The sequence below is a fragment of the Bacillus rossius genome, assembly GCF_032445375.1.
Source record: "Bacillus rossius redtenbacheri isolate Brsri chromosome 4 unlocalized genomic scaffold, Brsri_v3 Brsri_v3_scf4_1, whole genome shotgun sequence".
Taxonomy (NCBI): Eukaryota; Metazoa; Arthropoda; class Insecta; order Phasmatodea; family Bacillidae; genus Bacillus; species Bacillus rossius.
The window spans coordinates 16,372,965-16,661,322 of record NW_026962010.1 but is presented as its reverse complement, the minus strand read 5'-3'; the positions used below and the strand labels follow the sequence as shown (position 1 = coordinate 16,661,322).

The following is a 288,358-nucleotide window of genomic DNA, read 5'->3' as shown; positions in this document are numbered from 1 at the left end:
TAATTTATTGTAAAACACCTAAAATTTATTGAAAAGCTTTGGCTGAAACCATTTATGATGAAACGAACTATTACTAAAAAAGCAAGAGCTTGAATTTAAAAAAAAACTTTCTTATTATCAATTTCGCTGAATTTATTAATAACCTTCTTAATGTGACCTTAAACCTTTGTCCAAAAATATTTATACGACCTAAATTAAAAACATTCAAAATATTTACGCTGCATGGAATGTGAGATAAATTTTAATGGAACTTTTTTTTAATATTGACGAACACATGGGTTATTCGGTAAGCTACATTAAGTTCTTAAAATGATCCAGGAGCTTATAGAAGTTTCCAAAATATTTCCAGAAGAATTCGGTACTTTTAAATCTACCTACGCCCGTAGGCTGGGCCGAAAGGAATTTTTAAATTTTATAACTGTAACATTCTCTTATGGACATGCTGTATAGCTGCAGGGTGACAGCTGGCAGGTCTAGGGTTGCGCGCGGCATGACGGGAATTACACGCGCGCCCTTGGGGTCATGTCGATACAACACACGATACGCCAGCCTATGTCGCCCACAGGGCTCCCCTGGAGTGTTGGGTGGGGTGGGGGGGGGGAGCCCAGTACACAAGGTTATCAGGAACGTGTGCTTGATTCCCTTCCAAGCAAAAGGTATTTCAATTAAAATCATTACACAAATTTTCGTGATTGTATGCGATGATATTAATTTTTTTTTTTTAAATCAAATAATTTCGTTCAGTTTCTTGACTTCTGGGTTGTAGCCACGTCGAAGTCGAAGATATCACGGACGTTTCGGTCGACCTTGCAGTCGCCATCTTCAGGGTAGCAGTCACCTACTAAATCCACATAATTGCCGCGAAAGTCTTATGAATGATTTCGTTTGATTAAATAAACCATATTTTATAATAAAAATATATTTTTTTGTTTTACTTCAGTAGGAACATGAAGAGGGATGTTTACTTTTCAGTAAAGATATTTTACACAAAGGTTTTTATACTTAATAATCCAGAAAGTATCATATAAAATATTATTAATAATGTATAAATCATAAAAATTTTAAAATAAAATGGACCTATTGTGATCTAAAACATTAAATATCACAGTGCTGCCTCTTGCCTGGTCCAAGAGAGAGTACATTGTAACGAATAAAAAGATGAAAAAGCCAGGTCCAGCGCTTGGACGCCTTCAGATCTCAAGCCACGCAGCCAGACATCACTCGATACCATTTTTTCTGCATGAATGTGATGCGCAGTCTGTTGTCGAGGTTCGCTCAAAATTAACCAACCAGGCGCTCCCGCAGATCACTATTACTGCCCAGTTGCCCAGCTGCCCAGTTGCCCAGCTGCCCAGTTGCCCAGCTGCCCAGTTGCCCAGCTGCCCAGGTCGCAGAAGCAGTTTCGCGTGTGTTTTGTAATTGATGGTCCACGTTCGCGAAGTTAACGGAGCGACCTTCTGTACATTATTCGTGCTGCAGTTGTCTTGCCGGTAACACGTCGGGAGACCTAAGATGCACACAAAGTTCTGCCATTCCCGATTACACCCGAACAATTCACCTTCGGCCAACTTCGGGATTTGTTTTAATAATGTTTTGTATTATCGGTTTATTGGGGTTATTTTGTCACGTTTCGAGATTCATGGGACAAGCGCCAGAGGGTGGTACGCGCTGTTTTATGAATTGAAGAGAAATGTTTGATTCAAAAACATTCCATTACACAAATCCCACATCACAACAACTGCAAAAACCGCTGCCGCCAACAGAGACACAGGCTTACACATGCGTCTTGGGAAACTTTCTCAGTACAATCTACTTAATTAAACTGACTGATAGGCAACGCACAGCTTAAACCGTAAGGTACAGAAGCATGAAAGTTTGCGTAGGAGTTCCTTATACAATGTATGCCAGCACTAAGAAAAGATTTTTTAAAATTTATTCTCTAAGGGGGTTAAATAGGAGATGAAAGTTTGTATGAAAGTCTGTCATTTTTGAAGTTAGAAATATGGAAATTGGTGTTTAGACTTCTGTTTGTAAATAAGTGAGTTGTATCAGAATTTTTGGTAATTAATCAGAAATGAGAATGAAGTACTTTCCCATAGAGCCAACAGCCAGTTACTGCATAAGCCTTGTTGGGCCACAAATGGCCCCCGGAGCTTGTGTTGGCCACCACTGCTGTATTGCTCAATGTAGAAACAAGGAAGACTAACACTGTCTCTAGCCTCACTTTCACTGCATAGCTTCGCACGTTATAGTGTACGAACGTTGAACTCTTGGAGCATTCAGACACGATATATCCTCTCATTGGCTGGCCATCACCCATCTTCGCAGATTTTGGCTTATATTCCTGTGGATCGTAGATGAACACTTCTCTCAAAAATGGCTCTATTTCTTTTATGCATCTATTACGCATTCAGTCCCCTAACAAGTCTATTCTTGGCCCTTAATAATATTTGACAGATTTCTAGGTTCTAATTATCTTTGTTTACGTCTGCGAAATTCATTTTCATACCGGCTCTGTCCACTGAAAAAAGCGTGAATGGCCCTTGAATGGACCAATGAGAACTCAGCCGTTGTATCATAGGACGTCTGTGATTCGCCTGAGGATAACTACGGTCTATTATCCTGACCAAAACAGCACTTCGATGTTCGTGAGTTTCGTAGACTGTCTTGACAAAAAACACGCGTGGGTGCGTGCCCGCTAGTCGTGTTACAGACACAAGTGTGAGAATGTATAGGGATGTGCGCAAGTGTGCGAGTGAGAAAGTATGCAAGTGCGTAAGTACGCAAGTGCGCAAATACGTAAGTGTGCTGTAATGAAAACAGGATATCGAGCGCCCTAATCTTGATCTCCTTATCCCTCTCCTTAATAAAGCGCCCCATTATTAGTCATTCCACGTTTCGTTGCCTTTTACACATTTTTTACGCTCTGATGACATCATCGGCAAGATTTGTCCTGACGACCGGAGAGAAGATCCACTTGAAACAATTTCACTCTAAAACAACAATTACAGATATTATTTGATTTTTACATTACATGAAAACAACTGTACAACTACAAAATAGTGTAAGCAGTTTAAATGGGTTCAGATTCTTGATTATTACTCAGGCATTCGTGATTTATGTTGGCCCAGTTAAAGTTATTTGTAAACCGTTTCCTGAATAGCTTTCTGGTATTAGCTGAGCACCTTAATAATCCAATATAACAAAAAATAAAGACCCGTTATTGAATGCTTGATTACATTTTCCATTATTTAAAAAATTATGCTTGAATGAAACATCAAATTAAGTATAAAATTATGTTTCAATTTTCGTAAGGAATTCTCAGTATTATCTCTAGAAACGTATTTCATGTATGCAAAAATAGAGCCATAGCCCCGTGTTGTACAATGTTACAATATGGTTCTTGTAGTATTAAAAACTATTTCTTGGCAACTGGTTTCGAAAGGAATCTTTATAAAAACATCAGTAAAATTATTTTTCTTGTATACGGCAGCGAGGTTCTCTCCCCTCTCTGACGTCACCACACCCCCACCACTCGCAGCGCCGGGCTGAAAGGGCCCTGCAGGAAATGTGGCGATGGACAAGGGAAATGCCTGGGAGGTTTGGCAGCTCATTGCAGATAAGACTTCAGAGTTGCGTTTCAACGCCTGCTGTAACATCACTACATAGTATAAAACAAAGTCGCTTCCCGCTGTCTGTCTGTCCCTATGTATGCTTAGATCTTTAAAACTACGAAACGGATTTTGATGCGATATTTTTAGTAAATAGAGTGATTCAAGAGGAAGATTTATATGTATAATACATCCATAATAATAGTAGAGAAACACTGATAATTTTAGAGGTTTCTAATGTGATGTAAATAAACACTTTTTTTTGCGCTTACATTGCAAACGCTGGCTGAACCCTACGAGATAAATCAAAATAATGTACTACAGTATTGTACACCTTAAAAAGGTTTACAAAAAAGTACGCAATAGTATATGTCTATCTCTTGGGGATAACTCACAATAACCATTTTTTATCCTTTACTTTTTACGAGAATAATTACTTATTTACGAAGCAATTTTAAGCAATACAGACATATGCGAAAATTGAATCTGAGAGATTGGCCTACGTCCGTAATAATCAAACTAAATTGAGAGAATAAAATTATTATTACATCAATATTATAAAAAGACATACTGTAGTATATTTAGTATCAGCATTGAACCCGTGCGAAGCCGGGGCGGGTCGCTAGTTCTTTAATACATCAGTGTTCTACTACATCGCCAAAGTCCAACATAGCTGCAGCCAAAATATCAGTTAGGTATCATTTGTTTAATATAACAGAATTACACAAAGTGAAAGCAGTTTTTTTTCCCTGAAACTAGCTCTATTTATATAGAGATTAATTTTTTAATGTGAATTAAAAAATACATCACCTCGAAAGTTATTTGTTTGAGACCTAATGTTATATGGATATTCTTTCTCTGGCATGTAAATAATTTTTTTTAATGACTGGACATTAGAGACATAGTAAGAGTTTGAAAAATAAAAATTTCAAATAATAACTATAATTTTGAAACTTTATAATTGTATCAACTGCACGTTGGTTAAGTTCGCAGTAATATGTCTACTGGCTAGCTTAGAGATTTACACAACAAATACAAATATTGCTTTTCTTTTTAAATTTCTCAAGTTTTTATACTAAATAAAACTATTTAATTGTTTACCATTGTTAGACTTTTCCTCTCCATTCCCTGAAATATTTTACTTTCACAACTTGATTGCTCGGACACTGCACTATTATATCTGCACCATAAATCAAACTATATAAATAGAAATGTAAATGTTCGTTCATTCAAAATCTTAAATCTCCGAAAGTTCTCCACCGACTGTACTGTTTTTTTACTCAAATTTGCATTCGAATACGCGCGTGTTTTATATATGTATGTCACACCTGTGGTAGGTACAAAAATAGATAAAAATAAAGATAGGTAGAAACATAGATTTTTAATATTTTCATTGCTATAGAGTGACATATATATATAAATATATATATATATATATATATAGGTATATAAATGTACAGGGAGATATAGCTATATTGATTGTGACGAAGCGAGTCACACTGTTTATTTACTTTTAAACTACGTTATGTTTGCAAAGATTTTTCTTTTGTTTATATTTATGAACTTTGAAGCAGTATGAACTACATTACTCTATGACGCTAGAGATTCCACGTAAAAACAATAGATCTGATCCTATAGGTAAAAGTTAATTTACGTTATTTAAATAGGAACACTTATTTTGATTGTTGTATTGATTTAAACTATTGTTATTTTTAACTAGATGAGTACCTATTTTATGTTTGTATTAATTTACGTTTTAAGAATTTCTGTATTTGACGTCTGTTGGCTTGGGCCACAGCCGGGCAATCAGCTTATTCCTTTGAAATAAGCTTTTGTTCGGAAAAAGAACATTCTTCTGAGACTAGACGCCATTCTACATGGGCACGAAATTGTGATGCAAGATAATTACCGTGTGTAGTCTAGGTTCTCTTTGGCAAAGGTTACCTAAAATTGTTATGTTCGAGTGTTTATAAGCCTAGTACTGTTGTTAAGGCTAGGGTAACTTTAAAAAGAGATGCAAAGTAGGAATTCTCAACTTACGTGAGACGCAGTAAGTTTCTTTAAACTTCTTGCAAATTACTGTGGTTTTTTTATTTGATTATATCATAAAGCCAACTTGAGAACGTATAACGTATTTTTACGTACTTGACTAATAACTTAGTGCTGGTTCAAACTGATTTATCAGAATTCAGACATCTTCACGAGGACACATATCACGGCCTACAAGGACATATTTGTTAGATTAATTTTTATTTCCCCCCCCCCCCCCGCCCCAGAAGTCCAGGGAAGCTGAGAATCATGTCACCGTGAGGCTAACTGGTCTGGCAATTACAAGTAAAGTTCCTTATTTGCATCCAAACTGAATGATTAGAGAGACAGTGATAACATTTTGGAAACAGACAATTTATAAAATGTAGAGAATATTTAAATCAGTGAAATTGTGATAAACGTATACAGAACTTTTGCTGTGTTTGAAAGTGCACAACACAACTTTCCAGACCATTAACAAGCTAATTCCTGTATAGTGGTGCCAAGCTCTGTTTTGTTAAGACACGCCAGATATTTATTTACTTTATAATTCGAAGTTCAAGGGTATAAGTGTCTGTGTATTTATGTGTATAAGAGTGATTTATGTCAAATATACCTTTTACGATTTTTCTGTCCACAATAGTAGACAATAACATAAAATTTTATATTAAAAATATTGGCATTGGTTTACATATTTTACAGAGGAACCCTGATCAGCAAATATTTGCTGCTTTATTTTCTCTACATTTTACACACATCTAGTGTATCCTTGTAGACTATTGTGGTTCACTGACCCTAAATCTACCTAATTCAAACTTGTTTGTCATATCTTAAAATCACTATATCTTATACTGTGGTGTAAAAAAATTGTACTCAGAATAGGCGCCCAAATAAACATTAAATAATTACTATTACTACGCTTGTTTATGACCCTAACCAGAGAGGTAGTAACACCGCATTAATGTACTAGCCTACTATCACCCAGGAAAACTATTATACGAGATAAATATAGTGAAATAGAAGAGCAGTAGTATAACATAATTTAGAGATATATGTATATGGATATTCAGAGAGATAAATAGGGAAAAATATAAATATAAATAAATATAAATAGAAATAAATTTATATGTAGATACAGATATATATGTATATAAATATAGAGAAAGAAGAGAGGTAGAGAATTAGTGGGGGACAGATAGAGAGATTCTATGTATATGTGTACCTAAATCAAACAAATTACAAAAATTAATTAATTGATCTTTTCAACGCATTACAAGCATTAGCTAGTAACAAATAAAACACTTTGTACGCCTATAGCAATGTCTATTTTAAATGTATCTCTATTAATACAAGAGAGAGTGTACAGAATTCTTTCTCGTAGCACAGAGACGAAAAGTCCTAGAGACGTTGAATTGGCATGTGTATTCTCCAAGATTTCCGTTTGCGTCTCGGAAACATTTTTATAGAGTTTTTTTTTCGATTTATTTTTGTTGTGATTTATAACTTTAATTATTACCAAATTACGGTTGTAATGTCGTTACGTGAGCTCGAAGGTGTGAGTAAAATGAAGTCTGTTCCATCTTTCTAACTTAACTCTCCATCAAAATTTTGAAACAATATGTTAAAACATTTCCCTCTCTCACGTGTTTTTCTATAATAAAATGCATCTGGAAATCTTACAATTTTCTTAAAACTGTCATAGAATGTATAAGTAGAAACTAACCTTCGTTTGAAAAATGAATGGTCAGAAGTTTTTAATAAAAATTGGTCTATAAATGTTTTAATTAAAATTGAATTATGTCAATGCAGTGTGTTTTAGGTTTGCTTTTGCATCATCGTCTGAACGTCTCAGGTCTTATTACATAGGCTAGCAAATGAAATCCAAAACCCACTCACTCACTGGCGCATCTTTGTATATCTAAATACAAAAGGTTTAAATAGCTAACATAGGTTCATCTTAGGTTATAGAGCAGCATTAACAGATGATATTTCGCACCCTTCATGTATAATGAGCCGTGCAAGAGTGTTCTACCTGCAAACTTCCGTAGCTAAACACGGACACATTATCTAGTATAAAATAGAGCTCGCGCATACTTCGTTATATAAAATCATTATTATTCGTTAGTCAAGTACATCATGTTTGCAACAATCTGTTTATGGGAGTGAGTTTGCCTCGTTTTCGAACGTTCTATACAATTAACATATAATAATTGTATTTATAAATGCGCTAAAATCCAATATTATAACTATCTATTTTTACATTCAAAGGTCTATCCGAACGACTTGATCTGGTTTTTCTTATGATAATACGACCTTATATCTAACGGTGTTGGACATAAACTATCTTCGGATTGACAAGTTCTTGTATCTATTATGGATGCTTTTGTTTCTTGGGGTGGATTTTTATCAGATTATAATATCTATCACTTCAATAATATTATTTAAAAATGGATAAAATGTAATTACATCTTCCCTTACAATTTATTAAGTAATTTATATGAATAATCAATACTAAGATAAAGTACAATAGAAAACATTTAGGAACTGAGGAACTCACGTGACTATAATGCAAGTTTAAATTAATCATTGCATAGATTTGTACGGTTGCTATCAGTTATTTTTCGTGGTGATTAAATAATTAATAATAACTCACTATACAAATGAGTGCATGAGAACTCTTGGAAATACAATCACTACCTTTTCTGACAATCACGCGTATGCCACCTTGTTTCGAAATAACGTTATTAAAGTGGTACACATTCTAGTTTAACGAAAAACAATTTAACACAAACATGAAATTTATAATGTACTAGCTTCTGGATGTGGTATTCACTGCACATCAAAATTTATGATAACTTTTTAAATAATTACTGGAAATATTTTGACTCAAATAGTTGCAGTAGAGGTAGAAATATTAGGTAACCTACATTTAAGATATGCGAACAGTTTTTCTTTTCAATATGTCTTTATTTTTCTTTATTTGATTATGAAAACTTTCGAAAAAAAATTCTTTGTTGCAACTTTGGTTTTGTTTGGATTTATTATGTTTGATTAATTTTTTTTTCTATTTTGCCTATAATCTTGAAGGTTATATCAGCTGAAAACTCCAAGTACAACACCGAGTGGTGGCGACGCGGCAGGCGAAGGACAGCGCGCGCCGGCAGTAGCGCGGCCGGAGCTACCGACGGCGCGCGCCGCACTGCGCCCGGCCATGGGCGGCAGCCTGGACTGGGCGCTGCACCTGAACGCCTCGGCGCCCCTGTGCCTGGACTGCGGCGAGACGCGGCCGCCGCCGGACGACATCCTGGCCATCCCGCCGCCCCCGCTGCCCGCCTTCCTGCAGCTCGCCGCGCCGGGCGCCAACGGCTCCGGCGGCGGCGGCGGCGGCGGCCCGCCTGCCCCCTGCAGCGTGCAGTGCGACTGGAGCTCCGCCCCCGGGCTGGAGTACGTGGAGCTCACCAGGCGAGGCGAGTGTCCGTTATATCACACCGCCCTTTTCTTAACACAGCATTGTTCGAACGTCTCTATGGGATCGTGTTTTTTCTCCCTGAACACAATAATGAATAAACGTAAGGTAGGTTTCATATTTATAGCACCATTTTTCTGTATATTTGACTTGATCATTACACAAGTGAGAAGCACTGCTACAACATGGCCGCTTGTCGGGGCGGAAGGAGGCTCAGACTGTCTCCCCGAGGAGTCAGGCTGCGCGACGGACTGTCCCCCTCCCAAAATGTTCATTCATGTAAATACATTTTTGGCGTTTTTGTTTAACCTTAACACAGGTCAGTTTTATTCAAATCAGCAATAACTGCGACTGTTCGGCCTGAGGGTGCGGTTTGGTAATTGTGTAAATGGTGGTAGTTGTATGCAGTGGCGTAGCCAGGATTTGTGTATGGGGGGTGTTAAGAAGCATAATTTCCCCCCCCCCCCCCCCCCCCCCGTATTAAAGCGGGGGGTCCGGGGGTTCTCCCCCGGGAAAATTTGGATTTTAAGGTGTAAAATAGTGCAATTTTAGCAGTTTTCGGTACTTAAATTTGAATATTGTAATGGTAAAAAATTTATTAATTTTAATATGAAATTTGTTTGAGTGATGAATAAGAAATAAATTAAATATTCGGTGCTAAGGGGGGGGGGGGGGGTGTTTGTACCCCTAACCCCCCCCCCCCCTGGCTACGCCCCTGGTTGTATGTAGATAATAAGTGAGTTTTTTTCGTTAACTAGGGTAAGGAAGCATGATTGAAATATGGACTGTGGGTTCGAATCCCAGTGGAGAGTTACTGAATTCCATGGCAAGAAAAGACAGGAGGCTAGGCATGATGAAACAATTTTTTATGAACCTGGTAATTTAAGTTGTCAAAATTAAACGGACTTTGTTATTGCTCTCCTTTTAAACAATATTATTAAATTCAAATAGATGTGTGTTTTCCATGAAATAAAGTTAAATTATCAAACATTAAATAATCACTCACTGTTAATCTTAATTTATGAAACAATATTATAATCATGTATTTTTTATAATACATCATTTTTATTGTTCAGTAACGGGCATTCACGTAATATTTTTTAAACAAAATTTAATAATTCTATTAAAAAATTATAACATTATAATTAATATTTTTTATTTATAAGTAATTTTTAAAAGAAATATCGTATAGTTCATCATTAACGTCAGTGATTTAACGCCAACTGATGTTTAGGCCTGAAGTCGAGTGTGTTAGGAGCTTCACTCTAGGACACCTCAAGAGCCTAGGGACCCATGAATCAGAACGTCAATCAGATAAACCTTCACAATCTGCCGCCGTCAGTAAGAAGATACAATTTAACTTACAGTAGGCCAGGTATAACACGATCCTTGTTGGTAGAGAATCAGACGAAACATTTTTAAGGAAACTTAGAGTACTGTGTCCTTGAAGCCAATAAACGTGCAATGATTAAAATAAAACTTAAAATTTGATGTAGGTGCTAAAATGTCTAAGTTCAAGGTCTATAGTAAACATTGTCTAATATAAATGAGTTTTAAGTCTTGGTTTCACATCCATGTTTGTTTATTGTAATTTCATGAATTTTTTTTTTTTTAGGACAAGTAACAAATATTTGCGCCAGATGTCTGCATGTTATCTGATATTGATCAAAAGCAGACCCTGGCTATATTGGTCTAGGTCACTGACTATGAACCACTTGCCGAGCGTGCAGAACTGCTTCCAGCCGGGGCGAGGGAGGCAGGCAGGCAGTGACACGTGGCACACGTGTGTGTCGGCAGGCCCTGTGATCGACGACACGTGGCTGCTGGTGCTGATAGCCTCCTGCGTGGGCGTGCTGCTGCTCGGAGCCCTTCTGGCGCTGCTGCTGCTCCGGTTCCGAGTGTGAGTCGGCTCGCCTCTGCACTCTCACTGCGCTTCTCATTCTCACTTTCCAACTGGGCGCGATGGGAGTACAATTACAATGCCGAACGCGACTTATTCTTAGTATTGTTAATTATTAAGTCCTCAATCGTAAACTAGCCATTATGACCACTGTTTCCTGTAGGTTTCATATAAGATGGAGAATTTGAACTAAATCACATTTACAAACAACACTGCAGTCCAACGACTATCACATTTAGGGTCTTAATTTTATCAACACGTCCCATTAAGATGTATAATAAAATATATAATTACTTATCAACTCTAAAACAAATTAACATAATTTATCTATTCCTATGTTTTCTTTGAAAAACTGGAATTTTTTTTTATCTCTGTCGTCCATGTTCACTCTCAATAAAGTTAGTCGCTCTCTTAAAAATTAAATATGTGTACTATACGTAGCCAACACACGCGTCAGACGTGAAACTCGCAGGTAGAAAGTTAGGAAATTTGTAAGGTACAGAAATATTTGAAACACGCTTACAGGTGTACAAGTCTACAAGCGTACAGGTGAGCATACGGGTATCCCAGTTTATAATAATGTGCGCATGTATACCAGTGCGGAAGTATCTGAGTGAACAAGAATGCGAATAAGCATGAATACAATTGCGGTATAATGTAAACATGCCATATAGCGGTTCTGCTTCATCTGTGTTTTCTGCAAGTAATTTGATAGCTAAAATATGATGCATAAAATCGCCTTCTAAAAAATACAAAATGGGGGTTTACAACTGTAACAAAAATGGCGATGTAAAACCTGCAAATCCTTACAGTTGTCTGAGTCCCGGATTTAATCATTATTCCTTCTCGTTAATCCACCGTCCCACTCTTGAACGTTGCCATTGCCGTGTGAGGCCCTATCTGCTGTAAACCAGTTACACTTGAAAGCATAAGGTGACTTCCCCTGCAGCTGGAAACCCGGGGCTGTATCGCGAGGGTTCCGTATCCATGCATCAAGCAAACAGGTCAAATGCAGGAAAAGCGCAGGACAAGAGGAAGGTCTAGAAACAGAACTTCGTTTCACATGTTTCTGGTTAGTGCTTATCTTTACATAAACGAGGCTTTTAAAACGTGGAATAATAATACACTTATTAATATTTATTGTTTAAATTCAAACACTTATATAGGACAAAATGAAACCGTAGCAGTATAGTGATTCCCTTTCCCTGGAATACCGCAACAGTTCTGTGCAGATAATGAAAATCCGGAGGGCGTGCATGGAGTTAGTTCGTTGGCTTCCTCTAGCTCGTCGACACATCCTGAACGCTCGCTGAACTCTCTCTGGGACGAGAAGGTTTCAAAATATCTGTGTGACCCTCAGGTGGATTCTACTAGTTGGAACAACACTGTGACAGCTAGCGTGTATTGTTCGTATGAGTAGTGTATGTGTGTGGCTCCGGCGCCAGAGTTCAGAGTGCGGTGCCGGTGCCGACTACCTCTGACGTCACGGCGGCCATTTTTGGTGTCATATTCCCTCAAAATTTCTTCAAAGGGACTCAATATTATTATAAATTTCCCTACTTTGAGAGTAGGAGAGTAGAATTCCCGTTTTGAGGGGAAAAGTTTCCATTTTATCCCCCAAAAATGCCAGAGGCTTAAAATGACCCCATTTAGAAGTAGCCAATAAATTTCTGATGGGGAGTTTCGACCTTGACCTTGACAAAAACCACCATAGATGCACATATCGTTACGGCCGCCATCTTGAAAATCTGTAATTTTTATGCTAAACATTCGAGAAAAAATTTACTCAATAAAATTTTAATAAAAATAACTTACACCATTTTAAAAATTTTATGTCCACCATATTGAAAATCTTTTATTTTCATCAGACATAATCGTGAAAAATTCAAAATTTATAAAAATATATCTGTAATCTATTTTACTCTCATCCTGTACATGCCCCAAAGGCATTATAAATGTTACTTCTTACAGCTAACCATGCAAAATTGATTATATATCCGTCTCTCGGAGACATTGTACATTATATCACATAAAACACATTTTTCATGGGAGCAGTTTTGAAAAATTTTGATATTGCTTTTCTTAATTACTCAACTATTTTCTACCCAAAATATATGCGAATTGTTGGCATATCGTAGATCTTAGTGTTGTTTGCCACCAGAAAGGACGTCAAACGGTGGTTAAGTTTATGGTCGAAATTGCATTTTTTCCCAAAATTAGACGTAATGTGTAGAGACCTGTAAAATTCGCGGATTAATTTCGCGATAGGATAGAGCCCAAATACTTTTGACATTATTTTGCTTCAGTGATTGGGCCACAGTAGGTTTATCTGAAGGACTCTGGGCCAATGAAAAAATCTTTAACAGAAGAATTAGCGAATCACGATCATTCCAGTCAACAGGTGTTACGAGTCGGTAACCAATCAGCAGATGTAATTTTAACGAGTGCATAGAAGATCGTGGAGTCTATCCTTTAGGGATTTGAAATCGCGTATTTGACGGGTCTCTAGTAATGTGCTGTGCCTCCTCGGCAGATATAAGAGTGGTGTGTGTGTGTGTGTGGGCTCGGCAGTGAGAGAGGCGGCAAGTCCGCACTCGCCCTGGACGCCTCGCTGTCGCGCTGCAAGACCGCGCGCCCCTGCGAGGCGGTGCTGTACCCCGCCGCCCCCGACGGCCGCGCGCTCTGGGCCACGCTCACGCCGCGCGGCACCACGCACCACTGCGCCGCCCCGCCGCCGCCGCAGCCGCCGCCCCCGCCCGCCCCAGCCGCCTCCAGCTTCGAGAACTGCGCCTACGTGGACTCGGACGACGCGGCGCAGCAGGGCTGCTACGCGCTCGGCCAGCTGGCTGACGCGCCGCCCCCGCCGCCCCCCAGGCGCAGCCCCCAGGCGGCGGGCCGCCCCCGGGTGTCGCGGCCCACGCGCATCGAGCACCCCAACCTGCCGCCGCTGAACCTGCAGCCGCGGGCCCGCGCGCCGCGCCGCCCCCGGCGCGACTCGGAGGCCAGCACCGCCTCCGCCGCCTCCGCCGCCGCCGTGCTCTAGGCGGCCGGTGGCTTCGGCGCCGTCATCGCCATCCCTGCAGGGCGTCAGAGGACATACTGTTTGAACCGAAATGAACATTTTCTTCGCCCGTTATCTTTTATGTGCATGTACCTATATTTCTCAATTTTATAACTCTTGATTTGCATTCACTCAAACAAAGTTAAAGTTAAAAACGCAATAAAACGAAGCTCAAATAAGAAAGTAGCAATCGAAAATTGCAATATTTTAACCGTTAGACGTTTTTCTGGGTTGGTTATTTGAAATGCATACTACGGTGTAAACAGAAGCCAAAATGCGAGAAGTTGAAAGTTGAAAAAACTTAGATTTGCGTTATGCGTTATGCGATATGTGCGTAGATTGCGTACTAGGTTTCGGAAAACTTTTAGTAAAGGCAATGCTTATAAAAAAATAGTGACTTTGATTAGAAATCATTTAGCTTTAAATTATTAATAACATAAAATAGAGAAAATTTAAAATCAAAACAACTTCTCTTGTCGTGCAAAATGTGTTCGGTAATAGACACTGCTAAAAGCTTTTGGTGATTCTTCGCAATTGTTTCACAATAAACCTCCTTAATAGGCTTTTTATTAAAATAATAATTAATTTGCAATTAAAACAAAAAGTGGAATCATGTGCTACCCCAGAGGCTATTGTACTATTCCACGATTTGTAAACAAATAAAATAAGTAAATCGTTGCTACAGCACTTAAAAATATTTTAACCAATGTGCAAGAATTGGTGTACTTGGAATAACGAGTATACTTCATATTTATTTACAAGTATAATTTTGTTCCTCAGAACCCTCGTAGGTTAAACTTAAACTTGTATGTTAAATTATTAACTGAACATTTCACGAGTCAACAGATACATGGAGTTTAGTGCTAGTTTATTATTTGGTAGTTGTCAGGTTTTGACAAAACTTATTTTAGTTTAGAGTAGAGTTCAGTGACAGGTTCAGAATGACTTTCGGAAAGTTAGAACCACTAAGTCAAGAAACCGGTCATGTCCCAAAAGAAACTTGTACGAAGATATCCCATACCGCATGCGTCTTAGCTGAATTTCTTGTATTTATTTTCGTGGCCATACAAATCAATCATAATTTTCTTCAATTTTGCATATATGCGAAGCATGTGTTTTCGATGTTAATCAATCCTTACAACTTTGTTGTCGAATTATAATAGCAGTTTAGTGATTTTAGCATGAATTACTTAGATGTATATTTTGTAGCTAGCAATTGTCAGCTCGCAGCTCGCGGTTCGTGGTCTGTTGACACGACGTTCAGTCTCAACTCTCACAACACGTGATCGCTAAGGCGTGACGCCTCATTTGGCGAGAGTCGTGGCTGCGATACCAACACCCCGGCATGACTCATATGTATGAGCACTAGTAGGTAGCCATGAGGTTCGGCTCCCGCGTGGAGATGCCGTCAGAGCCGCGCGACGTCAAACCTTAACTCATCAAACAAAAAATCAAAAAACATCGTGTGGTCCCGGTTCCATACATAGGCGCTACTCACCAAGCTGAAAGCATGTAGGCCTGTCAGAATCTCATGTCTAAACCCCAATATATTATAATGTTCATAGAGACAAAAATTACATCATCAAATGACATTTTTAGGTTCAACGGAATACACTATCAGTAGGAATTTGAACAATTCGTTGTTTCAGTGACCTATAGGCTAGACTCCATAATTCCGTACATGCTCGGGCAAATGCCACCTGCTCATTGGCTACTGGCTTGTGAAACCTGTCAACTGAAATGCTTGCGATTCGATACTTTTGTGGTTGAAGGTTTTTCGTTGGCTCAGATTCCTTCAAATAAAATTTGAGCCAATGATAGAAGCAATATTGAGGTACATGCGTTTGGATTCTAGCATAACGCGAAATGAACCCACGAACTTTTCCGGTCTTTATCTATCAGTATATTATTTTTGAGTCCGAAAAGTTAAATTTAACCTTTTTAATTTTTTCTTTTAAATTTATAAATGGATTTACTAATTCCCAATCATATATCACAGGTGATAAATCATATAAAACATGAGTGCGTTTCTATGTTTCTAGAGTAAATAGAATAAAAGTCACTAATACTTTAAAAAATTGAAATTTATTAATTAAAAAATTTAACCAACAAAAAGGTTCTATACACATGGAAGGACAAAAACAACTGTTCTAATTAAATGACCGAATAATAAGAAAACAAAGTATTTAGCTCGCCGAACAATTGTCTCAGTATTTCTCCTTATGTATTCACTGGTCATCGTTTATATAGAATGACCGTGACAACCGTATGAAATAGCAGTGTGTGTGTTTATTTTAGTATGTGAATTAAGATAGGTAAACACTTACTTCTAAACTTCCTACATCACGTGTGTGAACAGTTGTATGGTGTAATAAAATATGTTGTTGCATTAAAGATCAATACAAAAATTGTTCTTACGGGAACTGTGCAATATTGTGTATATAAAATCATTTGTGTAATGTTATTCGTTTTATTTAAACACATACATGAATGTTAATATTTATTAAACTATTAATCTGTGTATAAGTAGGTAATGTTTTGTAATTAATGGAAAGCCGTAAGTTAAATGTTGTAAATTTGTACACAAATTCAAGGCAATTAACCTGTAACGCAGTTCTTTACTACGAAAAGGTAGAACTAATACATGCTTCATGATGAAGCAGTGAAATTAAAGAATCCTTCGAAAAATAGCTATTACCAGCCCAATGACATTGCACAACAACGCATCGAATATGTAAGTGGATATGTGTTTTGCAAGCTTCTTATTTGTATAGTGTTTCATTTAATATGGAAATAAATTTGTATAGTACCTACCTTCATCATTTTTATTAATTCAATGAATGTATATAGCCTACAGGTGAAGTTGCTTCGAAACAATGCGACGCGGCAGCAAGACACTGGATGCGTTCTAGGCGACCCGGGTTTGGGATCAGGTGTAGTTTGCAAACTGGTCAGTTCACTTCCCCATTCACTGGTTGTCCATAGCACACACATCGCTAAATCCCTCAGAAAAAGCAGCCACAATCAAAGGAACGCACATGTTATTCGAATACTTGTACTGCCAGCACCACCCGTTGTCAGTTGTTCGTATGTACTAATGTGCACGCAGCCATTTAGAGTTGTGATATCTACGAAAATTCATCAAAATGTAAGTAATAACGACCAATTTAAATATTTTAATGTAGCGTGGATGTTAATAATGTTAGCGATCAAAATAAAAATTTTGCTATGAATTCCAAGATATACTAAAAATTCTTAGATATAATATCAGCATTAAATACTCTTATAAATTTTATTTCATCAATACATAAATTTTATTACCTATGTTTTCGTTTTTATTTGCCTCTATTTGAGTCATTATATATATTTAATTATTAATTAATGTTTTCAACAAAACTTATGCCAAAACCAGAAGCAATTTTACGTAAAAACAACATACAGCACTATTCCGAAGCTAATGGACGTAAGGATTCATCAGTGGATGCGAGTGCCTATAAATCTCGAGTTTAGTGGACGCATGAAGAGCTGCATCGGCATCCCTTGTAAGAGTTCGGAATTAACGCAAAGATGGCCGCGTCCACTGCGATGCACTTTTAGTGGATCCCTTAGCTAAGGAATCCATTAGGCCTGCATCACACGATGGAATCTTTAGTACAGGCGCCGCTAGAAGCTTCCAACAAAACTGCCAGCTAGGCCTCCGTGGCAGAAGGCATTGATGTTTCTATGGAATAACCAACCGCACAATGTTTCCAGAGATTAGGTAAATATACAGATGGAGCATAAGGTCCGATCATAGACGGGAGGGGGGGGGGGGACGGTTTGAAGCCAAAAAAAGGGGGGGGGGGGATTTCAGTTTACTACACGAGCCAATATGGCGGCTGTTTGTTTACCTGACTTCCGCGTATGCCAAACCATTACATCGCTCCGAACAGCGGAGTACTCTGTTCGAGTCCGGACGGTGCAATTTGTAATAAAACGTGTCGCGTCCTCGCATTTTCACCAACGATTCTTCTGGGCTTTGAGTGCACAAGTTGTCGAGGGTACATGGTAGTCCACTATTTGCGCGGAGGCTATGTACATAGCAATCTTCTTACTTACATGGTCTATCGTTCACAAAGTCACAGTCCGCCATGGAAGCGAGACGTCGATGACGGCGGAGCGGGTCAGTGTCTGGTAAGAGGACTGTCATAGCCAGTTGGTTGATGTGTGGAGCTGTTGATGATGCTGAACAGTTTGCTGCACGGGTCTCGAGGCTGGTCGCAGATGCTGCACGAGGCTCGACGCTGCACTCTGTCGTGCGCACGGGACTAGGCGCCTGGTCGGAGGCTGCCACCGGTAGGCGGTGGACACACCAAGGCGATCACGAACGCGAGCGGCGATCGAACCCAGTTCACACCAAAGCGAACAGAGGCAGTCGCGGGAACAAGGTGAAAGACGTCTAGAACATATTTTAGAGCCTGTAATTGGCGAGTTTGGGGCCTTTCAAAATCAGAAAATATTTCCTAGCAGGCCTGCAAATTATGCATTTGAGATTCGCGACAGATTTGTTTCCTTTTTTAATGCTAATAATGATAACTAACAAAGTTCCTATATCACTTAGTACGTTCAATTGCAAAAACCTTGTAGTTATGTGTACCAATTTTGTTGTTATTTCTACAACTACCTATAATAATTAAATAATTACCTGGCATTCCTAGTATGATTCCTATTTCATCACATTTCTTGTTTGTTACTCTGTTGTTTTTGTATCCTTCCATAGACACAGCACTTCATTCACTTTTACAAGTTCTATAAGTCGTTCGGTGAATTCATAATCCATGTTTTCGTCCAAACTGCTCACAACTGCACACTGGCCGCAGGAACAACCCAGCATGTGCTGTCAGCTCGCAGCTCGCGCGTCCTGACCGCAGACCACGTGGCAGCGCGAACTGCTCGCTCGGCGGTGTGTGTTGCTGCATTCAGTCCTTAAGAGGCCACTCCAGTGTTTCAGGGGCACTACGCAACCCGCGTTAACCTCACAAGATTCAATGCTATTTTCATTTTGCTTATAACTAATTAACTAATATAGATTTCGAAATTACGCTTGCTTGATATGTAAGACAACGATGCTATTATCAAAGCCCCTTTCTTCAAAAACGTGCATAAATTAAGGTTTTTATATTAATCTTTACTAATATGCATAAGTGTATTGTCTAGGTTTGAAATCTGGCCGGTTTTAAAGACATTCCAAATATTTTGGTAAAAAAAGTTAAACGTGCGGGAATCTAAAGTAAATAATCTTTAAACCTAAATGTTTACGACGCGTGTATATATTATAGAATGGTCTTGAAAGAAAAAATAATGCAAAAATTTATAAGTTTATATACAGTATGTTGGATATAAGTCACTTTCGTCCTAATACGAGTAGCGAAATATTCAGGTAGGGGTTCGTAATGGTCCCAGCGGGATACCGGCGCCAGCGGTCAGCGGTCAGTGGGCCAGGCCAGGGTGGGCGAGCAGCATTTGTCTACAAACAAATTTTTGTGAACGAAGTGCAAGAGAAGGCATATCGCCAGAAGAGACGTGCTTTTCACAATATACAGTATAGATACAACACAAGGTCAGAAATGTAAAACAAGAAATTGGTATTTCAATACGTTTTTTTGCTGGGACCGTGGGTGGCATCAAGAATTTAGAGTAGGAAAAATTCGGGAGGGAAAATTAAATTTCTAGCGGGAAATTGGGGGAAAAAATTAATTATATGCTCTCAAATATGTTACATGTTACATGTTACATTATTAGCCCAACAGTTAGCTGTGGCAGTAACTACACATTAATTATTTAGGTTTCAAACAAATAAACCGCTTTATATTACACTAGTTAATACGTAAAATACATAAACTTATCCTGTATCTTTACGGGTACCTATTTGTTTTAAGCTTATTATCAAAAAGCCCAGTAAACGAATATTATTCTTTTTTTTTTGTTTTGTCTTTGGCAGAGATTTTTTTTTAATTCACAGCTACAGCTTGTTAGAACTTGTCATCCATTATATTATTAACGCCTACAATTCATAAACTGAAAAAATAATTCTCACCTAGTCCAACTATAACCAAGCGTAGTCGCATTGGGACAGTTTATAAAAGCAGTGTACTGCCACTTCCAACTCAAAAAAATACGTGCTCATTACATTCTACACAAGAGAAAGTTGCGAATAATATATTGAATGGAATGATTCCTACAGCTAATAATTATTGTTATTATACTCTGAATAAATATCGTCGTGGATAAGCATATTTCTTTTTTGCTATTACGTAATATCCATTTAATTATAACTTAGTTTTTTCTTAATATTTTTGCGCTGTACGACTTTATATTCAGTCACATCTGAATACTGTAACATGTAATATAAGAGGGGTTGTGTGTGGTGACAAAATGTTTATCATTGGGTTCAAAATTTATACTCTGGCTACAAATTCATTAAAAAAATAACATTTATTATATTGAAAGATATGAAAACAAAATATCTGTAAATATGCTGAAAAGTTACAACACCTATTCAATTTATTTGTTTTATGTTGAATAAATAAGATTATAAGAGTTTCAGTGTATCCCATGCATTAACTGTATTTATGGTTAACACAATTTTTTTAAAACTAAACCATGATGTGCCTAAACTATTAAGTATTTATCTCATAAATGTATTTTATGTTGAAGAAAAAATATTTAAAAGAGAAGAAATAAACAGGAATCCAGGTTTTTCACAAAAAAAAATACTATTACTTTATATATATATTGCAACACTAGGTAAAGGACAATATGTACGGAATTAGGGCAAAAATTTTGGTTCGTACCCCATTTCAACGATAAAGGGGAATGATATTTCCATTTTAATGTACGTAAGACATTTTATATCGCTTATTCATTGTGCAGTGTTTCGTTACATAATATTGTAAACTTGTTAGTTAATATAATGGTAATCATTTTGACAATAGTTTTTTAGGGTAGCAAATTGAAAACACATTTTCAACATAATTTTTTATGACCTACCACCACACAAACTATGTACAGAATGTTTGTTGGGGGAGGAGGTGACTAGTGAGCGTATTTATTTTAAGGGATTGTAGATAGGGTCATTCCTATTATGGTCACTTTTACTGTTGTACTAAGCTAATGGTTCACACTTGTTCTACCATTTGGTCGGTTGTGTAACATTGCATTACGGTCTATACCGGTCGACGATAGCACACACGAAATGTAATTATGAATATCTCTTGTGTATTATTTATTTGATCTTGCCCGACCCCACGTTGACGCAAACGACAAGGTGGTAATAACGTTTGAACCTAGTATCGAAAACAGCACGCAACAACTTGTGTTATAACAAAACTTTGAATTATATTTAGAAATAAATATTTATGTGTTTTCTCCCTGAATTGTTACATTTCTTACTTACCTATGCATTTTCAATAAAATATATGTTTTTATAATAGGTAAAATGACGACCTGCTCATTCAAAACAGCCTAAAATTTGCGTAAAATGTTCGAAATATCGACATTTAAATGTAATTATTACACCTGTGTCTGAGAATTGATTATCATAGCATGTAGTAAATCGTATAAAATTATTGATTTTCACATCATCATATATATTTACATGTATTTATATACACATTTTGTATGAATATATGTATATAATTTAATGTAACTTAGTTATTATTTTTGCTTATTTTTTCTGGATATTATAAATGAAAGCCTCGTGTATGTTGAACTGTAGATGATGTATGTACTATTTGAATAAAATTAGGCTGTTTTGAATGAGCAGGTCGTAATTTTACCTATTATAAAAACATATATTTTATTGAGACGTATTTACTATTTGACTTACTGATTTATATATATACCTTTATGTGAAATATTACGGTTTGTTAAAATTTCGAAATATTTTTATATGCTGTAAAAAATACAGTTTCGGGGAACGAACAATTGAGGTTTTTGCATAGTGTATAACTATTATCTATTTTAATGTAGCCAAAACGGTGTGCGCCAATTCCTGTAATATAACATAGTTTAATTCAATTGAATAACAAGTTCTGTAAAATAAGCCCCACGCTTGGAAGTCAAATTCGGTAATATTAATCTTCTTAAGGTAATTCTGTAATAGGACCTTTCAACAATATTAAAAAGTACCTACTCCACGAATGAGAGATATTTCAATGATAAGGTGGTTAAAAATAATTACGGATTTTATGAAATAATATATTTAACAGTTGAAGAATGAAGTTATAATGAGTGCGAAAATCTATTACGAGTTGCTACGAACTATTTTCAACTTGAATGTGAAATATCGTCCATTACGTTATTATTATCCTATCAGAATACAATATGATTTGATTCGTAAATTATATTAAATTTAATAGTTTCAAACTAGCTCAGTTCTTTACCTAATATATTTCAGGGGTACCTACTCTTTGGGAAATCTTGAACACAATAAACATTTGAAAACTTGTACACCTAGTTTTACGCACCTCGTCATATAACTTTATACTCATGCCAATATACCTTTTGATTGCTCTAATTGCAGAGAAGTTCATGCATCCGATATGTCTTATACTTGATCAACCTTGGCAAAATCAATCCATCGGAATTTACTTGAAAGATGATTTCTTTATATTTTTTTGCTCACGACGATTTTGACTGTCGATCTGCGATGAATGAATATTCACGGGAATCGAATCACAGTATCACTGGAATAGTTCAGTTTTCTGCTTCGTCCTCAGGAAATGATATCTTCTGTCCTGGTCAATCAAGGAATGATATTTCGTTAGTTAATTAGCTGAAGAGACTTTAGTTCCTGTAGTATATATTTCTCGTAAACTTTTGATGTTCATTCAAATTCTTTCTTTTGGCGATGTGTAGAGTAACGTAATTCTATTTACCCTGAATTCTCCAAAAGCCTATTAAAGTCAAAACGATCAACTTTCTATAGGCCCTACTCGTAGTGGACGATTTTTAACCAGTTATCTTTTACAAATATATATTCAACGTTCTGGAAACTCAAGACGAACTTCTTAATCACTATAATCGTTCACGAATGATCAAATCTGTTCTTCATGTAGGCTCGCTCATTCGCAATTAGCTGATTTACGTTCCAATTATACACAAATATTCAGCTTGAAACGTTCAGTTTGTGGGACATTTCTAAAACACGTCCTTGAGCATGTCTTGGTACAGAATGTTCTAAATTTTTGTTCCAAACGAAACGTAGTTATGCCCTAACTAATTTTCCCTACTTTTGTTTCTCTACAAGTGAGTATCTATACTTACCATTTACCCGCACTACAAACGTAGATAACATAATGTTTTAATTGATACCCACATAGGGCTTGATAATTTAAAAAAAAAAAATTACATTTACCTAGTCTAGTCATACAATATTAAATTAAAATTAGCACTCACTCTGTTTACTTATTCTGCAATAACATTCACAAAGTAAAATAACATTAATTTCGGCAACATGTTAATTGCTATACACAAATATGACATGTTACAGCTGTACATATATGTTTCCACTATACCTAAATAAGTTTACGAAACAATTTTAGTTTGCCTTCGTACTTCACACACAGAACCTCTGCCGTTTTTCCCCTTTACAATTTGTTTTGTCCACAATGTCAATAATGCGGAGCATTCAATTTTTAAATTATTTCGTCTTTATTTGGCGTAATTAAGGCGTGTACGCCTTTTCTTTCAAATACTTGAAATTTGTAGTGATCCAATCCTATGATATGCAAGTTTTATTACTGCCATACTGCGTATTGTTATACGGAAAAAGCCTGAGCGCCCAAGAGCACTTTTTTGTCTCATAAAAGTGAACATTTTATAACATAAAATTATCCGGCGCATATATCGACATTCATCCGTGAGTCACATTGGAAATATACGAAATAATTACTTTAAAAAAACCACGAGAGACTGTACCCCAGCAGATTTTGACTTGAATCATTGAGCCGGCAGCAGGGTGCTGTGTATATGTTTTAGCAAGTACACAGATACGTATTTAGGTAGTGCCGCATTTGTAGTTATTTTAATAATTTACGTGAAGGTGTATCAGCGGGGGAGCTGGAGTGTTGTGTCGTGATGTCTGTCTAAGGCCCAGTGCACACGGAGCAACTGTTTGAGATGAAGCTTGCAACGCAACTGCGACCCGGGATCCTCGGTTGCATGCAACTGATTTGAAACTGGTCTCAAATCGATCGCCTCGTGTGCGGTTCCGCACCCCCGTGCGATGTCAAGGTCACAAAACCATTGAGCTCAACCGTTTTGCGACTGTTGTCACAAAACAGTTTCTCCGTGTGCGCTGAGCCAAAGATGTGGAAGAAGGACGGGTTGGGTGTGAGGGTTCCCTTCCTATACTAATCCGAGGAACTCGAGCTTAATGCTACAAGGAACTAAACGCCAGGCCACTACCTGCTCCCTTTCTAGATGCCAACTTGAAATGCCTCCTGGACTGGAGTGGCCTCTTAATGTTGCGTTGTTCGCGCCCGCGCTCGCGTTCGTGCTCGCCTTGGTGTGTCCACCGCCTTGGCCTAATATTATGAGTCGTGAAAGCTGCCTCGTAGCCAAGTCTTCGTCAGTATCTTGACCGGGTGACATGTTGTGAGAATCGAACTGGTCCGACTGAATGCAGGAAGTCAAAAACTGTTGGATGTGACAATCGAACTAAGTCCGGTTGTCGGTTGTGGGGATCGAACAAGTCCGGTTGTCGGTTGTGCGAATTGAACTAAGTCCATCTGTGCGCCCAAATCAAAGTCCGACTATATGTACCTACTGAGCTGATGCAGGTATAGTTAAGGATCTTGCTCGGTGCGGTAAACGCAGGTAACTGAAGGCTCCCGGGTCATCGAGTCGGTATTTATAGCTTAAAAGGAGGAAAAGGGGGGCAGAATATTGGGTGGGATTGTCGAAAACAAAGTGGGGAAGGGGAGTGGTAACAATTTCTTGGGGAAATAAAAAAAAATAATAGATGTGGAAGAGGGGGTAGGTTATTGAGGGGGGGAAATTTCAAGAAAAAAATATTTTTTGGGAAAGGGGGAGGGCAGGGACGTAGCCAGGGGAGGGGTCCGGGGGGTCCGGACCCCCCCCCCCCTTCCCGGTTCACGAGAAAGAAGCTAAACCCGAAGAAAATACAGAAGATTTGCTTAGGTTACCTACAGAGATAGTGTTTGTGAAGGATTATTGATGTCCATACTGGGCTCCGGTAGTCTCTATCTTCCCATTTTTTACTCAACTTTCCTCGATCTCGGATTTCAAAGAGGGCAGTATTTGGTTCCGACATAATCTATTTTTGATATCAGTTCACGCACTTCTACGGGCAAATTTCCTCAGTCAGTCGCAATCACACGTCTAACATGGACAAGTTCGTGACGCGGACGAAAAGAAAAAGAGTAGCTGACTCTCCTCAGGTAAGTTTGATGTTATAAGATATTATTTTATTTGTTAAACCTATGCACATATTATAAATCCGAAAGTGTGTTTGTGGGTTTATTGGTTTGTTTGTCCGTCTTTCATGCTTCAACAGAGTGAACCGAGTGACTTTATTTTTGATATGCAGACAGTTTAGTAAAATTTTAAATTGATAACGAACACCTGTGCACTAAAGTTAGAGGTTGGGAAATTTCACTTATTTCTGTGTCTAATGTATTTTCTCTCGTTTGATCAATGGTTGCTATCTTTGCTAAAAGCCATTTTAGTCATGACGCGGTTGAATGTGATTTTATTGTTTGTTTTTGGTCTGTTTATTGGCTTTGATATTCTTATGGCATGGAAGACACTGTGGCCCAATTGTAGAAGAATAAAAAATACAAGTGTTTGAAACTTAGTTAATGACCAAATTATTAAAGGAAAAAAAAAGTAGTTATCATTTCAGTTTTTAGGAATTATTTTCCCACTATGACGAATAAAATTAGTGCTTAGCACGCGGGATGAGTATCTCACACTGTTGAATCTAAACACACTTTTATGTGTATTGGTTGTAAATGGTTTAATACGTGTAGAAAAGTCTTTCAAGAATTAAGGTTTTGTATACCGTTATACAAAAATGTGTACAATTCCTACTTAAACTTTACTGCAATCATTGTTATAAATTATGTTACATTAGCACTTTTCTTACTTTAGGTTAGGCCTTGAATAAATGTGTTTCTTTTCTCATAGTAAATTATTGTAGCCCCTTCTCTTTAAACAGAGTAAACAGAGGACAGAATGAAAAGGACTTTGCATGTTTTTAAAGTCATAATTTATAGAAAGTAATTCTTCATCCATATTCTCTACTTCAACGAAACTTTGTAACATATGGTTTCTGGGCTTTTAAGAGTGAGAAAAAAATTAATGGTTTTATCCTCTTACCCTCCCCAATAAATGAATAAATAAAATAGGTGCTTCCGGTGCCCATTTACACTAACACGATCGTGAAAGTATTTAAATAATCTCACCGAAAAACTCAGTTGTATGCAAAAGTGCTTTGTTTTATTGACAGAGAAACAGCGGCGGAAGGATATATAGTAGATGCACTGCTTTCCAAGAACTGTCCAAAACTGTATTTTTAATATGCTGAGTAACTATTATTTTAAGAAATATCTATGTTTAAATATTAGGTTTAGGGCTACATAAGGTCTTACAAAATTTTTTGGTCATTTATAAATTTTTAGAAATCTAAGAAATGTATAATTAGGATTTTTTCACAAAAAATATTAAAAATTTTGATGGATAATTTCAGTCTAATGAAAACGAAGAACAATCCCGGAACATTGCCAGCTGTCATCTCGACCCACCACTTCCTGGACCTGGACCAAGCAAGATTGTCGAGTCTCAACAAGATAGGACCTACATTACACAAGATGCAAATCAACATTATTCCTGCAGTTCCTCTCACACACCTCTTGGACAAGGAGAAAGCAACACCAACAGAGATCCATCGATGCAAGTAAGTTTATCTAAAGTTGATATAGGAGTCATTTCTGAAGATATCTTTCACTCTTCTGCACCAGTAATCAAAATCACTGTAGAAAATTTACACAATGTATTAAAGGAACTTTTTGTCCCAGAATTATCATTCAAGTTTCCTTCGACTCAGTTCAAAAATAAATATCTGAAATTCCAGCACAGTTGGCTTCAAAGATGGGGATAGCTAGCATATTCTAAGGTAAAAGATGGAGCGTATTGTAAATACTGTGTTCTTTTTGCATCAGACTGTGTAGGGAATGATGACTTTTCTGTACGAAATGCCTCATTAGTAGGCCAACCTTTTAGAAAATGGAAGGATGCATTGGAAAAGTTTCAGAATCATTCAAAGACTAATTACCACATGTTAGCAACAGTTTCTGCCGAAAACTTTCTTAAGGTGATGTCAGGGAAACTTCAGGATGTGGCAACTATTTTAAGCAGTAAGAGGATGAAAGAGCGAGAAGAGAATAGGGCTGTTATACTACCTATTATTGAAACAATAATTTTTTGTGGTGAAAATGAGCTACCTCTTCGAGGGGATGATGACAGTGGTCCTATCACTCTTGAAAAGCCCGAAAAAAAAGATGGAAAGTTTAGGGCTCTAATTAGATACCGAGCAAGTATTGATGAAAAACTGAAGAATCATATGCTTCATGGCTCCAGAAATTCGTCCTACTTCAGCCCAGAAATTCAAAATGAAATAATAGGTATTTGTGGCCAGCTTATTCAAGAAAGATTAGCAAAAAATATCAACAATGCTGAATGTTTCTCCATTATTGGGGATGAAACACTGGATGTGTCGGGTCAAGAGCAGTTCTCACTGTGTATCAGATATGTAATGACTGAGGGCCAGCCATCTCTCAGGGAAGATTTTGTAACTTTTTTTCCACTGACAGATCTATCTGCAGAAAATGTGACTACAAAAATTTTGGAGTCATGCCATGGTTTAGGTATTGACCTAGACAAATTAATTGGTCAAGGATATGATGGAGCTTCCACAATGAGTGGTTGTAAAACAGGTGTTCAAACAAGAATCCTCCAACTCTATCCAAAAGCAATGTATGTCCATTGCTCAAGTCATCGCCTGAATTTAGTCCTCTCTGAATCACTTAATGTACCATTGATCTCAAACAGCCTTGGAGTTTTAAAAGAAGTAACCAAGTTCTTTAGGCACAATGCTCAAGCAGGAAACCTTTTAAAAGATAAAATTGCCAAGATTCTGCCAGAATCAAAGAAATATAGATTGTTGGCAGTCTGTGAAACAAGATTTGTTGAGCGTCAAATCTCTATTAACACATTTGTTGAGCTTTTTCCTGCAATAGTTCCAAGTCTTCAAGATCTCTCAGAACTGGACCGGTCATTTTCAAGTACCGCTTCAACTCTTCTATCTGCTATGGAGAAAGGAAGCTTCTTAGTGTCAGTGCTAGTTTGTGAATATCTTTTCAGTCTGACATTACCACTTTCAACATACCTCCAAAATCCTCAACATGAACTATCTTCAGCAGTTAAGTTCAGTGAAGACATTGTACAGGTTCTCAAAGACCTCCGCACAGGTGAACAAGATAAAAGTGAATTTCACAAGATCTTCCAGAAATCATTAGCTATCGCTGAAACCGTTTTAGAGTCTCAGATTGATATTCCAAGACAGGCAAAAAAACAAACTAATAGGGACAATATTCCACATGATTCACCCGAAGAGTACTATAGAAGATCAGTCTTCATTCCTGCTGTAGATTCACTCATTGTGAATCTACACCAGAGATTTAGTCAAAACAAAGTGTTCTTGTCTGCCATTGAGATGCTGCTTCCAAAAAAACTGTAAACTGGAACATACAACTGAAATTATGGAAAGACTGAAAGTTTATAATGAACACAGAATTTCACAAAGTGCATTTGAAGCAGAGTATATTCTGTGGTGTAAAAAATGGAGTTCAAGTGAGAGAGATCTCTCACCATCTCAGATTATGTCAATTTTAGATGCATGCGACAAAAACTTTTATCCAACTATTCATTATTTACTGTGTGTTTTGGCATCTTTGCCGGTCTCTACCTGCGAAGCAGAGAGATCATTTTCATCACTAAAAAGAATTAAAACTTACTTAAGGAATAAGATGTCAAAAGAGAGATTAACTGGCTTATCATTGATGTCTATACATTATCCTGTACCATTTAAAGCAGATGATGTGTTAAATGTTATGGCACGTAAAGGAAATAGAAGGCTGTTACTGTAAATATTTGTTTTTAATACAACTTGCATGTGTGATTAATGTTTTTAAGGACCTTAATGTGTTCTTATGTATTTATTACTTGTCTGTACTTGATACAAGAATGAAGAACAATATATTTAAACATTAAAAATATTTAATAAAATTAAAGAGTTATTTGTTTATTTAAGTAATTTTTATCTCATTAATTATCAATTAATCTTAATGTGATACTCTAAATTTTAAAATGTTATTATAAAGAGCCAGGCGACATACAAATTAATTGGACCCCCTCCTTCGCAAAATCCTGGCTACGGCCCTGGGGAGGGGTAGGGTAGAAGACGGAGGAGGTAGTTCATATATGTAATGGTAGTAGTTAGGGGGGGGGGGTCAGTTTGCCTGCAGCCGCTATGGGGGAAGGATAGGTCACCATTTTTTTTTTTTTTGCCCTCTTCGGGTTCGAACTGAGGACTCCATGATGTAAGTGCGTTATTTTAATAATAATTTATTAAATGTTAATTAATTATTTTTTATAAGTTTTAACTTTTTTTTCGAATTTCTAGCATAAAAAATATTTATTATCAAGATGGCGGTGGTAACGAAAAATGCGACGGTGATGTCATAATTCAAAATGGTGGTAATTTATAAAAAACAAAATGATAGAATTCAAAATGGGGAAAAGTTCTGTAAAACAAAATGGCAGATCCGAGTTTATGGATCCAAGATGGCCACCGGGGTAAAGGTCAAAGTCAAGTTCAAGTTCATCCAAGATGGCCATTATGACATCAGAGCAATCGGTCATTGACCCCATCCCCAATCCACATGAAAAAGCATCAAAAGAACCCATTTATTACGAAATAAATGTACTTTAATAGAATAAAATTTCAATCATTAAATTCATGAATTGTAACGAAATAAATCAAAGGAAATGACTGAAATGTGTGGAAATTTTATCTACTTGAACATATTAATGTGAAATAACCGAAATATTCTAAAACGATAAAACTGGAAATGAAATAAATCCACATATACCGAAATGAGTCGGAAACCTAATATTACAGACAAAATCACTTAATACAATACAAATTGAATTATTTGTACCCAAATGTAATTAAATAAATAAAATGAAGTAAAATTACATGAAAACGCATGAAAATAACCCATTTACAACGAATTAAGTGTACCTTCTATACTACTAATGGCACTCGTGTTATGTTGCAATTTAATTTAAATGCAGTAAATTACCTTTGTTCTTCATCTATCACATATAAAACTACTAGCTGCCCAACCCGGCTTCGCACGGCTATACTGATGGAAAAAAAATTAAGCCACATCTCCCATTTACAGTAATGGTAAATAAAAAATATTCAGTGAAAATTTATTACAATGCTGTATAATGTACCGGAGAGAAAATTAATAACACCGATGGTTTCCCGACTCGTGCACGCAACGTACAACTGATGTACCCGTACTTCGCTACGGCAGTCTACAGGCAGATCACTCTTGCGCCGCTCATTATACATGCCCCTCCTTGTGGGTACGCTACTGCCGCGCAATGCCCGTTGCCATGGAGACGCAGAAGGCATTAACAATGCAAAATCCTGTTCTCATGCAGACAAAGTACCCACTGTTGCCTGGTTTTAACCACCCATGGGATATAATTTTCGTAAAATGTCATCCTGCGTAGCATAAGGATCATTACTGTGAAGTTTCAAGTCTGTAAAATATATATACTTGAAAAAAAGGGCAATAAAAAAACAAATTAAACACAGAGAGAGGAAAAAACAATAGTTTAGGTTTGTGATTTAAAGTGATAAAAAGTATTTAAATATTAATTGAACTCTTATGAGGGTACTGATTGCTTCGTTGTTAATATCACACGGGTGTTTTTTTACTTGTATGGGAAAATTAAGAATGATAAGGCATCTAGTGCGTGGCAACAATGTTAATAGGCAATAGGAAATAAACTTCTAGCACCTGCGGCATTGTCAACACACAGTTCGTACGTGTACTGCATGTTGTATCTAACCCCCTCCAACGCATTTGATTCTAAATTGGACTTTTAGTAAGGATCCCTAATGTTATTGATAATATAATATAGCCTATAACCTTCCTCGATAAATGTACTATCCAACACTGGAAGAATTTTTCAAATCGGACCAGTGGTTCCTGAGATTAGCGCGTTCAAACAAACAAACTCTTCAGCTTTATAATATTAGTATAGATATAAACAATGTTTATATATTCTGTGTACTATAAGCCTACATACAACACATCATGTAATTTTAATATAATTCTAGGTTTAGTCTCATTATTTCACTTTATGCACATACCAATGGTCCAGCCAGTTAATTATTAAAAGTTCACTTCGAATACCCTAACTTACATCCAAAAAAGATCGAAAATAGGCGAGCATTTTCAAGTTTCAACAGCTAGACGAGAACCAGCATCTGATCGCATCTGATTGACTGAAGTTTTCGCATAATTCTGTAACTGCAACAATACAAATAGACACATGTGCGCCGCTTTTAAAAACAAAACATCTTAATAGTGGCACACTACCACTTCATTCTGATTGGATAAAATTTTAATATTGTATGAATCCCTGCACAGAAATTCAAACACGGCCGATTACAAAAATTGCTGTGAAAATAGCCAGCGCTCTGCTAATTCTTCCACAGAACAATTTATACCTGCTGCCATGGAAGACCTTCCAAGGAAGTTTCTATCGTGTGATAGGGCCTTAGGCTAGTATTGGGATGCAGCCCATGTGAAAGGTACTTACTCAGGCGGCGGTGCAAGATAGCAGCTTCGGCTTTCCTAGGTTGCGCTCAGCCAAGATCGGTCCGCACACTTGCATGCCAGCCACAAATACAAAGCAGACAAAGAGTACATTTCCCTACCCCCGCATAGTAGACACTTTTTTTACTCTGTCCAACTCCTCATCCAGACAATCCTCATTCTCCTGTATTTTCCTACTCTTAATGCATGCAAATTTGCACCCCACATGGCAGTGCCCTGTGTATGTGCAGGTTTTACCTGGGCCCAACTAATATCTAGTATAGTCTAGAATTAAGAGTGAAGGGAGTTAGTCATGGCACCATTTGCTGCCATGGCTGGTCAATCCCAGCACAAAGCTCACGATGCATTCGACCCTCTCCTTGCATGAATACTCCCACCACGACTGGGTGTATAGGCTTCGGCCTGAGATGCCTGGACCCTCCCAAATATACTTAGTTATAGTTATGTTAGAAAAAAAATACAGCCAATCCCAGATGTGTCGTTTCGCTTCTGCAAGTCGCCACAAGGTGATGTTAAGGAGGCGGTTCACACCATAAAAATCGTCACTTCCCCAAAAGTTTATTTTGAGGATATATTTTAGTATATAGTGTTAAACTCTACTTCCCACATCACTCTGCTTGTCTGAATATAGACTGGGTTGGCCGTAGGAAGTGGTCAGTCGTGAGATAGCCTTCAGACGGTGCGGGTACTTCGCACCAATTTCATGGGCCGAGTGCGTATTTAAAAGCTCTCCCCTTCCTTCCTCAGCCTACCCACTGCTGGGCGAAAACTGGCTCGAGGACAGTGTTGCCATTTGTACTGGCTTCACCCCTCCATACCCGGTCATCATGCCCTGTCCGCAGAACACCTCAGCAGTGTCTGTGACATCATTTCCACTCCGTGCGCATGGGAGTGGCATCCCAGCATCCTGGTCTCCAGTCCTGCCCGGGCCACAGCTGGGGCCAGAAGCGGTCGCGAGGTGCTCCATTTAAATCTCTCTTTTTTATTGTTTTACTGTTTGGTTTCTTTCATATCATGCGTGTGTTTTGTTGTGGCACTTATTGTCCTGTTCTATAATAAATTGCCACTGAACTGCGACTTAATTTACCTGCCTCCTATTTGCCTTGTCATACACTGGCTCCCTACACGTGCACCAACTAGTAGTCCACTAAGTTTTCACTGCAGAGTTCTCCGCATGGGTGAAGTCCTCGGTCAGCCACACTAGGCCGGACAGTCCACTCCCGCCTCGGAGTTAGAGGCTGCTCTTTCCACAGAGCTGGTACTGGGCATGAAACCATCCATGTCTCCACCCATCTGTCGGAGACGGGACCATGACAACCTAACCTAGCCTAACATACTATACTCACACATTTTTTTTATGTACTTACCCAAACCACTTGTTAAACTATTTTAAACTAATTAATCATCACAATTCTCTTTTCAAAAAAAAATATTCAAAACCATATCAGAAAGAGAAGAAAAAATGTTTTAGAAATATTATTTAACTAGCTAAACCCGGCCACGCTTTGCTGTGGCACAGTTTAATATTAATTCATTGTTTAATTTAATATTTTACTGTGCATGGCTGTGGAATGTAATAGAAGAAATAAAAATGTGTTTAGCTTAAATATTTTTATTGTAAAGCTAATGGAAGGACTACATTCCTTGTTTTCCCATTTTTTGCATAAACATATAGATCAGATGGTTTACCGACTCTGGAGCACCCGACATATAACTGTCCATGAGAGAAGCATTCATTTTCTAAATTCAAACCGCACACTTGCAAAGATTGTCCTTGTGCTTTATTGATGGTCATAGCGAACGCAAGGCGTATTGGAAATTGAAGTCGTTTGAACTCGAACGCCATATCTGTCGGAATAAGTGGCATTCGTGGAAGTAATACGTCTTCACCTTTATGAAGTCCAATCAAAATTGTTGCTTCAATAAGATTATCCATTAATTTTTTAACTACTAATCATGTACCATTACATAATTTAGGCTGACAGATATTTCGAAGCAATATAATTGGCACACCAATTTTCAAATTCAAAATATGTGGTGGTAATCCTGGAACATCGAGTGAATTGAGAAATTCCGTTGGAAAGTTCACTGCTTCATTTTGGTGCACTACTGAATCAATAGATTTGTATGTCATTGTTTCACCTTCGATTCTGTTTATAATACTATTGTTCATATCGTGTACGTCAACATTTTTAGCCGCTAGAATGGCTCTTTCGCTCAACCATGCATGATTTTTGAATTTTGTTTCGATGTTTTGGAATACCTTGTCTACTAATTCCTCTTTTGAATCTACGATGTTGCATAAATCAGATGATAAGCTGATTTTTCCTGTTTCTGGATTTGTAGGTACAGTGCCGTTACCAACTTCAATTAATTGTCTTGAAAATATGACTGCTGTTGGATCGTTCTGAAGTTTAACTCGCATATTCGTGGTTAAATACATTTTTTTTATTGTGCTCCAAAAATTTGAATATTTTTTAATTTAAACGTATTTTTATCAATAGAGTCGAAAGAATATACTTTCAAATTAAATAAAGTTTTTTATTCTTTCTTGAAATATATATATATATACATATTTGTGTAAATTATAGTCGTCAAGGCACAATGGTCGAGTAGCCTGATGTGCTTTGAACTTCGACAATATTGTACAGCATCGTCGAGCGTGGTCACAACTAAGTTGGGTGACCATGATATTTAGTTATAGAAACTTTTTTTTCCGACTTTTCCGGTGGATTTTCCCAAACTTTTATTTCATATAAACACTCTTCTGTTAAGATGCAATGTTCTGTAAAAATTTCAATCCAAACCATCGTATAATTTCCGAGTTTTGCGGCCAAATACATACGGAAGCTAAATTTTTATATATATAGATAAATGTACTTTCCTTCAGAAAAGAGCGTTCCTTCAGGATTACCTTAAATACATTTCACAAAAAAACTACAATCTTCACCCTTTCAAGTATGACAATAAAAAAAAGTTTCTCATCTATAAAAATGGTTTTGCCATAAGTTTAGTAGCTCACAATGTCCTAAATCAGATTTTTCCCCCTATAATATACTCAAAAAATTACACAAAAAAATTTTTTTCTAATTCTAATAGGTATCATTTTGATGAATTTACAAAGTCACTTAAATCTAATATTGTATTACAACCTTACTTGTGAAGTTAATAAAAACTTTATATAAATGTAGATATCAAAGTTCTAGAAGCTGCTTTAAGTGGCGAAACAGTAAAAACTGTGTACTCAGAGGACACAAGGAAGAAACCTTTGAAATTTAATTAGTTCTCACAATAGGAACTAGGAAGGTGAATCGTATTTGATGTGAAAAACAAAATAAGTTTGCTTAGTGCTTACCCTTTTTATTGTTTATTAAAATTTGCATTATTTTCCTTTGATATTCTTTGCAATTACAACATTGCAATTGTCATAAATAATAATGAGGGGTGCCTGTGCCTTTAGAAGTTATCAACTACAAATATATTATACTTTTTATAAATTTGATAATCATAATTTCAAATTAAAAATTAAATATTAATAAATTAAGATATTTGTTGGTACCACCAGTGCTGGACTATATATAATTTCATTTTACAATATTCAATCATCGACTTATCACTGGCTGACAGGAAGTGGGATATACTAGCATTCTTCACTCCAGAGGGGCCGGCGTGAATTTTGTAGATTAAGTCTTGAAATGAATCTTGAAACAAGTCTTGAACCCCACTGTAATCAAAAAAGGAATCCAATGGTCAAAAATAGCAAATGAATTGAGAAGTTAGGGCAAAAGGTTAACAGGTGAAGCAACTATAGCCAAAAAGGATGTTGAATTTTCCACTTACCAGTCAGGGGGTGGCATGAAGAGGATCACTCCCGCGGAAGAGGCAGAGCGAGTACTCGCGGTAGTCTGCCGCGAGATATGATACGGAAATACTACTGGCAAGTAGCCCACTAGAATAATAAAAAAATAAAAAATAGTTAGGGAACACTCCCGAACTTAAGAGATCACATATCTTAATTTAGTTGCGGTGAGATAGTTCGTCGCTAAAGTCGCGGGCGATAAGCTCCGACGAGATGCGACCGCGGTGGCTGCAGATGGACGAATCTCTCAATCAAAAAGGCGACATGTGTTTAAATTAAGGGGGCAGAGGCCCAGAGGCTTAGGGAGTGGGGGAAACGGGCCTCTGATTGGCTGGAATAGGCTCGTGGAGAACTTGCTCAGTCCACAAAAAAAATTACGAAGCTGACTGGTTGCATCGGTGCATCGGTCGGGGAACAGAAGCAACCGACTCGGTGTTAGTACGCCGAAGTACTGCGAGGGGAAACTAGTGTAAGCCTGGTCCTCGAGGGACCGACTGGTGGGCGCTCTGTTGGGCTAAAAGGGAACTAGAGAGATTTGATGATAGCGGCCGGTAGAGGTCTCGTCCCAATGCCGAACTAAGGTAAGTTAATTCGCTTTGTCGCCCGGAGATGGTGCAAACAGGCCGTTCGCCAGCCAGCGGTATGTCCTTATGGCCTAGTAAGGTTAATGGCCTGGGTCGTTGCTCTGACGGGAATTCCTGGAATTGGAGTGGTGGTGGGGGGATGCTAGCTGGTGAGAAAAGACTTATGCCAGGCATCTATACGTGCCCGATGGTACTGTAACATAAGAATAAAGGCATGACTAGAGCTGCCAACCTCAGCCGAGGTCTGGGAACTGGGCTGCTGTGGGTAGCAGCTGAGAGGCACCCTCCTGGTCACGAAGTGAGACACTGTTACTGGTCGGGTTCGTGACTCGAGGTGGGGAGAAAAATAAGGCGAATTTCTAATATATAGGCGAAATCACATCTGGGTATAGGTTGAAGCGTTGGGAACAAGTGGTGGGACTCTAATAGAAAAGATTTGATCAGTATGCACAATGGTCTAACAAATTTTATGTTAGAGAATTTAGGTGAAAAATAAATTTGTGCCAAATATTTCAAATTTACAGCACACCTGCAAGTAGTATGCATTTGGGGCTCTTGGGACTGGTGCCGGCACATGGAGCTGGGAGCCGACCGCCATCTTGGATTGTGACATCACGGCAGCCATCTTAGATGACCTTGACCTTGACCTTGACTTTGACCTTAAAAATTTGCGCAAAATTTCCAGTTTTTTAGAAAACATTTCCACCAAAAAATCACAAAACATTTGTTATTTCAAAAATTAGGAATTCGAAAAACCTATAAAGACTTATTGCCTTAGAAAGAACACAAATCCCTAAAAGCTGCTTATAATTCCTATTAGCTAGCCACTCTAAGCCACCGAGGTCATGACCTTGAAAATTAGGATGCAATGGCAGCCATTTTTAATTGTGTAGTCACTGTTGCAATTGCTGTTACGGGCCCCAACTTGAAAATCCATAATTTTAAATGCTAGAAATTTGGAAAAAAATTTAAAATATATAAAAAAATGAGTTAATAAAATGTTAATAAAAATCATTTTTAAAACAAACTTTCATTATGGAGCTCGGAGTCCTCAGTTCGAACCTGGTGAGGACAAAAATATAAAAAAATGGCGACCGATCCTTCCTCCACGGAAGCCACCAGCAGACTGACCTCCCACCACTTATGTCAAGGTATATATATTGTCAGCTAGTATGACATGTCCTCCATCTTGAAAATCTGTAATTTCAATGCTAGAAAATCAGAATTTTTTTATAATTTATGAAAAAAATAATTAATTAAATTTTAATAAAAAATCTTTAAAAAACACTGTTGCACATATCGTTACGGCCGCCATCTTGTATTCTATCAATGTTGCATATATCATTATGCCTGCCATCTTGGATGAGTATGATGCCATCGTTACTTTTTTCGTTACAGCTGCCATATTGGATTGTATATCGTTGTACTTTTCGTTATGGTCGCCATCTTGAATAACTGTAATTTTTATGCTAGAAATTTGGAAGAAATTTCAAAAATTATAATAAAATTGTATTAATCAAATTTTAATAAAATAATATTTAAAAAACGCACTTACGTCTTGAAGTCCTCGGTTCAAACCCAGTAAGAGCAAAAAATGTCGACAGATCCTTCCTCCACAGTAGCCATCAGTAGACTCAACTCCCACCGCTAATGCCAAGGTATTTATAATCAGCTAGTATGATGTAATGTACGCCATCTTTATTTTGTCTGCTGGAGGCCTCCAACTTTTTTTTTGTCTGCTAGGGCATGATACCACCATGCTAGTTTAAGTTTTACCCGCTGTGCCATGTATTAAGTATTTAGCCACGTTTTATTTAAAAATTTTGTAATCTTAAATATTTTTGGAAATATTATTTTTTTTTCTCTCATCTTATTTTCTTTACGGCCAGGCCCTCAGCCTCTGTTCTCAGAGGCGAGCTGATTTTCTTTCCCAGCCTCATGCTAGGCTAGCATTCTGGCTAATATTTCTCCCGCCTCCAGGCACGTCGGAGCCGGTAACGTTATTTCTTCGCGGGTCTCCTTTTGCTAAGAGCAGCTTGTGAAGCAGTGCTGAGCCCTGCTAACTCTGTCACGAATCGGTATAAGGTTCACTAGCAGCAAGACACGACAGGAGGATCCCGTGGGCCTTGTGTCCCACAGACCATGCGTTTTTTGAAGCCACCCCCGCCTGCTCACCCACCCTCTCTTCTCAGAAGTGGCTAGGAGCGACGACCGCTCGAGTGCGTTAACCGAATTCAAGGCCATCTCAGGCTTGGCAGCCGCAGTTACGATTCTGCACCTTAACGACACCTAGCGACGGCTGTGGTAACTAATGCCACTGGTGAGGCGTCGGCAGCGCCGACACTACCGCGCTCGCGCGGAGGTAACGACAACCTCTCCCCTCCTTATGTCTCAGGCCGCTAGGTGGCACCACTGGTTACTCCATTAACCCCCTAGCTTGACACTCTCGTCGGTCACTAGTCGATTTATTAGTACTTCCTCTCGCCACCAAAAGATAGCGCCTCAGTCGCGCAGTCACTCCAGTAAGATCTAATTTTTTTATGCCGGACACCTTCGGGTGGACTCGGTAATTTTCGGCTCAGAGCCTACCCCCCCTCCCATTCTCTAGAGACCCCGCGCTTATGATATTCAGGTGATATCGCGCTCTGAACTGACTTCGGTGCGCGCCTCCTGACTGACTGGTACCGTTTGTATCTGCGATCTTCTGCGAATCATCGACATTGTATATTATGTAGCCTTCTCAGACTAAAGGGATGGATTCCCTAGCTAAAATTATTAACCAGTCAGTAGTTTAGTTGAATGTAGAGAAACTTAGTATTTTTATATAAATTATTTTTTTTTAATTAATCATGATGACTTCCGTGGCTACCGCGAATCGTGGTTCGAGTTTGCGGAGACGAGACGCCCTCTCCTGAGCGCCAGGACCAACACCCTGTTTTGGTAAGTCTTGACGTCATCCCCCCCCCCCCTTAATTTTCCTTCTATTGGCCTTTTGCGCCATTTAAGCATACTGTCTGGAAACAGGTCTAATTCTTTGGAATTTGGACTTTTGTTTCAGACAGGGTTCCAAGTTTGGGGCAACCAAAATCCTCTGCCAGAACCTCTGGAGTCGGTTCCTGCGCAGAATCCAACATCATTAGGCCTACTACCTTGATCACCGTCTACCTACAGCCCCGGGTGATACCCGCATAATTCTATCTTTTTATTCACGAACCCAAGATTAGTGTAACCCAGTTAAGACAGCGGACAGTAAAAGGCAGTTCGAGGAGAAGAAATTTATATTATGTTTTGGAAGGACTATATGTACAATCTTTAAAGTTACTTATGTTAATTTCATTCTTGTTTTTAAATATTTTAATTTTTGTTATACATTGAGGGCCGGCCCTATCGTAAATAACGTTAAGGAATATCATATAATAAGTGTAATTGTGAGTTATGTAAATAAGATCACTTATCAATGAAAAACAGTCTTTACTAAGGAAAATTTAATCTATCAAAAAAAAGAACAATGATTAATAAAATAAGGAAGTCTATAGACGTAACAGTTGTTTTTATTTATTTAATATATAATAACGATCCTTTTACTCCCAAGTATTTGTAGGGAGTCCCTAAATTTTCTTTGTTTACTTCTAGTGTCGCCTCTGTTGTTGACTTTTCTAGTTATTAATTAAGGGCCTCAGTAATCAAAGCTTCCAAATCTTTTAACCTTATTATTTAATTATTCTTTAAGACACTAGGGGTATTACAAAATGGTAGCAGAGCATGGTTACGTCTATAGGCATACCTAATTTGAAAGGTCGTACCTAAAATTAAAATTAAAAAAAAATTAAAAAAAAATATATATATTTTTTTGTCACTTAGAATCTCTTTGTAGTAAGTAATTTGTGAACTGTCCGCTGATACACGTAGTAGCTAAATTGACCCTTGAATTTTAAAATTATCATAAGTTTTGTGTGTTTACATTTGAGTGCGCACTGTGAGCAGCTGGCTTGCTGCCCGCCCACGCGACTCAGGCCGCGCGCGTGGCTTATCAACAGAGACGTGTCCGCTGGACAAGATACTCCCTCCCCCCCACACCCCTAGTTAAAGGCGCTGCGCGCCAAGGTCAGTCCTGCCGGCTGACGTGACGTTCCTTGTAGGTACCCTGTTGTGCAAGCTAACCTGACAGCTTGTTACCCCCGAGTACACTGTTCATTTCCCGACGCGCGTAGTAATTATAATAATAAATTATGAAGGCACATACTTCCCACGCAAAGAAGCAATTGTTTTAATCATAAGCTAGATTTAAGTGTATGCCTAAGTTTAAAGTTTAAGAGATAATTTTAAGAGGGTATTGTTTTGTTTTGTGTAATACTATGAATCCGGACAGGATGATTACTCCGGAGCTATTACTAGTAGATGAACTAAGTTATGAGTTGCAGTTGCGTAATTTACCAACTACTGGAAATGCGCAAGAGCTGCGAAAAAGGCTTCGAGCCGCAGTACGTGATAAGTTACCTACCTCAGTACATAATCTAAATTTAGAAGTACTCGAGAAATTCAATATAGCTTGCTCCAAATTTTACGACATAGCTGCTTTCGTAAGTTATTCAGATGTGGAAGAGAATTTTCCCAATGTAAAGCGACACATTATGCGATTAGAGCATGTCACCAGACGACTGGAAAATCTTGTGGTACTTTCCGCAGATGTGCTCAATGGTGTTTATCGAACAGAGCTAAATCGTTGTCTGCAACAGACAAACGCCTTCCAAATTAAATTGAAAGCTAGGGCAGCCCAATTAGAAACTCAACAGGACCTCCGGGCCAACATTGCCCAGGCAGAAAACCTAGGAATGGAAACACTAGGAAAGGTAGTGAGTGAAAATCCGGAATTTCCTCAGGAAATAAGGCAACCCGACACACAAGTATCTTTGTGTCAAACAAGGCAGGTTCCGCCCATTTCATCAACATCTCAATCATTCGCAGTTTCAACCCCTCCCATCCCAGCAGCCACCACTCAAATTCCCTCAGGCATACATGCTTCTACAGCTCCCATCACCAGTGTCACATTTTCCGGTAACTTGCCTGCAAATCCACATCCTTTAACACAGCAAAATTTGTTTTTCCCATTCGCCACAAACCAGCCATATTTTAATCCATATTCCCAGTTTCATTCTTTATTGACATCCGGGCAAGGAACTCCGATCCCTACCATCCCTACCGCGCAAATTGCACATCCTTCACCCCCACCTCCGCCATCAACGCAGAATCAACCAGAAACAACATTACCAGTTACGCCAAGGGCGGCTGAGTATAGCTGTTATGGGAAAATTGCCCATCCAGTCGAGAGATTACTTGTTGGTTTTCCAGAAACAAGTGGTCTTGACCCAGATAAATTAATCGAATTCATAAGGCACTTACTTAAAATCAGACAGAAAGGGGGCATTCCTGACAAACAGTTGTTGGAGATAGTTTTTCCCTACACCCAACCACCACTGAGTGAAAGAACGAGTCAAGCAATAGAAAATAGTTACTCTTTTGACAAATACCACGAAGAAATTTTGAATTTTTTTATACCTGCCAGACTTTTGACAAATTACCGTTTGGAATGGTACAACAGGCTACAGCGAAGTAATGAAGCCTTGCCGCACTATGTAGCATCAATCAGAGAAGCCGCGGCGGTTCTCAGATTGGGCGTATCAGAGAGCGAAATAGTTAGTTGCATAGTAGACGGACTAAATCAGGCAGAGCGCTCACGCGCTGTTTTCCAGGCTAGGCCACGGAGTTTTGTAGAACTAGATCAACTTTGTATACAGGCCATGAGTTACGAATATGCAGACACTCAGAGAAACAGGTCAGCGAAGTCCGTGGATAAGCATGATTCTCAGGCAGAAACTGCAAATAGTTTTCCATACACGAAACAACAAAATAGCCACCCACAACAGAAAACAAACTACTACAGAAATAATAAGTATGGTTCAAACAAGAACATACAACAACAAACACCTTTCTGTAATTATTGCAAGCAAACAGGACATTACATTGAGCAATGTAACCACAAAAATTTCAAACCAAATTTCAAAAAGGCAAAAAACGCGTAAGGCGGTGGCCAGGCAAATTTCTACCTGGTCCACCTAAAACTTCATCCGAGAGGAATTTTTCAGTGCATAATGGGGATACTAACGAATCACAACAACAAAACAAAAATCAAAAAAGGCATAACGCAGGAAAACAAAAACACAAGAAAAATAAACGAAAGAAATACACAGAAAAACACAGGAAACACAAACAGAAGATTATAACACAGCAAATTAATCATAAAGAAAATTCTGAGAAATTCACAAGAATTTGCAAAACATGTGTTAGCCTGACTAACCAAGGAAAACGTAAGTGTCACAACATTTTCGGTCACGTCCGAACTGTATTACCATACACGAAAGCAATGTTTGGCAAAAATCAAATTATTGGTCTGATTGATACAGGAGCTACTCGTAGTTTTATTTCAGGCGATTTGTTTAGGGAATTACAGAAGAACAAGCAGGTTCTGAAAACAGAAGTCACGGATGTGCGCTGTTTTACTGCAGCGGACGAACCAATTAGTATATCCAAAGTGGCTATAGTGAAAATCAGGATAGAATTATTCACTTGGAATTTCCCTTTTCTTGTGGCAGAAAACTTAGCCACGCAGCTTATTCTAGGCTCTGACTTCATCGCTAAAACAGGTATTTTAATTGATCTACAAGCAGGAAGTTTTGTATTTAAATTTAATAAAAATCTTGTCATATCATTCGTGGAACCTGAAAATAAAAGGTCAGGACAAATTACTAATGTTTCTACCAACACTGACGAGAGAAATTATTTGTCCCTGGATCATCTCGAGCCCAGTAAACAAGTTGCTATTCGAGATTTGTGTAATGAATTTTCAGATGTGCTAACTAAGAAATTAGGTCGGACTAACCTAATTGAATATCAAATTGAATTGACTGATACCACGCCAGTCAAAAGTCACCCTTATCAACTTTTAGGTCCTAAAATGGAAATTATGAGAAAACACGTACAGAAAATGTTAGATAATAAGGTAATAGAACCTTCTAATTCTCCTTTCAGTTCACCTGCATTTCTAGTACCCAAGGGCACGGAACAACGTTTCGTCACAGATTATCGAAAACTGAACAAACAGATTAAAATACCGCAAACACCCCTCCCAGATTTGAACTCAGCCTTTCATTGGTTTAGTAAGGCCAGGTATTTCAGTGTGTTCGATCTCAATTCGGCGTACCATCAGATCCCACTCACGCAAGACTCAAAACCTATTACCGCATTTTGCGTACCTTGGAATCTTTACCAGTATAATGTGGTACCTTTTGGCTTGGCCACAGGTGCTCAAGTACTCACACGACTTCTTGAACAAGTAGTAGGGGATTTTAAATTTAAATTTGTTTACAATTATTTGGATGATCTTGTAATTTATTCAGAAAGTTTTGAGGAACACATCCAGCATCTGACTCTTGTCCTTGAAAGACTGCGCGAGGCAGGCCTCACTGTAAATACAAAAAAGGTAAAATTTGCTGCTTCCGAAATATCTTTTCTTGGACATTTGGTATCACACAAAGGTGTTACAATTGATCCAGAACGAACACAGGCCATCAGGGAATTCAAACCACCTAAAGACACAAAGGGCATAGCTCGTTTTATTGGCATGGCTAATTTTTATGCCAAATACATACCAAATTTCGCCGAGCATGCGGCACCTTTGAATGCATTACGTAAGAAAAATACACAATATATTTGGGGTCCTGAACAAGACAAGGCATTTAATTTCTTGAAAGAAGCTATAGCGAATCCACCTGTTCTGCGCATGGCAGATTTTAGTAAACCCTTTATTTTACAAACAGACGCCTCAAGTGTTGCTATAGGGGCGGTATTGTCTCAGGAAATAGATGGCGCCAGGCAACCCATTGCCTTCGCCTCACGTACATTAACTTTTCAGGAAAGGAAAGCATCTTCAGTGTATGAATTGGAATGTTTAGCAGTAGTTTTTGGTATTGATAAATTCCGACAGTTTCTGGAACATAGGGAATTTCTATTGGAAACTGATAATCAGGCGCTCGCTTGGCTGTTAGCTCACCCTAAACAATTAGGAAAACTTGGAAGGTGGATCACCAAAATTTCTTCTCTCAAATTTAATATTCAACATATTCGCGGGACTCAAAACATTGTGGCTGACACACTTTCTCGAATGTTCGAGAACCCCTCCGAAACAATATCTCAGGAGGAACCTCAGATTTCGTGTCAGGCACTCCTAACCGATTTCCCCTTAGCTTTTCAGGACATACAAACACATCAACAAGCCGACCCATATTTGGCAAAAATAATTGAACAAGTTAAAGCGGGCACAGCTCCGAAATTTTATAAGTTAGCTAAAGGTCTCCTACAAAAACGTACACAATAGTCAAGGCACTTTAAAATTGTTCTTCCACAAAATCTGCGTGATATGATTTTCACATATTACCATAGTTCACCTCTCGGTGCCCATTTAGGTATTTATAAAACCATTCAAGGTATCCGACGCCATTTTATTTGGGAAGGAATGCACCGGGACATTACACAGCGAGTTAAGTTATGTAAGCTATGTGCACTAAGTAAACCTGCACAAAATACACAGTACGGTTTTCTTGCCTCAGAAGTAGCCGAAAGACCTATGCAAAAACTTTTTATTGATTTTGTAGGGCCATTTCCCCGATCCAAATCCGGACACTCTATGCTTCTTGTGGGCATAGATGCTTTTTCGAAATTTGTTTGGCTTATTCCACTCCGTAAGGCTACAGCTGACACCACTGTGCGTGCATTACAAAATCATATTTTTAAAACTTCAGGATTACCAAACATAATTGTATCCGACAACGGAACACAGTTTACATCCAGAACTTTCAAGAACATGTGTTTCTCGCATGGTATACAGCATGTGACAACATCGCCATACTACCCTAAACCCTCGCACGCGGAGAGATTTAATAGAAATCTTCGTTCGGCGCTCATAGCGTTCCACGCGAATGCGCAGGAAAAATGGGACAGTAATTTGGTGTGGTTACAGATGGCATTTAATTATGCCCGACATGAAGGACACAAATCCACCCCATTTGAGTTTATTTTTACTTATAAGCCCAACACACCCCTTTCAAATCTTTGGTCTCTCGAAGACCTACTACCGGATGATCCCAAGGACATCACGGAGATTTGGAGAAAGGCGCGTAGGAATTTAAATTGGGCTCACCAAACAAGTCAGAGAAGGTACAATAAGTACCGCTCCCCTAACCCCTACAGGGTAGGTGACACGGTAATGTGCAAAGCACACCCGCAGAGTAAGGCCATCGATAAGCGATCGGCCAAGTTATCGTATCGCTGGACTGGACCATTACAGATCCAACGGTTTCTAACCCCAGTGACTGTGAGTCTAGCCGACCCCAGTTCCGGAGAGTATGTGACACGAGCGCACATCTCCCACCTTAAGAAAGCGCATCCGAATTTAAAATAGGAGCGATTACTTTCTCTAAGCCTTAGCATGCCATACAGTTATATATACTTAAGACTCAATAAGGAGTTTAACTGAAGAATACAAAACCTAGGTAGTAACATTAAGTAACAATAAAAATCCATGGTACTAGTTTGTAAGAAAACTTAATATAAGGTGTTAGTTTAAGTGGCCACTTAAGTTAATAATTTTAATTAAGTTAATGAATTTAATTATGTTAGTCATTAAGAATGTGCACATTAGTTCATAAGAGTGTTTAATATTTTTTTTTGTGTTTTAGCATGTAAGTAGTAGGATACAGGCGAACCTGGTACCTCGTCCTGCTGAAGTTTTTGGTTTCTTGTTTTTGCTTTCCCCTAAGCTCCGCTTTAACGCGGGGGAGTATGTGCCATGTATTAAGTATTTAGGCACGTTTTATTTAAAAATTTTGTAATCTTAAATATTTTTGGAAATATTATTTTTTTTTCTCTCATCTTATTTTCTTTACGGCCAGGCCCTCAGCCTCTGTTCTCAGAGGCGAGCTGATTTTCTTTCCCAGCCTCATGCTAGGCTAGCATTCTGGCTAATATTTCTCCCGCCTCCAGGCACGTCGGAGCCGGTAACGTTATTTCTTCGCGGGTCTCCTTTTGCTAAGAGCAGCTTGTGAAGCAGTGCTGAGCCCTGCTAACTCTGTCACGAATCGGTATAAGGTTCACTAGCAGCAAGACACGACAGGAGGATCCCGTGGGCCTTGTGTCCCACAGACCATGCGTTTTTTGAAGCCACCCCCGCCTGCTCACCCACCCTCTCTTCTCAGAAGTGGCTAGGAGCGACGACCGCTCGAGTGCGTTAACCGAATTCAAGGCCATCTCAGGCTTGGCAGCCGCAGTTACGATTCTGCACCTTAACGACACCTAGCGACGGCTGTGGTAACTAATGCCACTGGTGAGGCGTCGGCAGCGCCGACACTACCGCGCTCGCGCGGAGGTAACGACAACCTCTCCCCTCCTTATGTCTCAGGCCGCTAGGTGGCACCACTGGTTACTCCATTAACCCCCTAGCTTGACACTCTCGTCGGTCACTAGTCGATTTATTAGTACTTCCTCTCGCCACCAAAAGATAGCGCCTCAGTCGCGCAGTCACTCCAGTAAGATCTAATTTTTTTATGCCGGACACCTTCGGGTGGACTCGGTAATTTTCGGCTCAGAGCCTACCCCCCCTCCCATTCTCTAGAGACCCCGCGCTTATGATATTCAGGTGATATCGCGCTCTGAACTGACTTCGGTGCGCGCCTCCTGACTGACTGGTACCGTTTGTATCTGCGATCTTCTGCGAATCATCGACATCGTATATTATGTAGCCTTCTCAGACTAAAGGGATGGAGTCCCTAGCTAAAATTATTAACCAGTCAGTAGTTTAGTTGAATGTAGAGAAACTTAGTATTTTTATATAAATTATTTTTTTTTAATTAATCATGATGACTTCCGTGGCTACCGCGAATCGTGGTTCGAGTTTGCGGAGACGAGACGCCCTCTTCTGAGCGCCAGGACCAACACCCTGTTTTGGTAAGTCTTGACGTCATCCCCCCCCCCCCTTAATTTTCCTTCTATTGGCCTTTTGCGCCATTTAAGCATACTGTCTGGAAACAGGTCTAATTCTTTGGAATTTGGACTTTTGTTTCAGACAGGGTTCCAAGTTTGGGGCAACCAAAATCCTCTGCCAGAACCTCTGGAGTCGGTTCCTGCGCAGAATCCAACATCATTAGGCCTACTACCTTGATCACCGTCTACCTACAGCCCCGGGTGATACCCGCATAATTCTATCTTTTTATTCACGAACCCAAGATTAGTGTAACCCAGTTAAGACAGCGGACAGTAAAAGGCAGTTCGAGGAGAAGAAATTTATATTATGTTTTGGAAGGACTATATGTACAATCTTTAAAGTTACTAATGTTAATTTCGTTCTTGTTTTTAAATATTTTAATTTTTGTTATACATTGAGGGCCGGCCCTATCGTAAATAACGTTAAGGAATATCATATAATAAGTGTAATTGTGAGTTATGTAAATAAGATCACTTATCAATGAAAAACAGTCTTTACTAAGGAAAATTTAATCTATCAAAAAAAAAGAACAATGATTAATAAAATAAGGAAGTCTATAGACGTAACAGTTGTTTTTATTTATTTAATATATAATAACGATCCTTTTACTCCCAAGTATTTGTAGGGAGTCCCTAAATTTTCTTTGTTTACTTCTAGTGTCGCCTCTGTTGTTGACTTTTCTAGTTATTAATTAAGGGCCTCAGTAATCAAAGCTTCCAAATCTTTTAACCTTATTATTTAATTATTCTTTAAGACACTAGGGGTATTACACCGCTAAAGTGCAGTAATAATTTATTACTGTGGCACCCGACATCTTGACATTTGGGCGCCAATATGGAAATTCGTAATTATTTAGCTAGAAATTTGGGAAGAATTCCAAAATTCATTAAATAATTATGCAATCAATATACTGATTGATTTTATTAGTTCCCACCCTCGGTTCGATCCCTGGACGATTCAAAGAAAATTAATTTTATGATGTAAAAATAATAATTTTGATAAATTATGTTCAAAATCCTAATAGAAGCTTAGTTTCCTAGCCAACCAACCTCCTATAAGTCGTTATGTCCACCATCTTGAAAATTCGTATAATTAACCTATAAATTTGGGAAAAATTCAAAAATTATCAAGAAAATAACTTATTAAATAAGTGATAAATTAGATCGATTAAGGTCCTTGGTTCGATCCCTGGGCGAAGCAAAAAAACTTTAATTAAAAATACCACAAAATTGACAGGTTCGAGAAATAAAACACCGCAAGTTCTTTACAAAGTATAGGTATTTTATTACAAAATTTATATTCTACTACAGGAACACTTGCGAAAGTTAGCAATCTTATAAACATTTAGTCCTGCATCGGCGTGAAATTACTAATTCGTAGTGACGTCGACCCAAGTGTCTCCCCTGCTCATAAAGTCCGTTATGCTGCGCCAACTCCTGAACCACCCCTGCCCGTGCAGTGTGACATTTTAATTTGTATATATTAAGAACGTACTTTTTATTTAATAAGGTGTCATGTACTGTTTTTATGTATTATTTTCAGTAATTTTTGTAATTTTATTATTGTTATATGTCTTTCTAAAGTATTATTTTAATTGCTGGAACCGGGCGACGAAGCCGAGACCAACACCCGGAATCACTCCGAGCGCTGCACGTGTCGCGGAGGTGGGGGGTGGTCGGGCGGAGAGGCAGACGCACGGCAGGAGAGGGGAGTCGGAGTCTGGCGGCCGGGGAGGACAGACGTGTCTTGGGACGAGGGTCGCCGGGCAACGAGAGAGTAGTCATCTGGCGGCTGAGGAAGGTGGTCGCACAGCAAGACGAGTGCGGCAGCGAGACGTGAGCCAGAACTGGTGAGACTGGTTCCGGGCGATCGGGACTTTCACATTCACAGGCGTTACGCTATCGGTCGCCATTGTAACTAATTTAATTGTAAATAAGTATTTTCTTGGTTTTGTTGAGGCGGGACATTGCGCGCATCGGCGGACGCGTGCGTGCTGCAACGGGACGGACTTCACGTCGCTGGCGACGGCGTTCCAACTTAATTGGTTTCTCACTATCATAGGGAAGGGGCAGAGACCATTCATCATTCGCATAAAGAACCAGGGGGTGCAGTCCGCACTTGGCGCCTGCCCAACCCCAAACACGTGCAGCCGAGCCTCACTCCGCGGAGGGACGGGTGTTGTGCGGATTGCCCATGTACCTAGATTACGCGAAGGGCTCAATAAATACTTGTGGTCAAACTGTCGAAACGTCATTGTAGCTCTGATAGTGTTAATTTCCCCCGCCACGAGGCCTGAACCCTCCCTGAGAATACTACGCAACCCGCATCACGGGGGTGATATCCATGGCTACGACAGTAGCTCCAATCGGTTTGTACTAGACAGAGACCAGCCAGAACCTTTACTGACACAGTCTTCCTCTTCTTGACAGAGTTTCTGTACACCGTGTTTAACTGTTTGCTTCACATCGTCAGAACTGTAAAATTACTGCAGCCGATGTTTTGAGTGCACACTTCTTCACTTTGTCATCGAATGGAAATGGCTTTCCATATATACAGTCCAACCACAAGTTAAATTTTATTTTAAAGGTCCATTTGTTGCTATGTCATCAGCAAGCTGATTGATTATGTTCTGCCTGATATAGTCAAGAAAAGTACAAGTGTCCTTCGACTCACCGAACGTATTTAGATAATAGTAATCTTTCAGTATTCCACGAAATGCAGACTGAGCCAAGTAGAACCCATTAGCATTCACCTGTAATGCACCGAACACATTTTGGGTTAATTTCATGTCCAGACATCATAACAATCGGTTACTGCTTATCTGTTTTTTTTTTCTTGTACGCTCATGTGTCCAATCTAAAGTGAGGAGCCGAAATTTCTGCAGGTAGTTCAGCAGTAGGCACATGGACTTCACCTTTACATTTTTTTCACATGTCGTCGCAAACTGTCAATACGTGTAAACCAAACATGACACTCATTGCAGCGAAACTTTATTCGAGAAGGATTAATGTCTTCGCACAACATGGGAAAATGCGAACGACATATCACAGTAGCTACAAGGATACCACTGTGATGCTGACGAGCCTTTCAGACCCGATCCAGATACTGACATTGCTGCAGTTGTGCCAATTCTCGAAATACTCTTATGAACATCTATGCATCGCTGTCTAGCATGTACGTCACTCGCAATTGATCAATGACAGCAAAAAAAAAGTAGGATGAGATGACCTGATTTCTATAGAAATTTGCACAACTTCAATACCCTTATATTGTTGTCAAAATAGTTTCACCTTCAATCAAATAATTTTAGGCATTTATATTCTGAAAGACATCTACTTTTGTGTTAGATTTAATATATATATATATATATATCTTTAAGACATTTTCTTTGTTTATATGAGAGGTACCAACTCATTACCTAAATTCATTTGCTCCTAACTTAACAACTCCTATGAAGGAAAATAAACAGCGTTTAGAAGAAACCTTCTTTCATGAGAGGATGAATATCAAGAGCGTGATCTGAATGACGAGAACATTACAAACTGACGGGTAAAACGATCTAGTAGCACAATATTTCTCGCACATGGAACGCAAAAGTGCATATTAAATCTAAACACATTCAAAAAAGAATATGAATAAAACAAATGGTTTGATGTTGTCTTTGAAAATATTTTAACAAAGTTTGTGAAGGTTAAGAAAATGTCATTACTTTTTTATTAACTGTTTATTGTTTCTGCGTTTTGGCCTTTAATATAGCAACTAATAAAACTGCTGTTGGGAGAGTTCAGGAAATTTCAATGAGTTGTCTTGATTTGCAGGGCCATAAATCGTATTGGGCAAATTATGTCAAGATGTTTGTGAAAAGTAACGAGTATCTTTCGAGTGTCATTTGAATGGTGATAGTTGATTCGAATAATTACCTAATATTGATTTCAAATTCATAAAGGATGTCCGAATCGTATGGTGAGTAAAGCTTTTAATTGCTTTTACATGTAGGCAAATGATATGGACGTAATTTATGCTAGTTTTCACCGAACGCTGATTTTGTAATTTTTATTAATATTCTGTACAGTTTTATTATAAACAGAGTGGTGTTTCTTTTCTATCCGAGGTGCAAGAGAAGGTTTCTAGACTCGCCCTGTTTATTTCTTGTCTCACTCTCAAGTACCCCTGTTGTGTATGTACGTGTTTATGTAATTATAATTATGCTGTTCGTACAATATCAGAATTTTTATCGTCATATGTACAAGTATAGCATGAATAAAAAGTGCTGTAGCTATATCATAGCATTTAACAAGGGTACCTAAGATAAATCTGAGGTAATCAATTGAATATCATTAATTTTCACACAATCATCTTGGAGCGATTTCCTTTTCTGAATCTTATGTATCTTGGCTAGTGATTATAAGCTTGTCTATGTCATTGTTTCTAATAATTTTTGCATTTTTGTTTTTTTGTTGACAGATCAGCATGCAATTGGTAGGTATCAACAGTCTCAAGGGTTATGGTTTTCTTTTTTTTTTTCCTTCATTTAATTGTCAAACGACTGTGCTAATCAAGAATTATGTTTGGTGTTTAATTTTTATGTTTGTTGTGTGCAAGTGATTTTTTGTTAACAATTTATTCTGGGGATAATGATTTGTTAAAGGGTCAATTTTTATCCTGTGGCACACTATTGAATTTCTTACAATCTTTGGTGAATTTCAAAACGCTCCCTTTTCGGAATAAGTGACTTCTGTAATGCTGAAAACTATCAGTGGGAAACTTGGCAGATGTTGCAGTGAGTCAGTGAATTTTCTGTGGGATCTCTTTTCTCCACTATTGCATCTCACTGTTCCACCAATTGTCCTTCAATAGTGACCAATTCCAGGCTTCTTCCTTTCCTGTGTGGCTTTATGGTGAGGTGATTTGACTGCCAACAAATGCACTGCAGAGGTATCAGAGCCAGTAGTTAAATATTGCTATTGAGGGGCAGGCCTTGGTTGGCTTCATGCTGTATCAGCTGAGCGCAGTAAATATCTTCGCAACTTTTCCGAAAAGCTAAAATAAAATTACAAAATACCTTCTTCCAACACTATAGATGTTCCAGTATTTACCCTGAAAACAGTGTTAATAATGCATAAGAGTTCATGAGAAATCACACTTTCAACTTACATTACAATACCTGGGCATGAACGGTCCCGCTGCCATTTATTGATGCCCGCTGCCATTTATTGATTACCCATACAGGTTTCTGTGTTTATTTTGGTGAACTTTAGTCAACGGAGATATTGTTTTATAATAAACGTAGTTAATATGTTGGCATACTGCAGTCGTAGGGAAATATTAATGTTTATATTTTCTGTTGTTTGTCGAAATGTCATTGAATGAAGAATGTATTTATTTTTTTTTGGCATTTCTTTTACCTAAAATAATCTTTTGAATCATGTAGTAACAAACAATTCATATGTTACATTAGCGACATAAACAATACTTTAAAATATTGTGGACGGTTGGTTGGGTTAGTATAGCGACATTAAAAATACTGTGAAATCATGAGAATGGTTGGTTAGGTCAGGATAGTCACATCTTAAATTGGTAATTTCTAAACAACCGTAAGAAATATTTATGTCGCTATAATAACCCAACCAACCGTCCACAGTGTTTGAAAGTTTTTTTAATGTAGCTTACCTAATCGAACAATCATAATATTTTAATAAAGTTCATCAAAACAAATGCACAAACTGACACAGGTAAACAATTAATGGCGGCTGCAACAGCAATGTACAGGTATTGAAATGTGAAATAAAAACTGTGATTTCTCAGAAACTAGTAGAAATTTTGTAACGCTGTTTACAAGGTAAATACAGAAACGTCTCTAGTGTTGCAAAATGGTATTTTCGTAATTTTATTTTTACTTTGCGGAAAAGCTGTGACGTAAGATATTTATCGAGTAGCTTAGGGGCAGTGGTTGGGGTTTGGATGGAACTGTTTGTGGAACAGTGATTGTCAGTAACTACGTGTGTATTGTGTGTTGGTTTTTGTTTGTGTGTTCTTTTTTAAGAGTTTTTTATTTATAAGACATATAATCACGAGGTTACTGTTGGGGCCTGTTGTACTGGTTTAGTTGGTTAATCTTAGCAGTGTGCTCTGGCTAGCTCAATGATACTTGTCTTGTAGCAATGCATGTTTCAGCATTTATCAGCTTATGCATTAAGATTTGTGTGGAAGCACATATGCTTTTCTTTTGAAGTTGATCAGCTAAGCTTAGTATTCAGTAAATATTTTGAAGAAAAATAGTGATTGTTTGTAAATCATGTGTGCAAGTTTATCCCTTGATGTGATTGTGTATATCTGTATATTGATCCTGTGTACATGATGCTTGCTGTTTTCATTTTAATATGTCAAAAGATCCTGACCAAATAAAAACTCGAACATTATAATACAAACAAATCATGTCAAGTCTTATAGATTTTTTTTTTGTATTCAACTTATAATCGTTATTCATTGTTATATATCACAAGTTTTTGTAATGTCTAGGATCTTTCGTCATACTAAATTAAAACGGCAAGTATCATGTACCGAAGTTTCAATGTATGCAGGATCTTTCAATCAGGATCAAAGCTAAACTTGGGTACATGGTATGAAACGTGTATCAGAAAAAATTAGCATCCTTGAACATCTTTATTTTATTGTATCTAGGATCTTATTTCTTTAATTTTTACTTTTTTTGCTCGCAGATATTGGACAAATTTGTAATTTTTAGCACACAAATTCTTGTTCTTTTTAAAAAGGAACACAAATGTATACAATATTATATAAATAAATGTGGTAATGTTGAGGAAGCTACCAAATTTCAGAGAATCAGTGTGGCATATTTATTCGTATGTGATAAAATTAGGAAAGGCCACAATTTTGCCCTGTACAAAATTACAAAACTATCAAGTCAAAAATGTTAGTGATATTACAATATTTTAATATTAAATAACATGAATGAAAATAATATCTCAGCTAATTTAATGTGTTATTTAAAGGTTTTTATTTTAAATTTTAAGTATTTGCAAAATAATAGAAGTATAATAAGTACGCCTGGAACCAAAAGTAATCTATAAAATGATTAAAGACAGCTAGCAATTTGATCTCTTCTTTCACAGGTTTGCTCATGAGAGTGTTATTCATTTGCGGGCCGAACATTTGCGTGTGGCCAACCTTTACATTGCGAGGGTCACAGCTGGTTGGCTGCCTTTGGCATAGGTGCTGGTGATGACTGTGTTTCTGTTGCAGACTTCTTGTTCAAGTTCCTGGTGATCGGCAGTGCGGGCTCCGGCAAGTCCTGCCTCTTGCACCAGTTCATCGAGAGCAAGTGTGAGTGCCTGTCTGCTCGCAATGTGTCCCGTTGCAGTGCAGTATTCACACTGCTCATGAGTAGTGTCTGGTATTTGCTGTGAGAGAAATGTTTATAAAGCTATGACCCAAACTAAGATTCTTCAAGAAAAGTAGAGTACTTTTTTTGTCCCAGCACAAGTTCAGCAAAAAAAAATATTAATAAAATTTATTGTAATGTACTTATTTATATATAATTTTTTGCTTGGTCATGCAGGACAACAAGCTTATTAAAAAACACAAATGACTGAAGTGTAAAGACAGTTGATTTTAAATAAGAAAAAATTTTAATATGACAATTGATTTAAATAAGAAAAATTTTAATATGGCTAATGAACAAGTGGGTGAAAGACTTTAAAATACATGCTGTAATATTGCAAAATTAACAGATTTCCTTCTGAAACCCACCTTTGGTTCTCTGCTGCACATGTTTTTTTTTTGTTCCCCCCCCCCCCCCCCCCCCCCCCATGAGCTAGCTTGCCCTCACATTCCTTGAAGTAGGACCAGAAGCCTGTGAAGGTGAGATAGTTCGTTCCAGTCACAACGATAGAGAATAGAGCACAGGTTTCCTTGCTGTTCTTATGCCGGCCTCGATTGGTCTTCAAGTTCTTCTCTAGAAAATGTAACATGCTTTACGTTGATGTTCACCGACATTTTTTTCTCCGTTCAGGGTCATGTAAAATTAAAGAAGGGAATTTCTCAGCATTCTTAATTTCTTATTACAGTTTATAAATGCTAATAACATGTAGTTCTCCAACTAAATGGGATTAAGAGGGGGGAGGAGGTGGATTGTCAGTTTTTCAAAACGCTGTTCAATGGCATGGTCATTACAAACTTCCTTACTGTTTTCAAAGTCAAAAGCATATCTATGTGGGGATGTTTTGGAAGCAAAACAACTCGAAGGTAGCTGAAGGAGTGTCACAGTGCGTGAGTGCCTGAACAGCCGTGCTGTCCGGTGTCAGCGTGCCTGGTGGACGTGCTTTCATTCAGTTGCCGTTCTCGGATGCTCGGTCGCAGTCGAGTGATACTATCCCATTTGTTAACATGTGGATCTCAGGCTTAGGGAGTGAATTTTGTCTTTATCGAATAGGTATCTTTATATGGGGTACAGAACGGTAATTAACACATGCCAAAACTGTTGCAGCTCGTTAGTATGTGCATTTTTAAAACAGTCATTTGCTCTAATGCAATCCAGACTCTTCGTCTTCATGCATTATTTTCATAGGATATTCTCTTTCAGTGACAAAAATACAAATAATGTTGATCTTGAAGAGGCTCTTGCACTTGTTTAAACATTTTATTGTTATCAACCACAATTCAACTAATGAGTTATCGTGTCAAAGTCAACTAGCAAATTTAGGTACTGTAGCTAAATGATCAATGAATTCTAGCTTCGTTTCATTTTTAGACTTTGGATTTATATTTTAAAGTTTGCCTTCATATAAGTATTTCAAATTTGTTATACTCAAGGGCTGTTAAGAGAGTGGGCTGGGGGGGGGGGGGTTATAACCACTGAATTCTGGGCATGGCGGACAGGGGGGTGGGATTTTCAAGGTTTTTTAATGTGTGCGCTTACCCTGACAGTTGGACGAAAATATGACAAGTTACTGCTAATAATATTCATTGTAAACCATACAAATTGTGTGATACACACGCAAATCATATTTACAGTTATGGTCATGGTAACTTTGAGATTTTTTTTTTAAATTGTGGTTTTTTGAATAAGTTCTATAGAGGAGGCCCCCAGGCCCGTAGTTTCTCTCGATGGCCCTGATACACTTATCTGTGAGGGACGTACAATCAGATTACTAGTACAGTGAAGCCCTGGCCAGCAAACGTCACATCCAAACAATAAGTAAAATGAAAATGCAGAATACAGTGTTTAGATAATTGCATGTGTTTCCTGTTGGCAGTAATGATGCACATGGTAGAACTGACCGGGAAGGGAACAGGTGCGTGTGACGCGCTGGCGGGTGTGTTGCAGTCAAGGACGGCTCACAGCACACCATAGGCGTGGAGTTTGGCTCCAAGATAGTGAACGTGGGCGGCAGGTCCGTGAAGCTGCAGATCTGGGACACCGCCGGCCAGGAGAGGTTCAGGTGCGTTGCCTTGTCCTTGTCCTTTATTAGTACAACCGACTTAACCAAATTAGTGTTTGTTCAATACATATATTTATAAATTAAAAGCTTTTTTTTTTTCACTAAAGAAAAACCTCTATATTACAAAACTGAAGTGAAAAAGCATTTTTTTATTATTATTATTAAAATAAAAGGCATTCTTTGTAAAGTAGTGGAATGAAACAAGTTTAGTGATGATAGGATAAAAGTTCCTAATTTTTGAGTTAAACTTTTCAGACACTAATTTAGAATGATTTTTTTTTCTGAAGAAAATATTTGTGCTAAATTTAAATTATTGAATTTTATGTTCTGTGGTTGAAGATACACATGATGATCTCCATTACATAGTCTAAGTATAATTCCACATGGTTCCAAAACAATAATACCACACACTTTTCCTGCTCATACTGCAAAATACTTTTAAGGCTAGGAGTCCAATAAATGTTGCAAATCACTTTCACAGAAATTCAAAATGTCATTGACTAAGTTGTATTACGTCCATGCTACCACCAAGAAAGAATATTCCGTGGAACGACTAGAAGAGGCATAACTATGTCCAACCATGCAGCTCTCAGCCAAACGACACAATTTCTTGTACAAGGACATTTCACTACACAAAGTTTATTATACTCTCATCTAGGCATTTCTGTAAAGAAATATACAGTAGAACCCTGTTGTAATGTTTTTTAAAGGGGCAAAAGGTGGAACAAACACATAAGCAGAAAGTATCAATTTAGCACTCAGTGTGTGAACGTTTTACCAATGGACTCATAAAGCTATATAAACAATTTTAATGTTAAAACCACTGATGGGTGCCCTTGATTCTCAAATTTGCTTAAACAAGCCAACATTTTTTCTTCAACTTTGTTGTGCTTCCAACTTTTATGTTATTTATCTTTAATGACACAGACCACATTTCTGTAAAATTATCTCACAATTTATGGCAATGACATTTAGAGTGGAAATGCCCAAGTCCAATTTTTGTGCCTCTTAAACCTGTTTTTTGTTTTATTATTTCTAACTACGAATAAAATAAATTTAACAATGAGCAATATAAAACTTTTTTCTTGCCATCATGGAATAGTTGACAAACTAAAATATTGTATAACTATGTACGTACATCTGAAAACACATCAGAATGGCAAAAAACTGAAGGATTAATTTTTTCCCCAAGATGGGGGTGCCAACAGGCACTTAACTGTAACAGGTACCTTCAATGGCAAAATGCACTTTTGTAGCATTAAATACAATGCAATGGATTACTAATGCAATGAATTAATAATGTGACAAATCAACAAACATTATTTTGCTTGTCCTAATTAGCTATTCGCTTTCTTCATTGCATAATTATTTCCGATGATGCCCAAGTGTCCAACAAACGTTTATATCTGCCATCCTGCATTTCAACAGCAGCTCTGGAGAGAAAAGCCAGAAGCTTTGAGGGCTAGTTCACCTTGCACCACTAGGATGTGCTAGTGGCAGATCATGGCATACACACATTTAGTAAACAGCAGTGTCGGGAATTACTTTAACAGGCTAAATATTCTATTTAATAATAAAATGTTAAAATGTTTTTTTTGTTTTTTTTTTAATTCTTATTAGAACTGAAATATATCACCTATTTCAATAACATTATTTTTTTGGTAGTGCCTACATAGAAAAAAATGGTACTATACCCAAGCCCTATTATGTTAACAATGCAATACGTTAATTTTTAAATTTAATTATCGGTTGTTTAATCTCTAAATGTTATTCATCATTATTATTTAAATGTACTTCAAATCTTCAAATGTATTTAGATGCGTATTAGTACAGGAGTAGTGTCTTGATTAAAATGGTAGTCAGCGGTCACACTGACCTACCTATTTGGGAAACAAATTATTTTGATTAAAAAACTCTCTTGTGGAAAAAAAAGTTGCTGACTAGCACCGTTTTGATTAGCGCTCTGTTTTACTAGAACATATTGGGCCGTTACTTTGAGGGATAATCATTACAGTGTTTTTCTAGGTAGTCTGGATAAAAAAAATTTTGACATTGCTTTAATCATGGTTTTTGGATATCTGTGGGCCCCTGGCCAGTCATTACCCCAGATAATCGGGAGGCTTCCTATACATGTATGGTATAACAGTGATTGTAAACTAAAATGTACATAAGTTGTAAAGTAAACAGTATAACATGTTAAACTCACAGATGGAGTAAGTGTTGTATAGTTAGATTTTTATAAACTTTTTTTTTTAAATTGTATTTTCGTAAGCAAATGTTTTAGAAAGGAAATGCACCATTCGTTAAATCGTTATACACAGGAAGTAAATACATTCTTCTTATGGGGAAAATGTCAGGACTTTAAAAAATATGACGTTATAAGCAGAAAAACATTATAACAGGGTTCTGCTGGACACAGAAAGTGCCAAAATGTCTCTGTAATTAATAAATTGTCTAAAAAAAATTGGAGCCAGTGCGTCACACATCTGTCATAACTTTACAAAAACAATACCTAATGTTCTAGAAATGTCACAAACACACTATGAAATAGACACTTAAAATTAAAGATATATCAGTATTTAAAGGAAATAAAAACTTAAACATACCTTGCCACAAATAATAACCAAGTAAACTAACCGAAAGTAGTTAAAAATGTAATTGAACAACTTTTTTTTAAAATAAAAACTTTGAAGTAGGCCTACACAAAATTTCACATCATTAATCAGCTGATTGTTAAGAATTATAGAAATATCAAAAACTTATTTATTTTATTAGGGAGGGCAGGGATGTGCAAAGTTACATTACCCCTCCAAATTTTCAATTAAAGGAACATTACATATAAATATTAGAATCAAAAACAAAACTTAGAAACACTTGAAAAAAAAAAAAATTGCATTATCAAAAAAAAAATGTCTTCATTCTGAATGGTAAATATGATTTAAAAGCAACTGTACTATATTAAAAACAATCAATCTTTGAAAATTTAAAAAAATTGTAACAATCCAGATCTCAGTCTAGCTCACAATTGATATGGATTGCACATAAATAAAAACTCTTTAGAGAATTTGTTGGGTTCGAAAATAGTGTTCAAATTTTGTTAAAACTTTGCTCTAAATGATTCATGATGAAAATATAGTTTCTCGATAACAATTATTGATTTTAACTGTTTTTATTATCTTTGAGCCAAAATTCACACATTCACATTGGCCACCAGCTTCTAATCACAACGCTGTTCCAGATTGTACACAAAACATCTCAAAATGGTTCGTTGCTTAAGGAAAAAAAATACTGTATTTACCCGTGTATGGGTTGCATATTTTATGCCGATTTTTAGTTAAAAAAATTGTAGTGTGATTATCATGCGAATTTATAACTGTGGGTAAAAAAATTTTTATAATTGTGGTGTGTCTCGAGTATGTGTGTAAATAACTCTCCTGTGTTGGTTTTTAATAAGTATGTTACAAGTAAGTATAAATGAGCAGTGTGTGAGTGAGTGAGTGTGCTACGTCTGCCCGGTCGCCCAGCCACAGCTGGCACCGGCGAGTCATGTGACTGCTGGGCTGGCACTCTGCTGGAGGGGAACTGTACAAATAAACCAGCTAGTTTGTGAGTGTGTGTGGCCATGTAGCGGTGTTGATGGTTCTCTATCCCTCCCTCCCTTCTCCATACTTGTAAATGTCCATGAACTGGCACTATTTCCATGTATCTATTTCAACAGATTTTTAAGATGCAACTATGACCCAACATTATTGTTTTTTTTTTTTGCATGAGATTCCTCAGTTATCAACTGCAACATTCCATAACAAAACTACAGCCATCATTGGTGGCTGCTGTTTCTAAAGCAGCACCACCTGACAGACTTTTTTTATGTTCTTCAGCTCCCTTTTTTCTATTCCGGAAGAGGACTGATTTAAAAAATACAATAGCCGGGAAGGGATACACAACTGTCTTTTGTTATTAGAAAGGGTCATGAATCAGAAGAGGGGAGGCAGAGAAAAGTGGGCTGGCCTCACTCCCTTCTACACAGTAATAAAGAAGCACAGAAAGCAAGACAAAATAAGGATCCAGGGTTAACATTAGTGCTGTAGTTGTTACGCACCAATAAGCTGAGACATGGAACACTTGTACTCTACTGTAGACAGATATATGGTGCGACTCTTACTTGAGGGCAGCCCTTATGGAGAAGAAAACGTATTTTTATGACCCAAATAATAGCTGCGACCCGTAGACCCATACACACGGGCAACTCTTTTGCAGATAAATACAGTACTTTGAAATGGTACCAAAATGTCTGACGAAACAATGATTTATTACTGATATTAAAATCATGGTAACACACAAATTAATGGTAAAAGCTGAGGACTTCTTTGTAACAGTGACTAAAAACTAATTTCAATCTCTCGTGGGCCTACACCAGGGGTCGGCAGACCACAGCTCGCGAGCCGCATGCAGCTCTTGAACTCACTGCGCTGCCACAGAACAAAAAAAAAGTCTAACAAAATGAAAAGGCACAATCACAACGCACGTCCTCAGTCCGTGCTCGCACCCTGCCATCACACTGCCAGCCATCACACTCGCCCAGATGCTTTTCTATTATAATAAATAATTAATTAAATAATTTGGTTTTTCATGTTTTATCATTAGAGCTCTACTAATGACAACCATATCTTTTCTATGTATTTATGTGTTTTTTCCCTAAGTAGCCTTGATTTTTAAAACTTTATGTTGAATTTGTAAATCTAATATTTTGATTCTATCTAAAAAAAATTTATTGTCTCAAAAATCCATGTAGATACAAGCAAAATACATGTTGAGACACTCTACAAAATTTGAAATACTGAAATTGTTTGGATGTTAATTCTAACGAAAGACGTCCGAGACAACAAACAACTTCAAATGCTCGAGCTGTTAATCATGCAAGAAACATTCATGGAGCACAATTTACATGAATACAAATCTCACGACTCTAACAAACGGAAAAATATGAAAGAATTCACATCTGCAAGTTACAAAAGTAATACAGCCCAAGAATACGCGTGACTGTCGCAAATCCTCTTTGAGGGGCGTTCAGAAACACGAAGTGCGATCCCCATGAAGCAAAATACAAATAATAACAAGACTAACATTATTGGATACGTTTGCATCCTCCTTGAATACAATATCAATTCCTTCCCTGAGAATATGAATACCTGTGGCAATGATAATTGCCCCCAAATTTACTTTACTCTGCAGAGGTAAAAGTAGAAACAGCTTGTACGTGGCACAAGAGTACCTATCAAAAACTTTAACCATTTCCCTACAAAAATAATGCCAGCATCTATCAATTAGTATGAGAGATAATGAAAATAGTAATAAGTGAAATGCACAAAGTGAAAAAAATGAAATAGATAATAAGCTAGCTTACGTGACAGGACGGCGTGAAATGTCCTACCAAAGTAAGTTGAACAAACAAATAGGGTAAGAGAAATTAAGACCAAGAACTGGAAGTTTCAGTGAGCCCTAATGTAGGAGTAGAAACAACACATGACAGAACCACCTCTGCTGAGGCGCAAGGCCAAATTACAATTACAAATACCTGTACGTGCCACACCAATCGTTCAAGTAGCACATTTAAATAAGAAAATAATGTTTTGAGAGCTGAAGTGGCAAATCGCCTGATCCTGCAAATGAATGTTAACATTACGAGCTGACGAAAGACTGAAAGAAACTAAACTGGTGGTCAGGTGCTAGTACGTGAACAGAGAGGGAGCTCAACGCCCATGCATGAGGGGGAAAAGAGGGAAAGCCAAAACCCATAGGAGTGGAGGGACCAGACACTAAAGAGAGAGGATGAGCAGGGGAGGGGAAGGTTTACGTCTGCGCCACGCCATTTCTAAACGCCACACTGTAAACTAGTTCACATTCTAAACTATTCACCTTTTAAAATTACTTTTAAAATTTTCTTTACTTTTATTAGTATCAAAAGATCCTCAAGAGATCATTGTAGACCATTTATATAAAGTAAATTTAGGTACTCAAAATTGAACATACACTCATCTATGACAAACACATGTAACACAGTATCAATTCTTAATTCATACGAAGTCATTCAAAACTTTAAGTACCTTTGTAAAAAAATTTAACTCTATAAAATGCCCTATAGAATTCTTTATTAAAAGTGCAGTTTATTCAGAACAAAATTACAAAAACCTAAAAATCAAAACCTTAAATTAATTGGTAAGTATTCCATTGTTGAAATTTATTGGGTTGTGTATAAGGCACTATGGTGCATTTCCCAGTTACTCAAATTGAACTACCAAACAATCTATAAAAATACACATAAACCAAAAAATATAAAGTCATATTTTCATATCAGCAAGAAATAATCAGTGAGATTTTGGGCATACTGCCTTACGGGCTTAAACAGGTTGTCATTCGACTCGCCTAATGTAACGGTGTCTCGGTTGCACAGGTCGGTGATGCATAGCTAGCGCTGCTGGTGTCAGGGAGTCGTTGAATCTGCCGGGCTACTGGCTGCTGTGAAGGTGGGTCGGTTGCACAGGTGGGTGACGCGCAGCTACTACTGGGGGGCGGCTGGAGCACTGCTGGTGTATGACATCGCGAACAGGGAGTCGTTGAACTCGCCGGGCTACTGGCTGCTGTGACGGTTGGTCGGTTGCACAGGTCGGTGACGCGCAGCTACTACAGGGGGGGCGGCTGGAGCACTGCTGGTGTATGACATTGCGAACAGGGAGTCGTTGAACCCGCTGGGCTACCGGCTGTTGCGACGGTGGGTCGGTTGCACAGGTGGGTGACGCGCAGCTAATACCGGGGGGCGGCTGGAGCACTGCTGGTGTATGACATCGCGAACAGGGAGTCGTTGAACCTGCCGGGCTACTGGCTGCTGTGACGGTTGGTCGGTTGCACAGGTCGGTGACGCGCAGCTACTACCGGGGGGCGGCTGGAGCACTGCTGGTGTATGACATCCTGAACAGGGAGTCGTTGAACCTGCCGGGCTACTGGCTGCTGTGACGGTGGGTCGGTTGCACAGGTGGGTGACGCGCAGCTACTACCGGGGGGCGGCTGGAGCACTGCTGGTGTATGACATCGCGAACAGGGAGTCGTTGAACCTGCCAGGCTACTGGCTGCTGTGACGGTGGTTCGGTTGCACAGGTCGGTGAAGCGCAGCTACTACCGGGGGGCGGCTGGAGCATTGCTGGTGTATGACATCGCGAACAGGGAGTCGTTGAACCCGCTGGGCTACCGGCTGTTGCGACGGTGGGTCGGTTGCACAGGTGGGTGACGCGCAGCTACTACTGGGGGGCGGCTGGAGCACTGCTGGTGTATGACATCGCGAACAGGGAGTCGTTGAACCTGCCGGGCTACTGGCTGCTGTGACGGGGCGGTTGCACAGGTCGGTGACGCGCAGCTACTACCGGGGGGCGGCTGGAGCACTGCTGGTGTACGACATTGCGAACAGGGAGTCCTTCAATGCGCTGGGCAACTGGCTGTCAGACGCACGGACACTGGCCAGCCCCAACATCGTCATCCTGCTTGTGGGCAACAAGCGCGACTTGGACGCAGAGCGAGAGGTGACGTTCCTGGAGGCCAGCCGCTTCGCGCAGGAGAATGGTGAGTGAGGCTCGTGAGAGAGCTCTGTACTTGTCACAACTAATATTGTGTAGTTGAAGCATCCTTTAGGGTTTCTTTAACATATTACCAACTGATGGGCGGTTTCGGTAGGACCCTGACTTTACTCTGTATTTTTAGGCACTAAAATAATACATGGTAGCGACAGAATGGAAAGTATTTTGGAAACACGGATACCTGGAACTCATTCACTGGCTTTCTGCAATGCTGTTAGTGTTTCTGATAAAATATAGTTTGTACAAACCAGAAAGCTATAGAATATTGTGGCCTTAATTATATATAGAATAAAATTGTAATTTTTTGAAATTCTAATTTTTCATTAACAATAATTTACGAGAATCAAAATTATTTGGTCTAATGCACTAAAGCCAAACCAGGCATCTGAGTTTTAAGACTTTTAGCATATACTCTGAATTATAAGATTTATTATTTAGGTCTGGGCATATACTTAATAAAATTTTAACTAACCAACTTAATATTCAAAATAATTTTAATTTAACTTCACTTTGGAAACTTAAAGGCTTTTTTTTTTTCAGCTGTGTCCAAATAATTTATTGTACTTCACTATAATATGATTTAACTGGTTTGTCAATATAAAAGGATTAGTAAAACATAAAAGGTTTTTATGTACCTAGAGTTTTGTTTAAATTTAGTTACAAGATAAAGTGTTTAGTTGAGTGTTGCAGTGGAATTCATGTTCTTTATTGTTCAATGCATTAGTTGGAGCATCAAGTATATGCTCATGATGTGTCTGTATTCCCACAGAGCTAATGTTTCTGGAGACGAGCGCAAAGACGGGCGAGAATGTGGAAGAAGCCTTTTTGAAGTGCTCCAAAACCATCCTTGCCAAAATAGAAACCGGTAAGTTACTGCTATTGAGTTGTGGATTAAAGGAAGGAAACAGACAAGTAGTACCCTATTCACCCGCAGAAGGTCGCCCCTGTGTATGAATTACACCTTTAATTTTGGGCAAAAAAATTGAACATTTTCACCGCAAGGATCACCCTTGAATAGGGGTCTCGCCATATATCTGTCTTTACTGGAGGTCTTTTTGTTTCGTGTCTCAACTTATTGGCGCATAAGAAATACAGAACTTTTGTTGGCCCTCAGTTCTTCATCTGTTTATACACGGAATGATGTGAGGCAGCCACCTCTCTCCTCTCCTCTCCTCTCCTCTCCTCTCCTCTCCTCTCCTCTCCTCTCCTCTCCTCTCCTCTCCTCTCCTCTCCTCTCCTCTCCTCTCCTCTCCTCTCCTCTCCTCTCCTCTCCTCTCCTCTCCTCTCCTCTCCTCTCCTCTCCTCTCCTCTCCTCTCCTCTCCTCTCCTCTCCTCTCCTCTCCTCTCCTCTCCTCTCCTCTCCTCTCCTCTCCTCTCCTCTCCTCTCCTCTCCTCTCCTCTCCTCTCCTCCATATTTACGACCCTTTGTATTCCTGCACGACCTAGCAAAAAGACAAAGGAGTAGACTGCTATTTTTATACCTTCTTTCCCCCACCCCCTTTTACCATTTTCCGCAGAGAGGAGAGGTGGCAAGCTCCTCTTTGTCAGTTATTTTTTGTAAAAACTAGCACACTCACGTTACTGGCAGACTTGGGTGGGGCTGGAGGAATCTTAAAGTTGCACTTATAAACACCAGTTTTGTCACGAATTTTCAGTTGTAAGTGTGGAAAATGTCATTCAAAAGCAATAATGATTGGGCACAGTTATGTCAAAAACTTTTCAAGATTTTGCAGGGTGCTAGTTCATGTACATTTACAATGATGAGAGGCAGGGAGAACCGAAAACACTGCCAAATGGCCTCCTACACACACACTGTTGCTCTCTCTCTCTTTCTCTCTTTCTCTCTCTTTCTCTCTCTCTGGCTGGTTTATTTTTAGATTTTACCCTCCTCGTCTCGCTAGCACACACATCACTTGCTGACCCCGGCTGGGCGGCAGACACGGCACATGTATAATAAATACATATCTAATTACTGATCTCATGACGGATTTGTGATTTCAAACTTTAAAACAAACATTTTTACGCTCATGCTATTGATGATTGAAAAGAACTACCACAGGAAGCTACTGTCTACAGTGATAGAAGAAATCGATTACTTAATTCTTTGTGTCGCCACATGTTTGGACCACACCTCACCATAAACCTATTCGTGCATCAGGGCATTTCTTAGTATAAATCTTTATGTGTACGAGAGTGTGTAGATCTCACCACCAAAACTGCATTGTTTCATAGTGTATCTGTTTTCAAGTACCAGCTCTTGAATACTTTGTGTTTCAAATGATTTGAGTTTTTAAAAAAATATACCATTGCTTAGAAAGAGATCCAAGATAACCAGGGCATGTATGTACTTCAAATGGTGTTACTCTCATATAATCTTTGTTTAGTACCTGGACATTTTTTTTTTAAAAATGGAAATCTCACTCTTATAGATGCTACACATTTATTATTACAGTGGATTCTTACAACTGTGAGAACTTACAATGGCAGATAATTTTCTTATATGAGTTCTCGTAACAGTCAAATGATGAAATACTGTCCAAAGTTAGATTTACACACTTTTCAAAAAAGTTTAAATTTCACACCACATCTCACAAACAATTCAACATAGAAAAAATTCTTATAAAATGAATTGACCAAGTACAAAAAAGTTATGTAATAATTTTTTCGTTACTTCTAATTTAATTTTATTGTTAAATTTCCCCACATGCTGCTGTAGTGTGTTTCTCCACTCCAACTTCCAGACCTTCAGACCCTTAACTTACAAGTACTCTTAGCTGTGTGAGCACTTGTTGAAAAACTACATGCTCCGAGTCTAAACTGCATCACATTTAATTTTTGACAGCTTATGTTAACTGCCTCGTTAATCTCAGCAAGGGCATGACTGGTGAGACAAAACACTTTAAAAATGTGGAGGGAAAAGAGAGCGGCGAAGGGAAGAAGACAATGAGCAAGAGGAAGAGGGAAAGAGGGAGAGCAATAATAAAGTTTGTCGCAGGGTGTTTCCCACTTCCTTCCTCTCGTCTTTCCTGCGACCACTTGCGAAGGCAGCCTCGTCTCCGGCCCGGGTCCCTCCGTCCAGAGCTGGACAAACTGCAGTTTGCTGTTTTGAAAGAGGCATACTGATATAAGTGGCAGCTCTCATGAATACAGCGTACAGTTGTCTACACTGGTGCCGTGCTGGTATCGACATGTCGTGTGTCCGCAGGCGAGCTGGATCCGGAGAGGATCGGCTCGGGCATCCAGTACGGGGACACGAGCTCTCGCAGGCTGCATCGCGAGAGCAGTCGCCGGCAGCCGGACTGCATGTGCCGCATGTAGGGACGCACACCTCAGTTGTCGCAGGTTTCCTCGAACGCTCACCGGGTATTCATTACACTGCATCATGTACAATATATGTTTTCCTCTGACAAGCAGTGGATAGGACTGCGTATTGTTTTTAGACTTTCTAGCGAATGTGGTAGCATGTTGTTAGTTGTTACTGGTGTGTTTCTCGAGACAGTATTTTTTAATTTGTGTTAAAATAAAACTATGTATTTCATCACATTGACAGCTTCTCCATAAATTGTTTCATAATGTTGAGTTTTCAAAAATTCTTCTCAGCTTGTAACTATCTATCTATCTTGTGAGATAATTGAACATGGGAAATGAAATGGATGCTTATGGTAATATAACGTAATCAACTATGTTTGTGATGACACACACACCATTTTTATATATATATATATATATACAGTGATACTTTAATGTACCTATGTAATTTTTCTTTTAAACTACCTGATGATAACATTATGCAATTTAGTTCAAATTTTAGATTCTGTAATCTATAATATACCACCAATTTTACTAGAAAACATCTTCAAGTAATTTTTTTTTTAAGCTAACAGCTTAATGCTTTTTATTTTTTACTGCTATTTCTTAAAAATTATAGTAATGAAAAAATCATTGTTTTGTTAAAATTTCACTTAATTTTATTGGAGATAATACTAAGATGAACTGTTTGAATTATATTATTACTGCATTTCCTTTTAAGTTTGAATTCACTCCAGCATTTGCAATTGTTATTGCATCAGCAATTTATCTACAATTGTGTGGCAGTTGGTTTGGGTTTACATAGTACAGTCAAACCTCTATCTATCGAACTCGCATGTATCGATTGTCCGTGTTTATCGTATACTTTCTACGGTCCCGGCAAAATTGCCATACAACTAAGGTTAAAAAAGTCCGCTTGTACCGATGTTCGAATTACCGTTTTGTCCGCATTGATCGTACAAAATATGTGGTCCCGTCACTATAAATTATAATAGATGATTGTTTAACCATAAAGATTTTGCAGAAATAACCATTTCTTAGAAAGAAACCGTCATAAAAACAGTAACGATAGTATACAGTAGTAAAAATCACCTTAAATCTGCAGCCAAGTAATGGAGCACGTAAATATGAAAAGACAAATGAACAACAGCTTACGAAGAAATATGGATGATGTACCATAACTACAGTACAAACCCAATTGTTATCCTAAGATAATTACCATAAAAAGAACTAAAGATTCTTTGTCGATACCATAATTACTACAGAAGCACGATAGCTACCACATTTGCACTACAGTTACCGTAACAACCGAGATGTATATTTACCGTGATGGTAATGTATTTATTTATGACTTATTAAAATTAAAGAACATTATTGAAAAAAAAGGATGTTAAATTTTTTATGTACGTTTGGCACATGTTGCGAAGAAATAATGCGATCTGAAAGAATGCAGTACTACTACGAAAAGTGAAAAGGGTACTCGTGGATTTTTAGGTTATGGCAGTATCTCTCGTTTTTCAGTAATTTCGGCCGAAAATTAACAAACGTATCGGAAGTCGACAGAAATGCCAATTCAACTAAATATTGGTAAAATCGGCTTCTTCAGTACAGCTCTACATTTGATGACATGAGTAAACTTATTTCAGACTTCAGGATATTGAAAAAGTCTTTAATTTCCATGTAGATTTATTGTGCGTATGTTTTTTTTTTTTGCAAGTGTAAATTGAATTAAGTAAAATACTTCCATTTTTATTTATTTTTCAACTGATTTAACTTTAATGACAAGTAACTGATATATTTCTGACACTAATTTTGGGTTGAAATATAATTTTTTAAAAATTCTTAGAGTGAAGTCCACATCTATTGAATGTCCGCATCTACTGAATTTTTTTGTTGGTCCCCTGAAAAACGATAGATAGAGGTTTGACTGTATGTTTTAAAACACCTCTGATAGCAAAAATTCAGTAATATAGAAGAAAATTGTATGAAATTATATTTTTTATTTGGAAACTGAAAGTATTTATGAGGCAGCCTGACATTATTGGGCTTCAGTCGTCATCCTCATCCTCATCAACTGCATTTAGCCTGCAGCCGGGTCAGCAAAGTAAACTGACCCCATCTTCCTCTGTCACTTCTCCATTCCTCCTCCTTCAGTCTGTTCCATTCTTGTCCTCTCTCCTGCACTCCTTTAGCTATATGCTCTTCCCACCTCCTCCGTGGTCTTCCTTGGGGTCTTCTGCCTGTGTACTTCAAATTCTTCATTTTCCTAGACAGCCTCTCTTTTCCCATTCTCGTAACTGCCAACATACTTCATTCCTACTGCTCTGATCTCCCCAGCATCTCTCTTGTCCACAGTCCAAGTGTCTGCTCCGTACGTGACTGTGGGCACTTGTACAACACTTGCTTGCATTTTAATGGCACCTCCCTCCCTCCTTCCCTCCCTCTCACGTACCTGTAGAACCTATCTTCTTGTTTCTCGCTTTACAATTTCCTCGTTTTTGCCTCTTCCCTTTGATACACTTGATGGTTTCCACACTTTTCAACTCAACACTATCTGATCGATTTAAGTGATGGTTTTAATCTGGACTTCAGTAGTGTATAACTATTCTGACAGTATATGCTCAGAAAGATGTAAATATTTTACAGTTAGTACTGCAGCACACACAAGACAGGTTACCATGTTGCAGCAAGCAACAGTGAACAAATGCCATTGTTTCATAAAATGAACTTCTAGTGTGTGACCAATAGAAAGTTAGTCAGACAAAAATTTAAATATTGAATATTGTCCTGACATTTTATAAACTGCAGATAATTTGTTGTATGTATATGGTGGGACAGTATATGAATGATCCTGGTTGAAAAAAAGAATGGCATGAAAATGCAGTAGCTCTACATGGTGGATAAAGCCAAGCACTTAAGGATGTAATCTGGGGGAACACCGTGTCGTGGTTGCATGCGTATCTGGTACCCAGCAGAAGGACTGAGCGTGGATGGTCAGTGTTTAGCAGTGGTGTCGTGTGGTTTGGGCGGGGATCGCGTCCCAGAAGCGGTGGGCCGGTGTTTGACAGTTATTGCCTCTGCTGTTCTGAGGCAGTGGAAGAACTTGGGACAGGAGTGGGGGCGTCTCTGCCCCCACAGTTTCAAGTGAACCGCGCTTGCAGGAGACCCAGTAACCTCGCTGGTGCGGACTGTGGACTATCTCCCAGCCATGTTCTACGCTTGCTTGAACAACCTAACATATCTTGTATCTTCTTGTTGATGCTATCCTATCACCTCCTATCTTAATCCTCACCGCTCATTTATCGATTCATCTCTAGGGACAGGATTATATGGTTTTATTTTTAGGCTCATTTCATTTTTAAAAACAGGGGATTATTGTGTTATTTTTATTTTTTATGAATACTTTTTATTAATAACTATGCCATATTATTGAACAAATATGACAATAAATAAATAAATGATTTTTCTAATATATATTACACTTTTGCAGTCTAATAATTTTTAATAAGCATGTTATAAATAGGCAACTATTTGTGCATTTCGAAAAATGTACCAATGCCATGATGTAAAATTAATATCAGTTCCTAGATAAAACAGAAGTAAAAATGTTTCCAAACTTTTTAGTGCATACATTTTGGTACAAATTCCCTGCTAAATAAATTACATTTATTGAATTTACTGTAGTAAAAGATTAGGGTTTTGTGATTGGAGTTAATTTTTAGTTATAAATGTTATATGGCTTATTGACATGCGTTGCAGTGTTACGTATTTCGATTTTATTGCAATTCACCATATAATCATGTCCCTACTCATGTTGTGTCTACGTGTTAGCCTCATGTTAGGCTATGAGATTGTTTGGTATATCAGTTATTCCCACAGTGGTTAAACCTGTTTTTTTTATTATTATTATTTAGCATGAACTCAATTTTTTATCATAACTTGTGAAAAATCTGTCATGCCAAAAATATCTTAATTTCTTGACCTTTGTGTTACTAGTTTCCACTGGCCAAAGAAATCTGTCCCCACCCCAAATGCTGGTAACGTGTGTGTGGTCTTCATTAACAGTCAACTCTGCTGTTGAGTTCTTGCTTGCATCTCCACAAGCTATGCCATTACAGTATTGGTTTCACTTGCTGAATGTCATATTGTTGAACTTTTAGTCAGGGTAATGTTAGTAAACTTTTCCAGTACAGCATGGTTGTGATAACTTAAAATTTGTGTGTCTGGAATTGGTTTTTGTGGGGATGTGGGGAGGCAATTGTTTTAACCCTCAACCTAATTTTTGAGGCTGTATTGTTGGATAAGTTTCTCAAATTTGGACATGGCCTTAATTGGAATATTGTTTATGTGATGGTATCATTAACATTTGAAAAATATATTGCAATGATCAATATATGTATTGCATGTGCGAGAACACATTCTGATCTTACTTGAACTGTCCCTATAATGTAAATATAATGAGGTGAAAACTATGTACCTAAATAATTTAAATAAGTATGTACTTTATTCTTTATTTGTGTTTTTTGACAAGCATAGTTATTTAAGGTTGTAGTTTTGTGAGCAGAGTTGTTCCGATGCCAACTCGAATGTGTGAGATGAAAGTTTTTTTAGTTCTCATAAGAACTGAAGAAATAGGAGTCACTTAACATTTTTCCACTAGCACTAATGTCAAGGGCAAGAGAAGAGGTTAGATAACTTGAAGGAGAAATACCTAGTATAAAAGTACTAAAGGTGTCTATTGGTGTTGACTTTGGTGTCTGAACAACTCTTTTTGCGGTCTTGTACATTTGTTGGTACATATATTTCTTCAATCTGCTGGAATAAAAAATCAACATTTAGGTCTTCTGTACATATTTTAATATATTATGGAAATATATGATGGTTACTAATGATTACATACGAGGGTTATTTTTTTTTCAACCTCCTATCGGCTGTAATAAAAAAAAACGGGAATGAATTGGGAAATTATTTTAATGTCAAAAGAAACGTACATCTTTACTTTATTTTTCCACATAATACCGTGCAGATTGAGGCATTTGTCGTACCGATGCACCAGCTTTCCAATACCCTCTGCATAAAATGATGCCTCCTGCCTATTCAGCCACGTTTTAACAGTGCCCTGCAGTGTGATTACAGTTTCATTTCTCCATGGCATGCCCATTATTCGATACCCTAATCGCTCGTACACGAATCGACACGTCTCGTAGTGTTTACCCCCTTCCACCAACCATGTGGAGCAGCCAACTCACACCTCAGTTGTGTTTGATCACCCTCCTTACAGTCCGGATTTGGCACCGAGTGACTATCACCTTTTCCCCACGTTGAAAAAGTGGCTTGGAGGACGACGCTTCAACACCAATGATGAACTGCAGAGCACTGTTATAACGTGGCTGAATAGGCAGGAGGCATCATTTTATGCAGGGGGTATTGGAAAGCTGGTGCATCGGTACGACAAATGCCTCAATCTGCACGTTGATTATGTGGAAAAATAGAGTAAAGATGTACGTTTCTTTTGACATTAAAATAATTTCCCAATTCATTCCCGTTTTTTTATTACAGCCGATCGGAGGTTGAAAAAAAAATAACCCTCGTATATGTATTTGGGTGGTGCCTTGTGGCATAGGATCTAGCAGTTATGGCAAGGCAGTGAGTGATCTTGCACTTAAAAGCATTACATTTTAAGCCCTGCCTCATGGTTGTGACATCACACATTGTGTGCAGCATTTATTTTTCAAGTTTCATTTTAATTCTTGTAATTGATTTGGGTTTCATTATTTGTGAGTTTGTAATGTACTGCAGTGTTGTTAACTATGTGTTTTTTTAAGCAAGATCGGTTTGTGATCAGTTGTTCTTTTTTTTATATCAAATTTGTGTCAACTAGAATAGATAAAGGTATTTATTTTATTAATTCATAAATCTATGTGAACCCCTTAATTATGCCAATTTTTTTTTATTTTCTCCTATATTATACTTTATTCTTTATTTTCCTGACGTTCTGTTTGTATTTATTCCCGGATAAATTCCCCCCTTTTTATGCTTTCCATCATTTTGTAGCATTTTGTCTGGTCTCTGAATTGGTTTCATTGTGCATACATTTTCATTGAACATAGTAGACTTGTACGATTATTAGTTGGGTGTTTTTTTTTATTATTATTAAGTTCAAATATAACAAATTTAAAATATTTATGAATACTAATATTGATTTTATGTATATATGGGGAAAATTTCTTCTTTTAATGTATTTTATGATAGTTTTAAAGTTATATTTTAATAAATAATTGTACATACCTGGTTTTTCATATAAATGGTTATAAATATTTTTAAAATGTTACACAAATTGTATTTGCGTTGTTTTCAACTTATCAAATAATTTCTTGATTACAGTATTTTCCCCAGCTTGATATCAGATCTGCTTTGCACATTTTGAAGTAAGCTCTGTGTAGTTACATCGGACCCATTATCATTGCAACTAGGATGTACATGTTTTTTATTGTACACCAATGTCTCTATCCTCAGTGGACGACTTGAAGTGGGGCGGAACCAAGCAGTTCAAGTAACGCCACTGTCAACTGTGGGACACAAAATGTAAAAAACAACCAGCCACTGATAATGGAATAAGCTATGTTGAAAGAGTTTTCATGGACAAAATCATTTTAATATGAATTTATTTGAAGGTGGTGTAAGGATCTCACTTTTTCTAGGACTTGGGAAGCAAAAGGCTTAAAAAACGTAAAGTTTTTATGTTTCTGCGTATTATATTGATGTGTGGATAGTGACGTGGTAAGAATGTGTTTGTGAAAGCCTATTGCTATCCATAGCTAAGAAAACAAAAAGGCTGGATTTATTAATTTTCGTGGAGAGGAAAAAACTGATGGTTTTGAAATCCCACAAGCATACAATGCGTTAAAGCAGGGCACATAGTATTGATTTACGTTCTGTTTGAAAATGTTTCAGTGTTTGTGTTGATTATGTGGGAATTGTTGGCTTATTACTAAACAAAATACTTAACTGCAAAATAAATAAATCTCTATTACCTAAATATTTCAGAAAACCAGTATGCCTTCTACAATGAAGTTATCTCTGATAACTCAAAAATGTTACCTGCTATAATTTTGTTTACTGAGAAGCACATGTTATTACAAAATTTAGATTTTTTTACCACTTTTCCATTGCAGGAACTTGCATTATTTGATAAGGTAATTCAAGAGAGTCACTGCCTTTCTATGGAAAAACCTACAAAGGAAACTGTCTTTGTTTAATAAATAGTTCTCGGACACGAGAACTTTTTTTTAATGTTAAGAGTACTCACATTTGATCTGTAACAAATTTTTTTGCATGAGATGATTTAGTTTCCTAGGCGTGAATGTAAAAGTACTGGGAATGGAATTCTTCTTTAAGAATTTAACGTAGTAATTAACTTTCCTGTACTCTGCAGTGACGAAGTGTTTAGAGCACACATGCACGTGCGCTGAGAATTGTACTTGAGCGATCATCCCTGCAAAATTATAATTTTTCTTAGTTAAAATGTTCTTTTTTAAGGTGTGAAATGCTGTTTAAGGTGTAAAACATGAACTCTTTCAATGAGGGATGAAATAAAAATTGTATCATTATTTAAACGCTCAGAACATAAAAAAAAACATTAAATGCTTCCTTGCGGCCACATGAAGCATTAGGCAGCGACTGCTTCCTTTGTTGCCCACATTTCCACCCTTTTCCTCATGTGTCACGTAAACACGATGTCAAAGGGTGAGTACCTCAAGTCGTCCATTTTGATAGTTGCGGGAGGTGAAATGCTACAGACAAACAAATGAATGTTCATTATTTCATAGTGTGCACATTTTAAATTGAATTGAATATAAATAATAAAGTATTCAATATGATATTTTAAATTTTGGAATGTTTGCACAGGTATACGTTTTAGTTACAATGTGCACTGGTTACTCAGTTGGAGAAAACCGGATATGTAGTCGTTCTGGGATGGGCTAGACATGATGGTGGTGATGTTGAGAATATGTGGACCAACCTCTTGTATGGTCGTGTTGTACGTGGTGGAAATGTTCAGCAACCAGGAAAGAACACTCCATTCTTCCTTTCACACTAACAACACTGGAAGCAATGCCACTAAAATCATGCAGCAATATAACTGATCACACTTGGATCACAACATAGGGTCATCTAGCGCTCTGACACTGTGTGTGTGCTGTTTGGTCGCAAGCCAGAGAATAATTAAATATACCTATTATAACAAAACAAGGGGGGGGGGGGGGGGGGCTTGCTAATTACACACTAATCTGTCAGTCACATCTTATAATTAACAATAGTAAAAATGACTTGAAAATTTTACTGAAATTCTGACACATCACACAATTAAACAAATTCTGTTTTACAGACAAAAATATATTCAATTCAAAATTTTGTTATGCACTAAAAATGTAACATTGTATCAACTTTATTGTGTTAAGGTACTTTGTTCTGTCTATAATCTCTGTGTTAAGGTACTTTGTTCTGTCTATAATCTCCACCCCATAGGTCAAGACTAGAGTTTTATTTAAAATATTTGTGGATACTTGCATTATAGGGTATTACATTGGTTTTAAAGTTGAATGTGCAAGCATATGTGTAAGTTATTCTACTAGCTTTCTACTTGGCTGAAAATATTGTACATAGCATTATTCATTACAAGTTTGTGATAACATTAGTGTGATAACATCATCTTGTGTCGTCAGTGCTAAATTGTCACAGAACAAAGTTCATGTCGCAGATTGTTGAAATCATACTAGCACAAATGACTTGCTTTAATGTACATAATCTTGTAACATATACTATATTGCAATAAATTAAAATACTTGCATGAAATAGTCAAGAAGTATTATGTTGAATAATGATTTATTGTGTTAACTTATGTGTTGTATCACCACTGTGAAACCTCGCTTTAAAATCATTTTGCAATAATTTAAGACGCTGTCTTTTATGTATTGCCAATTATTACAAATAAATCCTGTTATAACATCATTCAAAAACAAGAGAAAAATAATGTAACCATTACCTATTCTTTTAGAAGGAACTATTTGTTTACTGGAACACACACACGTTAAAAAACAGTAATGTTTCAGAACCTTGTTCTCACAAACAGTGGGTGAAGCACTGTTTTGTCTGGTGCACCAAGAAGACTGGATCATGTTTATTTTCATTCATTTTTACGTTAATGTGTTCTTGCGTCAGCACTTCTAAGATAGGATTTCAACCATACTACCACTGCATGTTGAAATTAGGGATGGGGCGAATCCTGATTTCCTCGAATCCGAATCCTAACTCGAATCCTCGACTGGAATTGCCGAATCTCGAACCCAAACCCGAATCTTTTAACAGATGATATCCACATATATAATGTAAGTGAGATGTATTCTGCTTGCACTAAAAGTCTCTTGACTTTATTACATGTATTTTGGTACATTTCTGGTATAAGTGTATATAAAGACAACAATTTTTTCTTGAGAAATTTCAGTTTTAGTACAGATTAGCGGTTAGGATTTTTTCTATAAATAAGCTAGAGGTCTGCGAGCCTAAGAATTTTACTTCGAGCCGAGCTCGAGCTTTTGTGGTACAGTTACACTTTAGGGAAATTATTTTTATCTTAAACTTAATATCATGTTTGAATAAAGTATTAAAATGAAGTGGGCTTATTAATTTTGGGTAACTATTTACAGTGTGTGTTTACATTTTGCACTGCTAGAAAAAAAAGAACATTTTTTTTTCATTGAATCTTACCTGTTTCCATTGGTTCATTAGTAACTGATATCATCCAACTAACATAACCAAGTATATGTTTGTGTAAATGTAACATATCTTTGGAAAAATTTCACCGTTGTCAATTTTTCTGGAGTCCTTACTGAGCTTCAACAAACTTAGCACCAAAAATCATGTTGTTTGAAAAGTACATTCACATTGTTTCAACATTTCCACTTTTCAGCACAATAATTCTAAGAGAGATTGTCACAGAGTATTAAATTCTGTTCTTTAATCTATCATGCAGAACAATAATTTGTTCTGCACGTTCAGGAGTTAAATTAGCTCTACGATTGGAGATAGTGTTTCCAGCAAAAGAGAAGCGTCTATCGCTGGCAACCTGCTTGGCTGGAATGCTTTAGTAAAATTGCTTAACCTCAAAATTAGTGTCATAAATATCTGTAACTGGTCATTAAAGTTTAATCATTGAAAGTAATAAAAATAAAAACATTTTACTTCATTCAATATACACTTGCAAAAAAAAACATACACACAATAAACCTACATGGAAATTAAAGTCTTTTTCAATATCCTGCAGTCTGAAATATGTTTACTCATGACATTAAATGTAGAGCTGTATTGAAGAAGCCGATTTTGCCAATATTTAGTTGAATCGGCAATTCTGCCGACTTCCGATACAGTACGCTCGTTAATTTTCGGCCGATATTACTGAAAAACGAAAGAGACTGCCATAACCTAAAAATCCACGAGTACCATTTTCACTTTTCGTAGTAGTACTGCATTCTTTCAGATCGCATTATTTCTTAGCAACATGTGCCAACCGTACATATCAAAGTTTAACATCCTTTTTTTTTTAACAATGTTCTTTAATTCAATATGTCATAAATAAATAATACATTACTATCACGGTAAATATACATCTCAGTTGTTACGGTAACTATAGTGCAAATATGGTAGCTATCATGCTTCTGTAGTAATTATGGTATTCTACAAAGAATCTTTAGTTCTTTTTATGGTAATTATCTTAAAATAACTATTGGGTTTGTACTGTAGTTATGGTACATCATCCATATTTCTTCGTATGTTGTTGTTCATTTGTCTTTTCTTCATATTTTAGTGATGGGCAGAACGGTTCTTTTGACCGAACCGGTACTTTCGGATCAGTTCCGTGGAAGATTCGTTCAGAACGATTCGTTCATCTCGGTCATTTCGTTCTTTTCTGTGAATAGGATCTGGCTCTTTTATCAGGTGTCGTAACTCGTTCATCCTTTAGAGTATTGGCTACGTGTTTGCTTCCAGCCTCCCCTCGTTATCGCGTGACCCGATAACGAGAGGAGGCTGGATCGCGTGGGTGGTTATCTTTATCTACTCTGCATGGGTAAATGAAATTTCAAACGTCTAGTTGTATACTGACTGTTATAAAATTATTGACTGTTGATCGCTGCAAATGCTTCATGCAGTGATTCTATATAATACGGGAGCATTAAATCTAAGAATGTTAGGTACGAAAGTGATCTTTCTTAACTTTAATTTGTAATCGCACTATTATAGCTAGTACTTGAACATTGCTTTTCGTAGCCAGTGAATCACAGTTGCGTATATGAAACAAGATTATTTATATTGTATTACTTTTTAAGTTACAAATATTAATATACAGGCTATTTACACTCTAGAGAGAGTAAAGTGTTTACATGTAGACCAACACATTTAGAGAAAAAAAGACAAAAATTGAATACTACTACTGCGATTCAGTATGAAGAGAGAAAAATGAAGTAGGTACATTAATTAACACCTAAATGATAAGTGTGAACATTTGTAGTTACTTTCCCTGTTATTTTTCCCCCCAAATTTGTGTATGTGAATGTGAAAACGCAATTTTAAACCACTACTTAACAGTTGACATTTTCAGGTATAGATACTTTTCATGTTACCCTATTTTATTTGATCAGTTATCGTTTGCTCTTATGAACATGCTCACGCTGTGATTACTGATTCTTCAGACTCCTGACGTCATGAATCATTTCACGAACGAATCAGACCGGGCGCGTGGCCGGTTCTCTCATCTCGTTCTCTCGTTCTCTCCGCGTTTTCGTTCTTCCGAATCTTTCAAGGTACCGGCTCTCAAAGAGCCGGTTGGTTCTCTCGTTCTCTCCGCATTTTCGTTCTACCGAATCTTTCAAGGTACCGGCTCTCAAAGAGCCGGTTCTTTACATCGCGAACGAATCGCAAGATTTCGTTCTCTCAAAGATTCGTTCTTTTTGAACGAATCGTTAACGAACGACCCATCACTATCATATTTACGTGTGCCATTATTTGAGACAAGAAGTTTCAGAAAAAATTTTAACGGACATTATATCACACATTTAATGGCGTAAATGACGAGACCTCGGGCGATTTAAACGCTTTATACGGAAAAACCTACCATGCGGGACCTCGTAAGCGAGTTTTACTGTGTTTTTTTCCCGTAAATAGTAAAAACCGAATCCTTTGACGAATCCTTTATCAGACCCGCCGAACCTTCGAATCCCTAGGATTCGGCGGATTCGGCGGATATTGGATTCGGTCGCCCCATCCCTAGTTGAAATACTACAGTTCAATATTCAACACACAGTACAGGTTAGCAATTGGGTGTGGTGAGGAAGTAGAAGTTCACCAGTGAAGCATTTACTATTTAGTTCAGTTTTTGAAGTGAAACTTTTTGGGCGCGATGGTAGTAAAATTTCAAGGCCGTAAAACTTTGTAAAACGTGTCTCGCACAAACTGGATGGAGAATAGGTTGCGGACGGTGCAGAGGACTTTTAGGGATAGGCGGGTCGCGGCTGTACCTGACGCCACCCCGACTTTAGGGAGTATTTGAGCAGAGGGCAAAACAACGGGGTTTCAGCTTATTTTGAAGTGAGTAATAACTGTGTTAATTCATGTTTATTTAGAAAATTGTCTTCTTCCCTCTTTCTGCCTTTTTACCCCATACGATATAGTTCAGAGTTGAGGTTTGAACTGCACAAAGAAGTTTAAATTCTAGAACATGTACTCTGGTGTAAAGCGTGGCAACTCAGTTTCCATTCTCTCGTAAGGATCCTTGAAAAGAGCATTGTAAAGGATGTCTGTCCAATTTGTTGACCTTTCAAATATTTGCAGAATCGCTGATGCAGCATTTCCTGAAAGGATGAGTTACTCATGTCCTTGTGTGTGCATCCTAGTGGCTGTTAGAAAGGTGGAGACAGGTTTGTTTTATAGCTAACCAAATGCAGTCTTTAATATTTTGTGTCTACGTAGACTGTTGGATAATTAACTTGAATGTTTAAAAATTGAAAATTGCCTGGAAATTTTGCAAACTCTACTATAAAATAAGAATTTCTTTGTTACACAAGGTTTGTGTTAGCATTTAAGGAATTTGAATTTCCTATCATGGCTAGTTCTCTCAGAATGCAGCCTTGAATCTAAAGATTTCTTTAGTTACAGCTGCAATGGTAAAGAATGCATCCTTACTTTACCTAAACTTTCTGAATGTTATTTACAAGCATAGATTTACAACTAAAGCATTATTCAAAGCAGGTACAGCTGTATGAGTGCACATATAAATTAACTTTTAAAATTATTAACTAAATTAGCTAGTACTTACGTATTAATGCCACCGCAGCAGAAATTTCACTAATGTGTCAATAAAGAGCAATCTTGTTGTTCGAACACGCAATATGGATTCTGGTAAACATAAGTTTTGGAAATGTAATTTAAAACTTTGTGATCAAGATAAAAATATACTTTGAAATCATGTGAATGGTTGATTAGGTCAGGATAGCTACATCATAAATTCGTAATTCCTAAGCAACCATAAGAAATATTTTATAATATTTGTAATGTAGCTATACTAACTGAACCAACCAACCACTATGTTTTAAAGTAGTTTTAATGTAGCTAACCTTACCTAATTGACAATTCACAATAGCTGTGGTGGCATTAATACGCATAAATAAATTTCTTACAATAAAATATTGAGTTTGGTAGTGGGATTAAATCACAATTTTAAGATAAGTTAGTTCACAGTTTTCATAATGGTTTGCACACATTTAGGCAAATTTTTTTTAAATTTAAGAATTTATAATCAGATTTGTTCTATGTATTTTATTTTGGTAACAGTGCAGTATATTCATTATTAAGTACCAAAATAAGTTGGCTATAAGTTTAAATTTAATGTTTTGCAAATTATTTTTTTATACAACACAGTTTTGTCCTTTATTGACGATTCCTTGCATTGTCCCTCACTGTCAAAAGATTTTGAGAAAAGAGTGCTTTGCAAAAGCATTGCACATATTGCTGGGCAAATATGTCTGGTGCACAAGAAACATAATGGGAGTCAGAACAGAAGACGCAGAAGATTGGACTAGGTACTGAGCAGGTGGTTTCTTCCAAGTATGATGCAAAAGTAAAGACAATCAAAATGTTTTAAGAAAACCAGTGAGCAATTCTTTCAGCACTCCCCAATGACGTGTAACGTCTAACCTTGGTAACAATCCTGGTTACGTTGAGTAGTTACGAGCAACATCTTTTGGTCCTGCTACTAAATTTTTATTTATGTAACAATTTTAAAAGGTTTAATTAACACAGCATTAAAATAAATTATCACTATATACAAATAACTTCCAGGAATGAATTTGTATCACAAACTATGTATTAATAGAACACATTTTAACACATTTATAAAGTATTAGAAAAGCCACATGACACTGCATCACACTGTTCAAGAACAAACAGTAAACAGCTCTCTCTTCTTTCTCCCTTACTCTCTTTTCAAACGCTGTGGAACTGTTTACGCTCCCGACACACTGCAGCACAGGCGCCAACTGTAGCCACACTGTAAAATTGAATGGCGCGCCATTGTCCCTATTTCCTGTTATACATTTCCGTCGCATTCACGAAATTACTCCCACCAAATGTATACAGAGAGATAAGATGTTAGTACATAAAAGCTGTCAATGCCTGATAATATGCAGTCAAGCTTAAAGACAACCAAGAAATATCACACAAACCAGAATGTAGACCTGAAAGTTCATGGTTGTAAATCAAGATAATTATGTTTGTTGAATCCTAAATCCATTTTGAAAGCAAAGCAGTTTAATATATTAGTTTTTTTGTGTGGGTTATTTTTCTGGCTTCTCTCTCAGTATAAGAACCAAGTCTACGTGTTACTGTGTAACGTTTGTTCTCCACTATCTTGCTGGATTATTGACTTATCATTTATGCTTATGCTTCAAAAAACAAACACCCAATAAAAAAGCTTTCAAGTTGATGTATTCTTAACAATATTCAAATAATTCAGTAAACAAGAGACATGAAATGATGCTCCACCACAAAGGAGCAAAGAATGAAGAGTCGAACGCCATACTGCAATTCCTGTGATGTAACCTCATAATAAATATTTTAATCTTGTGATCCAAACATTTTTTGAAGACTTAAATCTTTACCAATATTCTTGTGTATTGGCTTTAGATAGCAAAATGCAATACAAGTTGGTTTCGTGATGTTCATCGGAAGTAAAACAAATTGCCTCTGTCTTAACAACAGGTACTACCATGGTGATAAAGAAGCAACATCTTCATGCAGACTGGCAAAACAATGCTGTAGTTGAGTGCTCATGTCGCTACCAGTGGTCACTTGTCGCTAGCGACACGCTGAGCGACCTGCGCTATCTCATCGCTCCATCTCCAGTCTGGTCCACGTCTAATGCCAGCTGCTAGCTTCATGCACCTTCCAACTAGAAAGCTTAAAAACTATTTTTACAGATACATTTATTGTATGATCATTATTTATTGCACTTAATGTTTTTGGTTTAAAAAAAATGATCAAATTAGTATTGTACTTATGCAGAAATGGATTAAATTAAAACAAACACTATAAAATTCAAATAACTCTTTATTAACTTTATCAAGAAAATACAAGTCTTACGTCTTAAAAATATTTTACTGAACACTAGTTCGTATCTATCACTATCTTGAGCAAACAGAGATCCAATGTTATGAACTTTAGTAAGTCTTACAAAACAAATAATTCCACATTATTTTCTATTACACAAAATTTTAAGACATTAGTAAAGATTGCCTTTGGAAAAATCCAGCCATCTGTATCAACTAACAATAACAATGTCATGTAATTGGATCTCTTTCCCACTATTTCTATTTCACATTAAAAAATTCTCAAATGTCTTATTAAATATGTTCTCCTAAAAATATAGAATCATTTATTTCAATACAATTCCATCACAGACAACCTCAGCCATTGTTTCCAATCACAACTATGTTGGTTATGCGCTTATAAAATTTTTCATACCACAGAATCCATCCAAAACACTCAAGCAACAATTAAGTTTTATTTTTACAATGTATTTTTTCATTAATCATGATATGAAATTACCTTATATAGTGACTAACAAACAGCATTATGCAAGAACAGCATTTTAATTTTCAACCAATAATATTGTAACACAGCAACTAGCTTCACTAGTAACATGCAACTGAAACAAAAGGTTAGCACAAAATTTTTAACAATAATTATAAATGATCACACCCAATAATATTAAATGAATGTGCTACCATTGGTTGAATGAGGTTCCAAATTTTATGACTTGTATTAATATAATATTTCTGTAAGTTAACATCAAAAAAATATAAGCTGTAAAAAATGTCTTACATCAACATCACTTTAAGAAACATAATACTTTAAATACAGAAAAAACTCAATACAAATTGCTCTGAGCCAAAAATTTTAATTTTCCAACTATTAAAGTGTAAACTGTATAAATGATTTTAAACGTGAGAAAATTTACATCATAGTGCAAACTATAACATGCTATAGCATGTAATAATGTACACTAATTGACCACAAGAAAATATATGTGAAATGCAAGTGTTAGAGATGGGTCGAGTCTTGGTTTATCGAGTCGAGCCGAGCCGAGTTGGGTCAGATTGACTCGACTCGAAAACCGAGTCACATATTTTATCAAGTTCGAGACTCGAAACACGTTTCGAGTTAAGTACCAGCATCGTGACATTATAGCACTTTATTATAGGTTGTCTTAACGTTTTCGCTTAGTCATTAATACAGTAAGAAATGATAATGACCTTTAAACAAAACAAATCCCGTGCAAACCTAACCTTGCCCGCTACCGTGCTACGGCGCTATAATAGGTACAAGTGCAACCAAACCTAGGCCTACCTTCATTTATGAACGTGACGTCGTAACGTAATTTTGTCGATAGTGGCGACAGTTTATAGGACAAAATTATGTCACATGACCATTTTATATAAAAAAAAAGCTTGGAAAACAGCGTGCACTGTTTTCATTTTGTTTTTCATCCCGTGTTTACTTCAAATACGGTACCGCATTTGTTTACAAAATACGTCAATGGATTTTCACTGAAGAAAAATTTGTTGCAAAACGCACATATATTAATAATCATCACGTTTATCGTGGCCTGTTTATAATAACTCGTATAAACAAGAGCTTTCCGTAACCTAAAAATAAAAACAAAAAATAATTATATTGTAATATTTAGTAAATAACACCAAGACGTGATGCGTGAAAATGGCTGCGTGTTAGGCCAGCCAGCCTTGCATTTTGGAACTAAATTTAGCTGTGCTCCGCTACGCAGCGCTGCGTGTCAATAACGTTTAGGATAAAATTACTTTCTTTTTGTTTGAATAAAATATAATAATAACAACGCTCATGCATTTTTATTTGGCAATCAGTTACTGATCGCCAAATCAAATGCATGAAATATTTATTTAAAAACATATTGATATTCTTGTAGTTGTAACAAGTTCCGGGCGAATAATCTTGCCGCGGAAAGTGTATTTACATTGAGAATGTGACAATGTGACAAGGCCTATATCCCCTGAGCTGTTTGTTCGTGTGGGGATCTGCCGGTGGATCGGAAAAAAAAAGTTACGTAACTCGGGAAGCCTTATTTTCACAGAAGAAAGAGCCAAACTCCCGATCGTACATCGTCGTTTTCTTTTTGTTCATTGTAAATAAAAATGGCGGTGTTGATAAAAGGAAATATCATAAACAAGGCAACGGTATTTATTTGTACGCCGCCATATTTTTCGTTTGCAGTGTGTCCGTGAATGTTTATTTTGGACAACTCATGATAACTATGGTCAATTAGGTTAGATTCGCTACATTATAAATACTTTAAAACATTGTGGACGGTTGATATGGTTAGGATAGCTACATTAAAGATACTGTGAAATCATGTTGAAATAAAGCTTAGTTTTTTATATTTAAATAACAATGATTTGAATTAATCATTTAAAATATTTAAATAACATAATGATTTGCTAATTAATCATTTAAAATATTTAAATAATGCAGATGCATCTTGGATACACAATTTTTATATTAATGGGTGTAGTAATATTTTATTTATCATATTCGATGCAAAAAATTATAAAATTATGAAACTCGAACTGACTCGACCTCTTCAAAAATTTTGTGACTCGAACTCGACTCGACTCGAAATATGAATTGCTAAACTCGGCTCGACTCGACTCGAAGCCAAAAAACCTCAACTCGTCCATCTCTAGCAAGTGTCTTGTTTTAATGTTACAGTAGTTCAAAATAATAAACAGGTTGCGAAGACACACCATAAAACTACACCGTTGTGGGGCCGATATTCACCCGTTAATTTTCCGTGATGAAATTCCAACTGAATTCAGGAAAATCATGCCGTAACTTCGTTATAAAACACGCTAAATGTCTGTTTTCCTGATCATGCAGTTATATGATGCCCTGTGGCTTTGATGGAGTGGGGCATGAGAAATGCCGAACACGTGAAGGAATGGGACAGGCACGCAGGACAAGCAGCTGACGACAGACTAGAGGAATTCCTGCCACACTCGTCCAGATGTCCCTCCACGGGATGTTATTTAACTCTATACACCAGAAAAAATACTCTTGATATAACAATCACTATAACATTGAAATAATCAGACAAAATAAGTAGTCAGTACCATGCATTTTCTTTTCCAATTATTTACCACTCATTATTAGGGACAAGACTATATGGAGAATTACAATAAAGCCAAAATAACATCAAAATTCAAGTTAATCTACTGCAAAGTACCGAAACGCAAATAAACTTATGAAACTATAATGACAAATACGTAATCTTTTAAATATTAAATTCATTGAAGTAATTTATTTTGTATGAAGTCCATACAACATTTTATGCAAAAAAAAGTTAACAAAAGTTAATTTCTTTAATTTGCAACTATTATTAGTTATTAATTTTCACAATATGAAGTTAGTTCATTTTGCAAACACAAATTACTTAACAGGTTACCTAATTTTATTTTCTCCGAATAGTTAGACAGACATGCTTACTACAAATCATAATACATATTGTAAAAGTGCATCATGTATCAGTCAAAAAGACTTTTTTTTTTAGTAATATGCTGTCTTTCTTCATACACAAATTCCATAAAAAGTAAAAGCATATAATCTTGTCTCTCCGCGCTATGAGAGAGCTGGCCACAAGCACGAAGGGGAGCGCGCTATCGCCTCACAGGCCTGCCCGAGCCTCTACCAGCTAGCAAACACCAGTCAGTCAGCTTTTGGCAGTTCTTCCCTAGCTTGCCGACAATAAGGCTGAAATCACCTTGCTTTTCCCCAAAATATAACTCTGTAACTTTTTTAGTTTTGAACATCTGTCATCACATGGCCAACATAGCAGTTCCAGCAAAAAAAAAAAAAAAAAAAAAAAAAAAAAAAAAAAAAAAAAAAAAAAAAAAAAAAAGCTCTACTCACACCACTACAGACTCTGCGTATGTCCTGGTGTGTACAGCTGTGAATCAGCATGTTTAGCTCTTCAACGCTAACATTCATTAAAGATACACATTATCCACAATCATAGGCGTGCGCAGGACTTCAGTAATGGTGGTGCCAGATTACACGACAGCCCTATCATTTACGGACCCCGAGCCTAAAGCGGGGGGTCAGGGGGCCCTCCCCCGGAAAAATTTGGATTTGAAAGCGCAAAATGGTGCTATTTAAGGTGTTTCCGAACAAAACCATTAAATACACAGATGTAAAAATTTTAACATTTTTTATGACAAATTATGGTTTTGAACGTTATAATCACCAGGAAAACTACTAAACTATTTAAAGTTTTAAGCTTTGTTGAGCCATTAAGTAAATTGCACAAATTGTTTGCACGGAATTCATGCTGGTGGCTTTGAAAAACTGTACTTATATGTTTTCTGAAGACGCCAAATAAATGCTAGAAAATACATTCTCAAATGTTAAGTTTTAAACTCAAAAAATCAAGGGAGTTTTTGCAACATACCTTAAATATGTAAAATATTAAAATAATAAAAATACACAAATAAGAGTGGGCAAAAGTTTTAACTTTTGGAATACAACAAAAATGTTTTGTAGGCGACTGCATATAAGTCATCGAGTAAGCCTATCCTTTTAACTAACTAAACTCTCTTTTTTTAAATAAACCCTGGCGGACGGCGGCTATTATTCCGTGCGCCTGCCGAGTGGAGTGAACCACGGCCTGGAGTGAACAGTGGACACCGAGCGCGCATTCTATGTAATTCGAGCTTCGAGGAGAACTTATGAGAAGTATTTACATTTCAGAAGTTTCGTAGCCGCGGCCCGCGTGTACAACACAAGTAATTGCAACTGGCTTGTTTCCGTGTGTATAGTTGGTTCGATTGCTAATTGATATACTGATAGTGTTATGAGCACATATCTGTAACTCGACACGATTGGAAAACATATATTTTTTTGGAAATAATACGGATTTTTGGAAGTATGTATTATTTCTGCTTGTAAAAAACCAAATAACGTTAACCCTAATGGTGGTGCCAAGGCACCTGTGGCACCTACCGTGCGCACGCCTATGTCCACAATACAAGTCACAAAACAAAACTCAATGGAAGGCAAAACAAAAAAGGAATACCTGCATGCAAGCCAAAAAAAAGGTTTTGCACAATTTATTATTTGGGTATGTAATTCTATGAAAATCAAACTTGACAATAATTTTGACAGCAAAACCCCTATTCATAATTATCAAACTGAGATTGCAAATTATATTTTAAAAAATCATTAACACATATGGCCATTTCCAAATTCAAATGATCATTCAATTGCCTTCTACATTTCCACGCCAATATTAGTGTTGGATCGATTCAGAATCCCTCTACTTGTTTGATGGATTCAGAATCCAATTAGATTTGGAATCAAAGCTGGTTGCTCGATTCTTTCCCTACAACAAAACCTTGAAATTGTTAAGTGTCATAAGATTTGAAAGACCTTCAAAGTCAATTCAATGATACATTCAAAGAGTATTTTCAGGTGATTAAGGAGTTTTTTGATTAACTGAGAGCTATCTGATTATTCTGGATTTTTAATTAATTTAGAGTTAGATTAAATGGAACTACATATTGCTAATTAATTAGGGCATAAAATCTATTGAATAGGATTTCTTTGATTAATTAGGAGTTTTAATTATTGATTTGTGTTTAATTAGTGAGTCATTTATTACTGATAATGTTTTATCATTTAAAACATTGGTATTGAATGAGAGCCAAACTCCTTAATTTAATTAAATTTTTCCATACTTTATAGTTTTTATAGGGGTCATTAAAACAAAATGTTGACAAGTGTTCTAATAATTTAATTTAACTATTCTGTGTGTTTTCACAAATCTGTCCACTATATTTTATATTAAATTACAAAACATATTTTTGTCAAAGTTTAAAAATAAAACAAAATTATGTAACATTGCTTATGTTACTTTTAATTTGTTGTGTTAGATTTATTTTAAATGAATTACAAATATTTTAGGTTTACTGTACAAAAGACACAACACTGGTATTCGTAAGTTAGTTTACATTGGGCCTTTCTGGTACCTGATCATAATGCCCTAGCTATGTACGTTGTTTATTATTACTATTTGTGATTGAAAACTAATAACAATCAATTGTATTTATATGTAGGATTTTGTATCCAAGTAGATCAATTTGAAGCAGCTTGATATTAGTTACCTAGAAGAGTATGGAACTTTATAGAATCAAATTCCACACTAATAGTAAATCAACCCAACACTAACTAATTTATGTGCAATAACACCGCATCCACCTGACTTCTCATCCTAGTACTTTCGAGTTCACACAACTTTGTACACTTCAAAAATATTTCAACATATATCCATTACTAAGCTAAATAATAAAAATTAAGACTGTCCACGGTATCTTCACACACTTTTCATGTTCAGATTGCACTTTTGAGCTTCTGACTACAAACTCTTGCATCATACTAAACACCGTTCTGCAACTTCCATTCAGCAACTGTAAAATATTCATGCTCTTCCACTTAGGAAGAGGATATGGTGTGCCCATGCAATGATCTAGTTCCAGACAAAAAAATATATATTATAATTATAATTACTTAAGATTTAAATCTTAATTTTGTTTCAAATTTGTTAGGTATGTTTTAGTTTAAATACCCATACTATTCTTCAGTTCTGCACATTTACAATACTTTGGTATATCAACATCTGGCAAGGTTTTAGTCACTGATTATTAAAATTAAATCTTTATTTACTGCATACTATGTAAGATATCACAGTTTTAAATTAAAACTTTAAAAGTAACACAAAGATAAGTACTCAAAAGATTTATTCATAAAGTGTGAAGATACCATGAACAGACTATCTCTCTTACAAAAATGAGCATGCATAAAGACATAGTTGCAGAAATGTACATCACATGTTTGTACAAAGCAACTAGAGAATATTCACTATTTATATTTTATAGTTTAAAAATGTTTTAAATACAAATAAGAGACAAACACATGTGCTTAAGACTGAAAGCCACAACACAACAATAGTATGTGTATGAAACGGCTCATTACACAGAAAATGAATTTTAGTTAAGATTTTGGATGGGCCAATCAAATTCTCCAATATCGTCAAGGATTTGATACTCTAAGAGAAAGGCTTAAAGAAAAATATGACAAGGAAAAAGGTAAATTAAAAAACTCACTCAGGTTAGTTTTACACTGTTGGCAATGTTGTAACTATACAGTTTAAACTAGCCAGTAGAGTACTAATGTAGAAATTTATGTGTCGTACACAGAAGAACCCTGTTATAATTTTATTCAAAGGGGCAAGAAGAAAATAAATATTAATAGCAAAAACATTATAAGCAAAAAATATAAAATTAGCAGTTGTTAATGTTTGAACTTTTTAATGATGCAATCATCTAGCTATTTAAACAAATATCATGTTAAAATTACTGATGGGTGGCCTTGATGCTTGAATTTGCTTAAACAAAGCCAACAACATTTCTTCAAAACTGACACATTTCTGTAAAATTGTCCAACGACTCGTGTCGATGGCCTTTAGAGTGGAAATGCCTATGTCCAATTCCTTCGCCACTTGAATATGTTTTTTTTTTTGCCTACAAATGAAATTAACGTAACACAATTATCAAAAGAAAACATAGTTTTTTTTAGTCATCGTAGAATGGTTGGCAAACTAAAATTTTGTAGAACTATGTAAGTACATCTGAAAACAAACCAGAATTGCAATGAATGGAAGGTTTTGTTACTTTATTTTCCAAGAGATAGTTGCTAACACACGTAACTGCAGACGTTGTACCTTTTATATATTGAATGCACCGCGTTAGCCGGTGCTGCTGTTTTGTTTTCACATATAACCCTATCTATGGTAAAACAACAATTGTGAACAAAAACAGATTAAGTGTAAAGCAAGTGGTTTAACGTATTATAAACTTTACGGATGTGATTAGTTAGGTTTTAATTTTTTTGCATTATTTAAATTTTACGAGTCAAAAAGAAACATTTTAAGTAGGAAATGTATAAATCGTGAACGTTATACATTGTATGTAAATACATTGTCCTTATGGGGGAAATGTCGGGACTTAAAATATATAATGATATAAGCAGGAACATTGTAACCAGGTTCTACTGTATTCTGCAACAATCATGTTTGAAAGGCTGTTCTGTTTATATATACATATTTTTACTACACCACTTCATACTTTTCAAAAATTAAATTAAAACAATAACTCAACTAAAGCACAATCGGTTCTAAAATCTAACGTATAGCTTTATGAGTGATCCCAAAAACAATAATTAACGTTGAACATCCTTACAGCAAGTAAATAATGCATAACAATTAGTGTGTTATGAATATACCGCTCAGAAACATTACATAGATATATTTCCCTGAGTTTAGAAAGACAAACATGATAATCATCCACACAAGCAATTTGGTATGGCTAATGAACACCAGAAAATTATGTATGTGTGCACATGTGTGTCTATCATATGTATATATATTTGAAAAACTAATAAATATATCTATATATAAATATACACATGATTTATATTTGTAACTTTCTCTATACAGTGCTTACCCTAAACTAAATCTAATATATATCTAAATTAAAAACCAACTTCAGTAATTCAATAATGAACTAATATAAATAAGTGGTCCTTTATAAAGTTCGTTTAAAATGTGCTGCTTAGTAGGAGAATAAAAAATACACACTGAAAATAAATTACTGAAAAAAAATGACATTGATTCTGTGTAAAATAATCATGGCACTCAACACACACAAGAAACTACTCTCTAGTCTAAGGCACTAACCATCATTACAAATAAAATACTGTATTGCATAATGGCATGAACCGCGTGCTCCCTCTAAGCTCTGCAGCCAAAACTGTGGGCACAGAGACGTACTGACAGTGCAGCTGCTAACACGGTGACGGCAAGTGTGAAGCACGCAGCTGGAGCACAAAGCACTCCGTGCATACAGCAAGGAGACAACAGGGTGCACCGTTCAAATACTAACTGAGCAGAAAGGAAATGTGACTCAGAATTGTAATGCTACAACTAAGGTTCACGAAACATGAAATGTAAAACTCAGACAGGCACCCATCACTAGTGTCCAGTCCAGCAAGCTTTCCAACATAAAACAAAATGTATAGTTGCATAGTTTAAAACTAACCAGGGAGCTTCAGAAAAGCAAGAACAACTTGCTATTATGAGCTGACCAACTATTGCACAACTATCTAACACAACTATCACATGCTCATAAAACACTTTTAAAAATTTATTAAAAATTTATACCATTAAAATACAAACCGCAGACACAAACACGACAAAAATCCAACAAACTTTCTACTGTCTTTGGTCCACAGTGCCTAATTTGGTTTATAATATCCATGCTGACCTTTCAGATAAGGGAGGTGAGAACCAATTATTTGCTAAGAAAGTCAGTCGCTCGACATATCAACTCCTAACATCACATCCTAGTCGGTCAGTCAAACTGTACAGGTGATGCATTTCCCAAGAGAATATTCCCAGAGACAACAATGATAAAGGATGTTTCTCTGTCATTATCAAAACAAACAAGCATACAGCTTCAGCATATGATAAAATATAAAAATGTATTTCTCTATAACTGAAGGCATCATCCAGGACGGCAAAACGTCACATTTAAGAAATAGTCGTCATTGCATAAAATGTTTCCCAGTAATTGAAAAGAAGTGAAAATGTACCGACAAAGGCAGTCTCTGCACTCAGTAGACATAGGGGATGACCTTGTACTTGACGACACTGCAGTAGCGGTTCCAGTCAGAGCCGTAGCGGTGTGCGCAACGCGCCCCGTCCCGAGACGCTCGGTGAAGCAGCACAGCCAACAAGCACAGCGGCACGGCATAGGGCAGAGCGAGGGTCAGGCCTGCCACAATCAGAGAGGACGACTTCATCTCACCCCACCTACACACACACTTGCTGATAACACCATGAAACAGCTAAGTCACATGAAACATTGATTCTACATCAAACTATTAAACTCATGCAACAGAAAATATTTATTTTATTTTATTGAATTTGTAATATGTCTAACAACCAAACTGACATAAGACGTACACAAAAAAAAAAAAAAACATTACTACATAGACAATTACAAGATGACAAACTACTAAACATTAAAACTATAATAAACACTACACAAAAAAAAACACTTGACATCACTACTGCACATAACATAAAGTGTTGACTAAGATCTTTTAATATATTAACAATTCATGAAGATTTGGATAAATCATGTAAGTCATGATAGATACTAGTTTGTCAACACTTATCTGTTTCTCTTATAATGGAAACAGATTGTTGAATTTATTAAAACAAATTACATATTAATCTACACAGAATGTTATTCTTAATGATAATTGAACAAAGTAAATGTTGATATTGACTTATAAATGTTGGGACTTTAATTCCATCTAAGGTTTGTCTCCTTAATAAGTAACCCCGAAATAATTGTAAAACTATATTGCCGTTAATTTTTTTTTATATCTTCATTAATTTGAAATGTATTTTATCTATTATGTCAGTATCAGTTTTGTTAATGTTGCTTCCGATAATGGAACCACATTATAATTTGGATTTTACCAAGTAAATATAAATAATTATTATGAAATCAATATTAGTTGCATTACATATTATATGTAATCTATCTATACTACTTATAAACCTGTAAACAGAAGTGTATCTGTCTGTAAGTATATTTGTTTGAGCATCACGGAAAAGCTACTTACTTATTGGACCTATTTTGATGAAATTTATTGTATTTAAGGTTTCATTAGACTTAAAAAAATTTTCATATCGCGACAATGACAAGAGCTGGATATATTACATAAAAATCACATTTTTTCATACATACTTTAAGACTTCAATTTTTATTGAATGTTGAATGAATTTTGTTTAACATCCTCTCTTAATGGGATAACGTATTTGGTTAGCACTGTTTTCTTTGAACAAATTACGAAATTAGTATTACCGTGTTTTCTCGCATAATCGTCGCACATTTTATTCTAAAATCAAGTTTGAAAAGTAGGGGTGCGACGATTATGCAGAAAAAAAAAAATTTGTTAGGTAAAGTTATTCAAAAAAACAAAACCCGTTCATGGAAAGAATGTTTATTTAAAAAAAGATGGAGTATACAAGAGCACGTCAAACCATTTATATTAATAATTCATTAAACAAAAACCTTTCTTGAACTTTAAATAGAAAACCCAAACTGTAACGCGAACGCAAGCCACTTGAATCTGCGACGTGAACTAACGCGTAACTATTGCCGTAGTACACATTTACCACGAAAGAATGTGGGGTATCAAATGTAGTTAACTTGGCACCCTACAGAGAGCGTGCGCTGCATGCAATCGGCGAGATATCTATATTCGACTACGTGTGCGCGCTCTATACGGGAAGCAACCTAACCAAGCACGAATGATGCCAACTGACGCTAGCTACATGTTCATAAGCAGTACACCGCGGCGACGCATACTATCAGATAAAGGTAATAACGTTTAAAAACGTCTTTAAAAGAAAATTTACACGTCAGACAACTTCATATTTCTGTTAATTAAATAAGTAAGTGGTAATGTGCGAATAAATATTAGATTTCTACTTTAAAATACATTGTTTTATATGGAAAAGATACCTACACAGAGCGCTCGGCATCTAATAGCGGAACCAAAAACATCATTCGACATTTAAGCGAGAAGTTTTTTTATCCCAATTTTGACGGCCAAAAATATAGGTGCGATGATTACGCGAGTGCGACGATTATGCGATAAAAGAGGGTACTTCGAGCGGCAGGTATACAGTCATACACACTTTAAAATGGCATAGGCAAGGTTCTATATAATTTTCAATTTTGTTTTTGTTTTACAATTCTGAGCCAGCTATGGGAATGGTGGAAACTGTACTTTCATAATTTCTTTCCGAAAATCATAAAATAGGTAAATTATTATTTAAAAAAATAGTCAAGTAAATTTGAAATTTGGTAATGAAAAGCCAGGGAAATTTTATTACAGATCTGTCTGGATTTTCTTGGGATTCAAAGTTTGAATTCAATTAGTTTGTGGCACTGATAGTGCAGGAATACAACATGAATTAAAGTAATGCAGATACTGAAATTCAAACAAACTAAATATTATTGAAATTATTTTATCGAGTTAAAGTAAATGGCTTGTTATCCTCATTATCTAAACAGGTAACTGAATTCATTCTCTGTGCTTTTAAACATTAGGTATTTATTTGCAAAGCAAGGAAACTAATTTGAAATTTGGTGATTTTGCCAAACAAATACATACAATTTTTTACGATAAATAAGTAGTTTCACATCATTTTAATACTTTCTTAAATGACCCTACTTGTAAAATAACTTGCCAAATTAATAGAGTAATATTTTTTTTACAATATGAATAGTTAAAGTTAACAGAATAAACATTTTTGCCACATAGGACATACAAAACATAATTTTTTACCAAAAAGTGTAGCCTGTTTGAATTTATTTTTAATTAACAATAAAACTGTTTTCGGGATTGTGTAACAAAAATTAAAATACCGTATTGGCTCGAATATAAGGCGACCTGCAGTTTCAGGAGGCCAAACAAATGTAAAAATAATTTTGGTAGAAATTAATGTGAAAATTCATTAGACATACATTTTGTGTTGATAAATCCTTTTTGCATTTATGTGTAACAATTAATTTATATTACTCACATTACTTATTTAAAAAAAAGTTTGAATGGCCTACCCTAAAAGTCAAAAGAAAACAATTAGAAAATATTTACATTTTCAAGTATTACACTAGAAATTTTTTCGTATGTTTAATCTAATGAAGCTGCATAATTGTCATCTTCAGAGCTGTTTATTTGTCTAGAGCTCGTTCCCTGCCGTTCCACCGATGTGCGATTGTTCATTTTTCACAATTTACTGTATCTACGAATTTAAAATTTTTATAATGGCTATTAATTACTCTTAAAATACAGCATTTAACTTTCTGTTTCACTTAAGCTACGTATTACCACAGAACAAGGCGTATTACTATTTAGTAGTGTGTTAAACGTAACAAAGTAAACAAAGAATGCAGCTTGCTGGAACAAAACAAGTGGCTAGCTGCCATGATGAAACATACGGCCATGAATAGCTTCGGTTACGTGACCGCGAATATTTGTCCATATTATTCTCTGACAGAGAGTCTCTGTCCTATGAATTTTAAAGAATAATCGCGGCAGTGTGTCCCAAGCGGACGGACGTGTTTAGTGCGAGCTCTGCAGGATTATATCTAATCTTTGTTGTTCTTTACTAGTGGAACGAGATAATCAGTATTAATTCCTCACTACTCAGTCAGTCGGATTTTGAGGGATTTTCTCTATCCTATAGTGATGCAATGAATGAAATAACTAATTGTGAATTAGACCATATAGATAACTTGAACATGTTCCGGTCTCCGACAAAAAAAACGAATGTGAATACTGCGCCAAATCAGTTTCAAACTGAGAGTGTAAATACGACTAATCTTAATGCTCTGAAAGTAACACTTATCCCAGAAGAGGACGTGACTTCAAACAAGCCTTCTAGAACGCCATCATCACAAAAGGATTCAACTGCATCTGGTAATGAAGTCATGTCACCTGTTTCCATGGAAATGAGCAAACTTATTGAATTATATGATCTTGTTAAATCTATGAATACTAAAATTGACGACCTTAAAAATGAAAACCAGGTATTAAAAACTTTACTGGACGACTCCAGAAATGAGATTGTGAAGTTAAGTGAAGAAGTGTTCAAGATCAAAAATGAAAAAAATCTTCAAAATGAGCCAAAGAAAACCAATAAAACTTATAGTCAAGTTACAGAACAAAAGAAAATTGAACAGAAAAAGAAAGTTGAAACATCTGTCGCCGCGCTGGTTGAACGTGCGGCTGACCTCATTACCATTCAGCACTTTTCCCCGTGTTGCAAGCAACGCTGATACAAGCAACTTAGTAAGCACTTCTCCTATCAAGCGGACTACTGATTATTCACGTAAGAACAAATCCAACGGTAGCCACGTAAACCAGCCTGAGTTTGACAACAAAAAGAAATCAAAAATAAAAGTTGGGATGAGGAACATCTCATCTCTTAAAACAGTTTCAAAACCAGCTTTCCAAAAAAACAAAAGCATTATTTGTAAGCCGTTTTGACCCATCAGTTGAAGAAAAAGAAGTTGATTATATAACCAGTGATCTTAATCTATCACAACTGAAAGTCGTTAAACTACGATCCAAATATGACACTTATGCATCTTTCCATGTATCAGTATTAGAAGAAGACTTTGACATGATACACAATACAGTTTTCTGGCCGAGTGGTTGCCTTATCAGCCCATTTTATGGTAAGCTATTCCCGGATCAAATATTCAAGAAAGCTGATAAAAACATCAATAATCATGAAACAACCAACTCTGCATTAAATTCTTCTGTCCAAGATCATATCCCGGTGCCTGGAGGAGCACATTGAAACCCGTGTTCCGCATACTGGACTTGTGTGAGTGGGAAATTCTTTACCAAAATGTGAGAGGACTGAGAACTAAATCAGTAGAATTTTATAATAATTTAGCTATTAATAATTTTGACATTATTTGCTTAACTGAAACTTGGTTTAATAATAATTGTATTGATTCACATTACTTTGACGATAGATATTTGATTTTTAGAAATGATAGAAACGCAAAATTAACATATAAAAATAGAGGGGGTGAGGTTTTAATTGCTATCAACAAGCAAAAATTCAATTCTGCTTTCTCGATTAAGATAACTAAGCATCATGAAATTGAATCTATTTGGGTTAAGGTCAAAACATCACATACCAACTTCTTAATACTTGGCAAAATTTATATTCCTCCTGACACTTCTACAGCAACCTACCAGTCCTACTTTGAAGATCTCGAAGAAAAATTTGCAAATTGTTTAGATAACGTTATTATACTTGGTGATTTCAATGTGCCTGGTATACATTGGCTAAATTCTCAGTCTGATAGTATAAATTATAGAGGCTTATCAGCCAAAGCTATGGCTATATGCAATTTCACAACAGGTTTAGGCTTGTCTCAATTCAATTATACTCAGCAGCCCATCCATCTTTTAGATCTTTGTTTCTCTAATTTACAATATTGTCTGGTCAGCAAATCATTAAATCCTCTTGTTATGGAAGATATTTATCATCCTGCTATCATAATTAATATCAAAATGGATATATTAACAAGGGATGTTAATACTACGTCTTCTTATCTGGACTACAAAAAAGGTGATTATTTAAGTATATTTATGGCCATTAAAGAACATGACTAGTCTACACTGTACAAATCTGATGATGTTAATCTAATGGTTGATTTTCTCACTACTACTTTGATTAACTACATCAAAAACTACATCCCGAATAAAATAAATAAATAATCCAGTTACCCGCATTGGTATTCCAAACAACTTATAGAAACATTAAAATCCAAAAAACATTTCCATAAGTTATATAAAAGAAATATGAACCCCTATTACTATGATTTATTTTCTCAATATCGTAGAGAGGCCAAAAGTCTCATTTCTCGGGACAAAAATTTTTGGCTACAAAATCTTAACAATAAAGTTTTAAAAAAAATCCAAAAAAATTTTGGCGCTATGTAAAAATTATGAAAGAAGGATACAGACAGAAATTATCTCTTAAAATCAATGATAACATTACCAATGACCCAGTACTTATTGCTAACAGTTTTGCACATCATTTTTCTAGTATTTATGTAACTCCTACAAATAATTTAAACTACTCAATTTCTGAAAACAGTAAGTGCTCTATTCTTATGACTACCATATCTGAGAGCCTTGTACTTTGGGGAATTAAATCATTGAAATCCACTATGTCAACTGGGCCTGATGGTATTCCAAATTTTATTATAAAAGGATGTGCTGTTATTCTGGCCCCTATACTTAACTTTATTTTCAATACTAGTATAAATAGCGGAATTTACCCCAAAAAATGGAAAATTGCAAAGGTAATAATACCTGTACATAAGAAAAATAGTAAACTTAATGTTGCAAACTACAGACCGATATCACTTTTAAATGGATTTGCTAAAGTATTTGACAAAATTATATGTAAGGATCTTGAAGTCAATCTTAAAAATAGACTCTCCGACTGTCAACATGGGTTTAGAAAGGGGAAATCTACTACTACTAATTTAATTAGTTTTGTTAACCCTATTTATTCAGAAGTAATAACGCGGGGCCAAGTTGACGCATGTTACTTTGACTTAGCCAAGGCTTTTGAAACGGTTAACCACTGTATTTTACAAACAAAATTATCAAATATAGGATTAAGCGATAAATATCTAAAGTGGTTCAATAGCTATTTATTAGATAGAATCTTTTATGTTTCAATTAATAATATTAAATCTAATCTACATATAGTTAGTTCTGGTGTACCCCAGGGTGGAACATTATCCCCTCTTCTTTTTAACATTTTTATAGACGACATTACCAAAGTATTACAATTCTCTAATTGTCTACTTTTTGCTGATGATCTTAAGATTTACAGAAAAATTTCTCTTCATCTAGACTGTAAACTTCTTCAAAATGACATCTCATTAGTTTTTGATTGGTGTAAAAGAAATCTTGTTGACCTTAATTATGAGAAAACTACTTCTATAACCTTCTCCAGAAAACATCATATCATTGCTTCTGATTATAAACTTGGTAATCACGTTATCTTTAAGTCAGTTTATGTTAGAGATTTAGGTGTCTTACTTGATAATAAATTGTACTTTCATAACCATATTGAATCTCTTAGATCGCAATGTAATAGATTGATAGTGTTGATTAAATATATTACTTTCAATGCCACTAATTTAGATTCTATTGTTAGTTTATATTTAGCTTTAGTAAGATCCAAAATTGAGTATGCCTCCGTGGTCTGGAACAATATCACAAAAACAGATAGTGACAAACCAGATAAATTACAAAATAAATTAATCGATATCATTAATCAAAAGACCAACATTACCAACAATTCTAATAGTCTATCCTCTCTCAGATCTTTAGCTCTAAGAAGAGAGCTATTAAATGCCCTTTTTATCTATAACTGTTATACTAATAAAACAAAATGCAATTATATTCTAGTTAAAACTGGGATTAAAGTACCCACCTATAACAGTCGACAGACACCTTTATTATGCTCCTTAGGCAAATCAAATGATATATTATACAGAATTATATCAAATTTTAATAAACATGGTTGCTATGTCTCTCTATCAAAAAATAATTTAAATATAAAACAATTTTTCTTATCTTAATTTAAATTGAATATGTTTAAGGTTAATGATGATACCATATTTAATTTTTTTTTATAATCAGGTTCTGGATTATCATTTCTGTTGTTATAGAATTATGAAACTTGTTCTTGTTTATCTGTTAGTTGCTTGCTGTGTTGTCTTGTGTATGTGTTATAGTATTGTCCTCAATGTTATTCATTTTGTTTCATGTATTTGTTTTGTCTATGTATTTTTTTATGTTTATCGTGCCTACCACCCATGGCCTTATGCCGTTGGTAGGCATGTAACAAATTGATAAATAAATAAATAAATAATTTTGTTGTTTGAAAGGTTTTTACATAAATAAAGAATGGATTATTAAAATACGTAGCTTTTAAAGCAACGTACCAAATTACTGTTAATATGGCGTCTTCGTGCGTGTTCGGCAATGTTCGTTTTACAACAAAGAAATATTGTGGAAAGAGAGTTGGCAGCCGTGAATTTCCAAACATTACATCCTAAATGTTTGTAAACGTAAACAATCGTTCTGAAAATAGCTGTGATATTTTAGTACAAATATTTCCATTAAAAATCTGAAGATAAATTACTGTAAATGTTAACACGCAATTGTACACAAAGTACAAATATGAATTGTGTAATAAAAGGTTGCCATTTTGAGATGCTTCAACATTCACATTTTTCCTAAAGAACAAATATTTTAATTTTCAACTTTAAACAATTGTGAATTACTGCAATATTGGGTGGATTTAACGTTTTCCCCATGTGAGGTAACGAAGTTTTAGTTAATATAAAAAATCGTGAACATTTTGTTTAACAATGTTTCTACTGTAGCTTTCAGCTTGGAACTAATGTTTGTGGTTCTGACGTCTTGGGTGCGAAAATAAGGCGACTTCCAATTTTTGCATCTCTCGTTTATGTAAAAATGGTCGCCTTATATTCGGACCAATACGGTATATGAAAATTTGGAAATTTGAAGCCACAGTACCTAATAATTTGGTGTAGGGAAGGGTTTTAAAAAACTGTTAAAAAATGTTCCTATAATAACTAAACAACAATACATTTTATTACTCGGAACCATCATTATTTGGCATAACAACTGTTGACCGCTCATCATACAATAACGTACCACCATATCAGAAATTCAGTAACTATTTTAATAATATATTATGAATATTCAGCTACCAGATACCTACTGAATTTTTCTTACAGCACCTGACAAAAATGTGACACCTATCTCCAACAGAGTGTATTAGAAAGATATAACTAGACCCCTTATTTTATTCAGTTTTATTCAATTATTTTAGTTCAAATAAAATATGAATACCAAATTATTCTCAAATATGAACATAGAATTTAAACAATAACAATAAGAATTAGAATCCCACTAAAACAATTTTTTCTGCATCATTTAACAAATACATAGGGGAATTAGACAAATACCGTAATACTGAAGTGAAAGGTTGGTTAGGTTAAGACAGTTACAATAATTAAATGTAAAATATTTGTTAAAATATTTCAATTATGAAATAAAAAAAATTGTATTTTTGTTACTAACCTAACTTCACCTAAACAATTAACCTTTCATTATACTTCCTATTTACCTTATTTTCCAGAACCTGCTACTTATATTGATTCAGAAAAGTTTTTCGAACCACAAAATAGCATGAAATCCAATGCAATTCATTTCATGAAAAATGTGAAACTTTTTTTTTAAATGTTATAGTCCCTAATTAGTGATTAAATGACTTACTGTTTACATATTTAACCATAGTTATTCACGCATTTTCATGGTTAATGGCAGCTAGATAAACTGTATTTTAGATCCGCAAAATTATAAACACAACTTCTGCTAATTTCATCTAGAATCCAAAATCATTAAGTTTTTTTTTATTATTTTTTGAGTCGTAACATCTGTTTCATCATAGATACAAACACCAAGTAAGCTGATACTTTGTCGCATGGTGTTGAGTTGATTGTGACTATCAACTGAAACTATGACAGTTACTTCTTTCAATGGTCATTGCAATGGAGTGACCGTGTTTTGTGGTGTTGTAGTCCATAGTTGTTGACGTTTATTTTTTTTTTTCCCACTTAAGGTGCATGTGATGAAAAAAGTAAAAATTTTGAAATCACAAATATGCCATGTTTTGAATTGTTTATGCGATGTTTCCATTACTTGTAATTGAGACAGGGAAATTTTTGAATACTTGTTGCATGCCTAAAACATCGCTTATTGTTATTGTTTTTAATTATGAAATCCCATTAAAACATCAAAAAGAGTTTTTATAATGCACAAATGACTTAACATTAAACAGTGAACTGTATAAAATAAACTCAAAGGCATGCTGCATAAAATAGTCATAAGCAAGTGAATATATACTTTATTTTGATTTGTTAGTATTCAAGGTCAAATAGAATATTATTATTCGTATTTCAATATATGCACAGGACTAGATATCAAATTATTTAGAAATATAAAAAAATAAAAATAAATATATATATATTTTTTAAAATTTTAGTCAGGCTGCATAATATGCTAGTCTCTGAATTGTTAAATATTTGCTAGAGGTTTGCGAGTACTCGAAAATCGAGCTCGAGCCGAGTACTTACCTCAAGCTCGAACTCGGCTTGAAAAAATTGTTAGGCTCGAAAATTTCGAGCTTTTCAACAGCAGCATATTGCTATTTGGCCGGAAAGCTTTGTGACTGTGGTTTACTATCTACGGAGAAGAAATACAGTAAAACTGGCTTACCAGGTCCCGCATGGTAGGTTTTTCCGTATAAAGCATTTAAATTGTCCGGGGTCTCATCATTTACGCCATTAAATGTCTGATATAAAGTACAGTTTAAAATTTTTACGAAAGTTCCTGCCTTAGTAATGGCGCACGTAAGTATGAAGAAAAGACAAATGAACAACTTACGAAGAAATATGGATGATGTACCATAACTACAGTACAAACCCAAAAGTTATCATAAGATAATTACCATAAAAAGAACTAAAGATTCTTTGCAGATACCATAATTACTACAGAAGCATGATAGTTACCACATTTGCACTATAGTTACCGTAATAACCGAGATGTGAATTTACCGTGATGGTAATGTTATAGGGTGGTACGAATGTTCGGTATACCGATACCGAAATCGAAATTTTGCTACTTTCATTTTCAATTTCGGTAAGAATTTCATCTGTCGAAGTTCGTTTTTAGCGAAATATTTCGAGCCAAACGAAAGTTCAATAGCTTACCGAAGTTCGTTTGTTCTAGTTGAAAAAGAAATCGTAATTTAATAAAAATGTACAGTATAATAACGGTACAATAACGTTCCGGTAAATATTTACAATCGCGGTAGATGCAAAAAAAAATGCTAAAAATCCGAAAATACTTTTATTCTATGCTCTTTCACTTCCTCTTTTTAAATCAACCGGCGGAGATAAGAAATTCCAAATACTTTAGGAGATATCAATTTTTTAATTTTGTAATACAAGACGGAACGTAACTATAAATAAATAAAATAATAAATAAATTCGATACATCGAAAGACGGAGGTTTGAGAGAAGTATTAATTATTTAGACAAAAGTGTTACGCTACGCTAAAAATACTGTTTGATGTCTGTGCCGGGATTGTTTATTGTTATTGTTGAGTTTATTTTCAGGTTACGTTATTTAAACACCGCATTGTATTTGTGCTACAATATGAATGATCCTGGAGATAAAAAGAAACGAAAGCAATTCACGCTTAAGGAAAAAGTGGATATACCCAGAGAACTAGACACGGGGAAAAAAGCAAGTCGCAGTTGCGAATACATATAGCATTGCGGCTCTCCTGTAGCTATTTTTTTATATTTTTTTTTCTCTTTGTAAAGATATGTATGCATGTTTCAGTGCTAAGTACAAAAACTTGAGGTACCTGTAAGTACTTAGCACTGAGATTCTACTGTAATGTCTTTATATGATTTGCTTGTTATTACTAATAATGTAATAACATATGCAAATCATATAAAGACATTAATTAGAAAAAAGATTTCCATTAAGATTAATTTACGTGGTGATGAAAAAAACTCACGTTAATGAAAATACGGTAAAATCATAATTTGAACAAACATGGCAGATAAAGTAAACAAAATTCAACCGTGATTACAGTAGGCCTAGGTATCAAAACAAAATCATGCAATATTTGAAAAATTACCTGATTCATTTGCTTTCAAACAGTAGTGTAGGTACTATATTCGTAAAACATACATTCCAGAACTGTTAGTACACTATTTAGTATTTACCGTATACACATAAACAAAGAACGTACCTACTTTTATTCGCGCACAGCCAAACAAAAACATTGTCGTCTGCTTTATTTAAATTTTACATACTCTGACTGGCATATAAAATCCTCATAATATACAGCCAATTAGACAAAAAGGTCAACAAGTCACTGCATGTAATGACCACTTGGCAGCAACCATTTGTTATGTTTTGTTTTGACCATGTCCATTGCCTAGTTTACAGCTTCCTGAGCTAGCCATGTGTGACAGTGGTGCAAGATGGCGGCCGTTCCGCAGTATTCACGTATTTTTTCATCAGTACCATGCACGTGATAAATATATTATCATAGACTGCGACATTACGACTGTAAAGGAAATAGTCTGTGCGCTGAAAGATCTGGATTGATTCTTGAAATTTACGAGTGACATGGGGCTGTGTTGTGTGGTCTAGGGCGGATGTTGATTTTATTAAATAGTAATATTTATATATACATCAAAAGGTACCAAAATGATTTATGTAATAGAATTTATTACTGAAGAGCAAATTTTGGGGCACTTTTTTTCTTTGTTAATTAAAAAATTTCGCTTAACTTTTGTTAAGAATATATTTATCTCATAGAAAAATTCATTTTCGTTTCACTTTCGCGAAACTTGATAAATTTTCTTTCACTTTCATTTCGTGTGGATAAAGTCACTTTCGCACATCCCTAGAATGTATTTATTTATGACATAATAAAATTAAAGAATATTATTGAAAAAAAAGGATGTTAAATCTTGAAATGTAAGGTTGGTACATGTTGCTAAGAAATAATGCGATCTGAAAGAATGCAGTACTACTACGAAAAATGAAAAGGGTACTCGAGGATTTTTAGGTTATGGCAGTCTCGTTTTTCAGTAATATCGGCCGAAAATTAACAAGTGTATCGGAAGTCGGCAGAAATGCCGATTCAACTAAATATTGGCAAAATCGGCTTCTTCAGTACAGCTCTACATTTGATGTAGTGATGGGATTTTCGATACTTTGATACCTCGATGCCTTCGATACTTGACGGTATCGCAAAGTATCGAGTATTGAAACTGTAAGTTCGATACATTTTTTTGATACCGGAATGCTTGTTCATTTGTATTGAATTAAGTTTTGAGTCGCCATCGTACAAAATACAACTAAGGTAGAACCTCGATGATACGTTCCCGTTTCATACATTTTCCAGTGTCATACGCCGATTACCATATTTACCCGAATATAAGACATTTTTTACCATAATTTATAATTCAAAACAAAGGGGTCGCCTTATATTCAGATACATTGATTTTTAGGTAAACATACTTATTTTAGGTCAATGTTTTCAGGTTGTGCAGTAGTTACTGGCTGCACATGTTATGACCGATGTTTTTGGAATGTTATAGTACAAGATGGCGCCCATCTTATCGATTATTTTCTTGTACAAAACATTAATGTAGGTTAAACAGTACTTATTTGCTGTGATTATTTTTTTTAAGTTAGATGAACGGTTCCGCGAGTTATGTTGTTTACATTTTAAATGCTGATGAAATGCCTGTATATTTTGATATGCCTTCAAATTATTCAGTGAATGCTGTTGTAACTAAAACAGTTAATGTGAAGACAAGTGGCAATGAGAAAATGAGGATAACAGTGATGCTTACAGTGTTAACTGATGGTAGAAAATTGTTCCCTTTTGTCATTCTTAACCGTAAAACTATGCCAAAAGAAAAATTGCCTTCTGGGTAATAGTGAGATGTCAAGAAAAAGGTTGTATGACAAGTGAGTTGATGCAAGACTGGTTAAAGGCAGTTTGGGATAAAAGGCCTGGGGCACTTTTAAAGAAGAAAGATGTTAGTGTTAGATGCATTCAATGGACATTTAACGCCAGAGGTTAAATCGTGTATTAAAGGTATGAACACCGACCTTGTTATTATTCCTGGAGGCATGACTTCAAAGCTGCAGGTATTAGATGTGTGTGTCAACAAACCATTTAAAGACAGTCTAAAGGTGCTGTACTCTGAATGGCTCTTGGCAGGCAACCATGCTCTAACACCAACAGGCAAAATCAGAAAACCAAGTATAGCATACTTGTGTCAGTGGATTAAGGCTGCATGGGGCACAATCTCATCGGAAGTGATCATCAAAAGCTTCAAGAAATGTTTCATTTCTAATGCATTGGATGGCAGTGAAGATAGTGTCATGTGGGAAGAAGATGCAATTGAAGCTGAAGTCGACAGCAGTGAAGATGACAACAATGAAGATGATGCATTAGCATAATGAAACTCTATAACAGTTTCCAACAGTTACAGTAGCAGCCATTTAGGTATTTATTTCTGTTTGTACATAAACTGTTAACAGTATTTCAAAAGTGGTGGTTGAAATCCTTTGTAACATTCATATTTTCAATTTTATATCTAATTTGTTAGCATGTGTTTAATACAATAGCATTTTTTTCCCTGAAAACATGAAGCTGTAGTTTGGGGGTCATCTTTATATTTGAGGTCGTCTTATATTCGGGTATATACGGTAATTATTTTGGTACCGCCAAAAGTACTACAGTGAAATTCCGTTACAACGTACTTCAGAATAACGTATCTTTCAGTTCAACGTATGATTTTAAATTCCAGCTCATAACACCAATGTAAACAATGTAAAAATATTTCACTTTAACGTTTAAAACGTATCCTACCTTTCAATACAACGACCATTCTTTTCCAGTTATCAGAAAAATTTTACATGATAGTTACTGATTTTGCGCAGGGGTTCTTTAATATAAATGTACATTATGATTAATTTTTATCACTTTCAAGAATCGTTAACAAGTATAAAACGTAAACAAACATTGTATCAACGATTCATAAAATCATAGTACAGTATAACGCGCCATTCGTCCTCCTCCATGGATCACACACTTAGTGCATGAGACGATCTAAACAATCGATTGCTGTCTCGCCCCTCTTCAAGAGAATTGTTTTTAGCTGCGCCATCTTTTGGTTATTTATAAACAACGTTTTAAAAGTTTCAATTACCGCAGATACAAACGTTAAATAAAAATTATATTTTAAATTATATACAAAATAGAAAATCACATAATGTTAATTTATGCAGGTTAATTTTTGAACTGTTTGGTGTCACAACATGGCCGACAAGCTTTGTTTTGCCAAGGTCGGATTGTTGCCTGGCACAGCCATGCTATCGACGCACGCTACTAGTGCGGAGCTATGGTTATATACAGGGATAGATTTTAAGGATTTAACTGGACTGTCCAACGGACAGGTATAATTGGACACTTACCTGTCCGTAGCTAATTTCACCTGTCCAGCTTACGTTAAAAAAATTACTAGTTATAAACTTGATATATGCTTAAGAACATCACTGTACTCAAAACAAGTCAGTTTTACACTATTTTAATATTAATAATGGAGTTTTAAATATTGATTTAAGTGTTTTGCACAAACCACTGGTTTAATGTGTCAGAACTACTATCAGATTAACTGTCATCACATGCATCTTCCTCATCTTGCTGCAGCCTAGCTACGCACTTTCTGTATGGGGGCTGAAATAGTCTGCGCTTTCTCTTACCATGATTAAACCAAATTTCAATAGCCGGGGTAGGATCAAAATCACAGACACCACTTGATTTCATCTGGATACGCATCAATGATGATAATGTATCATCAAGTTTCTTGCGCCAGTCCGTTTTGGTAGACTTCATCAAAGAAAATCCTCTTTCACAATCTACTGTGTGAGCAGGCAGAGACAACACAAGATCCACGAGTGAAAGAATATTAACAAATTTTTTCTTGTGTATTGTGTTTATTTCCCCCCAACTGGCTTTGTACACAAGAGTACAATCCTGGTGAACAACAATTTTCAGAGCTATCCATTCTGGCTCCACCATTTCACACTGAACATTATTGTTCACAAGGTATCTTGAAAAAGTCTAATAAATTGATGAACGCCGGCTGCACGCACAAAAAAGGATGACTCATTGTCCCATTACGCTTGTTGTCCCGTTATGCTTTGTCTCGTTATGCTCAACGTACGCTTGTGCTGCATCTATCTCTCTTCCACTCAATTAGAACAACCATCAATTTGACTTTTTCGAGGCACATTAAACTTGAAACACTCCCATTCGTTTCCTATTTTTCCTATCGTCCTATCCTTAACAGAATAACACAGATTGGAAGAAGTTAAATAACAAACATGTAATAAAGTTAAAGTTAAAATAATCTGTTCGTTTAAGTAATAAACATATTTGAATTAATGAGTGCAATTAAAAGTAAATTTATCAATTAAATTGTAGATTTAATTTCACTCCTTTTTATCCATACAAAATAGTGATAAGTCAATAAAAATGATTCAATTTTATTCTTAAAAGTATGCAATCATTTCAAAAATGTTTTGCTATGACGTCACGTTAAACTATCGTCCGTAAACCTACTTTACAGACAACCAAAATTTTTTTTTCGGCGGCTTTGAAGCGCCACTTACAAATCGCCACATTGCTGCACAAACTACTCTAATGTATAATATTAAAATATTGAGCGCCTTTGCATCGTAAACACCTGTCAAAATAGACACGTTAATTGTTTAGGGTGCCAGTTCTCACGTGAGTTATCACTGCCACATGGCTGCACGCGCGCACACACACACACACACTCTTTCGCCTCTCTGGCTGGTTTATTTTTATATTTCCCCATCTCCCCCTTCTACAACAGCCTTGCTAGCGCCGCGCCTCGGTGGAAGTCGTAGAAGAGAAAGGGAGGGATCAAGAACGCGGAGTAGAATAACTGCGCTGTAAAAAACTCCCGGAAGGGTCGCACCATACTTTATTACTCAATAAATCGGCATAAAATGTGCAACCCTTGACCCTTATGCGGGTAAATACGGTACTCTTGACGGACTTATGTGGGCTACTGAATGTTACGTTGAAATTTAATAGTAACCTGTCCCCCCGGACAGGCACGTTTCGTTATATACCTGTCCGGACGGAAATTTGCCTGTCTCGGACAGGCGGACAGGCGTTAAAGTCGAACCCTGGTTATATATGGATGAGAGGTTTGTTTACATTTGACGTGGCACGAGGAAAACAATATTGTTGATTGAATATTTTAATCAGGATGGATGGCCAAAAAGATAAAAAGAAACGCAAGCAGTTTACTTTGAAGGAAAATGTGGAAGTTTTAAAAGAAGTTGACAAACGCAGGAAAAATGCAGATGTGACATGGTCGTTTGGTTTGGTTCCCACTACACTGTCAACAATAATAAAAGATAGCGAAAAAATTATTAAACTGTATCAACAGTCATCTTTATCTGCTGGTCGCAAGAGACTTCGCCTAGGAGATGACGAGGGATTTCTATCCCAATAAATGTACATATCTGCAAAATAGTCTAACCCATTTGTCATTTTGTATATACAGTAGAACCCGTTTATAGTGAACCCGCCTATAATGAATTCCCGTTTATTGTGAATTTCCGTCTCAGTCCCGGCAAAATGATGTGGGGTTATATATTAATTTATTGGATACAGCGCACAACTTTTGTCAATGTTGATACGTTTTCCCGTGTACCACGAACAAATTTTGCCTACATAATGCACATTTATCTCAAATATTTTCATATAATTACAAGTTTTTTTCACAAAACGTCTATTCTGGATCACATTGAAATTTTTCTCCGCAATACGCTACTCGATTGTCCACTGATCATATTATAAACAAGTCATATTCGAGTGGCTTCGGTAGGCTTCGTGTAGCCAAAAATGGTGATCAGTTTGGTGAAAATAAAAAATAGTTTTCCCTGCATAGTTAAAGAATGGACGAACACGTGTACATTTAATATGTTATCAAAACTAAACATAAATTATCGCCACACAAATACGTATGTACATAATAGCAGCAAATTCAATATTTTCATGTCTCATTTTTATCTGTCACGTTTCGGACATTTTGATCGAGTAAGGTTCGTAAGACTACCACTAGATAGAACTCTGTGGACTACATTTTTCCATAGAAAGTGAGAAAATTTCGTTCCAGCTTTAGCAACTGCGATACTAAATGATACGTAGTGATCTTTGATGCGCCAGACTCGTTATTTTTCGTTTATTTACTTTTGACGGTAAAAAGAATTTCGTGTCATTAAGCTGCAAATGTGCTTCAATAAGAAATACATACATAAGAAAAAGTGAAAAACGCGGTAAAAACGTAAGGCATTATCTGTGCGAGATAAACTGGACATTATTGAAAAGGTAGACTCCAACCCCACTGCCCGCACGTGTTAATAGCAAAGGAACTGGTAATTGCAACATCCACATTAAGTAGGTACAATATTTAACAAGCTGAACAATCTTCTTTCTCGAGTTGCGAAAACGTCACAGAGTTTTAAATGCCTGAAAAAAGGATAATACGCCGATGTCCAAGAACCATTAGGTAATAGAAAAATTGTACATGTGTAGTTCATTAAAAATAATATCTGCATTTGCTCATAAAACTGTTGCTTTGAGTATTTTCATTCGTTCTTTTCTTGGCTTAGGCCTATGTGTAGTTAAGATTTTGCTTTTGAGTATGTATTGCCAATATAAAAGTTTTCCCAGATATAAAGTTTCCCCTCTATAGTGAACATATAAACAAATACTGTAGAGGGAGAATACAGGACAGCTCGCTCGTTTTCGCGAGAAACCGACGGTGCTGCGCTCTCGCGGCTCGGCGTGATGACTCCCCTAGCTGCCGCGACCACGGCCGCGCCAATGAAAACCTCTGAAACTAAACTCGCTGAAGTACAAAGAGTAACCGTCAGAATTGAAAGGAATTATTATTATTAATTTTTTTTTAAATTCTATTGCCTTATATAAACGTAAAAATTTTCCCCAAGTAAAAATATTTCTCTTAGAAAAACAACTATCGTGAGTCGTAATATTGAGAAACCCACTGAAATCGAAATGTGTGACGAATGCTTCAAAATTTTTGTATACAAATATTTTTATGTCATAATCAATTGTTTTATAAAAGGTGTAAACGATCAATGTGGGAGAACCCGGAGTAAAGAAAACAAAAAAGCAAAAAAAGTCATGCACATGTAAATTGTATGGAATATATAGCATAGCAGTGGTTATAAGGTATGATCGGGGAAAATAAACTTCTTGCTACCTATTTAGGTACAGCTGGATAAACTTTTACAAGCATATTCGTCTCTTGTATATTATTTGCCTTTTTCATTTACAATGTAAGTGAATCTTGTAAAACTAGTTCTAGCTCTGGTATCATTGTAATAATGCATTTATTTAAATATTATTATTTTAAAGTAACGAGGTATTAATACATATTTAATATTTATGGTAGCTTAAGATGGTGCAATTGTAAGTTCTAATTTAAGGATTATATTGTTTATTTACATTGTGTCAAACGCTATGTACTTCTACATATTTATGTCATACTGAAATTATGTATTTTTTCATCTCCCTTTAATTTTTAATATTATTTAAATGTCCATGTTATTTAATTTCATAATATCGTACTCAAATCTCTGTTAACTGTACATATACAGTAGAATACCGGTACAACGTACCTCATTATAAAGTATATTTCACTTTAACGTATTTTTTTTAAGTCCCCGCCAAAAATCGTATCTTCACCATGCAAAATGGTTTCAGTTTAAAGTATCATATTTTCACTATAACGTATAAATTCTACTCGTAGCGTGGCATTACTACACCAAAATTTACTTAAACTGGTAAATAAATTTCCAGCTAAATGATTAATGTTGTAGAACAAACATACACAAATACCACCACAACGTATTATCTAACCTCTAAACCCTGAAAACAAAGTTACAAACAGTTGCGCGCACTACCATAGATTATACCATACGTAGTATGCGACGTGAGCAACACAACACCATTCGATACATCGAAACATGGAATTTTGAGAGTAGTATTAATTATTTAGACAATAGTGTTATGCTACGCTAATATACTGTTTGACGTCTGTGCCGGGATATTTTATTGTTATTGTTGAGTTTATTTTCAGGTTACGTTATTTAGACACCGCATTGTATTTGTGCTGCAAAATGAGATAAATGGAGATAAAAAGAAACGAAAGCAATTCACGCTTAAGGAAAAAGTGGAAATACTCAGAGAACTAGACAAAGGAAAAAAGCAAGTCGCAGTTGCGAAGACATAATATGAGATAGAACATTTAGTTCAACAGAGCATCATTCAAGCTCAAAAACAAACTGAAATAACACATTTTTTAAAAGTAACTAAACTTAAATTATACATACACACCAATGTTTAAACTGAAGTCAGATGTTGGCTAAAAAATAATGTATCTTACAATATCGCTATTTTTGTATTTTTTAATTTTTTTTTTTCTCTTTGTAAAGATGATATGTATGTATGTTTCAGTACTAAGTACTTTCAGTACTAAGTACAAAAACTTGAGGTCCCTGTAAGTACTTAGTACTGAGATTCCACTGTAATTATTATATACGTATTATACACTATATGAACAACTGTACTCATTATATTGCACATATTCATAAAAACAACTTTTAACCAATAGGCTGTTGAACAATAGAAAATCAATAGTATTTAATGGCTAAAAAATTTGTGTAATTTAATTTATTAATTAGATAATTTCCTAAATGAACGATGATTAGCAATAGAATGCTTTGAAAATTTTTACTTCAATTTTCCTCGAAAATATGCTGTTCATTGTTAACTATTTTTTACATCGAAAGCAACAAACTTTTCAGCAAATAAATTTAAATCTGCATGACCGCAAAGAATACGAGGGTCAACACAATTTTTTTCAAAAGAATCTGTTGATTAGTCTCGGTGCAATGACGAGTTGAATTTAATACATTTTAGGTTGGAATGCATGGCCATGGGTGCTGTTATCACGCCGAGCCGCTAGGTAGCAGCGCTGACGCTCTTTGCCCGCGCGGCTGTGCTATTAGTACAGAGCTGTTCTGTATTCTCCCTCTACAGTATTTGATATAAACTACTCCCTTCAGATTCATTATAACAGGGTTCTACTGTATGTAGGCCTAGAATTTAGGCTACTGTATTAAGTTCAGTAATTTTTTTTAAATTCTTGTTGTTTTACAAATATTTGCTTCCAAGCTAATGTAACATTTGATCCCCTACTACTTTATTTTTAAAAATTCAAAAATACTACGTTTTAAAGGTAACTTTCAGAATAAAGTACTTTCATTACTAAGTACAGTAGAATCTCGTTATAGCGAGCACGGTAATAGACAGAACACGGCTACAACGAGGTATTTTTGAGGAATTTACGGCGTGATCGCTTGTAGCGCGCTTTTGTTACTTGTCTGCTTTATCTCCACTCCTCTCGCTCGCCACTAGACATCTTGCCGTTGACGCGTCACATTCTTCAGCCGTGCAGTCGCCACCTAAGTGCGTGGCTTAAAAATAGAATCCCATCCTTTCTTTCTTTTATCAAACTTCCGTTAGTTATCTGTGCCGTGTGTAGACAAAGTTTGAGATTGGAACAGAAACAACGTAAGAAAGTATTTTTTACAAATTAGAAATATGTATGTTTTTGTTTTTATAATCGCGTATTTTCACGTTTTTTTTTTTGGTTATCTTAAAAGAGATAATATCAAAAAGCCGCTCTAATGAAATTTAATTGTTTCTTGGTTAACAAAAACTATTAATTATCAAATATTGTTAATTGTTTATACAGTAGAACCCCTATCATACACTTTTCAACGGAGGGCACAAAAATGGTGTATGATGCGGGAAAGTGTATGAAAAGGGAATGGCAATAATAACATTTTTTTTCCAATCTAGCATACCAGCACAATGTCTGATTAAACTTAAATACATAATGTGTAAATAATTGCATTATATTAATGAAAGATATGAATTCATCATTATATATACATATAATAAAACCACCAGAAATGTAAAATGCAGACCATAACCAAGTAAAGCAGTCCTTTCTTGGAGGGGGGGAAAAGTCACCAAGCCTAAATTAGAAATTAAAAAATTAGGCTATTGTAAAAAGAAAATCAGAAATTTTTGCTTGTTTGTTTCATTTTACAAACAACTTTATGCAACAGAACAATTTTCAATAAAATTTTAACTTGAGAAACGTACAATACAAAACAATCCGATCGTAAGAAAACAATAACAAACGGCTATATTCAGTTCAAAGATTAATGAATGCACAAAATATGAGATCCGTGCCTTGGTAAAGCACGTTGACCATTTTCATAATCATTGCTAGTTTGCGCCACTAGTCTCGCTCGGTGCTGGCCATAGATACTAGTAGCGAGGTGCACAGTCTTCCTGATACTATCCATATCTATGGTGCGAAAAAGTTATTTTTTTACGTTTGCAAAGGTAAACAATGAACGTTTTTCAAAATAAAAGAATAAACCGTATTTTTTCAGGACGAATGTAACAAAAAAATTTGTGAATTTTAGGACTTTTCCGCTTTGTAAAAACGTATGAAACGGGAAATTCATTATTTTATAAGTGTATGTTCCGGGAAAGTAAACCATTGTAAATATATTACTTTCGGCGGGACCAAAATTAATCGGCGTATGACACGGGAAAATGTATGAAACGGGAACGTATCATCGAGGTTCTACTGTATTCTATTTATTATTATTTACGCGACGTCATACTGTACGCGTACGCAATACGACTGGATTCGTTGCTGCAACATAACATAGCATGTTATGCGGTATCAGAAGTAACGAGTAACGTAACGATAGTAACGAGTACTAATTGTTATAGTAACAAATACATACGGTTACGCATTTTTTCGTTACTTTTACACCTCTAGTCGGCACTGCCGTATTTATTTCCGAATCGTTAGGGCAGTTTTCTTGTAACTTTTGTTTCGGTCAGTTGTTGGGGTATCTGTTCGAGAAAGGGGTGGTGATGGTTTGAGTTTAATCTCAAATTTATTTTCTAAAAAAGTTGACAGGTTTCTTTAAATGAAAAAAGTATAGTTTTCCAGCGACTATTACGTTTGAGGCGTACGTGCGTTGCCGCAGCCGCACTCCTGCTTTTTTGTAAGGAATTAAATCGTCGCGCTACACTAGCACCACCTGTTAGCAACATCCCGAACCAACATGGCCGCCAGCAGACAGCCCGCGTCGGCAATAGATAGCAGGACAATGCTGCGTCGGCCGCGGGCTGAGATGCTATACTTACGTGGCTTGATAGGGTATTCTGGTTATTTTGACGCAGTCGGTGATCACATCCGTACTTATTTGGTATCGTTTTAAAGAGAATTAACACATCTTCTCACAGAAATAAAGATTTCGTTATTATAACCTGTTATTTTCCAATTATAGAGGTTTAAACACAATTTTTATGCTATTTTCGGTTAATTTTTATTTTTTGGGGGCCAAAATTTGTCCAATTCGGTTATAGCAAGGACACGGTTATAGCGAGGATCAAACCCGGAACCGTGACACCTCGCTATAACGGGACTCTAGTGTATGTATAAAAGTTGAGGCTTTATTGATGTATAGGGATGTGCGAAAGTGACTTTATCCACACGAAATGAAAGTTAAAGAAAATTTATCAAGTTTCGCGAAAGTGAAACGAAAATGAATTTTTCTATGAGATAAATATATTCTTAACAAAAGTTAAGCGAAATTTTTTAATTAACAAAGAAAAAAAGTGCCCCAAAATTTGCTCTTCAGTAATAAATTCTATTACATAAATCATTTTGGTACCTTTTGATGTATATATAAATATTACTATTTAATAAAATCAACATCCGCCCTAGACCACACAACACAGCCCCATGTCACTCGTAAATTTCAAGAATCAATCCAGATCTTTCAGCGCACAGACTATTTCCTTTACAGTCGTAATGTCGCAGTCTATGATAATATATTTATCACGTGCATGGTACTGATGAAAAAATACGTGAATACTGCGGAACGGCCGCCATCTTGCACCACTGTCACACATGGCTAGCTCAGGAAGCTGTAAACTAGGCAATGGACATGGTCAAAACAAAACATAACAAATGGTTGCTGCCAAGTGGTCATTACATGCAGTGACTTGTTGACCTTTTTGTCTAATTGGCTGTATATTATGAGGATTTTATATGCCAGTCAGAGTATGTAAAATTTAAATAAAGCAGACGACAATGTTTTTGTTTGGCTGTGCGCGAATAAAAGTAGGTACGTTCTTTGTTTATGTGTATACGGTAAATACTAAATAGTGTACTAACAGTTCTGGAATGTATGTTTTACGAATATAGTACCTACACTACTGTTTGAAAGCAAATGAATCAGGTAATTTTTCAAATATTGCATGATTTTGTTTTGATACCTAGGCCTACTGTAATCACGGTTGAATTTTGTTTACTTTATCTGCCATGTTTGTTCAAATTATGATTTTACCGTATTTTCATTAACGTGAGTTTTTTTCATCACCACGTAAATTAATCTTAATGGAAATCTTTTTTCTAATTAATGTCTTTATATGATTTGCATATGTTATTACATTATTAGTAATAACAAGCAAATCATATAAAGACATTACAGTAGAATCTCAGTGCTAAGTACTTACAGGTACCTCAAGTTTTTGTACTTAGCACTGAAACATGCATACATATCTTTACAAAGAGAAAAAAAAATATAAAAAAATAGCTACAGGAGAGCCGCAATGCTATATGTATTCGCAACTGCGACTTGCTTTTTTCCCCGTGTCTAGTTCTCTGGGTATATCCACTTTTTCCTTAAGCGTGAATTGCTTTCGTTTCTTTTTATCTCCAGGATCATTCATATTGTAGCACAAATACAATGCGGTGTTTAAATAACGTAACCTGAAAATAAACTCAACAATAACAATAAACAATCCCGGCACAGACATCAAACAGTATTTTTAGCGTAGCGTAACACTTTTGTCTAAATAATTAATACTTCTCTCTAACCTCCGTCTTTCGATGTATCGAATGGTGTTGTGTTGCTCACGTCGCATACTACGTACGGTATAATCTATGGTTGTGCGCGCAACTGTTTGTTAACTTTGTTTTGAGAATTTAGAGGTTAGAAAATACGTTGCGTTGGTATTTGTGTATCTTTGTTCTACTACATTAATCAGTTAGCTGGAAATTTATTTACCAGTTTAAGTAAATTTTGTTGTAGTAATGCCACGCTACTAGTAGAATTTATACGTTATAGTGAAAATGATACTTTAAACTGAAACCGTTTTGCATGGCGAAGATACGATTTTTGGCGGGACTTAAAAAAAAATTCGTTAAGTGAAATATACTTTATAATAAGGAACGTTATTGTACCGGTATTATACTGTACATTTTTATTAAATTACGATTTCTTTTTCAACTAGAACAAACGAACTTCGGTAAGCTATTGAACTTTCGTTTGGCTCGAAATATTTCGCTAAAAACGAACTTCGACAGATGAAATTCTTACCGAAATCGAAAATGAAAGTAGCAAAATTTCGATTTCGGTATCGGTATACCGAACATTCGCACAACCCTATTGATGTACTTTATAACGAGATTCTACTGTATATTACAATGGTTTACTTTCCTGGAACATACACTTATAAAATCATTCATTTCCCTTTTCATACCTTTTTTCGAAGCGGAAAAGTCGTAAAATTCACAAATTTTTTTGTTATATTCCTCCTGATAAACCACGTTTTAATGCTTTTATTTTGAAAAACGTTCATTGTTTACCTTTGCAAACGTAAGAAAATAACTTTATCGCACCATAGATATGGATAGTATCAGGAAGACTGTGCACTTATCTAGTAGCATCTATGGCCAGCACCAAGCGAGACTAGTGGCGCAAACTAGCAATGATTATGAAAATGGTGCATGCGCTTTACCAAGGCACGGATCTCATATTTTGTGCATTCATTTGTCTTTGAACTGAATATACCCGTTTGTTATTGTTTTCTTACGATCGGATTGTTTTGTATATTACGTTTCTCAAGTTAAAATTTTATTGAAAATTGTTCTGTTGCATAAAGTTGTTTGTAAAATGAAACAAACAAGGAAAAATTTCTGATTTTCTTTTTAATATAGCCTAATTTTTTTTATTTCTAATTTAGGCTTGGTGACTTTTCCCTCCTTCCAAGAAAGGACTTATAACATGTTGTAAGATCACTGTTTCTCATGTCAGCTTTACTTGATTATGGACTGTATTTTACATTTCTGGTGGTTTTATTATATGTATATATAATGATGAATTCATATCTTTCATTAATATAATGCATTTATTTACACATTATGTATTTAAGTTTAATCTGACATTGTGCTGGTATGCTAGATTGAAAAAAAAAAATTATTATTTCCATTTCCTTTTCATACACCATTTTTGTGCCCTCTGTTGAAAAATGTATGACAGGGGTTCTACTGTACTAGAACAGCTTATTAGCCGTAATTATGATAACCGATAGGCTTACATCAGAATAAATTATAATTATATAAGTGGTTACTGCAACTTGCCAATAGTAAACAAACGGTAAAGTAAGGTTAAGTTTTTGTTTCGTGTTCAAGAAGTTACGTTTTTCGTACGTAACACTTCTGACATTGAATTCACAGGAAATTTGAAAAAAAAAAAAAAAAATTGTAGAAATATCGAGCACTTAAAATTCACATTAATTGACTCCACTCGCAATCCGTCGCAATAATAACAATAACACGCCAATAACAGTCAACATCATAGAGTAAGTACGTGTCTAGTCTCTCGTGTATGGTAAGTACCAGAGATTTGTATCAATATTATGAATGTTTTCAATTGCCGCGGTCGTATAGTGACGTAAATTGGCGCCACCAGCGCGAACTCTCATTATTTGTGGCAATTTTATTTAAGAGAGTGCTATCTTTATTTACATTTGATCGCGGTAAAAAAAGGGTACTGGAAAATAAAGGGCTAACTCTCTTGAAGATAGTTTGTATTTTGCTTTTTTTTAATATTGATTTTTATACTCAAGTCTTTAAAGTTATTTGCAGTTGGTATTTTTGTAATAAAGAGGGAATTTATATATTTTAAAACTAATTTATGTTATTTGTAACAATTGTTACTTAATGGGAAAATATTTTTCCCTGGAGTATCGAAAGTATTGAAAGTATCGAACTGAAAAAACAATACAGAATCGAGTATCGAAAGTGTGGTATCGTCCCACCTCTAATTTGTTGACATGAGTAAACATATTTCAGACTTCAGGATATTGGAAAAAAACTTTATTTCCATGTAGGTTTATTGTGCGTATGTTTTTTTTTTGCAAGTGTAAATTGAATTAAGTAAAATGCTTTTATTTTTATTACTTACAATTGATTAAACTTTAATGACAAGTTACAGATATTTATGACACTAATTTTGAGGTTAAGCAATTTTACTAAAGCATTCCAGCCAAGCAGGTTGCCAGCGAGAGACGCTTCTCTTTTGCTGGAAACACTATCTCCAGTCGTAGAGCTAATTTAACTCCTGAACGTGCAGAACAAATTATTTTTCTGTATGATAGATTAAAGAACAGAATTTAATACTCTATGACAATCTCTCTCAGAATTTTTGTGAAGAAAAGTGGAAATGTTTAAACAATGTGAATGTACTTTTCAAACAACATGATTTTTGGTGCTAAGTTTGTTGAAGCTAAGTAAGGACTCCAGAAAAATTGACAAGGATGAAATTATTCCAAAGATATGTTACATTTACACAAACATATACTTGTAAACTGTGGTTATGTTAGTTGAATGATATCAGTTACTAATGAACCAATGGAAACAGGTTAGATTCAATGGCAAAAATGTTTTTTTTTTCCTAGCAGTGCAAAATGTAAATGCACTCAGTAAATAGTTACCAAAAATTAATAAGCCCACTTCATTTTAATACTTTATTCAAACATTATACTAAGTTTAAGGTAAAAATAATTTCCCAAAAGTGTAACTGTACCACAAAAGCTCGAGCTTCGAGAACTTTCAAGTAGGCTCGCTCGAGCTCGGCTCAAAGTAAAATTCTTAGGCTCGCAGACCTCTAATGTAGGCCTATCTATTTAGTAGGCTAACAATGATAATGTTTTCTTTTTTTATTTCCATATTTTTCTCAAAAATTCTCACATTTTATTACTCCATCACAGTAAATTTATGTGCAATAAACTTAAAAAAAAAAAAAAAACTCCAACTCGACTTCATACTCGCGAGTATTTTAGCAAACTCGCTCGAGCTCGACTCGAAGTGAAAATCCTCTGCTCGCAGACCCCTAATATTTGCATAAATTAACCAAGCTAATTCAGAATCCAGGCTCACCACAGGTGCCAGCCATGGCGAAGTGCATCACCAGGTCGCCCAGGTAGTTGGGGTGTCGTACGAACCCCCAGTAGCTGGACACCAGCAGCTTGCGAGCCCGCGGCACAGAGGTCTGGATGGTCTCCAGATCTGGCGGCGAAACATCTCTCTCAACAACAAGTCAACCACTTCAGATATGTACCCACAGAGGCAGGTGACACAATAAGGATGACACCTAGAAAATGAATTTTATTCTAGCTAAAGTCATTTAAATACGTAACTATGTACTGGTCATCCACCAGTAAATAACTCTTTCACAACAGTACCTACATAACACAACAGATAAACTTTTTTGTATTACTCTGCCAACTTTTCAACTTTCTTAGCTTTTGTTATAGGTTTGTTGTGGTCAGAATATTTAAGCACTCATAACTTGGGGATTTGGCATTATATACATTATTGCATTTACTATCCATAAGGTAAAATAATATATTATGTTGAAAACAAAAAAATTTAGGAATACAAATTATAAGGTTTTTAGGATGTGCGAACATAATTATGTAAATACATATATTTTTCCAAATAACAAACTTAAGACTAGAAGAGAGACTACTTAAATTACTGTTAAATTTGTAACCAATAACATAATATTTTATAACTGTTACTGATAAATAATTATAACATACATACAATTATTATAAATGCAGGTATGTATGTGTTTTGCAATGCAGTTCCCATCACTACAGCATGCGCTGTGCCCATAACCATTACTAACACTTCAGAGTTTCACACACAGCAAACTGCTGTGGGTCAACACATCCAACAGCACAAAGGAGCTAATTGTGACATAATATAAACACTACCAACTGCTGTGGCAAAAGTACGAAAAATGGGACAAAATTAACTTCCTAACCATAAAGAACAAAAAATCCATTGTAAGATCTTTTATTTTATTCTGTCTTTATTATTGTACTTTCTTATAAATCAATATTTTTGGTAGTGAAATAGGGAAGCGAGAAGAAAGACATATTTGGATTTATGCAATGTGTCTATGCTGAAATATGTGAAGTTACAAATAACATTAACATGCACACTCTAAACCAACAAAAACAGTCATCGTAGTTATCAGTAGCAAAACTCACGAGCAATAGCAGGGTCCAAAGGGTTTCTCCTGAATTTGTCTTTCTGGGAATTGCTGAGTCGGTAGAGCAAAAACCCAGCCAAGAACACCACTGACAGCAACGCAAGGGCATAGTACGAGAGCTCTTGCCTGGAAAAGAACATTGAAGATTGCTTAGTAAAAAAACAAGTTTTCTTTTTAATTTTTATTGCATTAAGAGCAATAACTGTAAAAAAATACAGTGAAATCTCATTAAAACTTATCTGAAAACTCCCAAGTGAAATCTCATTACGACTTGTCTGAAAACTACCTTTTTTTTTTACTTGGATTTCATACGCCATGTAGATATTTTCTTTTCTCACTATGACTTAGTAAAGGTATATTTCAATAAATTTAATGCTATAGCTTTCTTGCATTTGTTGTTCTGTCACAAATATTTTAACAGATATTTACTAAGAGTATATAATGGGTGCAAAATGTGATGTAAGTGATATTACAACACTTTAAAGTAAGAATTTAGTTGCTTATGCCACTCGTAGAACTTACTTTTTTTTAAACTAAACATACACTCTCACACCTCAAGCTGACTAGCATCAATTTCTATATAACTAAAATACTTCTATTTAATTTAAATAGCTACTTACCTGTATTTTAGTTTAGTTAAAAACTCAATGTCATTAATGCTTCAAAGGATAAGACTAATATCATCACTCAAAAGGAAACTATAATATTTGTTAAGCCTGGGTGCCAAAGAAAATTTGATATATAAACACTAAGTTCAAATCAAACTACTGTTGGACTTTCAACTCAAAGAGACTATTAAAACTAAAGATGGGTCGATTCCATATTTTCTCGATTCCGATTCTGATTCCAAAAATGCTCCGATTCCAGGTCCTTTTCCGATTCCACCAAAAAAATTGCCATGTACCTAATCATTAAAGAACTTAAAGGAAAAATAAAATAAATGTACCATGATTCCAAACAAACTTCTATTTCAAGACAAAGTTTTTAATGCAATTCTAGTGAGAACTCAGCTGCTTGTATTATGATAATTAATTCATACGCAATACAAAGTTATAATTTCATCAATTTCTAGAAATGAGAATTCAGGTGTATTTACAAAACAAACTGAAATATTAAAACAGTATATAAATCAAAAATAGAATCTTATGGTACATTATGAATTTCACTGGAGTCCTCCAAAACAAGATAGGTCCTACTTATGTTGAGTCCGAAAATGTTTTAATAGATTGGTTGTGGTCTTTGTTGACCCATGAGATATTTTCGTGCTACAATAATTGCATATTGCAAATTATTCATCGAACGGGTAGATTGTAAAATGTTTCCACACTTCAGACATGATTTTTTATTTCTAATACACCATTTCACGTGTGTTTCTGCAAAAACCAGTTATATACATCACAGAAATACGTGTACTATACTATAGTAGAAATAAACTGACCTGATCTCTTGAAAAATAGTAATTTAAACCACGCGTGTTAATATAAACAAAAGTGAGGTTACAACATGTCATAAAGTATTCAATAATATGGAGGCTTTCGTGTTTCATCTCATGCAGTAAGTGCTCAGCCGCGTCAAAATGTACCAGCTATGTGTCAAGCAAACGAAAAAAAGTTAATTAATCAGACATACTAGTTAAATATATTATTATATTAAATAAAAATACAGTGATATATTATGTGTTTTAACCCAATTTTAACCATTTTAAAACTTCAAACAAAAGAAATTACGATAGATAGTATTGATTTTGTTATGTTGCACGCTCTGTTAGCTGTTTACAACGTTAAAGTATGGCGGACTCGGCTAGATGAGATGATGTATTCGTAATTTGTTTTTTTTTTTCCTTTCTTTACGTATTGTGTAATTCAACATGAAATAAGTTAAAACACGGTTATGATTCTAGAGTTTGGAAAACAAATATTTCATTTGATCCTAACGACTTTTATAATGTAATTGTATAAGCTGAAACTGCAACCAATATAAACGTGATATACGATAACTATTACGTAATTTACCGAATTTTGAAATCAAAGTGCAAGGTGAGTTACGTAAATATTGTGACAATAGTCTGGTCAAAATAAAACGTTAATTTTAGCAGGAATCGCTGGTTTCATTAGGGGAAAAACTTTTTTTTTCTTCTAAATTATTAAGAGTGCTTAGTACCATACTAAATACGATACGATTCCTTGAAACATGGCGGAAGAATCGACGGTTCCGATTCCTGGCAGAATCGGTGGGATCGAAGCACCGAAGAATAGACACGACCCATCCCTAATTAAAACCAATAAAAAAAAGTAGTTTGACTAAGTATTCTACAAAACAATGACAACTAGATATCAGCATATGCTATTCGAAGTCCATCCAAACAAAAAATTAGTTACAAAAAACTGAACGACATGTTAGTAATATGTTGATCACATGCACTTGACGGCATTACGGCATTACGGATGAACACACATTCAATTCAGATTAAAAGATTAAATCAGTTATGTGCGATACTGATCAAATATTACAAATTGACTTCATACAACTAGTTAGTGCAGTAAATAAGCAAGAGAAATTTAATAGATCACCTCTAGAATATAGTGAGAAACAGTAAAGAAGTTAATGTTAAAATATGGTCTCAAACATCTACAGTAAAACCTTTTTGTTGCGACCCCATTTATTGCGACCACCTCTCTATAACAACCTGATTTCGAGGAACCGTGAAAAAATTGCCGAAAATCCGAAGAAAATCGGACAGAAAATAAGTTTCTTGTGGTGAGTAGCGTGTTACTGCGTTTCTCTTGCCCAGTGCTGTACTGCGGTAGGCAGCGCATTCAGCGCTTTACAACCCCCATTCTACGTCCTTTTAACGGCAGGGTGCAGATAAAGGTTTTTGTGACAACGTGTGAACATGGTAGTCAGCCGCTCGTTCGCCCTTTCTCACCCTCTCCCCGTACTGTGCGCTGCGGCCGATCTCGAATGCTGCTTGTACTTGTTAACAATCACGTTATCTGCTTCATTTTAACGAGGAGTGTAAAAATATATTAAAACTAGAGATGGACGAGTTGAGGTTTTTTGGCTTCGAGTCGAGTCGAGCCGAGTTTAGCAATTCATATTTCGAGTCGAGTCGAGTTCGAGTCACAAAATTTTTGAAGAGGTCGAGTCAGTTCGAGTTTCATAATTTTATAATTTTTTGCGTCGAATATGATAAATAAAATATTACTACACCCATTGATATAAAAATTGTGTATCCAAGATGCATCTGCATTATTTAAATATTTTAAATGATTAATTAGCAAATCTTTATGTTATTTAAATATAAAAAACTAAGCTTTATTTCAACATGATTTCACAGTATCTTTAATGTAGCTATCCTAACCAAATCAACCGTCCACAATGTTTTAAAGTATTTATAATGTAGCTAACCTAACCTAATTGACCATAGTTATCATGAGTTGTCCAAAATAAACATTCACGGACACACTGCAAACGAAAAATATGGCGGCGTACAAATAAATACTGTTGCCTTGTTTATAGTATTTCCTTTTATCAACACCGCCATATTTATTTACATTGAACAAAAAAAAACGAAGATGTACGATCGGGAGTTTGGCTCTTTCGTCTGTGAAAAGAAGGCTTCCCGAGTTACGTAACTTTTTTTTTTCCGATCCACCGGCAGATCCCCACATGAACAAACAGCTCAAGGGATATAGGCCTTGTCACATTGTCACATTCTCAATGTAAATACACTTTCCGCGGCAAGATTATTCGCCCGGAACTTGTTACAACTACAAGAATATGAATATGTTTTTAAATAAATATTTCATGCATTTGATTTGGCGATCAGTAACTGATTGCCAAATAAAATGCATGAGCGTTGTTATTATTATATTTTATTCAAACAAAAAGAAAGTAATTTTATCCTAAACGTTATTGACACGCAGCGCTGCGTAGCGGATCACAGCTAAATTTAGTTCCAAAATGCAAGGCTGGTTGGCCTAAAGCTGGACTCCCAATCATCCGTTTCATCCGTCCGTCACCCGTCCGTCCGTCAATTTCGGTCCGTTATTTTCTCTCGGCAATTATTACCGACTCTCAACCATCCGCCATCCGCCCGTCCGTCACTATTCTAAAATATCAGTGCTACAACTTGCCGCCACGTACTTTCTCAATTGTAAGTAAACTTTTGGTGAAAATAATTTACTTGGGATAATTAACTTTTGTTTTTATTAATGTGATAATAAGTTTACAGGCAGGAACCGTGCTTTGACAAGTGGATTAAACGGGTGCAGTCTTAAAAATAGTATTAGTCATGCCAGCAATAAATAAAATTATGCTTCTTTTATTACTGCCTCAAAGGAAACAGAGAGAAGCTATTTCTATCCAGGCTTTTTACCTCAGTTGCTTATCCCGATAGTCTTTGCTATATATATTATACAAATGCTCCCTTTCCCGGACGTAATTTATCAGCATTTCTTCCGAAAAGCTCATTCTCATAAGCAATCTTTAACGTTATTATGACAATAATAATCGGTCAATACGACACAGCCTTCTATATATTGCAAATTTAAAAAATCGAACACTGTTTTCGGAAAGTCGTATTGAAGACGATCGACTTAACAAGGCGGTGGACCATCCGTTGGTCCGTCAAAAGCTAAAGTTTGGCAAGGTTTTGACGGACGGACGGATGGAATTTTTCGGGCCATCTGATTGGCTACAGGTCACGTGATTGACGGACGGACGGGTGACGGACGGATGAAACGGATGATTGGGAGTCCAGCTTAACACGCAGCCATTTTCACGCATCACGGCTTGGTGTTATTTACTAAATATTACAATATAATTATTTTATGTTTTTATGTTTAGGTTACGGAAATCTCTTGTTTATACGAGTTATTATAAACGGGGCACGATAAACGTGATGATTATTAATATATGTGCGTTTTGCAACAAATTTCTCTTCAGTGAAAATCCATTGACGTATTTTGTAAACAAATGCGGTACCGTATTTGAAGCAAGCACAGGATGAAAAACAAAATGAAAACAGTGCACGCTGTTTTCCAAGTATTTTCTTTATATAAAATGGTCATGTGACATAATTTTGTCCTATAAACTGTCGCCACTATCGACAAAATCACGTTACGACGTCACGTTCATAAATGAAGGTAGGCCTAGGTTTGGTTGCACTTGTACCTATTATAGCGCCGTAGCACGGTAGCGGGCAAGGTTAGGTTTGCACGGGATTTGTTTTGTTTAAAGGTCATTATCATTTCTTGCTGTATTAATGATTTGGCGAAAACGTTAAGACAACCTATAATAAAGTGCTATAATGTCACGATGCTGGTACTTAACTCGAAACGTGTTTCGAGTCTCGAACTTGATAAAATATGTGACTCGGTTTTCGAGTCGAGTCAATCTGACCCAACTCGGCTCGGCTCGACTCGATAAACCAAGACTCGACCCATCTCTAATTAAAACTGTCAGCAAATTGATAAAAGCTTTATGTGTCCGCAAAACACGGCATAACACTGGCCCGCCAGTTGTTTTCATTCAACACGTGGCTAAAGAACTTGCATGGATCAGGCTGAAAACATCCGGCAATACGTGTAGGTTATAAGGAATCTTGTTATGAATTGAGATGTTATGTTTTTCGAGTAGATATACACAGCGACCAACAGGATGCACGCCCGCCTCGACTTGTTTTAACTGCCGCAGTGATGTTTATTTTGACAGCTCAAGCAATTATCTTTTCCCGTGGGTTGACAGAAAAAGGTCGCTTCACCCAGCATAAAAAAAAGGCTACGCCACTTATTCCCCACGCAGGAAATACACTGGCTGCCTGCCGCCTGTCTCCCTCGCATTTATCTTTCGTCTATCATACCTAGAGGCACTGGAAAATCGTAAAAACGATATAGGCGCGAATAAAAGCGACAAAATGGTTTACCGACGAATAAACGCTACAATCCCGTTTTTAAAAGTAATTATTACAATTTCAAGTAATATTAAAATTTCCAGTAAATTTTAGGTTTACCTAATATTTTTAAATAAACCATTTGTTATTGTTAACGGCCTAACCTCATACAATAAAGAACATTCTTTATTTTATGCATCTTATTACCGTGTTTGAAGATTACCTAATAACCGGTGACGATGGCGAGCCATGTAAACAATCAACACGATCTATGAATCTTGTAAATAACACGAAACACAATTTAAATACGCATAGGCTCGCGTGGAAACTTAGTTAACGGCAAACGTAACGTACGACCCAACAAATGTAAACGATTAAAGAGAGACGTTTATTTACGTGCATGAATATTTTCACGGGAAAGAAAGTGAAAACATTGAAGCGGCCATATTTGCCAACGTGTGCGTGCGTGCGTGATATAAACACAAGCAATCAAATTAATTACTGTTCAATGACAACTAAAATATAAAAATGCATAATTTAAGTTTACAACACACGCAGCTTATATTTAGCAACTACAAAAAAAATACGAAACTCTACTTCAGTCAAATTCGTTAGCACTTTAACGAAAAAAAAATGGCAGCAATGTAGCTCTATGCTTTTGTCGCTCATTTGTTGAACGTACCTAGTGTTTTCCTAATTTCCTAACCCGAAAAACAAACGGTAATCTGTGAAACTAAAATATTGCGCTGCTATTCACAATAAATAAAAGGTTATTAACCAGTGTTGCTTGATGCTGAATGTTTTTTTTTTTAGCAAATATAATTTAAATGTCACAGATAGAAGTACCAGCATGACTGAGAAGACCGTTGAAACATGCTCAATGCTGTCTTTTAATTTTTTTAGTGGCTAATGTCTTTGGTAAAGTTACATTTTATTTAAGAACTATGTGAAAATTATTTTTGATATTCGGCTTTGTGAAAGTGATTTTTGACACTTATTTTTGTTACTTGAACAACATTGACTGTTTTTTTGCATTGATATTTTAACATCTCAATTGCAAATTTTTATTTTCAGTGTTAATTTGATGTAGGTACTTTACAAATGTAATATTTAAACTTTTATGTTACATGTTATTATGGGGCAATTTTATTTTATAATATAAAATAAAATATGGATAGCTATACCATCGTGAATTGTGTACATAGAAAATTTTCAAAACCGTTTTGAAAATATGGAATAATTGAATAATGAATAATAGAATCACGTAAGAATTTTCTAGTCTATTAAAATTAAAGCTATATAAATGCTATATGGCAAAATATAAATGCTACGAACAGCAATTATAAACGCTATTTTCCAGTGCCTCTAATCATACCACATCTCGCCTCTCGCGCGAGCAATAACGAAGCGACCACGCATGGGGTCGTTTTATGCTTTGTTTGGTGACAGTAGCTTGATTTTATTCAGTATATTCCTTTTCATAGGACCCTTGCTATTAAAATACATTTATATTTAAGTTTGAATGCTTGTAAATTCCTTGCCAGAGATGACTGAAATTGAACTTGGTGTGAAAAGTGACATATTTTGACATACTTTTTTTTGAGCGTGTTTGGCTGGCGAGGGAGGGGTCCGAAAATATTTACAACGATCTTACCCCTCCCTCATAAAGGAGGACACTAGATGGTTTGTGTGACTGGGAGGGATGAGCTAGCCTTGAAGAATGTTATAGAGGGGAGGGAGGGGTGAGCTTATGCGTCATAAAGCCGCTGCCGCCGGGCAAGCTTCGTGTGCGCCCACTCGCGTTGCAGAACCTACCACTGCCATATTTTTAAAGGAAATGTCCCATTATTTTTTTTGTTATTCTTAAATGAACATTATTGGAAGTATTAAAGCCGACACAAAAATTCCCTGTGTGTTCAAATTAACAGATTTCAATGATGTTTCATTTCGTTTTTTTTTTATTTTTTTCTGATTTTCACATTTTGGTCAAAATGTCCAATTTTTTGATGGTTCCCGAGAATGTATTCGTAAAATCACTGCTTCGTTAAATCCGGGGTTCGTGACATCAGGGTTCTAGTGTATTTAACTACGGCAAGCAGAAAACGTACATGATGTAAACTAACCAGTAAAAATAAACTGTCTTTTTAGGGCGACGGACTTGCCATGAAGGTTGAAGTTGATTTAAAGCAAAGCCGTCTAGCATTGTGAGTGACAGCATCCTGCCATTGTATGGCTGGTTTCTTAGCGAGTAGCGGTTTGGGAAAGGGGGGAGGGGGGGTTGAAATCAACTGAAAATTTCGGAAAACATCTATTACGACCCCCCCTCTATTACGACCCTATTCCTGGTAACCATGAGGGGTCGTTTCAGAGAGGTTTGACTGTATTAGCAACTCACATAAAGAGTTAAACTGAAGCAGCAATTATCAAAGATAAACCAACTATAACACAACATTTACCCTGAAACAAAGAGATCAGTTTTATATACCATAGATAGGGATGGTGATTTTTCGTTTTCGCGAAATAGATGTGAAAATATGTTAAATTATATTTTTTCCGCTATAAAATGTGAAATCTAGACTATTCCGAGATAAATGCGAAATCAAGGTAAAAAACGTAGATTTGTCTTCACTCTACACAATTTATTTACCGATTGTATTTCGTTTCAGTTCAGTATCAAAAGAAACCATCATTTTATGGCGTATTCAGCACAAGTATCTTATTGTCACGTCATTCACAACACTATTGCTCGTAAATATTGAATGAAGAATGGCCATCCGTGCCTCGCGATAGTAAACAAAGCAAAGAACAACTAGCTGGAAGAGTGTCCGTCATCTTGCTGAGTACAAGTTTTTAGGCCACCATATTGCGATATCTCTGCTTCGCCGCGCCAATTTTCTGGCTGTGTTTCACGTGAAAGCCGCATTCTTGTGTAATCTGTGGAAGGTGGTGTGTTTACAAATACATGCATATGCGTGAATGTGTTGTATACTGTTATTTCTCGTGGTAAAAATGGGACGAAACGTAATTCCCATTCGCGATCGCTAGAATGAATACAAAAATTAACAGTTCAACGAAAGTGATACGAATATTTTAATGTGCAATTTATGTAATCGCCGTCTGGAATGGAAAAAGATGTACTTGAAAAGCACATTAAATCTGAGGGACGTCAGGCTGCAAAAAAAAGATTCACCGAGAAATCGGATGAAGGAAAAAAGTCGGTAAAACGGCAAGCAACGGTTTCTGGCACGGTCGAAAACCAAAAGAAGGCGAAAATTGAAAAAAAAAAAAAAACGAGTTTCAATAACATTATTTGTGCACTCTACATCAACTATGGCCATGAACACGGCTAAAAAATATTTATTGTAATCTTAAGTATTCAATTTATTGCACTCATAAGTAGGGACCCCAGAAAATGGTGAACCGCGAAATACACGAAATACCGCGAAATTGGACACTATTTCACCGTTTTCACGAAATCTGCTATTTTTTCACAAAACACGAAACTTTGCGCGAAATCCACGTAATTTCCGTTACCAAGAATGTTTACATTGGTCGGATACTGTAAATAATGTTACTATCAATTGTATTGATATCGCGTAACGAAATTGATTGTATTTCCAACATGGCGGCAAACGTGTATATTTACGTTGCCGCTATGTAGCAGCGTTACGAACACAATTTTCGTGTAGTTGGTATTAGTTCTCAAAATTCTAGCGCACAGAAGCGAACACAATATTTACGCTTACATAATAGTTTAATTCTGGCCGAACACAATATTTTTTCGTGTGCGTGCCACTACGGCATAAATGTTTTTACGGTGCAGCTTGCAGTAGTGTTTTTTTTATGACGTCTCGGTTACTCGGTATTAATTTCCAAGCATCTAGTTAGTAGTGCTTATTTTTGTGTTAAGATGCCGAAAATAGTTACGGTTTTCGATCGAGAACGAGAGATGAAGCAGGAAGGATTTTATATATTTGATGTTAAGGATAAGATAATAATGCGTAAGTGTTGAAACGTTCGTGTGGACTGGATGCGTCGAGACACATGCCTAAAACACGTTTCTAACGCAACTCATAAAAAAAATTATGTGCGGCATCAACGTCGACTACCGTTACTGCAAAACAGACGTCTATGGGAGCTGCTTTGCAAACTTCTAAAAATATAGTTGTAAACAAACAACAATTTATAATTGACTTTGTTGAAATGATGGCGGGGGCAAACATACCTTTGGAAAAAGCAGATGACCCAAACATGAGGACCTGGTTATATAAATATGTTCAAGGTACTGTGGTTCAGTATTTTTATTGCATTTTTAAATTTTTTTTATTATTTTGTGTGTAGAACAGGCTAGGGGAACACAGGGTTGCTGTAAAGGAGACAAGACCAACAATAAAACTAGAAACACTAAAAACTTTTTAGTGTTTGCCAACTGAGTGCATTTTATGTTTAATATTAAAATTTAAAAAAATTTGAAGCAAAACAATCCTCGTTTGCCAATTTCAATTCTAATTTAATGTATCTCACCAAATTTTTACACCGATTTTTAGCACCACTTGCTTATTTTTACACCGATTTTTTGCACCGCTTTTGTCATTTTTTTACACAGAAATGAGCCAGTTTTATTTACCATTTTCTGGGGTCCCTACTCATAAGTGCTAAAAGTTGTTTGGAAACCTGCCAAAATAGGCTATCTTTGTAGTTGTGTTAGATCTTTATTTCTGTGGTTGTTAATAATTAATATGTGTATTATTTCATGCTTTTTAAAAATATACTTTTCTTCAGTAATGTAAAATGAGAGAATTGGCTAAATCTAGTTTTTAAAAATGCTACAAAATGCTAAATTTCAAATTCAAAATGCTAAATGTTATTATTTTAAATGCTATAAATCACCATCTCTAACCATGGACCATACCTTATTTTGCCACAATACACCATGAATTATGTGGTGAGTCCAACTGTCAGAAATAATTACAACCTTGACATGTGGAGAGAAACAATCTCTGGCTGTCGGATGACCCCGTGACTCGCAGTAGTGGTGAATGTTCGATAAGGGGTACTCGGAAAACTGAAGATGCTTCGAAAACTGTGCCATGCCGTACGTAACGAGAGTTCTCTTGAAGAAACTGTTGAGAAACTTACAGCACTCGGATGGTCGTCGCCGCTGTTTCCCAGAATCTCGTGGTTCAAGCTTCGTGTGGCAATGTGGTTCTTGACTTGATTATCCACATGTTCCGTAGAATTTCATTGGTGGAGTATATACATAGAATAACTCCAGAATCCTCTATCACCAAATAATTCATTCAAAAGTTTGTTTTATGAACAAAAATAGTTCTTTACCGATTGTTCGTAGAATTAATGTTTGTGCTCTTTCTTTATAATTCTTGTACAAACTATAAGCAGAACTGCTTGAATTCTGTATCAAAATGAGCAAAACCTCTTGTTCACAAGAAGTTCAAATTCAACTAAAGCTTCAATACAGAATGTTTTTTTTTTTTTGTTGCTTCCGTTCACAGTTAGTTTTTTGTTTTTTTTTTACATGAAATATTTATAGTAACAAATGAATTTAAAAACAAAAAAATGTATATCAGTCAAGTAAATTTCAATATAACAATCATGTTTACAGTTTTCATAGACAAAGGATACTCCAAAGACAACCTGGGAATACTCTAACAAAAGTACTTTAACAAGAAAGAAGAAAAATAATTAAATAATCATACAAAGTTCAAAGAATATTTCTTCATAAAACTTTAAGCAACAATTTACACCCACTTAATAATAAATACACTTAGTCCATAGTAATTAACTTAAAAAAAAATTGGTTGTCTGTAAAGTCGGTTTACGGACGACAGTTTAACATGACGTCATTACAAAACATTGATGAAATGATTGCATACATTTATGAATAAAATTGAATCATTTTTATTTTAATAATAAAAGAATAAATACTTGAAATTATACTAGTAATCAGATTTTTAAAATGCAAGAATAATTAACCTTTATTGCCGAAATTGTTGTTGTAATAAGCAGAAAACCTCATTAACTTTTCACTTCACTTTATAAACAGTCGAAGAAAAAGTTCACGTGTAGATGACTAATAATTAATTTTAAAAACTGGCGTTTAGCTATAAAGTTTAAATATAATTATGAACAAGTTATCATATAAATAAACTGTAATCAAATATCTAACATAACCTATCATTACTGCACTCGCCGACAGATGCTACCTTTTTTAATAATAAAAGAATAAATACTTGAAATTATCCTAGTAATCAGATTCATTTTCTTACGTACATTTGACATAGAAATTATTTCATATTACACATTTATAAACAAAGTTTTAAGATTTCACTTCTGTCTGTGCGGCGCAAGCGTACAATGAGTGTAACGGGACACAGCGTAACGGAACAATGAGCGTAACGGGCCACAGCGTAACGAAACAATGTGCATAACGGGACTTTTTTTCGTACGTGCAGTCGGCGTTCATCGATTTATTAGACGTCAAGTCAAAAAAATTGTCACAGAATAGAAATGCAAGAAAGCTATGGTGTATACCTGTGCAAATACAAGTGTTTTAGTTTTAACTGAATACAGATACCAATACCAAATTATTAGCAAATAAAAAATATCTAATTCAAATAGAAATAATGATAATTAGAATCTCACTAAAAAATTTTAGTCACATCATGTAACAACTGCTGGAAAATTAGACAAATGTAAAAACAAAGTTGGTTAGGCTAAGTCAACTTTGAATTCTTGTTGCATGTATAAAACATCACTTATTGTTCATATTTTTGATGATGAAGTCCCATTAAAACATCATAAAAGTACATTTATATCATACAATTGACATGTTGGTATGACAAGCTCACGAGTACCTGTGCAGCAGGTGGTAGCGGAGCGGCAAGGTGGCGAGGAAGGGGCGGAGGCAGCCCAGCGTGGCCGCCATGTAGCCGCAGCCCTCGTACAGCATGGAGAAGCTGGTGAGGGCCGCCTCCTCGAACCACAGGCCGTCGAGGAGGCAGAGCCACAGCATGGCGGTGCACACCAGCAGAGTGGTGGGGCACTGGCCCCGGGCCCAGTCCACTTCCTCCAGCAGCAGCACCAGGGACAGCACCAGCTGCCGGCACACCGAGGCACTCCTGCACGCTACGCTACTCTACACCACACGCCACATCCACGTGCCGTATGTAGGTTGTTTTAATCATATGCCATCGCAAGATTTCATAGTTTCATTTTCGGTCAAATTTCATTTGGAAAACAGAAGATATTTGTGTTATTGTATTTATTTTAATAAAAGCCGTTTTATAATAAATACGTACTTACCTCGCCAAAACAGTGGTAAAATTAATAGGCTGCATTTTTTTTACAATAACATGTTTGCCACAAGCTTGGAATTCCAAAAATTCCCTGACTTTTTCCTGGTTTTCCAGACCTGAATTGAAAAAATTTCCCTGGCCTTTCAGACACAAACAATCCTGCAGCGCCACTTGATGCCAACACTTTTTCTGCAGGAAAAGATCGTATGTGCCGTTCAAATCTCCAATTTTCATATTAAAAAATATGCATACCAAAATAAATTAATAATTACATAATAAAACCTCTTTTTTACAGAAGAAAACACTAGCAGAGGATTTAAAGTACACCTATAATATGATTTTACTCAATAGAACTCCACTATTAAAATTAATTATTGGTCTTTTTGAAGGAAAGCTTCATTTCTGGGGAGGGAGGGGGGGGGGGGAACACAATTAAAAGTTGCATTTTTACTCCATGACAAAATTTACAATCATTAAGTTTTTAACCAGTAATTTACCACTCTGAGTAGTTAGGTTAGATTTTATATACGTATTACAATTAGTGTGATATAATAATCAGTTTGAATAGGTTGGCTACATTTAAAATATTTTTAAATATTGTAGACAAGGTTAACTACATTAACCATACTTTGAATGCATATGAACGATTGGTAGGGACTGGAAAATGTCGTTTTGAAAGTGAAAAAAGCGGTGGTTTGAATTCTTAAAAGCGGTGTTTTCATTTCGGTGTTTTCACCAATGTGATTTTTTTGTGGATTCCCAAAATTAACAGTCAAAATTAATATGAACATTATATATTGATACAGAGATACTTGTAAAAACATTCTTAAAGCCTTTACAATGAGGAAATTATTATTTACTTATCGTCATATCTGTACATAATTTTAGCTTCTATATTTGTTAGTAATGCTCTTAGCAAAAAAATTCACAGTTTCACACAATACATAATATTTACAGCTGCAAAGTTGAATACATATGTAACACTAAACACATAGACATGGCGTACAACTAACACACTAAAACAGTGTTCAACCTTCAAAATAGATTTCACTGAGAATAGCTACATTTTCAGCATTAAGGCGCTGACGTTGGTCACTTAGAACAGAACTGTACTTAGAAAAAAATCGTTCGCAGTCTGCATTTGCACATGGCACTTTTCAAAGCACCCTTAGAAAATTCTGGATGATTTACAGAAAGAGACAATAATATTGCAATCAAATCCAGTGATGCATCACTTTTGTCTCCTAACTGTTTCTTCACCAAGAACTGAAGCTCTTTATAGCCTTGAAGCAATTGACTTTCATCGCAGTCCTTGAACAATGCCATTTTCTTCAATTGTTTACCAAGATCTTTTGTTACTTCCGTAATTAAAATCTGTGCAGGGTCAAGAACACTCAGTTCAGAATAAAGATGACTTGCAGGATCACTTGAAATTAAAGCTAGCAGCTTAGTGTATCCATGTGATGCAGCTTTTACTAAGGCAGATTTAACCTGAGCTTTTGCAACATCTCTCCCACACGACTGCAGTGCTAAACTTGTTTCTTCGCCAAAATTTCCTGCTTCAGCAAGCTGCAAAACTTGCTCAACTTTGCATAGGTTACCACACAAAATGTTGCTACAAGGATATGATGACCCTTCCAACTTCGTCAAGTCAACAATTCCCTTTGCTGTTTCTTTGATGAAGGTAGCCTGCACCTTAACATTAGGAACCTGTTCCTGTGACAAACTTGCCAAATACTGAACTCCCAACATTGCTAACTGATGCTATGTCGTCACTCTTCATGAACTCAACAATAGCTTCTATGTAGTCAGATACATAGGCTACAGACTCGTACCACGAAGACCATCTCGTGAGGACTGGCATTGGGAACAGTGGAACCCTTCCAGCTTCATATTTATCATCCAGAAATTGCCGGAACAGATGCTTTCTCTTTCGAGTGTTCAGGAACGCACTCTTGATTTTGGAAGTGGCATTTTGAAGTTCAGGAAGGTGCTTTCCCAGAACATTCAAAATCAGATTGAGTTTGTGCGCCCAACACTGAATCACTACAACATTGTCCGACATCAAGTTGGTAAGTGTGTCAAAACACTTCCCCATGTATCGGGCTGAGTCTGATACTAAGGCCAGGACACTGTCATAGCTAATGTTATATTTGTTCAAAGAATCAAGAATAGCTCTTGAACAACTTTTTGCATCAGCTGTTTCAAGAATGTGGACATCACCTACTACGATTTCAACTTGGTGACTGGCTTCTATAATCTTGAAGATTAAAACGAAAACACACCGACCTTGTTTGTCTGTTGTTTCATCGCAGCATACCGCAAGGTGCTTTCCTTTGACCTTCTCCTTGATGTTTTCTTCCCTTTCCATATTTAATCTGGGAAGGTGCTTTTCTCGCAAAGTCTTTACACAAGGCAATGCGCCAGATCCTGAAAAAAAAATTTCCTCAAAATTAAGACCACCATTAGCATAGTTTACTGGCATAACGATGTACTTCAAGTTAACTGTTGTTGTATATTGGGTCAATTGCAATTTACAATACTGGACATTTGTAGTTCAGGAAAACGTTTTATTTCCTAGGTTAGTACTACACTCGTTCAGGTATTGAAAACAAAATGATAAGTTTGTTAGGTTAGGTCAGCTACTTTTAAAAAAAAAGTTAATTGTAGTGGGGATGATTGGTTAGTTCAAGTACATTAAAAACAGTCCGGTATCGCAAACTACAATAGACCTGTTATATCTGAATTTTTACTTACCTTCAATAAATTCATTCATGAAGTTCACCATGTGTTCATTGTTAAGTTTCTCAAGTGGTATGTTAGCCTTTACAAATGTTTCTGTGACACGTTTTCCAAGATAATCTGCCGATTTTTTGTCTTTGACAACTTTATTAAAGCATGATGCAACTGATGTTTGTAGTTTTGTAGTCTCTTCTTTTGTTGCTGCTAATGACGCCACGTGTTTTGCCGACTTTAAATGTTTTTCAATTGTGTCTTTTCGATCCCATGAAACTTTCGTGTTGCAAAACTTACACATAACCGTCCTATTATCTGTACAGTAAAACCCCTCCTTCTTATACTGAAATGCTCGATCCCTTGCACTTAATTTATTCCGCATTTTTACTCACTCACTAGTCACTATCCAATTAATAATCTTGTTAACTTGCCGATTTGCCCATCGGAGTAGCAGCCAAAGTGAACATGACGACAGCAGCAGTTGCACACCAGTGAAAACTATTCTCTTTCAAGTTAATTTTTTTTCTTCCGTGGATCCCAAGGAATTAAAAATAAAAGTGTTTATATCCCCCGCAGTCTCCATGTAAATAATTTTATCTTTTTTTACCGTCACTTTTTGCCCGATGTATTAAGTAATTTTCTTGTTATGTTCTCCGTAGTTACGTTCCAAAGTCCCACTCAATGGCGTGTTAATTTTAATCATGAATTTAAGTTACTGGCTAGGAGCGTTATCCGTAGGCCATAGCAGCAAAAAAAATGGCTGCGATGACTGGCGAAAGGAATGGTTTACACCGGCGGACTTTTATTTGATTAAAATGAATCAACGTCACGTTAAGTGTTTCATATTAAAGCGGATGTTAGTTAATAAATATAAAATCGTAAATTACTTAGCAATGATTAGCATCGCAAACTATTATAATACATAATAATAATTAATTATAAGTTTTACCCTTCATGTTTTTTTTTTGGTTAGGACATTTATTTCCTTACATTTTTTTATTCAAACGAACATATTGTTTGTGAATTGTGTCGATGCGTGTGACTGCGACTTATTTTTATGATTATGATACTAAATTTATAATAAATAAACCTTTTCGCGCATAGTTTGTTAAAATTCGTATAAATTTCGTTTTTTCACAACAAATGGTATTTTTCGCATTTTGCACTTAATTTCACGCGAATTCGTGAAAATTTCACGATCGCGAAATTTTCTAGTCCCTAACGATTGGTTATGAATAATTATTCTAGCTAACCTAACCAAAAATTTGATGTTAAAATGAAAAAAGTTAATAGTACTGAATAACGTGTATAGAATAACATGTATAACCGAATTCATAATTTAAATTGAAATTTAAATTACAAATTCATAATTTAAATTGAAATTTAAATTACAAAAAATATAAACTATAATTATTTCTTTCATGTTTATCTGAGGTTGCCAGTTTCAAAAGTTGAGGTTACCTGATTTTGAAAGCTAGTTTCACGAGTCACTCACTTCATACAGACACACCCTTGAGGATTTGCTGATTATGATCATACCCCACACTTCATGGCACATCGTGTGGTTTGTCTCAAATATTTTTAGTTTTGAATTTCTAAATGATTCCCGATGCCATCCCCCCTCCCTCCACCAGCATCACAACATGTGCAGTCTGGTTATTTGTTTCATAAATTTTGTTTAATATTATTAACATATAAACCCTAACTCTTCGTAACTTTATCTATATTAATCCTCAAAAACTGGTAATCTCCAGAATTAGTGTAAATAAATTCCATGTTGAATTATTATTGACAAGACACGCCCATCAAAATAAATGGGCGCAAATTGAAATTAGCGCAGTAAGAGATCAAAATACATACAGTAGAATCTCGTTATAGCGAGCACGGTAATTGCGAGAACACGGCTATAACGAGGTATTTTTGAGGAATTTACGGCGTCATCGCTTGAAGCGCGGTTTTGTTATTTTTCTGCTTTATCTCCACCCCTCTCGCTCGCCACTAGACATCTTGCCGTTGACGCCTGTCACATTCTTCAGCCTTGCTGTCGCCACTTAAGTGCGTGGCTTTAAAAATAGAATCCCATCCTTTCTTTCTTGTATCAAACTTCCGTTAGTTATCTGTGCCGTCTGCCGTGTGTAGACAAAGTTCTAGATTGGAACAGAAACAACGTAAGAAAGTTCTGAAGTGTTTTCAGAATTTCCCCTTTTTTTTTTTTCCTTTTCAGACAGCACCAAGGATGAGTGACCAAAATTTCTAAAAGGGTGCGCCACCGTTGGGTGACCAGAATTACTCTATGGAGTATATTTCCTAAAATGCCAAAATCTCTGATGTAAAATGTATTATAGTTGGGCGCCTAGAAAACTCTATAAAGTACTAGTGTTGTGATTGTGTATGTAGCATAACTACTAACCTCTACAGAATATTAAATAAAATATGTCTTGTTACGCTGGTAGTGAAAGTAAATTATTCTCAGGTTGTATGTACTGGTGAAGTTTGACTCTGTGTGAATATCAGAAAATAAAATGTCGTATATTTTCTTAGCAGTATGTCTCCTTCTCTTTGGTGTAAATATTCTGACCTTAAAATCAACAAATATAATGACTAAAACAATATTCTTTAACTGGTAGTGTGTTTAAAAGCATTAACTTCTCTATGGCTGCTGATCTCAGTGTAATAAAAATTAATTATTCTTTCAAGACAGCCAAAGCTAAATAATTCTTTCTCTCTGGTTTAACATACACTTGATATGCAAGTATGGTTATCAATCGGAAAAATAAAGATATAATGAAAATTTAACTTTTTACTAGGGTCAAAATTATGGTTGTATGGGTGACAATACTCTTTTGCAACATATTCAAATGTAACATGAAAAGTGACAGAGTCAATGATTAGCTAGCAACATACAAACACCTTTGGGACAATTATTCATATTTAAATAGGTTTTTCATTAAACAAAATTTCAATATCAGTTATACTTAAATGTCTTTCAGAATTAATTACGTTTTACGTAATTGAATCACTGAATAATGGTTTGGTTATCAGTCAATATTTTAAATTTTATTGAAACACATTTTACCTGGCAAATTAGTCTTTTTTTTGTTACTACTAGCTCAGTCTCTTTCGGTAGATCAATCTATCTCAAGACTTCTGGACCTGGGGCTATTCTTTAAACATTCAAGACAATTAATGACTTTAACAGACTTTAACTTCGATCTAGTACATATTACTGCTCAATGTAAATTAACCAGGTCCAGTATGTACAAGCTACAAGTCTTTAAGTCGTTAAGTCGTATTAAGTTGGTTTTGCAAGTTTCAAATTAGGTCTTGATCGTAAACATCATGGTTTAAGATATCTTGACATTAGAATAGGACAGGTAACTTCTCGCTGTTCTTGTTAATTCGGGATGGGGCAGACAAACCTCGTCGCGTCGTTACAAGACCAAGAGGCTGTGGAAATCCTCTCCGAACCCCTGTCTCTCCTCCGATGTTGCTGATTAGATCTCAGTCTCTCCTCCGATGTCGCTGGTTGGGTCTCGTCTCGATGCACCTCCTCTCGTGCTGCTGGTACTCCTGCAGGACTGGCGTCGGTCACCTGGAGTCGTCTAGAAGGCTGATGTCCTCCGGTACACCGTCTACGATGCCGTCTACAGCCGTCGAACTCCTTCCATCTCGAAGATTGATAGTTGTTTCCTTTTTTTCTTCTTAATTAGTCGTTGATCTAGTTCTATTTAGGCTATTAGTCAAAAACCTATCGTCGTCGTCGATTCTTTAGTAGAGCTCCGAACATCGGTAACTACCTCTTCTTCATTGCGTAGTTCCGGGCATTTCTTACAAAATCATCATTTTCACGTATATTCTAGCTATTCAGTCGTCGTTCCAATGTTTTACGTGATATTCTTATATTCATTTATGACTAAATCACGGAGCTCTCCCTCTCTCTAATCATTCTCCCATGATAGTAGAACAGAAACTAAAGTTCCAATTTGTTTTAAACAGTTAAAGTTTTCTGTATTGAACACACTCCGAAATCTCACTGGAAATTACTAAATTGTTTAAATAAAATATATGCACAGTCAAGCGTCCAATCACATATCCTCTTTCCTCAGTCATGACCCAAAAACAATATTAAAATGTGCAAGCTCATTTACTATTCGTCGCCGTTTAACAAATGTTTGCAAAGACATTTCATAAAATTATTACTTAGATAAAACAAGATAAAACATGAAAATATTTAAGAGTAAAACCAAATTGACCTGACCATAGAGAGACAATACTTGTAAATATAATTCATAACAGGGCTAAGACAAAGTCATAGAGGTAAGAAGTAAAAATAATAAACATAAAATTCCTTTCTATTGAGGGCTTCTCAAATACCTCTATAGTATTTTTTACAAATTAGAAATATGTTTTTGTTTATATAATCGCGTATTTTCACGTTTTTTTGGTTGTTATCTTAAAAGAGTTAATATTAAAAAGCCGCTCCAATGAGATTTAATTGTTTCTTGGTTAATGATTAACAAAAACTATTAATTATCAAATATTGTTAATTGTTTATATTCTATTTATTATTATTTACGCGACGGCATACTGTACGCGTACGCAATACGACTGGATTCGTTGCTGCAACATAACATAGCAAGTTATGCGGTATCAGAAGTAACGAGTAACGTAACGATAGTAACGAGTACTAATTGTTATAGTAACGAATACATACGGGTACACATTTTTTCCTTACTTTTACACCTCTAGTAGGCACCACTGTATTTATTTCCGAATCGCTAGGGCAGTTTTCTTGTAACTTTTGTTTCGGTCAGTTGTTGGGGTATCTGTCCGGGAAATGTTTGAGTTTAATCCCAAATTTATTTTCTAAAAAAGTTGACAGGTTTCTTTAAATGAAAAAAGTTAGGGCTGGGCCGATACCACTTTTCACCGATTCCACCGATAGCGATTCTTATGGGCCGATACTGCCGATACTCGATGCCGATACTAACCAAAGAAATGTTTGTGTTATGAAAGGATATTTTACTTATAAAGTATTTTTTAATTTCATATTAAGTATTTGGAATTTCCTATCTCCGCAGGCTGTAATGAAAAGAGGACGTAAAAGAGCATATAATGAAAGTTATTTCAGATTTTTAAAAATTTTTTTGACGATAATCCGTACACTACATATTTACCAAAAATTGAAATCCTGCACGACCTTTTGTTACAGTTGAATTAGACATGCCAAATGCACTGACATGCATTGGAACAGTACCAGTCCATGAGAAATAATTGGCAGGATTTGCATTTTGTGTGTACTTTTTCCCCTAATAGCTGGACATATTCAAACCCAATTATAAAATAATGTTCAACTGTTCAACATACAGTACCTACAATTTTTTTTATATAGTCAAGAATGTTTGTTTGAACTTTCCTGTGAGAAATGTCTTTCATAACTTTGCAATTCTGATACCCACACACTTTTGGGTACTCATAACTTCTACGGTTAGGCGTACCTACATATTCTGCCGTAATACACTAAATATAAAAATATAAACTAGTTATCCACGTCGTCACGTCGCCATTAAACAAGCTTCACGAAACGTCACAAAATGTTCACTAGCGTCGGAAACTGTGTGCCACTAGATCTGTTAAATAAATGTTGTATACGTATTACATTTGTGTACAATTGCGAAAGATGTTAATTTGAAATGATGTTAACAAACAAATTATGGGTTAGGTCATCAAAACAGAAAACAAACGGTAACATAAACACATTAGTAGTCGTTGGCAATCGTATAATCCACGTTTTATGTACCTAGCCAGATATGGCCGCCATCGGCCAATATCCATTGCTACAAATTCAAACGCGAAAATACACATTTTGTAGGATAAATATTATCGAATCGTTTTTTTCTTAGTTGAAAAAGTTAAGCGTTTTTTATTTATAACTCATGATTATTCCGCATAAATGTTATGTTTGCTACACCAATCACACAAAAAACGGACATTTTTTTATACGAATGAAATTTCTATCCGCACGGTTACCAGCACTGCACCTGCCATTTTACTCAACGAAATAAAGAAAACGTCTGTAAACAATTTCCACAAGACCTGTTGTTAAACAAAGCTATAGAATTGTGAATGAAATTAGAAAATGTTTAATATTTTGTATAATAATATCGGAAAAAAGATACGTATTAACGAGAAATTACAGTCCAGGGCTTTGAAAAACGTACGTTATATATTTATTATGCCTATTAATTTGCATGGCGTTTCAAGACCGGTGGCTTTATACGTTATACTGGATTGTACGTTAACAAGAGGGACGTACTAGAGAGAATTTGCTGTAACACAGTTTAAGAACTTGGACTGAGGTATCGGCGCAAAGTATCGGCAATTATTTTACAGATGCTGCCGATGCCGATACTCTGAATATCGGCCGATGATTAAGAATCGGAATTGGCATCGGCCCAGCCCTAAAAAAAGTATAGTTTTCCAGCGACTATTTTGTTTGAGGCGTACGTGCGTTGCCGCAGCCGCACTCCTGCTTTTTTGTAAGGAATTAAATCGTCGCGCTACACTAGCACCACCTGTTTTTAACATTCCGAACCAACATGGCCGCCAGCAGATTGCCCGCGTCAACAATAGATAGCAGGACAATGCTGCGTCGGCCGCGGGCTGAGATGCTATACTTACGTGGTGTGGTAGGGTATTCTGGTTATTTTGACGCAATCGGTGATCGCATCCGTACATATGCGGTATCGTTTTTAAGAGAATTCCCACATCTGCTCACAAAAATTAAGATTTCGTTAATATAACCTGTTATTTTCCAATTATACAGGTTTAAACACAATTTTTATGCTATTTTCGGTTAATTTTAATTTTTGGGGGCCAAAATTTGTCCAATTCGGTTATAGCGAGGATCAAACCCGGAACCGTAACAGCTCGCTATAACGGGACTCTAGTGTATTTGCAAATGATTACTATAGATTCTCCTGAAACTATTGAGTAAAGGCTATCAAACTTGTATGTAAACATCCGTAAATACTTTTTTTTCCCCTTGTTAATCTACGTGTTTACAGAAAAATAGCCTGAGAATTCATGGGAAAAAAAGGAAAATCAACCAAATTTCATGAACATAAATGTTAATTTTTTTACGTGTATAAACATCAATGAAAGCGTTATTTTCCTTTCCACTTTTGTTGGCAAAAGAAGATATTCCAGAAATATGTTGCGATTTCCCTGACATTTCCTGGAATTCCCTGACTGTTTTAAATTCCCTGACTTTACCCAGTTTTCTAGTCCTGTAGCAACCATGAATACAATAATTTGTAAAAAAATTGTTCTAAAAGAGACGCATCTGAATAAAAATAATATAGCTGCATTTGTGGTTTAAAAGTGATTCAAGAAGATATACACATTAAAAAAAAGTTATTTTGGCTCATTCATGCATTTGGGTACAATTTTTTGTTCAGAAATTGGGCCAGTGCAAATACCTATAATTTTTGAACATCAAAACAAATATTTATAGTTTATTAAATGTATTTGATTCAATTTCGAATACTAAAACTTCGAAAAAATACATGCTCAGTCTTTACAAATAGGGCTGTGCAGGATCCCAAAAATTGGGCGAGTAATACATTTCTACGGGATTATTGTAATATTTTAGGGTTATTTATGTGGAGATTTTCCCACTACAACCAGCCACATGAGTTTTGAGATGACTAAAACAGGAAAAAATGATTTAACACACTAATTTGGAACCATTACTATCACCCACGTAATCAACTAACTTATTTTACGAAGACTAGAGTTTATCAGGTCGTTAAAATTATATTAAAACTATCAGCATACTGATAAGGATAAATGTGTCCCTAAAAATCACACAGTGCAGATGTTAAAGTTGAGTTTTCAGAAGATCAGAGGGCAGAAAAATGGCATGCCGGTTATGTGATTAGTTTCGTTCAGAACATGGCGGCCAAAAGAAACTTGTATAGATCTCGTGAAAAACATCTGGCCGCATACTCACAACAAAGATTCCTAAATCCTAACAAGCTTTGACACCATTTTTCTGGTGGATAATACAATGTGAACAACTAAATACAGACCCACACTCACACTCCTAGTGTCGTGACAGCTCAGGCAATTATCTTGTCCTGTGTGTCAAAAAAAAAAGGTCACACTAGGAAGGGGGGGGGAAAAAATGTGCAGTAAGAGACTTTTTTCATTAGCTGGCAACATTATGACTTGTAGAAGTCTCTCTACTCCACAAAAATGAAGAGCAACTTGTGTTTCTCCACAAAAATTTTAATTAGTGATATGTAGTGATGTGACAAGACTTTTTTATTTAAAAATTAATCATCCAAAAATTTAAAAACCTTTAAATTTTGAATGCTAAAAATTTTCAAATTCTACATAGATTGTACCACAAAGTATGTATATGTTATGTTGTAATGTGGTGTGATGAATAATGGTGTTCAAACATAATTTGGTATTTGTATTCGAATTCGATTCAAACTAAAAAAAAAAAAAAACTAGATATTTCAAAGGCCTACCGGATATGAAATTCCTTCAATTTCAAACAAATTTATAAGCAAAGACTACACATGGACTTCCATGTATGGAAATAGTAAAAAACATTTGTCACACTACAGATGAACACAGTGGGCTGAAGAGAAAGTTGCAAAAATAACAGGGGATAAAGACAAAAAATTGACACTGGACAAAACATCAACAAACAGACAAACCCAATGATAATACTAAACAGGTAATTGGGACAACACAAAAATGCACAGGCGAACCCAGCGATATAAAATAAACAGACATTCTGAACACGACGACAGCACAGGCAAACACAGTAGGCAACTGTTTGTGCCTGATGACCATCTAGATCTGAATTGTCGCAACTGTTGTCTCTCAGTGATCATAGCAGTTTCAGTCTAGTAAAATTTTGATAGTCAATAAAATATCAAATATCATTTCAATTAAAGATGAGTCAAACCAAATTTCTCAAATCCAAATTTCAAACTTAAATCTAAATGAATAGTATTCTAAATCTACCCTTTTAATCTGAATCTAGGTCTCAAAGGTCAAAGATAAAATAATGTACAAGTAATTTAAATTTTGAACAAATGCATTAAAATTAAAATATTCAACCTTTCAATAGTTATTTTCACAAATTCACAAACTAAGTTCCTCCAAAAAACAATTAAATATCAAAAGTACAATATCTTGGGGAATAGTAATAGGTAGGGGCCGGAAAAATTCGCAATTTGCGATAGATGCGATTTTTTTGCGAATTTTGAGGTTAGATGCGATTTTTTACTAATTGTTGTTATAAATGCTATATTTGCGAAATCGCGGTAAAATTGCCATTATCGGGCGAAAAACCACTATAGAATGCAACAAAATGGATTGAACACACATTCCTCAAAGTATTTTTTTTGAAAATAGCCACCATAACACAATTACCGTAAACAATAGCTTCTGACAAGGCTTGTTGAAGGAATAAAATCCGAATCCTAACCTTTATTTATAAAACATTCCTTAACCAAATATCACGCATGATAGTATAGAATAAGTAATTTTGTAAATTTATTCTTTACGATTTACTCAAGATACCGTTGAATGTTGTTTAGAAAAGAATGTTCACACTACTTATCGACGCAGTTATTTTGTTTTGTTAGATCACATCACGTTCGCCTACGTTCGCCATTGCATCGTGTGTTGCCTGTTCATGAAGAGTATCTAACCTAACAAAACAAAATTTCCCGGGAAGCGCATCACGGAAACCAACAACCTAGAAAATATCTAGGTCGTTGACGGGATCGTAGTGAACTTGCAAAGATAAAAATGAAAATATTTTAAATGCTGAAAACTACTACAAATATTTTAGTACGCGGTTTTTTACATTCGTTGATAATCACTTTAGTCTTCAAATTTTTTTCTGATCAATATTTTACATAGGGACAAATCATACATTTTGTGGTGCACGTTTAGCGTACTGAAGTTGGTCAACTCGAATCGTCAGTTTGTTTCCATCTGAAATTACTAGTGGTCAAACGTTTGTTTACAAATACCGTTTAATGATTTTGGTTTGTGTTAAAATTCGTCATAATGGGTATAAACACTATTACAACTTCTTGTATTGTTATGTAACTTTAATATCTTATGCAAATTTCTTAAAAATAGATGCTAATTTCTGGAAAATAGATGCTAATTTTCAACATCATAACTGCTAATTATGTAATAAATAGATGCTAATTTTTCCAGGCCCTAGTAATAGGATAGTAGGATACAAAACACAAATAGATGTAGTGAGTGAACTTCAGTTTTGCCAGTTATGAATTTTTTTAATTAATTATATTTCCTCACAAAGTTTCTGGAATCTTTATCCTCGAATCTCATTTCTTTTAAAAAAAACTTGAGATTCAATAGTATTCAAGGGTACAAGGATTCGACCCGCTGTCCATAATACAAACAGCATCTATTTTGTAGATGGACAGGCTTAATTCACCAACCCATTATGTAGCTGTAGCTAATAAATTTTATCACTCAAAACATAGCCAAAAATCGTAAAGGCTCTAATGTAGGGATGGGGCGACAGAATCCAATATCCGCCGAATCCGCCGAATCCTAGGGATTCGAAGGTTCGGCGGGTGTGATATAGGATTCGTCAAAGGATTCGGTTTTTTACTACTTACGAGAAAAAAATACAGTAAAACTCGCTTACAAGGTCCCGCATGGTAGGTTTTTCCTATAAAGCGTTTAAATTGCCCGAGGTCTCATCATTTGCGCCATTAAATGTGTGATATAATGTCGGTTAAAATTTTTTTTGAAACTTCCCGTCTAAAATAATGTCGCACGTAAATATGAAGAAAAGACAAATGAACAACAACATACGAAGAAATATGGATGATGTACCATAACTACAATACAAACCCAATAGTTATTTTAAGATAATTACCATAAAAAGAACTAAAGATTCTTTGTAGAATACCATAATTACTACAGAAGCATGATAGCTACCATATTTGCGCTATAGTTACCGTAACAACCGAGATGTATATGTATTTATTTATGACATATTAAATTAAAGAACATTGTTGAAAAAAAAAAGGATGTTCAACTTTGATATGTACGGTTGGCACATGTTGCTAAGAAATAATGCAATCTGAAAGAATGCAGTACTACTACGAAAAGTGAAAATGGCACTTGTGGATTTTAGGTTATGGCAGTCTCTTTCGTTTTTCAGTAATATCGGCCAAAAATTAACGAGTGTACTGTATCGGAAGTCGGCAGAAATGCCGATTCAACTAATAATTGGCAAAATCGGCTTCTTCAATACAGCTCTACATTTAATGACATGAGTAAACATATTTCAGACTTCAGGATATTGAAAAAGACTTTAATTTCCATGTAGGTTTATTGTGTGTATGTTTTTTTGCAAGTGTAAATTGAATGAAGTAAAATGCTTTTATTTTCATTACTTTCAATTGATTAAACTTTAATGACCAGTTACAGATATTTATGACACTAATTTTGAGGTTAAGCAATTTTACTAAAGCATTCCAGCCAAGCAGGTTGCCAGCGAGAGGCGCTTCTCTTTTTCTGAAAACACTATCTGCAATCCTAGAGCTAATTTAACTCCTGAACGTGCAGAACAAATTATTTTTCTGTATGATAGATTAAAGAACAGAATTTAATACACTGTGACAATCTCTCTCAGAATTATTGTGCTGAAAAGTGGAAATGTTGAAACAATGTAAATTTACTTTTCAAACAACATGATTTTTGGTGCTAAGTTTGTTGAAGCTCAGTAAGGACTCCAAAAAATTGACAAGAATGAAATTTTTCCAAAGATACGTTACATTTACACAAACATATACTTGATTATGTTAGTTGGATGATATCAGTTACCTACTAATGAACCAATGGAAACAGGTAAGATTCAATGAAAAAAAAATGTTATTTTTTTTCTAGCAGTGCAAAATATAAACACACGCTGTAAATAGTTACCCAAAATTAATAAGCCCACTTCATTTTAATACTTTATTCAAACATTATACTAAGTTTAAGATAAAAATAATTTCCCTAAAGTGTAACTGTACCACAAAAGCTCGAGCTCGGCTCAAAGTAAAATTCTTAGGCTCGCAGACCTCTAGCTTATTTATAGAAAAAATCCTAACCGCTAATCTGTACTAAAACTGAAATTTCTCAAGAAAAAATTTTTGTCTTTATATACACTTATACCAGAAATGTACCAAACTACATGTGATAAAGTCAAGGGACTTTAAGTGCAAGCAGAAAACATCTCACTTACATTAGATATGTGGACATCATCTATTAAAAGATTCGGGTTTGGGTTCGAGATTCGGCAATTCCAGTCTAGGATTTGAGTTAGGATTCGGATTCGAGGAAATCAGGATTCGCCCCATCCCTACTATAATGTCATTAACAAATCACATAAAATTTCCAGCTGCACCATATCTACATAAAATCATTCAACTGCAGTAAATTATTCATCAATTTTTGGCAGAGGACTTGCAATGTTATAAGCTATTTCCATACCCCACACCCAGTGGCCTCATGTCTTATGTGAATGGACTGAATTATTCTCCAATATCACGACTAAAAGATGACTCTATTTCTATGCTTGGTTATCTTCTATGCAAGGAACTATAGTATTAGATAATCTTGAACTAAGATTCAAGAAGACACTATTTTCACATAATATTCACTTTAGAAAAGTACTTCATATGTTATATGTCAAATAATTACAGTACTGTTGGTTGAGACAACCAGTTAAAAAATTTTAGGGCAAAACTTATAAATTATAAAATTAACTTAAGCACAGTTAAACTATGATTAAATAAAAAATAATATTACAAAATAAATAAGAGGTGAATATTTCCTTACGATAGCTTTTTACAGAGATAAAGAAATTATTAATGAAATTATGACATTAACAGATTCAGTAAAACCTCAGTATAACAAACTTGAAGGGACTGATTTCGGGTGTGTTTGTTATAGTGAGGTTTCTTTATAACGAGGTGAATTCAAAACTACAAGTGATATGTATACAAAAAAGAAATTAAAAAGAATTGAATGCATGACGCTAAGGACCGCTTGCAGAGTAAGGTAAGTAAATCCAAGCAAAAACTTTGACCGTTAAATGAAATGGAGAAATACTTTATTTTGCATCAAAGTGACAACTATGCAAGCCTGTATAATTTTTTTTTACTAAGACAAACTTTTTTGCCTCCGTAACCAACACCATAGGCTACAGAATTTTAAATTTTGTGGTAAAATATATTGCATTCTTTTTTTTAAATCCATTATTGTAAACAAAAAATAATTATAGCACCGAAAAAAGTTAAAATGCGTCGTAATCATCGCACATGGTTTTGTGCATCCATAACCTAATTTGTATGTAAACATAAGTAATTCATCAAAGTTAACCTCCAAACAATAAAATACTCTAAGTAGAATTTATTTTACCACAATTAGAAAACAACTCTTAGACTCCTGCGAATTTTAGATAAGTAAAACGTCCACAGAATCTAAAATAAATATCGGCATTCATGACAACAAACGAACAAACGAACGAATGCGTATTTCCACAGAAACAGATGTAACTTTTGTAGGTGGGATTTGTGACAAATTTTCTTGGCGAAGTTCGGAACATTGATTAATCGAAATGAATTTTATTTCCCGCTAGTGGTGGTGCAATGAGTTAGTTTCGAAGTGTTTCAGTACGTCAATAGATCTATGGTCAAAGTCAGCCAATATTATAAGATGCGGGAATATTTGTGTTTGTTTACCGAAACGTAATATTAACGAAGCAAATTGTATAAATATGAAAATTGTAAGGAAAATTTTTAATTGTGCTTTCGCTGTAGGGGGGGTTTTTTGGTGGAAATATGGAAAAATACTTCGTTATTTTGAGGTACAAATACATAGGGTTACAGTGAAACCTCATTAATACAAACCTGAAGGGGAGTAAAATATTTCAGTTTGTAATAACGAGGTTCATATTAATGAGGTTCTTGAGCCAATAGGTAGAATAAGAACTCGATAAGAAATATTGAATTCCTACATGTCAGAGCACTAAAAATGTGGAATATTATTATTGTAATAGAAGCCAGATATTGACATGCACACTAACAAAATACACTTAGAAGCAATTTTAATAGTTTTAATAAAATATACTATAACAGACTGATAATTAGTATACATATACGTATGTATGTATTCTTATTTAATTTGCTTCCAAAGTTTTGACAAAAATGATTAACATTTACCGTACAGTTAATTGCTGTTGAGTGTATAGCAATTCTTATGCAAAGTATGCAAGATATATTTACATAGGTTTAAAAAAATCATTAATTTTTTTCTGGACACACTTATCTCTGTAAATATCATTTACAGCAGAACATATCTTCTCAAATCCTGCAATCAAGTCAATTGGCACATCACTTGCAGCAAGTACATTTTCCAGTGTACGCAAAGCACTGATTGTGTCACTTTTGCTTGGAAGTTTATGCACTACCTCACCATTGTCGTCATCACCATCATTATCCTGACTTGTACCACCCTCACAAAGTGACTGTACAGCGTCAGCCGTTGGTGTTTCCTGTAATCCTCGTGAACCAACAAGATCTTCTGCAGTTAATCTTGCACTGGTGTACACACTGTCATCAATATGAACAAACTCATTGAAGTCATTATCAACTTGCACATGTTCTTTTAACTCTTGCCAATCCTCTAAAGGTTGATCACAGTCAGGTTCTTCAACAGTTTGCTGGCCAAAACCACTTTTTGCAAAGCAATGCACAATTGTCTTTTGGCTGATGCTGTCCCACGACATGGCTATACTGCGGATAGCATCCAAAACTGACCATCTAGGAAGCTCAGTCTTTCCTTTTTCACACTGCCTGATAAGGTATTTCACCAAGCGCTGTCTGTAGTTTCTTTTCAAGCACTGTATTATACCTTGGTCGAGTGGTTGTGTCACACTTGTTGTATTTGGTAGCAAGAAGAGTAAGGTAATGTTTTCCAACTTCATACCATGAGCAGTATGTGCAGCACAGTTGTCCAACAATAACAAAATTTTGCGATTTAGAGTCGCCATTTTCCTGTCCAATTTTAACAACCACAACTGGAAAATTTTTGTGGTGACCCAAGCCTTACTGTTTGCCTCGTAATCTACTGGCAGGTTTTTTGCTGCAACATCTTTGAAACATCTTGGCTTGGCAGACTTGCCAATAACCAAGGGTCGAAGTTTAGTACTGCCATCTTGATTACAACATAGTAAAACTGTAAGACGAACTTTACTGTGTTTACCGCCATGGCAGTTTTCACCTTTTACGGTTAGAGTTTTATTGGGCAACAGATTGTAAAAAAGCCCTGTTTCATCCATATTAAACACATCTTGTGGTGCAAATTTACTTACGATGGTCTGTACTGACTCAAGCCAGTCACTCGTTGCTGTTTGGTCGACAGCTGCAGATTCGCCACAAATGGATTTTGTGGCCAAATTATGCCTATCTTTGAAGCGTTGAAGCCATCCGTTGCTGCAATGGAAATCGTCAATTCTGAGTTGCAGTGCCAGCTGATCAGCCTTTTCTTGGATAATAGGCCCGGAAATTGGAACTCTGGCGGCGCGCATTTGATGAAACCACTCCAGCAGTTTGGCCTCTAATTCGGAATGTTTACCGACGCGCATCCTTTTCTTAGTTTGATTACTACCTTTCCTGACCGCTTCTTCTATTTTATCTGCTTGCTTTAGAATTGTACTTAAGGTTGATTTTGATATACCAAACTCTTCAGAAAGTTCTGTTTTCGTTTTTTCACCCTGACGAACTGAATTTATTATCTTAATTTTCGTCTTCAATGCAATTTCCTTGCGTTTACGTTTTGCCTCCATTTTTATGTGTGTACGTACAAATTCTAAAGTTTAATAAAATTCTCACGAGATAATTCACTTAAACTTTCATTACAACGTACACAAATATTAAACACGTTAGGCGTAACATATATTTTGTTTTTATTGGTCCGGCACAGATTCATGTATACAAAGGAAGTACAAAATCGAACGTAAATACCATCCCACGTGAAGTTCGATATATCGAATATTGTACAAACGCGAGTGATTTCTGAACATATCGAACACACGAACGAGTGATTTTGAAAACATAGAGTTAAAAACACACTTCGGACACTCAGGCGGGGCCGTATCTTTGTGGTAATCTTTGGTTCGTATTAAACGGTAAACATGACTGTTTGTTTATACGGACGGGAATTGTTATTGTTCGCTATACATAATAACGAGAATTTCGTATTAACCAAACAAATCTTCATCGTGTTTAATGGGCATATTTCACGGGGAAATAGTAATAGGTAATATTAACGAGTCATTCGTAATAAGCGGGATAATATTAACGAGGTTTCACTGTATATGGCGTTTTGGTGGGACCAAACAACTGATTCGTTATAATGAGGATTTCGTTATAAAGAAGTTCGTTGTAAGAGGTTTTACTGTATGTAGCAAACATTCTCATTGATGTTTTAATTGGTGGATTGTGGTATTGTTGGTGTTATTGAGGTAGAGAACTACGTACAGTACAATGAGCACGGCTCTGGCAACTCACCGAGCCGACGAGGGATATCTTGGAGAGCAGGGCCTTGACGTGGAGGTTCCAGAACTGGGGGTAGACCTCCCAGCCGGCCCAGAAGGTGTAGATGAAGCCTCTGTGACGCACGTAAGGGTTGGCACTGTGTAGCTTGGCATGTCCGCCCCGCACATACAGTGCAACAGACAGAACCACAGAGAAGAGAAGACTTGCCACCAGCAGCTGGAAGTAGCGAGTCGAGACGGCAGACAGGGAGTAACCCAGGTACTTCACCGCGCACACTCCAGCCACTGATATGGCGGCACTCAGCAGGCCTGCTGAACACAACACACCACACTCCTCGTCACAACCCACTGAACACACCACAAAATAACAAGTATTAAAGTATTAGAGCTTTTTGGTCGATTTCAAAGAAATACTACCTATTGTAGCCGTTACCATGGTGTGACTTCCGGAAAATGTTTATATAGATTTCGTTTTATGGTTCGTAGACCCCAAAACCATCGTCAACTCTAAAGTTGTGCTCTCCTTCTTATAGGATGATCATACAATCCATACACCCCATACTAAGTATTAGAAAATTCTTTCAATATTTGGCAAATTGTATGCTAGGCCTTTTAAACTAAAATATCTCCAACAGGGGTCAGCTCAAAAAAGCATAACTGAAAATATCAACAAAATGCAATGCATTCAAATTGTGCTGACTGTACAAAATCGTTAAGCAATTTAAAAATGCTGTTTACTTTGCTACCCTGAGCATGACTACACAATTTCTCATCCTCCAAACTAGCATTCTGTGAAATGGATATGTATCCAATATGATTTCCCATAAAGGCAATGTACATAGTTATAAAATATTATAAAAATTCTATAAATGACTTTGGTACACATTTTTACTATGATACAAAAAATCGTAAATTGCCTAGCGCCAGGACTTCAAACTAATTAGTAAATGTGAAAATGGATCCATAGCAACTAACAAGCAATAAAAAAAAGGTTATTATAAACCAATATTAATAGTTAATAAAATTGACAAGTATTAAAAAAATGTTTATAAAAAAAATTATAAACAAAATCAAATTTTTTTTTATTTGGGGCACCATTTAAATTACTCTCCCGAAAGGCAGTCTCGCTGACTGACATATCAATGCTATTGTTCGCGCGAAAGAAAACCAACTTGGTTGTTAACGAGTTCTTCTGGGAGTTTAGACGAAAGTATCAAACCACAGAAAATCTTGTCGCATGATCCCGCAGCTAAGTTCAAGTCCATGCAGAAACCCAAAACCAGCCGACTACCACCAGTAGTATAGAATCAGATAGTATTCACAAATCTGCCCTCCAAAACTGCCAAAGGCTTTTGCAAACCAGTTGAGGATTTTCATAGTTGATAGCAAGCTATTTAAAACACACCAGCCAAAAGTTTCTTGTCCTGCCAAGCCGAGACTTCGAGCTCCCAGGCCTCTGTCTCGTGCACAAACATACTTGTGGACTGCAGGTCCGACTTCCGCCGTGGTCGATTAGTGAATGACCAGCTGACCACTCAGTCAGTCTATTCGCACAGCCATCCCCACCTTCGCTTCCCGACGTCACAAGCCAGGCAATGGAGATGTTCTTGCACGCAGGCTAACACCGCTAGTCCAAATGCGTGTGTATCTGCACTCGCTAAACGAGAGCGCGAGCCATTGTAGTGCTTGCCGCAGTACAGAAATCAATCATGTATGTCCTGACGTGGACCATCCTAGATCACGCTAAAGTTCACCAAAGCATTTTTATCTCGTTCCCGCCTGTTAATGTCAGCGAACTACCCTAACAAAGATCCGCCTGCTTTGCAATATTATAACTCGGCGTCTTTAACACTACGATAATCCTAAAAATACAACTATACAAGAGTATATAAATATAAAAAATACTAAAATAAAATATTACTAAAACTATTAAATATTAAATTTAACAGCAAACACTATTTTAGCTCATCAGACCAAGGCACTGGCCACAATATATATCACAATTTTATGAACACCATAACTGCCACTATTCACACATCACTTCCTAACTTATAAATAAAATTTAGTCGTGAAAAATATCGGTGGAGTTCGTTAATGGGCAATATCCAACCAAAGGGATAGAAATGGGAAAGGTTTTGTAGAAAAACAGAAAAATCACTGTAACTCTCATAATATGAAAATTATCACATCCGTTCGAAAGTACTATAACTCATAGCAGTAATACCAAAATCTATCATCTGAATAAATTTTTAATATGACCAACTGTAAATGCAAGGGGTTGGAACAAATAAGGGTTGGAGGACAAAAAAAATATTAACTCCCTTTGTAGGAACAGCATTGACTGTGCACAAATTTTTTGTTAATCTTATAATTTTTAGCTAAAACTTTTGCCAGAAACTTTTTTTTTGATTAGGCAAACTTTTGCTACAAGGTTTGCAAAAAGAAGAGGGGTAAAATTTTAAAATAATTTCATCACTTCCTTAGTAGGAACACTTCATATCCAAAAATTGTTTGCAAATCTTATAATTTTTATCTAATACAGTAAAACCTTTTTGTTACGACCCCATTTATTGCGTGCGACCACCTCTCTATTACAACCCGATTTCGAGGAACCGTGAAAAAATTGCCGAAAATCCTAAGAAAATCGGACAGAAAATAAGTTTCTTGTGGTGAGTAGTGTGTTACTGGGTTTCTCTTGCCGAGTGCCGACTTGTTTTAACTGCCGCAGCGATGTTTATTTTGACAGCTCAAGCAATTATCTTTTCCCGTGGGTTGATAGAAAAAGGTCGCTTCTCCCAGCAAAAAAAAAAAAAAAAAAGCTACGCCACTTATTCCCCATGCAGGAAACACACAGACTGCCGTCCGTCTCCCCCGCATTTATCATTCTTCTAACATTCCACGTCTCGCCTCTCGCGCGAGCAATAACGCAGTGACCACGCATTGGGCCCTTTTATGCTTTGTTTGGTGACAGCAGCTTGATTTTAATCGGTACAGTAGAATCCCGCCGATGTGACCCTCCTCTGATGCGTCCATTCCGTTTATACGACCGTTTTTTGAGATACCGTGAAAAATTTGAGCAGAGAAAGTCGAAAATATGAGTAAAATCCGCTGAAAAACAAGTCTGTTACACTTTGTTGGGCGCTATGTGTTCACGTTTATCTTGACGAGAGCCGGACTGTCAATGCGGCAGTGTCTAGCAAAACTCGGCGCGTCCACTATCGCACGAAAAGCCGTCTCAGCTGTCATGTTATCATACCCGCCCGCACGAAAAGCCGCTGTGGTAGCTTCTGCGAGAGCGTAAGAAACTCTTCCGGCCAATATCCTCCTCCCCTCCCACACCGCGTGTGACAAAAGCCAGGTTGTATAGTCCATTCTCGGTAAAATAAATATTTTTATGGGCTTATACGACTGTCCTTCGCCGTTAATAAATACTTTATAAGTTTAAGTTATTATGATACAATTTGTTTATTAGTCACACAGCAGTTTCTGCTGAAAAATCACTAATACCTCAAATTTTATTGAATAGAAAAATTTAGCAGGGCCGTAAATATATTTATTTTACTGCATAGTTACTTTTACATCTGCATTCCAACGTGTTTTTTTTTTCTTTTTTTTTACGCTGCGAAGGGACGTGGAAAAGATAATTGCTTGAGCTGTCAAAATAAACATCGCTGACTGCAAGGGCGGGAGCACATCCTGTCGGTCTGTCGCTGTGATTATCTACTCCAAAAACATGTCACAGCATTTCAGGATAGCATTGTTCTTATATCGTTCGTTTATAGCCGAATGTTTTCTACCTGATCCACACAAGTTCCTTCGCCACGTTTTGAACGAAAATAACCACCAGCCGGCTAGAATAGCCGAACTTGCGTGACACAAATTCCTTTAGCGCGAGTATTTTATGTATTTGGATATATTTGGGGGGAGGGGGGGGTGGAATTGGCCTGAATTCTCTATTGCGACCATTTCGTTTATAAGTCCGTTTTTCCGGAAACCGTGAGGGGTTTCATCAGCGGGATTCTACATTCCTTTTCATAGGACCCTTGCTATTAAAATACATTTATATTTAAGTTTGAAAGCATGTAAATTCCTTGCCAGAGATGACTAAACTCAAACTTGGTGTGAAAAATGACATATTTTGACATACTTTATTTGGGCGTGTTTTAGTGGGGAGGGAGGGGTCCGAAAATATTTACAACGGTCTTACCCCTCCCTCATAATAGCCATATTTTATGGGAGAAGGGAGGGTGAAAAGAGCATTTTCTCACTAAAGGTTTTTCAAAGGGGAGCGAAATTGGGGTGTTATAAGGGAGGACTCTAGATGGTTTGTGTGTCTGGGAGGGATGAGCTAGCCTTGAAGAATGTTACCGACAGGAGGGAGGGGTGAGCTTATGCGTCATGAAGCCGCTGCTGCCAGCCAGCCGGGCGAGCTTCGTGTGCGGCCCACTCGCGTTGCAGAACCTACAGCTGCCATATTTTAAAGGAAATGTCCCATTTTTTTTTTGTTATTCTTACATGAACATTATTGGAAGTATTAAAGTCGACACAAAAATACGCTGTGTGTTAAAATTAACATATTTTAATGATCTTTCAATTTGTTTTATTTTTAATTTTTTTCTGATTTTCACATTTTGGTCAAAATGTCCAATTTTTTGACGGTTCCAGAGAATGTATTCGTAAAATCACTGCTTCGTTAAATCCGGGGTTCGTGACATCGGGGTTCTAGTGTAACTACGGCAAGCAGAAAACGTACATGTAACTAACCAGTAAAAATAAACTGTCTTTTGACATCTTTTCTTTAGAGGTGGCCTGTAGGGCGACGAACTTGTCATGAAGGTTGAAGTGGGTTTAAAGCGAAGCCGTCTAGCATTGTGAGTGAAAGCATCCTGCCATTGTACGGCTGGTTTCTTAGCGAGTAACATTAGTGAGGGGGGGGGGGGGGGGGGGGGGTGGTTTGAAATTAACTGAAAATTTCGGAAAACATCTATTACGACCCTATTCCTGGGAACCGTGAGGGGTCGTTTCAGAGAAGTTTGACTGTACTTTTGTCTGAAACAATATTTGATTAGACAAACCATTGCTGAAATGGGTAGAAAAAATGAGGGGTATAATTTGAAAAAAATTCAATACTCCCTTATTAGGTACTATCAAATCCATTCAAAAATTTTTTGTAAATCTTATAATTTTTATCCAAAACGTTTGTCTAAAACAATTTTGATAAGATGAACCATTGTTGTAGGGGGGTATTCCAGGAGTTTATATATAGAAGTTTCCAAAACATTTTGAGAAGAAATAGGCACTTCAAAATCTACCTACTCGTGTAGGTTGTGACAAAAGGGATTTTTTTTTGTTATTGTATCATTAAACATGTTCTGGTCACGCACTTGCAAAAACTACAAGATATTCCTACAACAGTTTCTTGTTTTTTTCTTTCAAAACTGCTATAACACAATTTTTAAGACCCATCACTACCGGTGCATCGTTCACAGAAAATGCTATAATGTAGCTGACAGGTACATTCCAACATTCCATTTCGCTGAGAACTTAATATTTGTCCTTTGAATTACACCAAGTTCTGGTAATGATAGTACAGAAGTGACAATAACCTGTGCTTCTTGGTCAAAATAAAAAACAACTATGGGATAAATCTTAGCTACAAATTCATTTGGTCCATCATTACCTATTGATCCATCATTACCTAAAGAGTAAGACCCAGTTTGCAAATATCTAATTATTGCTTCTCTGGTCATTTCTGCCATTTCTCCAATGACTGCTGTCATTTTCATCCTGCTGCATCTATATCACCTCTTTAGAATTCAGATATATTTGAAGAAATAATCAACCAACATGATCTGCTACACTTACTGGGATGTTGTGTCTGATCAAAACTCTAGTAAACAAACACTTGGCTCTTATGCCGTTGTTGTTACTGCCACTACTACCAAAAAAAAACTCCCTTTCATTTTGTTAAAATCTACACTTTTCACATCATTACAACGTTTGACCAAATTCACTTAAGTTTATAAATCTGTTTTCTTGCCATGAGCTACATTAAAAGAGACATCTAAAAACACGCTGCAGAAACCCAAGTGTTTCCATTGTGTATACTGTTTCTTTTTTACAACATTCATTAGGCATCATATTATTTGCCAAACCATTCAAACACAACCAAAAAACTACAGAACAGAAAAAAATGTCAATGATACAAAACAAAACTAGCTACCTTTTTCATGACTACAGTTCAAGACTTTGGAAAGAAAATGACAATTAGATTTCACTATGTTTATACGCAAAGCCAAATTTGTGCTTTCGATAACTAACTTTCCCTAAAACTGCAAATTTTGGTACAACACATGAAAATGTTAATTCATGCCATATAAAAATCACAAAATCTAATAATCGGTGAAAACCTGTTACTGAAACCTCATATTTGGGCTGGCATATAAACTTTGTGCCTGTAAAACATTGATAACTATGACCGCCACCAAGACAACTAGTGCGGTTAGTTCCCGCTCCACTTCAGTCACGTCGTTAATATGCCATATTGACTATCAATATCTGTGCATTCAGCTTGTTAACTGCTAGGTAAACAGACACACATTCTTTGACCTGGTAGACGGTATACAGGGTTTGTCCATAAAGTAATATGACTGGCCGCTCCTCAGAGCTCAAGTCGCCGTGAGGGCAGTCCCCAGCGGGGAGATTTGTGGTGAGGGGTCAAAACTAACCAATGGACCTTGTGGCAGTCGCGTCCAAGCTCTGACGCAGTGAGGATCACACGTGGTACACAAGCTGTATTTGAGTTTTTGCCACGGCAGAAAATGTCCAAAATGGAATGATTGCTGGAGCACCACTACGCGAATAAATTTTGCTTTCGCCTGGGCAAAACGGCTTCCAAGACGCTTGCTTTGGTTAAGGACGCTTACAAAGACGATGCCCTGCCAAGGGCCTAGGTTTTCCGGTAGTTCAGTGAGTTCAAGAATGGACGGGAGACAGTTGAAGACATGGAGTTATCTGGACACCCTTAAAGGAGTGGTTTGGATGAAAATGTGGCCAAGATAAAAAAAACCTCCTGGACTCTGATCGTTGTTTGAGTGTAAGATTAATCGCCAAAGACCTAAACACGTGCAAAACAACAGCTCACAAAATTATTTCTGAAAATTTGAACATGTGGAAGGTTTGTGTGAAATTGGTGCCAAAAATGTTGAGTCATGAACCAAAATGATGAGTTGATGTTTTCCATTAGATGTTGGAGCAGTTATAAAGTAAACCTGACTTTCTAGACAACGTAACAAAAGGCGATGAACCAGTGGGTGTTCCAGAACGACCCCCAAAACAAGCGCTAAAGTTCCGAGAGGCACACCTCGAGCTCCCTGTGCAATGTAAAAACAAGGTTCTATGTATTTTCTGACAAGCATGGGATGGTCCACAAAGAATTTACACCTTCGGGACAAACCGTGAACACCGATTTCTACAAAGAAGTCCTTGCGCGCCTGCACAGAACTGTCAAACAGAAACGACCGGAGCTGGCAGATTGCTGGAACCTCCCCAACGACAACGCTCCAGCCCACACCACCTTCGGTGTGAGCATCGACCTGGCCCGGTTAGGGGTCGCAACCTTGCCGCAGCCACCGTACAGCCCGGATGTGAGCCCGCCAGACTCTTTGCTGTTCCCAAAGCTCAAGAGAATCATGAAAGGTCACAGTTTCCAAGATGTTCCTGCAATCCAACGGGTTGTCACAGTCTTTGAAAGAGGTTACGTCAGCTGACTTCCAGGGAGCCTTTGCAGCATGGGAATCACGTTGGCAAGGGTGTATCGATGCCCAAGGGGACTATTTTGAAGAATTTTAAACAACATGTACGGTTACCAGACCTAGTCTCATTATTTTACGGACAAACACTGTATGCTTTTAGCTTCTGCGCCTTATATAAAACTCATTGCAAATTAAAAATTAGTCATAGGAAAGGTAAATGTGAAAAGCAAGGAAACAGTTAAACTAAAAATTAAATAAAGAATTTCTGCAGTACAAATCCGTTAGGTATTTAACACAGCCGTAAAATCGTACTATGAGATGATTTCCCATACATCTTCCAAAAAAAGAAATAGTACAAGCTGGCAAGTATGCTGCACTATCACTATGTACATATACACATACTGAATGTAATTTTATGCTAGTTGAAGATCATAAAGGCAGTCAGATTAGACAGGTCCAAATACCACGTAGAGGGGAAAGATGATGGCGGAGCTCCTCACCGTTGCAGCGGTACTTGGGAGAGCCCCAGGTGTTGGGGATGAGGTCGACCTGGTATCCGACGGGCAGCACGCACAGTGCAGCCTGCACGCCCACGAAGCCCAGCACTGCTGCTGCCGCCACGGGGTCCAGGTAGAACCGCCAGGTCAGCGGTACATTCAGTGCTCGCCAGCTCGCGCTGCAGCTCTCCTGGGAGACACACCACCACACACAGCTCCTTGAGGTTCACATTTGAGAAGATTGGGATCCGACCCATCACTAGTTTCAATGTAAATAACAGCGGATTATATGTTTTTCTCAGTCAGCTGGAGAGACTGCAGTCATCCACTCCCCCCCCCCCCCTTTTGTTTCATATTTTTCTATCCCTCAGTGACAAGTTATTCCTCCTTCTCAGTTTTTGGCCTTTTCTTAGAACTAGCACACAGAGAACACGCTTGTGTTGCAGTAAAATCTTCGCTTTTTAATATTAATATATAAATGTTGTTGACGGGCGGGGAAAAGTCAAAAGTTCCAGGGCATCAGGATAAATTCCCGCACAATCCCCGTATTTTTCCCGGGCAGCATAATTCCTGTACAATTCCCGTTTTTTCCCGGTCGGTAGACACCCTGTTATAGCGAGGTGTCACGGTTCCGGGTTTGATCCTCGCTATAACCGTGTCTTCGCTATAACCGAATTGAACAGATTTTGGCCCCCATAAAATAAAAATTTACCGAAAATAGCATACAAATTGTGTTTAAACCTGTAAAATAACAGGTTGTATTAACGAAATCTTAATTTCTGTGAGCAGATGTGTGAATTCTCTTTAAAACGATACCCCACAAGTACGGATGCGATCACCAATTGTGTCAAAATAACCAGAATACCCTACCACGCCACATAAGTATAGCATCTCAGCCCACAATCGATTGCTCGACTTGGCCTGCGGCCGACGCAGCATTGTCCTACTATCTATTGTCGACACGGGCTGTCTGCTGGCGGCCATGTTGGTTCGGGATGTTGCTAACAGGCGGCGCTAGTGTAGCGCGACGAGTTAATTCCTTACAAAATAGCAGGAGTGCGGTGACGCACGTAAGCCTCAAACGAAATAGTAGCTGGAAATTATACTTTTTTCATTCACAGAAACCTGTAAACATTTTTTGAAAATACATTTGGGATTAAACTCAAACCATCACCACCCCCTTCCTGGACAGATACCCCAACAAATGACCGAAACAAAAGTTACAAGAAAACGGTCCTAGCGATTCGGAAGTTGATGAGAAAAAAAAATTTTTGTTAGGTAAAGTTATTCATAAAAACAAAACCCATTCATGGTAGTACGTTTATTATAAGTGGAGTATACAAGAGCACGTCTAACAATTTAAATTAATAACTCATGCAACAAAACCCTTTCTTCAACTTTAAATAGAAAAACAAAATGTGAATGCGAACTATCGTCGTAGTACACCCTTACCACAAAAGAGTGCTGGCCATCAAATGTAGTTATCTCGGCACTTAACAGAGAGTGCGCGTTGCATTCAATCGGCGATATCGATATTGGACTGTGTGTGCACGCTTTATACGGGAAGCAACATAACCAAACATGAATGATTCCAAATAGTGCTGGCTACATCTTTATAAGCACCGCAGCGAAGCAGACGATCAGTTAAAGGTCATAACATTTAAAAACGTATTTAAAAGAATATTTACACATCAGACAACTTCGTATTTCCGTTAATTAAGTGGTAATGTCCGAATAAAAATTAGATTTCTACTTTAAAATACATTGTATTATACGGAAAAAATACCTACACAAAGAGCTCGGAATATAATAGCAGGACCAAAAACATTATGCAACGATTATACGACAGGTTTTTTTAACCAAATTTTTACGCCCTAAAATATGGGTGCGAGGATTATGCTATAAAAAGAGGGTATGTACATTCATTCTCGCAAGAATGAAACTGACACATGTGAAGTTTGCTCGAAGCAGTTGGAGCGCACCTTGTCGCAGTGCAAGTGCAGGGCCAGCACGGCGAGGGGCACCAGCAGCACCAGGAGGGCACAGCCGACACGCCCGCCCCACTCCATGTAGTCGTGGGGGACCAGCGCCAGCAGTCGGCCCTCGCGCTTCAGCAGCTCTACGTAGTCCCTGGACCCACCCACGCTCCCCTGCACAGCATTCGAGTCCACCTGCAACACACGGCTCGCTCTCAGGCTTCCTTCGACCCAGCACATCGTCGTGAGCATACTGTTGGTTGTTTCCACTGGGTAGAGGCTCTTTACTCCGACAAGTTACGGATCACGGCCAGGCCAGATTTATAAAACCTCATTGTAGTTTTCATGGAATACCACGGCAAAATAAAAGAGTCCAGTTACATGTATTAAACAAGTTTGTAATAAGCTGCTCAATGGCAATAAAATAATACTTATGAACATAACTATTTATAAAAAAAAACCTCTGATATCACATTGCTTTTGTAACCAACGCCCGAATCCAGCCTAAATAATCTGACCGCAAGTGGCTAAATAGGTTCAGGATTGCAGAACGTGCCCAACCGAAGAATGTCAAAATAAAGAGAGCCAAATATAAAATGTTTCTTGCCTTTACAAATGCAACACAAGTAAATTAGCAACCAATTTTTAAATGTTTGTTGTAAAGGAAAATCCCATGTTTTAATATGTAAATAGAAGTGTATAGTTTGTGCACACATCACTAATTATTTTAAAATTATTTTTGCACAAATAGATTTTTTTATTAACATTAACTTGTTATTTATGATCCTTTTAAAATACATCCAATAATTAAATTATTTTGCTCCAACTGCAAATATTTATGTTCCCTAAAATCATAACGTATTTTAACCAACACTGCTACTTAGAAGAAATGGGAGAAAAAAAAATTTCCAATTGGATTCCCAGCTGCACTTGTAATGTGTACACAATTATATTTTACTTCATACAAGTTATTAGTTACTGGAATGAATTTGAATACAGGATATGTACCATACTACAGGCATGTACCATATTGCAGGCATGAGTTGCGAAATTTTTTCTCGGTACATTTGCAATAACAGCCAACCAAGTATAAAATCTGAATATGGACATATGTGAGAGTAGGTCTCGCAGCGTGCAATGCCCTAGCAACTGCCCCAAGCCTTCACGCTATAGCCTGGGAAAGGGAAGGTTAAATGATCAGATAACTGACAAGTCTGCAGAGCATGAGGTCTGAATAGAAAACAGTATGGTTTTACGAATACTCTTATGTATTAGAACTATGCAATAACAGATGGCATCTAGCAACCTAAAAAAAAGGGAGGTTATTTTATTTTAAATTGCACTTTTATTTGATGGCATTTAATTTTTACATATTAAACCATCACTAAATGCCTATAAATAATTTCATAGAAATTTTCATTTGTAAATGTTTTATTTTTAATATATTTAAAACTAAAGGTGTATAAAATTTCAAACTGTGTTAAATTTAGTAATCACAGTAAACACTTCCAGATCTCTTCTTTCAGGTTCTGCCTTCCGTCTGTGAAGACTAAGTTGTGTCAACATTGTAGGTCTACAAACAGCATGCAGGGCTGCTAGTGCAAACTGATTGTAATTATTACTCACACAAGTCAGCACTTTCCACATATCTCGGTGCATTTCTGTCTAGTAAATCTCCTGCATATCAACTTTGAGGGCTTCATAACCCTTGAAAAGTTTGGTATTCTCAAAATGGTGTTTGGGAATAGTTTTCATTAGTGAAGTAACATCTTCTGACTTGTTACAGATGAAGTTCTTTGGGTTGAAACACTTATGTGAAGTCTTACTGGTGCAGAAGGGTCACTGTCCAATATCATTACTACTAGTGTAGTTTTGCCTGGCGTTCACATGTATGTCACTTTTGACATGCTTTGCAAACAATATCTTTTCTTTTAAACCCTAATTCACCAGTTGCAGTGTTTACACAATAGTGTAATGGTATGGGATGCAGAAACACCGTCACTTTTAAACTTTTCAACTCCCTGCCTTGCACTAACCACATTTTATGGCATTTTTACGTAGGTAATTAACATTTACGACTGGCAATATTGATAACGGTGTTGTTTAAACGACCTATGTAAAAAAAAAGCAAATTGGCAGTCATAAAAAAATTGTTTTGTCGCTGCAGCATGAAAGACGTCGTTTGGAAAGCAAACGGCTAAACAGTAATAAAGAGTGCAGTGATAGACGGTTATGGACTGTGTTGGCGAAAGTGAAGGAGAAGTGAACTGCCTTCACAGCTGTAACAAAAAAGAGATAGTAAAGGAGAAGATTCCTGCCACAGCTCCATTAGAGCTCTTTCACCCATCCCTTTTCAAGAAAATTCCCTAAGTTTTATCAGTGTCATCTGTCACACGAGACGACATTTCCAAGGCAGTAAAAATCACAGTGGTTAACTGCGTGTATGTAACACAGTTTAGAAGCAGGGATTGTAAATTTCAACTAAGCTTTTCCAGACCCATGCTGACATTTCAAAAGTCATAAAGAAAAACAGCAGCAGTCAAAACTGGCATAAATAATGCAGTTTAGTGGCAGAGCGTGTAATATTCAACTAAACTTTTCCAGCCCTTGGCCTGGCATAAGATGATTAGGTGATGGTTCTTGGTGTTGGAAGAAGAGATACAAAACATGAACAAATTATTTATTTTTGTAAAAATTCGGGGAAAAAGCAGAAAAAAATTAAAAAAAAACATTTTATCTTCAAAACATTACAATTCATATTAATTTACAAGTTATCACGATCACAATTTTTTCAGGTCCCTAGGTATCACGTATAGGCATATCCAGGGAGGGACAAATGGTCATTTGCCCTCCTCTCCCCACTGTCATTTTTTTTTATTGGAAAATAAAAATAAAAATGAGAATGGCCCTGTAGTTAGAGCAAGAACCCCTGTCATACACTTTTCAACGGAGGGCACAAAAATGGTGTATGATGCGGGAAAGTGTATGAAAAGGGAATGGCAATAATAATTTTTTTTTCCAATCTAGCATACCAGCACAATGTCAGATTAAACATAAATACATATGTGTAAGTAATTGCATTATATTAATGAAAGATATGAATTCATCATTATATATACATATAATAAAACCACCAGAAATGTAAAATACAGTCCATAATCAAGTAAAGCTGACATGAGAAACAGTGGCCTTACAAAATGTTATGAAGTCCTATCTTGGAAGGGGGGAAAAGTCACCAAGCCTAAATTAGAAATTAAAAAAAATAGGCTATTGTAAAAAAAAATCACAAATTTTTGCTTGTTTGTTTAATTTTACAAACAACTTTATGCAACAGAACAATTTTCAATAAAATTTTAACTTGAGAAACGTAAAATACAATACAATCCGATCGTAAGAAAACAATAACAAACGGGTATATTCAGTTCAATGAATGCACAAAATATGAGATCCGTTCCTTGGTCAAGCGCTTGCACACTTTTCATCATTGCTAGTTTGCGCCACTAGTCTCGCTTAATGCTGGCCATAGATGCTACTAGCGAAGTGCACAGTCTTCCTGATACTATCCATATCTATGGCGCGATAAAGTTATTTTCTTACGTTTGCAAAAGTAAACAATGAACGTTTTTTAAAAAGAAAGCATTAAAACGGAGTTTATAAGGCGGAATATAAAAAAAATTTTGTGAGTTTTAGGGCTTTTCCGCTTCGTAAAAACGTATGAAACGGGAAATTAATGATTTTATAACGTATGATCCGGGAAAGTAAACCATTGTAAATATAGTACTTTCGGCGGGACCAAAATTAATCGGCGTATGACACGGGAAAACGTATGAAACGGGAACGTATCATCGAGGTTCTACTGTAATCGTCACAAACAATAAGGGTTGTTTTTCTCGTGTCTTTTGCTCCCTAGGAGTTGTAAGGGTTAGAAGCAAATGAACCTAGGTCAAAAAGAGTTGGTAACTCTCATATTGTGAAGAGAACACCTACATGTTAATTTTTTTCAAAATGGTACAAAAGCAGATGTTTTGAAAAATGCATATAAAAATTAAAAATTCATTCGAAGGCAATATCTAATAATGTGCTACAAGTGATTAGAGCTTAATCAAATTATGTTTGTGTTTATTTAAGATCATTAATAAGGATTTTATTAAAATATACATAAATAAAGGAACTTCATTGTTATATGTACCATGATAAATACATAAGTATTGTTATATGTACCATGATAAATAAGTTATTCATTGACCTAAAAAACAAATAAGTAAATACATAATCACATCCAAACAACCAGCAGACAACTTGTCCTCACAACTCTTCCTAGTTTCAAAGTTTTAGAATTTAGGCCGAATTAAATACAAATAATAAATTATTCATATTCACATTCATTGTCCAGTAATTGGCCATTTTAAAGAGTGTTTGTTAGGTACATTAAACAAGAGTAAAATAGTAAAAATGGCTGGTTAGAAGTTAGGTTAGGTTAGCTTCATTAAAAACACTTAGTAGTGTGGATGGTTGTTTACGTTATGTTTAGGGATGGGTCGATTCCATGTTTCCTCGATTCCGATCCCAGTTCTAGAATTTCGCTCAATTCCAGTTACGATTCCGATTCCATATTGAAATTCCCCATTATTGAAGATTCTGTAATTTTACAGCCTCACAAGTCACTATTAATCTATATTTATTTTATTGTATGTCCAAAGAAAAGTTAAGTTAAATAAGTTTTTCAATTAACTTTAATGCAAAATACTATTATATTTAATTTTTTAAACCTGAGTTTCCCTAAGATGTTTTCGTAACATGCAAAAATAAAATTAAGAAAGTATACAGTGGACAAAACAGTCTACAAATTTTTGTTTAAAAAAATCATCATCTTCACATGTTCACGATCAAGCCTGCTACATTTAACATCACATGTGTTTCCAGCCGTGCTGATAAGTCTTTCACTAAAAACAGTTGAAGAGAGAATGCACAAGTATTTCTTTGCTAGCAACTGCAAAGTTGGAAAGTTTTTTCTTGAATTACATTATTCTGCAACAGACGTGCTAGGTGACACGTTTTCTGCGAAGTAGGTATCACACTCATTTTCAGCTGTTTGCGAGGGAGAGGTTCTTTCAACTTGGCCAAATAAGCTGCTGTGCTGTGACCAAATTTCTGTTGGAATTCCTGATTTTTCACTGGTCTTGGAATGGGAACTTTCCTCAGCCTAAAACATTTGAAATAAAAATTATTTACAAATAGCTGTGTGTGTAAGAATTTATTTAATAAGTTAGAATGTGTGAATAGAAAATATAATTTATCATTACATACTGTGCTTTGAAAAACTTTGTTTGCTTCCACCAGAAGATGTGATTTTGCCATAACCAAATCATCTTTGTCTTTAAATGGCACTTCCTTAAATCTTGGATCGAGTAATGTGGCAATCTGGTAAATAGGGTGCTTGTAAACATCTTCAAAACGAAGTTTTAATGATGCCTGGAGATCATTTTTCATGTCTTGTAAGCCTGAACCTACAGGAGTTGGTTTGCTAAGTTCATAATCAACTATTTGCAGCAATGGGATTACCTAGACAAGTAAAGAAAAACCCAAATTAGAGTCACTTATAAATAGTAGCATAGAGCAATAAAATAAATCAATGGCACCAAGAAATCATACCTCAGAAACACGTGCACTGGCTGAGCTCACTTCCAGTGTCGCAGACTCAAACACTTGTAGAACTGCAATGGCATTGTCCAGTAAATTCCACTGAGCAGCGGTCAGTTCAGTTGGTAGTTTCAGCTCTCCTGCTGCCAGAAGAATTGAGAGCTTTTGTTCTTGCAATCTTTTAAACATGTGGAGTGTCGCATTCCATCTCGTAGCCTCGTCTTGAATTAATCTATGATGTGGAACACCCACTGTTTCCTGACACTTGCGCAGGATTTTGTTGGCTTTCGAAGAATGTTTGAAATTTCCAACAATCCTTCTGCATATTGCAGCCAAATTTGTTATGACTTTGTTAGAGAAAACCCCATTTTTCAAGACAAGTTGAAGGGAATGTGCAAAGCATGAAGTGTGTTGAAACTGTGACATTTCAAGACCTGCTTGTACATTTCTTGCATTGTCAGATACAATAGCAACCTTTTCTCTCAATCCCCATTCTTCCAGTTTTTGTAATGAAATCACAAATATACTCTGCTGTGTGACTTATTTCACTGAAAGGGATGACCTCCAAACACACATGTTGAAGGTTGAAACATGTGTCCATGTAAAGAAGTGTCAAGCTCATGTAATCATCATTCGATGAAGAAGACCACATGTCAGTTGTTACACCAATGAACTCAACCACTTTCAACTGTGAAACTTTATCCTTTACTTTCTCATACATTTCTGGAATGATTTTCTGAGAAAATGTTTTCCTAGTGGGAATTGTGTACCTAGGTTCTAACTTTGAAATCAGTTGGCGAAACCCTTTGTTTTCAACCATACACAAAGGCTGATTGTCCAAGCAAATCATCTCTCCAAGCAGACGGGTGATGTCAGCTGCTCTATGGTCACCGGGCTTAAATTTAATCCTGGCATCAAATATTGCTGGGAGAGTACTTTGTACACATTTAACACTTTTTGGACATGTATTAGATGTTTTTAGGTCTACTAAGTTCATTAGTTACAGCTGTCTGTACACACAGAGAATCAGAACCAGATATTTCAGTTTCACATGTTTGGTCTTGGTGTGATGGTCCAGGGATTGGTATATCAGCTGCTTGGCATAGGTGTGATGGGCCTTGGACTGAAATATCAGGCAGACTGTAGCTAGGCCTAACCACACTCGGATCATCGAATTCAGATGAATCCACTTTGAATTTTTTTGTTGCTGCAGCCGCAAGTAGTTTATGCTGGTTCCGAAAATGTTTCATTAGGTTTGACGTAGTTTTTGAATGACCTCGGGATATTTTAGTTTTGCAGTAGTTACACCTTGCAAATTTCTCATCGTCTTGGCAAACTGTAAAATAGTTCCAAACCTCCGACATTTTTTAATTTGATCAAAACTCACAACAATAATAAATTTCTCATGTAAACAGAAAAACTTGTTGTCTTTTATAGCTCATTGCGTGAGTAGGCGTACAAAAAAAGGCAAAAAAAAAGCTTGTAACGGCAAAAAAGTCCAAGAAGCAATATTCGTAGGCGTGGTGGAAAGATTAAAAAAAAAAGCCCAAATAGACAAAAAATTTATAGGAAACAGTAAATCGTGGTGAAAAAGTTAAGAAACGTATTCCACCGTTTGTGCGGAACTACTTCAGTATTTTCGACAAAAGTGAACAAAACATGGTTACGTTCATTGTTTGGAAACAAAAGTTGAACTGAAAAACATGACCAGAGTAGCCAACTCCAGTTTTGAAAATCTGTCAAATCATTATTAAATGTTTACTAAATCTATGTTAAATACAAAAAGAGGGGGATGGGAATTGGACAATTAAGTAATAATAATGATTTTCCTGCCCTTCCAGTAAAAATTTTGTATGGCTAAATTTCACCGAAAATAGCATAATTCCACTACATTGGCCACTCTGATAATCACTTTTGCGGCAGCCTGCATAAAGGTATCACTAGTGATGCTAGTTACTGGTTGCGTTATGCATTTTTTGATGTAATGGCCACCGTAAGTAAATGTTTTTGTTTGTAATTACCGTGGTAAATCACAACGCTGTTTTACATACGTTACGGCAACATGTTCAGTCATATTAAAGAACCTTTTGCCACTGTTAGGTTCCACAATCATTGACGATTCGAGTGTTTTCATCGTTACTGATGGATCTGACCAGTAGACTTGTTGCTTTGTGGCCTACTTGGGCGTGTACATCGCATGCGCGGCAATCTTTTCATATAATAATTTGAATAAAAATATGCAAACAAAATAAAGAGGAATGGAATATTGCAATTATGTTAGAAATATGGCATGAATTTTTTAATGTACCGGTATTCCTTGATAAGTACCAAGTAAAAACAAAACACTAGTGATGGGCCGAGACTCGAAAATTCGAGTCGAGTCGAGCGAGTAGCATCAGCTCGGCTCGGCTCGGAATTCGAGTTTATTTTACTCGACGGGGCGAAACTCGAAAGGAAATTCGGGTAAAATTCGATGATAAAATATAATAAAATTGAATTACAATAAATTCTTAATATCTCCTAACGTGACTTCGGCCGACACTAAAAATTATGTACGTAAGACCGAAACACGTACTTACAAACAATGACGACAATCGGCCATATTATTTATATTTTAGTTTTACATATAGCCAACTTAACATGTGTGACCACATAGCAAAGAAGACGAACACATTTTTAATAAACAAAACACAAATTAAATTTTATAATCATAATATCGGCAGAAATATTACTTTTTTTTTTTTAGTAAATCCGTGCTACAATCGGCGCAACGTTACAATAATAAATTAACGGTAGCGTTATATTTGTGCGCATGTTTACGACTGATACGCCACCAATCACGAAATGGCATTTAAAAAAACTTTGCTCGACTAATTTTAGGAAGTATAGGTTGGCGAACATGAATTTTTTTTCCGTGTTTGTTTACACTATTACGTTCGGCGAGATTGCGTTTTGTATAATTGTTTGCTATCCAAGTTAAGTGGCAAGTTAAAATTAATTATGAAGTATAAATTATTTTATAAAGTGTAACTATTCCAGAGCTGCCAACCATTACGGATTTTCCGTAATTATTACGGATTTTAACCCCGAATTACGGAATTACGGAACATCGCTAGTTTATTACGGAAACGAGGCTTTGTGCTGCATGGTAACGGAAAAATTTACGTTTCTGCTGTGCGTGTTTCGTGAACGCTGTTTGAATACTTCGCTTGGTTGCTCAAATAACGGAACTAGTAAGTGTGCGCATGTACGATGTACTGTCGAAATAAGTAAATTAATTCTTGTGTTTTCAAATAATAATGGGATGGTATTACGTCCGTTGTACGATACAACTAGTACATATCCTCGGACTTATCGTTTGAAGGCTACTTACATCACGATAATTTTTGTACGGTACTTTGGCTAACCTGTGTTGTATTAATTTATTTCTTGAAAGCCATTTTTTTCATCATAGTGTTTTTGTCCGGTTTTTGTCGTGTCTACAGACGTGAATTTTTTTTTTTTTTTCCGATAGTGTTGTGTTCTTCAGTGCCGGTTGTAGAAATGAAGCGTGTGACAGAATAATGTGCATCTGGGGGAAAAAACACGCAAGACTTCAGAACTTTCCACTTAAATATTCAAAAGAATGGCCATGATTGTCGTTTTCAAATGTTTGGAACGCCACGGTTTTGTAATGTATGCGCGTGTGACTTTTCGATTGCACATGGTGAAAGGGATGACTGTAGACGGCATATTGAATCAAAGAAACATGCAGAACATTTTAAAGCCGTGACTAGCAATAAATCTATACCTTCGTTTTTTCGCTACATCTGAAGAAACGAAAGTAACGAACGCAGTTATTGTTTACAAGTCCTTGTGTTTGTCTTGTTTGTTTACATGACATTTCTTATCGAACCAGGATAAAAGAAGCAAATAAAAAGACAGTTGTTTTAAAGTTTAACTTTGAATACATTGAATTGAAGATTCAAAATATCCAGTAAAATTATTAATATTTCTTACATATTCAGATGATTGTATTGTTCAAATAAATTTTTTTATGTATTAATTTGCATTGTATTCATATTTTTCTTTTTCTTTTGCATATTATTGTCGTTGTTTTATCTTGTGAGTGTGTTATAATGCCCCAGGAAAAATTTATCGTGCATGATTTACGCGTACTTTTTTCATATACCTAATTGCCATTACTGATGGGTGTGATTTGAGGTTGGCAGCTCTGCTATTCAATACAAATACAAAAGCATGTATTGGTTGGAAGTGCCAGCTTGCGATTGGCCGGCAACGTAACGGCGTTAGTGTTGTAGCAATAATCTTTAAATGTATTATATTTGTTATGGGAACGTTTATTGTAATGTTGCGTCAATTTTAGCACGGCCTTACACTTCCCATAAGTGAAAGTTTTCAAAAATGTTCTAATGATTGTGTGAAACCCTAACCTTCGTGCCAACAAGCCTAAATTATATTCAATGTTTTTTATTGACTCGTGAATGCTACAGGCCGCAGCTAACTCGTTCGGTTCAAAATAAGGTAAATATGTAGTTGAGCGGTATTTGCGAAAAAAAAAAATGTTAAAAATATGAAAATACTTTTATTATATGCTCTTTAAATTCCTCTTTTCATTAAAGCCGGCGGATATAAGAAATTCCAAATACTTTAGGAGATATTGAATTTTTTAATTTTCACAGTTGGGCGATATTTGTTAAATAAAATTTAAAAATTCCGAAAATACTTTTATTCTATGCTCTATACCTCAATTATTGAATTGTATTATATCAGTTAAGAATTTAACCTAAATGAATTATTTGTATTAATACTTGTATTTTAAATATATTTGATTAAGTGGGCCATGATATAACAAGACAACCATCTAAGGACTCTTAGCAATAAAGTGCAAATATTTAAGCTCGACTTAAGTGTCAAAGATTCAAATAAAAATTCAGACTCGAATGGACTAGACTTGAATTTATGATCTACAAACTCGACTCGAATCGACTCGAACTAATTATTGTAAAATTCGACTCGACTCGACTTAAAAATTTGCAGGTTCGTACATCTCTACAAAACACAAAATTTTCGTAGGCCTCATAGTAAAATACTAAGCCGATTCTTGAAAATGAATCGACGATCCCGATTCGTAGCAGAATCGGCAAAATCGTGGAATCGGAGAATCGGTAAGACCCATCCCTAGTTATGTTACCTATTTTAGACCTTTTTAAGTTGTGTCACACCAAGCATTCTGACAAATGGCAAGGATTAATTTTTATGAATATCTGCTTGAGTTCACACCTGCTGCTGTAAAAGACTAGCTTTGGCTCATACATTAGCATAATAGAAAAAAAATAGGAGAAAAATAATCTCTGCATTAATTAACAGTGTAGTTTGTAATGTAGAAGACTAAAAGTTTTTCATCAAGAGATTTTTTTACATTTTGTTACGTGTGAAATCACGCATCACCGAATACCCAAATTTTTACGATTGTGTTGCATTTGAAAAAAATTATGGCGGGTGAAAACTAAAGTGAGAAAACAACCCTGCACCAGGCATGTGTAATCTCTTCTCATCCTTTGCAAAAGATAAAGTGATAAAACAGCAACGGTCATAAATGGCAAAAGTGGAAGAAGAAGAAAAAAATGGCATAGACTACCCGATTCTGGACGCACACTACTAACAGAATTACGAGAATGAAATAATCAAGGAACTGACTTATAACTACAAGTATACACAGACAACAGAGGACAGCGAAGTGCCTGACCTCCCTCACGACGGACCGGCGCACCGACCCCCGGAGGCTGGCGGAGGACCGGGCCGCCGGGTCCAGGCTCCACTGCCGCGGCCGCTCCTCCGGGGGCAGGCTGCTCCTCAGCACCGACGACTCCCGTATCGAGTGCAGCAGGTCCATCGCAGACGGCACGTCCGAGGGCTCGGCGGCGGGCCGACCCTCCACCATCTCCTCCGCCAGCTCCTTCACCACCGACCTGGTGACCACTCGCTCGTCGTCCCCGCTCAGGTCGTCGTCGCTGAAGGAGCCGTTGAGCACCGGCCGCGAGGGGACCGGCGTGGAGGTGACCGGGACTGGCGTGCTTCGCGACGGGACTGGCGCGGGCACGGCAGCGGCGCGCAGCGAGCGCCGGGCCGACACTTGCGACAAGAACGACGTCTTCACCGAGCTGAACTCGTAGCTCGACTCGCTCCGCGACGGAGGGCTCGTCAGCTTCTCGGATAACTCTGCGACACAAGTGCAGTCACCAATTGGAATATGAATGTTGTATTTTCACCAGGTACTGCCAAAAATAAAACAATGATCATTCACTGATAAGCACAAATGGTTGGACCAGATTGTGCTGCCAGGTAAAGAATAAATACAATAAAAGGGCTAGGGCATTTAAACTTAATACTATTGTAAGATTTTATACAGAAAACTAAGTTCTAAGGGAAGTAGTCTTGATTATTCTGTCATAACAATACTGATGATGTCTCCAAGATGATGTCACTCATATCATAACCACCCCTACATTCTAACGGTAGAAACGCAAGAATATAGGGGTTTTGAGCGGGGAACAACAAACACAATATTTTTCACGTATTTCATTGTTTGAAGGCTATGCTTTCTCTGTATCGTAAACTAGACTAGACCGTTGTCGTCTATTTTGTGATACAGATATTTCATTATCAACAAAATTATATCTATAGATGTTACAACTTAAGGTGGTATCGTGAAATATAACACCGTGCTCTATTACAAAATTTCATGATTTGGAAAAATAGAAGTTGTGAAAAATTTTTATATTTTCAGAAATAAATTACGGTATCGCAAAATAGACTAGACCAAGTGGAACTGTAGTCTACTTCACAATACCGAGAAAATATTCCTTCCAAACGCCTCACTTTCACAAAATTAAATACTAGTATTCTCGATACCGAGAAATATTGATCTCTAAATTTCTCTATTTCACATAATGAAATGCCAAAATCTAAAACCAAACTACACCGGGTATATTTTCATTCTTCATTACGACACCCTAAACCCAAAATATACTAGAATGAAATACGTGAACAATTCTGCATCCCACAGTTCTCTCGCCGTGAACATTTTCCCTCGCTTATACCGTTAAAATGTAACATAACAATAGCGTAACCGACTTTTATCACATGTTACACTGTTCCGTCCAGTCCACTTATCAAAGTATTTATTATATAGCTAACTGAACCAAATATTCATTTCGTTTTCATTACCTGAATGAGTCCTAGCCCAAACCTATTACCATTCACGTATCACCTATTTCTTAGATCAACACCTTCTTCTTCAAACATACTCACGATTGTACATATCAGACTTACCTACCTCTTTTTGGACATATTGTAGTCCCCACATTACAAACAATCCTTCTAACAACAAAACAATAATCTCCAGTTATATCAACTCAATAATTTGCATTACTAACACACTACAATCAGAATACCTCCCATTTCTACCAAATATAATACTTCCAATCACTTTTTTCTACCTCTATGCCCTACTAATGACGTCATTAAATATAAAAAAAAAATAACAGAAAACTGGTTTAATTACCAGATTGCAGAAGTGCAAGAATAACCATTAGCTAGTACGAGGAGAAGAGTGAAGAGGGAGAAAGGTGACCATAGAAGAGGCCTATACGTAGGCTGGTAAGGCTGTTCAAGTAGTTGAAACAGAGCAAAGCACATCTTAGAGGTGAAAATAAATGAGCTGGAGCAGCATTGATAACATTCATAAGGTTCATAAAGGTAAAAGTATGATTCTATGTCACACAGTTGTGAACTATAGCTTACTCCTAACCAATTGAGTATCGACTTGTTTTCTTAAATTTGAGTGATGCAGGGGGTTGAGACTGTACCCATGACTCTCATCACAAGAGGTTCCGAGAAAGTATTGTAGCTTAAATGAGTTGGATGCCCTTCCCAATAGGCACAGTGACCATTATAAGATTGAAAATTAATCAATGACTGTCACTGATACTTGAAAATCAATGATTGGGTACACATCACCCAGTACATAAAATACAACACAAACACAGTCATACCTTTTTTTTGATCCTCCAGACGAGTGATGGCTACAATAAAAGGTGATTTTGTCTCTCTACCCATTTCCATGGATAACTCTGCTGAAGGCTGAGTGAACGTCTTGCGAACATTAGTTTCTGAAGAAACCTCAGTAAGGTTTGTACGCAAGTTTGAGCCTTTTGGACGGCCAGGAGAGCGAAAACTCTTCGGGGTTTCCCTGCCTGAGCGGCTCGGCGAATGCTGAGCCCTGCTTACGGTGCGTGATGGGGAGCGCTCCGCCGAGGGCTTTCGGACAGAACGTTCGGTTGAAGGTTTACGTAAGGAACGCTCAGTTGAAGATTTGCGTAGCGAACGCTCAGTTGAAGATTTACGTGATGTACGTTCAGTTGAAGATCTGCGTGTTGTTCGCTCTGTTGAAGATTTACGAGCTGAGCGTTCTACAGACGATTTACGGCTTGGTGAATGATCTGACGTGCTATTAGACGACCCTTTACTAGGAGACCCAGGATATTCTTTCTGTGAACAAAAAAATTAATTTTGCATGTAATGATCAATTTGTGTGATCTATAAGTTCTCATAAAAATTAAAACAAAAGCTTATAAGTCCACATATTATAACATAAGGACCGCACACTTACGTAAATATGTTTAATCAGCACACTGTACGATGTTCCTTCATCAAACTTAACTTTGCACTTGCCGTCGCCAGTTTCAAGAACTGTTCCCAAGAAGTACTTGTTTGAACCTGGCCATTTCGCTCTCACTCTATCACCTTTCTTGAAAGTCATGATACTAACACCTGTAAACCATGTACACATAAGTAATTAACAAAACAATAAGAAATTAACCAACAAAATCTATTTTATAGAAACAGTTATATTTTTACATCTTAACGTAGCCAACTTCTTTCAAGATAGCTACATGTCATGTAGGTCTCAAAGTGGTTCATTTAATGTTTAGCACTATCAATTTAAGTTGTAGTTGTGCAAAGAAATTTTCCTCATGAAAAGAAATTCTGGGCAAGGGCATTATTTTCTCCTCAAGCATGCCCACAATTTAAAGTATTATTTATTCAATATTTACAGTAATAATTTATTTCATTATGAGTTTTTAAAAATCTAGATTATTTTTATTGTTAACTATTTATTAGTTAAAACTGTATGTATAACAAATTGGATTAAAAAGCAACTATTAAAAAAAGTATTTGTTCCATATCACATATCCTAGTTTATCCCTTGATTATGATGGCATGATCCAGTATGATTTATCTTGTGGTACATGATGCTTGTTTTTATTTAGAAAATTGACATATTCTGGAGATAACAAAAATATTGCAATACAAAAAATGTTAGGAAGTAAAAAAAAAAATTTTGTATTTTTATTTGATCTGATAATACAATCATTATTCATTATATCATAATTTTTATTGTATCCAGGTTCCTTCAATGTACTAAATTAAAACAGAAAGCATCATGTACCATAGGATCAATGTATTCAGGATCATGCCATTAGGATCAAGGGATAGACTTGGATAAACAATAAGAAAATTATATCGTAAAAATTAATTAAAAGCTTTAAAAAAACTGTGAGTTTATTAAACAACAGAATAAGTTTCAAGATACTAAGTAATGTATCATGGAAAAATAAGTTATCCAAAGTGATACACTTAACAATACACTTAACCTTACAAACAATGCCGAAATGAATGATTGCACAAAAAAAACCACCAACACATTCACCCTCACAACTATTCATACTATGCCCGGCAGATATCTTGGCGTCTGAGCTCCCTAGTCCTGTCTGGGGGGAGGGGAGGGCGAAGAGGAAGCAATACCCTATTGTCAAGGTCAGCGGCCAGGTTTGTACTAGCAGAACAGAATACATTCGGCGCGTGACTTCCTACACTACGTAAGTTTGTATTCACGTCCGTGGGGGCCCCAGGGCGGTAAGGCCTTTTGGCTAAGAGCACTGGGTTACCAAACCAAAAGTTAGAAATCCTATGAATTGTACTTGTATTACATAAGTGTAACATTGTGTAAATTGCAGTGGTTGTGCTCAAATATTTGTACTCATATGTCAGGAAAAGAAACAAACTATTATCTAAACCTGCAACGTTTTACTTTTTCCCATTAAATATACTTACGGTGTCTGCTAATTATAATGCTAACCAAAATTAATTGAAATGTTAACTCAGTAACTAGCGAAAACCAGACACGATTTATTTTGGAAAACTAGGTCACTTAGTATGTAAAATAAATTTAAAACTATGCTTCTCAATTCATTGTGTTCTCAAAGTTAATTAAAACAAAAGTCTTACAAGAAAAAGCAAACGACCAAAACATTACACAATTGTAGCTCTCCGCGCGAAAGCTATCTCACAGTTGATGACGCAGGAGCCAGTCTAGCCCTTATCGTTCTCCGGTTTCCGTACCTAAAAGGTTCAATTTAGCGCTGGATGTACATTTAAGTAAACATGGAGCTTGTTATGTTATATTTGCTGCTTTAACTTCATGTCAGTCGTTTAGGAAACACCTGACTACCAACGTCAATGGCATTTAAAAAATGCTGGTGTATGTGTGGCTTTATATTTTAATGCACCTATAATCAATTATTTATTATAAATGTAAATACAATTTGCATTGTACTTCCACTTTAGAATGCATACTATAACCTTCAAAACCTCATATATATTATATGATTTGTTTAATGTAAGTATGAAGTTCTCTTTCCATAATAATTGATTGTATTAGGTGACGAAAAACTAAATTAAGTTAAAATTAATTACTATTATTACTATTCTTATTACTTTCTCTACGTACTCCCGTTTTTCCCGTTCTGTTATTTCGTCAACGCTTCATACTCATCATTTCTCCACAATAGGCTATCAAGACCTTACTTGTTAATAGCCGCCCAACTCACACACACCCTAACTGCCCAAATATTTTACTCCACTATACACTACGTAACAATAACATAGTAAAGATATATTTCCATTGTTTATTAAATACTTAAAATATCTGTTTTTTCCTGGCGTAGTCTGTGGGTCAGGTGGTTGTTCTTTGCTGACTTTACGAATCCTGACTATGGACCGTTCACTCACACCCGTGTACTTCGCTGCTCTTGCTGTCTGTCTCTGTAAAGGCTCGAGCAGACATTTATTTTTCGCTTCTTCATCACAAAACTGCATCACGGTTTTTATTATTTCCCGCTCTCCGCTATGTATCACTTTACCGCGCCTCTGCGAGCTGCCACCTTCGCCTTCCATTTTCAGGTATACACTGAAGGGCGATATTTTCCTAACAGATACTACACAGCTCTCGGCTACGTGTCGCCTGCTTACCCCCTCCACTTTCTCCGGTCCCGCTGTCCCCGCACCCCCGCGCTGAGACACGCCAAGATAACTGCCGGCCACAGTAGAGAGATAAGTTAACATTTTAGTTTAAAATATACCAATATTACTTATAGATTGCAAGCACTAATGGTTCTTAATTAAATTTTTTTAAAAGCATATGTAAAAGATTTAACTAAAAAATGACTAGAACTTGATGATTGAAGTTGTGTATTGCATTCATTGCTGATTTATTTTTCAGAAAGCCAGACTGATTACTGATTATTGTATACTAGTTAGTTGCAAGATGCCTAAGACACCCATTGAAAAATTATGAATAGGCCTATAACAAACAATTTAATATACATACACAAAATATTTATTAAAATTTCAAATTATCTTAATATTGTGCAAATGAAAACTATTTCTGATATACTTAGAGAAAAATTATTTGAAAAAAAATTATTTTAAATGAAGAGAACCTCTTGAAAATCTACATTGCATGTGAATTGTCTCATTCAATCTTTAATTAATTAAAACAAAATACTCACATAATCAAAGTTGATTTTCAGCGATAAATAGAATTATTTACTTAATTTGCGAGGTTAATTATTCAAATTACAAAAGTAAAAGAATGATTAAAATCTCACAAATTAAATAAAAATAAAAGCTCTTCATTTCTAATGCCAACTTTTGGTAAAAAAAATTCAAATGCACTTCTTAAAAGATATAAAAAATATTATGAAAGTGTTCCTGTGTGTAAAACAGCAAGTGCGGCTACCTGCAGAGTGCTGGCCTCAGACTCCTGGTGGGAGACTTCACGTCGCACTCTGGCATTCTGCAGGTAGTCGCTATCACACAGCATTACGCGATCATTAAGGCAGTGATGAGCGTAACTATTATTATACATATTCTGCTACAAAGCACTTTTTTAATTATTTTTGCAATAATGGGTAGGTAATAAGTTACTGGTAAAACATTTTGACCTTTTTTTATAGAAGTATTTTTGCTAGTTCTCAAGCCATCTGTAAATGTTTATTCTAAAAAAAATTCATAATTAGGGCTGATAATGGCATAGTAATGTGATGGACAGCAATTTTTCATAATTATTGAGTATGTCATACACACATGACAAATGTTTGTTTTCAAACCTTTTTTTTTAATACTACTTTCACCATGGTGGCATGTGAAAGGTATTATTTTAAGGCAAGCAACTGCAATTCCCATAATTTTTTGAATATGCCGTACACATGACAAATTTTTGTATTTTTTTTTTTCTCTTTTATTACTTTTCACCAATGAAGCATGTCAATAAATAGTTTTACTTCAAGAGTATCAGGTACTTGTCAGACCATAAATAAAGTTATTTATTGTCTGAAAAGCTCAGTTCTGTCATTATTAGAAAGTTTTATTTAGTGAGTTAGCTAAAGAAAGATTATTTTGATTAATTGCTACACTTGTGATTGGGCTTCTGCCTAGTGGCAAGGTGTCCCCCACCCCTACTAGCCCAATTTCTAAAGCCTCTTCCAGTCCTTTCCTCTTCTCACATCCAGTATCTTTTCATCAATCTTACTCCACTCCCTACCAAGCAATCAGCTTTTTTTTATTTGTCTATTTATTTATTTACTTCATTTTATTCTTTGCCAGTTTCAGGACACTCCAAAAGACTCCATTTAATTCTTATAATACTGGTCCAATCTAATAGTCTCATTGTATTTTATTTAGTAAAAGTTAGAACCTACATAAAAACTTTGTAAAATTTAATGTCAGTTAATATTTAAAAATGTTTATGTTTATAAATGTAACCGTATATATTAAAGATACATACAAACACACCAAGTTTCATTATCTAAAATATATAAAAACATTTTTTTTATTCATATATGTAGGCCTACATGTATTTTTAATATTTTGATATTCTTCCACTTAAATGTGTTTGAATCACCTTAATTGTCTCCAAGGGTCAGCAAATTAGTACAAATAATTTTCTTTATTGGCTTAATCACAGAAAACGCAAGTTCTATCAACAGGAAAAATTTTGGCGCCTACGTACATTTTCTTCATAACACTTCAAATACAAACTCTGTTTATAAATAAATTAAGAATTTTGAAGCTGATAATTTGAAATAAATTTTATTTCTAATAAGATGTGGGACGTATATAGGATAACATTATCAGTAAAGGGAGTTTACAAGAACGTTACTATTACGTAAAAGTTTGGCGTCATGGTAGACCACGCGGGCTCTAGAGTCAACAGAAAACACAACAAACAGCTAAGTACAAGTTTGCAAACAATATATGGCGGCAAGAACTTTGACAAAACTAAAAGCAGGTTGATATTAGAGTGCAGTAGAATTACTGCCATGTCTCATACCTTCCACAATAAATTACCCTCTTCACAATTAAATTAAACTAAATACACTAGAATGTAGAATCTTTTGACTTGATACGAATGCTCACCACCATAACGGACAAACGAAACTCCCCTGACCTAACGACGATAGTACACGTACTGTGATTCGTGGACATAAATAAATCCCTGCTCTCTATTGGCTAGTATCAATACAAGTCATCAAAACATTACACCGATTACAAAATTCAAAAACGACTTTTTTTCCTAAAGATTTTATTAGGGTTTATTTTAGCATGTTAAAAAATAAGTAATAATCAGTATATTAGTAACATAATATTTTTAATGGAAATTCTAATTACTATAAAAGGATATATGACCTATTATTTCTTTAGTAGTAAACTAGTGGAAGAAGCTTTAATACATTCCACAAGTTTTTTATTTTTTATTTTATTTAGAAATGGCCCAGGTAATACGTACGAGATTTCCTTTCAAAGTAAAGTAAGTAAAATCGAAGCAAAACAAGGCAAATAAAAAAAATTGTTTTAACTGCAACAAGTTACGATACTGGAAAATCGGCATAAGTCAAAATTATGATATTTATGATACACCAATCAAGGGTTTTTAATAATATTAATAATTTTAACCAAATAAGTTTTTAAGGGCTAATTTCACCCACATGATTAAAAATTTTAACTAAGTTAAATTACCCTTAGGTGTTTTTAATAATGTATTGTATTTCAAACACTATTTACTTCAGTTTAAGACTGATAACCATAACTTTAAACAAATAATTTTTGTTTTTTAACTTCTAACAAGTGTTTGGCACCCACCAAAATTAACGCATAATAGTGTGCGCTAAGGCTTGAAGACATCAAATTTATACGTTATAAAATGAGTTAAATATGTTAATGAAGATAATGATTTAAAGATGTGTTTCTAACTAAAAAAGAATGAGCTAAAGGAAAGTGTACTACTATTGTATGTGTTTCCGTCAAACAAAAATCGCATATAATCTTTTGTAAAGAAATATTTTCAAATAAACATTTATGTGATTGTTTTAAAATAAAATTAGTAGAGTAGGTGGGGGCAATTGTCCGCAGGGGGCAAGTGTCCGCACCGATGTTATATCGATTTTAACAATCAATTACTCAGTCAGTCTCGCCTCAGTAGGTTATTAGTGCAACTTCCAGTTGTATCTCGAGAACTCGTGGTTAATGGTCATTCGGGAGCAGAAAAAATGAGGTAAGTCAGATATTTATATGTTTATTACAATATTTTCGTGACTTCTCTTTAAAGTTCTAGAAGAATAGAGCTACTTATTAAAACTGTAGAATTTTCCGTCAAAAAGTGTTATTATTATCTTTGAAATAAATGCTTAATTTTTATTCTTTCTTTTGTTTACAAAAAATAAAGTAGCTCATCATTTGGACATTACAAAATGGGGCAAGTCTCCTCACTTTATTTGGGGCAATTCTCCGCACTCTTCCGATTGCGGACATTTGCCCCTTGTCTGCTACATTTTTGCAAAATCTTTTTACTTTACTTTTTTTTCTAACAGAGTTATAAATAGTGAAAATTAATGTAGTATTTCTACTAACTTAAAGGTTTACTTATACCCATCAAGTCTTTCACTTTAAAATTAATATCTACCTGCACATGTAACATTCGTGTACTGACTTTAGTTAGATACATACATATTCTAAAGATTTGTTTTGTTCCAGGAACTATGTGAGGAAGAAAACTTACATACCCATGAAAGCAGAGCAATTCAAAGTTGCTTGTTCCTTAGTTCAAAGAGGGTTCTCGGTTCGTAGAGCTGCTAAAGAAGTTGGATTCGATGAAAAAACACTACGAAATCGACTGAAGGCAAATAAAGCAAGTGGGCAATTTGGGCGGAAGAAGACATTCACCAAGGAGCAGGAGGATGCTTTGGTTAAACATCGCATTCCACTTGACAAAAGGTACTTTGGTTTGACCCTTAAATCATTAAGTTTTCTCCTTTATCAATATGCTGAGGAAAATTAAATTCCCCGCCAATTTTCAACCGAGGCGAAATTAGCGGGTAGAGACTTCACTCGGGATTTAATGAAAAGGAACAACCTGTCACTACGAGTGCCACGTAAGACATGTGTGGCTAGAACTATGGGCTTTAATCGGGTCCAATTATCGATCTATTTTATTAATTTGGAGGCCACATTGACAAAATTTTAATTTGGTCCAAATCAAATTTACAACATGGGCGAAAGTGGGGTACAAACGGTGACAAATAAACTTCCAAAACATGTAGCACCAACAGGGAAAAGGGATGTTTTCAAAACAGTCGCAGCTAAACAAGGTCAGACTGTTACAGCTGTCTGCGCTATGAATGCCACTGGTCATTATGTACCTCCTTTTTTTCATATATGCACGTAAAAGAATAAATCGTTTGCTAATCAAAGGAGGGCCTACTGGATGCGACATGGGTATAACGGACAAAGGATATATGACGACAGTCACATTTATCACATGGCTTGAGCACTTCAAAAAACATGCAAACCCAAGTGAGAACAATCCTATATTGCTGATATTGGATAACCATGTGTCTCACACAACTCTTGAGGCTGTGATTTACGCAAAAACAAACAATATTCACCTCTTAACTTTGCCACCACACAGCAGTCACAAGACACAACCATAATTTTACTGGTCCCTTGAAAAAATATTACGATGGTGCTGTTGACACTTGGGATGTCAACCACCCAGGGGAAGTTTTCAACATATACTGTGTTGCCGAAGTTTTCAAGATAGCTTTCGAGAAGGCAGGCACTATCGAAAATGCCGTACAAGGTTTTAGAGCTACCGTACAGGAATTTACCCCTTGGATGTAAATATATTCACAGATGATGACTTTCTTCCTGCTGAAATAACAAACCAGGAACTACCACACGAAGAAGAAGAAGAAGAAGAAGAAGAAGAAGAAGAAGAAGACTTACAGGACCCAGATAACAATAGATTGATTGCATTCAATCAACATGATAAAATCTCGGAAGCTGCTCCTGACCCAACATCCTCTACCTCCTTAGCACATTAATCAGTTGTCGCAAGCCAAGAAGAATTTGTTGCCCATCCTCGTGCTGTTATTAATAGCACTTCAGCCAAAGACAATGCTGAACAATGTCAGCATCAAGCCAAGAGCCCAGAAGAAATAATTCCTCTTCCGAAAATACGTATAAGAAGGAAACGGTCAAGAAAAGGGTTAAAATCTGTGTTGCTCACGTCAACTCCTCATAAAGAAAACATGGAAAAAAAATTGAATGCAAAGAAAATCGAAGCAACTAAAAAGGAGAAACGTTTGATGTCAAGGAAGCAGGGTAGACAGCTCTTTCCTCCTGAAAAAAGGTATAAAAAACAAAAAATAAAAAGACTGACACTGTGTTCTCAAGCACTTCAGAATCTGAAGGTGAAATGTCTCTTCATAACACTGACACTGACCTTGATGTGAGGTCTCTGTTTTCTAGAAGTGAGGTTGATGAAGATGAAACAGAAAACTTTGAAGAGAACAAGAACAACTCTGGTTCACTATCATCGAATGACTATGCTATAGTTAAAGTTCATGGAAAAACTAAGGACTCTTTCCGACTTTGTGTGGCTAAAATTCTTTCTCATAGCCACGGAGGATTCGAATGTATGTTTTTCAAGCGGTATGCTAATACCTACAAATTCTCAGAAACTCCAGAAGAAGCGTTCGTTGACAAAAAAGATATCATCCTGAAACTGTCAAAACCAAATGAGAGCCACAGTGCTAGATTTCATAAAATGTTATCTTTCCCAGACGATTTGACTGATTTGACTGTCTACTAGTCGAGAAATCACAAGATTCCTAGTCTTTAAGTTGGAAGGTAGTGGCTCTTGCAAACATTGTTTTTATTACTTTTTATGTTAAGTAAACTACACTTTTTGACGTAGCTGATTTTCAATAAGTTTAAGTTCTTGTAATATTAGCCTATTGCTTCATCACAATATTATGTTCAGATATGGTAGTTAGATATTAAAAATAATAAGCCTTCCACAGTTCTTATTCTTTCTAGTGACTTTTATAACTACTAAAATAAAGTTTTTATGATGAGTTTTATTAGAATTCGTATTTTTACCTCCCGTTCTCCACTATTTGGGCAAATCTCCGCAGTGCGGAACTTTGCCGCACAAAATGGGGCAATTCTCCGCACAATCATTTGTTCGAATAAAAATTAATATTTCCCAAAATAATAACTATATTTGGCTGGAATTGTTATACAATGGTTAGTTACATCCTAATATTTTAATTCTATACCAGAAACCTAATAAAATCATATAACTGCTTTAAAACCAAAAATCGCAGACAATTGCCCCCACCTACCCTACATATTCTAAATAGAATCAAACCTTTATTTTTGGTTTTGACATAAGTGTGTGTGTATGTATATACACAATAACACACATACACACGCACACACATACATACATACATACACATACATACATACATACATATACATACATATATACATACATACATACATACATACATACATACATACATACATACATACATACTGCCGTCACCCGACCTCTGTGAAAGGCCCGGGGGGTACCTGACGGGCGCTACGGGCGTCGCGATGCTCTTGTTGTCCGGAGGGGCGCCAGGCTAGCGGGCTGCTAGGCCGTTGGTGTGGGGTCGTGGGTACTCTGCCCCCGCGTGCCCCGCCAGGTACACGGCTTGAATGTAACCTGAATGGTTCTACGCTTGACTGTGAAGGCCGCTCGGCCGTGTGGAGGACGGGGAATTACGGAAAATGATGTGCGAGTTGGCGAGAATACATTTAATTTGTGAGTTTCACCGGGGGTCCATGTGGGTACACGGTACACTCTATAAGTCCGTTCCGCGGTTCAGTCCCGTTACAAAAATTCTCACCAACACTAAACACAACACTACGTGACAATGGTTACCGCGGCAGTCTCGCGGGACGTGGGTCGATGCTCGCTGGAGACGGCCAGCGCCGAAAGTTAACGGGTGCAGGGGGGGCTCTATGAGCGGGCTCCTAAATTCGGCGAAACACTTACGTGTGTGCAGCCGGCAGGCATATGCACGGCGTCCTTAAGTATAAACACTTTCGCTGGAGTCGGCCAGTACCGTACGTTCTGTGATACGATACGTCGCGCGGTATCACACTGAAGGCGGTCGGGATAGGCCCGGCTCCGCAAAATACGCGCCGAGCCGACGTGGACAGCGGTGAATTAATAAAAGGTTTTAAATTTAAGGATTCAGTACAGAATAAAATAATCAAAGAAAGAAAACTTGGATGCTGCCCACGGACACACATCTGTTCCCGGCGCGGAGTGGTTGGAGACTGCCGGACATGGCCGCCTCGCAAGGAAGAGAAACTTTCTCTTCTTTGTGAGTCGGCGTCAAAAAACTTATATTAATTGAATTTACACTATTACCAGTTAAAACATGTTCCAGGTGCCCAATTAAAATGTAGCACCTGGTAATTGGGTGCTTAAGGCTTAACAATGTTTTTATTGTATTTAATTATTTAAATTGTGACATCAAGTTGGCGACTGTAAATATACTATCATGTCCCACTGTGAATTGTTTTAGAGGGATTTCTCCTATTCTGACTTGTTCATAGTCACGGGCATTTTAATTAAGGCCAGTGGCCGCGGTGACTGTTAATGAGGTTTGTTGTCTATTAGGGTCACGCCCGAGGCGCTCGCCTGACTCAATCCGGCTGGGCAAGGGGCGTGCTCCGAAAACGGGATACGTTACTGGCGGTGCGGAGCACGGGCTTAAAGGCCATGGTCGGTACGACGTCAATACATACATATATACGTTTGCACTTGTAAATGTGGCTATCATTAATTCCTTTTTATTGGTTTGAAAAAAAACCTGAACCATTTTAGACCTACGATTTTTACTTCCTGAGTCAATTATTCATCATTATTGCAAGGTCCTTTCGATTTATTTCACAAAGATTAATGCAAAATGCTTGGACATATTTATGGTTAGAATATCTCGTTCATCTCTAACATATTTAATTACTATGAATAAAGAACTATATATTTACTGAAAACAGTGAAAAAAAGATTTTACATTTTAACCTAAACAAAAAAGTTCAAAGGCTAGATTTATATTTCATATATTACATATCAATTTGCAACAAAATTTTACATGCGCATTAAAATTATAATAAAGATATTTTCATAATTTTATCACAGCAAGGTGAACAATTTCATCTAAACGAAATAACCTAACAAAAAAACTAATATGCTTTAAGAAAAAAATTTTTGTGAAATTAAAAATTTTTCAAATAACTACAATTAAGATAACTGCATTTGTTAGAATAAAATGAAAAAATCGTGTTTCTTTTATTTTGAACAATTAATAAATTATACTTAATTTTAGTTAGGTACCTGTTTCGTCGTTATTCCGAAGGCCATAAAACCCGGCCTTCACCCACCAGTATTAAACCCGCTAACGGAGCGCACCCCTAGCACATTTCACGGTAGACAAGCGAGCTGTCGACGCCGGTGAGTGCCTTCCCAGGTATGTCCATACCACCAAACAGTTCTCACGCATCATAAATTGCTGTCATTAATTAAGTGATTTTTAATTAGCAGAACAACACTTAATAGTGAAAGTGCGTCATAGGGGTCGAGCGGTTTCCCCCGTGGGAAACCGCAATTAATAAACGTCCGGAACGGCCCTTGCGGCCTTCCTCCAATAATTAACCACTGTTAACCAACCTAATTTGCCTCCCTGTTTTTACTTGCAAATAGCCACTGGAGTAGTCAACAAGTGACAGATAGTTTCCAGCTTGACTTTTTATTTTCAAATATAAATAATCTAAAATTTGTTATGTAATATTATAATAGGCCTTCCGCCAACTAATTCAGACAGATGTCATTAAGATACGAGTGTTCTATAAATAATAATGAATAATTAAGATTTTAAAATTGGAATAATGGCACATTAGAAAGTTTGGCGCGTCATGACGCTTCCTCCACTCCAAAGCCGGCACAAAGCAGCAGTAGATTTTTACTCACGGGCCGGGACGGACTTGTGATCCCGCGGGGAGACTTCAACATTTTGTGCTTCTGATTCGTCATTCTGGTAACTATTAGAATTCGCTAAAACCTTTTCCTTCTTTCTCTCCCCGCGTGCCCCAGTGCCCTTTTCCAGTGCAGGGCTTGTCCCAGCCGCTTTAATTTCTGCTCGTCGCGGAACAAAGGTTCGCGATGCAGTCACCTTACGGTTCGGGCCGAATCCCGCCAACAGAACTTCACTTAATTCGTCGAGCATACGCCTGCCGACTAGAATCTTAAAGACTTTGCCATTTAATATTATCTTCGTGGTCCCACAACTCACACAGGTGAGCCCGGGCACGAATCTATCTACAGCTTATCACGGGAGTGGCCGTTAATCAATCCAAACTCTTCTTCGGCCCACAAATCAATGTAGGGACCTTGTTTGCAAGTGCCGCAACGTAACATCCATGTAACATGTAATTAATTATCAGTGCGAGTGTATGTAGTGCCAAAGTGTTTTATTTCTGTCCAGTGTAATTGTGTAACTTGTGCCTCCATCCACACTATGTGAGATGCGTGATTAAAAAACCAGCACCTAAATACTGTTTCTTTATTTCGCAAACGCCTTCTGGACAATTAGGGAACAGTCCGCTATACTGTTTAGGGCTAGTGCTTATTAGAAGTAGGGACTCCCTCCCACCATCAACAACCGTGGATCCTAGTGGAACACACAGGGGCAAAAACCCACGACCATTTAGATTAATCCTCAAATTAACCTGGCACCCACCGGAGATTTCCTTTAGAGCCACTGAAAACCACTAGGACCACCCCGGGTCTCGATCCCAAGACCGCAGGTGTCGGCAGCAGAATCTCATTTCTCTTATTTGTAATATACATCTATAAAAGATACTATAAACATAAATAAGTGCAAATAATAAAACTAATGATAATTTCTTTTTTTTCATTTGCAACGGAGTCGCAACGAAGCTTCACCATTTCTCCGCCAGCAGCGCTCCTTTCCCTGCTTTCCCTCTTCCTCCCCTCCATTTTTTTGTTCAGTTCCCCTCCACTCCACCCTCATACCCCTCCTCTCGACCCACCGCTCTTTTCCGCCCTGACTTCAGCGCCCCTATCGGCGCACCTTTTTCGGGCTATATAAACCCCGGTGCTACGAGTGTTTGTCACTGTCTGAGCTCACTAGGAGTGATGACGGTCCACCGGGCAGCATTAGCATAATTCTGGAGACACTCGGCGAAGCTATGCCCGAATTCATAGCGATAGTTTGGGGTTTTAGTCCTTATTACGATTTAATGCAGTTAGGTGTCTTTAACGTCAGCTTGTTTCCGTTAACCTCATCGAGTGTCTCGCTCTTGTCATTTTAATGATTAATGTTAACTTAGTTGCTTTGAGGTTTACATGCGCACGGCACTTTCGACCTTAGTAGACGTTTGTTATGCTTATGTATCTTTTCTCTATTTCATGGTTTTAACTTATTCAGAACCATCTGCTCACTATGCTCGCGGACTTTACCATTTTTGTTTTTCTTGCTTGCTGCCCGGTGTTTTGTAACTTAATTTATAGTCTACGCATCGTGACGCGGCGTATCTAACTACCGGTTTAAGACTTACATACGTTGAACTTGAGTATGTTCAGGCGCAATTACCTTGTTAGCTACACAGGAGTTCGACTGAGAAAATGTTTGAGCCAGTGTTAACAAATGTGACTAACAAATTATGTGTCTGAATTACAGTTCCGACACACTTACATCTGTTTGTCCTTTAATTCTATCTATCCATCTATTAAAGTCTATGAATACAAACTTTGACGGAAATGTTACGTTAAAAGTGCTAACGTGTAAAGAGCTTTATTTATGAATAGTGGTAAAATAACCTTTTGTGTAAAATATAGATGTAAACTTGATTGAACTATTATTGAACTATTATATTGTATTTGAGCGCGCTTAGAAATGTGTATCCCTTCATACCATACGCGCATTTAAAATTGTGAAATGTTTTAATGTTAAAACATCTAACTACAGTTATGTGTAATAAAGAGTCTATTTTTTCTTAAGTTCTTTAAATCATTTACGACACACCTCTCTTTCGTCACTTGTAATCGTGGTTACAGTTTTTCTCAGAGTACCTTTCTTATTTTTTTATAATTTTTATAATTTACATATTATTTTGAGTGTTCTTATTGGAGTGAGATTGGGAGTATAGTAAGCTTTGCTCCAACCTCGCTTCACATTCTTTATGAACGGTATTTGTTTGAAACTTAATACACATACATCAGAACACTTACCCTAAGTACTACCAACATTTTAACTTCCATACTCTGTTCCAATACTAGAATTAAACCTTTTTGGCCATCTAAAATGATTTCATCGTTTTTCCTTTCGTTATTTTTAACCAATATGAATCCGGTATCGTAATATGCAAATGAACCTAATTATTTCTATAACAATGGCATCCTTTTATTCAATGCTAATTCTCCAAGTATTCTATCGTGGCTGATCTAAGGATGGTATTCATCTTTATGTCTTAAGCAATTACTTCGTCAATAAATTCTTATATGCATTCTTATTTAAATATTTGTGTGCCATAGAGGTGGCTTGATATTGTCTCAAGTTGACATCGTATCGACCGGAGGCCATTAAGCCCGGCCTCGACCCGCCAGTATTGGCTCCCGCTGGTGGAACACACCCCTCGCAAACTCAACCCAGGTCAAACGCGGAGTAAATACACAAGTACTCCCAGTGTATAAATTTTTTCCCGGAACTGCACCTGATGCAAACAACCGATAATAATTCACGGAGTAAGCTCATCAAGCCATCCCCTTAAATTAACACGTGATAATAAATGTGCGTCGTAGATCACAAGTATTAGCCCCCTCCGGCCACTGTGTTTAATGAACGCCCTTAATTCTCATTGCGGCCTAGAGCCTTAATTTAAGTAAGAAACAAAGTGCTGAAGCAATATCCAGAACAAACCCACAAACATAAATATAACCAGTGATTTGACCAACTAGTCAGTAGTCTTTAAGTTGACTCATCTTTTTAAATAATATTTGTTCAATTTCTTAAACTAAAGCTTTAATCAATATTTCATAATACATTTAATGTCAGCATTAATTTTCAAACAAGGGTCATGTACAATTAACAAGTAAGTTTTCAATTACAGCCCCCTCGGGCAGTCTATATCAGCTCGCTGGGGTGGATGTGTTCGTGTGTTCGTTCCGTGGGGAACCTTCAATTATAGTAACTCACCGATTCTTCACTGTGGTAAATATAGTCATGAACCAAATCTTTTGTAACGTCAATTCCCCACGCGACCCCGGGTCGGCTTTTACGGTGCAGGGCTTAACCTAGCCGTCGTAATTCCTGACTTAAGACTGTGGACCACAGTGCCACCTTAAGGTCAGTCACTTTACAGACCTGGCCGACTCCAGGACAACCAACGAACTTCCCCCTCTAATGGACTGTTTAGGGAGAGACAATCATAATTAATCAAGAGTAGTGTCGTGTAAGATCGTGTATCAATTATGTCCAAATTATCAACCAAGAGTAGTGTCGTGCAATATCGTGTACCCAAATATGTCCATTAATAAATACGTGTAACACATGTATTCAGTTCCAGTGTGTGTATTACATCTGTAGTTAGGTTCCAACCAACTTATGTTGAACAGGGAGTGTCACCATTGTGTACTAGCTGTTAATACCACCCTTAAGTTACAGCCACCGAGTCTAGGGAAGCACGCTAGGGCCGATCGACCCACCCCATTGGTTATATGTACGAGCTAACCTGGCACCATTCTGGAAAAACACACCATAAAACACCACCAGCCCCTTAGACTCGCCGCGGAACTCGAACCCGAGTCTCCAGCCGATGGCATTTGGCGCCCCTGCGTGTGGCAACGAACAGAAAAATACAGTAAAATTCAGCAAGAAAAACACCTATCAGGCAAGAAACGGACAAAAAACAATTTAAAAATTTTTTTTCGAATAATTTTCACGCAATTCCCAACTTCAAGTGACAACGTGGAGACGAAACGGTAATTTTGGGTGCGAGAAGGGATTACTATCAGACAGGATGGCGCGACGAGGTGAGCGGACAAAGGACCCCCCCCCCCCCCCCCTTTTCACCGATCACCTCGCTGGAATAAAGCGACCGTGCAAGCGACATCACGAGAAACTACCCCCTCCCCTCAGCTTCCGTTTTCTCCGTCTGCTTTGTGCGGTGTACCGAGCGCCCTCCATTCTGCTTTGCGCGATGTTCGCAAAACCCCTTCCACCGGGCAGTGGATCGGTGCGCCCACACGAGTTTGCGCACTCCTTCTTGTGCGACTGTCTAGGCACCCAACCCGCGAATCAGCCTAGCGTTCGCACGACACGTCAGCCAAGACAGCTGTTCACATCGCCGCGACCAACAACACGACAATGTTTTCACAAACACGTCAGGAAATATGCGCACATTTAAGACAACCCCGGACAATTGACCTGTTGACCGGGTCACTGCCTTGGCTAAGTACCTTCCAGTGCCCGCCACCGAACAACACACCACAACAAACAACACGACCAATTCACAAACAATGGGACGTGGACTGGGACCGGATATGGAAAGAAAGAATACAAACAGTATGCACAATGCCACTGCAACCAACTCCATCAACACCAATGACCGAAACCAAACCAAACCCATTCTTCGGGAGCACATCACACCAACTAACGGCACAACCATGCGGACACGAAATCGTGACGATACCACCCACCGCACATTCAGGGCCGACACGGGCCATAAACCACGTGGCCAGACTAACGGAATTTAGCAGAGCGCCGCACGAGGATCCACGAGCATATATCCACCAATGTGAAATGCGGTTCACGCGGAGCGGAACACCAATAGACGAATGGCCCGAGAGGACCAGCGAACAATTGCGAGGGAATGCTCTAGCATGGTGGTGCCTATTGGGGCATTTTGACATGGAGTGGCCAGAATTCACCGATGCCTTTAACCAACATTTCAACGCCAGGTCAACCATGGTCCAATGCACTTCGCAGTTTTACAGCAACACCCAGCGCGAAGAAGAGATTTTTGAAAACTTCTTAGCGCACAAACTGCAATTGTTTCGTCGCATATCACCATTCGTGGAACCCACTCGGACACTACCAATTATCACACTGCTGTTGAGGGACGAACTTCAACCCTTCATGTGCATAAGCAATGTGACCATGGTTGAGGAGTACGTACAGATGACGGTAGCGACAGAGAGGAATTTCCAATGAGTGTGGTGTAGAAACCTGTGGAATGCCGAACGACAGCGGAACAGTCCACCTAACCATCAACGCCTAATAGTGATCCAAGCAGCACCAACCCAACAACAACACCGAGGTCAGGCCCTCGAAGGCCGAGGACCACCACGAATTTCAGACCTTATACGAGTGGATACCAGCCTAGCCTACCGGCCACCACAGTGCCGACGAAGCTGCCCGATCGGCACCCTCCATTGGCACAGTGACTGCCCACGGGAGATGAACAACCGAAGAAAGACACCACCCACCTATCGACTAACAAAAACGCCACATGACACTCAGCTGACGGGAAAATGGCAAGGGGGGAACTGATACAGAGTCCCCCATTAACAACACCCGACGAACAGACAAATCACCAACACGACAACGGTCACCATGCACACGATCATCAGGTGCGCAAGCCACGATGCAGCTAATTACGACCAACACCAATGGCCGCCACAACAACCCACACACCGCCCTCAGGTGCAGCACCAACCACACAACTAACCATGGCAAACACCTATGGCCACGACGTCAATCCATGCACCACCAACAGGTGCGACGACTGCGCAGCAACTCACTGTGATAGACACTGATGGCCATGACGCCTACCAGTGCAGAGTGTACCGGCACGACAACAACAAAATAACTCACCACGACGAACATCGACGGTCGTCACACAAACCCACGCACGGCCAACAGGCACGGCAACGAGGCAGCAGCTCACCACGACAAGCACCAATGGTCGCAACACCAACCCACGCGCAGCCAACAGGCACGACAACAGCAGGACAACTCACCAGGACAATCATCGACGGTCACAGCGCACATCCATTATCCATGCACCGTCGACAGGCACGACAGTTGCGAGGCCACTTACCACGACGATCCTAGGTGGTCACCACGATAGCGCACACACAGCCAACAGGCCTGCCACCAATGGTGCGATGCACATCGACGAGCAATGATGGCTCCAGCGCCTAACCACGCACCGCCAACAGGCACGTCGTCGCCGGTGCAACTCGTCACAACGAACACCGAGGGCCACGACATCTGCCCACAAACGGTCAACAGACACATCGACAGCGAAGCGACCAACCATGACGGCCCAAACAACGGCGAACAACTAATAGAGTGCCACACGGAAAGAGCCTCGCCAACGCACGACAATGCAACACAGGGACGTCAACAACCACCAAGGCTAGGGCAACTGTCGCAACCGCCCGATCACATGTTCTGCATACCTGTCGAAGTCAGTGGCCGTCCAGCCATTGCTCTCGTCGACACCAGAGCGAGCCAGGTGTTCATACACCCATCGCTAGTGCCGCCTGGAACCCTCCACCCACACCATGGCGAACTTCGGTTGGCGACCATCACTTACGCCAGCCAGATTTTGGGAACGCGGATATCAAGGTAAGCCTAAGGGAATTAACTACTAAGGTGACCGCTATCGTCATAGATTTGGGAGAGGAACTTGTGCTGGGGCAACTCTGGTTGGCTGAACATGATGCCGTGCTGGAGATGGGCCCTGCCAAAATTAATTTAGGAAGAATCAAAAGGTTCGCAGTGTACGCGGAGGGCCGAGCAGCCATGCCGACAGGTACGACCGTGACCCTCAATGACCTAAATCACAATGTACCCCCAAAATTCAATGACACAATAAACAAAATACTCCACGAACAACGGGAGGTTTTCACCACCACCGAGCCCTTACAGTGCACAACAGTAGCGGAACACTCCATACCAACCACCACAGACCAGCCTATTTACAAGGCGCCACGAGGTTATAGTTTCAAAGAGCAGCGAATCATACGCGAACAGATCACTGAAATGTTGCATAGTGGAGTAATCGAACCTTAAAATATTCCGTACAATGTGTGCATTGTACTGGCCTCCAAAAAAGACGGCACATTATGTTTCTGTACGGATTTTAGCCCGCTCAATGCCGTAACATTTAGCTCACCACAACCGCAGGTTAGCGTGAGAGACAGCAGTGGCTGTCCTCGGGAGAGTCCCAGTATTAAGCACACTCGACCTAAAGTTGGGATACTGGCAAGTACCAATCAAACATCAGGATAGGGAGAAAACAGCTTTCACTGTCCCGGACGATAGGCGATTTCAGTATCGCGCCATGCCCTTCGGCCTAAAATGTGCACCAGCAACATTCCAGGCCATGATGACGAGAGTTTTGGAGGGGTACTAGGGCCAGTTCGCCCTCGCCTACTTAGACGACGCAATCGTCTTCTCCGAGACGTGGAAAGACCACTGCCGACACCTCGCGCTCGTACTCGAAAGACTCGCCACACACCACCAACCCGGCGAAGTGCCACCTGGGCACAGAGGAAGTCGAGTTCCTAGGGCACCTCGACAATACAGAGGGGAACCAACCCCAGGCAGGCCACCTGCAAAAAATCGCGACCGCCGAAGCCCCACACACGACGAAACCACTACAACGATTCATTGGGCTAATTAACTGGTTGAGAGTATACATAATCAATTACTCCCAAATAATTGTGCCACTCACGGATCTGCTGTCCCCGCAAAAACGCTACCAATGGAACACCGAGGCCCAAAAGGCATTCGAAGAGACGTGTGTCAAGTTGGCGACCACACATTGGAATTTCAAAGTCAAAATTTGTCAAAAATTAGTGCTCAATTAGTGCTAATTTTGCCGTAGAAAACAGAATTTGTGCTGCATTACGTAAAAAGTTATAGCAAATAGAAAGTTGGTCGCCAACTTGACGTCAAATTGGCGACCAACCAAGGAAAATATCATTTTTTTGGAATGCATTTTATGTCACGAATTAGTGCTCAATCTGTGCCACCAGAAGCCAAAATTTAGAGCTTGTCGCAACGTAAACTAAAAAGTTATAGCCCTTGATATTTTTGAAGGAAATTGACATCGGCGACCACACATTTGAATTTCAAGTTCATAAATTGTCCAAAATTAGTGCTCGATTAGTAATAATTTGTGCCGTAGACAACAGAATTTGTGCTACATTACGTAAAAAGTTATAGCATATAGTAAGTTGGTCCAACCAAGGAAAATATCAATTTTTTGGAATGAATTTTATGTCACGATTTAGTGCTCAATTAGTGCTGCCAGAAGTCAAAATTTCGAGCTTATCGCAACGTAAACTAAAAAGTTATAGCCTTTAATTCGTTTTGCACATGTGTCAAGTTGGCGACCACACATTGGAATTAAAAGTTTAAAATTTGTCAAAAATCAGTGCACAATTTGTGCTAATTTGTGCCGTAAAAAAATAATTTGTGCTGCATTACATAAAAAGTTATTGTGTATAGTATGTTAGTCAAGTTGGCGACCACCCATTAAAAAAAATCAATTTTTTTTGAAAACACTCTATGCCACGAATTAGTGCTCAATTTGTGCTGCCCGACGCCAAAATTTTGAGATTTGTGCAAAGTAAACCTAAACGTTAATAGCCACATGTGTCAAGTTGGCGACTACACATTGGGATTCAAAGTTCAAAATTTGTCAAAAATTAGTGCTCAGTTTGTGCTAATTTGTGCCGAAATGAACAAAATTTGTGCAACATTACATAAGAAGTTATAGCATATAGTATGTAACTCTCCAACTTAACTTCAATTTGGCGGCACTCTTATAAAAATCAATATTTTGAAATAATTTTTATATCTCGAATTAGTGCTCAATTTAAGGAGCTCACTGCTAAAATTTCAAAGTTTGTGCTATGTAAACAAAGGAGATATAGCCCTTGATATGTTTATAGCAAACAGACAGCGGGCGACACGAGTGTCAAGTAGGCGACCACACTTTTGCATTTTGCGTTCAAAATCTGTTCACAATTAGTGCTCAATTTGAGCTAATTTGTGCCGTAATGAACAGAATTTGTGCAATATTACATAAAAAGTTATAGCATATAGTATGTAACTCTCCAACTTAAACCTTTTTAAAATAAAACGATACTTTATATGGGCACACCAAGTACTCTCTCATTGTCAAAGGAAGCATTAACATCGAGTCATGCAGAAATTTTAAAAAGCGGCCAGCTTTGTCTTTTAGGATAACAGGAGGTTTAAAAGAAGTTAATAATGATATTGTTAAAATTATTAATTACTTTTTCCCACTTGATTTCCCCATAGTAAAAAGAGTAAAGTGATAAAGGAGGGAACATTTAACTTTTTTTCGCAAAAAAATAAGCAGAAGTACCGACTGACTATTAAGTTTTACGAAATGTGTGCGCTAAATTGATTTCACTGTCTCATTACTAGGAAATAAACCGTTTTACAAATAAGACATTAAAACAATTTCTAGCAACATGTCAACTACATTTTACCAAGGATAGGAATGTTAAATATTTCTTTATCGTTTTAACATCTCATTTTCATAGATTAAAGTAGCAATGCGGGAGCGGAGTTCATTTTCAGTAGCTTGTTAAAGTAAAGTTGAAGAATAATTTATCGATATATAAATTAAATGAAGTAGTAAGGCGTCTTCGGAATAAAATGCTACCGGTAAAGAGGTTACACCGAGCCTGCACCGAGCTGTGGCGCCGCAGTAGAGATAAGCCAGTGCGGGGTTAGGCGGACAGGGGGCGAATGACGAACAAAGAAAGCATCTTGTGGCGATGTCGCGCGGACCTTCATTATAGGCGGGCGGTGGCACATGTAGTGTTTAACAGATTTGTTGTAAACCAACGAAAATTCTATTTTTAAATTTATTAATGTTTCAATCCAGTTTTTTAACTTTTTGGGCAAATCTCACCAATTGCAAAAAAAAAAAAAACTTTTTTTTTTTTTTTACGAAGCGTATTAATATCACCATGCATTTCAGTTTGCTGGTAGCCTTTCCTTTATTGGAATACTATAACCACAGATTTACATTCCATAGTTCCATAAAGTACAACCAAAAATAACACAAGTTTAGAGTCTTCAGCATAGATTCCATAAAATGTTCGTTAAATGTTCGTTCTGTGTCTACTTTCGTCACCCCTAGCGCTTCGTTGATCAAGAGCTAACAACAACGCTCACTAAAGCTCAAATACCCCTATCAGCACAGATTTGTTTCTTCTTCTCGTACCGACATAGAAAGCATTATACCCAGCTGTTTTACTCGTGGGTAAATAATGGGAATATGGCCTTTATCAAATATACGCTTATTGTTTTTGCACAATAATTATTATTAAATTTATGATAATCTTGCTGTATATAAAGTTTACGTTAAGTTTAATTTTGGCTGTGATTAACATTAATTGAGCACTAACTCGTAACATTGAATTTTTTCAAAATAATTGATATTTTTAACGGGTGGTTCCAAATTGACGAACGTACTATACACTATAAAGTTTTATATAATGCAGATGAAATAATGAAATTTTGGCTATTATCATCAAGGATTGAGCACTAATTCGTGCCATAGTGTTCTCAAAAAAATTGATACCGTAAAACGGGGTTACTTTGCACCTGTGGGGTAAGTTTGCACCAAAATGGGTAAAAGATTAGCTAATTTGCCCTACTAAAGTAAATTTTTAAAATAGAGAAATTTTCAGGTCATCTGTTTGGTTGGCATTTCTGAACTTGTTTTAATCAAGTGTTTTGCGATTCCCGCCATTTTATAACTGTGTGTAATATCTCATCTCTGGATAACCTAAAAGTACATAATTTCTATTGTGGCAAAATTGTGATTTTTCATCAACTGAGAATTATTTCATCAGGTAAGTAATTATCTCAGTGTGTTCGAAATTTGTCTGGCTTGCTACTACAAAATTATTTTTTTCAGTTTATTTGTAAATGAGATTATATTACTCAATAATTGATATTGGTTGATACTTTGCACCAAAAATGGGGAAATATTGCACCACTCCGAAACATGCGCAATATACCTATTTTCTATGTATTTTCTATTATATGTATCTATTTTTTAAATAGGTATGGCCTTATTAGTTATTAAGCCCACTTTTAAGTGTCCTCTACTCATTGTAGAATATACTACGCCATCTTGGATTTACTGTATTGGAATTTTTTTATTAACTTTTTATTAACAGCTAATTTTCAACATTTTGCTTTAAAAGGGCATACATATTGATTAAATGACATTTTTTATTTAACTATGATGGAATCATTCAAGTAATTTGGCTTGTTTAATAATTGTCACCATATCAGCTATTATTTAAAAAGATAAAGTCATAAATTCTATTTTCCCTGATTTTAACTTTCTAATTTGGTTTTTGTAGGATGCCTAGGAGGTACCAGCGCAAGCTGGGAGCGAGGACATACCGTGACTACTCTGATGATCAATTAAATACCTGCTTGGAAGCTGTAAGGAATGGGATGTCACAAAGGGCAGCAGCTCAAAAATATGGGATTGCTAGAAGAACCATTAATTATAAGTTGAAAAACCAGCATGTTTCTACTCCAGGGAGACCTACAATATTTACTCTAGCAGAAGAATACCATTTTGTTTCTTGCATAATAGAGCTAAGTGAATATGGTTTCCCTGTCGATTCATTTGACTTCAGGGTCATAGTTAGATCGTATTTAAATCATTCTGGGAGATCTGTGCCTGCATTCTCACAAAACTTACCAGGAAGAGAATGGGTGCTATCATTTTTGCAGCGGCACCCAGAGCTCACTGTCCGGTTTGCATCGAATATCAAAAGAAGTCGTGCTGCAATCACCCCTGACATTTTAAGAGCTTACATTGGAAACTTGGCCAGTGAGTTGAGAGGAGTTGAACCATGTAATATTTGGAACTTCGACGAGACCAACCTAACAGACGACCCTGGCAACAAAAAAATTTTCACAAAGAGAGGGACTAAGTACCCTGAGAAAGTTAGGAATGTCTCAAAGGCTAGCATCTCTGTGATGTTTTGTGGGAATGCAATTGGCGAAATATTACCACCGTATGTTGTCTACAAGTCCAGTTGTTTATGGACCACATGGACTGAGCATTGTCCTCCAGGAACCCGTTATAACCACACACCTAGTGGTTGGTTTGATTCCCAGACATTTAATGATTGGTTTGAACGACTGTTACTTCCGAGACTGAAGAAAAGTGATGGAAAAAATGCGATCTTATGTGACAACCTGTCTGCACACATATCGCTTCATGTCATCAAACTGTGCAATGAGAACAACATCTCCTTTATATGCCTTCCCCCAAACAGCACTCACCTCACACAGCCAATGGATGTTGCTGTCTTCAGATCACTTAAGGTCACTTGGAGAAAGATTTTAGGAGAATGGAAAGGCAGTGATGCTGGAAGGAATGCCGTTCTGTCCAAACAGGAGTTCCCTCGTCAACTAAAACAACTTATGGAAGAATCAAATGCTACTATAGGTCAAAATCTTATTTCGGGATTCCGAAAATGTGGAATATATCCTGCAAATGTAGACGAATTGCTTTCTGCAATTCCTTCAGCAAATAAGGCAGTCGATTGCGAGACCATTGAAAAGTCATTTTTGGAATGCCTGGAAAATCACAGGGCAAAGTTTACACAGCCTCTAAGGGTCGTTAAGAGAAAGAAGGTTACAGTCGAGCCCGGAAAAAGTGTAGCATATGAGGAGTTACTGTGCCCAACCCAGGACACTTCACAGCACCCACTAACTGCTAAAGATGAAACCCACAAGAAAATAAGACAAAGCAGTAACAAAAGGCAGAAAGTTGTAACACAATTCAATGAAGATGAGGATGTTGATGGTCCAGAAGATGCCACTTCAGATGCTGAGAGTGACTCCGCTATGCCGACATACACAGCCTTAATGTTGAATGAAGCTCAAGAAGACGATGAAGCAACTGACGTTTTCAATGGCGAAAAATCAATTAGAGATGTTTTGGCACTACCAGCCCCTCAGAAGATAGTTGGGGAACATGTGGCTTTTCAATATGAAGGGGAAATATTTCCGGGCAAAATACTCAAAGTCGGCGATGAAGAGGCAGAAATTTCATCAATGGTGCGATCAGTGAAATCCTGGAAGTGGCCTTCAAGACCAGATGTATCTACATATGATTGGGAGGATGTCATTGGGCACATCAACCCTCCGAAGCAGATTTCCAAAAGGGGAGTGTACAGAGTTGTAGAACTAGAGATCAAGTGGTTGTGATGGTGTTTTGTGAATTTCAACATGAAATATGACTATGAATTTTACATAATTTTTTGTGACAGCTGCCAGATTTCATAGTTTTTTGTCATTTTTTGGGGGTTTTCTAAGTCAAAATATATGTTTTTTTTAATTTAAAAAAACAGAGCTTCGGTGCAATCAATTGTGCCCTGCGTTTAACTTTGCACCAATCGTCATTATACATCCAAATACCATTTAAATAATATTGGTGCAAAGTATCCTACTCACATTGGTAACTTTGCACCACATTATTAATTTATGCTAGGCATATCAGGTTATTAATTAAGTTCATAATTGTATGTAGATAGCATCATTAAAGTCTAAAGAAATAAATTAAAGTATAAACATATTATTTTTTAATTTACTAACAACATAAAGAATCGCAAAACAAAAATAAATGGAAAAATTGGTGCAAAGTACTTGACTAACATACTATACGCAATAACGTTTTATGTAATGCAGCACAAATTCTCTTTTTTACGGCACACATTAACACTAATTGAGCACTAATTATTGACCAATTTTGAACTCTTAATTCCAATGTGTGGTCGCCAACTTGACACATATACAAAACGAATTAAGGGCTATAACTTTTAGGTTTACTTTGCACAAATATCAAAATTTTGGCATCTGGCAGCACAAATTGAACACTAATTCGTGACGAAGTTCATTCCAAAAAATTGATATTTTCCATGGGTGGTCGCCAACTTGACGAACATACTATACGCAATTACTTTTTATGTAATGCAGCACTATTATGAAATTTTGCTGTGATTAGCATTAATTGAGCACTAATTCGTAACATTGAATTTTTTCAAAATAATTGATATCTTTAATGGGTGGTACCCAAATTGACGAATGTACTATACGCTATAACGTTTTATATAATGCAGCTGAAATAATGAAATTTTGGCTATTATCAGCACTGATTGAGCACTAATTCGTGGCCTAGAGTGTTTTCAAAAAAATGGATATTTTTAATGGGTGGTCGCCAACTTGACTAACATAGGTACTATACGCAATAACGTTTTATGTAATGCAGCACAAATTTTGAAATTTTCGTTATGAACAGCACTAATTGAGCACTATTTCGTGGCATAGAAATTTTTCTTTAAAAGTTAATGTTTTTAATGGGTGGTCGCCAACTTGACGGACATACTATACGCAATTACTTTGTATGTACTGCAGCAAAAATTATGAAATTTTGGTTGTGATTAGCAGTAATTGACCACTAATTCTTGGCATAGAATGTTTCCCAAAAAGTGGATATTTTAAATGGGTGGTCGCCAACTTTACGAACATACTATATGCTATAAATTTGAATGTAATGCAGCACAAATTATGATCTTTTGGCTTTGATCAGCACAAATTGAGCACTAACTCGTGACATAAAATTCATTCCAAAAAAATGATATTTTCCTTGACGTCAAGTTGGCGACCAACTTACTATATGCTATAACTTTTTACGTAATGCAGCACAAATTCTGTTTTCTACGGCACCAATTAGCACTCGTGTCGCCCGCTGTATGTTTGCTACAAACATATCTCCTTTGTTTACATAGCACAAACTTTGAAATTTTAGCAGTGAGCTCCTTAAATTGAGCACTAATTCGAGATATAAAATTGATTTCAGAATATTGATTTTTTTAAGAGTGCCACCAAATTGAAGTTAAGTTGGAGAGTTACATACTATATGCTATAACTTCTTATGTAATGTTGCACAAATTTTGTTCATTTCGGCACAAATTAGCACAAATTGAACACAAATTTTTTACAAATTTTGAACTTTGAATTCCTATGTGTGGTCGCCAACTTGACACATGTGCAAAACGAATTAAAGGCTATAACGTTTAGGTTTACTTTGCACAAATCTCAAAATTTTGGCGTCGGGCAGCACAAATTGAGCACTAATTCGTGGCATAGAGTGTTTTAAAAAAAATTGATTTTTTTAATGGGTGGTCGCCAACTTGACTAACATACTATACACAATAACTTTTTATGTAATGCAGCACAAATTATCTTTCTTACGGCACAAATTAGCACAAATTGAGCACTAATTTTTGACAAATTTTAAACTTTTAATTCCAATGTGTGGTCGCTAACATGACACATGTGCAAAACGAATTAAAGGCTATAACTTTTTAGTTTACGTTGCGATAAGCTCGAAATTTTGGCTTCTGGCAGCACTAATTGAGCACTAAATCGTGACATAAAATGCATTCCAAAAAATTGATATTTTCCTTGGTTGGTCGCCAACTTGACGTCAAGTTGGCGACCAACTTACTATATGCTATAACATTTTACGTAATGTAGCACAAATTCTGTTTTCTACGGCACAAATTATTACTAATCGAGCACTAATTTTGGACAAATTTTGAACTTGAAATTCAAATTGTGGTCGCCAGCTGTTAATTCGCTTAAAACATATCAAGGGCTGTAACTTTTTAGTTTACGTTGCGACAAGCTCGAAATTTTGACTTCCGGCAGCACGAATTGAGCACTAATTCGTGACATAAAATCCATCCAAAAAAATAGATATTTTCCTTGGTTGGTCGCCAATTTGACGTCAAGTTGGTTACCAACTTACTATATGCTATAACCTTTTACGTAATGCAGCACATATTCTGTTTTCTACGGCGCAAATTAGCACAAATTATGCACTAATTTTTGACAAATTTTGACCTTGAAATTCCAATGTGTGGTCGCCAACTACACACGTTTCTTAGAGGTGAAGAGAGAGTTCACTAGGTGATACACGCTGGCACGCATTGACCCCGAATGCCCTCTAATCCTACATAAAATTCTGACATTGTACTAGAAGTCTATCTTGGCTCACAATGAGAAGTTCACAATCTAGCAGAATCTGTTTATGTATTTTTTGTAATTGTTTGTCATTCTAATTTTTTATTAATTTATTTTCATTTTATTTATTAAATACTTCCTTTTCTGTTATTTTATGATACCAAAGAAAAGTGTGATTGTTTTCTCCATGTGCTCCTGATTATTCTTGTCAATATGATGATGGTTTTTTCCGTGTGCTCCTGATTACCTATTCCTGTGGTTTCTTCAAGTGCTTCTGTCTATTCTGAGAAACCGCTCTATGCATGAAGGATTTTTTACCTAATGAGTCATGATATTTTAATTGGAGTTACATTTAATTCGAGAATTTCTGCTACTAAATCAGTACTTGCCATTTTATTACCAGGTGGAATTAAAAAAAATTAACAACCATTACTTAGGGCCGGTCTTACCATCCTCTGGGCAAACTTCCAGGTAGCTACCCTGCGGATAAGCTACCCGGACCCTTTACCCGATGGTCCTGTCTTACCATCCCATTTACACCTCCGTGTAGCTAACTGGAACTTGCCCTGTGGATAGCGAGGATGTGTGTTAGGTTGGTATATTTTTGACAGAGATATTGAAGAAACGATGATTGTGATTGGCCCTCAGATTTTTATTTTATCTTGCTAAACATTAGAGTACCGAAGGCTTAGTGTATTTACATTGTGATGAAAATTCGCCCGGTAATTTGGGAATATAAATAAACACTTGTCAATGAGAAGAGGTTATGGTAGTTTTAATTAGAATTTCCTTTCTCTTTAAAACAATTCTCGTCAAATAAGGCTACAGCTGTAATTCACACTGTGACCATAGTTTCTGTTTACCAAGTGCAACATAGGGGGGCAGCAAAACGTGCAAAAAACTAAAGCTCATGTATACGCAAACTTATGCCCTATTATAGTGATGAAACATGATTTTTAAAAATTACCCACCTGGGGACTTAAGTCTTACATGTGTGTGCAATCAATAGCACCAATTACTTTTGGAAACTGGGCCATTTCGTAGAAATTTGTCTGAGCATTTCTTATTTCTTGCTCAGTCGATGGCATCCTAATATATGCAGGGCTCAATGAAGCAATTCCAAATGTCACTTGTTTAATTATTCTAGAAGCTGTTGCTTTACTGACACCTACAAATCTCCAACACTGGATAGCATTGTTCCCAGGGCATAAAACCGCAGTGTCAGCAACAGTTTGTTCAGTGGCGAGACTGCATGATTTCTGGGAGAAATAAAAGCAACAAGATGACAAACTGTTGTTTACATGTAGGTTAGGACCCTGGGGTAGGAATACAAAAAGGCACTTTGAGAATTCAGAACAGCCAAAATAAAGCACATTCTGAATGTAATTTACAAAATAAATGCAGGAATATTTTATTGAAGCGATGTTGACAATGTAACCATTATGCACATGTTATGGTCCGATATAACCTATAAACCTATCAGTTTCATTCAATTTTACAGAAGATATAGCATTAGCATACATTTTTAATGTAAAAACAAATGCATTTTTTTTGGTAAAAGCAATCGCCTGTCTGTTCGCGATCTAATCAGTGGTTCAAGCTCTTCCAAGTGCAGAACTGTATCTTTACTTAGCCTGAATCTCGCTGAAAACTCTTTATCGTTCCATTGGTTCAAATGGTCTGGTCTTTCTCTAAAAATACGTGGACCTCTTGCTAAAGCATTGATTACTTCAATGATCTCTTCATCGTCGTCATCGTCTCCAAAAATCTCACCAACATTATTGACGACATCGACGAACCCTGCTTCGGCCAATTAGATAAACGAGGAAAGAAAATTACAGTACATGCACCACGTTTTGGCAAATGAACACAATTCAACACATTGCAATAAACGTGCCACGATGTGGCGCACAGATTATATAGTTATCTGCCGGGTAGCGATTTACCCAGAGCTTCAACCTCCCGGTAAAATCGACAATTATTTATCTTCCGGGTACGCCTACTCATAGGTGGTAAGACACATTTTGTCATTTACCAAGGAGATAAATTTTACCCGGACCTTGCCAAGGGATGGTAAGACCCAAGGTTATTAGAGAGAGATTGCCTCGATCGCTTGCGCATCGTTCTGCGCATCGCGTCACTTGCAGCCCCGGCTCGGCTTGCCAGCCCGTCCGCTCCTATCAGTTACTTAGATTACAAGCACATCTGCTCGTAATAACGTGTCAAACTACAGCGTAATTCAGGGGAAGTTATTGTTGTGAGGAGTTTAATTGAGAGTGCGTGGGTTATAAAATGTTGGTGTTGCTTATATCATAAGTGCACGGGTGCTTCGTTAATTATAACTAGCAGGCAAAACGTTAAGAACACGAATTTAAAGTGAATTTGTTTTATTAGGCTAAACGCTGTTAACAAGTTGTATTTAAACATAAAATGCCAGGTACGCGGTGTACAGTGGCTGTGTGTACAAATAGTTTGCAAAAACAAAATCTTTACCTGAAACAAATCATATAAAATATCATCGATTCCCATGTGATGATCATCTGTTGAAAGTGTGGGTTCAGAAATGCCGACGTGATGGTGAGTGGAATCCAAAAACAACTTACATATGTTCAGATCACTTTACAGATGATGATTACGAGCGCGACTTGAAAGCTGAGTTGTTAAATGCATGCGCTAAAAGATGTCTTAAACAAAATGCTCTACCTTCATTAAAACTTGGAATTACAACACCTGTAGAAACATTGGAAAGTCGTGTGCGCCGAGAAGACCGAGTTAAATGCAGGGAAAACAAAAAAAAAATTGTTTTGTAAATTAATCGTAGATTCAAATGAAAATGTAAGTGAGGAATAAACCTGTTCTTGTAGTCAGTTAAAGCATTCAAAGTCTTGTTCTAACAATGACTCGGTTGAAATGCTTAGGAAATAAATCCAAATTCTTAAAGAAAATTTGTTTCTTGCCGAAAGAAAGTCAGTTTTAAATTTGGAAGTCATGAAAAAACTCAAAAAAGAAAACGTAAATCATAAAAACAAACAAAAAAACGTTCTTCGTTAGAGTTCCGCATGCGGAATATTCTTTCAAGTGTATTTTTTTTTTTTTTTTTTTTTTTTTTCAAAAAATAAAGTGACATTACTTTCGTTGAAAAAAAGAGTAAACTGGACCAATGAGGAAATAGCTCTCGCTTTCACTTTGCGTTATTTCAGTAAGCGATGTTATTTATTTTTAAAATAGAAACTTAACTTCCCATTACCTGGACTTTCAACTCTTCAACGATGGGCATCTTCATTTGACATGAGAAAAGGTATCCTAGTAAACATGTTTGAATTTTTGAATGTAGCACGTTCTTCGTTGCTAGACTTCGAACGCATTGTTGTTCTTTCATTTGACGAAGTAAAAGTGAAGAAAACGCTCCAGTATGATGCAAAACAGGATGAAACGATTACACGAAAAACTGCTCTATTCATGTTAGAAATTTATTTTTAAATCTAACTACAGTTTATTTATATTGTAAACATTCCCAAAACGTTTTAATGAGCTATGGCTACTTTTATTAAACACTAAGAAATTGATATGCAATTATTTTAAACATTATAATCTTGCTGAGAAATAAATACAAATAAACCATTTTGTTTACTAGTTACATGTTAATTATATTAATTTTTAAAAATTCATGGATTCATCATTGATATTTTGAAAAGTTTTACTGTCACTTAAAAATATGTTGAAATAATAATTCATCCTTGTTTTCAGTCACAGCATTTTGTCATTTGAAAAGCATATCAAAACGATTATAATTAACAGTAATCAACAAAGCATAAATGAAATACTATAAGTATTGCGTATCGGACATGTGAAACGAGCCGAGCTGATAAGAGAAAGCCGTCAGTCAGCAGGTGTAGTATTACGGCTGGGAACGGCGGGGCTGCAGATGACGTCAGAGCGGAGTGTCGGGCTGTCTACATTGTTCTTATGGGATCGAGACAACCTCTCTCTACTAACCTTGGGTAAGACCGGCCCTTAGTCAAATAATATACCATAAGACATCTGTGAAGCACTAACATGCAAGACGAACTTCCTTCTCCTTTGTGTATAGCAAAGCCATCCTTCTTTTGCGATCGTTAGTAAGCATCCCGTATCCCACTTAAAAGAACTAAATAATATTTACCTGTAAGCAACATGTGGTCTCATCTGTTGACAATAATCGACACTGTTTTAAACAGGTTATTTTGCATGAGATAAATTAACTCTCACCACTGTGAACTGTCGCGTATTCCCCTTCCTTGGTCGGTCACAGTGTTATGGTGGTGGCCAATTGTACAAGCCCCACGATAATGGGTGCCACTGTGAACTATTGGGGTTCTTGCGGGGTTTTACGGTGTAGATATTGTAAAAGTATACACTGCCAATAATTATTATCATAAAATATGAATATTCTCAGGGTTTTGTCGCCTATTCTCTCCGCAGTAGATCTCATGAACGCTTCTGCTGGAGTGACTATCCAGACTGCTAATCCAGCTAGCACGTCACTGCATTATATTACTGTCAAGAGAGTAATTATTAAAAAGAAATTTGGTAGTGTTGTGTGACGAGTGAAAATTTACATTACCTATGACCAGGTCTGTTTTAGACGTAATTGACATTTACTATAAATAAAATAGGAATACCTGGAAAACATGCGATTTTAATGTGTTCTTAGATATTGACGTGAAGATACTTTCAACATGTAATTCAGCGAGAGGAACAACCGAAATCATTTACAGTGTATGTTAGCATTTTTGTCAGACCTATGTGTCAGTAAGTAAATGAGAATGAGGTCACAGAAACACATCGACTACCATGCCGGGTCTAGCTGGAAGCTGTCGGAGGCTTGAGGCTCTCTTCCTAGGACCTCCAGGTGGTCTACCGCGATGCTGGAACACTGGACGCTGGAAGCTGAAATTGGCGAGCTACCGAAGATCTGATATCGCCAGATGTCTGGAAAAAGATTTGGCTTCCCTCTCGTCCTAAAAAGTCTATTTTAATTTTGATCGGTCTCACCAAACGTCGTGGCCGATCGTAGCTGGCGCTGACATCAGTCGTCCGGAACCACTACGGGGACGAACGGGACCGACGCGGAAGTTGGCACTAGATGTCGCCGATACTCCCTATCTGAGACTTATTCAGTCCAGAACTATTCTCGCTAATCATAGTACGAAGAATTCTGTATAGCACACGACCGCGGATGACGCGAGTCTTCAATTACTCGGGCAGCAACCAAGGCTTTGGTTCGCCCCAGCCCGAGAAACGTCTTCCCGCTGTAAGATGGCGATGGCGTCTCTCTCTTCTTCCTTCTCACTATTTATTTTCCGTCCCTAGCAACCAATGAGCTATAGGGCTTTCAGCAAACCAAATTAACTGCATAGTGAAATAAAACTTGGATATTAGCGTGTAAGAGTGCTGAACTAAGGCAAATGAATAAAGTTTCCAAAGAATAGTGCTTAGAGAACCCTGAAGTTAAAAGTGTGTTGTCTCTGGCAATTAGATGTGTTATATAGGTTAAACTTTGTGGTTGTCCTCTTTACAATAAAATTATTAAATACATAAGATCGGCTCATGATATATACAATTAATGTTACAATAATAATCAAAATAATAATAATATGACTGTAAACAGTTGGACTGGTTACACCACTGAATGGTGCTATTGTAGTCAGTTAGAGTCATGTAGTCTCGTAGACACGTAGCCTTGTGTCCTGGAAGCTTCGTAGTCCTGTAGCCTCACAGTCTCGTAACCTTGTGTTCTGGAAGCTTCGTAATCATGATGCCTTGAAGCCTCGTAGACTTGTAGCTACGTAACAAAGTAGCCTTGACATCACGTAACCTTGTGTTCGGGAAGCTTTGTAGTCCTGTAGCCTCGTAATCACGTAACCTTGTTTTCTGAAAGCTTCGTAGTCTTGTAGCCTCGCGATCACGTAACCATGTAGACTTGCGATCGCATAGTCTCGTAACCACATGAATCGTAGTCACGTAGTCATGATGCCTTAGAGCCTCGTAGACATGTAGCTATGTAACCAAGTAGCCTTGTAATCTTATAACATAATGCTGCTGGAGTAGTTGGAGCTTTGTAGACTCGTAGGCAGTTGGAGGAGTCTTGTAGACTCGTAGAATTGAAGTTTTTTAGCCAAGTGGTCTTGTAGCCATGTAGACGTGTAGAGTCGGTCTGACAACAGACTCGGCCAGGATTGGACCAGCAAGTGTATCAACCTTAATAAAGTGCAGTGTCTTTTCAGTCAGTTTCCTTTTATTTCAAGGCATCCTGGGTGGCCTGAACAGACGACGCACTCATGCCTGCAGCCACGAGGTCGAACCCCCTTTTTTTTTTACAATTGCACATAATTCTCATATTATTTCAGTATCTTTTAATTGTTTACTTGATGTAAGTTTTTGGACATACGCCATTGCTTTTAATTGTTATCATTTTGGTTTTGAAAAGAGGAATTACTTATTTAATTACACACTAGCGCATTGCCACACCCGGCCGGGCGCTGTAATCGACTTGCTGTTCATCGCGGCGCACTTAAACTCACACGGCGGACATCACCCGCGGGCGTGTTCGTTACACTCGCAATTCGATAAGTGTTGTTGGGACGTAACGGCCTGTACGACCCAGAGGGAGCACCGGCAGCTGGCGTCAATATAAAGCTGATTTCGAAAATTCTATGAAAACAATTGAAACATGCTATAGATACAATGAGAAATTATATTATCCTGAAACATGTATACACTAATCAAAATTTCCGCACGTATTGATAAAATAAAAACAAATTCCCGAGGCCGAAGGTGAACTCTTTGGGCATGTTCGGGTACGGCCTCAACTCTTTGTACAACTTAAGCTTGCCATAGTGGTATTATTGTTCAGTTTCAATTAATTTAAATGATAACAGTAAAGAATAAATAAAAAAATGGGTAAAAACAATTGTCCCAATTATGGCGACGACATATGGTTTAAAGCTTTAGTTTTTCTTACTCTATTTACTTTATTCGTTAGAATAGCTTTGCGAATATTGTTTGGTGGACATAGAGAAATAACATTCACAGTTTTTACATCTGTATTCTGTAACTTTGAATGTCTATGGTCAACCTGTGTAAAAATGACCTGTCAATTGCGGAATATGGTGGAGTTCAAAACCTAATTTATTTAAAAATTAAATTTTTCCGCTGTGATTTTTTCCCAATATTTTTGTAGTTATTCTGATATTCGAGATGGATACAAATCCATCAAATCAGAGATCATTAAAATCGGTCAAGCCGTTCTTGAGTTATAAATGGTGTAACTAACCCGACTTTGTTTTATATGCATAGATTTTGAACATATGATATTATTAAATCAAGTTCTTATTTAATTTAACTGAAGTTATACAATTTTATATGTATTAGAAGATGTACATCATTGTTGTCGAAAAACACCTGTTTTTCCAGGTGTGATTCGATAGTATTAAAACAATAAAAAAATCTTCCTTGCTACTATAAATAGTCTCAAATTCTGAGGTTTCAGTGCTCTGTGTGAAAATTAGTATAATTTTTAAAGAACCAATCTAGTCGGCGAGGTTCGTGTATGCTGTGTCTTTTCGGCTGTCTTAAGTAAGTTCTTCATCAAGCCATAAGTACTGTGCCGCCAATTAGTATTTTTGGCACAATTCTAAATTTGAATTTTTGAAAAATTCTGTTGCTAGTCATTTTTTTTTTTGCTTCAAGAACTTAAACTTTTTCCACCTCCTGTACACTCACATTTAATCAGACCTGTCTCCCCAATATTTCCCAGCATAAATATAATTTTGCCAACCATCTAATGACCCAGCAAGTGCTATCGTCTTATCCTCACCTTGGTACACGTCCATCATCTGTAATTCTCCTACGAGACGTGTCAATAAGTGTTATGTCCTGCAATCTATTAGAGCAGCTAGGTTCTGAGAGCCAGCCTTATGCGAGCGATTTCAGTTACGAGCACGGGTCATTTTGTTTGAGCCCTCGACACGTCGCCGGCCGATGCCGAGAGAATTTTCGACTGGCAGCAGCACATTTCGCTTCCTCCCTTACAGCCTTTCCAGGGAACCAGGCCCAGTTGAACAGCCGGACGTCAACCCCGAGCCTGTATCAAGGACACGACACCTGTCTCCAAATGTATCACATATGCACTCTCGTGGCAGAGTTGCGAGTTATTTCCCCTGGATGTTTGAACACCCGCTAAACACCTGCCCCCTGGCACCTCACGCAACAAACAGTGCCCTGTAGTTCATTTCCAAGCCACCAGAGCGTTGCACTAGTCCCCTCCATAAGCCCAATGCTTTATCAGTCGCCTCGTGTGAGTCGATCTCTCCTTGTTTCGGACACCCCTCAGTAGGTCACGCTGACATCGGCCAGTACCACCAACTTCGAGATATCGAAGTTAGTATTTTTGATCACTCCCTCGGAAATTTTTCGGTCCGGAAGCCGAAGCCTCCCCCCTTTCTTTTGATTGACATCGTCTTTTAAATACGAGTCGCTGCCGCCCCAACCTTACTTCGTGCCGCGACAGCAGACTGACCACACCGCATCGTCGGGGAGTCGCACATCAAGACATCACTCCGGTCGTTGTTTAAAGATGTAATTAGCTAGGCCAGCGATGTGATCCCTACAACTTTAGTAATTAGTAATTAGTCAGTCTGCCTACCTCGTATGAGCAGTCATTCTTCGTTAATAATTCTTCATAATATTTTCTATCTTTTAAATCACGGAAACTTCCGCGACAACCTCGTGTTAGCGATTTTCGCACCCTGGCTGATGGTAGAAGCCATCTCTCTGTATGATGAGTTTTTGACAAACCTTATTCCCTGTCCACTATCACCTTTGTTAGTAGGCATTTTCTGCCTATTTTTCTAACTGTATGTGAACCAGTTCTGAACATGTTTGTTTCGGATCTGTTCTCAGACAGGGTCGAAGGGCCGGATGCGGACATAACAACGCCACCCTTGAGTCCTTCCTCCAGCAATCAGGATGACCAAGGTACCCTGATGTCTCGTTAGCAGCTCAACATCGGCCAGCGATCATCAATCCTCCAGTATTCCAGTTTTTTTTTATTTCTTCTGTATAAACATTAAATCTCGACGTTGAAAAGATCGGAACACCATTAATTTTTCTTTCGGTACTTTAAAGGTTCGGTCAAACAGGAGGCGGACTGTCAGCGCGGGCGGAACGACCGCAGTCCGCCGCGGACTAGGTAAGCCAGACAGAATGCGGACAAGTCGAGGCGAACCAGTGTGTAAACAGTTGCTGTCAGGAGTGTGCAATGTGTGATATTCAATTCTCTGTCTGGAATTCGTGTTTTCTTGTTGTCATTTCAAGATGTCCAGCAGTTCATCTGACGAAGAAGAGTTACTTCTTATGTTCGCTTTGAGTAAAGCAAAAAGAAAAAGAAAATGGGTGCATGAAATAAATGAAAAAAGAGAGGTGTTCGGCGAGTTTCACCGATTATGCTGTGAGTTGAGTTCATTCGAAGAACGATTTTTCACATATTTTCGAATGTCTCAAGAACATTTTGACAAATTGCATACTCTCCTTGAACATAAAATATCAAAAGTGGCCACTAACTGGAGGAAACCCATTGGGACGAAGGAAAGACTAGCTATCTGTTTAAGGTAAGTAATACAATTACTTATTTAAAAATAATTTTTCTCTTTAGTTTAATTATTTGTACAATAACTTTACACTATATTTTTTTACATAACACAATACAATATCCGTAGACAGCAGATTTTGAATATACCTTTACATGCATTTACATAATTTTACAGGTGTCCTTGGAATGTTTCGTACCATTCTTTTGCCGAATCAGTGGCGGATCCAGGGGGGGGGGGGCACCAGGGGCACGTGCCCCCCCCCCCCCCGAAAATCCAGTAGTCTGCTATATTGATATTGCCGATAAAAATGAATGTTTCTGCAAACTGCACTGCAAGTAAAGTCTTTGCTGTAGAATTATGTTCCTATAACAGAAACCAAAAATACATTCCGTTAAAAAAAGCGGCGGCGGTAGTCTGCGTCGTAAGAGCGCACTGGAAACCCCGTCTGGCGCCGGCACCCATCAGGCTGGCGGGCGGCAGCGAGACGTCGTATGGTTGTCCTCTTCCTCCCCTCTTTCCATTCTACACAACCTTTTAAAAGTCTATCCTTCCCTCCTCTTGTGCAACCTTCAGCATGAGAAAGTGTCAACATACTCCTCCACCCGAAACCACGTGGTAGGGTACAGTAAATGAATATGTTTAAGCCCTACACGATGTCTATTTATCGTTATTAAAACTTTATAAGTTATGGCAAAATATACAATTTACAAAAACAATGACTAGTTATACTTTAATCACATATCTACTACATTTTTGAAATTTCTTAGACGAAAAAATCTAGCAGGGTTGTAAAAATATTTATTTTACAGCCTCTCCTTTCCACTCCCTCCATATTCTAACATTCCTGGCGCGTGACGCATAGCAACCGTAAGCCTTGCAGCGTGAGAGAAGAAAGAAAATAAATCGAGTAGCGCCCGACTACCTCCCCTGGCTAATCACCTGCGGCTGTCAACTCGTCAGTTGTCACATGCTTCACATCTACAGGTGGGTGAGGTTCGCTCAAAAATGGCATAAGTGACGCAATGTGTTAAGGGGAAGAAGGGGTACACCACCTATGTCACTGGAGCGGAAGTTTATCCCTTCCACCACGCACCAGGCTACCTGCTTACACGTCTCGACAACACACCGCGACGGTACGACATTGTTGAAGCAGACGGACTTGCAGCCTTGTGAGAGTGTTCTATGCCTGTGCTTCGTTTAGACAATTTATGATGTATTTATTCTGTGGTTATTGAAATTCTTTATGGAGAGATTATGGTACGTAATTAGAATTTATATGTATTTTTTTGTTTATGCTTAATTAGTTTGTTATTTAATAAAAACGTTCAGAGCTAAGTATTACTAGTCAGTACATGTAAAGTAAATGAAAATTAAGTTATATGTTGATGATAGTGCTAGTGCATGGATTGACCTGTAGCCATTTTTATACTTTACCCATAATGTGCATTATGTATTACTGTATTATGTGACACGAAATTATTTTTTTACAGGATTTACCAAAAAACAAGCGGACGAACATAAATAAGATCGACTCGTACTTTCAACTGATTCAAAAAAAGAGTAGACGACATCAGTCACAAGAGGACAACTCTCAGCATCATCATGATGAATGCCTTCATGCTGTCACTAAACACGGTAATAACGAAAATACAAGTTTGTTTAATTCTATCTTGTCACTCATGGTTCTCATACGAGAGTGTAAAATTAATATTATAAAACTCTGCATTGATGAAGCCAGTGAACTGTAATTGTTACACCACCATTACTTACTTCTTATAGTAATTATTTTCCTTTGACAGTTTGACAAAATGGGCATATATTAAATTAATAATTAATAATGCTGGGATGCTGTAAGAATTTAAATTAACATTCCAATGTGGCCTAATTACACTCATTTCTAAAGAAAAGATCAACAAATTTGTACATAATAATCTATATAAATATTAATTTATTGTTTTAGGACCAGTTACGAGTGAAACAGTCATCTGTGAGCCTTCTACATCTAAGGTGTTCACGACAGACAGCAGTGCACACAGTGAGTCCACAACCTTCGAAGCATATCCAAAGGATGTTCTTACAGAGTCAGCACCAAAGAACCTGAATGATATAGCTGATATAGGACTCCATGCTGGGAAAAAAGTAGATGATTTCACTAAGTGTCTGCTCCTTGAAAAGCCATGGCATCCTACAGATGACTATTGCTACCCGTACTCAGTACACTCAAAAGGTGAGGGGAAAACTGTTAGACGGTATCTTTCTAAATCGCACATTGATAAATACCATTGGCTGGTATACTCTGATGTCAGTAAAGGTTTATTTTGTAAATACTGTGCTCTTTTTGCACAAGAAAAAGTAGGACACAACAAAGGTGTAAAAGTTAACAGACTTGTAACGGAGGCTCTTACAACTTTCAAAGACCTCACAGCAAAAGATGGCTACTTAGAAACGCACGAAAGAAGTAACTACCACCGAGCTTGTGTTGCATCAGGCAAGGATTTCCTCAGGACATACAAAGCTCCTGAAAAAGAAATTCTAAATCAAATTAGTTCTCAGCGACTACTTTTAGTTGAAGAAAATCGTGCCAGGCTACGCCCAATAATAGAGACGGTAATATTTATGGGGCGTCAAAATATATCTTTTAGAGGTCACAGGGACGATGGGGAACTGTGTTTAGATTTCGAATCAAGGTCTGTCACCAACGAAGGTAATTTTAGGACATTGCTTAACTTTCGAATTCAGGCTGGGGATACAAAACTAAGGGAACATTTAGAGAATGCTTCTTCTCGTGCTACTTACATCAGTAAGACTACCCAAAATGTCATAATCAAGTACTGTGCAGAAGAAATTTCTTATGTGATTATTGAAAGAATCAAGAATGCTAAGTACTGGTCAATCATTTTTGACAAAACAACAGACAGAGCACATGCCGAGCAAATAACGCTTATAGTTAGATATGTATACAACAGCACTGTAAGGGAAGATTTCCTATTCTTTGTAGATGCATTTAAATCATTGCAAAATCCACATGTAGATAATCAAGGTCCAGATGTAGTACGAAAAGAAGTAAGGTTAACAGGAAATGCTTTAGCCCGGATAGTTATTGACTACACAAAGGACCTTGGTCTTGATCTCAACTACTGTGTTGGTGTTGGTACAGACGGATGTGCAGTTATGACTTCCGAGAAATGTGGTGCTGTGTCAGAACTTCTCCGGGTTGCTACGAATGCCAAGCATGTATCGTGCTACAATCATGCATTAAATAATTCTATCTCAAAATCATCAAAGATTCAGAGTGTAAGGAATGCTACAGCTGTTACGAAAGAAGTTATTGCTTTCTTCAGTCAGTCTGCTAAGAAAAATGCTGTCTTGAAAGCTCATGTAGGCTCCCAACTTATACGCTTGTGTGAAACTCGCTGGGTTGAAAGGCATGATGCTGTTATCCTTTTTTTTAATGCCTTGCCAAAAATTGTAGGAGCCTTGGCAGAAATCAGCGAGTGGTCCGAATCTGAGTCTGCAAAAAAAGCTGTGCTCTATGCCAACTCTGTATCCAGCACAGAATTCATTTTTTCATTAATTAGCTTGATTGATGTACTTAAGCGTACTCTGCCACTTAGTCGTCACTTACAGTCACCTTCGCTTGATTTGAGAGGAGCCTCTGCTGCTGTACAGGATACACTGGCTACACTGCGTACACTGAGACATGATAGTGAGAAATGTTTTTCAGTAGTGCACAAAGATGCCACATGTACAGCTACTCAGCTAGGAGTTGACCTCACAATGCCACGCCTTGCTGCAAGACAAATGCACAGAGCAAACTACGACACCAACAGCACCGAGGAATTCTACAGGAAATCCATTTACATTCCACTGTTGGACAATGTTATAACTGACCTGGAGCAACGATTCTCACAGAAATCATTACAATGTTATGATTTGCGCCTTTTTTTGCCTATTTTCATATTGAAGGATGGTGACCGTGACTTCGAGTCAAGAATAGGAGCTCTTGTTGATTTTTACAGCCCTCTTCTTCAAGAAGGTGTCCGAGATGGCAGAACTGTTGCTACTGTTATAGATGGTGAAATGTGTATTTGGAAGGAAAAGTGGAAGAGAGAGAGAGCAAACAATGCCACCCATTTCCAGAAACTGTGCTTGATGTGATTGACTCTTGTGACATTGATTTATTTCCAACTATTCGACGCTTCTTGGAAATACTTCTCACTTTGCCTGTTAGTGTTGCAAGTGCAGAGAGATCTTTCAGCAGCCTACAACTTGTTAAATCATGGCTACGAACGCGAATGACAGAGGAAAGGTTGAATGGCTTGTGTATGTTATTTGTTCATCGTGATATAAATGTTGACGTTGATAGAGTTCTAGAACGTTTCTCTAAAGTGGGTAAACGAAGGATCGCTTTGGATTTTATTTTGTAATAGGCATGCATTTTGCCTAGAATGGTTACCAAACAGATTCCTAATCAGTATTCAATAAAATTGTTTTTTGTATTTATATTTATGTTACTAGTAGTGACTCAGTGACTGAAAGTGATGTATTATGTACATATTAGATTGTTTAATGTGCTTTAAAATGTGTAAATGTACTATTCTGTAAAATTAACTTTTTTTACATAATGAAAATAACTTGTCATTGAAACTGAAACTAATAAAACATATTAATATAATGAATTTCTTGTATAATTATAAAATCTGTTGATTGGATGTTATGTGTAGTGTCTGTAGATTAAACATTTTTAGTATTTTTTTTACATATATTCTCTAGCTACTCAGAAATCCTAGAGTGCTCCCTCCGAGGTGACCTTCTGGATCCGCCACTGTGCCGAATCGCCAGAGGTTGCATGGATTCCAACAAACGGTGGCTTGTTGGTATAGTTCAGATCGGTGTAATCCACCACCCCGGAGGAGGTAGCAGTACAGTTCGGTTGCCACGATGAACTACTTGAATTTAAAGGGGAGGATGGGTGTGAATTTTCCAGTTCGCGAAGTTCAGCCTGGCCAAACATTTGAGCCATCTCCATTTTTATAACTGCTTGTGTTCTAGGTGAAAACCTTTTAAATGTCTCCGCATAACTTAAGAACAAGTGGTCAATACGGTCGAGGTTGTTCCTAGGTTTGTTGTCCTTTTTGTTACCGGTATCTAGATACTTTAAAATCGCATTAACATCTGTGCTAACGTCCTTTGGTTTGGATTTTTTTTTTTCTGGGGCGGTGGAATTTGGGAATAATCTGTCGCACAGCTACCCTCGTTGCTAGCCTCTTCTATCGGATCGTCTGTTTCACCCGTCTGTGGTATATTTGACGCGGTTACCCGTGGAGAAACTGTATCTTGAAGGAATTCCAAGTTTGCCGCCCAGGGCCAATTTTTAAACTTCTTTGCCGAACCTGTAGCTCCCTTCAAGAACTTGAGATACTTCACATATGAATCCCTCAAATTCTTCCATTTGAGTTTAACAGCTTCACCTGTACAAAACAGTATACAAACATCATTTAAGCAGAACGATAAAATCAAAAACAAGTTTGAAACATAAGTAATAACTAAAACTCACATTAATTTTAATGTATAATAAATGTTACAATAATTAATTCTAATATATTATTCTATTTATGAAACTGTTCATGCTTCGTTTTTATTGTTTCAGGTATTTGGCTACAGGTGATTCCCATCACACTATTGCCTTTTCCTTCCGTGTTGGACGCATTTATGTTTCCAGCATAGTTAAAGAAGTGTGCGTCGAGATATGGAACGTTCTACAACCGTTGTACTTGGCTACTCCAACAGAGGAAGTTTGGAGGAAATCTGAAGTTGGCTTTAGAGAACGATGGAACTTTCCCAACTGCATCGGGAGTATAGATGGGAAACACGTGGAAATCAAATGCCCTAACAAGAGTGTATCAAGTTATTATTGTTATAAAAACTTTTTTTCGATTGTTCTCTTGTCCATAGTAGATCCTTCCTACAATTTTATTGTCGTTGACATAGGTAGTTATGGTCGGCACAGTGATAGTGCCATTATTGAGAACTCCTCTTTCTATCGCGATTTTGTTGATAACAAAACAATTCTTCCTCCAAAACCATTACCCGGGACAGAAACCCCCGTCCCTCATGTGTTTGTAGGTGATGAAGGGTTCAAGTTACAAACTTATTTGATGCGTCCTTTCCCAAGAAAGGCGGTCGTTGATAATATAGAAAACAGAAGGTACAATAAACGACATTGCAGAGCACGACGTATCGTTCAAAATGCCTTTGGCATTTTAACTCAAAAGTGGCGTATATTTTTTAGACCTATCGAATGTAATGTTGATACAGCTGTACACGTTGTAAAAGCTGCTTTTTGCCTTCACAATTTTATTAGAGCTAACACAGAAAATGTCACAACTGATGAGCTAGAATTAACAGACGATATAACAAATCAACCCACCAATGCTTTCTCAGCCACTACTCCATTGAAAGAACGATCTAGTGATGCTGCCCATGCTGTACGAAACCATTTCGTTAATTACTTCAACTATTTAAGTTCGTGAATCATGATGTAAAAATTGTACAAAACTTGTAAAATATTATTACATATTTATATTACTGTTGCATTGTACGATTAAGGTCTTTGTAATGTTTTGTGTGAATTTGGAAAGTATAAATAAATATGTATACATAGAAGATATCTCATTAATGAATAAATAAAATATAAATATGAATAAAAATAAAATAATATACAAACAATACAATATGTATATAGTGAATACATATAAAAACAAATTATCTTACTACTTTCATGTAGTTTCTCCGCGATATCCTTCCATGCTTCTGCTTTCTTCACTACATCTTTGTAGTCAGGATGACGAACATCATACAAAAAAACACACTCCCGCACAAGATCTATTAATTTTTCCGTCTCGTCAGCCATTGCTGTCCGCGCGAACTTTGTAGAAAATTACAACTGCTCCTCTGTCCGCTGCGGACTAGACTGGTCCGCTGCGGCAGACCGCCTTCTGTTTAACCAGGATGATGCAATCTAAGGTTTCTCTATGTTCGTGGCGGAAAGGCGGCCAGGTCCGCGCGGACAGTCCGCCTCCTATTTGACTGAGCCTTAATCGCTCTAAGCGCACTGGGATTGTAAAAACTGAACCTGTTTATTGTTTATGATTCTATTTTAATTGTGTTCAATGATTAATGTTAATTTTCTAATTAGGGTCGGCCTATTCTCTATTTAATGTAATTTTAAATTCATGTTAATATAATTTAATAATTTTAATATATTTGTCAAGCAATTTATCAAGTTAATTATTCTATGTAAAAGTAATCAAAAGTTAAATAAACATAGAGGTATTTTTCTTTTTGAAACTAAAAGATCCACCATGACGTCGTACCGACCATTGCCGTTAAGCCCGTTCTCCGCACCACCAGTACCGTAACCCGTTTCCGGAGCGCACCCCTTGCCCAGCCGGTTTGAGTCAAGCGAGCGCCCCTGGGCGTGACCTCAATTAACTGAATTAAACATCAGGACACGAAACCCCGGGGGCTCGAATACGGAAAACAATTCCCAAACCAGGCATTAAGACAAAGTTAATTAATCACAAGCAGTGAGCAAGTGCATCGTAGAGGCGTGCCATGCACGCACGGAACAGAAAGAAAACCTCGTTACTAGCCACAGTGGCTACTGGACTTGATTAATTGGCCTGTAATAGTGGTCTAGCCAAACTAAGGGAATTCAAACCCAAACAGTGCACGTTGAGAATATTTATAGTTAAATTTACAGTCGCCAACTTGGTGCCACTTTTTTAATTAGTAAATAAATTCAAACAACTGTTAAGCCTAAGGCAACTATTTACTAGGTGCAAAGTTTTAATCAAGCACCTGGAGTATGTATTTTACTCATCATATAACAAATTAAGTTATTATAAGTTTTTGGCGCCGACTCACAAAGGAGGTGAAAGTTGCCTTCCTTGCGAAGCGGCCATCTTTCGGCAGTCTCCAACCACTCCGCGCCGGGAACAGACGTGTGTCCGTGGGCAGCATCCAAGTTAGTTTCATTGATTATTTTTATTCTGCACTACATCTTCAAATTTAAACCCTTTTATTAATTCACCGCTGCCCACGTCGACTCGGCGCATATTTTGCGGAACCGGGCCATCCCGACCGTCTTCATTGTGATACCGCGTTGCGTTTCGTATCACAGAACTTACGGTACTGGCCGACTCCAGCGAGAGTAAGGACGCCGTCCATATGCCTGCCGGCTGCACTCACGTAAGTGTTTCTTCGAACTTAGGATCCCGCTCATCGAATACCCCCTGCACCCGTTAACTTTCGGCGCTGGCCGTCTCCAGCAAGCATCGACCCATGTCCTGCGAGACTGCCGCAGTAATAATTTCAGTGTCGCGTAGTGTTTTTTTTTTTTATCGTTTTGTAACTGTAATTGTGTAACTGCTAGACGCTGCCAAGTGTTGGTGGGAGTTTTTGTAGCGGGACTGAACCGCGGAGTGAACGTGTAGAGCGTACTGTGTACCCTCGCGGACCCCCAGTGAAGCTCTTAAATTAAACGTAATTCTCACAAACTTGTGTACAATCATTTCCGTAGTCTTCCGTCCTCCACACGGCCGAGCGGCCTTCACAGCCAAGAGAAAACCGTTCAGGTTAGATTTCAAGCCGTGTACCTGGCGGGGCACGCGCTGGCAGAGTACCCACGACCCGACATCAACGGCCTAGCAGCCCGCTAGCCTGGCGCCCCTCCGGACAGCAACAGCATCGCGACACCCGTAGCGCCCGTCAGGTCCCCCCCGGGCCTTTCACAGAGGCCGGGTGACAGCAACCAGTTACCTAACTCATCAAGAGAGAGTGAAGTGTAAAAGTACGTCAAACAAGCTCGTGCTTGAGCACGAAGTCTTCATGAAGTTTATCTTGTTCACAGACTATGAAATATTGATATTTTAATCGCCACCTTAAAAACAAGATGGTCTCTATCAAAACTTTCTCAAGCCTTGCTCAAGACATATTCTCATTTATTGGACAGACGCCGAATTAAGAGGATGTTTACATGTTGCCACTTGGGAGTTTGCAACAGAAATGGTGTCAATAGGCATGTACAGCAGACTAAAGGTAATTAGTGAAATACTGTGGTCGTCTGGGGACTATTCCCTAATGTTATCATGGTGTTGCCGGCTACTCAGGGGTTCGATAGAGGGGGTTCGTGCCGCGTGGCCGAGGGATCTAGTCTCACCAGAAATAACAAGCTCAAATAAAGTTTCTGTGTCCTTTATACACATCAATGTATACACTTTACATGGGGCTACTGCGGACCCACCTGTGGCAAGCTCGATTAGGGCGTTGCCCGGTTGCGCGCGCTTCTGCTTTGTAAAATACGCGAGCCCGCGGAACACGCGGATTGGCTACAGGCAGAAACCACAGCCTAGGTGAACATTACAACTATAAAAATTAAGTAAAAATTTAAACGAAAATTATATACAATCAATTAAAAAAATATATATTCAATAAAATAAAAGTCGAATCCCTGAAAGAAAAACACACACGCCGCTCTGCACCACACTCTCGTAGCACCACTATGCAAGAGAGGGTGCTGACGAGGCATATCGGCCTGAAGGAACTGGGGAGACACTTGGGTCGATGTCAATACCGCTTATGAAATAGTCCCTCGGGAGATAGTTCATGTAAGTGATAATTTTTATCAGCTCGGGTATGAATTATAATTATTACAAGTCCAAATCTAGTATTTTATGGTTAACCTTTTTACCCTTAATGCCAACCTAACAAGTAAAGTTAAAGTTGCTTATATTTTTTTCATACTCATAGTGGCACCCTTTTCTTGGCATCCCGAACTTAAAAGTGTTAACCCTAAAAGCTTCTTTTAATCGAACGCTATCAAGTAATAAAGAATATAAAAACAACATGGCTTTAAATTGTATAAGGTTTGAAAAAATTAATTATCTTTAAATATAATCATTGCATTCGAAAATGATTTACAATTTTGTAATTGCTTATTTTAATAAATCTTTATTTCATAAGAGTATCTTCGTTTTTCCTCCAAAATATGAATTGTTTTCTATGGATTAGTTTAGTTCTTAAGTAATTTATGTTAATCGGTGTTTGGAATTAAAATTTTTTTACTTTAATTTAGATATTTTCTGTTTCACTGGATTGTACAATAAGTGATTTTTTACGTTTGCAGGTTTCGGGGTGCCCTACAGAGAAACGTAATTGCTGGACTATACAACACTGTTGGAAATCCGAATGCATCTCTGTAAGATATATTTTTGTGTTTCGGGTGATTCTGAAGGAGATCGTGTTAGAAAAAAAAGTATTTTATAATTTATATATCTTCTTTATATAAGTGGCTCATTCAGAATACCATATCTACAAATATTTTAAGTTTTAAGCTAGTTACGTGCCATAGTTTTTGTAATATTTAATAATAAAAAGATTTCAGAAGGTGTGAAGACCCTGCTATAGGATGGTGAGCCTAGTTCCATGCCCTGAAATACTTGTACATAGTGGCTTTTTAGAATGGATAGTAAAAAATTGAAAAACATGGTTTTCACACACTACACACGACCCTACATTTACTCCGAAGAGATGGTTTCATAATTTCCTACTAGTTTGTTAAAAAATTATATCTTGTATTACAATACCTGTGCTTTCACGCTGCCACCAAAAATCATTGGTAAATATGTATTGTACGGATTAGCGCCAAAAAAAATCTTACAAATATGAAATAACTTTCATTATATGCTATCTTACGTCCTCTTTTCAGAACCGCCTGCGGAGATAAAAAATTCCAAATACTTTTTGAGATATGGCCGTTCTTATTTTGCTATACCAGACGTGTGTAATAATTTGACCGTCGCCATTTTATATTTTGCCGTGTGCGCGTGAATGTCTAAATAACATAAATTTTCCATTAGGTAAGGTTAGTTACATTATAAATACTTCAAAATAAACCGAAATTAAAAATAATATCAATTTATTTTACATGTTGTATAGTTTTAAGTATTTATAATGTAACTGACCTGACCTAACAAAATGGGACAAAGGTAGATTAGATCAGGTCAGCTACATTATAAATACTTTGAAACTGAACAGACATTAAAAATAATAAAATTAATTTTATTGGTTGTTTAGTTTTAAAGTATTTATAATGTAGCTGACCTGACCTAACAAACCGGGAAAAAGGATGAACAGAATAAACTCACGTAAGTTTCTTTTTACATGATGTATTCGTTTACGTGAGAGTCCTTAAGATCCACATAAAGTTCTGTCATTCCCGATTACACCCGAATATTCACCTTCGGCCAACCTCGGGATTTATTTATTTTTGCGCAGGAAAAATGAATTGAAATATTAAAAGTGGTCGGATAGGTTAGCTACATTAAAACACTTTAAAACCATTTGGATGGTTAGTTAGGTTAGTATAGCTACATTAAAATAAACAGAGAAATATTAATAAATAAACCCGAGGTTGGCCGAAGGTGAATTGTTCGGGTGTAATCGGGAATGGCAGAACTCTATGTGCATCTTAGGTTTCTCCGTTCGGGAACATCGCAAAAAAAAAAAAATGATACTTGTAAACAAGCAACCGTTATCGCCGCACGAGTGCACAGGATGAAAATTAAAAAATTTTATATCTCCAAAAGTATTTGGAATTTCTTATCTCAGCCGGGTTTAATGAAAAGAGGAAGTTTAAGAGCACAGAATAAAGGTATTTTCGGATTTTTAAATTTTTTTAAAAAAAAAAATCGCCAAAAAATGAAGATTAAAAAATTCGATATCTCCTAAAGTAATTGGAATTTTTTATCTCCGCAGGCGGTTCTGAAGAGAGTACGTAAGATAGCATATAATGAAAGTTATTTCATATTTGTACGATTTTTTTTTGGCGCTAATCCGTTTAATACATATTTACCAAATCATTGTTTACCCGCCAAAAATAGGAATATATGTTTTACATATAATTGAGACCTTCCTGAATTAACCTTGAAAGGAAGGTGGTAAATATGTAGTTTAGCGGTATTTGCGAAAAAAAAATGTTAAAAATCCGAAAATACTTTTATTATATGCTCTTTAACTTCCTCTTTTCATTAAACCCGACGGAGACAGGAAATTCCAAATACTTTAGGAAATATGGAATTTTTTAATTTTCATATTTGGGCGATGTTTGTTAAAAAAAAATTTAAAATTCCGAAAATACTTTTATTCTATGCTCTTTAACTTCCTCTTTTCAATGAAACCCGGCGGAGATAAGAAATATATGTGAGAGCAACTGCTTGGTACATTCACATTTTAGCAACAAAAAAAAAAATGTGTGATGCATGCCTTGCGGAACTGCTGACGGCCGTCTTAGGCACCAGATCGTTGTGACCTTGGCGTCAGCATGTAGTATCGCGAAGGCTGGTGAGACGTCATGTCCAGTTTTCAGAATTGGGAGCAGCATGTAGCATCGCATGAGGATCATCCTATTGTAGCAGGGTCTTGATAGTACTCAGTGTGGTTAACCTTATAAAGGCCTGGACATTATCAACACAATTTTATTTTGTAAATAGGCTACTAGTATTTCTTCATAATTATACACTACTGATTACAGCAGTATTAATTTATTGTAGTGCTGAGTCAAATCCCAATTTTATCTTCAAATCTGAATCTCGAATTCTAATCCCAGTACCTCAAATATACCCCTCTAATCTGAATCTAGGTGTCAAAAATAAAATTATGTACAATAAAATAAAAATATAACGTGTTAAATTTTTTAATTTACTTTATTTCTGTAATATTTTTCTTCAAATATTTTTCTTGAAATATGAAATTCATAGAATATTAGGATTTGAGGATTTGAATGGCCCATCCCTAATTTCATGCAAGCCAAAACAACCAAAACAAACAAAGGAATAGGGTGAGTGTCAGGTGATGATTATCTAGTAGATGGGTACATCCTAAAAAATTCCAAAATATAATTTTTTTTACTTCAAATATTTTTTAATATTTTAAACCACAATGCAATATTTTTTAGTATTTAACTGGTATTTTACCATATTAGTGATTGGTTAGGTAAGGTTGGCTACATTAAAAAAATAATATAAATTTGGGTGTACGGTTCGGGTAGATACATTCAAAATACTGTAAAAAAATTGGAGGGTTGGTTAACCAGTACGTATTCAATGTGTTTATATACATTCTATTATTGTAGCTGATCTAACCCAGTAAACCGAGCAAAATACTTTAACATTAACATAAGGCTTAGAAAAAAAGGATTGGAATTTTTTTTTACTAATATATTACAATTTTTAACAAAATTCCGACCAGTCCTTTTAATTAAATAAATATGTGACTAGAAACCTTATTGTAATTAATGTTTTATGTATTTAGAATATTTAAATTTAATTTGTGGGCTATTGAATTATATTTTGGGCATTTCTTTAAGAGCAGTATGGTATTAATTACAATACAAGCAATTTTATTAGGTTCATATTTTCATTTATAGAACCAAATGTTTCTTCTATTCTTATATTTTCTGAAACTGCTACTGGTTCTGCAGTGAAAGCAGCTGGTTAGCAATATCCACGTTTAAAACCAACAAAATGAGAAAATACTTATAAATTTGTATATATTTATTACACATTCTGAAAACAAAGTGTTGCTTGACTGTTACCAATGAAAAAATTAAGAAAAGTATATTTTTTTATTTTTATTATTATTATTATTATTATTATTATTATTATTATTTTCTAAATTTAAACTCGTGTAAAATTTAAGAAATTGTGACACAACTCCAAATTTGGTGAATACAACCCCACTAGCAGTGCAGATGACTCACTTTTACCATAATTTTTAAAATAAACAAACAACATGCTACTGATTGAATAATGAATAAGAGGTGAAAAATTTTACAGAAGGATGGAGATTTGCTGGGTTAATTTTTTTAATTTAAAAACTGTGACATGCATATGAGTGGTTATATAAACCTTAGTAATAATATTATATCTTTGAATAGCTATTAATTTGTTATATAAAGTAGGTTTTGAAGAGAAAAACAATTCTCTTATCGAGCATAAGTGTGGCAAATAATCTGTAATGTAACCTTTGTTGTGCAACTTTTAAAATTTAAGTATTCAAATATTGTAAATTTATAGAAAAAAAAGTAAGCAAACATTCATAAAATAACTTTGAAGGCAACCTAAAAGCTATGTGCCTTGTTAAGTTTGCAGTGATTTGCCTAATGAATGAGTTCAATGAAAACACTTATTCAAGCTCGTTGCTATTAAATATCTATCACAAATAATTGGTTGCACCAATCACTTAGCATGGTTGAAGAACGTTGCCAACTTGCACAGCAAATTGCAGATGCTTTTCCTAAAGCTTAATGTAAGAGTTTAAATTCAGAAAATGGAACATCATAAGGAGTTAACTTTAGTTTGCAAGATGTACCAAAAATCTAACCTCGGAAACATATATTAATAAAATCAAACCATGCATACTGCAGAATATAAAAATTTAAATTACGAACTAGGAAGCAGGGCCGTGACGCGCGCCAGGTACCTGAGTGGGCCTTCTAACGACAGTCTGGCCCTGGGGCTCCGCACCTCGCCACCGACATGCGCGCGTTCCGTCCGGGAATTAGGGCCGGGCCTCGCCACCTCCCTGCCCTCCTCGGCCCTGATTGGCCTGGCAATCCCGCGGGTTTCCTGAGGCCGCCATGTGGAGTAGCGTGGGTCAACCTGGGATGACGCAACCACTCAAGTCGGTGCCGGAAAGATGGCCAAAGGGTATAAAAGCGTCGAAGCCGGCCTCCGCGAGAGTTCCAACCAGCGAGTTGAGTGAAGTGCGAGTTCATTAAATGGCACGATGCGGAGCGACGGGACAGTGCGAGTTTGACCGAGTGGCACGGGACGTGTGTGTTGACAGGTGCATGGTAAGGGGCGAACCCCTCTTGAGCCTAGCTCTAGTGAGGAGAGTGAACGGTGAACTTGGCAGATATTTGAGTGTGATGATTTAATTAGTAATGTAAATGTTAGTAGCAGATAAAACTGTATAAAATTAATGGGGCTATCCTTACAAACCAGTGTTCCCCCAATTGTAACATTACATTTGTGACAGCTTACATTTGCTCAGTACGTGTAAACGTCTTTTTCAAATATTCCTCTTGTTATCATTCCGTGTGAAATCACCAAGGTGAGATTGCTTGACCATTTTAGAAAAATTCAATTTTTTTACAAAATAAAGCCTTATCAGTAAAAAAAATCAAAGCTATTTTTACATGCTTTATATTAGCTTCACCTGTATGTTTGTCTGTCCGTCTGTAACTCTGTCTGTCCGTCTGTAACTCTTTCGACTAAGAGTGCGTGACTCATCACTGTAAAATGTCCCACCCATTTCATTACGTTCGTTAGCCGAGCGGTCTAAGGCGCGCGACTTCTGTGACGTAAGCTTTCGGATTCAGCGATCGTGGGTTCTACTCCCGGCCACGCCGCAAAAAAAAATGTTTTTTTTTTTTTCCCCCCGGTAAATTATAAGATTATATCCATACATCTAACTGTAAATGATTCGGAGAGACTTTACCATTTCTTTGTGACGTTGCAACTCCAAATAGTTATCTCAGATGGTAATAGGTAGTGTCGGTAACTCATTTCCCTATGATAATTATACATAAATATAGTTTAAAAAACTAAAAAAAAAACATGCTTTTAAAGATTATCAAACTAAAAAGTTAAAAATAAATATAGTTTAAAAAACTAAAAAAACATGCTTTTAAAGAATATCAAACTAAAAAGTTAAAAATAAATATAGTTTAAAAAACTAAAGAAACATGCTTTTAAAGATTATCAAACTAAAAAGTAAAAAATAATTTTAAAATTTAATTTATGACAATAGTATATAAGCAATACTAGTATAAATGAGAAAAAAGCATGGGGCGCTTAGTATACAAAAAATATGGCACAAATCGCCTCAAGCTTTTTTCTCATTTATACTAGTATTGCTTATATACTATTGTCATAAATTAAATTTTAAAATTATTTTTTACTTTTTAGTTTGATAATCTTTAAAAGCATGTTTCTTTAGTTTTTTAAACTATATTTATTATTTAATTTTTATCTGGTATCATTTTGATTCAAGGCTCAATTTATCTTCACTACTGTGTGCAGAAACAGAGCCTTAGATAAAAGTTAATTGTTTCTCTTGTCTACAAGATAGAAGTTTTTTGTTTTTGCTGATAAAAAGAATCATGTTTAGGCTTGTATACATATTAAAATAAATATATAAATTTTTGAACCCTAAGTAAAATGACCATGAATCGTGCCAGAATATTAGAAGTATTCAACATTTTTCATGACCTTTTAAGGATAACTATGGCTAGAGTACTTTTGAGCTGTGTAGAGTTAATGTATTATTTTTTAAATTTTAACTTTTACCTGCTATTATTGGCTTCAAATTTGTTTACTTTCAAGGTCAAATATCTTAAAGGGCAGGTAAAAGTTTTTTGTTTATGCCAAAGTATATTTATATTAGTGATTATAAAATGTGGAAATTTCAATTTTTGGTTCTAACCGGTTTAAAAGTAACATGTTTTGAAACATGCATTAAATTGCTATACTTTTGAGCACATATAATTGAACAGTTTTTTAAGTTTACATATCATATTATATTAAAATCATATTAAAATTAAATTACTATTTTAACATTATATGATTAGTAAGGCTTAGAAAAATGCTCACCAGAACATTCTCTGCATATTTTGAAATTCACTTGTACATTTGAGATGCCAGAGTTTGATTTGTGTAAGTGGGCTTGAAGTTTCAGTGGGAGTTTGGTATCTTTCTCTTCTGTAATATTAAATGTTCTTCCTTTTATGGTTATCTCCACCCATGAGACTTTGTTTGTTAATCCGAAGCTTGTTGATGGACCATCTGGTTTGCAGAACACCGCCTTAATATTTTTTTTCCTTTGAAACCTCTCAAACTTTACCAATGTATTATCTTTTTTTCATAAACACACACAGCATTGTCCTTCACTGATATGTCACTGACTGTTTAAAAAAAAAAAAAAAAAAAAAAAAAAAAACAGGAGTTATATCAAGAGTATACACTTAATATTTTTTTGATGATTGATGCTGAAATGATGCTGACTTGTATTGTTGACTGGTCCTTTGGTACATTACAGTTGATGGTCTCTGGTGCTTACAATCCTTTTAGCTTCATCAGACCTACTTATTAAATGAAGCTTTACATTTTGAACTTCAATTTCATCTACGAAGACAAAGTCAATTCCTTTAATGTTTTCCACACAAAAGATGAACATGCTGATTGGTGGTGTAATGTTGCCCTCTGTTGGTCTTTGCAGTGTTGCAGACTTGCTTTAGCCACAAGTCACTAATATGGTTCCACCTACCCCATCACAAGGTCCCTTGCCATGACTTGTTGCCAAGAAGTGCTATGTAGCATCAACCCAAAAGTCTTCTTTATGTATGCACAAGTTAGAAAAATTGAACCTGTCTTGTACTGACCTCCTCTCCATCTAAGAAATGAAAAGTTTTATTCAAATTGGGAACAAAGAACTTAATAAAATAGTATCAACTTTGTTAGGAATGTGTACACAGCGGATGTAATATATGTATATATAACTCAAAGGTGCTGAATACATAAAATTCCTGGTATCATTTCTGTAGCATACATATAATCAAAATCAATTGTGCCACCTTGCTTTTGCACTCAATCAAATTTTTAGCATAGGGAACAAGTTTAAAATTCTTAGACATAGGCTGTGTTTGACTTGAATACAGCCTGAAATATGTACTTAAAAGTACTGGGCCCTGAAAGTGACATCACGAGGACTGTGCAGTTCGGAATTGAAGAATACAGGTGTGCGACTAAACAAATGTGTGAACTTCTCGTGTGCTTCCAGGTAAATAAACTTGCTGTTTTGAAAAGAATGTTGTAGGTTATATTTGATAGAATATTTATATAATTTAAAGACTCCTAAAAGCATTATTACTTAGTATTTTACTGGATTAATTATTTAAATAAAATTCATATATTTAAACAAGTAAAGTTCAACAAATACTCTCGCATATATGTACTGATCGTAACTTAGTAAACATAGGTAGAATCTTAAAGTAGGTTGCCATAAATTCTTGTTCCAGTAAATAATTTGTACAAAATTAGTTATTTCAGCTGAACATTTTTACTGGAATAAGGATTATATTTAAAAAAATATATATTTTTGTTACTGTTCAAAGAGGCCTAAAATTGCACATGTCTGAATTACTATAGTACACAACAAGGGAAAGTGCAGGATTCAGGGTTGTAAGTCATGGCCTGAGACTTATCTTCACCCTTCATGTTAGCCTATTGCCCTATTACATTAGAACATCGTTTCTGTTTTATTGTAATTCCTATGGATGTTTCATTGTATAAGCAGTGCATGTTACGTTTGGTTATTTTTACTTTTTTAATTTGATGTATTCTATGCATTAATTGCAATTTGTAAAAAGTGAGAATTTTTGTCGGACTATTAAGCATCATGGTTCAGAACTACAAATTGTATTCTGTGTTTTCATGTCCAGATAATACAACTTTATTTTTCCCCTCACAAATATCTGATGAGAGCAAAAAAATCCAAATTGGAAGGTGAAGGATGCTTGAGAAACTTATTTTCAAGTAGGCTATAGAGACCATGCATATTATTTTCCCTTACACAATGTTAGCTAAACAACCGTTACAATGCAGTGTGTCCTACAATGGGAGAATCACAAGAAACCACTGTTAAACTGTTATCTTTGTAGTTTAATGGACATGGTGAAGCATACTTGTCATTCGAATCTTGACGGACATTTTCTGTTGCCAAACATGAGTCAAAAACACACAGGATATTGCAAAAAAAACAGACCAAGGAGTAAACAGGGAACCTAGCAGTCATAAAACTATCGGGAAATGGCACCAAACATAAAAAACCGATTGTAGGGGTTATGAACAGCAAACACAAGTTGGGATTGAAAATCCTCGTGATAAAAATTAGCCACAAAAGAAAGTACATCGGTAATGACCGAGATGTGAAACAGTAAGAGCAGTGACGAAAGGAGGACACGACCCAACACACACACACGGTATGACACAAGCCAGAGCCACAGCGTTGCTTGTGTTGTGCAGGGCGAGGGCAGTGTCCCTGAGGGCGGCGCCGGCCCAGGAGTCGGCCCCCGAGTCCCACGACGAGCGCAACCTGCGGCTGGGGCGCCCCCAGTCTCCGCACCTCACCATCTACAAGTTCCAGCTCACCTCCCTGCTGTCCATCTCGCACCGCGCCACCGGCCTGGCGCTCGGAGGCACCATGATCGCCTGGGGCTTCGGTGAGCTGCACGCACCATTCACTGAACTGTGATTGCCAGCAGCTCGTCCGTGACAGTCGACGCTTCACCGCATTTCATAGATGCACATGAAATACAAATATGTAGTTGAAGGCTGTCCAAATGAATCTTTTAGCAATTCTTAAAAGATTTTAGCTCTCTAACGTAAAACATACACACACACACACACAGTCACACTCTCTCTCATATCCTATCCTCTCTTCTCACTCTCTCTCTCCTATCCTCTGTTCTCTCTCTTCTCTCTCTCTCTAAACACACACATATACATAGTGAGGAATGGACGTACTCCCAGATATTGTTTTATTTATTGTAATATTGTTATTCGTTTTATTGCCACATTTCTTAGGGCCGGTTTTATGACCTCCCGTTATTTCTGAAGGATAGCCAATCTACAGTTAAGCTAACCTAGGGTGAAAAACAAATGATGTTTTACGACTCGTGTTTAGCTGTAGGTTGTCTTTACCGAGTCCTGACGATGCGTGTGGTGTAATGTTGGATGCGTTGGTAATAAAATGAACTAGAATTTGGTTTTCAATGATACTCTTGTTTTCAACGATAATCTTGCTATCAACTATACTCTTTTATTTCAAAGCATACTCTCTGTTATGTTGTGATAGGTTAATTGAAGACAAAGCAAATGGAAATAAGCCTCTACACACAAAAATTATAGAGATAGAGAAAACGTGTTTCTGTTACAGAACTATTCTTTTTTATCATATTTACCTATATAAAAATCCATTCATTTAGACCCTGCCTTGGGAAACTACTCCAATAAGGAGTGCCGATTTCATTTCAGTGATATTCTTCACACATGATACTTGCATGGCAGGAAGATGGTATAGGTTTTTAAGAAAGGAGTGGGGGAAGGAAGGATAACCTTTATTTTCAAATTTAATTGTATTCTAGCAAAATGGATCCTTGCGTGGAGTCGTTTGAAGTGCATTTCAGTCCCAGAATAGGGTTGCTTTATTACAATAACTGTTTGTAGATATTCCTACCATAATGTTGATAGTTAATTTACAAGCTATTTCTCACAAACACTTGGAATGACATTCGTTTTGCAATTTTTAAATGCAGTAAATTACACATTACATGTAAGTTCTATATTTTTATTATATATGATGTTATAAAGGATAAAAATCACTCCTTTATAGTAGTATTTATTTTGTCATGAAATCCACCATTTTGTTTTATACTGTGACGTTAGCTTCGCTTGTCGCATATTTATTTTCTTTGTGACCGCGCTGGTTATGTGAATGCTTACGCATTCTGGTGAGGTGGTTTTGAACTAGCCTTGCCTCGTAGTTCTCCGATTTGTCGTAGGAGGTCTCTGTATGCGGCGCGCTGATAGCGCCACGATGGAGAAATTTTTGTTTGCCGTAGCCAGCTGTTGGTAGGGCCTGGGAAGTAATTTTTTTGTGAGGTTTGTGTCGGTATGGCGAGTTGTAATTGAAAATGTTGCGGTTTTTGGGGCGGTCTGTCGAGGATGTAACTTCAACCAGTGCAGTTGAGCCACTGTATACTATGGCAGTATTAAGCAATACGATTTACGAGTGGTGTTTGCGACGAGTGCATGCTAATAGATATTGCTGAGAATACCATGGCAATATTAAGCATGACAGTTTACGAATAGTGTTTGCGACGAGTTCGTGCTGCTAGCTATTGCAGTGAAACGGGTTGGTGCCTGGTTGTACTTCATTTACGATTACAGCAAACGTGACGAGTTTAATGTAATTCATCGTGGTGGACGGTTACCGCATTTAACCAGGAAGTTCCACTTGGTCTGGCACTGCTGCGTTTTCGGCCAGGTTGCCCTTTTTGAAGCATGTTTTGGAGACCTGCCCTATGTAAGCGTTTTCGTTTACTGTCGACGAGGATTTGAGCTGTTTTCCTTTGCTCATGATGAGCGATGTTGGGCAGCAAAGTAAGTTTTTAGCACCTCCCCGATTTTGGAGTACAATATGTGAGTGAATTTACTAAGACTACCCACAAGTTAAATGAAAAGTGTCACAGTCAGCCATTTATATTTTTAGTACAATTTATTATCATTTTCAAGTTTGGCTGTTAGTGAGCTTTGACTATATGGTGCAAGATACAGATATATATTTTAATTTGAGAGTGCTACTAGAGAGAAAGTTAATTTTTTTTTTATTGGGGAAAAGTAAATAATCAGAGTGAAATATTGTTGATGGGTTTTTCGATGGTGCATATGGTAGGCATTTGGATGTGTTCCTTTTTTTTTTTTTGGTAGAGAAAAAGAAGTTATATCATGAGGCAGGTATGCTTGTATTTTAAAGTGCCTTACCTTGTATTATTAACATTTAACCGTTCGTTATAACATGTACCTGAAGCAATTTTTTTAAAGTTAATTAATATTCTATTATGTATACACGCTAAAGATTTGCTTATCTGAAGGAAGTAGTGTTAAAATTAGTTCTGTTAAGATACATGCTGGTACATGATCTTATTTGTGGTAATAGTGGTTTATATTTGATGTTTTACTAATATTGTGAAGTATTTATTATTGCAAGTATTTTATACAGCCTGTACTGTTTATGTATGCACCTTATTATATTTGTATTCTTGGGGGGAGTGCAAAGTTATGCTGGCATAACCTGTACTTTTTGGAGTCTGGTTATTAATAACTGAGAGTTGGCATTGACTCAGTCTGAGGCATGTGGTGTGGCCTGCGACTACCATCTCCAACCCCTCCATACTTTCACTTAATATTTTTGTGCGTTATTATTTTTTGGTAAAAGTAATGGAAGTATTAGAGTTAATAATTGATTACTATTATAAATGTTCCAACTAATATTTAGTGATCAGTGTAAATTTGCTGTGGAAGCGGTCAATGTAATTGTTGATGAGTACAGTATTAATTTTGTGGACCAGTACAGGTAATAAATTCACTTTACTTCGACCTAGGATTCTTTCTTTCCATCAGACTGCCCTACTACCTCCCTTTCCGCTTAACGCTGTGGTTAGTGGAGATAACGGTGGTCTCAATACAAGCATAGGTGTAGATATCCATTTCACAACTTTTTCCCTGTATGTTACTTACATTACTACTATGAACATTTTATCCATGAAATAAACCGTTAAGTAGTTTATGGTACTAATGAAATTAGTTTTTTTATATGTATAAAAATTATATAATTTGGTAAATCGCGACGAAGACACTATCAAGAAATGTGATTGGTCCGAACACTCTTAGTTACCGACTATTTGACATAATCTTGCTGTTTAATAAACAGACAACTGATATGAGACCTATGACGATAGGAAAAACGTTCTAGATTATTAAGAAGTATTCTTTTGGTCACAATAACCGACATATATGTTCATTAGAAGAGCTCCGGAAATTGATATTTATCGTTGAGCTAGAAACTAAGAAACATCGTTAAACAATCATTATTTATAAGAAGCTACCAGAAAACTAGAAGGGCTAGAACAATTTATAGAAGATTTATTGTATATAGGCCCGTTTGTGATTTCTGTCATGACCACTGAGACAGAAACTCTTTTAACATATGTACTGACGAACTTCAAGAGAGTTGATAGCTATTGGATAAAAGTAATCCATTGATTCTACAACTGTATCAACGAGTTCCGGAGGAGAATTAGTTCTGGAAGTAATGTGAAGAACCAGAAGACTCTCCCGTAGTGAATTCTACATCGACGAGATGGAGCTTGCCAGCCATTGACAGTGACCAGCAGAAGCAGACTACCAATGATGGATGATTTTGTTTTCCTGAGCCAAAAGCTGTTTTCAAGAAGTCACCAGCACGGCGCTCCATGGAAGGAAGGGACTTCGACACCATGGGAGTGCTACCCAGACCCAGGTGTAGCACAGTCCTATTAATAAGTGAGAATTACATATTTTTGTTTGTTCAAGACCAGAATGGAATAACAAAATTACACTTTAAACTGACTATTATTTCATTATAAAGAAAGGACCAAATCATATTTGTCTAAAGTAGAACATTCGCAACGACATTTTATGTTGAATCTCATCTTTGCTGTGACTAAAATTGTTGTATGAATACTATGTCTGAATTACGGATGCACCTTAGTTCCGACCAATCTTAGATGTGACGTAACGTTAACTTCATTTGAACCATTGGAAATTCTTGCTATCAGTTGATATATTTTGTCCAGAGGTCTAGTTTTAGCTGAGCCCATGCCGAGGTATAACTTTTATACTGTAGATGTTTTAAATTTCCCTTTGATATACAGTATTTGCAAATTAGAATCTTACATTTGATTTTTTGTGAAACACCTCTGTATCTTGAGTACTACTGTTGTTACCTGAGTTGAGATATTGGTCATTGTCCGTCGGAACTTTGTTACTTTCGAATAAACACTACCTGACCATCATTTTTCTACAATAGCATAATACATAGTGTTTATGTTATCATTGAGGTACTCACGTGGATATCTGATGTTTCAAGTTGTGTCATTTTCAGTCCAGAGAAATATACATGAGTGCCATAATTTTGTGATTCTTGCATTTGTTCCATGGAAAGTTAATGAAAGTGGCACCCATAGGTAGTACACATTATTGAGTTATTTAAATAGTTGGTTCTGAAGTTTTGAAGTAAATTATTTACTGTTTAGGATAGCTGCTAGGTATTTTGGAGACTGTTCGACAAACATTATTAAACAATTTCATTTCAGAACAAAATAATTATATTTTACGCACATTTAATAAATGGACAATAAATAACATATATTTGGTGGATCTTGTATATAAACTAGTTACAAAATCTACCATAACTTATACTATTTCCTTTGCTATTAATAATATATGACTCAGTGATAGCCCTAACTACATTATCACATCATGTAATTTTTAACCATACTTTGATTACTTGAAAGAAGCAGTTTGTTTGCAGTATTAAATTAGTTCATTGAATCCTGTATTTAACTCCATTGAATATTCCTAAATAGTCATCCTCACTAGCAGTGTAAACTAACCTCACCTGATAATCTTGCCATTTTCTTTTCTGATGCTTTTAAGCTCCAGGTTAACATGCTAGCCACCAGTTCAGCCACGGTGAACTTTAACCAAATGTATATCTCTTGAGTCAGACGTTAATTGGAGACTATAAGACAAAAATGAGAGCTATCTAGCTGTTAAGTTTTAACTGAATGTAATAAAATCTGCTCTAGTTTATTTTAATTATTTGTGTGATTGTAAATGTTTTTAATGTCACCCAGCACTGCAAAATCCCTAACCTGGTTATTCTGTTGGTCTAATTTAAGCATTATCTTCCTTTGACCATCTTTTGGTTGAATATTTTATTATTTTTCTGAATTTATTTCAACCTTCATTACAGCAATGCCAAGTGTAATTTTCCACTGCAGTTTATGCAAGCAGTATGGATTTGTAACAGTTGTCCTGTATATGCAAAGGTAGATGTTAATACTAAGGTAAGCTTGGAGGAAAAGTTTTTTGTGCTGAGTCTTCAAGCCATCAACAGCGACAAGACAACTTGTGCGTGACCGAGGATTGGCTACCGTGTCTTCCAGCATGCAGGAAGACGCGGTCGTCCGCGCATCAGCGAGATAGAAGTTGTGCTGCTGATTAAGTGGTTAGGAGCATCTGCCTTTCTGATGGCAGATATAGGGGATTTGAGCAACGTTGTTTGTTAGGAACTTCAGCAATGGTCGCTCGTCCCGTCCAGGACAGCTGAGATGACGCCAGAGGTGGCACTGCCTACATCCTCCGTCCGTAGGATCCACCGGTAGTAGTTGGTGAGATCTGCGCAAGTCTCCCTTGTCCCAGCTTACTTCTGATAGTTGTTTCATTCCGCTATCTTCATTTTTAACATTTCTATGTCATCTGCTCTAAGTACCTATTACGTGATTTCACTTAAGATAAACCTAGTAGTTTTGAAGTGTCGACGTTTTCATAACTCTATGACTGAGACCAGAGAAAAATGTGTGGATTTATTCAAATTCCTCATATTCTTCAAAGAAACTAAAAACAATTTTTTTTTTCTTATAATTTCAACAAATGACTTCCAAACCTAGACAGGTATAGAATGTTCTTAACATGGACGCTGTGGTTTTTTGAATGTAATTATTGATTTGTTAAAAAGTATAAAATATTTGCTGTCAGCATGTTTGTTTGGTGAATTGAGTCATTAGTTTATGGGATAGACCATAGCAACATTTTATATTTTTCCAATAGTGTAAATAGGTTTTCCTTGCTAGATGGTTGCCCACAGGTCATTGATTCATGACTATACTATTTTGGCTTGTGATGTATGGGAAAATGGGAGAAGCCAGAAAAAAATTCATCGGATACCAATATGACGTCTCTGTATTTCCTTGTGTAAAATCTTATTCAGATCCACCAGGTTTCAAACCTGAATCACCTTTTTAGAAAAAATGGGCTCCAAAAGGATGCTGGTTGTATTGGGACTCTGCCACATATGAACTGTGTCTGATTTAATACATTATTTTAGATGTATGCCATTGCTATTTTTAAATGTTTGTCAGAGAAAACCTCTATGACGTACAGTGTATAATCTATAAATGATTAATGTCCAAAATAATGTTTTTAAATTGATCTTCCGCACTTTGCAGGTGCCCTAGTGCTGCCCCACTCGTTCCCAGAGTACCTGGCGGTCGTCCAGTCGTGGAATCCAGCCACCGTACTAATGCTGAAAGCCTTCATCGCGTTTCCTTTCAGCTATCATTACTGCAACGGGATACGCCATCTGGTAAGATTGTGAAGCCTTATCAACGTCTTAAGGATGGATGTGACAGTATTTGTTTATGGTGCCCGCAAGAAAAATTTTGGTTGTTTTACAAATTATAATACAATATAATAATTAGAGAGGGTGAAAAATAGCATTTATTCTGGTCATTTATAGCATTTAAATATTTACTTGTAGCATTTTTATAGCATTTATTACCAATATTATAGAATTTTATAAGCGCTTCACCAACCACAGGGACATATTTTTTTCTCATTGTAGATGCTTGGGGTATGTCCCCAGAACCAGGAATGTACTTGTTGATGTATTCCCTTACAGCTGGATCATCGATTTTTCTAAGAGGGATATTAGCCTTGAGAAACATTTTCAGTCTCTTCAATAAATTCCTCTTTCTCAATTTTTGCTTTTTTTTTTTTTGGTTATGCAGTGTGGTTGTTAATGTTGCCTGTCGTTTCCTGTCATCTTGCTCAGAAAATTGCTTGAGTCTGTCAATGTGACCCGATGTTTTAATATTTTTTTCCGACATCCTTTTTCTCCCAGTTGATGCGAAGGTTGCACGGCTTGCACATCAAAATATTCGTATCGATAACATAAAAATGATGGCCCTTATATTCCGATGCGCGCGAATGTACGGAAACGGACTTGGTCCGCCCCATATTATCATAAAGACGTAAAAACAATTACTGTATGGTAAAATGTGAGCACTTTATCAAAAATCCGCAAAAACTACACTTTGTTGACAAACAGCGTAAAAACCAACGGTAAAAACAAAGCAAAGATTTACTGCACCGCATAGATAAGCTGCACCGTATGTGTACTGTAGCAAATGGCGCTATGGAAATACATCGAGAATCGTCAATCAATATATCGAACGACATAGTACCGTTGCCTACGAGATTCAACGACACTACTCGTTCGCAGTGACTTCGATAATTTCATACCGCGGCCATATTTTATTTCTCTCGTATTGTTTGTAAAGTTATTGACAATGCCGAAAAAAGTGTTGGCAGCAATTCTTTGCAACATAGTGGCGTGGTTTGTTTCTAGAGTAAATATTAGGGTTTGATTACATGTACGTGAAAAATTAACATTTAAAATGTCAAATTTTCCATGAAAAATTATTGTAAAATGTATTTTTTATGTTAGTTTTGCCCGGCAAAGTATTTACGAGACGTTTTTAGTGTCAATTCGCAGGAATAGGGGATTTTCACATTTAATCGCAAGTAATTAACGAATCGCATTAATTCGCGGCTATATCGTTTTTACGATTTTTCACCCTCTCTAATAATAATACTTGTGTGTCGTGAGTTCTGGAACAAACAAGAGAAATGTGTTTATTTAAAAAAACCTTCTTAAAATTTAATCGAAATTTAGACAAGGTGAAAATAAAACTTCAGATATAAAAATAACAGATAAATGACATACATTCTAATAATAATTTGCTACATTTGTTGTAGGCCCTGCATTTTACGGTCCATGTTGTGGTACAACTGTTGTCATCCTCACGTTTAATGAAGTGAATCAAATATGTGTTTCTAATCTGTGACTAGAACCTCGAAGTGGAAAAATCTAGACCTTAATTATATTTGGACGCTTTGAAAAAAAAAATTTAATGTGTAATAATTATTCTACACTCAAATTCTAATACATTTTATACCTGTAGTTGTATTTTATTGTGTTTACCCTGAAAGAAAAAAATCATTTAAAATGCACAAAGTAAACACATTTATAGAAATACACCAAATAGGCTTCTGCGAAAACTGTTTTTTTTTTCTTTCTTAATTTGAATCAAATATCAAGCTATTCACAAGTTTTTCGAATTGAATACAAAAATTCATTTAGTTTTTTTTTTACACTGCCATTAATAATGGCAGTATTCTCTGAGGCTAATTGCTAGTTTTAGAACAAGGAGACAAAATTTACTATCAATTAATATCACAATATAATTGGGTGTAGAAAGGACGAAAAGGTAAGGGTGTTGCTGATAGAAAGTGCACATTGGAAAAAAAAATTATTAAACAATGTGGAATTCACTCACAATCAAATTTTGTTACTAGATTGACAGTTTTTTTTTCCCTTCAAAGTTCAATGGTATTTTTACTATTTTTTCATTGTTCTATGCAGAAATTTACCACTTAAAAGACAGTTCCACCTAGGTCTATAGAATAGGAATACAATTCATTCAGGCAACCTATATTCACTGACTTTATAGCTTTTTTATACCCTGTTTTGTTGCAGATTTGGCTCTTTTAAGAAACTAGGTATCACATATTTGCTCAAAACGGCAAATCCTCTGTCGAGATTTTGTCACCTCGATAGTACCCAAAGTTGTGTTAGAAATTGGTGACCTGAACGGTGTCTGGAATTCTCTCTCCCCCTCTTCAACGATGTTGCACTTCCCTTAGCTAGGAATCCGCGTGGAACTCGGCACTTACGCGGCACTCCTCGCGGAACTTGTCGCACAACTGCCCCGGAGGCTGACGTCAGTCCTTAAGTAGTCGAGGGGCGCCCTTCTCGAACCGACAAGAGCGGCAGTGAAGAGTTGCGTCATCCCAGGCCGACCCAACGCCCCAAACATTGAGAATAGCATCACTTGTTCACATGGTGGCCCACAGAATTCCCCAAGACTGCTACTATATTTACATTGAGGGCTAGATTTTAAGGAATATTTTAACCTGCCCAACGGACAGGTGTAATCGAAAATTTGCCTGTCCGCCATCCAATTTGCCTGTCCGCTGTTTTACCCAAATAAAAAAAAATTCAAAGTCGCTGAAAAAGTGAGAAAAAAGGATTTTTGCTATATTTTGCACCTATTTTTATCACACACTTAACATCCTTATTTAATCATCATTTTCAGACGAGTCACTGTCTGAGTCACTGCACAAATTACTTGGCTGATTCTGTCTTGAACATCTTCGATAAGGAGGCTGAAAGGGTCTACGTTTTCTCTGAACATTATGATACCAGAGATTTATTGCTGGTGCTAGATCAAACTCACTTTCAGCCATTATTGTTTATTTATAGATTATAGATATTGTCAAAGACGTTTTATTTGCGGTCGCATAAATGTTATTAATCACCTCTGCTGCATTAGTGCGTGCAAATAACCTCGGCGTCACAAGTTGCACCTGTCCACCGGACAGTTGCCTTTTTTATTTTGCCTGCCCGGACGAGATTTTGCCTGTCCCGGGCAGGCGGACAGGTGCTAAAATCGAGCCCTGTTTACATTAATAATAAAATCTTATCCTGTGGCTCAAAATTCATAAACTCTACTGCGCATGCCTTTGCCAAGTCAGAAACAGCACCATTAACACTCTCTTGTCTCTCACTTTCCAGAAAATTCATTTCACCAATTTTCTCTCTTGCAATTTAATATTTTTAAATGGTTTCACTTACAATAATTCATTTACTTTATTATCTAAATTATTGTTAGAATCTTAATTATAAACAAAGTATTTAAGAAGTTATGCACTATTTAGCATCCCAAAATGCTTGTTCAGGCCATGGATGTCTTACTGCCCCTTAAAAAAAAATTCAAAAATGAATTGTATAAAAACCTCAGGTGATAAAGGAAAAAAAAATCATATTTGACATCAGCATAAAAAATACTTCTAAAATCACTTTCCAGTCTCAAAACATCATTCCAAAAATTTCAACTAAGCTCATCTATTCCTGTGCTGACATTTCAAAGGTGTAAAGAAAAATGACGACAGTCAAAACAAGCATAAGTAACTTCAACGTAGAGCGTGTAGTTTTTTAACTAAGCTGTCCCAGCCCTCTGCCTGGCATGTGATAATCAGGCAGTGGTTCTTGGTGGTTGGGGAAAATAAGTACAAAATAAAGCACAGTAGGAAATGTAACATTCGTTTATTTGTGTGGCAATTCGTGAAAAAGATGGAAAAAATTAGAAAATCAAGTTTTGAATTATTTATTTCGGTCCCTACTCATATTAAATTGAATACCTTATACTAAAATTAAAAGTAGTGTCATGCTGTACATATTCACATGCATAAGCCCTGCTATAATCCAATCCAAACCATTTTTACCCAAAGCAGGTAGATATGCTTCAGCATTTTTTTATTCCAATAAAACATTTGTTTAGCGTGACACACAAAGGTAAATGTATGCTTTTTACTTGAAATAACAATGTCAATATTATTCTGTGTGACTAAGCAAAGGACTTGACTGCTAACACCAGACAATAGCAAGTTAGCTAGAGAGCTGGTGAACAGAAGCTCAGCTGCAGCTTGTCAAGTCATCCCGGCCCAAAGACAGCATACCATTCACAGATACAGATATGAAGGGAGTAAGTGGAGAAGTTAGTCATGGCGTCATGGCTTTCCTTCCCCTGTGTGATCACAGAGGGGAGGGGCATCTCAGCACAGTACGCTTACATCATGTAGAAGTTCAGAACAGACGTTATACATTGGTGGGGCTTATGCGAGTAAATGGACGTTAAGAGGCCGCAACATGCAGGAAACAGGAATTTGGAACACCTTGGTCTAAGTGAATGTGTGAATGTGTTCTGTTGACAGATGTGGGATCTGGGCCGCTTCTTGACCATCAAGGAAGTTTACAAGACAGGCTACATGATGCTCATATCTTCAGCCATACTCACAGGAATTCTCATCAGCCTGTAGTACGTCTTCACCAATGGTACATCCACTTCATCTTGTAGGGTAGATTATCAGCACTGGACATTTGAGAATACTTATTTATTGTTCATACCATTTGTGGTAGCTGTTCTGTTAATAAAAAATATTAATTGGAAAAGCAAAGGTTTGTATGCCATTTGTAACCTATGTATTTTTGATAGAATTTTACATAGATTTACAAAATGCTCATTACTGCATCATTACAGTGATACTTAAGTGGAAGAATAATAAAATCAAAATTAAAACCTATTTAGACCATTATTTTAATGCAAACCATGTTGCCTTGATTTACTTTATGCCAATAGAGCTTAGAGTAGGCATCAGCTCAGTGTTATATGAAACTGGCTTTATTCCTTAAACCTTTTAGCAACAAAATACAGTGCAGATAAACCATTTTAGTCAGTTTGTAAGTCTCTAAAGCCGAGCGAGCACACCCATACTCCAAGAATATACTAGAAAATAATGTGAAGAAAAGAGTAGCCATCGGTGGTAAGCTTTATAAAGGTGTCAGTTTCCACATCGGTGCATGGGGCCAGTGCAGTCATCTGGAGGCTGCTGGTAGCCCTGCAGCAAATGTGCCAACCAAAGCTCAAGAGGTCCTATAGCTATAGTCAAAGACAGCCATCTCTCCATCTTTGCACAATCTCTTCACGGCCTAGCAGGTGTTTTGAGCTGAAATCCCTACTGCCTCCTTGGTTACACTGACGACTTTAGCCATTTGAGTGGTGCTCTGTCCAATATTCATCGCAACAGTAACCACCATCACTACTGATTCAGTAGAATTATGTGTCACACAGCTACCTTTTAGGCTTCTGGCTCTCAAAGTGTGCACCCTAGATGATTTCAGAGTAAGCCCTGTGGTATTTCAGGGAAACGACTGTCCAGTTAAAATATAGTTATTTTACTATAGTATTTTATTATGTATATACTGCTCGTTTTGTTAACACATCATTACTGTGTTTTAATTGAATTACTCTAAAGGTTTTCCTGGAACAGTGTATTGTTATAACATATATGTATTTCTCAGAAATTTTTATACAATAAGAATACAATTATTAATTAGATTTCAAATGTCCCCTAACATCAAAAAGTTTGAGAACCACTGCTTTAGGCAATGGGACACCTCAAGGTTGTAGTTGACACTAACCACTTGGTTGACGACTCAGCGCTAACAATGGGAGTCATGGTGCATACTTCAAGTAACGCACCAAGCTTGCATCGCAGTGTAGCCTGTTCCCTCCCCCCCCCCTTCATCATGGGCTTAATGTCTTATCAACAGCAATATTCCATGAAAGGAATTTAGTCATAAACTGTAATGGAGTATGCCCAAAAAATTGTATTAAATCATATCTGTCATCAGCATAGTTTCAGGTGAAGTCTTTGTGTACTAGGGAGACCTAAGATGCACATAAAGTTTGGTTACTGCCCGAACACGCCCGAATAATTCACCTTCGGCCAACTTCGGGATTTGTTTTATTTTTGCGCAGGAAAAATGAATTCAAATATTAAAAGTGGTCGGTTAGGTTAGCTACATTAAAACACTTTAAAACACTATGGATGGTTAGTTAGGTTAGTATAGCTACATTAAAATAAACAGAGAAATATAAATACCGTATTTACTCGCATATAGGTCGCCATCGCATATAGGTCGCACCCATAATTTGAGATCTTGAATTTGGTATTTAAGATTCCCCCCATATAGATCGCACCAGTAATTTAATGACGCCATCGGCCGGCGCGCCGTGCATGAAAGAGTTAACGGGTACTGTAAAACTCCGCTACTACGAGAGCTGATAATGGCGTGATAAATTGTTGTAACAACAAGTACTTGTAATAACCGAATATAGAAAATTGAAGTCTAGTTAGTTTTTTTAGTTTTCACAGCGACAGACCGACAGGATGCGCTCCCGCCCTTGCCGTCAGCAATGTTTATTTTGACAGCTCAAGCAATTATCTTTTCCACGACCCTTTACAGCGTTTAAAAAAAAAAAAAAAAAAAAAAAAAAAAAAAAAAAAAAAAAAAAAAACGTTCGAATGCAGATGGAAAAGTAACTATGCAGTAAAATAAATATATTTATGGCCCCGCTAAATTTTCTAATGCTGACAGTTTCTCACGCAGAAGGTTGAAATAAGGGAGGGAATGTTTTGAAATGTTAGTTGGAAAAAAAAAGGGGGGGGGGGGGGGTGTTTTTAAATGGCTTGTGGCTCTTGAAGAATTAGCAGGGGATGGGAGAGGTAAGCGTCACATCACGTATGACGCCTGGCCGGACGAGTTTCTTATGCTCTCGCGGCTTTTCGTGCGATAGTGGACGCGCCGAGCTTGGCTAGACACTGCCGCGTGGACAATCTAGAGGGGTGGTATCTATTTTTAGCCGTCTTTTGTATGCCTGCCTGCTTACAGTACAGCTCTCGCCAAGATAAACGTGAATACATAGCGCCCAACAAAGTGTAACAGACTTGTTTTTCAGCCGATTTCACTCAAATTTTCGACTTTCTCTGCTCAAATTTTTCACGGTTTCTCAAAAAACGGTTGTATAAACGGAATGGACGCATCAGAGGGAGGTCGCATCGGCGGGATTCTACTGTATTGCAAAAAAAAAATCCTCAAAAATTTTAAAAAAATTTTCTTCACTATAGGTCGCACTTCATTTTTTTCCCATCAAATCTGGTAAAATTTCCGCGACCTATATGCCAGTAAATACGGTATATATAAATAAACCCGAGGTTGGCCGAAGGTGAATTGTTCGGGTGTAAACGGGAATGGCAGAACTTTATGTGCATCTTAGACTTCCCTTGTGTACCATGTCTCAGCTTATTGGTGCGTAAGAAATATGGCACTGGTGTTAACCCCCAATCCTTCTTCTATCTGTTTACTATGGAAGGGTGTGAGGCAGTTATCCTGTTCCCACATCACCCCCCTTCTCCTCATGTTTATTCCTGCACAACATAACAAAAAGAAAGTTAAAGACTGCTATTTTCACACCTGTTACCCTTCCCTCTATTGTATTTTATTTTTGGCAAGCTACTCTTTATCAGTTCCTTCTACAAACACCAGCACGCACATTACCGGAAACTTGTGTGGGACTGGAGGAATATAAAAGCCACAATGCAAACCACCAACGATGTCTGCAGTTATATAACGGTTTGTTCAGTTGAAAGTGCGAGAAATTCTCACAAAAAAACAAAGTTTCAGCAAAAATGCATCATAAACGCCTGTCAAGAAGATAACATTAATTGTGTAGGGTGCCAGTTCACGGGACATTCACGACGATGAGGGAGGCTTCAAGGCCTCACGCACAAACACACACATACAAACTCTATTTATTTATCTCGCCAGCTGATTTATTGTTAGATCTTCCCCTCCTCGCTTTGCCTATGCAGTGCAGCAGCCATGACAGTTGCCTCACTTGTTGGTAGAGGTCTGCGAATCAGCATTTTAAAAATCAAATCGAATTTTGAATCAAATGCAAAATTATTCCTGAATTTCAAATTTTTTTCAAATCGATAATTGTATTACTTATTGTAGATAAAATATTTGTTTGACCCAGGATTACTAATTCCACACTGTTAGCAAAATTCAATTATTTTTAGACATGTGGTATTAACATGTATCACCTTATATACATACAACCTAACTAGTGCAAGGAAGCTTTATTTGAAGCTTAACACTTAACACACATTTATGTACACAAGCAATGAATTGTGAAACCATGACGACATTAAGCACACTGATTTTCAGATCCATACAAATGTTATTTGCTGGAAAGTTAAAAGAATTCACATAACTATCATATTTTTAAAAAAATTACACAAAGTAAAATGTAATTAAATGATAGGCATGAAATACATAATAATTTTTATGCCATCCATATCTTAAAACAAAACGAACTGGAACAAGCCCTAGATGAATTTTTGTGATTTCATTTCAAATTATCATGGAGAAATGTGAGTTGCTCAACATGCTGCGGCAGAAGCATTTCACGATGATCTGTGACTATGTTCCCTGCAGTGGAAAACACTCTCTCACTTGCCACTTGTGTAGCTGGAATATGTAATATCTGGCTACAGCAGCCAAATGTGGATAGTGATCTTTGTTTTTTTCCCACCATTCAAATGGATTGGTGGTCCTCGGTAAACAAGCTGCTGACAAATATTCCAAAATTTCTTTTTCAATGTCATCTGTGGTTGTCTTGTGTGATGTCAGAGGCAACTTGTCTAGCTCATCCCACAGTGACACTGCTGAAGATGATGATGGTTCTGTTGGCTGAGGGAACACTTTCTCGATGCATAAGGTTTTAGTTACATTCATTAACCTTGATATTTCATTTTTCACTAAAGTTACAGCATGGTCTTTTTCATTTTCACTGAAGACTGCAAGTTTGTACCTAGGTTCTGTGAATGTACTAGGAACATGTACAGTGTCCATTTTATACAGAGGAAATTGATGTACTTTTTAATGATTTCACCAAATTTCAAGCAAATGGTATACCGGTGCCATTTTCATTCCTTCTTATATGATTATTAGTAGATGCCTCCAAGCAATGAATCATTGGTATGATCATTGATGATGTAGGATACGAATTTCCACTAGATTCTTGTGTTGCCTCAGCAAAAGGCTTGAGTACCTCAACAACCCCTACAGCTAATTTCCATTGTGACGAAGAAAGGCACTCAATGTCTGAATTAGATGCTGTCAGTTCCGCAGCATGAATTCACTGCACCAACATGTCTCAACATCTTGTATGAGCATCAATGGTAGGAGGTTCATGGATTCTTGTAGGGTTTTCAGTCTTATTGTTGAAACATGGCTTCGATTATAGTGTCCAAACAATTGCACGGGATTTGGAAATGAGACCGGTTACATTAGGTGTAGAACTCTTTGCATTATGAATTGCCAACTGTAACATATGAGCAAAGCATTGTCTTTGGTTCCACTGAGTACCAGAAATTGCAGCGTGCAAATTGCTAGCATTATTGGTGACAATATAAATCTTTATATTGCTATCCTGCATGGGAGGTGGTATATGCCAACTTTGGTCAGATAGAATATATCTAAGATTTTTACCTGTGTGAGAATCTTCCATAACAGTGTTTCCCAGAGTGAAAGACTTATACTGAAAACACTGTGTCAGGTAATGACATGTAATAGCCCAGGAATTTTAGAGTTTTACCCGGAAAAAAATATTATAAAGCTGCAAATTTGTGATTAGTACTATTCACCTTCCTGAACAACATACTGAATTTCCCCTATTCTCCCGTGCCGGCGTCCATGTTTTTTTCGGGCAAGGATGTCTTAAGTCGCAAAAATCGACACACAGGCGAAATTGACCCTTCAGAAATTAAACCCAAGAATAAATACTCTTCTATATATATTTTATTTCATCGTAACATCATACTGAATAGCTGTAAATTTTCAATTAGTAAATTAAATACATTTTAAGCATTGTTAAAGCTATTATCTTTCAAGAATTTCTTGAAAAATTAGCAAAGTTACAAATCAACTGACTCAGAGAGTATAAATTAAGCCAGATAGCTAAAACGTGGTTTCTACAATCGATATTTGCTACAGTTTTCTTTTTCCAATGGTGTATTATTCATTTTCATGGGATGGTTTGTTTAGGAGATACGGCCGCCTAAACAATAGCGCGCGTCATGTAATCACATACACTGGTGTGCATCGTCAAGTGCAATTGCGAGTCTACAGAATCTATGTAAGTGTAAGCTAGTTATAATATTCAAGTAACATTCAGTTACACGCATATTATAAGTATGTTAATCATGTTTACATAATTTATATAAATGATTTGGACTGTTATGTTATGCGACACCTAAACTGAAATAACTCTATTTCGATTCATAATTCAGTTTTGTTTTAATTAATTTCAAAATAAATAACTTATGTTAGGCCTATGGTAATATATTTTTAGCACAGCATTTACTAACATAAATTAATTTTTATTAAAACTGGAATACGGTTTTCTATGTTAATAAAACCCTCTCAATTATTATGCAAAGTAGTAATGTTTGCAATCTTTTCTACAACTCTTTTAATTATGAATTAAAACTAAAAAAAAAGGAAAACAATTCATTTGGTTCATGAATTAGATATACGTAGTTACTTATAAGAGTAGCTTCCTCTGGGTCATATTCGTCGCCACTTCCATGAAAATCTTGAATTTCTATATTCATGCAGCTTCCTCCTCTGTCCACACATCGTCGAGCAGGCCAATCCAGCTCGCCTGCATTCACATCTGTAGCCACAGTCTGTCTTACAGCCACAGGAAATCAGCTAGTCAGTATGAGAACCAAGTATCCTCCAGCCAGTTTCCACCCCCAGTCGACTGAATTAAGGGATATGTTATCATACCACTGCTGAACCTAGGGCAAAAACACAAGTTTTATTATTTAATGTTTTGATATTATATACATTCAGTTACATTCTCAGTGTATAGTTGAAAAAAATTACCTGATAATATGCCCGCAGTGAATGTTCTGCACATACTACACTTGTTGGTGGCAATGTCGCTAGTTCAAAGGCTGCTGTAACAGACTGCTTAGCGATGGAGCGTGTATACTGAATTACTCTGAGATCATCCAAACTGGTGACATTTTCCGCACCGTACAGAGCTATGACGAATTTCTCTCCAGCAGCACAAACCTCCTCTTTCGTAGACTCTGGACTGTTGAACACTTGTACAACATAGACCATGTCAGGTCTCTGGAGAATTTTCCATGCTTTTTTTTACCTTTGCCAAAGAAAGCAGATGTTGTGTCACAACCAGAAACTGCATGGCAGAAGAGGACATTATCTTTGCTGTTTCCGATATGTTCTTGAATTTCCTTCACATGATACACTTTGTTACATTTTGTATTCGTACCTGGACTAAGGACTCTTAAGTCCATGTCATCAGTGGCGCGGGCTAACAGCATGACTACAATGTCTGTGTCAGATGCAACAACTGTGACATTGTTTCCCAATGAAACCAGCTCAAGCGCTTTCTTCGCAATAAGAGTATCAGCATTGCCCTCAGAATTGCACACTTTGATTCCTGCTGTTTCGAAATGGTGGGCCAACAAGGTGATCAGTCGTTCCTTGTTGTGATGGTTACTTAGGAAATCAGCTTGCGTTGTGCTCGCAGATGTGTTCATGTCAAACATAAATTCAGCAGATGTCCTTTTAGAAGCAAGCCGAATATGTTCTTGTGATTTTGTAGACAGAACATTGTAGCCATCAAATACAACAGTCACAGATGCTCTATAATGTTTCTGCACAAATTGTAAGTATGCATCCACTATTTGGCCATATGTAGCAGGATGTGGCCAAACCAGAGCATGAAGTAGATGACCACCATCAATTACTATTCTTCTTGGGTAGTTTGTGGAGTTTTCCTCAGGTGTTGTGTAGGAGAACAACTGTAAGAAAGCTGATTTCACTGTTTTACGCATTCCCACTTCATCAAAAAGAGCTGGAGGTCTTGGAGAAAGTTCATAACTGAGATAGTGTATGAGATCATTCTGTCTTCATGACACACACTATCCGCATAAAGAGCTGGTGAGAATTTACCTCTACAACATCATCACGTATCAAAATGCTTCAAGACACTGCTGAGAGAGTTTTGACTCTGTTTTTATGTGTAAGTTTAACTTCACCAAATGTTGAGCCTATTGTACGTTTTATAGCACCCAAACCAACATATTCTGCTTGATTACAGTTAATACTATCATCTCCTACAACTCCAGATGCAAGTGATCGCAAGCAGTCTGCATTCCAAGGAGAGTGTTGCTTAAGTCAAGACAGTAGTACAGCAACATCATGAGCATCTCTGGTTTTGCACGAATCCCTTAACTCAACATGTTGTTCAGATGATCCAGCTTTAATGCCAGAAAGCTCCTCCAAGGCATTGCACAACTTCAAGCATACAGGAAAAGCAGCTACAATATATGCAAGTGTACTTTCTGTTATTCCACGTCCTCTTGTAAGGCCCCCTTGAGTTTTGAGCGCACGCATGAGATTCTGCTCTATCGACAAGTTTGTCCATATGCCTCCCCAGAACTCGTCCTTTCTTCGTACAGTAAAGAAATTTTGTGATGTAAATTTGTTGTACTCATTTGGTGGCATTCGAGACGGAAGTTCCTCCATCTGCTGGACATATAGGTGAGCTGATTTTGCATAGTGAAAGTGTCCAGCAGCATGCAGGTATGGCAACATTGACCGCACACACTGTAAATGAAGTTCCCAATCACCAGACCTTTCAGCTCTTATAAAAAGGCGTAATATGTCCACCTGCCGCAGGTACTGCACCCATAACTTGCCAGTACGACTTTGTTCAGACAATGGTGTGCACTTTATTTCAAATGAAGCTAGAAAACTGACTTGCAAAGGTGACTCCACAGCATCTGGAATCATTTTCTCACCACTTATAACTTCAAGAAAGAGTTTGTGTAATTCTTCTTGATACATCGAAAAGCCATTTTCCATTCCTAGTATCATAGTAATCAGGGCCTGAGAAGTTAACATGTGTGCTCGCACAGCTCTAAAAATTGCATGGCCTGAAATCATGTGTGTTACTGAAGATTTAGCATAAACTTGCATCCACAGCTCTTCTATGCCACTCCCAGACATTATGAATCCAACAGAGCCCATGTAACTGACCAAGCCGAAGAGTTACACTATCCAGTTCCCCAGGAGGTGCAGCTGCGATAATTTCTGATTGTGGCGTTTACACTCCTCAGCAGCAAAAATAAGTGCCATATAAATAGTACTGTTATTTGATGGCTCTAAATTTATAAATGGCACTGCCTCGACTGCAGTGACGCACCAACTAATTTCCCCTGTGTGTATACAGCTTCGCATAAAACCATTCCAAGATGATGCTTAAAACTCCTAACCATCTAGCAGAAGTCCAAAGTACATCTGCTGCAATAGCATTTTTCACAGACCGAGCTGCAGCATCTGACACAGTGGCTAGCTCGCGAATGCTACTGCCCTTGAGTCCTAGCAATGTTGACTTTTTGTAACTGTGAACTTGAAGTTTGCCTCTGGCGGCTATGATGTCTGCTGATGGTGGATGAAGCTGTCTGTTAATTGTCATTGATTCTTGGTTTTGAGCTTTGCATCTCCCACAGCTGTATTTTATATAATAATCATAACTTTGACATCACATTGTTGTACTTTCAAAATTAGAATGCTTCGGCATTACACATTAGTAGCATACCTTATAAATATTAATGCATTGTAGTATAAAACAAATTAATATTTACATAATGGAAAAGTTTTCATTTATTGAACATAATTAGTTATTTTTTTTATGTTTTGAGTGATTACCGAACAACCTCAAGGCCTAAAGAGGAACACTATTAATCAGGAAATAGGAAAGTAGTCAGCAATGGTCTTTACCAGTATTTGCCTGGAGTGATTTAATGAAACCATGGAAAACCAAAATCACAATGGCTCAGCCGGGTATCGAATCTGAGTCCTCCCAAATGCGAATCCAACGTAATGCCGTTGTGGTACCTCACTATTGGCACCACAATAGTAATATAAGTGCAACACAATGGTAGGTTTAAAATTGTAATAAATTACCTTACCTGCATTGTTCGTGCAAATTTAGTGACGACCCGGTCTCCATGAGTGACCGTAAGAAAAGGACGTTTCCATCAGCCCTTTGTTCACTGGCTTTAACGAGTCCCAACAATCCTCTTGTTACTGTAGTTATTTCTTCTTGACCAGGTTCCAGTGATTTTTACAAATCACTCAGATTGAGTAGCCATTTCAACTATTATTTCATTTCTCACATTAAGAAATAAATAACTCATTCCAAAGCACCAGTAAATACACAACTTCACTTCTGACACGTCCGGACAAAGACTGAAAATTTTTGTGAGGAGTCAGTCACCGATCAGTCGACTGTATGTAATCGATATGGTAGACAGAGACACTAGACACGTATGCAAATACTGAAATACGATGCATCTAGACAACTGCTGGCGGTGACTCGCGCCAGAACTCATGATTACACGAAGCGCGCTATTGTTTAGGTGGCCATATCTCCTAAACAAACCATCCCATGAAAATGAATAATATACCATTGGAAAAAGAAAACTGTAGCAAATATCGATTGTAGAAACCACTTTTTAGCTATCTGGCTTAATTTATACTCTCTGAGTCAGTTGATTTGTAACTTTGCTAATTTGTCAAGAAATTCTTGAAAGATAATCGCTTTAACAACCCTTAAAATGTATTTAATTTACTGATTGAAAATTTACAGCTATTCAGTATGATCTTACGATGAAATAAAATATATATAGAAGAGTATTTATTCTTGGGTTTAATTTCTGAAGAGTCAATTTCGCCTGTGTGTCGATTTTTGCGACTTAAGACATTCTTGCCCAAAAAAACATGGACGCCGGCACGGGAGAATAGGGGAAATTCAGTATGTTGTTCAGGAAGGTGAATAGTACTAATCACCAAATTTGCAGCTTTATAATATTTTTTTCTGGGTTAGGGTATTTTTGAGCCTAAAATTCCTGGGCTAGTAAGGGACATGTACCCAGCACCTGCTCTGGATGACCAGTTGTCAGTAGTCAATGCAAGACTTTGGCAGCATGTGGCTTGCGTATCGTCATCTAAACACAAATCTTTGTGTAGCATGTCCTCCAGCTTTTTGCGTTCAGTTTTGTAAAGTTCTGGAATAATGTTCCGTGAAAATGTAGTACTAACAGGTATTTTGTAGTTGGGTTTCAAGTGTTTCATCAGATCTCTGAAACCGTTTTCCTCCACAAAAGTGTAAGGCAGATGGCACAATGCCAACATTCTTGTGATTTTATCTGAAATAGCTTTTGCTTCTTTTCCTTTTGAAGGAAGAGGTCGTTTTTCTTGGAAAAAATGTGACACTGTCTGTTGTTTTAATGTGATTGTACTTGTAGGTAAAACTGACTCTGGTTCTGGGTTTGCTAGTGATTTAAGGTACTCTTCATAAACTGTTACATGATACCTGGACAAATGGCTCTTGAGGGTAGTGGTTGTTCCTAGAAAAAAAAAAAAAATACAATGGTACCTACTAACTCTCTTTTACACACCTCAATTGATTTTAAGGAGGAAAAAGGGTAATTGTGGACCCCCAGATTAAGTGGGCCTAGATTCAGGTTGTGTCTGTGTTTTATCGCATAATCGTCGCACCGAAATTTTAGGCCATCAAAATGTGGAGAAAAAAATTCTCTCATAAACGTCGCATAATGTTTTTGGTCACGCTGTTCGATTCCGAGCGCTTTGTGTAAGTAGGTTGCTCGTCTAAAACAATGTATTTTAAAGTTTAAATTTAATATTAATTAGGATATTACCGCTTACTAATTGAATTAATAGAAATAAGTACAAAAATGTCTGACATGTAAATTTTCTTTTAAAAACGTAAAATACGTGTTCAAAAGTTATGCACTTTGTGTGTTCCGTCTTCGTCTCAGCTGGGTACCGCTTATAACCACAGAACAAGGAGGGAAATAAAGTGCGACTCTTACAGTGGAAACTGAAACCTTATTCACGCGACATGTGTTGCTATCTATTGGGCGGGCCCATAACTACCAGCAAATAAAAAATCGGAATAGAGGTTCTCATACAAAGTTTTTTAGTTAATATGTTTTTTTTGGTTATATTAAGTTATCTCCTTGGCGGCAAAACTAATTTAATCGATGCGAAAATACTTAATGCTGTTTTTTAATAAACCGTCATTTAATAAATAAAGGAGTAGGAGGTGCAAAAACTCATTGTATTACACACCACAAAATTAGTGGCTACCTAAATGGAGTGAATTTTCATTGGTTTGTTTGCCTGATAATAGCTTATACATTACTTCTCCTAATAAATTAATGTAGTTATGTTAGCAATATATTATGAAAACTACTATCTAGCGGACGGGCCCATAACTACTTCAAAAAACTAGGTCTCAGTCTCGGTAATTAGAGTTTCTCCCCCATGCTTATAATGCAGTCAGCGCCAGTTGGCATCATTCATGTTTAGTTATGTTGATTCCCATATAGAGCGCGCGCACGTAGTCAAAGATTGATATCGATAGCTCGCCGAATGCATGCAACGCACGTGCTCTGTTGAGTGCCGAGTTAACTACATTCTACACTCTTGGTCCGTGCGTACTACGACAAAAGTTTAGCGTTCGTTGTTGCTCATGGTTTTCGTTTTTATATTTTAAGTTAAACAAAATGTTTCGGTTGCACAACTTACTAATTTAAATTGTTTAGCGTGAGTTTGTATACTCTAATTTTTAAATGAACGTACTTCACGTGAATAGGTTTTATGAATAACTTTACCCAACAAATTTTTTTTTCGCACAAAAGTTTCACCTCTACTTTTCAAACTTGATTTTAGTATAAAATGTGCGACGATTATGCGTAAAACACGGTATTTATATATATATTTTTTTTAATGTGGACGTTGTTACGTTGTATGTTTTTGCCCGGCTAAGCACACAGAGAAACGTAACAAAACAAAACAAAACAAACAATGTTCCTGAGGAATTTTTCATTACGATGGTTCTGCGTTATTTGGAAATAAAAGAGTTTATTAAATTATCTTTGTTTATTTCTTTTAAAAAAAATGTTTTTTCTCATCGTTACATGGCCTCAATACACAATTTTACAAATGAATTTAATTAGAAAAACTTCGTTACTTGCACAGTTTCTGTCTTTTCTTATACAAATTTTAACGATGTCTTTGAATTTTGATAGGATGATATCCAAATACATACCACAGCACCATACATCTTACCGTTGATGGTCGAGGAGTCTTGTCACTCGCCAAAGAAAAAAAAAAAACTTAGTAATGTCCCTTGGTTAGTTACATAACTCAAGGTACCGTCGATCGCGGACCGATGCCGACGCCTAGGGCCTAAAACTCTAGTTAATTAATCCGAAAAAAATGTACTTAGGTTGAAAAATTACGGCCTGGCCCCAGTCCCTAAGCGTTATATTATCTCTTAGTAATTTTCCATTTGTCTTGCGACTTGCCGACGACGCGACCGAGTTCGGCGACGATCGAGCAACAAGTGACTTGGTCGACGAGATTACCTTCCCTTGTAAAGGTGAAAACAAGGGAGGCAACCCCGTGGGCCAACTGACCAATCAGCGCACATAATTCCAAAACATGACCATATAAGGAAATTCGTACAGGCACATCTCTTGACGCCAGGGCTCGCCCTGATTGGCTGGCTAGTGGTAGCCTCCAGAGACCCTTCCAGACGGTCGCTCCAGCTGTGCGTAAAACGTGACGCGTAAATCCCAAACACGCATTTACAAAGTGAAAAATAGCTTTCTGGCGCCAGAGTGTCGCGCCTGTCCGCTCTTCCTTCTGTACCTTCCAGACTATTCTCAAGATATTACACTAGCAATATCCAATAGAATATAAAATTACCCAAAAAATTCAAATACAATGATAAAAACTTAGTAAACAAAGTTGAAATTCATACCATATTAGAAACTTTTGTTTAAAAATGATGTCCTGTAAAATTATAATCTATACTGCTTTAACCAAAACAATTACTGAAATTAATTATCAAATATCAAAATTAATTATTACGAACTGGAGTTAACCCTTAAATTAATAATTAAGTATCTCAAGGAAATAAGTATTTTAAGGCTTTCCATGAAATTCAACCAAAGTAATTAATAACAATTCTTAACAACTCTGAACTATCCTTATCTACATATTAAATAATTACTATCTTTCATATCAACCTTATTCTTAATCAATATTCTTATGACCCAAAAAAATATATAGTATGTATATAACAAATCCTCATTGTGCAATGCTACAATGTATTTTGACAATCACTTTTTAGCATTCGTCGTAGCACTAATTATAATAATAATAATTTGACCCTAATTCCAAAAATGTCTACATTTGAAAATGATACATTTACCGCAATAATTTTTAAAAAATAATAAAAACATGGTACAGTAAAATCTCATTATAACAAAGTCTTATAAAGCAAGAGATTTTGTTCTTTATACTGAAATTTCTTTTAACTGAAATATCCCAACGTACATATATTATTCCCATACTACAGAATGCAATGGCAAAACAAAATGGAACTATGTATGTACCCACCCTATAATCATCAATTATTTGAGCTGCATTATGCTACAGGATTAGTGGTTTATTTTGAGAAAAACATTAAATGATTTCAATCTCTGTAAAAGAATATTCTTTTGCGGTTGGAACTGAGCGATGATTGTTCATACATCTTCACTATCTTCCCCCGTTCTTTCAGTATTGTAGAGAGTGTAGAGGGTGCCAAACCAAACTGCTTGGCCACGTGTGATTTTTTTGTGCCTTTGTTTATTTCCTTCAAGATTTCCATTTTTTCTTTTAAAGAATACTGTTTCCATTTTTTTTTATCGTCCATGATGATAAAAATTAAACTGAAACTTGGTTAGAAAAATAATAAATGCTAAAATAAATACAGCACGTCACTGAAAATCACTGATGGCAACAAAATGTAAACAATCAATAATGGAAATGGAAACCGAGCACACCAAAGAGTGAACGATACGTGCAGAAGATGGAAACCATTGAGTCGCTGATATTGACAGTTTTAGCGGCATCTAGTTTTCCAGTGAGTTAACTTTGTGTAAGTTTTTCATAAATGTTGCCGCTACGGAAAAGCCGTTGGCCATATCTCGCCACAAATGAAATAAGTGAAGTGCGCACATCTAAACATACAGTTCCTACTACTAGTAGTGTATTTTTTTAAGTCTATGGCCCTGAGTAAAAGCAGTTGGCCATATCTTGGGTAGAAAAAAAAGAAAACAAATGCACATCAAACTTTGAAATGCCGTTTTCAATGTAAATAAACAAAAATAAAGCTGTTGAATGCTTGAATCATTGAAATTATGCCAAGAGAATGACAGTAAGTAAATATTTTGATGCATAGATGAAATATTCGGTAAATGCGCATGATATTGACGAAGAAAACCAGTAAAATGCTTTTGTTGTAACGAAAATCCAGAGCTGCCAACCTCAAATCACACCCATCAGTAATGGCAATTAGGTATATGAAAAAAGTACGCGTAAATCATGCACGATAAATTTTCCCTGGGGCATTATAACACACTCTCAAGATAAAACAAGGACAATAATATGCAAAAGAAAAAGAAAAATATGAATACAATGCAAATTAATGAATAAAAAAAATCTATTTGAACAATACAATCATCTGAATATGTAAGAAATATTAATAATTTTACTGGATATTTTGAATCTTCAATTCAAAGTATTCAAAGTTAAACTTTAAAGCAACTGTCTTTTTATTTGCTTTTTTTTATCCTGGTTGGATAAGAAATGTCATGTAAACAAACAACAAGGCAAACACAAGGACTTGTAAACAATAACTGCGTTCGTTACTTTCGTTTCTTCAGATGTAGCGAAAAAACGAAGATATAGATTTATTGCTCGTCACGGCTTTAAAATGTTCTGCATGTTTCTTTGATTCAATATGCCGTCTACAGTCATCCCTTCCACCATGTGCAATCGAAAAGTCACACGTGCATACATTACAAAACCGTGGCGTTCCAAACATTTGAAAACGACAAGCATGGCCATTCTTTTGAATATTTAAGTCGAAAGTTCTGAAGACTTGCGTGTTTTTTTTCCCAGATACACATTATTCTGTCACACGCTTCATTTCTAAAACCGGCACTGAAGAACACAACACTATCGAAAAACATAAAAAAAATTCACGTCTGTAGACACGACAAAAACACTATGATGAAAAAAATGGCTTTCAAGAAATAAATTAACACAACACAGTTTAGCCAAAGTACCGTACAAAAATTATCGTGATTTAAGTAGCCTTCAAACGATAAGTCCGAGAATATGTACTAGTTGTATCGTACAACGGACGTAATACCATCCCATTATTATTTGAAAACACGAGAATTAATTTACTTATTTCGACAGTACATCGTACATGCGCACACTTACTAGTTCCGTTATTTGTGCAACCAAGCGATGTATTCAAACTGCGTTCACGAAACAAGCACAGCAGAAACGGAATTTTCTCCGTTACCATGCAGCACAAAGCCTCGTTTCCGTAATAAACCAGCGATGTTCCGTAATTCCGTAATTCGGGGTTAAAATCCGTAATAATTACGGAAAATCCGTAATGGTTGGCAGCTATGAAAATCTATTTCGTAAATTTGAAATAAATCCAAAAATGTCTACATTTGAAAATGATACATTTACCGCAATAATTTTTAAAAAATAATAAAAACATGGTACAGTAAAATCTCATTATAACAAATCGTATGTGTACAGTCATTGGAGGGAAATTTCAAATTATTCGTTAAAGTGAAATTATAATTAATGTGAAGTTCGTTATATCGGTATTTTACTGTATACACGTTACTACAACACTTATTTATTATCAAGTCTTAAGAACAAGACAAACAACGGTTTACTCCTGAACACGTTTATTTTACCGCCGTACATGTGTTTTGAAGGTTAACAACATGGCGTGGTTTATTCCCAAAAAAAAATCCACTACATACAAAACTGGACGTACAAATTGATAAATACAGCACAACACGACATAAATCTGTACACAATATTGCGTCACATAATTTTGTTTGTAAAATCTGATATTTAGGACACGACCTGAGTACATTGACGCATTATTAAACACTAATGTACGCTAGCCTAACAAACCTGTCGGCGTCTTTAACCATTTGTTGCAGTTCGAGCAAATTGCTTCGCCGTCACCTTGCTCAAAATATAAGTACAAACCACTTCTTTTACGTTTTGCTTTGTCTGCCATTTTAGCTCACTAAAAATATGCCAAATTTGGAGAATTCCCAAATAAAACACAATATGTATTTACACACTATTTTAAAGATTTTGTGAAGCATGCGTGACGTCATACTAAGTCGATTCCTGTGTGACAATCACGAGTTCGATAATCATTTTCGACCATTGGCAGAATCTGCTTATTTTCGTTTTGGCTGCGTGCGTCGAAAGTTAAAATTTGGCTCATAATAGATGTAACCAAATTCTTATTGCTAGATTAACAAGATTTTAATATTTACGTCCTACGAATATCGGCCAATCAAAAATGTGCAAGATAAAAAGTAACAAGTATTTCGATTTTTTTTTTTTTTTTCAGAAAAAATTCGATTAAAGATCTCGAATCGAATAATAAATTATTCACAAATATTTTTTCGATTTCGAATATTCGCAGACCCCTACTTGTTGGTGCTGACCTGGTGCGCTAGACGTATAATAACTGCATTGTTCACATAGTTTCACACTACTACGAAGATATTTTAACCAAACAAATTATACTTGTGAAGTTAAAATATTAACAAAATTATCATTCTAAATTTTCTATAAAAAAATAATTTTTAATAATACATTTAAAAATAAAATTCTCACTGCATAATAATGTGTGTCTAAAACTTTTGTGCTCGTGTCCTGAAACAATTTATATGACTGCCATGAGTCTGACAAAACTAGTCAACATATACCGTGTTTTCGTGCATAATCGTCGCACATTTTATACTACAATCAAGTTTGAAAAGTAGGGGTGCAACGATTATGCAGGAAAAGATTTTTTGGTTAGGTAAAGTTATAAAAAAAACCAGTTCATAGAAAGTAAGTTTATTTAAAAAAAGGTGGAGTATGCAAGAGCACGCCAAACAATTCATATTAATAATTCATGCAACAAAAACCTTTCTTCAACTTTAATTAGAAAAACAAAATCTGTGACCCAAACGCAAGCCACTTGAATCTGTGACGTGAACTAACACGTAACTATCGTTGTAGTACACACTTACCATGAAAGAGTACGGGCTATCAAATGTAGTTAACTCGGCACTCGACAGAGAGAGCGCGTTGCACGAATCAGCGAGATATCGATATTCGACTACGTGTTCGCGCTCTATACGGAAAGCAACATAACCAAACATGAATGATGCCAACTAGCGCTGGCTACATTTTTATAAGCGGTACACCGCGGCGACGCAGACCAACAGATAAAGGTTATAACCTTATAACGTTAAAAAAGTCTTTACAAGAAAATTTACACGTCAGACAACTTCGTATATTTCCGTTAATTAAAAAAGTAAGAGATAATGTCCGAATAAATATAAGATTTCTACTTAAAAATTAATTGTTTTATAAGGAAAAGATACCTACACAAAGCGCTCGGAATTTAATAGCGGAACCAAAAACATCATGCAATGATTACGCTAGATTTTTTTTTAAATAAAAATTTTGACGCCCTAAAATATGGGTGCAACGATTATGCGATAAAACAGGGTAAAGCTGTGCATGCCAAACACGTGGTCGCTGTCTTTACAAGTGGAAGCCTGGTTAGTAGACTGAACACTGCAGTCACTTGACGCTGCTGAACACGGCCGAGCGGTAGTAGCGCATCTCCTGAATGCTCTCCCTGATGTCGTCCAGAGCCCTGTGGTTCAGCGCCTTCACGGGCGCACGTGAGATCACTTGTGGAAGCCATCGCCTGCAAAAACATATTACTCCTATGAATGGCAGCAAAATTCACGCAATGTAGGAAATCCTGGGATTCTAATTATTTATTTCATTTCGGATTTTAAAACTCGTCGACAAGGTTGTTAAGAGACAGATGCTCCCAATACAATTTAGGAAAGAATCTGCCATGGCCTGTACAAGGAACCATTCTAGTACTTGCAGGAAGTGCTTTTCGAAAACCAGAGAAAGCCGAAATCAGGATGGATGGACAAAAATTGGAATATGCATCCTCCTGGATGCAAGTACAACGTTTTCTTAATGCACCACCTCTCGTGTCATTATGTCAGAATGTTTAGGTTCAAATCATTAATACTTTTTCACTAAATGACAAACAAACATTTAAATATATTTGACTCATTTTGAAATAAACCGAACAAAGCAAAAACAATATTTTATTCAATTTTTTAAAAATGTAAACAAATACTACCAAGATCAGTTGACATTTCACCTTTCAGAAGATGTGTGGCAATTACCCTATAATATCGACCCTTAGATGTTTCACAAAAAAAATTTTTGTCTTCATTAGTAAAGTTATTTGGAAATGCAAATATGTAGATGGGTAATTTTTTGAATCTATATGTTAGTGTTGGGCAGCTATTATTGTTAGGCATGAACATTATTAGCATAAACATTTCAACAACAAAAAATTACATGAAAAAACAAGATTTGCTGTCAACGACTGCAGAGTTCTGCCGAAGAAAGACATAGCATGCCAATCACTTCCGCGAGATCCTGAACCACACCAAATGCCCCAGACGTATCCCGGGCCATGCAGCGTGCTTCTGAGTGCCATTTATGTGGTGCATAATGTAAAAACATTTTCGACCTTAATTTTGATTGTAAAACATTCAGAACAAAGAACTTAAGAGAAGGTAACAGTACAACTAAATTTTGAACAGAACTGTAGGTAATGGGACATCCAATCCATGTACACACCACCTATTTGCACATTCACATAATATGTGAAGCAAATTGTCTTGGGCACGGAAGTAGCACACACCTTTGCTTATAGACATGCTATTAAATTTTTTGGTGGCATTTTATGAGGAAATGATGCGAGTATAGTAAGGCTATTAAAAGAAAACTGCATTTGTTTATCTCATGCACTGATTGATAAGAATCTAGGAATTGACAAGCCACAATGGAGAGGGCGAAATGTTTTGCCCACCGTAGCAGAAGGATGAAGCCGGAAAGCCGGTGACCGGAACTTGACAATCAGTAGTTTTATTGATAAACAACCTTACTTTTCAATTTTCCAGCTCAGAAAAAACAACCATAGGCTCAAGCTAATTCCCATCCTTCAAGCAGCGTAAGTAATTACTGTCACACAAAGACGAGTAGCAACTGTGGTATCGTACGCGTGCAGAGTCCCCACCTGCACAGCTCCTTGACGGTGGACACGTCCACGATGCGGTAGTGCAGGTGGCTGTCCACCTGGGGCATGTAGCGGTGCAGGAACTGGCGGTCGTAGTGCACCGAGTTGCCCGCCAGGGGGCACTTGCCTGCCACACACCAGACGTGCGACACTCGCTGCATCACAGTGGCCGACATGTGCTTGAACTGTAGACTAGACACTTTGTCGCAGCGACAGACTTGTAAAAGATGTACGGTAGCTTACAAAATGCTATTGAGTGGATAAATAAAAATTATTTTTTTTTTATTTCAATTCCATTAACTTTTGAGCTAAAATGAATCAATTTTTACAGCAGCAGTATCTAGCTCGCATATTTTGTCGCACTCGCGATACTCTCTCTATCAATCCATGACATGAACAAGTGACCTTTTCATGTATGTAATAAGGGTGGGACAAAAGTCACGAAGGAGTTATAACTGTGAATAACATTTTTATTTATCATTAGTTTCCATTGATTTTTCACGGACTTAAAGAACCAAGGATGGGAGGTTGTTTACACTTATGTGTGGAATACAATTTGTGATAATACACAATCAGGTTCTAGAACTAAGCGTCACTTTACTTTAGAAGAATGAAAACATCTGTCTTCATAACAAAGCTGACAATAATACTGAACTAGCTGGCGACACAGTTCACGCTTTTGTTAAAGCGAACATACCACTGCAAAAACTTAACCATCCAGCTGTAAGGGAATGGCTGAATGAATATGTGAAAGGTAGGTGAAATTAAAAGTTTGTAAAAACATGTAACATGTTCAGGAAAAATAAGGTTTTGAATTCCAGTACATGGGAATGTAACACTTCACTGCAAGTTCACATCGTCTAAATCCACACACATTTCACACTTCTCACCTACAGTCTGTGAAGATGAAAGAGGAAGAGAAAGCAAAACAGGCAACTAAGGCCCATCAAGTAGTTGTACTGTGTGATGCGACAAAATCGAGGAGGAGCCACGGAGGTCACGGAAAAGCCTCTCAAAAAGTTCCAGCATATCCTCATAGAGCGCATTGTCGTAGCTGGGTAGCTGCTGTCAATCAATTTTAAACATGCATCAGTTTTTATGATTAGTTACGTTGAATTGTGCACGATGACTTCTGTTTGATGCATTTAACTAGTCAAACGGCTTATAATTAGAGACGCCTGAATTTCGCGAATAGATTTCGTGACTGATTGTATTGCATATCACTGCATCTCGTATTCACGTAACTGATTGGGTGCTTGTTACTCTCGCGCGTCTGGGCACTTAACAAAAAAGTCAAATATCGTACCACACGTACGCTAATTTATGAATAATCACTTACTGTAATTTGTACATCTCAGAATGCATTTATACAAAACACATTCGGCTTCATTTTGATAAAACTTAAACAATTAGCTTGATTATGTATGGCGAAGAATAAACTATAAATTCAACAAGGTGAAAAACTTAAATTAATAAATTAAAATATCCTCAACTTTGCAATTCTCACTTAAAACTACTATTAATAGTTAAAATGCTGTCTGTACCGTATTACACCATCCATACCATACTGCATCAGTCAAGGTTACCATGTGCAATATCACTGAAGTAACCGGAACCAAATTTTGAATCAATCAGACCTGTGGAAGTTGTTCACATCCCTTCATCAACTAAAAAGAGCTGATGATCTTCAAATGGCTGAACAGATTTTCTTGAATCATAACTAAGAACACACTATTACAAACAAAAATACGTACTATATTAAAATTGGTTTGTTTGTTTGCGTCGGGGGTTAAAAAACAGCAATGAAAGTCATACACATGCTAAACCTTTTCTTACAGGAATCACTCACAGTGGTTTGAAGCTACATGCTCGTGTCAGTTTTAGAAGCAGTACCTTGTGGAGTGTGAGCTCTCAGAAACTGCAGCAAAGTATGCTCCGCTTCTTGCAAAGAAAGTGTACTTCTTCTCGATGCTTCTGTCAAGCCTGACTGATAAACAAACAAGGCAGAACCATTCAAAAACATTATGAATCTGCTAAAAGTTACAAACATAAGTATAAGTACAGTATTTACCTGAATATTGTATGATTTTAGACAAATCTCCAGAAACTTAAAGTGGGGGTCTCATTATAATCGTATTCTTGCATCTTCCCATTGGAAACAGCTTAGTTGAAGAACTATAGACTCTGCCTCTTAAATGTCTCACTTAATGCCACTTTAGACGGTTGTTAATTACCATATCCTGAACCTCCACTTAGCTGAAAAACTACATGCTCTGCCTGTAAACTGCATCAATTATGCCACTTTAGTCCAAGGCTTCCTGAATCTCTGCACAGTCTCAGGCAGGAAAAGAAGGAGTTAAAGGAACTCATACAATAAGTTTCAAATTGGATGCACAGATAGAACAATAGGCATGTTTCAATGGAACTGGAGTATCTCAGCATATCTTCCGGAAAATAAGGCCAGTAATAACTTATGGTAAAGGTTAGTTAGGTGAGCAGAATTGAAATATTTCAATAACCAATTTTTGATTTATTTAGTTTTTTTCCTTATTTCCCAGAAGCCACTACTCTAGGTACTACCCACAGCTGTAAGCCAGCTGCAACTTACTTTGCGATGGTTTTCAATGCACCACTCGTTCATGGAGTTGAGGACTTGGTCCGGCTGGTGGATGATGAGCGGAGGGGACTCTGCGATGGTGACCAGGTTGGGACTCGTGACCACGCACGCCACCTCCAGTATGTGGCACGTCTGCACCTCCAGCCCCGTCATCTGCACATACAGGCACGGCTCTAGTCCGGACAAACTGCAGTCATATTCTTACAGTGCGGATTTTCCGTGAAGTAATCATAAAATTCCGAAAATACTTTTTTTCAGTAACGTTCCTGTATTTACCTTGAAAAACAGAGTCTTTACATTTCTGCTAAATTATGAGATATCACAGTTTATATGTTACATTAGGTAGCATGGGCAGTGATGTGGCCGCCAACAATGTGTTAAGCACAGCAACTTATTTTGTGGCTCTTGATATATAAGTACGGGTATATTATGTACTTGGATTTTATGATGCAGTGGAAGGAAAATAGGGTAGAAGTTGAAAAAAATATATTCATATATGAGTCCTTACTGTGCATCCAAACTCAAGCGTCAACCCTTGGCAATGATTTTTTTTAGAAGTATGTAGACGCGAAGTGCCGACTTGTTCTGTGCGATAGCAAGTAACCTGATATACAAAAAGGAATTATTATGTTTAAAACACGTAATAACAATTCCTTTTATACACCAGGTTACATACTATTGCACATAACAAGTCAGCGCTTCGAGCATCCTTACTGCTAAAATAAAAAACCTATCAATGTTTGACGCTTGCGTTTGGATGCACAGCAGAGACTGGCGTTATTTTTTTTTTTTTATCTTTTATTGCATTACATACAGTATCCAATTACAAAATAAACAAGTTCTTATGTATGGAAAACCACAATCGGCAACGTAATTAAAGCACAACATAGCGACAGCCGCTTCACTGCATAGGCTATCTAATGTGACCTACAAACGGAAATTTCTCAGAAACTAGTAGGAATTTAACAATACTGTTTTCAGGGTAAATACAGGAACGTCTCTAGTTTTTAAAATTAGTATTTTCTGAATTTTATTATTATATCACAGACAAGCCACGATGTAAGAATATTACCCAAACTGCTTTCATCACCTGCAGTTAGATTGCCATGCTTACAAACCTCCATATCAATCCACACAAGTCTGTCTTTGGCATCCATCGAAGTGATGGAACGAGAGACTGCACCTGAAACTACAAAGTGACATACTACTTAACTGATACAATACGCTACTTCTCTGCGACACTCAAACCTCATGTGTTGGTTCACAAGACAAATACTGCAATACCACACAATTACCTTACAATGTGTACCTAGATATTTAAGCTTGTCAAAAGTAAACAAGTAAACCTGCACATGGTTTTAATGGATAGAAGCAGCACATATTCAAACACTAAAGTACTTTTATGTAAAAAATAAAGGCAGATGGTGGCTGATGTAGTCTTGACATTTGTGTCTTTCTGGGCACAGCCCTGCATGTAATAAACATCACAAATCACACAGTGTCTTAAAAGTGAAGGTCATAAAAAAAAAAAGCTTATCTAGAAATGCCTTATCAGTTAAGCTAGCTGAGGAAGGCTATGAATCGTAATGCACCTGTACGCTTAGTTAATTAATGAAATAATGTATCCTAAGGAATATTTTTTAAAATTTATTTATAACTTAATTTCCTAGATGATCATAGCATTACCCACTAAGTTTCATACAAGGAAAAAAAACCTGAATTTAAAAATGTGCATTTCCTACAAATTAGTGCAAAAGTATTGCATGTATTTAGAAATATAAGGTCCAAAGTCGCATCTCATAATGTTAAATGCTGATTTTGTTCACGAGAAACACAATAGACAAATTTGTACAACAATCTATTATGACTGATAAATATGTAGGGCTGTCTGTTCTTTTTTCAATTATTTAGAGTAATTAAATTAATTAAATGGCAAAAGGCAAATATTTTTTGTTATTAATAAGTTTATTTTAATTACTAATAATAATAATAAACTAATAGCTTATAATAATGTTTGTGTGTGTGTGGTTGTTAATAGTAGTAACGAGGAAAGTGACAGTCTGTGTTTAGCAATACTGATTGAATTTAATAGTAAAATAGCTAAACTTTCTGACTGAACTTTAAAATGTACATTATTGACAGTACATGATCATTCACACAAAGCTGGGAAAGCTAAATTTTTAGTTATGATTTTAAAATGTTTTAGTGATTTGTAGCACTGTTTGATGCACACTGATTTTTTTGTCTTAGGTAATAGGTGTGTTATGTTTTATTTGAGATGTTAGATAAATGTTTATTTTCTTTTATTAGTTAATTATAAAATTTAATTAATAACATAAAAAGAATCTCCTTTTCATAAGTTAGGTTAGTTTTGTGCTCACTGAAGAAATAGCAACAAAACAAAGCGAAAGAATTGGCGAGTTTAGTTCAGCGACATTAAAACAGGTTTTATAAATCTCTACATATCAGCGATATTAATGAAGTCGTCAACAAGGCGGTGTTGAAGTAATAACAACCTTAGGTTCTTACAGTAAAGGGATGGGAACATTTTAAATGCTTGTTTTGCACAATTATTGTTTCTGGGAGAAATTAAACTATGATACACAAAATAAATCTCTTCAGTATAATTTTCTGAATTAAATTTGGTAAAACTGTAGTATATAATACAATACCAGAAAGTTAGCAAATTCAGAAATGTATTTTAAGCAAATAAGTGTATGAATTTTCCCTACCCAAAACCTTCATATTTGCTCCATGTCCCATTAAAATAAAGTCATGATTAAGAGCCACCATATTGGTGATATCTATATTGTTATGGTACCAGTACCTAGACTACTTAAAGCATACAGAAAATAAATTTATCTGCTTACTTAATGCATGACTACAGACAAACTACCCCCCCCCCCCCCCCCAAACCACCCGAAAACCCCCAAATTTAGCCAGTCAATTCGGTTTTACTTGGGCTCACTTAATATATTAATTAAACCGTTCATACCAATTGAGTGTTTTAAATGTATCTAACGAAAACCTAACCTCACTAATCGTTCACACCATACCTACCATAAAGTAGCTAACCGGTTTAAGAAAAGCAGTAGTAGCCCATAGTCCAACATTCGCCTCGTAAGCCATTTCCAAAATAGCAAACCCTTTCCAGCATGGCTAACTCCCACAATTATTACACGTATAGGCTTAAAACTATGATGAATGAGCGTGTGCTACACGCTCACCTTTAAAAATATGTGTACTTGGAAATACTACAGCGCATAAACCTTTATTACCAAGAACCTTAAAAAAAGACATAAATTATTTATTTAACAGGCAAACCAAAAAAATTAAAAATATTAAAAAGAAAATTATGACATTGTCTTCGCACAAAGACTATACAAAATACAAAATTGAGATTCTAAAATTTCGAACCATAGAAACATAAAACAAGTCAATAATAATAATGTTGGCAAAGACTATATAATTATGTTATTGTACTTTACTTACTCTTTAATATATCATGTGTGTGTGAAAAAAGTGCAAAGTATATGCAGTTCGTAGAGAATTTCTGTCTATAATTTGGCATAGAATTCTGAGAGCGTAGCAAGCTTTACTTAATTTATGAAAAGTTTTATTGATACCTATATGTTCATTCCATTTTAATTTATCATCAATATGTACGCCCAATAATTTAGTTGATTCAGTTAGACTTTAGAAAGAGATAACACAATAAAGAATATTCAAAGGCAATAATCTAGTGTCACTTGACATTATAATTAAATTTGTACTAATTTCCATGAAATAATTTAGTACTACAAACCAATTACTTCATTGAAGAAGCCAGTCATCATTGACTTCAAGATATCAAATAAGTTTTATATCATGCTATAAAATACCCAATTTTTAAAATTAAATAATACAAAAAAATTACCTAGAATATGAAATCCTAGAAGCTTCTATCAGTAACAAACTTCCTATTTTTATGTGGTACTGCCTGGGCAGTAAGACAAGCCTAGGTCCCAGTACCGTCATCTACTGTTGTAGGGCATACTGTGCAATCATAACCATCTGCCTCCATATGCATTAAACAATAGGATATTCCATTTGTCGGGCGTAACTTTACAATTCATTTTAAATTTGACGCCAGCCGCCGGTGCTCTCTCTGGGTCGCACAGACCGTTACGTCCCAACAACACTTACTCGTAAGTGCAATGAACACGCCCGTGCGTGATGTCCGCTGTGTGAGTTGAAGAGCGCCGCGACGAACAGCAAGTCGACCAAAGCGCCAGGTCGGGTGTGGCAATGCGCTAGTGTGTAATTAAATAATAATTCCTCTTTTTAGAAACCAAAATAATAACAATTAAAATATACTGAAGTAATATGAGAATTATGTGCAATTGTAAAATAATCACGTAATATCACAAAATTTAACAACTAAGTCCAAAACTGGTCGTGGCTGTTTTCCCGTGCTACACGCGTCTTGACGCGAGGTCGCGCGGTGCTTTAGCGGCAGTTGCCGCCGGGAGCTCACAGGGGTCGGTCGCTCTGTGAACGCAGAGCCTACAGTTTTTGAGCCACTTTTCCAGTTCATCGCCATAGTCGTAAATTTATCTAATATTTTTCAATTAGCTCTGCGCCCGACCCCACTTAGCCGTACATTCTTACGTGCGGCTTTTCGCTTAATCAATTAAATCCCAACAGGGATATTTTGGCATATTACGTAAATTTAATGTTCAAAGTACTCGGATAGTGGACGTGAATCTTAAGCATTTCTCCAGGCTTAGATGGCAGTACATCGTCGTTTAATTAGGGCTTCTAGCAAGCCTTTAGTGTTAAGGTGTGCTAAAACATTAATAAATGTGTTTTTGATTTAGTTAACTTTTACTGTGTGATATGTGTGTTTGCAATCCACCCTCCTAATAATAACTTTATCAACCTTAAAGGAGCTACTGTGACTCTAGTATAATTTTCATCTAGCCGCGCATATGCAAAAGCGGAAACATTCATATTGTAGTAGGTTAGATTGCGCTCATGTTTAAGAACTTTTGATCGTATACTTTTGCCATTTTCTGTTTAACTTTGACATCCCTCGGCCTATCGTCCGTAATTCCCTGTGGTGAACTGTCCTGATTTGCCCGCATAGCTCTCGTCGGAGAGAAGGTGGAGTTCAGGCCAACGTGGCCAGAACCGGAAAATACGGGACCTGGAGGGAGCGTTACATAGGTAGAAGGAACGGTAGATGGTAACAAGGATAATACAATGTTGTCCATTTTCACGAGCTCCTTTATTCCGTGAAGAATCCTGCCACAGCCTGGCTTGCACGTCGCGGAACGAGCGTCCTCCCCGCCGCAACCCGGACTCCCTGAAAATAACTCTTGGCCACAAAATGCGACCCGACGTGACAGAGAATGCAAACCCGTAGCGAATCGTACCGGTTACGAAAATTCAGCAGTGCTACGCAGCACGTACGTGACCCGTCACGTAAGCGGAATAGGTCCAGTAACTACACGTACTGACTGAGAGATCTCGGCGGTTCGAAGAGGCACATACACGGCCTGTGACGTATGCAAGTATAGTCCCGTAACGATACGTAATGACAGAGAGAGTTCGGCTGTTCGAAGAGGCACATACACGGCCTGTGACGTATGCAAATACAGTCCCGAAACGGTATGTAATGACAAAGAGAAGTCCAGCGGTACAACGAATGCTGATATAGAGCAGCTCGACTGCAGAGGCAGTCCCGTGACACTTACACTGACTGCGAACTCGGAGCTAAGATCCACGTCTCCCGAGCGGAGCGGAGCGAGCGCGCGTCTGCTCGTCCCCGCGTCTGGTTCGCCACTGCCCTCCTCCGCCCGTCCGCGAACCGTGGCCCGCGGGCCGCAGAGGAGGGGAGGGGAAATCGGCCGACGTGGGAGAGGCCCGCCTCACGGTGAGCCAGGCTGCGATTACATGACTAACAGAGCACTTGAAAGAATCAAAGAATTATTAAAACGACATGACAAGTAACTAATTAATGAAACGAAAACACAATTTAATTAATTAATAAGTTACAGATTAAAAACAAGCGAAGTATTTATACAGCATTTACATACACTATTCGAGACGTGAGAGTTCTGTTACGTCACACGTATATATAATTGTGGAGGCTCGTGATTACTTAAAAATGTGCATACAAAACATAACTATTTACAACACCCTGACGTCCGCTGACGTACCAGGGTGCACGCGGGTGCGTCCCTGCTCGTAGCACTTCACAGCCGGTGCACTAGGGGAAACATACATCCCTTAGGCCTACGTCGGCGGACAGGTACTGCATCTGCATCTAGGAGGGCACGACGACTGTCGTCAACTTCATTTACAATATAAATATAGATGGTACCTATCAGTTCTGCAGTAATTCGCCACAGCCTTAGTTTTGTCAGTGCCGGCCTCAGGATAGAACTTTATACACATGTTTGCAGACTAACCTGTTCGCGCGCAATGTCAATGTGTTAAACCGATCGTGAAGCGAAGGTCTGACGACAGACTCGGCCAGGCATTTGACAAGCAAGTGTATCAAGCATTAAAATAGTGCGTGGAGTTCATCCACACCGAAGAAGTGAAACTTCGTAATGTGGAAATGAAAATAGGAAGGGGTAGAAATTGATTTTTAGTGAAATCATATTGTATCAAATCAAACCAAAAATCAAGTAAATGAAATAATGAATATTATAAATTAAAATAGAACAATAAAATAGATCAACAAGTATGTATTTCAGGTAATTTCACGATGCTCACACTGTTTACTTCGATACATAGCAAGAACACCACGCGCATGTGCTTGGAATATTGGACACTACTCGTTGCTAATGCTCGCGCTGGCCTGTAACAGGTATACTACACGCATGCGTTCGAGTGCCACACATTCACTCTCGCTCTGTCTCTTTCTATTCCCCCTCCCCAGGAGCGTTGAACGTTTAACGCAACAGTGCTTTTATAACCCCACCATGGTAGCATTAAAACATTAACGCAACCTTGTTGGAAGTCGCATTAGAAGTTTCACTTCAATAAAGTACAGTCTTTCTCAGTCATTTTCCTTTTATTTCAAGGCGTCCTGGGTGGCCTGAACAGCCCAGGTAGTTTAAACTAACGATGCACTCCTGCCTGCGAGGTCGAAACCCCACCCCCTCCTCGGCCGAGATCATATTCAATTCAATATTTATTCTAAACATAATCAGGCAGCGGGAGTGGCGTCAAATTATTACTTTGTAATCAGTCAAAATGTTTACAGTTTTTTAATTTTATTATATTTATTATTGTTCTAATTTAATTTCTGGCAAATCATATTTAATGTAATGATTTTTGTATGTTAGGAGGACAACCATTAGACAATCATATAACACAACACTACCTCTAATAATACCTATTTAGTTACAGGGTCTTCTGAATTATTTTTCCTTGGAGTTTTATTCATTTTTCCATAGCTTTGCACACACACATTGATATTTATTCTTGTATTGTTTTCACCATTTTAAGTATCTTGCCATGAAGGAATGACTGGGAAAACCTTAAAGCTCTTTGGATGAAATAGGAGAGAAGCCTTCGGGATTGCTGGGTGAAGAAGTTGCCTGGGCCTTTACCCTTTACTTACTCTATGGCCTGGGCTGGGGCTTGCCAATTCCTTGGTTGCCCACTCGAGTGGCCAAAGATGTGTATATCCCGCAATTTAATTTGATAGAGATCCATCTTCTGAAAGTCTTGAAATAGTATTTTCTGTCATTATACATCAGAAATAGGGAGTTACGACTTATTTGTGAAACACTTCTGTGTCGGTTGCTTTCGTACGTAATACTGCCTCAAGACTAAGTTTGCAGTGCTCTACAACGAATATTTCCGATGTTTGGTGAGATCCAATTTTACTATAAACTTTTCAGGACTAGAGGGATGCCGATTTTCAAAACCATTTCCTTATGGCATCGCCATCACCGTAGTTTGCAATATCAGTAAAGCCCTCCAGTTTCCAGTGTAGTTGAGTACCACCTGGAGGTCCTACAGATACATAGGATTGTTCCCGACTCCACACAGCTAATTCCGGCAATTTATTGTATGCCCTCTTGCATTGTCAGATATCAAAGTTACAAATGTGCTGTTTTCCATCAAAAGTTTAATTAAAATCTCATTTAACTACAGTGATTCTTTAGTATATTAAAGCCTATTTTAAATATCTACTTGAAAATGGTATTTGCACTAGCAGCCTCAGAAACATACAGTTATTGCTAATTATTGAATAAATTTAGTATTTTTTAATAATTTGTATTTTATTAAATAGAAATTGAACACTATAGACCTGGCCAATAACTTTACGCATAGGTATATAACACACTTAATAAATACATTTTGGTTTGAATAGCAACAAGCTCACACTCGCTCCACACATTCAGTAGTGTGCTAGTTGGAATAACAGCTTGGTAAGTTCACCAGCAGCATCTTGCCCTGACACCAACGAGGGAAAAGAGAGATACACACATCAGAACCCGAAACCAGATATTGTTCTTCGAAAATTACATCTGAGAAATAAAATTATAAATTAAATATAACTTAGTGCTCCCATATTACTGGAAAATTTAGGACAACTAAAGTATTTATACACCTAACTTCCACGTTTAAAGATGTTGCTTTAAAATTTTAACCATCAAGACGTGCTGCATTATATATTTCAAAGTAATTTATATTCCTTTTATTTTATAGCTACAAACATACAGGCCCGCATCCTTGTTCTGTATGTTTAAAACCCTGCATGGTAGAGTATATAGGCTTCGGTCTGAGACACACTTAGGTTCTCCCCTAACCTGAATGCTGGTTTCGCATGTCCTCCAATGGTCGTCGATGTGGGTTGGGGCTCGGCTCGATCTCAGGGGTAGGTTTGGGCCTTAGTGGTGGGGAGAATGGATGGCTTAGCTAATGAGGCTGTTCTCACCCTGTAGCTGCTTCTACCAGTCGATGCGAGCCAGCGGCTCTCAACGGTGCCTCCGCTCGTCCTCCAGGTGGTTTGCTGCCCACAGCTCTGCCTCTCGAAACTGCTCCTCTGGCCTCAGCACCTTGGTCTGCAGGGCGACGTCTTTCTCGGCGTGGGTGTAGCAGTTTTCAGGGCTGCTCCGATTGTCGGTCAGCACTCTCACCACTTGCTGTTGCACTTCCACACTGACTTCAGAGCCAGCGGGTACGCAGTGGTGGGCCCTCCCCTCCCTCCACTGCCAGAGGGGTAGAACCACGACAGATGCGCTCCACTGTCACCGTGCGGCAGTCGAGGGAATCTTGTTGCCGCGTCTTGTAAACAGACGATTGTCACTTGTCTGCGCACACATACTGGGCCGCTGCACTGACACTCGCACTCGCTCACTCCCCCAGCACACGGACAAAAGTGACGGTGATGGGCAACAGCGATCTTAGAGAATGAGGAAGGCACGTCGGATGTCGTCAATACTTAAATTAACTTCGGCTAGGAAAAAAATTCTATGCTTCCAAGATTTTTAAAAAATTATATTATTTACACGACTTCCGTTCTAATAATGTAGAAGTCATGTTCTTGTAACACTTGCTTCAGTCCTTTACAGCCCACCAGTTGGACAGATCTAGTCTCACAGAACTCTCATTATTCTTTGTCTTAACTGTTTAGTAACCATCATAGTTATTTAAGTGCTGATATTAACCTCTTGTTTTAATTCTGGAGTTCTGCGTGCATCTCGCTGTGCACTTTTAAGCAGGTGGCCAAAACCTAGAAACATAGTTCTTCGCCTTACACGATAGGGCATGGGGGCAGGCACCACATTTGGGACCAGCAGACACTGGCGAGTTCTTTTATGTAATTCATTGGCTCGGTGGTGTACCAGACACAATGTTATGAACCAGGGGCCCTATTCTTGATACTGTCGGAATAATTCTGCTAGAGGAAAGATCCAATAGTTTCATTCCAGTAGAGAGCTAAAATCCTATTCTTGAAACTGCTATAGCGGATATAAGAATCAACTTTTCTTTAAGTGTTCAAGTCACTGGTAGAAGGCCAATCACAACAAGGGAAGGAGCATTTCTCATGGAAGTATATTAATTTTTTTTTTCTCAATTGTTTTCATCACTTTTCTCTCTTTGATGGATGTTGAAGGTAGGTGGTTAAATAAATAACTAATAATTTAAAATGAAGTTTAATGTTATGCTCGAGAAATGGAAAAGCCTTTGACTTATATAGAAAAAAATTCAGAAAGGGGGAAAAAAATCATGTAATGCATATGTCAACTATATATCTTGTGCGAAAAGTACAACAAAAACATGAATGTTTACAGACACATGGTTTTTATAGTAGGTATTTAAAAAAAATGCTCATCTCTTAAAGATACCCATTATAGTCATTGGCGTAGTAGTGTTCATAAAGCTGGGGGGGGAAAATAATGATTTTGATGTCATGTAAACCCATTCCCCTCTTACTAAGATGGGGGGTCCGGGGGTCCTCCACCGGAAAATTTTGATTTTAAAAGTGCCAAATAGCGCTTTTTTAGCAGTTTTTGTATCTAACCATTGGATACATCAATGTTAAAATTATTATTGTTTCCTTAAGTAAAAATTTGAGAGTGAAGAAATTACAGATAAAGTTGGGCAGAATAATATTATAAAATAAAAATATCACGGTCTAGAAAGTTGGGGGGGACAGTCCCCTCCACCCAAAAAGTTCAGGGGGACACGTCCCCCCTGTCCCCCCCGGTTCCTACGCCCCTGATTTTAGTCTATAGTTTCTGCTTAATTGGCTCCAGCTCGTATAATATTTTTGGAAATACTCTAAGGCTAAAATAAATTTTTATGCAGTGGTTGTTGGTTCAGCATATTTATTTATGTGTAAATTTATATGAAATTGAAAAATTCAGTTTTAGTTCTGCCCACTGCTCCAGAATCCTGCATATAGCTTGTTCAATTGAAAGTCAATAGGTTGTACAGAATTTAAAAAAAAAAAAAAATAGTGGCTCTTTCCCGTAATTTAACAATATATTGGTATTGATCCGTTGCATTCTCTACAACTTGTCGGTTCACACGCCTCAGTAAATACCATACATAGAAACATTGAGATTCTTGTATGGGACACCTACAATGGGATTTCGATACCTAACTCCATGACTGCATAACAATACCTAGTGTTTTTGAACAGTAGCCTACAACTCACATAGTTTCGGTTCCCTACCACATTTGTGCAACTTCGGATTTCTCTCAAAAATTAAAATTAAAAAAAATCGAAGGGTTGGGTTAGGTAAGGTTAGGTTAGGTTAAGTCAGGTCAGGTCAGGTCAGGTCAGGTCAGGTCAGGTCATTCACAACATGCTTGAACTTCTGATTTAGCTGCTGAAGTGGCGTTAATACCAAAACGCAAAACTTCGGAAATCTTCGGAAATTCTTGCAGGGAACCGAAACTACGTGAGTTGTAGGCTTCCCATTTTTGAAACTGATTCATCTATGAATTCATCAATTAGTACACTGTATTTTTTATTACATATATCTTCAACCAATGATTGTGTAATATATGGAGCCAAAACTTCGGTTATATTATTAGTACACATTTTACGATGTAATTGTATTGACGTCCCACGGCCTACGGTCCCTAATTTCCTGAGGTGAACTGTCCTGATTTGCCCATGTAGCTCTCGTCGGTGAGGGAGTGAGTTCAGGCCAACGTGGCCGGGACCGGAAAGTAAGGGGCCAGGAGGGAACTTGCGTATGTGGAAGGAATGGTAGATGGTAACAAGGATAATGCGATGATGTCCTTTTTCACGAGCTCCTTTTATTCCTTGAAGAATCCTGTCGTAGCCTGGCCGGCACGTCGCGAAACGAGAGTCCTCCTCTTCCGCGACCTGTACTCCCGGAAATAAGCACTTGGAGACAAAATGAGAACCGGCGTAAAAGCGAATGCGGTCCCGTAGCGAATCCTACCGGTTACGAAAAGTTCAGCGGTGCTTCGTAGCACGTATGCGACTCGTGACATATGCGTAGACGACTCTATAACGATATATACAGATTAAGAGAGTAGGAAAGTCCAGACGTGCACTGCGTGTGTCTCGAGCGGAATGAGTTGCGGAGTTACGAAGACGCGGTCTTGTTAACGAGGCTTATCGCGAGGAATCCTGTCACAGCCTGGACGACCACGTCGGTAGACGAACGTTTCATCCACGCTGCGACCCGGACCCCGTGCTACTTATCGCGGAGCGGAGCGAAGCAGGTCCGCTCCGTGCGACTCACAGTTGGCAACTGACCAGTGACAATATAGTACGGTCTACGAAGGGGAGGAAGGGGAAACGGGCCGGCGGGGAAGACGCGACTCGCGCGGTGGGCCAGGCTTGCCGATCTACATGATAATAACACAGCACTTGAATGAGTTAAAGAATTAATACAACTACATAAAAATCAACTAGTTAATGAAACGCAAACACAAATGAATTAATTAATAAGTTACAGATCAAAGACGAAGTATTTACACAACACTTACATACACTATTTACAACATCCTGACGTCCGCTGACGTACCAGGGCGCACGCCGGTGCGTCCCTGCTCGTAGCACTGCACTTAGGTAGCACTAGTAATGCAAGAGAGGACGTTGACGAGGCATAATGGCCAGAAGGAGCCGAGGAGACACTTGGGTCGAAGTCAGTATGTTTTTTTCACCCTCATCACTGGAAAACACCATACTGTGCCTGAATTATCTACAGAATAAATAGAGCAATGTTTAGCAATGAATAAATAAAGTATACCTTCCGCTCTGCTTTGTATTGTAATAGTAGTTTTCGGGACAATTTGTACACGTTAAGTTGGCCTGTTTTTTTAAAAATTTTTTTGTTTAAACTGACGCCAACCATTAGTGCTCCTCTAATCCGCACAGACCGCTATGGCGCATCGCCGCCTCGCCCCGAGCGTATGCGACGTGAACGCACCTGGGTGCAGGGTGGTGCAATGCCTCGAACGTAAGCTGCCCTGCCTAATCGACTGTCGCCCGCGCAAAAGTCGACCACGGGGGTACCGTTAGGTGACCTGATTACCTGGACTTTGAAATTTACATTCAGCACTCTAAAAAACAATATTAATTAAGTAATGACTATGTTTAAATATTAATTGTAATTCTGGACTTTAGCACGATCAGGCGGCGTGCATGGCCCGGAATACTTTTGCACACGACACGTTTTCGCGGGAGTGAGGCTGGGGAGTCGTGCGGACGTCACAGCCCTCGCCAGTTAATCACCGCCCTCCAAGGAGACGAGACGCGAGTCGCCCGCGGAGCCTCTCGACCTCCGCCCTTGCCGTTTCTACAGGAATTGCGTGAGTTTTCAGCCCATCAGAAACGTGTCCTGTAGAGCGCGGCTCTCAGTAAGCGGGTCATGCACGACGCAGCGCATGTATAGCGTGCCTGACAATAAATCACTTTGAATTGAGCCCCCGCGTATTTGTTACAACGCCCGTAGTATAGCGTCCCTGGTGGCTAAAACAGCCGGGAGTAACTCTGTCGGAACGACCCCTACTGCCTGCCGGCCACGTGGCGACGTCACGCCCTGAGTTAAGAGTCTCGGCAACGCACTAGCACGTAGCTATTATTGCTAGTTGGCGCCCAGAAGCAACTCCACACCCTCAACATCACCTTGGCAGAAGGCAGAAGGCGTCAAATGGCGCCCACCTAGTGTGGCAACATAACGCCGCAAACGCCATCCGAATCGCAGAAAATCCGGCAGAGTTACGCGTAGGGACAGCACAAAGCGGAGAGAAAGCGCGCGCAGACGTGCAGGCGCCGCGGAAAGGGACGCGCCGGGGTAATCAGGCCACACCACCCCCCTCCCGTCCTAAGATCGTTCGCTCACCCCCTCCCACCAAACCCCTCGCGAGCGAGGGGACTGCCCCGACCGATCGCGCGCCGAGGACAAACGAGCGCGCCCGAAGATCACCGAGACGCCAGAGTACGTCACCAGCCGCGGCCGCGTAAACAACCGCGAGGCGCGTGCGTGCGGGCAAGACCGCTCGGTCGTAAGCGCAAGTAGGCGCACCCCCGGATCTGCCCGCGCCCGCGACCGACGCTTCATCCCGACGCTCGGGTCGGACAGCCGCGGATCGCGCATGGACAAGAGGCCGGACATAGCCATCACCATGGAGAGCTATTGCGCAGGGTGCGGCAAGCCGCACACCACCAGCCACAGCACCGGTGAGTACCCCTATCTGTACTGCACATGCGAAACGGTACACGTCAAGACGGAGGGGCAGCCCAGAACCCAAGCGGGTCCCCAGTGCGCCGCTGTCCACTGTCCCGGTTACCGAGGCGAGATAGCGAGATGCCAGCAGTGCGGAACAATTAAACACCGCGCATGCGCAGACGTGCTGGAATTCGTAAATTTCCGGGACGGACTTTTTCTGTGTGGGGGGTGCGAGCGACGCGCACGAGGGCACCCAGGGGGTCAGCAAGCTACCACGTCCCGCCCCCTCACCGGGCCTATTATCCTCCCGGAGTTCGTGGGCCTCAACAACGAGAATCCGCGCGTGTTTTTGCGAGCATGCGAGGCGAGGCTCGTGCGGCACCAGATACCGCGGGAAGAGCGGGCGGAACGCGTGAGTGCGCAGCTGCGCGGGGAGAAGCGCGAGTGGTGGGCCCAGGCGGGCAGCTACGACGCAGACTGGGAAGACTTCGCCCGCCAGCTGGAGGCGCGCTTCAATGACACCCAAGCCCTGAACACATGTCGGAGTGAGATGTTCAGCCGTTGCCAAGGGGACGGGGAGGCGGTGGAGACGTTTGTTTATAACAAGCTCAGACTATACCGCCGCCTAACACCGGGGGGTCAAACTAGCGACATACTGCCCTTCATAGTGGAGCTAGTGTCCCCCGGACTTCGCCCATTCCTGCGCGAAGCAGTGACTCGCGGGCTGGATGTTTTTCTCGCACGAGCACGAGCCGTAGAGCATGACCTCCAATCAGCTCGCAGCGCCAAGGGCATCGCGACGCTCCGGTCAGCCCCGTCCACCAAGGGGGCGGCGCGCGGAGGACGAACGTTGCGTAGTGCCGTACACGGGCCCGCCACCGCCGAGGGGCAACTACCGGCCCACCGACACGTCCCCGATGGAGGAGATGATGCCTCTACCGGGCCCTCCACACCGTGGCGCGGTACAGACGCGTCACGACGATCACCGCTGTACTATTACATGGTGATAGCACAGACATCTTCGTGTTTATTAAGATATCTGCTATGAATGTTTAGTAAATATTTCGCCTTATTACAACCATAAACTTTTCATCTGTGGAACTTTAATAATATTAATATTTTTTTTTCTTTCATCTGCATTGTTGTAATTTTCGTTAATTTTTTTTTTACCGTTTATTTTTTTATTCTGACCATCTGTTTAATTTGTAAATTCAATTAATTTTATTCTAGTTCCTTACCGTATTGTTGTAACCAAAGGCCATGAAAGGATGTTATGAACCATATATATTGGGTATACACGTATCTCAGCCACACAGGAACAGGAAGTAACTTAAAAGAGTGTGATTTTTGGCGTTACTACGTGTAGGCTAAGGCCTGACGCCTGAACAATTAAAATTATTAAAAATATGAGTTTAGGGTATCGTCGGTTGTGTACATTAATGAAATTGTTACAACTAAATATCTTAACGAACTGTAAGTAATATTTACTTGGATTTAAAGCAGTTATGCCAAGTATAAGCCAATTTAAGAATTGCTTAGCTAGGGACGCCATAATTAAGCAGTGTCGCCATTGTTCAAGGCTTAAGCGGCCAGTATAAATTTGCTTACATGCTTATAAATACGTGAGATTTCTAGCCAAACAAACTATATTGTTGCAAAAGTTGATAAAACTGAACTTCAATTAGATTGTGTATATAACATAATATAAAGAGAAGTAATTCTACTTAGACACCCAGAAGTCCTACTTTTAAGATAATCGTACTCCCGCTGAACTAAAGCCGTGTAATTCTATTTAAAATAGAATTTAATTTGATATTAAACTCTCTAATTTTTAACTCACTTTGAAATCATTTGATTTATGAACGATATAAATTTTGAAACAACTACTGGACTTAATTAAATCACTTTTGAACTTTTGGGTGTGATCTGTGCCAACATACATCCTAAGACATTTGAACTGCAAATAATCTCCAGGAAAGATTTGTCACAATATAAATTAAGAATTTTTAAGTAAATTCATATTTTATTGTTGAGTATTAAAATTGTTATAACTCCACCAACCTTAAATTCTTATACACACTTGGAAAGGATGAATATATACATTTCTTATAATATTTTCAAACTTACAAAAGATTCCTAATTATATCGTTGAATAATATTGTTAATTTTCATATGTATCAAGAGTCAGGTTCAGGTTATGTATGTCAGTGTATGTTTGTTATTGAAAGTGTTGCTGTGTTATGTTTACTATCTATGGTTCAAACTATTAAACTTCAGATTTTTCACCACTCTTTAAATAATCAATTTCCTATCCACATAATATACAAATTTCTTACTCCATAATTAAAATACTATATATTTCCATAGTAAACTACAGATTGGATTCGTCAGTTGTTACCGTCTACTATTGTTTATTTGTTAGAGCATTGTTTCTAAGGTTTTTATGCAATGTTATATTATTAAGTTTACGAAGGTATCAACAACACAGTACCTACATTTTTTTCCTCCACTCTGTACTGCCTTCTCTCCCTACTTCAACTATAAATTAAAGAAAGAGAGAGATAGAATTATTAGTGTAACAAAGGGAGGTGCAGAACAGAGGAAGTGGCGCCGCAACGTGTGGGGCTCGAAGAGAATCCCTAAGTAGACTACCTCTCCAAGGTGAAAACACAAGATGTCTGTTAATAAGACCTATGAATTGAGGAGTCGGTCAGAGCTCAGCAACAACCTGGAAGATCTCTCAGAACACGACAGTATACAGGAAGGATATGAGCCTGTATATCAACTGGTAATGGAGGTACAGCCTGAACCCAGCACACCAGAAAGAAATGAATGTCACAGAGAGAGTGGGACAGCTACAGCCACACCTACAGCTGCAGCTGAAGATGAGCAAGCAGCGAACATGACTCACACCACCACACCGACCGAGAACCTGCCGTCAACTGAGTGGTCTAGCATTATGTTGTTATTACAGAACGTGGCAACTATAACAAACCGGTTGGACGACAACGTGGCAGCTATCACCACCCGTTTGGACGCCAACGCTCTGGACAACGCACAGAACATGGCAGCTATCACCAACCGTTTGGATAACAACGCACAGAATGTGACGCAGCTTACTGAGAAGATTGACGGAGTCAGAGGTCAGCTGGACGCAAACCTTTGCGAGTTGAAGAGTGAACTCAACACCAGAATAGAGGTTCTAGATCATCAGCTGCAAACAGGCCTCAGTGACCTGGAGGGACGTTTGGATGCCAGATTACAGGAACAATGTCAGTCGGTGGGACAGCTG

At 37.0% G+C, this 288,358-nt stretch overlaps 6 protein-coding genes across 16 annotated transcripts; 3 read left to right on the top strand and 3 right to left on the bottom strand.

Annotated features, from left to right (window-relative positions):
* Positions 1-51,015: 51,015 nt before the first annotated feature.
* On the top strand, positions 51,016-76,839 carry LOC134541587 (ras-related protein Rab-4B). Of its 5 annotated transcripts, none has more exons than XM_063385114.1 (8): positions 51,016-51,137; positions 51,407-51,551; positions 52,053-52,067; positions 54,852-54,932; positions 56,935-57,049; positions 64,443-64,660; positions 65,444-65,539; positions 67,880-76,839. In XM_063385114.1, exons 2-8 carry the CDS (start codon positions 51,536-51,538, stop codon positions 67,990-67,992), a joined length of 654 nt encoding a protein of 217 aa, XP_063241184.1. In that variant the 5' UTR covers positions 51,016-51,137; positions 51,407-51,535; the 3' UTR covers positions 67,993-76,839. The 5 variants fall into 5 exon arrangements, with proteins under 5 accessions (XP_063241184.1, XP_063241185.1, XP_063241188.1 ...); XM_063385115.1 differs by lacking the exon at positions 51,016-51,137 and adding an exon at positions 51,165-51,278; XM_063385118.1 differs by lacking the exon at positions 51,016-51,137 and having other exon boundaries at positions 51,166-51,551; positions 64,509-64,660.
* A 6,783-nt stretch (positions 76,840-83,622) lies between these two features.
* Positions 83,623-184,894, bottom strand: LOC134541583 (delta(14)-sterol reductase LBR-like). 3 transcript variants are annotated; one of them, XM_063385109.1, is made up of 11 exons: positions 184,758-184,894; positions 179,694-179,854; positions 179,077-179,572; positions 176,769-177,241; positions 165,386-165,574; positions 163,371-163,593; positions 155,166-155,464; positions 135,352-135,593; positions 122,582-122,709; positions 121,461-121,589; positions 83,623-93,506 (listed from the first exon to the last, which is right to left on the bottom strand). In XM_063385109.1, the coding sequence occupies exons 2-11, from the start codon at positions 179,841-179,843 to the stop codon at positions 93,346-93,348; spliced, it is 2,490 nt and encodes an 829-aa protein (XP_063241179.1). In that variant the 5' UTR covers positions 179,844-179,854; positions 184,758-184,894; the 3' UTR covers positions 83,623-93,345. The 3 variants fall into 3 exon arrangements, with proteins under 3 accessions (XP_063241179.1, XP_063241180.1, XP_063241181.1); XM_063385110.1 differs by having other exon boundaries at positions 163,407-163,593; positions 184,758-184,893; XM_063385111.1 differs by having other exon boundaries at positions 155,166-155,461; positions 163,407-163,593; positions 184,758-184,893.
* Positions 135,602-151,426, bottom strand: LOC134541586 (uncharacterized). Its single transcript, XM_063385113.1, has 2 exons — positions 138,550-151,426; positions 135,602-138,222 (listed from the first exon to the last, which is right to left on the bottom strand). The coding sequence occupies exons 1-2, from the start codon at positions 138,908-138,910 to the stop codon at positions 137,495-137,497; spliced, it is 1,089 nt and encodes a 362-aa protein (XP_063241183.1). The 5' UTR covers positions 138,911-151,426; the 3' UTR covers positions 135,602-137,494.
* Positions 184,895-217,313: 32,419 nt separating the features above from the next.
* LOC134541584 (uncharacterized) lies at positions 217,314-224,265 on the top strand. Its single transcript, XM_063385112.1, has 2 exons — positions 217,314-217,622; positions 223,255-224,265. The coding sequence occupies exons 1-2, from the start codon at positions 217,330-217,332 to the stop codon at positions 224,135-224,137; spliced, it is 1,176 nt and encodes a 391-aa protein (XP_063241182.1). The 5' UTR covers positions 217,314-217,329; the 3' UTR covers positions 224,138-224,265.
* A 3,165-nt stretch (positions 224,266-227,430) lies between these two features.
* LOC134541589 (succinate dehydrogenase cytochrome b560 subunit, mitochondrial) lies at positions 227,431-248,599 on the top strand. Its single transcript, XM_063385125.1, has 5 exons — positions 227,431-227,533; positions 227,794-227,865; positions 236,753-236,949; positions 243,562-243,698; positions 248,231-248,599. The coding sequence occupies exons 1-5, from the start codon at positions 227,514-227,516 to the stop codon at positions 248,333-248,335; spliced, it is 531 nt and encodes a 176-aa protein (XP_063241195.1). The 5' UTR covers positions 227,431-227,513; the 3' UTR covers positions 248,336-248,599.
* Positions 248,600-265,993: 17,394 nt separating this feature from the next.
* LOC134541588 (oligoribonuclease, mitochondrial) lies at positions 265,994-274,416 on the bottom strand. 5 transcript variants are annotated; one of them, XM_063385120.1, is made up of 6 exons: positions 274,388-274,416; positions 272,014-272,084; positions 270,887-271,048; positions 270,172-270,265; positions 268,279-268,405; positions 265,994-266,874 (listed from the first exon to the last, which is right to left on the bottom strand). In XM_063385120.1, exons 2-6 carry the CDS (start codon positions 272,050-272,052, stop codon positions 266,745-266,747), a joined length of 552 nt encoding a protein of 183 aa, XP_063241190.1. In that variant the 5' UTR covers positions 272,053-272,084; positions 274,388-274,416; the 3' UTR covers positions 265,994-266,744. The 5 variants fall into 5 exon arrangements, with proteins under 5 accessions (XP_063241190.1, XP_063241193.1, XP_063241194.1 ...); XM_063385123.1 differs by lacking the exon at positions 274,388-274,416 and adding an exon at positions 274,123-274,357; XM_063385124.1 differs by lacking the exon at positions 274,388-274,416 and adding an exon at positions 274,313-274,345.
* Between the last annotated feature and the right edge of the window lie 13,942 nt (positions 274,417-288,358).

Coding starts and splice junctions, on each gene's coding strand:
- LOC134541587 (XM_063385114.1), top strand. Junction 54,933..56,934: donor CCAGTTCATCGAGAGCAAGT/GTGAGTGCCTGT, acceptor GGTGTGTTGCAG/TCAAGGACGGCTCACAGCAC. Junction 57,050..64,442: donor GCCGGCCAGGAGAGGTTCAG/GTGCGTTGCCTT, acceptor GCGGTTGCACAG/GTCGGTGACGCGCAGCTACT.
- LOC134541586 (XM_063385113.1), bottom strand. CDS start 138,910: ATGCGGAATAAATTAAGTGCAAGGGATCGAGCATTTCAGTATAAGAAG. Junction 138,223..138,549: donor CATGAATGAATTTATTGAAG/GTAAGTAAAAAT, acceptor TTTTTTTTTCAG/GATCTGGCGCATTGCCTTGT.
- LOC134541583 (XM_063385109.1), bottom strand. CDS start 179,843: ATGACTTTCAAGAAAGGTGATAGAGTGAGAGCGAAATGGCCAGGTTCA. Junction 177,242..179,076: donor TCTGGAGGATCAAAAAAAAG/GTATGACTGTGT, acceptor CTTGTGTCGCAG/AGTTATCCGAGAAGCTGACG. Junction 163,594..165,385: donor TGCACTTGCACTGCGACAAG/GTGCGCTCCAAC, acceptor TGTGTCTCCCAG/GAGAGCTGCAGCGCGAGCTG.
- LOC134541584 (XM_063385112.1), top strand. CDS start 217,330: ATGTCCAGCAGTTCATCTGACGAAGAAGAGTTACTTCTTATGTTCGCT. Junction 217,623..223,254: donor AGACTAGCTATCTGTTTAAG/GTAAGTAATACA, acceptor TTATTGTTTCAG/GTATTTGGCTACAGGTGATT.
- LOC134541589 (XM_063385125.1), top strand. CDS start 227,514: ATGGCTTTAAATTGTATAAG. Junction 227,534..227,793: donor ATGGCTTTAAATTGTATAAG/GTTTGAAAAAAT, acceptor TTACGTTTGCAG/GTTTCGGGGTGCCCTACAGA. Junction 243,699..248,230: donor GCAACGGGATACGCCATCTG/GTAAGATTGTGA, acceptor TTCTGTTGACAG/ATGTGGGATCTGGGCCGCTT.
- LOC134541588 (XM_063385123.1), bottom strand. CDS start 274,195: ATGTCTTTTTTTAAGGTTCTTGGTAATAAAGGTTTATGCGCTGTAGTA. Junction 271,049..272,013: donor TTGTGTGGATTGATATGGAG/GTTTGTAAGCAT, acceptor CTGTATGTGCAG/ATGACGGGGCTGGAGGTGCA. Junction 268,406..270,171: donor GAGAGCTCACACTCCACAAG/GTACTGCTTCTA, acceptor GGTGTGTGGCAG/GCAAGTGCCCCCTGGCGGGC.